The 288,358-nt window shown below is 46.5% G+C and overlaps 3 protein-coding genes and 1 non-coding gene across 11 annotated transcripts; 3 read left to right on the top strand and 1 right to left on the bottom strand.

Annotated features, from left to right (window-relative positions):
* Positions 1-42,830: 42,830 nt before the first annotated feature.
* On the top strand, positions 42,831-65,141 carry LOC148774940 (uncharacterized). Its single transcript, XM_088845556.1, has 10 exons — positions 42,831-42,941; positions 44,078-44,299; positions 46,215-46,361; positions 56,825-56,887; positions 58,375-58,598; positions 60,410-60,492; positions 60,666-60,812; positions 60,990-61,093; positions 64,004-64,216; positions 64,998-65,141. Exons 1-10 carry the CDS (start codon positions 42,831-42,833, stop codon positions 65,139-65,141), a joined length of 1,458 nt encoding a protein of 485 aa, XP_088701682.1.
* A 79,893-nt stretch (positions 65,142-145,034) lies between these two features.
* On the bottom strand, positions 145,035-224,811 carry LOC129538011 (liprin-alpha-1-like). Of its 5 annotated transcripts, none has more exons than XM_088827594.1 (11): positions 224,774-224,811; positions 209,787-209,821; positions 206,445-206,699; positions 205,216-205,310; positions 163,315-163,416; positions 162,680-162,844; positions 161,322-161,543; positions 159,262-159,408; positions 148,719-148,781; positions 147,008-147,231; positions 145,035-145,199 (listed from the first exon to the last, which is right to left on the bottom strand). In XM_088827594.1, exons 4-11 carry the CDS (start codon positions 205,216-205,218, stop codon positions 145,055-145,057), a joined length of 1,071 nt encoding a protein of 356 aa, XP_088683720.1. In that variant the 5' UTR covers positions 205,219-205,310; positions 206,445-206,699; positions 209,787-209,821; positions 224,774-224,811; the 3' UTR covers positions 145,035-145,054. The 5 variants fall into 5 exon arrangements, with proteins under 5 accessions (XP_088683720.1, XP_088683723.1, XP_088683722.1 ...); XM_088827597.1 differs by having other exon boundaries at positions 163,315-163,413; XM_088827596.1 differs by having other exon boundaries at positions 206,484-206,699.
* LOC148774939 (U6 spliceosomal RNA) lies at positions 210,595-210,701 on the top strand. Its single transcript, XR_016035269.1, has one exon. It is a non-coding gene; the product is annotated as a U6 spliceosomal RNA (small nuclear RNA).
* An 18,025-nt stretch (positions 224,812-242,836) lies between the features above and the next one.
* On the top strand, positions 242,837-285,656 carry LOC148774938 (liprin-alpha-1-like). 4 transcript variants are annotated; one of them, XM_088827591.1, is made up of 12 exons: positions 242,837-242,953; positions 244,253-244,338; positions 265,339-265,440; positions 265,910-266,074; positions 267,185-267,406; positions 269,313-269,459; positions 273,453-273,584; positions 275,072-275,295; positions 277,073-277,283; positions 281,292-281,431; positions 282,278-282,447; positions 283,761-285,656. In XM_088827591.1, the coding sequence occupies exons 2-11, from the start codon at positions 244,261-244,263 to the stop codon at positions 282,402-282,404; spliced, it is 1,548 nt and encodes a 515-aa protein (XP_088683717.1). In that variant the 5' UTR covers positions 242,837-242,953; positions 244,253-244,260; the 3' UTR covers positions 282,405-282,447; positions 283,761-285,656. The 4 variants fall into 4 exon arrangements, with proteins under 4 accessions (XP_088683717.1, XP_088683716.1, XP_088683718.1 ...); XM_088827590.1 differs by having other exon boundaries at positions 242,839-242,953; positions 283,757-285,656; XM_088827592.1 differs by lacking the exon at positions 281,292-281,431 and having other exon boundaries at positions 242,840-242,953.
* The last annotated feature ends 2,702 nt before the right edge of the window (positions 285,657-288,358 follow it).

Genomic DNA, 288,358 nt, shown 5'->3' with positions numbered 1-288,358 from the left:
AAAATTCTGCTCCTTGTTTTGATGTAATTTATTCTGGAAATTCTATTTTCATTTTTAATCAGTAAGAAAGGACAGATGCTCGGGTAACATGATGCAATATAGTTACCAAAGCTCTACAGTTGCCAATTGTTTCCGCTCACAGAAAATAAATAAACAGTGAGAACAAGGGAGGCTGGGGTCTGGATTGAGGACTAAGTAGACAACAGGATGAAGCAGAAAATCAAAACCAATGATGAAAGCAGACACACCATCAGAGAACTCCAACTACAAGGAAAAAATACACAGAACTGTTCTTTTACAAATACTCAGAAAGAAATCACGCATGAAACCACAGAGAAATCGTCAAAGAATTTTAAATATCAACTACTTAGCTGATGATGCAAATTATAAAATTAATGTGTCAAAAGACCACAAAATGAACTAGTTACCACTTCATATGCCGCTAAAGTGATTCACAGTGAATTTAATTATATGCTGACTGACAATGCAGCTAACATGAAATGGGTGGTAACAGAGAAAAGTGATAACACAAGTGCAGTCACAAAGCAGAGTGTTGTGCACGTGATTTCATGGGGTAAACAGCAACGCACTCACAAAACCTAAGCTAAACACGCAAGAAAGCTGGAACATGTGCTTTAGAGCCACACACTCTGTCACCAAAAGCCCTAGGTTGTCATCCCGTTTTTAGACTCGGAAGAGCAAGGCAGCCCGACTTCTTCCCTGGGGCCGTGGGGCACCGGGCTTTTAACCTGGTTTCACACGCAGAGCTGGACTGAGTGCGTGACCAGGCCCATCAGCAAGCAGACCAGTTTAGATTCTTGGTTTTGTTCCCACCGCATGCCCTGCACCCTGCAGCCAGGCATCCCCAGTGGAAAATGTGCTGCATGGTTTTCACACGCCATGAGAGCTGCCTATGGTTACATTCATGAAGCTGTCTGCTCCCTGAGAACAGAAACTTCCCTGCAGCTGCTGTGCCCAGCACAGGCCAGGCCCAATGTTACAGAGGCAGGCTCTGGCTGAGTTCATGATGACATGCTAAGCCGGTGGTCCAAATATCAAGACTAATTTGTCACTGTGCCATTATGGAATGATTAAAGACTGCTGCTGCTGCTGCTGCTAAGTCGCTTCAGTCGTGTGGGGCTCTGTGTGACCCCACGGACAGAAGCCCACCAGGCTCCCCCATCCCTGGGATTCTGAAGGCAAGAACACTGGAGTGGGTTGCCATTTCCTTCTCCGATTAAAGACTAGGCAATTTTATAAATCTTAGACCTCTGAGCATAGCAAATGTACTTGATTTTCTTCTGGGTAGAAAGAGAAAAATCAAAGAAAGAAAACCAGTGTGCTGCGGGAGGGACGCGGCAGGGAGGAGGCAGACACATACCCCAGTCATGATGCTCAGCTGGTCTACCTCCCGCGCTGGGCTGTGCTGCCTCCTTCGGGGTGCGGAGCACCCACTGCTGGGCAGGGAGGAGCCGGCAAGCAAGGAGGCGGGATACCAGTGGAGGGAGCTCACTAATCTAAAAGGAAGAGGTTGTCTAAGCTCCCTCTGCCCTCCCTGCTCTAAATCTCCTTGGCCCACTGCTCCGTGTTCTCCTTCTCTTCTTGGACCAACATAAAATAGAATAAAACTCATCACCTGCCTTTGTCAGCAGAGGACGGTGTCTGGACAACACATTTGGGCTGGCATTCTGTGTCACGATTAGCAAATTCCAGGAACATTTGCTCAATTAACATCTCTCAGGTTCGACTTTCCCTCTTTTGAATATTCTCAAACTTAGAATAACTTAATATTGAGTCTTACAAAGTGGCCCCTGATCATTCACATTTGATTTCACTTATTTACTCCAACATTCTGATGGGGCCTGGGTGGCAACTCTCTCCCTATGAGGAGATAACTGAAGTTGACAAACTTGAACCTTCCCTGCTCTCAGGGCAGAGATGTACGTCCCAATCCACTGGGAATCGGGAACTCTGTATAATCAAAAGAGCAATTCACGAACAAGCTGGAGTTTCTAAACACAAGTCTCCAGACCAGATGAAATGCTGAGTTGATCTTTTTTTTTTTAAGGTTGTATATGTACAAATGCATCACTTGATGAAGTTCTCAACCAGCTTTGTTTGAGTTTCTGGATTCATGTCAACGTGCTGCATTAAACTAGAATTCACGGTTACTGCTATTCTCCCCTAATGTGTAGTGGATGATTTAATATAGTAGTTTAAATACTCAATTATGCAAATAAAATTATTTTCATATTAAAATACGAGATTCTTATAGGTCGTAATCTCTCCACTTTCACTTCTACATACGCATCCTGAAAGTTTTTCACTGTTGCTAACAAGTTGATGGACAGAATTTACCATTTACATCAAGTCAACTTGTTGCCTAAGGAAAAATAACTTTACCTGACAACTTGCTATAAAAATAAGAATATTAATATATAACCATTACATATTTCCTGCAGGGATGAGGAAAGACAATCTTTCTGAGCTCGTCTGTGCTCAAACACGGTGAGGGTGTGATTGCCTGTGTGGGGTTTGGGAGTCCGTGGTCCCCCTGGAACCTGCCCTCAGATCCCAGCGCGGGGCATGTACCTGCTCTGCTTTCTCCTTGGGACCCCACCTCCCCTCCGGCCTGCTCCCGCTCTGACCTCCATCTCCCTCATGAAGTCCGTGGATCATAGTCTCCCATCTGCCCGGAACACTGTCCGCACCGCTCTCAGCGCTTCTGAGGCGCCTCAGGCAACCCGCAAAAAAAGTCCTCAGAGCACAGTTTGGAGCTGAGCCGCCATGGGGTTTCCCAAACAAAAGCAGAGATGAGCATGTCACCAGACTCTGAAGCTCAGCACAGATGCTCAGGCCCTGATCACTAAGACCTGGGCCTGCGGGTGTCAGGCGCTCACTCAGGAGGGGCCTGCTAAGAGGCGGGCGGCCCTGCCTTGACTGTGAACCACCTGCATAGCAGGACCGCCCAGGCTTTGCTCAGTCTTGTCTCTGCGAAGAGGGTGGCGCCTACATGTGCAGGAGTCCTTAACCCAGGAGACAGAGCCCTCCTCCGAGGACAGGACACCCCATATGTCTGCAGAGCAGCCAGGGCCAACCACCAGCTCAGCCTGCTCGGGTTCACACGCTGCGCTGCTTGACGGTTTTGTGAGGAAAACTGCTGTACAGGAGATGGAAGTCTGAAATCTCCCCGAGCCACACCTGTCTTCCCTCCCGTCTCCCCTTCCTCCTGACAGAACCACTGCTTTCTCTGCTCCACTTCTACCCAAGGGCCTGGGGCCAGAGCACACTTGGAAATTGGGTGGGGTGTATGACAGTCCCGCTAGGGACTGCAAACCCTTGCAGGTCTTCTGAGGGCCACAGAGGCCTCCGGATTGGTCACCCCCCACCAATCATCACCTCCCAGGCCCCTCGCGGAGTGCAGCCTCCATCTCTCTCCCCCTCCTCCGAGACAAGGTGACCAATTCCTCTGGGAAGTCCTGCCAAATACGCTGAGCCTACCCTGCCCATGAGCCAGGTTTTCAGGACACACTCCCTCCCTCCTGAGCCAGCATAGTGCCCCCACTCAGCCCACACTGCCCTCAAGCCCCACTCCGAGGCCCCGCCTGCGCTGCTAAGTCACTGCCAGGACCCCTGAGAGCTGCCTCCTGGAGACATGTCTCCCTCGCACCAGCCGCTGCGGCCCACCATCTTCAGAGCACAGCGGCCCCTCCTTCCCCATGGCAGCTTCCTCTTCTCGTCTCTCGCTCTCACTGACACACAGGGGACTGGTGACCAGGCCCCAGACTTCTCAATCTGAACCCCCCAACCTTGCCAGGCCTTCGGGTCCCAGCACCAGGGCCCTCCTCGTTACCCAAACCCCCAAGAGCAGGAGGCCGTGTCCACCTCCCCTTCCTCCACTGTCTACGCAGTCCTCCTCACACTCACCTCATCCACCCTGGGAACAGGGGTTCTCCACCTCTGACAGCACCAGCCCCTCACCCTGGAGGAGCTCGGCCAGCAAGTCCGGCCATGCCCTCTATCCGTTCTGCAGGCCACATGCTCACCTTGAACTCCACCTGCTGTGATTTTGGACACAGGGCAAGTTTCTGTCTCTGCCTTTGTCTCAAATGATATCCCCTTACTCTAGAAGAAGGCTGGGTGGGGACCCTGGACCACGAGGATCCCCTAAGCACACAAATGCAGAAATATGCGTATGGGCTCCAAACGGTCTCCTAAATCAGGATTCAAGCAGCAGTTGATTTCCTACAGATGAATGAATGTCACCAGTTAAGCACTTTAATAACCTTTGCTAAAGTTCATCTCTCACTTGTAACCATTTTCCGTGAAGAAGACAAAGAAACATTTAAATACTTAATAAGAATTACTGCGCCTACAACAATGAGTAAGGAAAAATCAGGATGCTCAGTAATCTGCTCATCTCATTCACAAGCCTGGTGATTCCTCCCACCACAGTCAACGGCAAGTCATGTCTCAGTCTCCATTCACATGAAAAAGACTACAGGTCATTAACCTCTGTGACTCTTAAGAAACATCAGTGTCACAGTCTGTCAGGCCCCTCAAATGAATACACCCAAATAGCAACTGGTCGGCCCCCACTTCCAAACCTCAGCCTGTGCTTTTGAATTTTGTCAATACCGTGACCACCACTCTCCCAGGTACTAAGTTCGACCCTAAGGAACGATGCTTGTCTCCTCCTTCTCGCTGGCCATGAAGCTACAGGCTCTTTGAGGTGCAACCATCAGCGACACCCAGTCATATATCCACACACCAGACAGGCCCTTGTCACACTCGACAGCCCTGAGGGGAGCTGCACGGGGGAGCGGGCTACCCTTGGTGGAGGGGAGCCCCTTGTAGCCTCGTCTGGTCCAGTTCAGCTCTCAGGGTTTCCAGGTTTAGAAGCAGCTGGTCCTATGAAACAGCAAATGACACAGCCTGCACCGCTTGCTTTCTGGGTGTAAAATCACTTGCACCAAAATGTACATAATAGGTTACATGAGTAGTTATCAACTCTGAACATTTTAATTCTGAGAAATATTCTCTAAGTCCCATAGCAAATATAAACACTCGGAACAACATAAACCTTATAAACCATAATAAATAAGAAGTTCCATCTCAGGTGTAGAAAAGCTTCCGGAGGAAACATGGCAAGTCATTAACAACAATGACGTCTGTAGAGGGAAGCTGGACTTGGGGCGGGGGTTCAGGTGGGGGGCCAGGACTCACTCTATTGCCCTCGCTCCTCCCATTGCCTTAAACTGTCTCCATGGAGCTCACCTGCATTCTGGGGCATTCCTCACATTCACTCCTCTACACCCCACTTCACTTCCTCGCGGGGTAAAACAAGTCAAATGGGTCAAGTTTCCGAGTCACTCGACTCAACCTGGCAGCTCTGTGCTGTTGGCCAGGGCAGTCACTCACCTCGTGCAGCCCCTGAGCACACAAGACAGGCCGGTGCAAAGCTCGATGTGGAAATCACACAGAAGGTTTCAAGTCTCGCGGTGAAAAAAGGACGTCAAGTAGCCCGTTCGTTTTTAGGAAATTTTAGATTGTGTATGTGGCTCGTATTATCTTTCTGACGGACAGCACTGTCCATGTGAAAGGCTCACACTTTGTCTCAGCTTTCGGGTGAACCCAGAAAGGACTACTCAGAATTCTGAACCACACACAACAGCCACACACTCTAAATTCACCTATAGTGCAAACACATTCAATGTTCAAAACCAGAAATGGTATACACGATACAGCAGTTAACTAGCCATAAAGAAAATGTAACTCGACTTCCGCTAAGCATCTGCAGTGACTGTAACGACGAACCCAGCTCAATTCAGCTCTTAACAAATTTCTAAAGTATTTAGAGATTTAAGTACCTTGTCATTTTGCATTTCTTCGAATTGCTTTTACGCATTTTCAACTTCCCATAGCAGAGAATTCTGAAAAAGGTACAAACAGCACTTTAGTGTCAGCTCTTACAGACGCTGCATGGACCGCGGAATGGTTACACTTCTGTCTGAAAGCCTAAAGCACCTCGGGAGGAGGGGCGGACCTCGCGCCCAGAGTGAAGTGCTGGTTGACAACTTTTAATACTAACTTGTACACAGACAATCTCTTCCTTCCCCAACTGATCTTCTAGATACAAGGAGGCCAGGTCCCTGGGGTAAGTTAAACTGCTTTATACTTGCTTTCAGCTTTTGCAGTTCAGTGGTCACTCAGGAAGCTGGCACGGGTTTCATATGCCGAATTCAAACCTGAGACAAAACTATCCCCACAGGTCAGGGTGAACTGAGGGGACTGCCCTAGTGGTCTCTAGTGAGGTGTGTGTGACATCTTGGATTTGTGGGGGAAAAATGTGCCACAGAACTTGTAGTGATCACTGGTCTCTCTCAGACAAGCGATGCCCAAGTACCAACCTCAGGGAAGATTCTGGGCCTCGTTTTTAGGGCACTGGTGCAGCAGGGACAGGTTTTCAGTGAACCTGAACCAGAGTGTTGCCCATTGAGCTGGTCTGATGGAAGTTTTCAGACATTTTCCAAAGCAAATGAAAAAAGGGAAGGCTGCAGTGGGAATATGAGAATGCTTGCTTTTAGCTGATTCAATCTTTCTATCACATTATTTAAAAGATCCTGAACTAAACTTATTGATTTGACTGTGTTGGGCCTTAGCTGCATCACGCGGGATTCCTTTGTCGTGGTTGCTACGTGGCATGTGGGATCTTAGCTCCCCAACCAGGGATCGAACCTGCGTCCCTGACCTTGCAAGGCAGACTCTCAGACACTGGACTGCCTGCAAAGCCCCAGAAATAAACTTCTAAGAAAGAAACGAAGGGGTGAGGGTGGACCGAGAACAAAGTTCGAGCACGGCGGCTGCTAACACTGGGGCCATCGGGGGATCTGGCTCACTGATGCTTTCTGTAAGTGTTGTGGGCACACGTCTACGTCTGTTCCTTTACACACTGCCTGTGGATGCTGTCACGCTTATTGACTAGCATGAAATGCTGCTACTCAATTATTCATAACGAGTAAAGACATTCACTCTGGGGCCCTCTATGGGAACAGTTTTCCAACTCCTGTCCTGGAGCTTTTCCCCACACACAGACCAGGCCGGGATAGGCCGCGCCAGATGTGCCTCTTTGTAAAGGGGCCCTGGGGCTGGCTCAGATGAAGCTGAAGCCTCTCATCTGATTCGGACACAAGCTTATCCATGGTATCTGATAAGAGTTTATTGTGTTATTCCTTCACTTCTCCTTGCCTTGCCTAAAACAGGAAAAACAAAAACTCATAAACTTCAAGAGCAAAGTACGGCCCTTCTTTTAAAAGCACTGGGGAGCCGCGACATGAGCAGCCTGTGCCCTGGTTCCCGAGACGGTCCCCTCCCACGGCCACCTCTGGTGGGCTTTTGAGCATCACCAGAGCAGACGGGCAGGTGCAGAGGGAGTCAGGGACTTCATTTGTCAAAGGTCACTCCCGGGTGGCCAAAGTATTAAAGCTTCAGCCTCAGCATCAGTCCTTCCAATGAATATTCAGGAGTGATTTCCTTTAGGATTGATTGGTTTGATCTCCATGCAGTCCAGGGGACTCTCAAAGAGTCTTTTCCAACACCTCAGTTCAAAAGCATCAATTCTTTAGTGCTCAGCCTTCTTTACGGTCCAACTCTCACATCCGTACGTGACTAATGGAAAATCCATTTCTTTAAGTAGGTGGACCTTTGACGGCAAAATAGTGATCTTAGTTTTTTTTTTGATATTCAGTTTCAAGCCATCTTTTTCACTCTCTTTCACCTTCATCAAGAGACTCTTCATCAAGCTCCTCGTCGCTTTTTGCCATAAGGGTAGTGTCATCTGCATATCTGAGGTTATTGATATTTCTCCTGATAATCCTGATTCTAGCTTTTGCTTCATCCAGTCCAGCATTTCTCATGACGCACTCTGGATATAAGTTAAATAAGGAGGATGATAATATACAGCCTTGACTTACTCCTTTCCCGATTTTGAACCAGTCTGTTTTTCCATGTCCAGTTCTAACTGTTGCTTCTTGACCTGCATACAGACTTCTCAGGAGGCAGGTCAGATGGTCTGGTATTCCCATCTCTCGATGAATTTTCCACAGTTTTTTGTGATACACACAGTCAAAGGCTGTGGTGTACTCAGTTAAGCAGAAATAGATGTTTTTCTGAAACTCTCTTGCTTTCTCCATGATCCAGCGGATGTTGGCTATTTGATCTCTGGTGCCTCTGCCTTTTCTAAAACCTGCTTGAACATCTGGGAGTTCACAGTTTACATACAGCTGAAGCCTGGCTTGGAGAATTTTGAGCATGACTTTACTAGCATGTGAGATGAGTGAAATTGTGCGGTAGTTGGAGCATTCTTTGGCATTGCCTCTCTTTGGGATTGGAATGAAGACTGACCTCTGCCAGTCCTGTGGCCACTGCTGAGTTTTCCAAATCTGCTGGCATATTGAGTGCAGCACTTTCACAGCATCATCTTTCAAGACTTGAAATAGCTCAACTGGAATTCCATCACCTCCACTAGCTTTGTTCGTAGTGATGCTTTCTAAGGCCCACTTGACTTCACATTCCAAGATGTCTGGCTCTAGGTCAGTGATTACGTTATCGTGACTATCTTGGTCGTGAAGATATTTTTTGTACAGTTCTTCTGTGTATTCCTGCCACCTCTTCTTAATATCTTCTGCTTCTGTTAGGTCCATACCATTTCTGTCCTTTATCGAGCCCATCTTTGCATGAAATGTTCCCTTGGAATCTCTAATTTTCTTGAAGAGGTCTCTTGTTTTTCCTATTCTGTTGTTTTCCTCTATTTCTTTGCATTGATCGCTGAGGAAGTCTTTCTTATCTCTCCTTGCTATTCTTTGGAACTCTGCATTCAGATGCTTATATCTTTCCTTTTCTCCTTTGCTTTTCGCCTCTCTTCTTTTCACAGCTATTTGTAAGGCCTCCTCAGACAGCCATTTCGCTCTTTTGCATTTCTTTTCCATGGGGATGGTCTTGGTCCCTGTCTCCTGTACAATGTCACAAACCTCTGTCCAGAGTTCATCAGGCACTCTATCAATCAGATCTAGTCCCTTAAATCTATTTCTCACTTCCACTGTATAATCATAAGGGATTCCAATACCCAGCTGTGGATGTGACCAGTGATAGAAGCAAGGTCCGGTGCTGTAAAGAGCAATATTGCATAGGAATCTGGAATGTTAGGTCCATGAATCAAGGCAAATGTAAGTGGTCAAACAGGAGATGGCAAGAGTGAACATAGACATTCTAGGAATCAGTGAATTAAAATGGACTGGAATGGGTGAATTTAACTCGGATGACCATTATATCTACTACTGTGGGCAGGAATCCCTTAGAAGAAATGGAGTAGCCATCATGGTCAACTAAAGAGTCCGAAATGCAGTACTTGGATGCAATCTTAAAAATGACAGGATGATTTCTGTTCGTTTCCAAGGCAAACCATTCAATATTACAGTAATCCAGGCCTATGCCCCAACCAGTAATGCTGAAGAAGCCAAAGTTAATCGGTTCTATGAAGACCTACAAGACCTTTTAGAACTAACACCCAAAAAAGATGTCCTTTTCATTATAGGAGACTGGAATGCAAAAGTAGGAAGTCAAGAAACACCTGGAGTAACTGGCAAATTTGACCTTGGAGCACGGAATGAAGCAGGGCAAAGGCTAATAGAGTTTTGTCAAGAGAACCCACTGGTCATAGCAAACACCCTCTTCCAACAACACAAGAGAAGACTCTACACATGGACATCACCAGATGGTCAACACCGAAATCAGATTGAGTATATTCTTTGCAACCAAAGATGGAGAAGCTGTATACAGTTAGCGAAAAGAAGACCAGGAGCTGACTGTGGCTCAGATCATGAACTCCTTATTGCCAAATTCAGACTTAAATTGAAGAAAGTAGGGAAAACCACTAGACCATTCAGATATGACCTCAATCAAATCCCTTACCTTTCCAAGAATGTCACAATGGGGTCATACTGGGTGCAGCCTTTCAACTGGATTCTTTCACTTAGCCATATGCATCTAAGACTTATCCCTGTCTTTCAAGGGCTGATGTATCATTCCTTTCCACTGTTGAGTGTTATTCCTTTGCATGTATATACGAGGGAAATAAATTTCGCTCTCCCCTTCCAGGTGCCTGGTTGAGCCCTCCTGCTTCATCATTGAACACACATTATCAGGGGAAAAACAGTAGTTTAACGAACATGTATACCTTTTGCATAGAGAGGAGATGCCAAGGAAAATTGAGTCACTCCCTGAAATGACCCAAGACCTCATCTTAAATAGCTCTTCAGTCCCAAACAGAAGAAAGACCTTGAGGGGAAGGCAGAGGACATTTATGCAAGTTATCATGCAAAGCACAGTAAATAAACAGATGATTGTTTGCAGATTTAAGTCCTGACTTCTTCACAGATAAGTGTTCCTTCTTTGAGATGTAATTATCTTTCTCCTAGGTTCAAAGAGGGACACCTGTACAGATGAAGATTTCCCGAATAAATGTAAATATACCTCACAGAAGGGCAACCTCAGTCTTCCCTGGTGAACTAGCTGCTAAGAATCTGCCTGCTAATGCGGTGGACACAGGTTCTACCCCTGATCCAGGAGGATCCCACACGCCTCAGCGCAGCTGAGCTCACGCACCATAACTGCTGAGCCAGTGCTCCAGAGCCGGGGAGCCCCAACCACTAAATGCATGCGCCACAACTCCTGAAGCCTCACACCCAGAGTCCGTGCTCCACAACAAGAGTAGAACCAGCTCTCCACAGCGAGAGAAAGCCCTCTCAAAGCAAGGAAGACACAGCATGGCCATAAGGAAATGAATAAATCTTAGAAAAGCATAGGGAGAAACCTCTACTCAGTTTTTATTATTTTAAATTAAACTAAAATAACTCATGTCAAACGGACATAATTTGGCGTGATGTGTTCTGGTCCCCTTGATATCCGTGTACACCAATTTGCTCCCACATTCATCTACTGAAAGGTATCCTGATCTCGTCAAGTTTGTAGCCACTGTGAATAGAACTGCTGTGCAAAATTGCATCCTCGTTTGCATTTGGACATAGCACTTCAGGGCAACTGCCTAAATACTGAAAGCATGACTGCTGGATCCCAAGGCGAGACCTGTTGAGGTTCGGGGAAAACTGCCAAACTGTCCCTCACGGGGGCTCTCAGGCTTCCCACCGGCAATGAGGAGTGGTTCCTGTTGTTCCTCACCCCCCAGCGGTTAGTATTATCTTATATTTGCAGTTCAGCAGTCCTGAGAGGTGTGGTGTGACACATCACGACTTTAATTTGTAACTCCCTGATTGGACATGACCGTGAGCCTATGTGCTATTTATTTTTAACAACTAGGGAATTTCTGACATGTGTTGCAAAGTGAGCGAAGTTTGAAGTCATATGCCAAGTGAATCAAGCTAAACAGAAATGGAAAATAATCTATGATTCCACCGTGAGGCGCGCAGATTAGTGCACTACAAACACAAAGCAGAATAAGGCTGCCAGGGCATAAGGGGCGTTGGACCTGCTGGACTCGGACAAGGGCCAGTGGCCGTGCATGACGATGGTGGTGGTCAGGCAGTCAGTCAGTTCAGTCGCGTCTGACTCTCTGTGACCCCATGAATAGCAGCACGCCAGGCCTCCCTGTCCATCACCAACTCCTGGAGTTCACTCAAACTCATGTCCATTGAGTCGGTGATGCCATCCAACCATCTCATCCTCTGTCGTCCCCTTCTCCTCCTGCCTTCAACCTTTCCCAACATCAGGGTCTTTTCAGATGAGTCAGCTCTTCGCATCAGGTGGCCAAAAGATTGGAGTTTCAGCTTCAACATCAGTCCTTCCAGTGAACACCCAGGACTGATTTCCTTTAGGATGGACTAGTTGGATCTCCCTGCAGTCCAAGGGACTCTCAAGAGTCTTCTCCAACGCCACAGTTCAAAAGCATCAGTTTTTCTGCCCTCAGCATGAGACACAGGACATAGCCAACAGCAACACCTTCTCATACACATTTCCAGTCAGCGCCGGTCAACTTTCTACACCCTTGGCTTCTCTCCTTTGGGTCTGAGAACTCAAGGCCTCATGAAATTGAGGTGTTCTCCTTCTCAGAAAATGGAAACTTGCACACAGCCCCATGCCTCATTCTGCCAGCTAAGGCTATCAGCTCCTCTTACTGAAGAGCCATGTGTCACATGTGTCCTATAGAAGTCCTCAAATTAACAACAGTGCCAATGAGAAGACCTAGGTTGGGAGAGGGCTGAGCTTAATGAAATTATCACCAGATGCGCCAGACTGACAGCTGCTAAGGTGTATGGCATCAACTTCCCACTGGCCTGACATCTTGGAGGTCATGTCCTCAAACTGGTGACAAGACACCTATCAGCGACACTCTGGCAACATGATCAGCAGGTAGTGAGACCTGGAGGGAAAAGTGGAAGTGGACAGAAGGTGGATCCTGCAGCAAGAGCAGATTCTCCGAGTTGCTGTGCTTGGCACACGCTATGCTTAGTTGGTCAGTCATGTCTGACTCTTTGCGACCTGATGAACTGTAGCCCTCCAGGCTCCTTATCCATGGGGATTCTCCAGGCAAGAATATCGGAGTGGGGGATCTTCCCAACCCAGGGATCGAACCCACCTCTCCCACACTGCAGGCAGATTCTTTTACTGACCGAGCCTCCCCAGAAGAGAGATTGTAAATGGAACTGAGTAAAGGTCAGGTTATTTGACCAGAGACCAAGCCCTCGGCCTCTGAAAACTCTTGAATTTTTATTTGCTTTGCTCTCACTACTGTTTCTTGGCTTTCCAAGAACTTCAGAAGGTTAAGGGCTAGGGAGAGGAAAGGAGTGAATGATCAAGGAGAATTGGAGTTCTACAGCTAAACTACGATCCTGTCAGTTATAAAAAGACACCCAACTCAGGAGACATTCAGAGTTCGAACGTCGCCGAAGAAATCTTCATTTGCTTCTTCCAAGTTGCATACTGCACCCTTCTTAACTTTCAGTCTCTGAAATCTAAATTAATGGGGACATCTGCTTCTAGAAAATGCAGTCAGTGTTGTCTTGCCACCAGCAGTGTGCAATCACAAAATCAAAGGAAGAGAAAGAAGAGTAAAAAAAGGACAACACAGTACAAGTTCCAGAAACCAGACCCTTCCCCAAATCACCCCCTCTCCACACCCATCTTGCTTCCTCCCACGTGTCTCAATCTGCTGTCATAATTCAGCTGCAAATACATGTGTGTGCTCAATTGCTTCAGTCATGTCCGCCTCAGTGCGTCCCCAGGGACTGTAGCCCACCAGGCTCCTCTGTCCATGGGATTCGCCAGGCAAGAATACTGGGTGGGCTGTCTTGCCCTCCTCCAGGCGATCTTCCCGACCTAGGGCTCAAACTTTTATCCCTAGTCTTCTGTGTGTCCTCAATTGGCAGATGGGTTCTATATCACCTGAGTCACCTGGGAAGCACCCTGCTACAAATACACTTAACAGGAAATGCACTCCAGGCCTGTTTGGTCTGTCATCAATCAAAAACCACCAAGATTTGGTCAGAACTGAAAAATTCAAACAATAAAAAGGGTGTAAAAACAAACTATACTCAAGGATTCTGTATGCCCCTGACCAGTTCAGCCACAGACGACTCAAAAGAGGAGAGTCTAACTCTTTCTGGGGAAAGGGGTGCCCCACTCTCAGCCTGATGGTCGTTAGGTCCCCCAACATGGCTTTTGCTCTAGGCCAAAGCTGTCCAGTGAAGTGGACAAATTCAAGCTCCATATAAAACCTTAAATTTTCTAGTACCCACATTTAAAAACAAAAAGCAGCAGATGAAATTAATTTTCAAATTATATTTTAATCTGGTAAACAAAAAATATTATAATTTCAACATGTGATCAATATGTCACAAGTCATGACTGGTGTGCAGATAAATCTGACCTTATTTTGATGACTAAATACATTCCTTTCTAAGACAAAGTGCTACTCCTAGGATGGGAAGCTAAAATGGGAACCCCTTTACCTTGGGAGTAAGCCTGTCAGGTAAAATACAAGACATCTACTTAAATTTGGTTTTCAGTGAATAATTTTTTAGTATAAGTACATTCCAAGTATTGCAGGAGATGGGCTTCTACTAAAAAAAAAAAAGTTTCCATCGTTTCCCTAAAATTCAAATTTAACTGTGATTCCTCTATTTCTGTTTGGTAAATCCAGCCACCTAAAAGGCATGATTAGAACGGATTCCTTCTTTAGCTAAAAGAGAGTACATCAGTGGTGAGTGAACACAGCTCTCTCCCATCAGGGCCAGAGTTACAATCACAGGAGGATGATGTGTCATCAGGTGGCCAGTAGAGTTCGGAAGTGTAAAAGTTTGTCTTCATTGGCCCAGAACAGACCACAAGGTACTGCTGCTGCTACTGCTGCTGCTAAGTCACTTCAGTCGTGTCCAACTCTGTGTGACCACATAGACGGCAGCCAACCAGGTTCCCCTGTCCCTGGGATTCTCCAGGCAAGAACACTGGAGTGGGTTGTCATCTCCTTCTCCAACAAGGTACTGGCAACCCCACAAAAGAGGAGGAGATAAAGGCAGGAGAGATGAAGGCAGAGGGAGAAAACGTGGCCAGCTCAGGAAGCAGCAGCAGGTGATGGTGCCCAGGAGGCCACAGGCCAGCCTGCTGGGGTGCCTCACAGTTTCAGGTGTGAAGCACTCTTCCCAGGGTCCAGTGGTGATCACACGTGCAGAAAGGGGCACAGCTAAGCAGTAGGGGGTCACTGAAGCCCAGTGGCTACTCTGCTCCACCCTTGTTTCTTTTTCAAGAAGTTACAAAATATCCATACATCCTGTTCATTGGAAGGACTGATGCTAAAGTTGAAACTGCAATACTTTGGCCACCTCATGCGACGAGTTGACTCACTGGAAAAGACTCTGATGCTGGGAAAGGTTGGGGGCGGGAGGAAAAGGGGACGACGGAGAATGAGATGGCTGGATGGCATCACCGACTTTGTGGACGTGAGTTTGAGTGAACTCCGGGAGTTGGTGATGGACAGGGAGGCCTGGCGTGCTGTGATCATGGGGTCGCGGAGAGTCGGAGATGACTGAGCGACTGAACTGAACTGAACTGAACTGTACTCCCGTGAACCTTGTGCAAGACCTTGATCTTAATGTGGCATCTGCACCTTTCCAACCTGCTGTGGGATTTTCTTTACCAATAAAATTGGCCTTTATTTTTACTTTATGTACTAAGAACTCTCACAATGGGTGACGAGAGAGAAGTATCGTGTCCAGCTTATTAGATATTCCTTACTGTCTTCCATGTGAGAGGGTGAAACATGCCCCCCCATTCCTAAAATTCCAAAAGAGTAGTACCTGGTTAAAGCTAAAGGGCACGGTGCTCCCAGAACCTTGGGGAAGATGTGTTTCAGATTGATTTAGTGTTGAGCATGTGTAAGGCTTGGAGGAATGATACAGAGAGTCTCATAGAGTAGATCAGGGTGGACCTTGAGAATCTCCATTTTTAACCACTTCCCAGGTGATGCTAACACTGCTGGTCCAGTGATGACCCTTTGAGAACCACTGACTTACACAAGGAGAGAGCTTCCACAGAAGCTGAAATGGCACTTTTGGAGACACTTCCTTTCTTCTATTCTGAGAGCTTCCTCACAAGGAAAACCCAGATGCCAACCTGAAAATTAGCAGAGTAGCTCTTCCACAACTAAGGATGTAAAGAAAAAACCGCATGGGGATGCATTGGAAGGGCAGAGATTCAGTCTAGTCAGGACCCATACTCCTGATGGGTGACCCAGAATTAGGAGGGGACATTTCCAACTTGGTATCTTCCCTGGGGGGACATGCTGAGCACCTGAGCCCTGGTAACCTGAATGAGGAAGACGAGCCCCCATAATATCCTGATTTGAAACCAGCAGAGCTATGTCTGGGAGAGAGCTGGAGGCTGTGGTGAGCCAAGACCCCATGCTTAATAGGTTAGTGCCAATTAAGTGCTGAACGTTGGCCCAGGTCAAATGGGAAGGAGAATGATTTTAGAACACGTGCCAAAGGGGCAAGGATTTCTTGAAACTTTCTCCAGGGGTGAACTCACTGATTGACGACATTTAAAAAAAATCCTCCCTGTACCCAGCTGACCCAGTGCTAGCAGGAGACGTTTTTGACATTCCCCACTTACCTTGCCAGCACTGCTTGCCCAGATAGTATCTGTGTTCCCTGTGGAACAGACATATCCAACCCAGCCACGCCTACAACGCTCCTCCAAAATGGCTTCACCCCCAAGGGCCTGGATTCCCCCACAATAGCCTCCTTTCCTACCACTCACAGTGGGTGGACTCAGCCGAGACTTGCATCCCCTCAAGGTGATTTCCACTCCAGGTCACCTCCAGCCAGGAGTACATCTGCGACTGTTGAGGTAGGGCTCAAATTCAGCTGCACTGGGGGCCAGCCAGACCCACCAGCATGCCCAAAGCAACATGGGTACATCTAACAGGACACCACACTCAGCCTACAGAGGAGACACCCTGGATTTCCTGTCTCTGGTGACCTGGGGGGAACTCTTCCTTTGGGCCGCACAGGAGACACTTTACATAAATCCACTTATTCAACATGGAGATATAATTTACCTACCTAATATTAATGCATAGAAACAAAAAGGCAAAATAAAGAGACAAAGAATCTATGCTAAGTGAATAGCTAAGACATAAACTCAGAAAAAGAACTAAACAAGATGGAGATAAATAACCTATGTCAGATGACTTCAAAGTAAGGATCATACTTGGGTCTTCCCTGCTGGTTCATTTGTTAAGATTTTCCTGACAATGTAGGCGACAAGGGTTCAACCTTTGGTCTGGGAACTAAAATCCCAGGCTGCGGGACAAGTAAAGCTGCATGTCACAGCTACTGAACTCATGCACCCTAAAGCCTGTGCTCCACAACAGGAGAAGACAGAACAATGGGAAGCCCACGCAACAAAACTAGAGTGTAGCCCCCACTCTATGCAACTAGAGAAAGTCAATGACACAGCAAGACCCAGTGGGCCCATTAAATCAATGAATAAAAGATGTTTACTTCTATCAGGGGAAGCATGAAAGAACGGAGTGAGAACCTCCACAGAGAGGCAATAAGTATAAAAAAGAACTGATTATAATAGAAGAATACAATAACGGACATGAAAAATACAGCAGATGAGTGAGCAGATTAGATGATTCAGAGGACAGATCAGTAAGCTGAAACACAAAGTGGTGGAAATCACCCAGTTTGAGCATCAAAAAGAAAAAAATAAGTCAGAAAACTGAGGATAGTATAAGGCATTTGGTGGACAATATCAAGCATATTAACATTCACATTATAGGGATTCAAGGAGAACAGAGAGAGAAAGATGAAATCTCACTTAAAGAAACAATGGCCAAAAATTTCCCTCTATTGTTGAAGGAAATACACCCAGGTCCAAGAAGCACAGAGAGTCCAACACAGGGTAAATGAAAGGAGAAATATGCCAAGGCATATATTAATCAAACTAAGAGAAATTTAACAAAAAGAGAAAATATTAAAAGCAGAAAGGGCAAAGCAACAAATAACAAGGGAATCCCCATAAGGTTAACAGCTGATCTTTCAGAAGAAATGTTGCAGGCCAGAAGGGTGTGGCATGATACAGGTAAAGTTATGAAAGGGAAAATCTTACCAGCAAGATTACTCCAACCAGCTATGATCTCACTCAGATCCAAAGAACTCAGTACCTTTACAAATAAGAAAAAGTTAAGAAATTCAGCACCACCAAAGTGGCTTTACAACAAATATTAAAGGACATTCTCTAGACAGGAAATAGAAGGGAGTGAATAGACATAAAAAAAAAACAGAATAATAAAGTAAATAATAATAGTATCGTGCATATCAATGATTACCCTAAATTTTTATAAATGGATTAAATGGTCCAACTGAAACACAGACTGGCTGAACGGAAACAAAAACAAGCCCCATATAAATGTTGTCGATAATACATCCACCTCAGACCTAGGGACACACACAGACTAAAACTGAGGGCCTGGATAAAGGTATTCCATACAAATGGAAATCAAAAGAAAGCTGGAGTAGCAATTCTCATAGCACATAAAATAGACTTTTAAATAAAGACTATTACAAGAGACAAGGAAGGACACTACATAATGATAAAGAGATCAATCCAGGAAGAAGATATTGCAATAATAATACATACGCATCCAACACAGGAGCACCTAAATACATAAGACAAATACCAACAACCATAAAATGAGAAGTCGACAGTAAGAAAATAATACTAGGGGATTTTAACACCCCACTTATACCAATGGACAGATCATGCACAAAGAAAATTAATAAAGAAACATACGCCTTACATCACACATTAGACTAGATGGACCTTATTGGTATCTTTAGCATATTCCATCACCAAACAGCAGAATGCATTTTTTTTTTCTCAAGTGCACATGAAACACTCTCTGGAATGGATCACATCTTGGGTCACAAATCAAGCCTTGGCAAATGTAAGAAACTGAAATCCTAGCAAGCATCATTTCTGATCACACTGATACTGATTAGGGATCGTTTATAAGAAAGATTTGTAAAAAACACAGACACATGTAGAACTCAAACAGGTCACTGAAGAAATAAAAAAGGAAATTTAAAAATACCTAAAAACAAAGGGCAATGAATAAATGACATCCCAAATCCTATGTGATGCAATAAAAGCAATGCTAAGAGGAAAGTTTAGAGCAATACAAGAAGCCTACCTAAAGAGATGAAAAGAACATCAAATAAACAAGCTAATCTAACACCTAAAGAAGCTAGAAAAAGAAGAAAAAGGGCCACAAAATCTGCAAAGTTAGCAGAACGAAAGAAATCATAAAGATCAGAGCAGAAATAAATGGAAATGAAGGAAACACTAGCAAAGATCCATAAAACAATAAGATATGTCGTGGAGAAGATAAACAAAATTGACAAATCATTAGCCAGACTCATCAAGAAAAATAGGGAGAAGACTCAAATCAACTCGAAATGAAAAAGGAGACTTTACAACAGACAACACAGAAAGAAAAAGGATCATAAGAGACAATTAGAGAAAACTGCATGACAATAAAATGGACAACCTGGAACAAATGGACAGGTTCTTAGAAAAGTACAGTCTTCTAGGACTGAACCAGGAGAAATAGAAAATGTGAATAAATCAGGCACTAACACCAGTCACAAGCTCTAACGATGAACACATCAATCACAAGCACTACTAACTGTGATCAAAAGTCTCCAACAAACAAATGCCCAGGACTTCACAGGTGAATGCTCTCAAATGGTAGTGATGTGATGATACCTACTGTGGTCAAACTTCTCCAGAAAAGCGTGGAGGGAGGAGCATCCCAACCCACTCTGTGAGGCCATCATCATCATGAACCACAATGAGGCAGGAACGCCACCCAGGAAAGAAAACTACAGGCTAACATCACTGACGAGCACCAGAGCAACAATCCTGGGGAAACGCAAGCAAGAGCAAAGCAAAACAAGACACATGGAAAGGGTTACACACCACGTTCATGTGGGGTTTATCCCAGGGATGCAAGGAGTCTTCACTATGTGCACATCAGTCAATGTGATACACTATATTAACAAATTGAAAGATAAAAACCATATGATAATCTCCATCAATGCCAGGAAAGGTTTTGACAAAATTAAACACCAGTTTATGATTTAAAAAACGCCCCATAAACGGGCATGGAAGAAACCTACCCCAACATAATAAAGGTCATAAGGGAAATCTCTCAGCACATTATCCTCAATGGTGTCAAATTTTAAGCATTTCCACTAAGATCAGGATCAAGACCATGGTGCCCGCGCTCCTTTCTATTATTCAATATAGATTTGTACGTCATACACACAGCAATCAGAGAAGAAAACGAAAAAGAATGCATATTGGATAAGAAGAAGTCCATCTCTCATTGATTGCAGGTGGCCTGTTTCTATTCACAGAAGACCCTAAACATACAACCAGGAAATTACTAAAGCTCTTCAGTGAATTTAGTAAAGCACAGGATACAAAATTAATACACAGAAATCCTTTGCATACTTATAGCACAACAAGAAAAATCAGAAAGAGAAACTAAGGAAAAAGTGCCATTCCCCACTGCAACAAGAAGAATAGCATAGCTAGGAATGCTGCTGCTGCTAAGTCACGTAAGTCATGTCCGACTCTGTGAGACCCCATAGATGGGAGACCACTAGGCTCCTCCGTCACTGGGATTCTCTAGGCAAGAACACTGGAGTGGGTTGCCATTTCCTTCTCCAATGCATGAAAGTGAAATGTGAAAGTAAAGTTACTCAGTCGGGTCCAACTCTTCGGGACCCCATGGACTGTAGCCTACCATGCTCCTCCATACATGGGATTTTCCAGGCAAGCGTACTGGAGTGGGTTGTCATTTTCTTCTCCAATAGCTAGGAATAAACCTACCTAAACAGACAAAACACGTGTATGCAGAAAGACAGGCTGCATGATGAAAGATAGCAAAAATGAAACAAACGGATAGAAAGATATGCCATGTTCTTGAATTGAAAGAAATCAATGTTGTGAAAATGACTACACTACCCAAAGCAATCTGCAGATTCAATTCATCCTTATCAAACAACCAGTGACATTTTTTAAAGAGCTAGGACTAATAATTTTACAATTTATATTGGGGGGGGAGGGGGAGAAAGACCCAGAAAAGCCAAAGCAATCTTGGAAAGAAATGTGGAACTGGAGGAATCAATCTTTCTGACTTCAGACTATACTACCAAGACACTATGGTACAGGCACAAAAACAGAAACATAGAGCAATGGAACAAGACACGAAGCTGAGAGAGAAACCCGCACTCCTTTTCTTTGACAAGGGAGGCAAGGATGTACAATGGAGAAAGGACAGAAAAGAGATCCTCTTCAGTAAGTGGTGCTGGGAAACTGGACAACTACATGCAAAAGAAGGAAATTAGAAAACTTCTTCACACTGTACACAAAAACTAATTCACAGTGGATTGAAGACCAACAGGAAAGCCAGAAACTATAAAATTCTTAGAGGAAAACATAGGCAGAACACTCTTTGAGATTTATCATAGCAAGATCCTCTTTGATCCACCTCCGAGAATGACTGAAATAAAAAGAAACATAAAAAAAATGGCACCTAGGGAAACTTCAAAGTATTTAAGCAGCAAAGAAAACTATAAATAAGATGAAAAGACAACCCTCAGAATAGGAGAAAATAATTGTAAACAAAGCAATTGACAAAGGATTATCTACAGAGTACACAAGTAGATCATCGAGCCTAATATCAGAAAAAAAGCAACCAAATGCAAAGTGAGCAGAAGACATGAATACATTTCTCCAAAGAAGACGTTAAGAAGGTGAAAACATGCTCCACATCACTCATTATTAAGGAAATGCTAATCAAAACTACATGAGCTATCACCTCACACCAGTCAGAATGGCCATCATCAACAATTCTACAAATAATAAATGCTGGACAGGACATGGAAGAAAGGGAACCCTCTTGCACTGTTCGTAGACATGTAAATGGATACAACCACTATGGAGAAGGAAAGTAAGGTTTCTTAAAAAAGTAGGAATAAAACTACTGCATGATGCAACAATCCCCTACTGGCCATATACCCTGAGAAAACCACACCTCTAAAAAGACTTATGTACCCCAATGTCCATTGCAGCACTATTTAAAATAGCCAGGGCATGGAAGCAACCTAATGTCTATCAAGAGAAAAATGGATAAAGAAGTTGTGGAACATATACACAATGGAATATTACTCAGCCATGAAAAGGAACAAATACGAGTTGGTTTAACTGAGGTGGATGAACCTAGAAACTGTGATACAGAGTGAAGTAAGTCAGAAAGAGAAAAATACAGTATATTAATGCATACACATGGAATCTTGTAAAATGGTACTGGTGAATATTTGAAGGGTAGAAATAGATACACAGATGTAGGGGAAGGATTTGTGAACTCAGCTGGAGAAGGAGAGGGTGGGCCAAATTGAGAGAGTAGCATTGAAACATTGCCACTCAGTTCAGTTCAGTTCAGTCGCTCAGTCGTGTCCGACTCTCCGCGACCCCATGAATCACAGCACGCCAGGCCTCCCTGTCCATCACCAACTCCCGGAGTACACTCCATACGTAAAATAGCTAGCTAGTGGGAAGGTGCTATATAACATAGGGAACCCAGCATAGTGCTCTGTGACGACCTAGAGGGTGGGATGGCAGGAAGTGGGAGGCAGGCTCGCCAAAGAGTGGATAATATACTTACGGCCTATCGTATGTATGAGGAAAACCAACCAAGCATCGTAAAGCAGTAATCCTTCAATCAAAAATAAATAAATACAGTCTGAAAACTATCATTCAACATATCTGTACTGTCATCTAAAGTTATATGGGATCATCTTCTATTCCTAGCAATTTTTCCACTATAAGAGGTTATAAATGTCATTAAAGGTATTGAAAATATGATTTTAATAGCTACACTGTATTGCTCAATATCTCATACATAAATAATAAAATTTCAGTCTCAACATAGAAACATAATTCCAAAAAAGCTTTCCATTTTAAACTAAAGCTTGCATTTTAATTCAGTTTAATGAGAATTCCTCTGAAGATCTAAAATTCTTATGAAAAATAAATTATGTGCAGTCTTTCTTGCTTTCAACTGTCAGCCCTTATTGTCATTTACTTCTAAGGACTCTTGACATTTTTGCCTTAGACTGTAATTTTTGACTGATATAAAATCTTAAATTTAGATATTAAGGAAGTCAAGAAACACTCTTCTAAGTGTGAGTCACTCAGTCATGTCCAGTTATTTGTGACCCATTGACTGTAGCCCGACAGGTCCTCTGTCCACAGAATTTTCCAGGCAAGAATATTGGCGGGGGTAGCTATTCCTTTTCCGAGGGGATTTTCCTGACCCAGGGGTCAAACCCAGGTCTCCCGCATTGTAGGCAGATTCTTTACCATATGAACAACCAGAGAATCCTGACCCTGGTGTACACGGATGTAAAAATCCTCAAAAGAATATTAGCAAACCAAATTGAAGATACACTAAAAGAATCATACACTATGATCAAATGGAATTTATTCTGTGCCTGCAAGCATGATTTTTTACCTGCACATCAATCACTGTGATACACAATATAAACAAAATTAAGAATGAAACCGTGTGATCTTCTCAATAATTGCAGACAATGCTTTCGACAAAGTTTAACATCAATTTTGGTACAGTCTCTCAATACAGTGGTTATACATGGAACATCCTAAAGGGTATATAAGACAAGCCCACAGCTAACATCCAACTCAATGGTAAAGAGATGAAAGATTTTCCTAAAAGATCAGGAATAGTACAAGGATACCCACTCTCACCAATCTTGTTCAACAAGTAGTGGAGGTGTCCTACCCAGAATAACCAGGCAAGAAAAGGAAATAAAAGCCATCCCCATTGGAACAGATGAAGTTACACTGCCACTATTCGATTATGACAGGATTTAAATGAAACCCTAAAAACTCCACCAAGTAACAAGTATTAAAACTAAGAAATTCAGCAGCATAGCAGGATATGAACCGTCAGAGAGAAAACAGAACAGCCCCACATACAAATGCATCAAAAACAACAACAAAAAAAACCCTGAAATAAACTTACCCGAGGAGCAGAAACACCTGTACAGTCACGAGCTCCAAGACATAGAGTCTGGGTTCAAATCCCACCTTACCCACTGACCTGCAGAGTGACCCAGAGCAAATCACACAATGATCTGAGGCTCAACATATTCAACTGTAAAAAGAACACAAACCCAGTATCTCCTCCCAGGGCTGTGAAACTCCAAGGAAATGCTTACTTAGGCCCGGGGGTTGGAGTGTCTCTGGGAGCCTCTCCTTGTATGAAACTTCTGTAGAACTGGGCTCTTCTGATCCTGTGGGTGAGGGTCAAGTGTAGAGCCTGCGAGCCAAATGGGAATGGACAAGGACGAGGACAAAAAAATACTAGTTCTGTGTCAGGAAGGGAAGCCACCTCCTTTCCAGATCTCAGAGTGGGGCCTGCACTGGAGGCCCAGGGGATGCACAATCAGATGTGATAACTCCGAACCCCCACAGCAGGAATGGAGCCATCCTGGCAAGAAGCTGCTCTCTGGGCCAGGCTCCAGTGTGATGTGGTGCTGCTCCCTGAGTGCTCCATGTCTCCAGCAGGCAAAGAGCTCTCTGGAGCTGGAGGTCTATTAAACCACAGGTGCCTGAGAGTCAGAATGACACAAGGACTAACAACATCGAAAACCAGCTATATTTAAAAAAAAAAAAAAAGACAGAAGTACAGACGAGGCAGGGGATGAGAAGCAGAAGGACAGACTACCTCTCAAGCCTTGAACAGAAATATCTCCACACCAGCTGAGCAGAGCCCACAGGAGGAAACTATAAAGGAAAAGCAGGCTGTGGGTGTATCTCTCCACTGTTGGATCCAGGGACCCAAACCCCAATCCACCAGAATCACTTTGCGTATCCAGACACCAAGAGGAAGAAAAGCAGAGCTTGCCTCAGGAAGTCACAGCCAGACTCAATATCGGGGTCGCTGAGCACGGCCACATGGTCACTGGGGACACAGCCCCTCCTCCGTGCTCACATCCTCTGTCCTCACAGAAACACAGCTCACTGCAGAGAACCCTCTGAGGGCACCCGTGCACACTAGAAACTGGCAATGGTGAGATGCGGAGAGAAGTCACAGAAGGGGAGACATGCCTCTGGGGTGCTGCACAAACTACCAAAGATCTGAAGTTCTTGATACGCGGCATTTTTTAAAAAGCTTCTTAATGTGGAAACGCAGAAAGGACATTTCCAGGAGAAAGGACAAACGAATTGTCCCATTGGGACAATTTGGTATCCATGTGGGAAGGTAAGCTGGATCCCTACCTCAAAACACACCACCAAACCAAATAGACACAAACCAAACACCAACAATTGAAGGAAAAACTTCTACAAAATTTCGAACCATCTTTGATGAGGGAATATCTTTTCTTTAAATTGAAGTCTTGTTGATTTACAATGATTTGTTTGTGTAAGGTGTACAGCAAAGTGATTCAGCGATTCAGCCTCTCATGTGCCTCCCTTTGGGAAGCCCCTGGGCCATGCCCTCTACTCAGAACAGCTAAGAATCCTGATAGGCAAAGCAGCATGTGGCGGTGCTCGTGGGGGTTTTAAGACCGAATAAATTATTCTAACACGATACAAGAAATGAGATGGCTGGATGGCATCACCGACTCGATGGATATGAGTTTGAGTGAACTCCGGGAGTTGGTGATGGACAGGGAGGCCCCTGGCGTGCTGTGATTCATGGGGTCGCAAAGAGTCAGAGATGACTGAGCGACTGAACTGAACTGAACTGATACAAGAAACAAGCCCAGAGGTTAAGAGAGGATCTCCAAGCCTTCCTTCGAACAGGAGGTCTTGCTCCCTTGAATGTGGGTGCGTGAAACAACACTTGGGAAGGGAAGAGGTGTCTCATGAATATCTTTCCTGCAGAGAACGCAGCAGTGTGTAGAGAAGATGCACAGTCACATCCCAGGACACTGAGCACACGGACACAGTGACTGGAATCTCAGCCCTGCGCCGGGTGCACCGCACTCTCTCCACCCCAGACACAGGCTGAGCGGCTGGCACGCGTCCGGGAGAGTGTGGTTACATGACCTGGACCTGGCCAATCGGTGTGTTCCATCCTCCCTGGCCACCGTGATTGGCTCAGGGCTGGGGCGGTGACCAATCAGGGCCCAGGGCCGGGCCTCACGCTGGAATCAAGGGAAGAGGCGCTCTGGTTGGCCGGAAGGGGTGGGGCCAGGAGAGGTCAGGCTACAGCAGTGGGAGGGGCGTGAAGGAAGCCTGCGGCGGTTGGCAGCTTTCCCGCGCCCGTCAGGGCAGAGCCGCCGGCAGGAGAAGGAGGCCGCTGCTGGGCCCCGGGTTGAGAGCGCCGTTTCCTGCTGTGGTCCCCGAGCTCCACCTGAGACCGGAGGGAAGCCGTCTGCCCGTGAGTCCTCTCCCGCTTGTCTGTCAGCTTGTTTGAACCACGCTGGGTTTTCTGTCAGTGGAGACCGTGGAAATGCACCTGTGTGGGTTTTGGCTGGCTTCAGGGAAGAAATGCCAGATGACGCTGGGAGACTCCAGTTTAATCTGGATTCAGGTCCTATCTCTTGAAAGTGACGTGAAAGTCCCTCAGTCGTGTCCGACTCTTGGCGACCCCATGGGCTGTACAGTCCATGGTCCTCCAGGCCAGAATACTGGAGCGGGTAGCCTTTCCCTTCTCCAGGGCATCTTCCCAGGCCAGGGATTGAACCCAGGTTAGCTGAGCCACAAGAGAAGTGCAAGAATACTGGAGTGGGTAGCCGGTCCCTTCTGTAGCGGATCAGCATTCCCGACCCAGGAATCAAACTGGGGTCTCCTGCATGGCAGGAGGATTCTTTACCAGCTGAACTATCAGGGAAGCCCAGTATCTCTTAAGGCCAGCTATTAATTGTAGGATTATCCTAATTAGTCTTCATGGGATTAAGGTAGCAACCTGCTAAGGTAGCAATCGATGTCCTTTTTCTAGAGGACAAAACTGGGGCTCAAAGAAGGGGGTGACACAGCTACAGCAAGGAAGTGTGTACCTAAACAAAAGCCCCAGATCCTGCTGTTGGAACTCAGGGAAGCCATATGGTGTGGCTTGTCCATGTGACAGGGGCTAAGGCACCCGGCCCACACTGGATACTGTGGGGACCTGACTTGATGACTGCCTTCTGGCAGTTCTGAGACTCACAAAAGCAATGTGCACTGAAGAGAGGAGGGACACGTCCCTCCATCCACCCCACCACACCCTCCGGGTACTCCCACACCCTGCCCCCTTTTTCTTGCTTTGTGAGGGAATAAGAGTCATGCTCATGTGACCACATTGGCTGTCCACTGTTCACGAGCTACCAGCTGGAGCTGCTACAGGAGAGGCCAAGAGCCTTTGCCCCTGAGTACCTCTCTTTCCTTTGCACCGTGGGGGCCCTCCTCCTCACCTGCACACCGGAGGCCTTTTCTGAGACATTCAGGGACCCTCCTTTAGTTTGCAACAGGTTGCATCCATCGCTGTCCTTTGAAACTCAGCTCATGAGCTCCGTTGTCTGCATCGCGGCCCACCTTGCTGCCAGGGGAGGGATAGAGTGACAATGAATCCAAAGATCAGACCTGACAGGCGGGAATCTGTGTATAAAGGACCTGATTAATCGCACTGTAGAGGCTGTAGTAGGCTCCAGGGATCTGTAACCAGGGCTTGGGCCAAAGTGACTCCACAGCTGTTTTAATGCCTGGGGAGGGTTCTGGCTATAGTGGGGATGGGGTGAGTCTCCTGAGGTTCTGAAGGCCCACTGTGTGCAGGTTCATGGCGCACAGAGAAGAGAAGGCGGAGTCCTTCCCTGCAGGTGGTCACAGCTCATGGGTGAGCCAGACAGGCAGGCAGGACAAGGTAGCACCTGAGCTGCCTTCATGAGTGAATGGTGTGGGGCAAAGGAAGAGAACCAGGTCTGTTCCCTTATGTGGTGCCCAAGGCGGGTTGTCACCAGACTAAACACTTCCTATGGTGACAACCATCACTGCTGCCTGCAAAGGGTTTATATTGGTGTGCGTCTTCATCTGAGTGGTCAGGCCGTCTCTAAACTACACTGGCCATGGGCATTGCCTGTCTTTGGAACTTGACATGTTTCGTCTCTTCCTTACTGAACATTCATTTCCAAGAGGGTTTTGGGGCCACAGGGATGTTGGATTTTTTTCTAGCTTTGTCTCGTGAGAAATGCTTTTCTGGTTGTTGGTGTGGTTTGTTTTTCCAGCTCTCTTTCTTGGCTTATCTTGTGAATTTGTTTTTGCCAGAGGAAGAGCTCAGAATTTGCCTTCTGGCTGAGATGTGACACTTACAACAGCAACGTCTACCCGGATATTATGACCACACTTGCCAAAAGGGCTTTGTTTTGCAGAAGACATCTTGAAAGTACCTACACTGTCCTTTCAGATGCCCAAAGGCTATTTGAAGTAAAATAAAATTAAAAAAACAAGAATTCTCAAGTTTAGTCTTATAGTATGTGGGGAGTCAGAAAAATCCCCTGCAGGAGGGAAACATTACCCACTCCAGTATTCTGGCCTAGAGAATTCCATGGAGTGTATAGTCCATGGGGTCGCAAGGAATCAGACAAAATCTGATGACTGAACAACAACAGCAGTGAAGCTTCACCATTTGTCAAACAGAGACAACAACAGTATTTACACGACTGTGTGCATGTTCAGTTGCTCATTCGTGTCCAACTCTTTGCAGCCCTGTGAACTCTAGCCCCTAAGATCCTCTGTCCGTGGAATTTTTCAGGCAGGAATACTGAAATGGGTTGCCATTTCCTCCTCCAGGGGATCTTCCCAACCCAGGGAGCGAACCCAGGTCTCCTGCATCTGCTACATTGGCTGGCGGGTTCTTTTCTGCTGAACCACCTGGGAAAGAAGGCATTACATCACTGGGTTATCCAGAGTGATACCGCACACAATACTGGGTGCCCTGGGCCGGGAACCCAGTGGAGGGGGCAGTGGCGGGTCTGGACAAAACGTGCCCATAACTTCGTGTATAGGACGGATGGAGGCTGAGCCTGGCCTATTGGCTGTGACCACAGGTGACCCACTTGCCCCCTACCCTCTGCCAGGCACCGTGGGCCCAGAGGGACTCGGCTTAAAAATTGCTTGCCCAGCCACCCACAAGAGGGACCCTGGTTGTCAAATGAGGATCTGACACCTTGATCCAAAAGACGGCCCCCGAAGTCAGTTTCACACATGAGGGTCCAGGAGGGGTGTCATGTCAGAGACCCCTGGGACAGCAGACAGGATAGAAATGGTGGGGGAAGGTCCCGGAGGCAGGTGGCCCAGGCCTTCCTTCTGCAGGAGCACCTCATCCACCCACCCCCCACTCTTCTGTCCCTCCGATGGCGTTGGGGTCAGCGGCCAGGTTTTCTGGGAAATGGACAAGAGCAGCTTGTGGGCCAACATGTTTCCTTGTAACTGAAACCCATCAACATTTTTCAAGTCCAACCTCAAAGCCAGGGCATTATTTATGTCCACTCCGAGTAGGCCATGCAGGAAAATCCCGGCTGTGTACTGGGGATGACGGAGGCCTGCACTGGCCTGATGTTGAACTTGACTCCGTCTTTGGCAGAATTGTTAAGGCCTCAGACACATGAACCTTACAAGGTCAATTTGCTTTCAAGCTGCCGTTCAGGGCTCGCCACCGCACCCCAGGGCTGGCGGGCTGTAGTTTCTCCTCGTTCCTCCCCGGAGCTGGTGTGGGCCACGGCGGCATCTGTTTCCTGTCTTTGTGGATGTTGTTTTTTGAAAAGAGAGCGAGGAGCTGCCTGCTGGAGGATGGTAGCCGCCTCCACACCAGACTCCAGGACCCACGGTCAGGCGGTGAGGGTACCTGAGCTCCCAGGGAGGCTCAGACCCTGCCTAGCCCCTCTGAGGCCACGTGTGCGGGTCCAGACCCAGACTGACCACTTCCTGGGGGCTCAGCAGCCTCAGGCACATGGCTTCCACACTGGGAACCTCAGTTTTTCCATCTGTAGAATGGAGGTGATGGCACGTCCTCCCTGCCAGGGGACATGGGACAGGGGAGAGGGACGTGTTTCTTGCAGTTTCCAGCTGAGGCCTTGTGGGCATGAGCTGGTGTCCAAGACGGTTCCCCGACTTGGCTAAGTGTGGTGATGAGCATGGAGTTGGGGGCGGGGGCCCGTCCTCATAGCCTGGACAGTGGGGTGGGGGTTCTAGACTTTGAGGCACCTCAAGTCTAATTTTGACAACTCCGCATGTAAGGACAGTGCAGCAGCAGGTGTTCTCGGGGACTTTCAGCCTGGACACAAACCCCCATCCCGACCCGGCTTGTGGTGTAGGGTCAGATCCCTTTACCGAGAGAAGGAACAGAGGCTCTGAGAGGTGGGGCAAGGAGACCAAGGCCACTGGGCCCGGCAGGGGCAGAACCAGCACTTGAAATTGGATGCTGCACCCTCGTGTCAGTCTCTTTGCCCTGAACCATGAGAACTGGACTATAGAGCAGGCTGAGCACCAAAGAATTGATACTTTTGAACTGTGGTGTTGGAGAAGACTCTTGAAAGTCCCTTGGACTGCAAGGACATCAAACCAGTCCATCCTAAAGGAAATCAACCATGAAAATTATTCATTGGAAGGAATGATGCCGAAGCTTAAGCTCCAGTACTTTGACCAACTGATGTGAAGAGCTGACTCATTGGAAAAGACCCTGATGCTGGGAAAGATTGAGGGCAGGAGGAGAAGGGGCCATCAGAGGAAGAGATGGTTGGATGGCATCACTGACTCCATGGGCATGAGTTTGAGTAAGCTCTGGGAGATGGTGAAGGACAGGGAAGCCTGGTGTGCTGCAGTCCATGGGGTCTCAAAGAATCGGACGTGGCTTAGTGACTAAACAACAACAAAACGTGGTCTTCAGCCCCCATCTCACTCGTACCCCCAGGCTTAGTGCCTATGCCATGAGCCTGTCCTACAATGAGGTGTCAGGGGCCATTGTCTAGTCCCGAAGCTATTCATATCTCTATTCATAATTCCACCATTACACATGCATTTCTTTGCCCGTAAAGCTTTTATGTCTCTTGAGTCTTAAGTGCTGAGGCTTTTATACACCCCACCTGGTTTCCTCTGGGCCTCTCTTGGTTTTGTGGAAGTGTACTTGTTATAAACAGGAGAAGGAAATGGCAAAGTTATAAAGTGAATTCTAGACATGTTTAAAGAGTCTTGTCTTTAAAGTTCCCCAAGGTCGGCTCTGCCCAGGTCCCAAGTATTTGGGCTGAAATCTGTGCCCCTCGGGTTGCGGTTCTGACGTCCTCCCATGTCTCTTGGCCGGTAGTTCTGTTTCATGGGGAATTCTGCCGGCAGGGTGTTAACCCTTTGGTACATGAATCAGGCCACTGTGGGAGTATTTACACTGCGGAAATTGGCAAATGATGCAGCTACAGTTCAGGGTTGGTTTTTCTTCCTGGAGAGCAGGGGGTTGGGCAAGGGGATGCATACGTTATCAGCATGCCCCTGCTCTGTGCCCACGTGTCTCCCTTTCCGGAAGAGGTCAAGTGTCTTCAAACGTGTCTGTTGTATTTTTGCTTCTCGTTATGACACTTTTTAATTTCTGCATGTTCTGTTTGGTTCTTTCGCAAGTTGGCTGTGTCATTTTCTTTAATGGTTTCCTGTCTTTGCAGGACCTTTCTATCTTGAGGTTTATTTCTCTAAGCGAGGTGAGCTTAGCTGATTTCTTAGATTTATTATCCATCTAATCGTCTCAGAAGTGAAGTCGCTCCCAAAGCTGAGGGGGTCACTTCTGCTGGTTCTCCTCCGGCTGGCTTTCATCCTGATGGGCCTGGCGCTCTTCCCCACTGGCCACCACCCTTCCATAACCCACGGAGCAGTTCCCAAGCCTGGGAAGAAAGTGCCCTTATCCAGAAAGACTTGGCACTTGCATTCTCCACTCATCTGAGGCGTCATGGATAGGATCCCCTTGAACCAAGGTCACAGGCTGATGTGCCTGCACCCACTGGGGTCTTCACCTGCTTCTTCCCCTGCTCGGCACCAGCACCACTTTCCTTGTAATTCCCGTGGTTGGAGGAGGGAGGCCCTTTCTGGGTCACCTGAAAGTGTCGTCTTCTGGGAGTCTGGCTCCATGGGGAGGGAGGGGTCTTCTGTTAGATCCCTCATCTTGGGCAGTTGCTCCTCTGGGTCTTCTCAGGTATTCAGCAACTTTAAGGCGTGACACTTTTTTTTTTTTTTTTAAATAATTGTTTACCATGAGAGGGTGGATCTGAGTAACCTACCCACCCATCATCAAAGCAGGCCTGTGAATGAATACATGTCTTTTATTCCTTCAACAAGCCAGGCTTTGGGAGCCAGACCCTATGCCAAGAGCTGAGGGGTAAATCCGCCCCAGCCAGTCCTGCAGCTCCAGTTAACTCAGAGACCACGTTCTGGGTCCGGGCTCACTGGAGACAGTCGAGGGTACCATGTCCAGGTTGTGTAGAAGGCATGCTTAGGCCAGCACCCATGTGACCGTGCCTGAGTGACCACAGCCGCTCCTCCAGGGTGGTGCAGATGTGGTCAGCAGGAACCATGGTGCAGAAATGCCTCCCTGCAGATACTTGCCCAGGGACTGAGCCCTTTCGTGTCCCCTCCAGGAGCTGTCCAGGTGGCAGGCGGGCGTGAGCAAGCCAGGGTCGGCCCCCTGTGGCAGTCAAGCCTGCCTCCTCATCCAAGAGTATTAAAGTGAACCCGAGGATGCTGCCAGAAGTCAAGGAAGGACTGCGGGAACATCCTCTGCCAGCACACAGTAGGAGCTCAGCAGGACTGTCCCCCACCCCCCACCCCCCCCGGATCACTCAGCAAATATCATAAAGCCACGCTCCCATGAGATGACACGTTCAAGTGACCCAGAAATGGCCCCTGTCTTCCCAATTCGGGAACTAGAAGGAGGCTGGTCCTGGCGCCAATCAGGGGATGGGGCCCAGCCCGTGCCAGATGCTCTTCCTCCCAGGAGGCACGTCTGTCACCTAAGCAGGCAGACCCAGCCTGGAACAGGCCTGCCAACTCACATGCATGCGGGACCCTGGTGCCAACAGGAAGAGCAGGCAGGCCCCAGGCCTGCCAAGAATGCAGCCAGTCATTAGGGACTGACCAGGCATCACGTGCCTTGAACACATTCGAGGAGAACACGATCCCTCCCACAGAGCAGCCCTGGCATCAGAGGCTCTCCGAGAGGTGGTGTTATCCTTGGAGCTGAGGAAGCCGAGGGCACAGAGAAGGGGAGGTTGACCAGGCCCCTGTGGTGGTCAGAAGTCCGGCCCAGGCTTCCCACCGGGGCTCCAGGGCTTCCTGGCCTGGCGGTGCTCAGGAGGCGTCCTGTGTGTCCCTGCCGTGTACACACGCTCCCCACAGCTCCTGCTGGACCATGAGCCGAGGAGGGGTACAGGATGCCATGGAGGCGCCCCCACCACCCTCGGGTCTGAGCACTTGGCACCCCCTAATTCCCTGATGGCAGTGACGGGGCCCTCTGGGGTGGGCAGCAGCCGTGGGCTCAGGGTGGGCTGGGGAGGTGTGCTGCCTGGGAGCCCTCTGGGGGCAGCTAGGGACCCCATTTCGGCCTCGCTGAGGCCAACCTTCCAACAAGCTCGGAGGCTGCCCCTCAGCGGAGACGGGTGACTGTGATGCACAACATGCAGGCTCAGGCAGCCGTGCGGACGCAGAGGGGCCCTTGGCATCCTCGACCGCCAAGAGTCCCCCACAGGGATGGTGTTGCTTGTTCTGTGATTCCCTTTTTCCTTCGAAAAGGAAAGTGTCAGGAGTGACTGTGGTGGGGTTCCTGTGAGTTGAGCCGGAGCGGAGGTTTAACCCCGTCCAGTCTGAGCTGGGCGAGCCTCCTCCTCCACTACCCCACCTTGGATGGCTCAGTCCTGGTCACTCTTCTGGGCCTTCTTGGCTCTTGAGCAGCTTTAAGGTGTGGCATTCGTTTTCTTACTTCTTGTCTTTGTCCAGCCTTTGGTGGCAGTCCATTGCAAGGGCCCTGACCCTGCCGCCTCCCCGAGCCCCTTGGCCCTCCCCACGCCCACGCCAAGCCTCGAGGCCCCTGTGGTTCTGTGTCCTCCAGACTCCCCACCCACAGGGCCAGTCCAGACAGAAGCCACCGTCTGGGGTGTCCGACTGGGGGAGGGGACCTGCATCTCTCGGTTTCTTCCCGCCAGGATCAGGCTGTTATCAGGCTGGGTGCCAGCGTTTAAAACATCCCATGTGTGTAAGAACGAGGATATCCCATTTGTCCAGTGAGTCCCACGACCCTTTCCTGATCTGGCCAGATGTTTTTCTTGAAGGGACCCTGTCGCTCATGTAAACAGCAGAGCGTGTTTTCCCAGGGATGCCAGCCCAGGCACTGCTTCTTGACCACCGTCGAGAGAAATCTCCACGGACTCGGAGGGATATATTTTGGGTCTTTGCGTGCGGCTGAGCAGAGCACACAGAAATAAACCTGGGCTGCAACAGGAAAGATGGAGTTGGCCATACGGGGCCATCCACGGTCACTCCCAGTGCCCCATGTGGTCAACCCCTCGCCCGGGAGCCCCCAGGCTAGAGGCATTGCTGCCTCTTGGGTCTGGGTGCCCCAGGGCTCCTGGGGTAGGAGAAGCAGCTTCCAGCTTCTTTGCAAAGAGAGTCTGTGCAGGGGTGGTCTTAGGGGCCTCAAGGTCGTGGAGAGGCGGCATAGCCCCAGTCATGGGGTTGGGCGGGGCTGCTGAGAGCACCAAGAACTCCCCACAACTGTGAAGATAGTCACGTGTGGCAAAGATTTGCAGAGGAGCAAAAGGTGGGCTCAGAGAGGCTGAGTCACTCGCCAGAGACAACACAGCAGCAGACCAGGACTCCGACCCAGGTCGCTGAAACCACGGCTCCCTCCTGTGCCCATCTGACCGGCCCCTTGAGGGCAGCAGGAAGATCTGGGCTCCCCTGGCCTGAGCCCCCGTGCCTGCCTCCTCTCATCCGTGCGGGGATGTGTCCATTCCAAACCATGCGCTGTGTCCCCCACCCCTGGGCCATCATGTCAGGCTCCAGGCCCCCTGCAGGTGAGCCCCACGCCCACCAGCACACCTCTGAGCCTTGCCCATCTGGTCCCTGTGCCCGAGTGTCCTGATCCTAAGTGTGTTCTTGAGGCAGCCCAGGACTGGAGCCCTGCTTCTTTGAAGCTCCCTGCACCAAGCCCAGTGAGGCTCTGCCTTGTGGCTTCATGACAAGTGTAGTGGGCTAAGTGGTGGCCCCAAAAGCCATCCATCCTTCTGCAGCCTGCCAAGGTGACCTTATTCTGATGAAAAGTCTTGGCAGATGGAAGTAAGTTCCTGACCGCTGCACCAGATCACCCGGGATGCATGTGGACCCTGAATCCAATGACGGGTGTCCTTGGAAGAGAAGAGGGCATGATCTGAGGCACAGAGTCACCCAGGGGAGAAGGTTTATGCAGATGGACACAGAGGTTGGGGTGATGTGGCCACAAGCCCAGGGAGGCCTGGGGTCTCCCAAGGGCTGGACAAGGCCAGAGGGACCCTCCCCTGGAGCCTCTGGAGGGAGCTCAGTCCTGCCCACACCTTGATCACAGGTTTCTGACTCCAGAACTGAGGGAGAATGAATTTGTGTTAAAGTTGTCCAGTCTGTGGTCAGTGGCTGCAGCTGTCCCTGGACACTGAGAGTGAACTTGCCAGCTCCAAGGTGAGAACAGTGGCAGGACCCACCCCCCACCCGCTGACACACAGTTTTGTCATGAGGTTAAATGAGTCAATACGCACTGCTGCCTGAATCAGGGACTGACACTTGGATCTCAGCCCCCTTCACCTCCCCTTCATCATCCCTGGCATTGTTGGGGCCCTCATCCACTCGTTCAGTGGACATGCGGTGCTCCTGCCCAGCCCCGATGTGGACAGCGAGGCCAGCGAGCTGGGAAGCTCCGCGCAGGACTCACCCTGCCTGCTGAAGCCGCACGGACATGGTCTGTGCAGTGACATGGAGGCCCGGGAGAGGCTGGATCCTCCGGTCGTGGGAGGCACGGGGGCCTCAGCATCAGAGGTGGAGGGGTGAGCTGGGTTCATCCAGGGGGATGCAGCCCTTCACTCAAAGTGGGGGAAGAACCCCACGTGGCACCCGGTGTCCGGGGGCCTCCCCTTGCCCTGGTGGGTGATGGGCACAGCCATGGATGACCACCGGAAGTCTGCATCTCACTAGGGGCCGAGGCTGGTGCTGAGTGAATCCTCAGTGAGGTTTTCTTCTTAAAAACCATCCTAAGTGACTTCGGCTCCATTGTTTTTTGCTAAAAACCTACAATGATCCCAAGAACTTTGTACACTCCAAGGGTGGTGACAGGACGTGGAGCCCAGCACAGACCCAAGTCAGCCCTACCCTGCGTCCCATGGGCCGGCCACACCATCCCCCTTCTGTGATCTGGCTTTCTTCTGCCAGGACTCCCAGAATGGTGGAAATGCACGTGTGGCCTCAAGCTGAGGGGCCCAGCATGGGATCCAAGCCCCTGGGGGTTCCCTTGGGAAGTCTGGTGGACCATAGTCGCCACTGCTGTCGGGCAGCTCTGTCTCGGGGAATGTCGTTTCTTTGCTTTCTGTTGTGATGGGGCACCCCAGTTATCTCGGGGCAATTGGGAGGTCTGCTGGGGTTACATGCTCCTGCCGTAGATAGGGAAACATTATCGCTGCATTGATGCTGTTCACTCGATACTGGGAATCTGTTCAACAGAAATGGCAAGGGGAACAGAGAAAAACAGAAACAGAAAAATGGAGAGTTGCTGGGTTGCTTCAGGACTTACCTGTGATTAAGAGTGTGTGCAGCCTGCCCGTGAACCCGGGTTCCCACGCCTTCCAGCTACCAGGTGTCAGGCGCTGATTTTAGACCCCCGGCTTCACTAAGGAGTCATTGACAGATACAGTTTGTGTGTATTTCAAGTCTACATTGTGATTGTGATGACTTGATGCCCATAGATGTCGTGGAATGATTGCCCAACACTCGCATCGCCTCACATGGTTAACTCTGTGTGTGTGTGTTTTATGCTGTTCTTATAATCCATGAACACAATATAGATAGCTCTCCATTTTTTTTAGATCTTCTTTAATTTATCTTAGAAGTCTATAGTTTGCTGTAAGTCTTGCACTTGTTTAATTGGATATCTTGATATTTCAGTGCCATTATAAATTCCTAATAGAGATAGAATTGACTTTTCTATATTCACTTGCTAAATCCATTAATTTCAAATCATTCTAATTGTATTTTCTTATGTATACACAATTATGTCTGCAAATAAGTGCTTTTTTCCCCCTTCGCAACTGTGATAACCCTTTTCTTTTTCTTACCTTGTTGTACGGACTAGGATCTCCAGTACTGAGTACAATGGTGAACAGAAGTACTGAGAATAAGTATCCTTGTCTCTTTCCCATTATCAGAGGAAAACCTTTCAACCTTTCAGTATTTCACCATCCCATATGATATTAGCTTTTTTATGGATATTTTTATCAAAATATGTAAATTCTTCTCTGTTAGTTTACTAAGAGTTTTTTCTTAGTCATGCACTAAAATTATTACATTAAGTTTTCTTAAGTTTATTTTCTGTAGATTTTGAAACAGGTGATTTTTCTTTTATGTGGCGACTTAACTTTTAAAAAATTTTGTGATTCTAAAACAACACCAACCTAATCTTGATGTATTCTCCTTCTGTTGGATTTTATTTGTTAGTGTTTTATTTAGGATTATTTCATCTATATCCAGAGTCTGTAATGTTACTTTCTTGTACTTCTTCCTTGTTGGTTTTAGTATCAAGGTTATGCTAGTCTTATAAAACAGGGTTGGAGAGTGTTCCTTGTTTATCCCCAGAGTTCCTGTGAGATTACTGTTTCCTTCCCTCGATTTTTGGAAGAATTTATTGGCAAAACCAGTTGGTTTCATTGTGGGGAGGCTTTTAATTTCAGATGTAATGTTTTTCATGCAAATAAAAATTTCTGATTTTGTATGTCTTCTTGGGTCTAGTTGTGTAAAGCCTTTCCCCGCTGCTAGGAATTTATTGAGGCCAGCAGACTCTCCAATTAGTAAGTGAACTGTGGTTCATCATATCTTTTTATCTGCAAGATGTGTTGTCTCCCCTTAGAAAAATCCTTGATACTGGTGATTTGTGCTTTGTCTGTTTTTCTTAATCAGTCTCTCTAGGGGTTTATCAGTTTTGGCAGTCCTTTCAAAGAGCCCACTTTTAGCTTTGTTTTGAAAAAATTCCATATTGCTTTCGGTTTCCTTATTTTCTTCTCCTTTTTTCCCCATCTGCCTTGTGTTTTGTTTGCTTTGCTTTTTTTCTGGTTTCTGCAGCCCATGGGGTCGCTAAGGGTCGGACACGACTGAGCGACTTCATTTTGACTTTTGACTTCATGCATTGGAGAAGGAAATGGCAACCCACTCCAGTATTCTTTCCTGGAGAATACCAGGGACGGGGGAGCCTGGTGGGCTGCTGTCTATGGGGTCGCACAGAATCGGACACGACTGGAGTGACTTAGCAGCAGCAGCAGCAGGGATAGAGGCTTAATTGATTTTTAGCCTTCCTTCTTTCCCAGTATATGTGTGTAAGGCTTTAAGTTACCCTCTAAACACAGTTTGCTGCGTCCCACAAGTTTGAGTAAGCCAGATTTTTATGGAAAATTATTTTCTAATTTTCATTGTGTTTTTTAAAAATGATTATTCATGAAATTCTTCAAGCAGTATGTCATTTAACTTAATGTTTGGGGTTGTTTTTCTAGTGACCCTTGTTTGATTTCTAGCTTAGTTCCATGAAGAGCCCCGTCTTAGTCTTTTGGGGCTACTGTTATAAATACCATAGACTAGCTGAAAAACAACAGAAAGTTGTTTCTTATAGTACTGGAGGCTGGCAAGTCCCAAGAGCACCAGCGGGTGCCACGTCTGCTGAGGCCTGTCTCCTGGTTCCTAGACTGCCTGCTGCTTCTCCCTGTCCTAACAGCATGGGCGCCCGTTCCCTCCTGCCCTGAGCCCTCCCAGAGTGCCTGCCTCCTGGGCTCATCACCGCGTGCGGGGTGCAGTTTGAGGCACATAGACCGTCAGCCCACTGCAGCCCCTAAGTGTACCCCGCATTAGTTCAGTCCTTTGAAAGAGTTTGAGCTTTCCTAATGGCCCAATATATATTCATTTTGTGATATGTTCCTTGGGCCCTTGAAAATAATATGTATCAGTGAGAAAGCAATATTCCGTGTGTATCAGTTAGATCAGGTTTGTGACTCATGTAATTCGGATTCCGGTAGCCACGTTTTGTAAAGCAGAAGTAGGTGAAATTACTTGCAATGTATTTTATTTTAACACACCCAAAAATATTATCATTTCAGTGTGTAATCAACATGATAAAACCTAATGAAATATTTCACGTTCTTTTGTTCACGCTAAGTCTTTAAAATCCAGTGTGTGTTTCATGCTTGCAGCACATCTCATCGTAGAGCCAGTCGCAATTCAGGTACTTCATGGCTGCGGGTGACTACGTCCCAGGGAGCCCAGTTCCCTGAGAGATGTGTCTTTAACGTCTCCCACTGTGAGTATGAACTTGGCTGTTACTCCTTTTCTATTTCTGTCAGTTTTATGTATTGATATTTTGAGGTTATGTTATTCGGTACATTCAAATGTGGAATCCTCATGTTCTTGCTGGACTGAACTTGTATCAGTATGAGAAGCTCCTTTTTAAGGCTAGTGATGCTTCTTACTTTAGACACTATTTGACAGTGATATTGCCACATCAGTTTTCTGTCCTTGTTTGCCTGGGTATCTTTTACCTTCACCTGTCTAAAAGATCTTCCATCTTAACAGGAACCTCTGTGACTAGTGTATAGTTTTCATTGTCATCAATTGATCGTTTTTATCTTTTAATGAGAGTATTTGCTCTATTTATAATGTTGATATTTCAGTGCATAGATACCGTGTTACTGTTTGTTTTCTGTCTGTCTCACCTATTCTGTGTTCTTTTCTCTTGCTTCTTGTAGAAGTGTGAAGTCTTTTTCTAGTTCTGTACTCCTCTGTCAGGTTGTTGGGTGTCCATTCACAGATAGAGCGTGTGTTTTACATTCAAGTCTAACTTAGTACTTTTATTGCCTCCCTGACACGACTGTCTCCTCCTTGTCACTGTTATACTTTAAATTGTTAGATATATTTTTGGCGTTAACATCATGGTTTTGTAGAGTTAATGTTTACCCTCCCAGTTACCTCATTGTTGGTCTTTACTTGTTTTTTATATTTCTGTCAGAGACTACTTTTCTTTTTCCCAAAGCGCTGCCTGAATATTTTTTTAGTTCATGTCTGTGCGTGATGAGTTGTCTCATTTCCATTTGCCCTAAAAGTCTTTATTTTGTTTTCACTTTGGAAGAGTGTTTCTGTGGGGTATAGAATTCCAGGTGGGTGGGTGGTTGTTTTTCAGCATTTTACAGATGCCCGTCCATTATCTTCTGACTTCCTTGTTCTTGAAAAGTCAGCTCTCAGTGTTTCTGTGCCATTCAAAGCCACACCTTTTTTCCTCTGAGCTTGAACATTTTCTTCTTGCCTTAGGCACCAGCAGAGCTGCTGAAACCAATGTGTGGTTTTCATTTTTGAGTCAATGGTCTGATTCTTGAGCCAACTCTTGCCACTGTCCCTGTCAGTCAGTTCAGTCACTCAGTGTCTGACCCATTGAGACCCCATGGACTGCAGCATGCCAGGCTTCTTTGTCCATCACCAACTCCTGGAGCCTGCTCAAGCTCCTGTCCATCGAGTCGGTAATACCATCCAACCGTCTCATCCTCTGTCGTCCCCTTCTCCTCCTGCCTTCAGTCTTCCCCAGCATCAGGTTCTTTTCCAATGAGTCAGTTCTTCGCATCAGGAGGCCAAAGTATTGGAGCTTCAGCACCAGTCTTTCCAATGAATATTCAGGACTGATTTGCTTTCGGATTGACAGGTTGGATTTCCTTGCAGTCCACGGGGCTCTCAAGAGTCTTCTCCAACACCATAGTTCAGAAGCATTGATTCTTTGGCATTCAGCCTTCTTCATGGGCCAACTCTCACATCCATACATGACTGCTGGCTTTGACCAAATGAATTAGTACTAAATGAGCTCCTACATAGCTTTGGCTAAATGAACCTTTGTCGGCAAAGTAATATCTCTGCTTTTTAATATGCTGTCTAGGTTTTTCATAGCTTTCCTTCCAAGGAGCAAGCATCTTTTAATTTCACCATCTGCAGTAATTTTGGAGCCCAAGAAAATAAAATCTGTCACTGTTTCCATTGTTTCCCCATTTATTTGCCATGAAGTGATGGGGCCGTATGCCATGATCTTCATTTTTTGCATGTTGAGTTTCATGCCAGCTTTTTCACTCTCTTCTTTCACTTTCATTAAAAGACTCTTAAGTTTCAACCCCTGTAGGCATTTCTTATTCCCCTTTCTGTCTTTTCTCCACCATGAGGGTCCCCATTTATAGTTTTTAACGACGTAGTTTAACAATGGGCTCCTTTGATATATTCTATACTTTTTTCCCCACATATATATATATATATATATTTTTTAACCGATCCATCCTTCAGTTCACTGATCCTCTCTTCAGCTACGTCCAATTTGATGTTAAGCCCAGAGACTGAGATCTTAAATTCAGTTCACTGTTATTGTAAAGTTCTAGAATCGCTTTTGATTCTCAGAAATTTTTCCTTTTTTCAAGTGTATTTTTGAACTGGTGACATTTGCATTTGATCCCTGTAGCACACACACACCTCTGATATGCTGATATACATTGATACCTCTGGGTCTGTTTCGGTTCTTTTTCTCTTGCTCGTATTTGTTGTTACACCCTTTTTTGCTTTTTTGGTTGCATGTTGGGCATTCTGTATGGAAAACCCTAGAGGTTCTGGTGATGCTGTCTTCTCCAGAGTTTCCTCTGACGCAGACCTCTAGTGGACACAGAGCTCTCTGTTCACTCAGGGTTTGAGTGACTTGAGGCTAGGGGGTCCTTGTAAGCTCAGTCTCAGCAGCCTTCCCCCACCGTCCCCCCCTGACCCCAGGGAGGAGCGCTCCAGCGTCTCTGTCTGATTTAACATTTTAACCAGTTTATTGAATGACTGTGTGACTTCACTAGAGTCAAGCTAACAGATGGCCTTGGGGTGCCATCAGCCTTTTTCCCAGAGGAACACTCCAAAGCCTGGTGGCCTTGTAGACCTTGCCTTTCTTCCTCACTCTCCCCAGTGGTTCTAGGTCACTTGTCTGTGTGTCGTTTAAGAATCTCTTCATCCACTTTGTTGTTAGGTTTATGTTTAGGAACGTTTCTCAGATGTCCCTGGGTCTTGAGAAGGCAGGCTTGGATTCTGGGTTCTCCCTTGCCGCGTGCCAGCCAGGTCGTGGTGGAGGCTGATGGCCGGTCTGAGTTGTGGTGGTCTGTGTGGTCTTGGGGTCAGCGGACCCCCTCTTCTCTGGGGGAGCAGGGAGATCCTTTGTGTGGAGCCTGGAGAGACTTGACAGGGTCAGTCTTCATTGTCTCGCTCTCTTTTTAACTTGTGTTTGCATTTAGTGACTCATTTAATTGTTTTCTAGAAGTTTCTGACTTCTACCAAGGAGGTAAATGTATATAGGAAGCAGCTCCTGGAAAGAAAGAAGAACTCGCTGAGCTCAGAGCCGAAAGGAACAACACCAGGGTCAGTAGAGGGATTCTGACGTGTTGACATTTGCCCCACGGCAGTTACCTCTGGGCTCTGTGCTGCTGACTTTAAACTCTGTCTGATTTTCAAGTCATTTTTCACATCGTCCCACTGAGCAGACTGGGGTGGATCAGTTCGTGGTTCTCATACCTTGCTTCAAATTTATGATGAGAGCTAATGTAATTTTATTACATTTGAGGGGGAGTTCTCTTCACTTACATTTTTGTCCATGCTACACTTTGTGTGGGATCTTAGTTCCCCGACCAGGGATTAAAACCCATGACCCCTGCAGAAGTGTGGAGTCTTAACAACTGGGCCACCTGGGAAGTCCACTCTAACTTGAGACTGAACTGGCGGGATTCTGACATGCCTTAGCTTGGTTTCGGTTTTAGAGTGAGGCTGAGAGGAGTTACCGGCCCTGAATGCAAGTATGAGGTTGAAGGTGCTCCTTTGGCCCCACCCTGCAGCTGCTGCTGGAGCACCTGGAGTACCTGGTTTCCCGGAATGTGCCATCCCTCCAGATGACGGCGGGCAAGCAGCCGGAGCAGCCCCCAGCCAGCATGACCAGCGAGTTGGAGGTGCTCAGGGCGCTGAAATTTCTTTTTGACCACCACAAGGCCCTGGATGAGAAGGTACCAGCCACCCAACCTCCTGAATTTGTACACTTGCTGCCTTGTTAGGTGGATGATGCATGTATTTATGTAACTAGTTGACTTTTGAGCTTCTTGAATTCTTGTAAATACATTTTTTCTGTAAGAAGTCAGAGTTTTATATGGTTAAAAAGCATTGCCCTCGTATATGCTCAGTCATGTCTGTATCTTTGTGACCCTGTGGACTATAGCCCACCATGCTCCTCTCTTCATGGGGCTTCCCAGGCAAGAATACTGGAGTGGGTGGCCATCTTCTACTCCAGGGGATCTTCCCAACCCAGGGATCGAACCTGCCCTCTTGCGTTGGCAGGCGGGTTCTTTACCACTGAGCCACCTGGGAAGCCCCCAGTTAAAAAGTATTAGTTGGCATAAATGTCTCAAGGTTTATTATATTCTGTATATCAATTTGCAGTTAAAAACTGGGCAATATAATTAATTTAGGATAACATTTTGTTCTCTCAAACTTAGAATTTAAAGCTGTTAACAAGCAGATTTTCTTGATGTTAAGATCAATGAAAGCCATTAAAGATAATCTGTTACAGTAGCCATGTATTAGAGTGAGTATAGAATGAGGAGTGCACTAACGTGTATACACACATCAACACACAGTGACTCGACGCCTTGTATTTGAGTTCAGAGAGTGGTTAGGTATAGCACTCGAAAGGTGTCATTTGTTAGAAGAAGAATTAAGTGCTACACATAAAGAGGTAAGTTTGATCAGTCATCGTGTAATTTCAGTTAAAGGTTTGTCATTTGTATCCTTTCGTTTTAAAAATGTATGAAGGCTGTAGTGGTGGGAATCACATGCTATTTATCTTTCTGATTGAGGACCCGCCCACCTGGGGTATTTTAATGACTAGCAAACTAGACTTGTGGCTCACAGCTGCAGGATCTCTTAAGCACCCCTTTGTCCAGGAGAAGACAAAGTCTGACTCTAATCACCCGGTTCTAATCGGGATGGACAAAATCACCAATGCACCATGTAGGTCTGAGCGGCCGTGAGGGTCCTGTGAACTCCCAGAGGTGCAGAAGGCAGTTTTGACCTCGCCGATTTCCTGGAAGTGCTGTGTCCCCTCCCTCCCAAAACAAGGTTGTCTAAGGCTTCCTTTCCCCCTCAGAGATCGTCTGATGGCTCTCTAAGCCACGAGCAAAACCTGGCTAAGATGAGTGAGCTCCAGGAAGTCATAGACAAGCAGTTGCGGGAGCAGAGCCAGATGAAAGAGCGCCTGGCAGCCCTCTCTGCCCACGTGAGAGAGCTGGAGGAGGACCTGGACACGGCCAGGAAGAAACTCCTCAAGTCTGAGGAAGTGAACATGAAACTGGAGCGGGATGTCCGTGAAGTGAGTGACGGCGGCCGTGTCTGTTGCCCTGAGGTGGTTGTGGGTCCCTTGTTCTCCCGGTGATCTCAGCCTCGGGATGGCTGCACGAGTAAGAGCAGAGCTCTGGTGAGACCACGACAGGCTGTCTCCCCGCCTCTGTGTCGAGGTCTCTGGGGTAGAAGAGGCCTGATCCAGGCGGTCCGTTGGCAGTGGACCAACATGAGGGTAGCCCTTGCGCTGTGCTGCACCCTGGGTGTGGACTCCTCATTTCTACAAGTTCTAGGGGGCCCAGTGTGTTCCTTTTAAAACATTCATTTATCCATTCATTCATTTCTTGGCATGCAGTTGCTTTACACTGCTGGATCAATTTCTGCTGTGCAGCAAACTGAATCAGTCATGTATATGTGTATATATATCTACGTATATCCCTGTTGTTTAGATTTCTTACCCATTTCCTTCACCACAGAGCACTGAGGAGGCTTCCCTGTGCTGTACACTAGGTCCTTACTGGCTGTTGACTTGATACGTAGTATCAGCAGTGTATACATGCCAGCCCCAGTCTTCCAGTTCACCCGCCCCCCCCCACCTGCCTGTCGAATGAATTCTTGACGATGCTGAGATTCCTTCTGATTCGCTCAGCCGAGTCTGGTGACGTCTGTGGAGGCCGTTCTCTCGGAGAGATGGGAGCATGCTGTGTGGGCTCTGCCGAGGCAGCTTGCCTGGCCGTCTTCTCTGGTTTGCTGAGCTTCCGCTCCTTGACAGGGATGTGTGACAGTGATCCCGGCGGTCAGACCAGTCGAGTGGCACTTGCTCACCCTCAGGTCCTCAGGCCCGAGCTGTGTAACCGCGTAGACTCCTGATGTTTCTGGCAGTCGTGTCTGCGGGTGTCATGATTTATGAGAAACTACCTAACGGTCATTGTGAAAACAGAAGAGTGCTGGGGGTTCAGGCCTCCTCCTGTGAGCCTCATCTCTCCTCTGTATGCAGACAGACAGCCCCCACCCTGCCCCACCCCTCCCCCGTGACACCGTCTCAGACAGAGCCCCTCCAGCATGTGTTCCAGCAGGTGTACTTGTTTAGTAGCTTGGTGTGAGGAATTCTGTGTGAGAACTCAAAACAGAAATATTTGCACATGTTTGTATAACCTTCTCACACTACTCTTTGGCAACAGGAGGAGATTAGGTGACAGAGTTTAATACGTTGAGAATTCTGGAAAAAGTGTTTTTAAGACCTTTCACTTTTAATATTAGGACTTGGCCTACATTGGTTACTTAGTGACCGCGGAGGGACCCAAAATGGATTTTGACCTGGCAGACAGGAGTCGCACCAGCAGCAAGTTCTGGTCCTGGTTTGAGCATTTCATACATGTGGTTTAACTCTGCTTGAGAAGGCTGCCTCCAGTTGTGTTACACTTTGACTTCTGTTTCCACTCATTAATAGTCTTACTTTAATTTTGAGGAAATTGCATGAGATTTTTCCAACTTTTACCCGAGGAAACGAGCCTCAGAGCCCCCTCTTGGGTCTGTTGAAGGTCCCTCCCTGTTCTGGGTCAAGTCCGCCTGTATGGTGTAGCAGACAGAGGTCCTGACTTCATGCCAGATACCTTCCCTCCTGGAATTCTTGCAATAACAGGGTAGATTAGTATACTTTTTGTTTGCTGTTTGGATTTATTATATAGCAAAGAAGCTTGGTAAACCGATTAGTCGGGCAGAACATTCCGACAGATGGCTGCCCATCGTGGCAAATGTGACCTTTGAGGTAGGCGTGTTTTTGCTCACGTTCAAGAAAACTGCCACGTCTAGGAGTTTAATTTTGAGTACACTGACTTTATGTTTGATTTGAAACTTAGGATTTAGTCCAGCTTTGTTACTCTTAAGTGTATCGGAGTGTTCCATGAAAACAACTTACCTTTTCTCCTCTGCAATGCCCGGTGTAGGCCATGGCCCAGAAGGAGGACATGGAAAAGAGAATCATTACCCTAGAGAAACGCTCCCTCGCCACACAGCGTGAAGCTGCCTATGTGCATGACTTCAATGATAAACTTGAAAATGAAATCGCAAATGAGGATTCTATGCATCGACAGGTAATGGCCTTTACTGTACTGTGTCTGACTTTTATAGTATTGAATTACTGAGGAGGGAAGGTAAAGACCTTTGCATGTGACCTCCCACGCTGGAAATCAAGTCCCCGTGTAAAGTTCTTATGACCCTAAAACATGTACATCATGTAAATTATGTACATCACGGTATATCATGGTAAATCATGATGTACATCATGGTAAATCATGGTAAATCAGCGTACTGGAAAGAAATACATTTTTTAAAATTTGGGGGTGACTGCAACTTGCAGGTTTGAATTATTTGGGACTTGGTTTAACCATTTTGTGGAATTCCTCTCCTGACTCCCTTGTTTTATTTGAACGTGAATCTGTTGGCTTGTTAGCGTTTTTACTGAAAGAGCACAGAGCAGCAGGGAACTTCAGGGCAGTGGGCTAGCCTGTTGAGAACTGGGTCATTGTGACAAAAGGCAGGGTTAGAGCTCCGGTCTGATTAGGATTTGTCCTTCCTATGTTTTGATGAGCCTTACTCGCTCCTGTTCCCGTGTGGTCTCAGATAATCGGGACTTAACCAGGAAAACCAAATCTGGCTTCTCTCAAACAAAGTGAGTCGGGCCGGTGTGTGCCAACATGTATCATTGGCCCCACCACAAAAATAAAACACTAGAAAGTCATTGAAATGTATGAGGTGGAATGCATTACGATATACAAAATAGTGGCTGCAAAAGGCAGATCAGAAAATACTACGTACCATATGCTATTGTTTACTGAGGGTTTTAAAGCCTCACGTGGCAGCACTGTCCCCACCATGCCTGTGTTCCTGGGCCTGGACTGCAGAGCCTCAGACGTGGGCTCCCAGGGGGCAGTGGTTCTGACTCCCATGGTGAGACCCACGGTGAGGCGCCCTCCCCGCTTAGGCAGAGAGCTCAATGTCTCCCAATCAGGGGTGCACTTCCTTACTTTCAGAACAGCTGCTCAGAGGCTGTTGAGCTTGGGATGCTGTTTATGACTAAGCCAGTTCAAAGTAAACTTTTGTTTTGCTTTAAAAATATTTGAATGCCGATGCCGTACTGTGGAAGCTGTGAGAGGTTTTGTTTCCTTGGGCTCAAAAATCACTGCAGACTGTGACTACAGCCATGAGATTTAAAAATGCTTACTCCTTCGAAAGCTATGACAAACCTAGACAGCATATTGAGAAGTAGAGACATCACTTTGCCGACAAAGGTCCGTATAGTCAAAGCTATCGTTTTTCCAGTAGTTACGTATGGGTGTGAAAATTGGACCATAAAGAAGGCTGAGCATTGAAGAACTGATGCTTTCGAACTGTGTTGCTGGAGAAGACTTTAACAGAAAATAAAACAGTGTCAGACTTTGTTTTTTTGGGCTCCAAAATCACTGCAGATGCTGATTGCAGCCATGAAATTAAAAGACGCTTACTCCTTGGAAGGAAAGTTATGATCAACCTTGATAATATATTAAAAAGCAGAGACATTACTTTGCCAACAAAGGTCCGTCTAGTCAAGGCTATGGTTTTTCCCATGGTCATGTATGGATGTGAGGGTTGGACTGTGAAGAAAGCTGATCGTCGAAAAATTGATGCTTTTGAACTGTGGTGCTGGAGAAGACTCTTGAGAGACCCTTGTACCGCAAGGAGATCCAGCCAGTCCATTCTGGGGGAGATCGATCCTGGGTGTTCATTGGAAGGACTGATGCTAAAGCTGAAGCTGCAATACTTTGGCCACCTCATGCGACGAGTTGACTCACTGGAAAAGACTCTGATGCTGGGAAAGGTTGGGGGCGGGAGGAGAAGGGGACGACCGAGATGAGATGGCTGGATGGCATCACCGACTCTATGGACATGAGTTTGAGTGAACTCCGGGAGTTGGTGATGGACAGGGAGGCCTGGCGTGCTGTGATTCATGGGGTCGCGGAGAGTCAGACACGACTGAGCGACTGAACTGAACTGAACCTGTTTTTTAATTTTTTAAGGTGGAAAATTTCAAACATGCACAAAAGTGGTATAATCATATACCACTTCTATAATATAGTATAATAAATGCCCATGACCCAGCAATTAGCCTCAGCAGTTTCTAACACAGGGCCAGTCTCAAATAGATCATTCTTTTGTCTTCTCTCCATTTTTTTTTTAATATAGTAGGTCCTAAAACAGCTTTTTAAACCACGAGCTTGATGCTCATTTTATAAAACACAGACTTGCCAACTTTGTTATTACATTTAAAAATTGCTTGAGGTAATTATTTCCAGTTTTTTAATATGAATTTTCATATTGGAAAAGACCCTGATGCTGGGAAAGATTGAAGGCAGGAAGAGAGTGGGTGACAGAGGATGAGATGGTTGGACGGCATCACCAACTCAATGGACATGAGTTTGAGCAAGTTCTGGGAGTTGGTGATGGACAGGGAAGCCTGGCGTGCTGTGATTCATGGGGTCGCACAGTCAGACACGACTGAGCAAGTGAACTGAACTGAATATGAATTATCATTGGGAGAAAAACTATGGCCAAGCTAGACAGCATATTAAAAAGCAGAGACATTACTTTGCCACCAAAGGAACACCTAGTTACAGCTATGGTTTTTCCAGTAGTCATGTATGGATGTGAGAGTTGGACCGTAAAGAAGCTGAGCACCAAAGAATCGATGCTTCTGAACTGAGGTGTTGGAGAAGAATCTTGAGAGTCCCCTGGACTGCATGGAGATCAATCAATCCTAAAGGAAATCAGTCCTGAATATGCATTGGAAGGACTGATGCTGAGGCTGAAGGTTCAGTACTTTGGCCACCTGATGCAAAGAACTGACAGATTGGAAAAGACCCTGATGCTAGGAAAGATCGAAGGCAGGAGGAGAAGGTGCGACAGAGGACGAGACGGTTGGATGGCATCACTGACCCGATGGACGTGAGTTTGAGCAACTTCTGGGAGATAGTGAAGGACAGGGAAGCCTGGCATGCTGCAGTCCATGGGGTCACAAAGAGTCAGACACGCCTGAACAACAGCAATCATTACAAAGAATTTAAGTGATGTTGCATGTACAGAAAAATATGTGAACGTCTATCTCCACTGGCTTTTTTCCCAAAATGAATTTTCTCACCTTTTGCTTTATAACTTGAATTCATTTTACCCCCTTAAACCAGACTCAAGCTTCTGTTTATGTACTGGGAATTTTCTCTACCAACGTGTGTGTAAGCTGATCCCCTTTAAAGTCTGCTTGTTTCTGAGTGTAAATTTGCTTGCTCCCGAGCTCCTCCAACAGGTAATGGCTGGTGACACTAAGGTCCCCCAGGTGCTCAGCCAAAGCGAAGCATTGGGAGTGACCTTTGACAAGTGAAGACCCTGCCTCTCTCTGCCCCTGCCCGTCTGCTCTGGGGATGCTCAAGAGCCCACCAGAGGTGGCCGTGGGAGGGGACCGCCTCGAGAACCAGCGCACAGGCTGCTCACGTCACGGCTCCCCGGTGCTTTTATTTATTTATTTTTTTTTTTTTTGGTAATTAATTTATTTTGTATTGGAGGCAAATTATTTTACAATATTATATTGGTTGGTTTTGCCATACATTGACATGAATTCGCCCCGGGTTTACATAAGTTCCCCCTCCTGAACCCCCCTCCCACCTCCCTCCTCCCTTTATCCTCCCTCTGGGTCATCCCCGCATGCCAGCCCCGAGCATCCTATAACATGCATTGACCCTGAACTAGTCATTCGTTTCACATATAACAACATACGTGTTTCAATACCATTCTCCCAAATCATCCCACCCTCACCCTCTCCCATAGAGTCCCAAAGACTGTTCTATACATCTGTATCTCTTTTGCTGTCTCGTATACAGGTTATCATTTGCATCTTTCTAAATTCCATATATATGCGTTAATATACTGTATTGGTATTTTTCTTTCTGGCTTACTTCACTCTGTATAATAGGCTCCAGTTTCATCCACCTCATTAGAACTGATTCAAATGTTTTCTTTTTAATGGCTGAATAATACTCCATTATGTATATGTACCAAAGCTTTCTTATCCATTCGTCTGCAGATGGACATCTAGGTTGCTTCCATGTCCTGGCTATTATAAACAGTGCTGCAGTGAACATTGGAGTACATGTGTCTCTTTCAATTCTGGTTTCCTCAGTGTGTATGCCCAGGAGTGCGATTGCTGGATCATATGGCAGTTCTATTTCCAGTTTTTTGAGGAATCTCCACACTGTTCTCCACAGTGGCTGTACTAGTTTGCATTCCCACCAACAGTGTAAGAGGGTTCCTTTCTCTCCACATCCTCTCCAGATTTATTGCATGTAGACTTTTGGATAGCAGCCATTCTGATTGGTGTGAAATGGTATCTCATTGTGGTTTTGATTTGCATTTCTCTGATTATGAGGGATGTTGAGCATTTTTTCATGTGTTTGTTAGCCATCTTTATGTCTTCTTTGGAGAAATGTCTGTTTAGTTCTTTGGCCCATTTTTTGATTGGGTCATTTATTTTTCTGGAATTGAGCTGCAGGAGCTGCTTGTATATTTTGAAGATTAATCCTTTATCAGTTGCTTCATTTGCTATTATTTTCTCCCATTCTGAAGGCTGTCTTTTCACCTTACTTATAGTTTCCTTTGCTGTGCAGAAGCTTTTGATTATAATTAGGTCCCATTTGTTTATTTTTGCTTTTATTTCCAATATTCTGGGAGGTGGGTCATGGAGGATCCTGCTGTGATTTATTTCAGAGAGTGTTTTGCCTACGTTCTCCTCTAGGAGTTTTATAGTTTCTGGTCTTACATTTAGCGCTCTAATCCATTTTTAGTTTATTTTTGTGTATGGTGTTAGGAAGTGTTCTAGTTTCATTCTTTTACAAGTGGCCGACCAGTTTTCCCAGCACCACTTGTTAAAGAGACTGTCTTTTCTCCATTTTATATTCTTGCCTCCTTTGTCAAAGATGAGGTGTCCATAGGTGCGTGGATTTATCTCTGGGCTTTCTATTTTGTTCCGTTGATCTATATTTCTGTCTTTATGCCAGTACCATACTGTCTTGATGACTGTGGCTTTGTAGTAGAGCGTGAAGTCCGGCAGGTTAATTCCCCCAGTTCCATTTTTCTTCCTCAAGTTTGCTTTGGGTATTCGAGATTTTTTGTATTTCCATACAAATTGTGAGATTATTTGTTCTAGTTCTGTGAAAAATATCGTTGGTAGCTTGATAGGGATTGGATTGAATATATAAATTACTTTGGGTAGTATACTCATTTTTACAATATTTATTCTTCCAATCCATGAACGTGGTATATTTCTCCATCTATTAGTGTCGTCTTTGATTGCTTTCAATAGCATTTTATAGTTTTCTATGTACAAGTCTTTTGTTTCCTTAGGTAGATATATTCCTAAGTATTTAATTCTTTTCTTTGCAACAGTGAATGGAATAGTTTCCTTAATTTCTCTTTCTATTTTCTCATTATTAGTGTATAGGAATGCAAGGGATTTCTGTGTGTTGATTTTATATCCTGCAACGTTACTGTAATCATTGATTAGCTCTAGTAGTTTTCTGGTAGAGCCTCTAGGGTTTTCTGTGTAGAGGATCATGTCATCAGCGAACTAGTGAAAGTTTTACTTCTTCTTTTCGAATTTGTATTCCTTTTATGTCTTTTTCTGCTCTGATTGCTGTGGCCAAAACTTCCAGGACTATGTTGAATAGTAGTGGTGAGAGTGGGCACCCTTGTCTTGTTCCTGACTTTAGGGGAAATGCTTTCAGTTTTTCACCATTGAGGATAATGTTTGCTGTGGGTTTGTCATATATAGCTTTTATTATGTTGAGGTATGTCCCTTCTATTCCCACTTTCTGGAGGGTTTTTATCATAAATGGATGTTGAATTTTGTCGAAGACTTTCTCTGCATCTATTGAGATAATCATATGATTTTTATTTTTCAGTTTGTTAATGTGGTGTATTACGCTGATTGATTTGCGGATATTGAAGAAAACTTGCATTCCTGGGATAAAGCCCACTTGGTCATGATGTATGATCTTCTTAATGTCTGATTGCTAGAATTTTGTTAAGGATTTTTGCATCTATGTTCATCAGTGATATTGGCCTGTAGTTTTCTTTTTTTGTGGGGTCTTTACCAGGTTTTGGGATTAGGGTGATGTTGGCCTCATAGAATGAGTTTGGAAGTTTCCTTTCCTCTGCTATTTTCTGGAAGAGTTTGAGTAGAATAGGTGTTAGCTCTTCTTTAAATTTTTGGTAGAATTCGGCAGTGAAGCCGTCTGGACCTGGGCTTTTGTTTGCTGGAAGATTCCTGATTACAGCCTCTAGTTCCGTGCTTGTGATGGGTCTGTTCAGATTTTCTATTTCTTCCTGGTTCAGTTTTGGAAAGTTGTACTTTTCTAGGAATTTGTCCATTTCTTCCAGGTTATTCATTTTATTGCCATATAATTGCTGATAGTATTCTCTAATAATCCTTTGTATTTCTGTGTTGTCAGTTGTGATCTCTCCATTTTCATTTCTAATTTTATTGATTTGGTTCTTCTCCCTTTGTTTCTTGATAAGTCTGGCTAGTGGTTTGTCAATTTTATTTACCTTCTCAAGGAACCAGCTTTTGGCTTTGTTGATTTTTGCTATGGTCTCTTTTGTTTCTTTTGCATTTATCTCTGCCCTAATTTTTACAATTTCTTTCCTTCTACTGACCCTGGGGTTCTTCATTTCTTCCTTTTCTAGTTCTTTAGATGTAGAGTTAGGTTAATCAGTTGACTTTTTTCTTGTTTCTTGAGGTGTGCCTGTATTGCTATGAACTTCCCCCTTAGCACTGCTTTTACAGTGTCCCAGAGGTTTTGGGTTGTTGTGTTTTCATTTTCATTCATTTCTATGCATATTTTGATTTCTCTTTTGATTTCTTCTATGATTTGTTCATTATTCAGCAGCGTGTTGTTCAGCCTCCATATTTTGGTATTTTTAATAGTTTTTCTCCCGTAATTGAGATCTAATCTTACTGCATTGTGGTCAGAAAAGATGCTTGGAATGATTTCAACTTTTTTGAATTTACCAAGGCTAGATTTATGGCCCAGGATGTGATCTATCCTGGAAAAGGTTCCGTGTGCACTTGAGAAAAAGGTGAAATTCATTGTTTTGGGGTGAAATGTCCTATAGATATCTATTAGGTCTAACTGGTCTATTGTATCATTTAAAGTTTGTGTTTCCTTGTTAATTTTCTGTTTAGTTGATCTATCCATAGATGTAAGTGGGGTATTAAAATCTCCCACTATTATTGCATTATTGTTAATTTCCCCTTTCATACTCGTTAGTAATTGCCTTAAATATTGTGGTGCTCCTATGTTGGGTGCATAAATATTTATAATTGTTATATCTTCATCTTGGATTGATCCTTTGATCATTATGTAGTTTCCTTCTTTGTCTCTTTTCACAGCCTTTGTTTTAAAGTCTATTTTATCTGATATGAGTATTGCTGCTCCTGCTTTCTATTGGTCTCTATTAGAATGGAATATCTTTTTCAGCCCTTCACTTTCAGTCTGTATGTGTCCCTCGTTTTGAGGTGGGTCTCTTGCAGACAACATATATGGGGGTCTTGTTTTTGTATCCATTCAGCCAGCCTTTGTCTTTTGGTTGGGACATTTAACCCATTTACATTTAAGGTAATTATTGATAAGTACGATCCTGTAACCATTTTCTTTATTGCTTTGGGTTCGAGTTTATACACCCTTTCTGTTTTTCCTGTCTAGAAAAAATCCTTTAGCATTTGTTGGAGAGCTGGTTTGGTAATGCTGAATTCTCTCAGCTTTTGCTTGTCTGTAAAGCTTTTGATTTCTCCTTCATATTTGAATGAGATCCTTGCTGGGTACAGTAGTCTGGGCTGTAGGTTATTTTCTTTCATCACTTTAAGTATGTCTTGCCATTCCCTCCTGGCCTAAAGAGTTTCTGTTGAAAGATCAGCTGTTATCCTTATGGGAATCCCCTTGTGTGTTATTTGCTGTTTTTTCCCTTGCTGCTTTTAATATTTGTTCTTTGTGTTTGATCTTTGTTAATTGGATTAATATGTGTCTTGGAGTATTTCGCCTTGGGTTTATCCTGTTGGGGACTCTCTGGGTTTCTTCGACTTGGGTGATTATTTCTTTCCCTATTTTAGGGAAGTTTTCAACTATTATCTCCTCAAGTATTCTTTCATGGTCTTTCTTTTTGTCTTCTTCTTCTGGGATTCCTATGATTCGAATGTTGGAGCGTTTAACATTGTCCCAGAGGTCTCTAATATTGTTCTCATTTCTTTTAATTTGTTTTTCTTTTTTCCTCTCTGTTTCATTTATTTCTACAATTCTATCTTCTAGCTCGCTTATCCTGTCTTCTGCCTCTGTTATTCTACTGTTTGTTCCCTCCAGAGTGTTTCTGATCTCATCTATTGCATTATTCATTGTATATTGATTCTTTTTTATTTCCTCTAAGTCCTTATTAAACCTTTCTTCCATCTTCTCAATCCTTTTCTCCAGGTTATTTATCTGTAACTCCATTTTGCTTTCAAGATTTTGAATCATTTTCACCACCAAAATTCGAAATTCTTTGTCGGGTAGATTCCCTATATCTTCCTCTTTTGTTTGTGTTGGTGGGCATTTATCTTGTTCCTTTACTTGCTGGGTATTTCTCTGCCTCTTCATCTTGCTTATAATGCTTTGCTTGGGATGGCCTTTCCCTCTTCTGGCCGTTTGTGGAATTCTCTTTATTATGTAGTTTCCTCACTGTGTGTGGGGTTGGACAGGTGACTTGTCAAGGTTCCCTGGTTATGGAAGCTTGTGTCGGTGTTCTGGTGGGTGGAGCTGGATTTGTTCTCTCTGGAGTGCAATGAAGTGTCCAGTAATGAGTTATGAGATGTCAGTGGGTTTGGAGTGACTTTGGGCAGCCTGTATATTGAAGCTCAGGGCTAGTTTCCTGTGTTATTGGAGAATTTGCGTGGTATGTCTTGCTCTGGAACTTGTTGACCCTTGGGTGGTGCTTGGTTTTAGTGTAGGTATGGAGACGTTTGATGAGCTCCTATCGATTAATGTTCCCTGGAGTCAGGAGTTCTCTGGTGTTCTCAGGATTCGGGCTTAAGCCTCTTGCCTCTGGTTTTTGGTCTTATTCTTGGAGTAGCCTCTAGACGTCTCTATCTGTCATTTCCAAGGTGGTTCCCTCTGTTTTAGCTTCTGTTTGCTTGTCTCTTCAGTGTCTAATTTCCGCCCTGATACTAGGGGGTGGGTGGACACTTTTTAACGCTCAGTTGTTCAGTCCTGTTCTGGGAAGGGAGGAACACTGCAGACGAATATCTCTGGGATCTGTGGGGAGTGCTCGCAGCGTCTCGGCCACACTGGGCTTGCCCCGGCTCACAGCACGTACGCTGTCCCAGTCTACACTGCACAGGCTCTAGGTTGCTCTGCCGGGAACTGTCCGAGGCCAGCGCCGGGTTGTATGCACTTCCCAGGTCTGAGCGGCTCAAGTTCAGGTTCTCAGGTACTCCAAAAAGGCGCAGACTTGGTTGGGCCTGCGTTTTGTGCCTTCCCTGGTCCGAGCAGCTCAGGGGACCAGGTGTTTGGCGAGCGCGGTCTCTGCGACTTATCGCCTCCCCAGTCCCCGCCACTCAGTTTTCTGGGTGTAAAACCGGCGCACCTTCTCAGGGGGATATCGACCGGCCCGAGCCCAAGAAGTCTTGACTAGCAAGAAGCCTGTCTGCAGTTTGTATCAGATGCCTTTCTGGGGCTGCGGTTGCCCGCTCCGGCTCTGGCTGCGCTCCATGCCTGTCTCGGCGGGGGATGGGGGATGGGCCGACCGCAGCCAGCTCACTCTGCTCAGTCCTTTATTCTGTGAGTGGGGCTGGCCGAGTCTTAGGTTAGAGCTTTCTGCCTTTTCGTGGGGAAGCTGTCCCACAGTCTGCTTTGCTCTCCCCAGTTCTCTCAAAATGTTCTCGCGGCATTCAAGCCCAGTCCTCTCTCTAAGTTCAGCCAGCTCCTCCATGCCCAGCCCCCGCTTGCTAATGGCGTATGCAGGCGTCTGCGCTGCTTCTCTGCTGGGAGTTACCGTTTGGCGGGTAATCTGTGGGTTTTAAAAAAAATCTTAAAAAAAAAAAGAGGGTTATGTGGCCCTCTGAGCTTCCAAGGCTCGCCACAGATTCGCCATTGAGAGTGTTTCCCGGTGTTTGGAAACTTCTCTCTTTTTAAAGCCTCCCTTCCCGGAACGGAGCTCCATCCTTACTTCTTTTGTCTCGCTTTTTATCTTTTATGTTTTTTCCTACCTCCTTTCGAAGACAATGGGCTGCTTTTCTGGGTGCCTGACGTCCTCTGCCAGCATTTAGAAGTTGTTTTGTGGACTTTAATCTGCGTTCAAATGTTCTTTTGATGAATTTGTGGGGGAGAGAGTGGTCTCGCCGTCCTATTCCTCCGCCATCTTGTTCCTTCTCCCCTCCCCGGTGCTTTTAAAAGAAAGACTGTACTTTGCTCTTGAAGTTCATGAGTTTTTGTTTTTCCTGTTGTAGGCAAGGCAGGGAGACGACGTGAAGGAAGAACACAATAAGAGAATGGATGATCTGGAGGATAAGGTGAGCCAGCCCCATGGCCCCTTTACAAAGAGGCACATCTGGCGTGGCCTGTCCCGGCTTGGTCTGTGTGTGGGGAAAAGCTCCAGGACAGGAGTTGGAAAACTGTTCCCAAGAGGGCCTCAGAGTGAATGTCTTTACTGGTTACGAATAATTGAGTAGCAGCATTTCATGCTAGTCAATAAGCTTGACAGCATCCACAGGGAGTGTGTAAAGGAACAGACGTAGACGTGTGCCCACAACCCTTACAGAAACCATCAGTGAGCCAGATCCCCCGATGGCCCCAGTGTTAGCAGCCGCCGTGCTCGAACTTTATTCTCGGTCCACCCTCACCCCTTCGTTTCTTTCTTAGAAGTTTATTTCTGGGGCTTTGCTGGCAGTCCAGGGGTTGAGAGCCCCCGCGGAGCTGCCCTGCGGGGCAGGGCACACTGCCTGCTTGCAGAGAGCTGGAGACCAGGCAGGGAGGAGTACAGTAGAGGCCGCTCCCAGGGAACTTTCAGAGACTCGCAGCAGGCGCTTCAGGGAGCCCTGGAGGAGGAATCTGCTGGTTCCCGTTGTGCGATTTGAAGGCGCGGGGGTGAATGGGGGTGAACCAATAGGCAGTTGGTTCGCTGGAGCGGAGCAGGAATGATGGCAGGTGGTCCTGGAGCCAGCGAAGGGGGTGGCCCTGCCCTGGGGAAGGGTCGTGACGAAGACAGGGGGCGAGGGAACTGGCCCCGGGGGACAGGGTGCCGGCAAGCCAGCATCTCGAGGCTGCCCCTCAGTTGCTTTGAGGTCATGTCTGGGAAAAGAAGGCAGGACCTGGGTGACAGTGGGGCAGGGGGGACATTTGCGGAGAGAAGGGTGTGAGGTGTGAGAGCGGGAGGGCGGCACGGGGCCCCGCAGGCACGCTCCCGTGCGTCTCTGATGACAGAGCCGCCCTTGCAATGCGAGGGGCTGCCGCCCAGAACAGCCGAGGGCCTGTGCCCCGAGAGGAGAGCTGCGGCGGGGCTGGCCCTCCTGTCCGCTGGCTGCCCCTGCTCTCTCCTGTCTGTGGGAGTTCAGACCAGCCTGGAAAACGGAGGGCTGGGAACCTGCGAGGATGGCCCTCCTCGGTGAACCAGTACAAGTGATGACAGCTGAGGTGGACCCAGCGGCTCTGGAGCTGAAGGATTGCTTTTCCTTATTTTCCTTCAGCCTGGCTGATGGGGGCATGGATGTATTTTTTTTAATGTTTGCTTTCTGTCCCTGACTCCATCAGCCCTCGCTTGTGAATAACCTCATAGGATTGCCTTCTGTCCACGCTAAGAGCTGAGTGTCACCAGGCCATATGGGAACTGAATTCTCCTCCTGCCCGTTTCTTCAGTACTGCTCGCTTAAGAGATGCTAGTGTCTCCTAAGCATGGCCCATTTATCCTCAGTCAGGGCTTCCGTGTAAAATTGTGTTCAGTTCCTGATAGACTTGAGCTTCCCTGAATGTCGCTGACGAGACGTGGTCCTCTCGTGCCCAGGTGCAGACCCTGAAGGAACAGGGCTGGGATCGCGTGCAGCAAGCCAGCATGCTGGCCAACGTGGCCCAGGCGTTCGAGAGTGACGAGGGCGTGTCTGATGGCAAGGGCGACGGGGTCACCCTCTTCAGCTCGGCCACTCAGCTGTCGCCCAGCGGGCAGAACGATGCTGAGACTCCGACTGTGATGCTTCAGGGGCAGCTGGACACCATCATCGAAGAGATCCGGTGGGTGCGCCTGATGCCAGCTCCCCGGAAACTCGGTTTCCCTGGGGAACTGTCTTCTCCTTAGAGAAGTCTGAGTGTTCCATAGTAAGAAAACTGACTTCATGTCTGCCTCAAGAATTTTCAGTTCCAAGATTGCCCTTGATTCTAGAGCTCAGTCAGCCAAGGCGTTCTGTCCACAGTGTGGTGTCAGCACTCTGTGGGGGGCATTGTGGGGTGTCCCCCCCTCAGCTCTGAGCCCCAAGGTGGGTGAGGTGCTGAGGCGGTGTCCCCTGCAGCCCGTGCACCCTCCAGCACTGAGGGCGTGCCCTCCTGTGTCGCTCAGAGCCTCCCACGTTCTGGTGAAAAGCCGCCTGGATCAGAAAAGCTGGGGTTTTGTGGTTAGCAAATTCCCACTCAGATCTGCATTTTCCCTTTTAACTTAATACCGTGTGAAGATTGGCATGTTGGAAGACAGTGGTCCAAGGACATGTGTTTGAGTTTTACTCATCTCATCAGTAGATTTAAGAAGTTTTCTTTAGACATCGTCTTGGCAGTTATAGCAATTTACAAAAGGGGACAGAATCCAAAGGCCCGCCTAGTGGTGAGCAGGGGGCCTTGGGCCTGGGTACAGCCGGGTGGCTGGGGGCCCCGAGGCCTGCCTGGTGCCACACCCGCACAGCGGTTCCCCTGTCCCTAGTCCACGTTCAGAGTGGCTGCAGGCCGGCGACCCTGCACAGGACCTGGCAGAGCTGCTGCTCAGATTGTTCTCGTCACGTCAGCTGAGGCCGAGGTGCCCGTCCCTGTCAGCCGAGCGTGGGGGGACTGGGGGAAAGGCAGGGGATGGATGGCACAACCAGCAAATGCAGGTTGTGCCACCTCACTTTTGACGCCATAGACGGACTGCATTGTAGGCCGTGTTTGAGCACAGACGAGCTCAGAAAGATTGTCTTTCCCCATCCCCGCAGGAAATATGGAATGGTTATATATTAATATTCTTATTTTTACAGCAAGTTGTCAGGTAAAAGTGATTTTTCCTTATACAACAAGTTGACTTGATGTAATGGTAAATTCTGTCCATCAACTTATCAACACTGAAAAACTTTCAAGATGTATAAGTAGAAGTGAAACTGGAGAGTTTAGTTCCTGTAAGAATCTTATATTTTAATTTGAAAACCATTTTATTTGCATAATCGAGTATTTAAACTGCTGTATAACATCCTCCATGACACACTAGGGGAGAAGAGCAGTAACCATGAATTCTAGGTTAATACGGCACATTGACATGAATCCAAAAACTCACAAAAAGCTGGGGGAGAACTTCATCAAGTGATGCGTTTGTACATACACAACCTCAAAAAAAAAAAAAAAAAAAAGATCAACTCAGCACTTCATCTGGTCTGGGGACTTGTATTTAGAAACTCCAGCTTGTTCGTGAATCTCTGTTTTGACTGTACAGAGTTCCCGATTCCCAGTGGAAAAGACTTGAGGCACTGACGTGCATCTCTGCCCTGAGAGCAGGGAAAAGGTAGAGGTTGTCAACTTCAGGTATCTCCTCACAGGGAGAGAGTCGCCATCCAGGCCCCGTCAGAATGTTAGAGTAAATAAGTGCAATCAAACGTGAATGATCAGGGGCCACTTTGTAAGACTCAGTGCTAGTTACTCTAAGTTTGAGAATATTCAAAAGAGGGAAAGTTGAACCTTTTTGCTGAGATGTTAATTGAGCAACTGTTCCTGGAATTTGCTAATCGTGACACAGAATGCCAGCCCAAATGTGTTGTCGAGACACACTCCCCTGCTGACAAAGGCACGTGACGGGTTTTATTCTATTTTAGGTTGATCGAAGAGAAGAACACGGAGCAGTCGGCCGAGGAGACTGAGAGCAGTGTGGGCAGCGGGAGCTTAGGCAACCTCCGTCATTTTATTTATTTTTTATTTATTTATTTATTTTTTCAGCTTGTCAAATTTATATTTTATTAAAGGGATGTCTATGTGTCCTGTCAATGGCTTTATGTCTTCTTTCAGTGTATTTATTTATTTATTATTATTATTCTTTTTGGAGGCTAATTACTTTACAATACTATATTGGTTGGTTTTGCCATACATACTCCCTCAACCTGTATCCCGCCTCCTCGCTTCCCAGCTCCTGCTCGCCCAGCAGTGGGCGCTCCAAGCCCCAAAGGAGGTGGCACAGCCCGCCGCAGGAAGTAGACAAGCTGGGCATCACGACTGGGATATGTGTCTGCCTCCTCCCTGCCGCGTCCCTCCCCCAGCACACTGGTTTTCTTTTGTTTGTTTGTTTTTTCTCTTTTTACCCAGAAGAAAATCAGGTACATTTGCTACGCTCAGAGGTCTAAGATTTTTTAAAACTGCCTAGTCTTTAATCATTCCATAATGGCACCATGACAAATTCAGTTCAGTTCAGTTCTGGACCACTGGCTTACCACGTCATCGTGAACTCAGCCAGAGCCTGCCTCTGTAACATTGGGCCTGGCCTGTGCTGGGCACAGCAGCTGCAGGTAAGTTTCTCTTCTCAGGGAGCAGACAGCTTCATGAAAGTAACCATAGGCAGCTCTCATGGCGTGTGAAAACCGTGCCGCACATTTTCCACTGGGGATGCCTGGTTGCAGGGTGCAGGGCATGCGGTGGGGACAAAACCCAAGAATCTCAACTGGTCTGCTTGCTGATGGGCCTAGCCGTGCGCTCAGGCCAGCTCTACGTGTGAAACCAGGTTAAAAGCCGGGGGCCCCAGGGAAGAAGTTGGGCTTCCTCACTCTTCCGAGTCTAAAAACAGGATGACTACCTAGGGCTTTTGGTGACAGAGTGTGTGGCTCTAAAGCACATGTACCAGCTTGCTTCCATGTTTAGCTTAGGTTTTGTGAGTGCATTGCTCTTTACCCCATGAAATCACGTGTACAACACTCTGCTTTGTAATTGCACTTGCATTATCACTGTTTCCGTTACCACCCATTTCATGTTAGCTATGTTGTTAGTCAGCATATAATTAAATTCACTGTGAATCATTTTAGTGGCATGTGAAGTGGTAACTAGTCCATGTTGTGGTCTTCTGACACGCTGTTTTTATAATTTGCATCATTGACTAAGTAGTTGAAATTTAAAATTCTTTGACGATTTCTCTGTGGTTTCATGCTTGATTTCTTTCCGAGTATTTGTAAAAGAACAGTTCTGTATATGTTTTCCTTGCTGTTGGACTTCTCTGACGGTGTGTCTGCTTTCGTCATTGGTTTTGATTTCCTGTCTCATCCTGCTGTCTGCTTAGTCGTTGTCAGTCAGGCAACGGTCAATCAGTCGTTGTCAATCAGCTGTCGTTTGCCATCCGTCTCCCCTCCCCCGTCCTCCCACTTGCTCTGGTCATACCAGTGCTGTGGTCCACAGTGTGTGTCCCCTTAGTCGGGTTTGTGCTTTGTCTTCATGTCTCATTAAATGGTGTGTTTCCCCCATAGCAGTAAGTTTGAATTAGCGTATCACTAAGCAGTTAGAGGAGAAGGCAATGGCACCCCCACTCCAGTACTCTCGCCTGGAAAATCCCATGGACGGAGGAGCCTGGTAGGCTTCAGTCCATGGGGTCGCGAAGAGTCAGACACGACTGAGCGACTTCACTTTCCGTTTTCACTTCCATGCATTGGAGAAGGAAATGGCAACCCACTCCAGTGTTCTTGCCTGGAGAATCCCAGGGACGGGGGAGCCTGGTGGGCTGCCATCTATGGGGTCGCACAGAGGGGACACGACTGAAGCGACTTAGCAGCAGCAGCATGCAGTTATAAGCATAATGTAGCTGGATCCTAAACTAAATAACGTGTGTAATTCATAAATGAGATGATCCTTACATAAAGAAATGACCCTCTTAAGTGTAGATTTAATGGACTTTTGACACAATATCCTTTCTGTGTAGGTGCTTGTATTTAAGACTCTCAATGTCATCAGCTTTTGCACAGTTAATGTCTCTCTTAGACTTTAAAAAAGTATCTTCTATGGTTAATGACTGCACCTGCTATTATGCTAGTTTTCATTCTTACATATTTTCACAGGGAACCTGCTTTAATGAATTTATTTTGAGAAGTTTTAAATCAAATTCTTTGTAAGGATTTTACATAAATATCCAATAAGTGGTCAGATTTCTTCAATGTTGAAATAGGTATTATGGTACCTTCCTCATCAGTTAAATTACTAATTTAATGTTTAACATTTTTTTTTTTGAGAGAAACTAATTTATAGAGAAATTTGGCTGAGAATAGACAACTGTTAAGGCCCTTTATTGTACAGAATGCTGTGCTTTATTAAATCACGATATTGTAATGGAATTGTATCATCTGAGTAATAATTGATAGTGTTTCTCTAGTAAATCTTCAATAGCTCATTTAATTTCTGTGGTCAAAAATATGTTCTGTTTCCAGTTACATGTTCTCTAAATCTTCATCCCACTTATATGTTTGCAGTCTTTTTTGCTTTACTGTCTTTGCCTATACTGATTCTTGAATTTTTAGCTTCAGAGTCACAATAAATCTGGTTTCTTTTCATTTCTTTGCATGCATCTATCAACCTAGTGATTTAAGGAAGCATCGTTGAAAGGTAAACTACTTAGTACTTTAGCATGCCTTTCTTTCTCTGTGAAGTATTAAACAGTCCTTATCGTTTAACATGAATGAACACTATGTGGTTATGTACTGGTGAATAATTGACATTTTAATGGAAGTAACGAAGCTCACCTACCACTTAAAATATGCTGATGGTTCTGTTGGAAATAGGTCATTTGTTGGGACAATTGTAACAGTTTGCTTTCTCCCAATTGTTTGCCTTCTAATCATCTCATGCTTATTTATAATAGACATAGTATCATTGGTTATTTTTAAAGTTTTCTTTACTTATTTTTTTTGCCATGCTGCACAGCTTATGGGATCTTAGTTCCGCAACCAGGGATCAGACCAGTGTCCCGGCAGTGAAAGTGCCAAGTCCTAACCTCTGACCACCATGGAATTTACACTCAGTGTTTTCTTAAAAGTCACGACTGTTAGATTTTCTTAAAAGACATAGATGTTAGATTTGCGGGAAGCCAATTTACTGACGGTGGGTAGCAGTGTGCAGGAGACTCTGTGCACCGGGCACCGTGTCAAGTGCTTTCCAAGTCTGTCATCTCATCCCACAGACACCCAGGTGAGGTCTAGGCTGCTGTTATCCCCATTCAGCAGACATGGACACTGAGGCTGAGAGAGCCCAGGCTCACACACACAGCAGAGCGGTGCGGACTGGTCTGATCAGAGCCTGGACGTGTACCCGTGGTGCCGTCCAGCTCTCTTTCCTCCTGAGGCTCTCGTGTCCATCACGGCATCCCCGATGGAGGGAGCATCAGGAGGGAGCTCGGTGCCGCTCCCCTCGGGTCACTTGGATGAGCCCCTCTTGTTGGGATCCAGTGCGCCGAGGCTTGGCCTTCCTTGTCCCTCTCCCGCTCCCAGCCCGCTGACCAAGGACTCCTGGGGCCATCCCGCAGGACTCGGGCAGCCACACTCTGGTTCAGGCAGCTCAGTGCCCGGGAGCCCTCCTGCTGGGCACAGCAGGGCAGCGCCGTCACCCTGGGGTTGGTGGCCGGGGTGTGCCGCTCTGTCAAACCTCAACATGGATCAGCCGTAGACACCCATATGTCCCCTCCCTTTTGAACCTAACTCAAATCTCCCTCCCCATTCCACTGCTCTAGGTTGATACAAGATCATCTGTTAGTGAGACCTAGGGGCGCTTTATGGCAACCACAGTGAGCGAATTACACTCGAACAGTGTGTAAGCACTTCAAGGTGTAGCCCCCAGTCCGTGTGTTCCCGAGAAATCCAAGGCAGACCCATGGTGTTCGCATGGAGGGGTTAGGTACCTTTTCTGTGTTTCTCTGATCGTGATGGGTTCCAGTAACCTGCATCATCACCACAAATGATCTTGGGTGGTGGTACAAGCGGTGTGCTTTCCTCCTTCAAACAGAAAGGTCTGGACGGCTTTGCTGAGAGGTTTCTTACTCTTGAAACTGGTGCTTCTGAGCAGCGTCTGGCGATGAGCACAGTCCTTTCGTCAGGGCAGTTCATGCCATGCAGGGTTCACAGTGCTGGCATCGCTCTGCCCTCCTGCCCAGCAGGGCCATCTGGTTGTTGGATTCCAGGGAGGGCAGAGCCCGGCTGCAGGGAGGCTCTGGTCGGGGGTCTCTGCACTCAGTCGGGTGCTCTCGCTGCCCCACAGTCCTGCCTCTCTTGAACAAGACAGTCCTTTAAGATGGCATTAAGCTATAACAAGGGTTTATTTTGTACTTGGGGGAAAGCATAGCTAATAGATTTTCAAATAAGTTTCTGGTTATAATGTAAAGCCTGGGAGATTGCCTTTTACGACAGTCTTTTGTTACCCAATTTTACACTTACCTCAATCCCTCAGCCGCCAGCTATCCGGGAAGAGGTAGGAGGCATCGAAGGCAAAACCTCGACCCCTGCCTCGCCGCGGTCCCTTCGGCTGGACCGGCTGCACACGGGGTCGCTGCACACAGCCAGCCACGAGGCCATAAGGGACGCCTGCAAGTAAGGGGCCTGCGCGCCTCGGCATCAGTTTCAGGAGCCCTGCGCCTCTTGTCTTGAAAGAGTTGCAAGGATGATTTTACATGAATCCCACTGGGTTCGGTGCCTGGGTTTAGTGGTGGACTTCAGGTGCTGGGGGAGGAGAGCTCAGTGACCTCAGTGATTTTAGGAAACATCTGTCTCGATGGATTGACTCCTGTGGGAGCTTTCCTCCTGCTCTTGCTAGAGGTCTGCCCGGCCCGGGGTGCGTTCCTGCTGGTGGCGGCCCCTTGCCTCTCGGGTTCACTCTTGAGGGTCCCTCCCTTTTCCTCAAGCGTCTCCTCTCAGGAGACTCTGTCCACTCCCGTGACTGACACTGTCCTCATTCAGACCACCACCTGCTGATCTCCTGTCCTGAGCCAGGCAGCACTCGATGGAGGGCACGTGTGGTCACCTGACCAGCAGCCCTGCACGGTGACCGTCGCTCTCCTGCCACTGCCAGGGGCAGTCACCGTGCGGGAGGCAGGGCTACTGCCCAGAGCCGGGGAGCTCGCCTTCTCTGGGAGTGTCGTCACCTGCCGAGCAGCGACCCTGAGGGAAGGTTGGAGCGCCCTCTGCATCAGCTGGCCTGGGGTCAAGTCCTCCTTGGGGGAGAGCTAGAGGCAGGGAATCGCAGCTTCCCGGGGTGGTTGTCTGTGGCCAGGAGCCTGCTTTGCTCGTGTGGAGTGTGCTTGGTGAAGGAGACTCCACGGTCTGCTGCGAGGTTGAGGTGCGGGTGTTGCTGGGTGCCCCGTTCTATCAGTAGGTCCTGTGGACGGGTGTGTGTTTGCACAAGGGTGCCAGATAACGGTCGTTTTCTCTCCCCGAAGCTCGACAGGCTCCCAGCAGCAGCAGCCAGGACTCGCCGCACAAAGCAGCAAAAGACAAAAGCATCAGGTACTCCATCAGCCGCATATTTCAAAAGAAGTAAAAGGGCCGGCCTGGACACCCTGGCAAGGAGGCATTAGGACCAGGTGGGTGCTTCACCGTTCAGAGTTAGGGGGCCTGCAGGCATGTCCCTTCTGTGTCTCCCCCGTCATCCCAACGAGGCACCTGTCACTGACGCTGGGGGTCCTCCTGGGAGCAGGAACGGAGGAGGCGTCTGTCTTCGCGGTGGGTCTGAGATGATCTGATGAGTTAATGAGTGGTTGGGTGGATGGATGGATGAATTCGTCAGTGGATGGGTAGATGGATTAATGAGTGGATGAACAGATGGCTGGCTGGATGGGTGGATGAAGGGAGCATGGAATGAATAAAGCAGATGTTTATACTCCAGTGCTAGAAACATAGTCTCAGAAATTGCTTGAGTAGGAGCTGGGCAATGGTTGTTTCCTCCAGAACAGTGACAGGTGTTTGGAAATGGCTAAGTGCTCATCAGTGAGGGGTGAGGTACAATCTGTGGACAGCCCACAAGGAACAGCCCCCTCCTTCCTGCCACCGTCCCCACCCCCAGGAGCCCGTCAGGGGCTCTGCCCACGGCCCCCGCCCCACCCCACAGCCGCGCAGGTCCTCCTGGGGGCTCCTCAGCACACAGTGTCATCACCAGGCCCCCACCTCGCTCGGCGCCATCTCCTGGAGGACAGGGTGTGTTCCTGCCTCTCCAGCCAGATATTTGCTGAGTGTCTTGTTTGTGCTGGATGTGGGATGTACAGGGGTAAGTAATGCAGATGTGGTCTGGAGCACAATTTAGGGACAAGAGGGGAAAAGGAGCAGGTTATTTCATCTCTCCCTGTTATTCAGAAATACAGCACTGCGAGGGATGCTGCATTGACTGTGTACCAAATGCTGCACATGCCCCTCACCAAGCAGGGGCTGCCACCTCCCGATTTACAGAGGAGACATGGCCCCGCGGTTAGGGAGTGGTGAGGCAGGTTCACACCCACGCAGCGGGACCGGGCACTTTGCCGAACCCCAGCCACCTCTCCGGTGGATGCAGCAGGAATGAGATGGTTCTATGGCATCACTGATTCAATGGACGAGAGTTTTAGCAAACTCCAGGAAATAGTGAAAAGGACAGGAAAGCCTGGAGTGCTGCCGTCCACGGAGCGGCAAAGAGTCGGGCACAACTGAGCGACTGAACTAAAACCTGAGTGTGTGCTGAACTGCTTCACTCGTGTCCGACCCTCTGCAAGCCCAGGAACTGTAGCCCAGTAGCTCCTCTGTCCAGGGATTCTCCAGGCAAGAATACTGGAGTGGGTTGTCATGCCCTCCTCCAGGGCATCTTCTTGACCCAGGGATCGAACCCACGTCTCTCGTTATCTCTTGCATTGGCAGGTAGGATCTTTACCACGAGTGCCACCTGGAAAGCCCCAGTGAGTGCTGACAACTAGGAAATGCAGAAAATAAGGGCTGCTCCTAAGTTAAACCAAAAGAGCAGCAAGCACAGGTTGTAAAGTGGGAAACGCAGGATGAGCGACAGCAGTGCTGATGGAAACAAGCTAGGATGCACTCACCCACATAAAGAAAATACCCGTGCCATTCGGACGAGGAGCCCGTCAGCCCTCGAGGGACAGTAGAACCGGAACGGAAACCGAGGCCATGGTCAACAGTGCCCACCTACACGGCCCGAGTGGAGTAGTGTCACTCACCGGGCTTCCTGCGTCCCCAGAGCTGCTGGCGGTAACATCTCTAAGTGCTAGACTGGGCAGCGTCCCCGACTGAGCTAAGACATCACTGCTCTCCTTCCAGTGCTGCTGCGGGGCCCTCTGTGGGCGGCCATGCTCATCCCCTGCCCTGCCACCCTCTGGGGCCCGGCTGTCCCCCGGGATCTTTTCAGCCCTTGATCTTGGGTGTTCCCAGCCCTCTGCCACGCAGGACTGGGACGCAACTCAGGACTTGGGCTTGAGACATCAAGGAGACCGTGAATCTGGACGGACTCTGCCCTGGGGCCTGTGAGAGAGCAGGAAAGCAAAGCCCCCAAGGGGAGGAAGCAGAGCTGGGGAACGTACCCTCAGCCACCACTGCCTTCTGCGCAAGTGCCTCTTCTTTGCCTCTCCTTGACCTGAAAGGAACCCCAGCTACTGCTGCTCTGCAGGTGATTCCTAAAAATGCACCTCCTGCAAGAGCTGTTGTCCTGCTGCACTGGGGCTGCCTGAGTGTGCTAAGGAGTGTCAGAAAACTGGGGATGCCACACCTCATACTGGAGGTGGAGGGCCTGATACTGGGAAGGGTCTAATGCCTGGGGAGGTTCTGAGGGTGAGGGGGGCCAGATGCTGGACCAGGGTCTCATGCTGGGGGAGGGCATGATGCTGGACTAGGGCCTGATGCTGGGGAACGGCCTGATGCTGGACTAGGGTCTGATGCTGGGAGAGGACCTGATACTGGATTAGGGTCTGACCCTGGGGGAGGGTCTGATGCTTGGGAACGGTCTGATCCCGGGGGAGGGCTTAATGGTGGGGGGGAGAGCCTGATAGTGGACTAGGGCCTGAAGCGGGGGGAACCTCTGATGCTGGCCTAGGGTCTGATGCTGAAGTAGGGCCTGATGCTGGGTCGTGTCTGAAGCGGGACTAGGCCCTGATGTTGAGGGAGGGTCTGATGCTGGAGTGGGCCTGATGCTAGGGGCAAACGTCTGATGCTGGGGGGACCCTCTGATGCTGGATTAGGGTCTGATGCGTGGGGAGGGCCTGATGCTGGGGGAAGGCCTGATGCTGGACTAGGGCCTGATGCTGGGGGGAGATCTGATGCTGGACTAGGGCCTGACACTGGGGGTGGGCCTGATGCTAGGGGGCAGGTCTGATGATGGGGTGCAGCCTGCTCCCAGATGTTCACAGAGTTGAGTATAAACCTCTGTGAGAAATCTTTTTCTCATACGTTCCTAGCCGCCCTTCTATGTTCTCTTTTCCTGAAGCATAGTTGCTGTGCACTATCGGTTTGATTTCTGCCGTACATCAGCATGAATTAGCCATAGGTGTACGTGTGTCCCCTCCCTCTTGAATCACCCCCCACCTCCCCTTGCTGCATTCTTGTTTCTATGGATACATGAATAGTAAAGATTGTTGACTGAGATAACATAAAAAGCTCCCACACACAAGCGTGCACACACACACTCCCTAGTGCATCATTCGGGTCCACGTCAGGGTTGCCCTCGGCCAACCCCCTGGGACCCACAGTGCGCCTTGACACCTGCACTTTGTTCCCACCCTTGGCCCGCTGCCCACGCCTCAGCAGCAGTGGGGCCCTGTCCCCGCAGATGCTGAAGTGATGGAACCCCTTGGCTCCGGAGCCAAGGGCACGAACACCCCGTCGGTTGTCCTTTGCGGACACCTATGTCTTCGCTTTCTGGCCTTTCCACTGTATCCATTGGCTTCTCCTAACAGAATGTCCGTGTGATGACACGGGCTCCCATTACCAGCTCTGGTCTGTTCTCAGGGAGAGGACAGCTTACCCTCGGCACTCTTGATTGGCAGTGGGAAATTTTGCTTCAATACTTTGTTGAAAGAAAACAATAAATAATACTGCAATAAAAAAAGTTCAGAAGTAGACTGTGCGTACTTTGTCACATATTCAGGAAGTTCACAAAAGAGTAATAGGAAAACAACGGTAAGAATGAATTGTACAAGCAAATTAAAGGTGGAACCTACATGTAAAGAGACATGCTGTCACTGTCTACCGAGAACCAGCTGCATAATAAATATCGCACCATGATCTGAACGCATCTCTTGCTGGCTTTTTTAATGTGCCACTGAAAAAGTAAAAGTTACATTTGTACTTATACAATCCAGAATGGCTATGTCATTGCAATCTAAAAATGTACGCCTAGGTCCATTCTTTAAACATGTTTAGAAACAGATGTAAAAAGGTGATTTACATACAAATAAGGCCTTTGTCAGAGCTGCACTACGCTGTCTGTCTGGGAAGTGGCACCTTCGCTGTCCAGCTGGATGGCTCCGCAGCGGGCACAGGGCATCGCAATTGGTCCCCGATGAGTCTCACCGGAGAGGAGGGATCCGAGTCCAGAGACTAGGTTACCGGAGAGATTTTCATAGCCGGCTTCTAGTCATCCTTTCAGCCCAAATTTCATCAGAAGCTCACATTTAACACCCAGTACTTTTAAATCACTTCACTCTGCAGACAAAAAGCATTTCTTGCCAGAAAAAGTACGGTTTAGGTCAGTCGTTAAAATCCAACAACCATTGGTTGGAATTAAGTTTGCTGATTTCAGAGTGATTGTTCGAGAGCTCGGTTACAGTCTGGAAGGGTAATGCACACTGTGTCGTGATTTTACAATCGCAGGAAAAGTCCTTCTCTCATGGTTTAACATGTAAAAGTTAAACAAGAATAATTACAATAAATGCATCATTTACAAAAGCCCTATATTTGTTCATAGGATTGACACAGACAAGCACTACAGTACATTCATTTGAAAGACTAAAATCAGGTATCATAACACGAATTGCTCTGAAAGGATATTTATAGCCTGAATATACAATAAAAAGTAAGTAATTATATAAATGAAGTCATAAGTTTACATAAACATAAGAAACATGGAATTCTAAAATATTTTCTCTATGGTATCCATGAGCTTTTCACTAATTTAAAACCCTGTCATAAAATATCTTCGGGTCCATATAACAAGTATCAACAGATTAAAGATTGCATCGAGTTGAAAATGTAGTCTCTGTCGTATCCTGGACGCTGTCTAATCACCTGTAGAAGTAGTGTGGGTAAACTGGAAACACACAGACGAGTCAGTCCTGGGATGGCGGCTGGTGCCCGAGCCCCTGCCCCTCCAGACACACCCCCCCCCGAACCCCATTCAGGGCTTCAGGGGCTTTGAGAATTCAGAGAAACACGGAGGACCAAGCAGATGAAGGAGAGAACTCTGTGGCGGACTTTATTCTGACGTATAGCTAAAAGCTGCTGGTAACAATCCCCAAAACCCAATCCAGCTTTCTAGCTGAGAGGGGAACAGGACAGAGCAGACAGCCTCCTGCCCTCAGAGCGGCTGGAGCAGGGCTGGGCCCCCGGGCCGGCCCCACCAGAGGACCGCCCAGAGCAGCACCTGCAAGGGAGGGTGGCCCCTCAGCGGCGGCTGAGCCCCAGATGCTGGTGCACCTCCGTGAGAAATGCTGGCCTCCGCACAGAGAGGCCCAGGGCAGGGCAGCCTCGAGAAACCTGGCGCCCTGGGCCCTGCTCCCTCCAAGACTGTGCACGCAGGGCATGGCCGGCAGCACTGCCTCTGTGGGAGGGACACCCGTGCGCACGGACGCGTGGGAGCCTTGGGCCGTGCTCTGACCAGTCCGGCGCCACCCGGGCGCCAAGGTCACATTCTCTGCTGCTGAGGGCTCTCCCAGGCCGACCTCCAGAGACCCGCTGACCCTCCACTCCCAGGGTGTGACCTCCATGCCCCCGCGGGACCAGGCTTGCCAGTACTCACCCCGAAGCTCAGCAGGAGCAAGTCCTGACTGCAGCGGAATCCAGACTCTGCATTCCTGCCACGCTGCCTGATCCCACGAGCGCGGGAGGAAGCGTGCAAACACAGTGCGGCTAACCGTGCAATGTCACACGATGCACGAGGACACAGACACACTCACACCCGCAGCAGAGCCCACTCCTACTGAGGGTCTGGGGAACCTCCTAGAGGGAGGATGAGCCGGGGAGAGCGAGCCTGGCGGCTGCCATCTGTGAATCCTACCCACCCGGGGGCGGGCAGTCACACTAGAGCAGGAACGGCACAGTCGATGACAAAAACACCGACATGGGGACAGCTACTCCACGTGAGCAGCTGCCACTGTTTCTCCCTGGTCTCTCATCCCCTCCTTTCCTTAATTAACAACTGCCTGAATCTGCCCAATGGAACTCAGGGAAGGTCATGGAGGCTGAATGAAGGCCGTTAATCAAAGAAACGGGGGACACAGAATGCCTTGTGCTCAGGAGCCCCAGGGGGCCCTGCATGGTATCGCCTGTTGGCCCAGCTGCGGTTTGCTCATCCTGTCTTCCTATTCTGGGCCACCCTTCCCTTTTCCATCTCCTGCTACATTTCACTGTCAGGGCACCGACCATGACACCCGTTCTCCGGGTTCAACCACAGCAGGGTCGAAGGGCTGCAGCCTTTCAGCTTCCCCTCTGCTGGCACCTTCACCACACAGGACAGGGGCTGTGTGCACCCTGCTTGTTTACTGCAGCTGGAGACCACAGGCGGTGTGTTTGCTCGTGTGCTCACCCCTTTCGCTTCGGGCCAGGTTTGGGGGGTACTGGAGGAGCCCACCACAAGGCGCCCTGGAGGTGGGGCATCAAGGCCCGGACAGAAGGATCGGTTCTTCCAAAATTGCTGGGGATGGGGGATGGGGCAATTTCAGGGCCTCCTCCTCCTGACACTTGGGAGTCTGTTCTTTGTTTTACTTTGCGTGTTTGTCAGAGGCTTCCGCTTTCTCTGTGAGCACTTTCTGAGCCCCCTTCCGCTGTCCCTAGACCCTAGGAGAAAGCCTGGCGAAGGCGGGGACAAACTTGGGGCTGAAATCAAACAGATCATTTACTCTCTGTATATCTTTGGTCGAATTATTAACTCGTCCACACTTCGGTTTCCGTTCCAGGAACAGGCCAGAAACTCCTAGCTCCTGGGACACCCCAGAGGATGAAAGAAGGTGACCAGTTGACCGCCCATCCCCAGTCCTGGCACCAGCACACAAAGAAAGCAATGCCTTCTCTCTGTCCTCCCAAATGTCAGGCCCCAGAGTTTCCTCCCTTATGATACCCGGCCCCCCACCCTACCCCCGCCCAGGAGAGGTATTCAGCTCAACTCAGTGTCAGGAGACATGGGGGCAGGTGAGGGAAATTGACGGTGATTTTCCACTAGCTGTTCAGCACTGCGCTGGATATTTTAGGCATTGCTAGATCTTTCAGGCATTATTTCGTTATTAGGCAGAAAGCACACAAAAATCGGTAATGACTCAGGCCTGCCTTGAACTTTCCTGCCTTCTTCTGTGTGGCAGATTTCAGAGACTCAGGCCCTGGATTTCTCGTCCTCTGAGCCTGGCCACTGGGTGAGACCTGGTCCCCACTTTCCCTTTGCTGGCTGGCCCTGCAGGCCAGCACACAGACCCCTTCTTCAAAGTTTCACAGACAGACTGACAAAGGAAGTAACACAAGTTTCAGAATCTCACAGGGCTCTGTGACTGCAGTCTGGATTCTGCCCCCTTTTAAGAGCTGGTTCTGAGACACCCCTTGACCTCTTGCCTGTTGCAGCCATGCCTGGGGCTGGGGGTCTGCAGTCTCCTGTTTCTTTTCCAACCTGCCCCCAACTCACCCCTGGCCGCAGAGTGTTCAGGCCACAGAGAGAGGGACCTTAGGACCTCCTGAGGCATTTGTGAGGAAACCCCCATGGGGAATTTTCTCAAAATGGGATTTGGAAATTCTGCACCTTAGTCACTCTGGACAGAGGCAGCTCTGGGCAGTGACAAGAGAGGGGGGACAGGGATTTAGATCTGGGCTCTGGCCCCAGTTCAGCTCCAGTCCTCTTTGTGAGATGGCGGCAGACCTCTGCCCTTTGAGGCCCTCCATTTCCTCATCTAGGAAGTGGAGGTTTGACAGTATTGTTCCTGAGGCTGTTCTCGGTTGAAAGATACAAAACTAGAGGATTTGTGGTATTCCGGAGGAGAGTTGGGGGTACGTGTGCTATTGCCCCTAAAATCGATTCACATCACTTCTCCTGCAGCTAAGGCTGAGGGGTTATCTTATCATCTCTCCTTCCTTCCCGTCCAAGGGAAGGGACTCACCAAGACCCGGGATTCACCTTACTCCCTAGCTCATGAAGTCCTTGTGTGGGCAGTACTGGTCGGTCCTTTCACCTCACTCCCTCCGTCACTCCTTCCCTTTCTCCACCCCCTGCCGCCCCCCCCCCCACCTTTCCATTCATTTCTACGTCTGTGACATATAAAATTCTTCGGGGCTTCCCTGGTGGCTCAGTGGTTAAGAATCCATCTGCCAATGCAGGAAACACGGGTTCGATCCCTGGTCCAGGAAGATCCCACATGCTGTGTGACTACTAAGCCTTTGCGCCACAACTACTGAGCCTGTGCCCTACAGCCCAGGAGCCACAACTACTGAGCCCACGTGCCACAACTATTGAAGCCCGCACGCCCTAGGGCCTGTGTTCCACAACAAGGGAAGCCACCGCAATGAGAAGCCTGTGCACTGCACCTTGAGGGCAGCTCCCGCCTGTGCAACTAGAGAAAAAAAGCCCTCACGGCAATGAAAATCCAGCACAGCCAAATAGAAATAAAATAATAAAAAATAGAATTCTTTGTTTATTAATGTAGAAAACAACTTAAGCAGGAGGGTATTGTACTGGGGGCGATGCTGAGTAGTTCACAGAGTGGACAGAGCATTGGAGAACCTGACTTGGAAAAAGGGCAAGTGAGAAACCAGGGCATCTGGACGGCAGTGCTACTGGACGGTCTCATCAGGGTACCACTGTTGAAACAAATATACCCCAACCATGTTTCCTATCCACGTCTCAATCTATTAAAGATTCATAGTCCTAGGGGAGGGAGGGTAAACAGCCAAGCTGGTGTCATTTGCTTGCTTCTTCTGTGGGAGAGGATAGAACTCTGGGATTTGCAGTACCACTGAGACTGTAGAGCCTGGAGGAGAAATAAGTCCACAAAAGGATATCAAGATGATATTTGGAAGGGAGAATGGATACTGTGTAAGGAAGTTAAAAAACAAACACAGAAACATATTAAACCAATATGCCGACCAACCATCCACCCATTAATCTCTCCATCTGTCCGTTTATCTATCTATACTTTCAGCCAACCCAGAAACACGCTTTAAAAAAAAAAAAAAAGCCAAAACCTTTTATTTTGTATTGGGGTATGGTGCTGGAGAAGACTCTTGAGAGTCCCTTGGACTGCAAGGAGATCCAGCTATTCCATCTGAAAGGAGATCAGTTCTGGGTGTTCATTGGAAGGACTGATGCTCAAGCTGAAACTCCAATACTTTGGCCACCTCTTGCGACGAGTTGACTCACTGGAAAAGACTCTGATGCGGGGAGTGATTGGGGGCAGGAGGAGACGGGGACGACAGAGAGTGAGATGGCTGGATGGCATCACCCACTCGATGGACATGAGTTTGAGTGAACTCTGGGAGTTGGTGGACAGGGAGGCCTGGCATGCTGTGATTCGTGGGGTCACAAAGAGTCGGACACGACTGAGCGACTGAACGGAACTGAACTGATAGCTGATTAACAATGTTGTAACAGTTTCTGGTGAACGGTGAAGGGACTAGGCATACATATACATGTATCCCTTCTCCCTCAAACTCCCCTCCCATCCAGGCTGCTGCAAAACAGTGAGCAGAGTTCCCTGTGCTAGAGCAGTAGGTCCTTGTTGGTTACCTATTTTAAATATAGCAGAAGAAACACACTAAAAAAGCCGTGTTTTTTTTTTTTTTTTTGTCTGTGTGGCATGCAGGATCCTAGTTCCCCGACCAGGGATGGAACCTGTGCCCTCTTCATTGGAAGAGTGGAGTCTTAAACACCGGATCACCAGGGAAGTCCCTGAAGAAACACATTTTTATTCAGCACCGCTAGCTCAGACGGTAAAGCGTCTGCCTGCAATGCTGGAGTCCCATGTTCGATCCCTGGGTTGGGAAGATCCCCTGGAAAAGGAAATGGCAACCCGCTCCGGTACTCTTGCCTGGAAATTTCCACGGACTGAGGAGCCTGGTAGGCTACAGTCCATGGGGTCGCAAAGAGTAAGACACGACTGAGAGACTTCACTTTCCCTTTCGTGTTCCAGAGGCCATACCAGGCACTTGATAGAGTGCAAACGTATCCCTCAGAAATATCCCAAGAGTCTTCTTGGATTTACATACAGAGGATGTATTACTGGAACTGAAACAAAGATGAGGACCCAGAGAAAGGAATTCATGTCTGTCCACGCACTGGAGGGCCTCTAACAACATTTCTAGGGACAGAGTGACTCGCTTTGCATGCGGGCAGACAAGGGATGGTTTTTGTGGACGTGTATTGCAGGAGATTGCTCACCACAAGTGCACAACAGGATGTGGCCAGGATTTAACCTCTGAATCCTAGGCTCTGCCTCTAGTCTCTTTACCTCTCTAGCAGTAAGGAAGTCCTAGTTCCTTTTTAACAGCTCTCAAACGGGGACTGTGAATATAAGAATCCCTGCCCGGCAGTGTTCTTGCCTGGAGAATCCCAGGGACGGGGGAGCCTAGTGGGCTTCCGTCTATGGGGTCACACAGAGTCGGACACGACTGAAGTGACTTAGCAGCAGCCCGGTATAACTCAGAGAAGTTCTGTGAAGTGGGGTGAGTTAGTGGGTGTGAGGTACTTTCCAAGTACAAAGACAGAGAACTATTTTTGCCGTGCTTATTTCTGTCTCCAGAATGGCTAATGAGAACACTCCTGGCTCACGTGTCCCTCTCACTTCTTTCCAGTCCTCACTGCCCTCCACCTAGCGGTCACCACGGAGAGGGTCTGGTGAGATTTTTGGTTCTTTAGGCTGGCGGATGAATGTCCAGGATAATCACTGCTACTCACCTTGGATCTGTGAATGGTCAGGGCTCTGTGGGCCCCATGCTGGTTGGAAACAGTCCCTGGGTGAGTGTGTGTGTGTGTGTGTGTGTGTGTGTGTGTGTGTGTGTGTGTGAGCAGATCCCGGTTTCTTGTAGAAGTGAATACAGTGACTCAGAAAGCCCTGAAATACGTGGGTGGCTCAGCTTTCAGTTCACAGTAGAAAGGAGCTGGTTCTCCAAGTTTTTGCTAAGTCAGCACAAGAGATCAGAGCTGAGATCAGAGGGTGAAACAGATATTGTCTGGAAATTGCCCCATGCTTACAGGACCCAGGCCATGACCCTGGGTGAAGCTTGTCAATTCCCAGTGCCTGTTTTGTCATCTGTAAAATGGGTGGCTTGCCTGTTGGTGGTGTTGCTTAATCTTTGTCACTTGTCCTAGGATGAATGTCTGTCCAGGCACAGGCCCCCAGCTCATCTCTTGCAGCTAACAGTCATTCCTCATATGGAAAGCACTCTCTGCGCTGCCTTTCATTGCTGGTGGTCTACACACACTGCCACCTCTCTGGAGGGTTGCTTGGCAAAATTCATTCAAATTTTCAAAGCGCATACTGTATTTAATAAGCACTAGCAATTCTACTTCTAGGAATTGATCTTACATTCATATGCACACGTGCACAAACTAATATTTACAAAATAGTCATGGTCTGTAACAATGAACGCTGCAGACAGCCTCATCAGGAAGGGGCTGACTGGGGCTGACTGGGGCTTCCCCCATGACTCAGTGGTAAAGAATCTGCCTATTGACATGCAGGAGCTGCAGCCGATGTTTGTGCGATTCCTGGGTCAACAAGAACCCCTGGAAGAGGGCATGGCAATCCACTCCGGTATTCTTGCCTGGAGAATTCCATGGACAGAAGAGCCTGGTGGGCTACAGTCCACAGGGTTGCAAAGAGTTGAAAACAACTGAAGGGCCTGAGCATGCAAGGGGCTGATTAATCTGGTGCTTCCATATAATTGAATTTTAGGCCGCTACTAAAAAGAATGATGTAGTTCTTTATGTGCAGTTATGAAATGATCTCCAAGATACAAGAGGCAAGAAACAGAGTAGCTTTTGAAGTGTGCTTCATGTGTGTGACAAAAGAAAACTCATCCATGCTTGTATATGTACAGATTCTCTTCTGGAGGCTCGTGGGAAACTAGTAATAATTACCTTCCCTTCCTATCAGAAAGGGCAATGCAAAGGAGGCCTGGGGGCATGGGTAAGAGGGGCAGTGCTTTTTTTCTTTTAAGCTTTCAGACACTTAAACCATGAGTTTAGGGACTTCCCTGGCAGTCCAGTGGTAAAGACTCCAAGCTCTTAATGCAAGGGGTACGGGGTTCAATCCATGGTAGGGGAAAAGAGCCCAAAAGAAAAAGGTGAGTTTATTTAGGACAAAAGTATACTTTGAAACATTGACATGAGTCCTTCTTTTTTAATTTGTTATTATTATTATTATTGTTTTACTTTTTGGCCACACTGCACAGCATGTGGGCTCTTAACTCCCTGACCAGGGGTTGAACCCAGGCTCCTGGCATTGGAAACACGGAGTATTAACCACTGGAGCACCAGGGAAGCCCCAACGTGTATCATTTTAAACAGTATAACCATTCAAATTTATTATAGTATTTATTTTCAGTTTCTGGTAAAAAAAAAAAAAAAATTTCCTTTTTTACATGACTCCTTCACCAAACTTGCTTGATTTTTTTTTCTAAAATTTTAATTTTATATTGGGGTACCATTTTGCTGACAAACGTCTGTATAGTCAAAGCGATGGTTTCCCCAGTAGTTATTTATGGATTTGAGAGTTGTAACATAAAGAAGGCTGAATGTCTAAGAATTGATGCTTTTGAACTGTGGTGTTGGAGAAGACTCTTGAGAGTCCCTTGGATTGCAAGGAAATCAAACTAGTCAATCCTAACGAAAAGCAGCCCTGAATATTCACTGGAAGGACTGACGCTGAAGCTGAAGCTCCAATCCTTTGGCCACCTGATGCGAAGAACTGACTCATTGGAAAAGACCCTGATGCTGGGAAAGATTGAAGGCAGGAGGAGAAGGGGACGACAGAGGATGAGATGGTTGGATGGCATCAATGGACATGAGTTTGAGCAAGCTCCAGGAGAGCGTGAAGGACAGGGAAGCCTACTGTGCTGCAGTCGCAAAGAGAAGGACATGACTTAGCGACTGAACGACAACAGCTGATTAACGATGTTGTGTTTCATGTGTTCAAGAAAGTGATTCAGTTAAACATATACATGTATCTGTTCTTTTTCAAAATCTTTTCCCATTTAGGTTATTACAGAATATAGAGCGGAGTTCCCTGTCCTTGTTGATTATCTATTTTAAACGTAATAGTGTGTATATGTCAATCCTAAACTCCCAACTTATTCCTCCCCACCAGAGGGATGCTATTTTTGTATCTTCAGAATTTAGTATCATGTGGATTTTCTGTCAGTTTATAAACAGTCATCTGGCAGGAAGTGCCCAAGAGTCCCTTGGCATTTCAGGCTCGGTCTTAGAGTCTCTTTGATCTCTAAGTCCAATGAGGGACCCAGGTCTCACGGGGGTGGGAAAACTCACCCAGAGGCTCATCCTTGCTGCAGTCTTTCACCCAATCCCTCGTCCCACCAGTTGCGTTGGCTTTTGGAATCGTGCTTTGGCCCCAAAAACACAGCCTTCTGTGCCTTCCCCTAGAAGAAGAATGATGTCTGAACCCTGGGAAAGGAGGGACGGATTACTATCCCCTCCAATAGAGGGTGTTGTGTAGTGGAAACTGCACCGGCTTTGCAGCTGCACAAGCTTAGTTTGCAATTCCAGCTTCTGCTGCCAAAGCTGTGAAAGTTCAAGAAACTGCCGTGATCTTGCTAGATGGTCTGCTCATCTGTAAAACGGGCTGACTGCTACTGAGTCCTGGGACTGGAAAGACGAGAGGAGGTCATTGTGTACAGTGCCTGGCACACAGCAGCTGCTCCGCGAATACCTGCAGCTGCACCCATGGTCACTGAAGTCAGGGTGGCCTCTTCTCACGAGGGAGGGAAGAAACAGTGGTGGTTGGAATTGAGGGCCCCCTGAGCTTGGCCCCTTGCTGGGTAGAGGTGAAAGGGCATGGTGCCTGCCTGCCAGGAATGCTCAGTGATTAAGTAGTCTGAGAGAACCTCAAGTCTGCAGCCGCCTCTCTGTAGCTCTGACGTCTGGAGATGGTGTGGTCGGCCCCAAGGTGACTGTTTGCAGGACGGGACTTGCCCTGGTGTTCATGGTGGTGACTCTGGTCAAGGAAGAGCCTGACTCAGGAAGAAGCAGGAGTGCTGGAAGCTGCTCTGGGAGGCTGGCATGATCCCGGCATCAGGGGTTCTTATTTCCTGGCTCCACACGTGACTCTGCAGCACACTGGCCTTTCCTGCCACTTGGAAATTGTTTTTAAAATGGGGTTGTCCTTCCAGCTACAGAAACATCCACGCCTTCAAGGCGGGGGCAGTGGTGGAGGGCACAGAGTTTCGAGTAAGGCCCGCCTGGGTTGGAGTCCTTGCCTGGATGTTGATTCACTCATTGGCTGCGTTCTTTAACTTTTCAGAGCCTCAGTTTCCTTGTCTGTGAAATGGGGATAATAATGCTGCCTACTTTTCACTGTGAGGATTCACAGAAATGTGTGAGGCAGTACAAAAATGTTGTCTCAGGAGAGCTGGTTAAAGCTGAGCTGATTGGTCTAAAATGAGGGCAAAAATCTTCTTAGGGAGGGAATTACTGTTGGGTTTGGGGAAAAGGTGCATAATGGGCATGTCTGATTAAAAAGGGGAGACTCCCTGCCTTACCCCACCCTTCCTCTGTTGTCTAGAGAGGGCTAATTTTTCTGCAAAAGAAAGAAACAGGTTTGAGAGTTTTTCATGGTCAGTGTGAGAGCTGGTGTGGAGTCGTGAGGGAGGAGAAGGGAGATGCCCAAGAGTCCCAGGTCTCGGGAAGAAAGTCAGGCCAGGAAGAGATTAATATTTTTCTGTCAGGAAATGGCCAGTGGATTTTAAAAATAAATTTATCTAGCTAGCTAGTTATTTATTTATGTTTGGCTGTGTTGGGTCTTTCTTGCTGTACCCGGGCTTTCTCTAGCTGAGGTGAGCAGGGGCCACTCTTCATTGAGGTGCGGGGCTTCAGTAGTTGGAGCTTAGTTGCCCCATGGTGTTTAGTTGCCCGTGGCACGTGACGTCTTCTGGAACCAGGGATCAAACACGTGTTCCCTACATTGGCAGGCAGATTCTTAACCGGTGGACTACCAGAGAAGTCTCTGGCCAGTGGATTTTTAAAGCAGGGGTTTTTACGGCTAATATCTCATTTTATTATTTATTTATTTTTAAATTTATTTATTTGGCTGGGCTGAGTCTTAGTTACAGCACGCAGGCTCTGCAATCTTTATTGCAGCATATGCGATCTGTAGTTGCTGCAACGAAACTCTTAGTTGCAGCATATGAACTCTTAGTTGTGGCATGTGGAATCTAGTTCCCTGACCAGGGATTGAACCAGGATCAGACACCCTGTATTGGGAGCACAGAGTCCTAGCCACTGGACTGCCAGGGAAGACCCTAATACCTAATTTTAAGTTCTCACCCAAATTATTCTGTGCTACATTCAGAACCTATCTTATGCCCAAATTTCCAGTAAACATCTGTTAACACCCAATAACTCACAGAGGGGTTACTTTGGGGAGATGAGGGCCCTGCGTGTGAAGGAAGGAAGAATTCAGTGGAAGCTAGGAACTGGAGAGGAGAGGTGGCAGGACCCAGCCCCAGCCTTCGGTTCTCACGAGGGCATGTGGATGGGCTGAGCTTCCTGACAGCTTGCAGACGCTGAGATGCCAGAGAGAACCAGTTTTGGGGATATTTTGGTGAGGCTCCAGATGACCCCAGAGCAGGACCTGCCAGGTGGGTGGCTTAAAAAGGAGGGAGGACACGCTGAGACTCAGGTCGAGGAGAACAGGGTGGGGCAGAGGCTGCAAGTGAGGGACCAGGGGCTCTGGCCACCACGCCCAGTGAGCAGACCGCGAGTCCCCGGAGCTCAGAGCAAGGTGAGGTGACACCTCCTCAGGCAGAAACCGGAACCCGCAGGGTGAGAGTCACACCCCTCACCCCCAGCCAGGGCCTCCAGGCCACTTCAGTGCCCCTTGCATCCCCAGGCCCTCTTGGAGAGGGTTTCCCATCGTCCATCCTTGAGGATGGGATCCAGTGTGGGATCAGTTCCCGAGAACAAAGAGAACATCCGTCTTTGGGGGTGTAGCTAAGTGGTGACATGTCCGTTTTTGACACTGCCGCATGATGCACGGTAAAGGATCACCCCGCTGTCGCAGATCAGCGACACTCTCCAGCCACAAAACCACCCTCTTGGGTTGCAGACACACAGGCTGCTCTCCGGCCTCAGTGCTGCAGATACTCAGAGCATCTGTCTCTGCAAAGCCCTGCTGGTGCGGCTGAGAGCACAAGGGACCCTCCTTTTTCTGTCATGTAGCTGTCCTGTGACTTGTAGCTTCAGTCTCTTTTAAAAAAAGAAAGAAAGAAAGAAAGAAAACAACAAAACTTTTTATTTATGTGACTGGGCCAAGTCTTATTTGGGGCACATGGAATCTTCGATCTTTGCTGTGGCGTGTGGGGTCTAGTTCTCTGACTTGGGATTAAATCTGGGCCCCCTGCATTGGCAGTGTGGAGTCTCAGCCATTGGACTACCAGGGAAGTCGCCTTCAGTCCTCTTTATGAGGCTTAATTTCCCTCCCAGGGACCAGGTAGAAAAGGCTCAGAGAGTAGGATGTGGAATGGTTTTGTTAAAAAATTAGAAAGAAAAGAAATGGAAAGTATGGAGGTTGAGTCACAAGGCAGTGGGGCTAGACCCAGGCCACCAGGACATCAGGTGGGTAGATTTTCTCTTTACTGTTCTGTTGAACTTGTCCTTTCTCCCTTTCTGTTAAATAGGGAATAATTTAAACAATTCTTCCTCTATGGCTTTGGCAAGATTCTCTGAGATAACATAAAGGATTGAATAGGATTTAGCACAGATGGACATGAGTTTGTGTGAACTCTGGGAGTTGGTGATGGACAGGGAGGCCTGGCATGCTGTGATTCATGGGGTTGCAGAGTCGGACACGACTGAGCGACTGAACTGAACTGAAGCACTCAGTACAGACCAGCCGATATGGTCTTGCTTATTCTCGCCTCCCCTTTGTACTTTTGGTCTCTCTCTCTCTTTTCGTTCTCTCTTGCCTCCATTTTTCCACCAGTGATAAGGTGAGTGGAAGCATCATTCAGAATCCCAATAGTAGAACAGACATGTGGACACAGGGGGACGGGAAGGATGAGACGAATTGAGAGATTCGGATCGGCATATGCACACTCCCATGTGTACGATAGATAGCGAGTGGGAAGCTGCTGTATTGCACAGGGAGCTCACCTCAGTGCTGATGAGCTGGAGGGGTGAGATGGGGGTGCTGGGAGGCAGGTTTACGAGGAAAGGGATATGTGTGTCCAGCTGATGCACTTTGCTGTATAGCAGAAAATGACTCAACATTGTAAAGCATCTATACTTCAATAAAAGACTTAAAAATGAGAAGAGAAAAAAAAGGCATAAAGCACACCTAGAATAAACATCAAATGCTTATCATAAAAAAAGAAAAAAAGAATCTCTATTGTGAGGAAAGGGGAACTTTCCTGTTAGGAGTGAGGATCTGGCTCCTGGTAATTAGGGATCGTCAAGATCCCAGGTTTTGGGCCCAGGCCAAAGCAGTGTGAACTTGCTACTTCCCTCAGCTCCTTGAAAGCCAGTTCCACCACTTACTAGCTGTTTGACCCTGGGCAAAGGGGTGAACTTAATCAAGCCTGTTTCCTTATTGGTAACATGGGGCTGATCCTGTGCAGGACACGCTGGGGCTGGGATAGTTGATCGGCATGTTCCATGTCATGGGCCCAGCTGAATGTGTAAGGCAGGTGCTCCAAATAAGTAGCTGCTTAAGCTAAGATGATGAAACTCTACTGCTCAGGCCAACAACCTGGGAGTCGTCGTCCTTGACTTTTCATTCTCACACACTTCTTTGAGCCTGGCGTGCTGCAGTCCATGAGGTTTGGAAGAGTTGGATGTGACTTGGCTACTGAGCAACAACAGCTTCCCTGGGAGATGATTCCAGGAATTTCCAGGAGGCACACAAAGAAATGGAGCATAAAAAGTAAGAATGCCCCTGCAGGTTTCTTTACTGAGCGGATTGCTATTGTAAATGGGCTTCCCTGGTAGCTCAGCGGTAAAGAATCTGCCTGCCAAGGCAAGAGACTGTAGGTTCGATCCCTGAGTTGGGAAGATCCCCTGGAGAAGGAAATGGCAACCCACTCCAGTGTTCTGTCCTGAAGAATCCCATGGACAGAGGAGCCTGGCGGGCTACCATCCACGGGGTCACACAGAGTTGGACATGACTGAGCAACTAAACAACAGCAAACCATCATAATGGGGCACTTTGGGCTCAAAGTCCTCTTTGAGGACTCTGGCACATGGTGTGGAGGGAGAAGCTGAATGATTTGCCCACCAGCGTGGGTCTATCACTGATCAAGGGCTCTTCAGGATGACTTCCCCAGCATTCCCATCTTGCTGGGGGTGGGCCCTGGGGCAGGGAGGCAGCGGCTTGCTGTAGAGGGCCAGCCAGTGGTCGTGGGGCCTGGATTAAAAGGATGAGCTGGACCAGAAAGATTTCTCTGCTGTGGCCTTGGAGATGGAGAAAAAGTGGGGGCACAGGACCTTCCTCAGCTAGTAGGCGTGGACATTGAGCTGGGCGTGTAGATGCTATGACTATGGCCCATAGAGACAGGCATTGATCGGTCCCTCTGGGAGCCTTGGCATCAGACAGACACAGATTTGAATTTTGGCTTGGTCACTGACTAGCTGGGTGTGTTGGAGCAAGTTGCTTGAATTCTGAATTCTCCCTGGTTTACTCGTATGCCCTATGGCTAAAATCCCTGCCCTGCAGGGTAGATATTAGGATTAAGAGACATAAAGGATGCTGGGCGTCAGAAGAATTGATGATTTTGAACTGTGGTGTTGGAGAAGACTCTTGAGAGTCTCTTGGGCTGCAAGGAAATCAAAGCAGTCAATCGTAAAGGAAATCAGTCCTGAATATTCATTGGAGGAACTGATGCTGAAACTGGAACTCCAATACTTTGGCTACCTGATGCAAAGAAATGACTCATTGGAAAAGACCTTGATGCTGGGAAAGATTGAAGGTGGGAGGAGAAGGCGACGACAGAGGATGATGAGATGGTTAGATGACCTCACCAACTCGATGGACATGAGTTTGAGTAAACTTCGGGAGCTGCTGATGGACAGGGAGGCCTGGTGTGTTGCAGTCCATGAGGTCGCAAAGAGTCGGACATGACTGAGCAACTGAACTGAACTGTAAGGTACCTGACACAGAACAAAATGGTCACTGAGTGTGATTTTCCTTTTCATTTCCCACTGCCCCACCCCTTGCTTCTTGGAGCTGGGCTGTGACAGGGTTGTGGGTCACAAGTGGGTTTGAGAATGGAGGCTTCTTAGGAAGAACTGAGGAGGACTCCAGCTAGAAAAGGGGAAGTGGAGGCATGCTCATGACTCAGAATTTCTATTTCAGGCTCCCAGGCAGGATTGGGAGGACAGTTCCCCAGCCATTGTGAGATATAAGCAGACAAGAACGAGCGAGGCCAGGGCTGGCTAGGCAGTGGGGGGTTTTCTGAGCTTGGGCCCTTCCCTTCCCCCTCCTCTCCCCTGGGGGGTGAGGGTGGGATGGTGGTCCTGGCAGGGACTCTGCTTTGTAGTAAGGCAAGAAAGGAGGTGGGGGAAGCACCCTGTCAGTTATGCAGCCAGGAGCCTCAGGCTGCTCTGTGAGCCCAGGAGGGAGACAGCTAGCTATCCAACTGTGGTCCACCCTCAGGATGAAGGGGCAAGGGCATCTGTGGGCAGACGAAAGTCTCAGGGAAGCCAGGGTGGGAGCACCTCCAGTGGACTCCTCCCTTGTAGGTCTCCATGCTGGAGACACAGGGTAACAAGAATGAGGGGAAATGATGCAAGTAAAACGCAAACACAGAAAACATTCAGATCATTAAAATGGATCCAAGTAATGCAGAAGCACCTAGAGCTATGGCTGGAATCTAAGTTATAGACTCAGGTTTATAGGAAAGAGAACTTTACCACTATAACCTGGTCTGAAATGTATTTTTATCCTGCCCTGTTGCTGGCCTGGTGAGAAGCTTTGATGTCACCTTTCTGGGGGGTGTTCCAGGCATTGGGGCCCCCATTTGGTGACCTGTCACCACCAGTTACTGCTGAGCCTTCCTCCCTGGGGTTAGTGTGGACTGGGGGGTGTGGTGGTGTTCCGATAGTCTGGGGTTCGCTTGAGGACACAGAGACCTTCCCCAGGACTTGGGCCTTCTGTCTGAATGTTCTTCACAGCCCTTCTTCTTTGGGGTCTCCCCTGTGTCGGCCTAAAGAAAAAGACACAGTGTGTGAGCTGTGGCTTCAGGTTTCCTTCAGGGACTGGCTGAGGACTGCAGCCCGGGAGCCAGCCTCTCAGTCGCTCTGCAGAGTTGCTCTAAGGAAGTGTGTGGGGGGAGCCAGGGTGTGTGCGACTATCGGCTGAGGGTTACGAGCAGTCAAGCAAACACCTTGGTGAAAGGGCACCGCTAGTCACGGAGCACAGCTGTCTCAGGTGAAAGGTGTCAGTGACGTTCAGTGCATGGGAAGAGGTGAGAATCCGGGTCATTCAAGTTCTTCCTGAGATAAGCAACTGAGGGGTCTGCTTCTCTGAGGCCCAGAGTGTCTCATCTTGTTGTGGTCTTCTCTTTTTTCCTTTATAAATTATGAAAGTATGATAACACATTTACAGGAGGCTTGGAAAACACAGAGCAAGGTTACATATAATTCATTATAATACATATAATACATTACAGTTTCTGTATTTATTTTTAAGTTTAAATTATGAAACTTTGATAACGTATTTACAGCAGTCTTGGAAAATACAGAACAAGGTTACGTATAGTTCCACTATATATTACAATTATTTTTTAAGTAGATAAATTAAGATTTCTTTTTAAGTTGGAGTTTCAATGTCAAACTCTCAAAAATTAATAGGATGAAAAGATAGAAAGGTAGAAGGATATGGTAGACCTGAGAAGCACTATGAACCAATTCACATAGTTAAGATTTATACAATTTTCACACAATATCAGAATACAAATTCTAGTCAAGTCCCCGTAGTCTATAAGCCAGGAGACACTGGCACATATACAGGGACATAAAACAAGGTGCAAAAATTTCATGGTCTGCAGGTACAGAAACCATGGAGTCTGTCCTCTTATCACTGAAGAATTATGTTAGAAATCAATATCAAAAGATATTTGAAAATAACCCACATGTTTTCAAGTACAGTGTGATGTTTACCAAGAGAGATCTTTGACTTAGCCTTTGAAAGCCTCAATAAAGATGAAAGACTGAAGAAACACAGAGGCTGATTGCAGAGAAGAAAGTGCTTAAATGAGAAATTAATGTCAAAATGGAAAATTAATATCAACGATACTTAAAAAACCCCATGTATTTTGAAATTAAATGTCCACTTTTAAATGACGGGTGTGTCTAAGAAGACATGACAGGGAAAATTAGAAAATGTCTGTACATCCTGTTGTGGGCTTCATTTCCCCTCAGAGCGTGCTGTCGGGCAGCTTCTGCAGCAGGTTATGACCTAACCTTCGTAAAGCCGGGTGCTGAGCAATGCTCTTGTTTATCTGTCTTGACACCTGCTTCCCGGCAGTGGTGCTGGGATGCGAGGTTGTACCTGCCTCCCTCCAGCCCAAACCAAGACTCCCTCTCTTTCTTTTCTTGGCCATGCCGAAATGCAGGATCCTAGTTCCTTGATCAGGTCAAACCCGGGGCCCTAGCAATGAAGGTCCAGAATCCTAACCACCGGGTCAGCAGGGAATTCCAACCCCACCTTTTTTTTTTTTTTTTTCCTTCTAAATGAGTGTTTCATTATCTTTCTTTCTTTTTTTTTAATTGAGGTGCAGTTGATTTACAATATTGTGTTAATTTCTGCTGAACAGCAAAGTGACTCTGTTATACACATGCATACATTTAAAAAATACCCTTTTCCTTTAAGGTTTATTCCAGGAGATTGGATACAGTTCCCTGTGCTATCCAGTAGGACCTTGTTGTTTATCCATTCTATTCTTTTTGGCTGTGCCACAGGGCATGTGGGATCTTAGTTCCCTGACTGGGGACAGAACACTCGCTCCCTGCAGTGGAAATCTTAACCACTGGACCACCAGGGAAGTCCCTGTTTATCTATTCTAAAGGTAATAGTTTGCACCTACTAACCCTGGACTCTCAGCAGAACTCTCTTTTTTTTTTGTCCTGGAAGAAATCCTCCCTCTTTAATAATTCTGGTGAAGACATGAAGGAAATGCACTTTGAATCTTCTTTTATTCTTTGTGCAGAGGGCGTCGGCTTTTAGAACACAAGCCAGAGACCTCCAGTTTTGCTCTCTGCCCTGCATCAACTCTCCCCTGCAAGGGCTGCAGGAGCCCTCAGGGAAGGGAAGAGGGGACAGAAATAGGAAAATATCCCTAAATATCCTGACAGGGAGTAAAATGTGGCAGTCTGTTTTCCAACAGTGCTCCCTTCCCCCTGTTCACTCCTAGAGCAATGTGTCCTGCATTTGCATGTGTGTGGATTTGGTAGCCTGGGTTAGTCCTTAAGAGGGTCATGCCCCTCTACAGCCAGGAGCATTTCCCCATCTCCTCCCCATTCCCTGTTTCCCATTTAAAAATGCCATGTAGATTACAGTTTAGAATGTGCTACACCTAGAGTAGAGCCAGACAGTTTGGTGACGTCAGCTCCCTCTGCAATACCAGCTGCCCTTCGCCTGGTAGATACGCAGTTCCCAAGAGCATAGTACAGAACTGCTATCTCTGCTTTACCGTTCCCCCAGCTCCCTATTAAAAAAATTATTGAAGGGCTTCCCTGGTGGCTCAGTGGTGGGGAATCTGCCTGCCAATACAGGAGACACAGCTTCGGTCCCTGGTTCGGGAAGTTCCCACATGCTGCAGAGCCGCTAAGCCTCTGCACCCTAACTCCTGAGCCTGTGCTCCAGGGCCTGGGAACCACAACCACTGAAGTCCATGCGTTCTGTAGCCTGTGCTGCAAAACAAGAGAGGCCACTGAAATGAGAAGCCCGTGCTCTGCAACGAGAGAGTGGCCCCTGCTCATCACAGCTAGAGAAAAGTCCAAGCAGTGACAAAGAACCGGCACAGCCAAAAAACGAAATAAAAAACTTAAAAGGAATTATTGAGGTGTGGCTTGCATAGAGCTAAGTGTGTGCCTCTTACGGCTTGATGAATTTTGGCACATGGATATGTGTGTGTAGTCATCACCCAGACCCAGATAAAGAACATTGTCAGCTCCTCAGAAGTTTCTCTCTTGTTCACTCTCTTTTTTCGCCTTGCCAAAAGGCTTGTGGAATCTTAATTCCTTGAACAGGGATTGAACGCTGGCCACTGGGAGTGGAAGTGCAGAGTCCTAACCACTGGACCACCAGGGACTTCCCTCCCTCACATTTCTTTCTTTCTTTCTTTTTTTTTTTTCTGCAGTGAATCCCCTAAAAGTAACCACTATTTGATATCTATGACTGTTTTTTTTTTTTTTTAAGACTTCTTGGAAGTGGATCATTTTTAAAAAGTCTTTGTTGAATTTGTTACAACATTGTCTCTGTTTTGGTTTTCTAGCCTCAAGACATGTGGGATCTTAGGTCCCCCTACCAGGGATCAGACCTGCACCCCCTGCCTTGGAAGGTGAAGTCTTAACCACTGAATCATCAGGGAAGTTCTTCTACGATGGTTTTGACTGTTCTTGACTTCACATAAATGGGAAAAAGTATTTACCCTCATGAGTCTGACTGTTTTGCTCCAAACCATGTCTGTGAAATCCATTCATACTGAATCTATCAGTGGTTTGCTGGGTGGTGTGTCCCATTGCATGGATGCACCACAATGACTAAGGCTGCACACAAGCTTCTCTGAATTCAAGTTTCTCCCCAACCTCTGGTCTGAAGGGAGAATTGTATGACAAACTGCTCTCCACTTGTTCACCCAGTTCAGTTCAGTCGCTCAGTCTTGTCCGACTCTTTGTGACCCCGTGAACTGCAGCACACCAGGCCTCCCTGTCCATCACCAACTCCCGGAGTTCACTCACTCATGTCCATCGAGTCGGTGATGCCATCCAGCCATCTCATCCTCTGTCATCCCCTTCTCCTCCTGCCCCCAATCCCTCCCACCATCAGGGTCTTTTCCAATGAGTCAACTCTTTGCATGAGGTGGCCAAAGTATTGGAGTTTCAGTTTCAGCATCAGTCCTTCCAATGCACACCCAGGATTGGTCTTTGGGATGGACTGGTTGGATCTCCTTGCAGTCCAAGGGACTCTCAAGAGTCTTCTCCAACACCACAGTTCAAAAGCATCAATTCTTCGGCGATCAGCTTTCTTCACAGCCCAACTCTCACATCCATACATGACCACTGGAAAAACCATAGCCTTGACTAGACAGACCTTGGTTGGCAAAGTAATGTCTCTGCTTTTTAATATGCTGTCTAGGTTTGTCATAACTTTCCTTCCAAGGAGTAAGCATCTTTTAGTTTCATGGCTGCAATCAGCATCTGCAGTGATTTTGGAGCCCAAAATAATAAAGTCTGACACTGTTTCCACCGTTTTCTCATCTACTTCCCACGAAGTGATGGGACCAGATGCCATGATCTTAGTTTTCTGAATGTTGAGCTTCAAGTCAACTTTTTCACTCTCCTCTTTCACTTTCATCAAGAGGCTTTTTAGTGCCTCTTCACTTTCTGCCATAAAGGTGGTGTCATCTGCATATCTGAGGTTATTGATATTTCTCCCAGCAATCTTGATTCCAGCTTGTGCTTCCTCCAGCCCAGCGTTTCTCATGATGTACTCTGCATAGAAGTTAAATAAGCAGGGTGACAATATACAGCCTTGACGTACTCCTTTTCCTATTTGGAACCAGTCTGTTGTTCCATGTCCAGTTCTAACTGTTGCTTCCTGACCTGCATACAGGTTTCTCAAGAGGCAGGTCAGGTGGTCTGGTATTCCCATCTCTTTCAGAATTTTCCACAGTTTATTGTGATCCACACAGTCAAAGGCTTTGACATAGTCAATAAAACAGAAATAGATGTTCACCCTGAGGTCCCGCCTTCTACTCTTCTGCAACTCTTGGAGTAGAAGGGGCAGCGTTTCCAGGTTCTCCAGCTGTCTCTTACTTTATGCCTTCCTCCTTCCAAGGAGGCACTGGCCCTGCCTTCTTTCTTGAGCTGGGAGAGCAACTGGTTTGCCAAGGAGGACATTCAGTACGACAGGACCTGCTGCTGGACCTGTGTGGGACTCCCGATTGGGGAGGGCAGTTGGAGAGGGAGAAAACGGGCCAAAGGAATAGAGGGAAATCTCGGGTGTGGAGTCTGGATTTCTGCAAGGCTGTGGCATTCAGGTTGCACCAAGTTTAATCAGGTATCCCAGGGGCAGAGAACCTCCAACTGGAGTCTTGGTTTCATACAAGGATGCCCAAGATCAGAGGTCATCTTGGTTCCTAGCCTAGTGCAAAGCAGGGCAAGCTGGATTGACTCAGATAGGACTTGGAAAAGGCTGGCTGGACTGAGCTGGGGAAGCTGGCTGCGGCTGCTTGGGAGGACAGACCTTCACCTGGGAGGTCCCTGTCCCCAGGAAGCCTTAGCTAAAGGGTAGGATGGCCTTCTGGGGGCATCAGATGGCTTCTGAGCAGATGACTATTTCTGGACCCCACTGAGGAGTAGGGCACATCACACCGATACCCCACAGGCAACACGGTAGAGGGAGAAGTTTGTCTGCAGAGGTCAGGATGAGAGCTGGACTGTGGCAGATACGGTCCAGAAGGCCCCTTGAAGACTTTCTGTTTCCAGGAACCCTCATTTAAGTGTCCACTTCAACCCTGACCTCTCCAGGAAATTCCCCATAATCCATAATACTCTCACTTCCTCTTTTCCAAAACTTTCCATCTCTCAGGATGGTGGGAATGGACAGCACCAGCCTGTGTGATAGTTTCCTAAAGGTACTAGCATGTAAAAGCAGTGTTCCTGGCTCCTAAATTGAGGTGCCAATTAGGAGGATGACAGGCACATGACCCTGGTGAAGGACAAGGCTCCTCATCATGACTGCAAGTTCTTTGCCATCATCTCCTCTTCTCCCAGGCAATCCCACTGCATCTCAGATTATACCGTTACCGTGGCTCACTACTGGCTCACTACTTGCCCAAGCAATGTCTCAGCATTGCCAATTCCCAGACAACCTTTTCCCTTTCTAAGTTAACCCTCCAGTATTAGTTTTGGAGAAAGTGGCTTTTCCCACCCCTGTTTATGTGTCACCTCCAAGTGCAGCCACATCTCCGTCCTGTCGGTAATATGAGGGACCACATTCACTCTGCAGTTTGTCTGGTCTGATATTTGGAGGTACTAATTTTTGGCTTAAGTGGCAGAAATCTAGCTTAAATGAACTTGCTCATAAAGGAAACATAATGGTTCATGGAACTGGAAAGTGCAAGCAGCTCCCGGCTTCAGATCCAGCTTGATCCAGAGACTCAAACAATGTCATCAGGAGTTTCTTGCCCTCCACTTTTCACTTCTGCTTTTTCTGAAGATACAGAATAGTCGGGGTACTCAGAAATTATCCAGAAATGCCTGGACACAGCTCTCTCTCTTTGAGAGAGCCAAGACTCAACTTCAGTCATTAGCTGTGGACGTGTTGTGACAGAGTAAAGCAAGGGACATGGCACACAAACTCAAATTCCCATCAAGTCCAGGCAGTAATCTAAAAGAGTGAAATAGGCCAGCTGGAGAATGCACGCCTCATGAAAAGAGGGGCAATCACTATGTGGGATGTTGACCCATGGCTACCAGATCTGTTCATTTTTTTTGAGTAGACATAGTGTTAACCTTTATTTCTGCATTATACTCTCTTGGATCAAACAAAATAATATTTTCAAAGTACATAAATCAGCAGGAAAAAGTGTATAACCAGTTTTCTCTGTAATAATATATTTTTGAATATAAAGGTCAAAAATCATCTTAATACTGATTTTATCCAAGAGATAGATCTATTTTCCGTATCAGCCTGACAATTAGGAACAAAAGAGGAAAAAATAAAAACAATAAAAGAAAATTTAAAATGGAAGCATTTAAAAATTATTTAAAACATTTTAATTAATTTATTTATTTTAATCGGAGGCTAATTACTTTACACTATTGTATTGATTTTCCCATACATTAACATGACTCTGCCCCGGGTGTACATATGTTCCCCATCTTGAACCCCCTTCCCACCTCCCTCCCCATCCCATCCCTCTGGTCCATCCCAGTACACCAGCCCCGAGCATCTTGTATCATGCATCGAACTTGGACTGGTGATTCGTTTCACATATGATAATATACATGTTTCAATGCCATTCTCCCAAACCATCCCACCCTCACCCTCTCCCACAGAGTCCCAAAGACTGTTCTATATGTCTATGTCTCTTTTGCAGTCTCGTACACAGGTTTCAGGTTTCCATCTTTCTAAATTCCATATATATGCATCAGTATACTGTATTGGTGTTTTTCTTTCTGGCTTACTTCACTCTGTATAATTGGCTCCAATTTCATCCACCTCATTAAAACTGATTCAAATGCATTCTTCTTGATGGCTGAAAAATACTCCATTGTGTATATGTACCAAAGCTTTCTTATCCATTCATCTGCAGGTGGACATCTAGGTTGCTTCCATGTCCTGGCTATTATAAACAGTGCTGCAATGAACATTGGAGTACATGTGTCTCTTTCAATTCTGGTTTCCTCGGTGTGTATGCCCAGGAGTGCGATTGCTGGATCATATGGCAGTTCTATTTCCAGTTTTTTGAGGAATCTCCACACTGTTCTCCATAGTGGCTGTACTAGTTTGTATTCCCACCAACAGTGTAAGAGGGTTCCTTTCTCTCCACACCCTCTCCAGCATTTATTGCATGTAGACTTTTGGATAGCAGCCATTCTGACTGGTGTGAAATGGTATCTCATTGTGGTTTTGATTTGCATTTCTCTGATTATGAGGGATGTTGAGCATTTTTTCATGTGTTTGTTAGCCATCTTTATGTCTTCTTTGGAGAAATGTCTGTTTAGTTCTTTGGCCCACTTTTTGATTGGGTCACTTAGTTTTCTGGAATTGAGCTGCAGGAGCTGCTTGTATATTTTGGAGATTAATCCTTTATCAGTTGCTTCATTTGCTATTATTTTCTCCCATTCTGAAGGCTGTCTTTTCACCTTGCTTAGAGTTTCTTTTGCTGTGCAGAAGCTTTTGATTTTAATTAGGTCCCATTTGTTTATTTTTGCTTTTATTTCCAATATTCTGGGAGGTGGGTCTTGGAGGATCCTGCTGTGATTTATGTTAGAGAGTGTTTTGCCTACGTTCTCCTCTAGGAGTTTTATAGTATCTGGTCTTACATTTAGCTCTCTAATCCATTTTGAGTTTATTTTGGTGTATGGTGTTAGGAAGTGTTCTAATTTCATTCTTTTACAAGTGGCTGACCAGTTTTCCCAGCACCACTTGTTAAAGAGACTGTCTTTTGTCCATTTTATATTCTTGCCTCCTTTGTCAAAGATAAGGTGTCCATAGGTGCGTGGGTTTATCTCTGGGCTTTCTATTTTGTTCCATTGATCTATATTTCTGTCTTTATGCCAGTACCATACTGTCTTGATGACTGTGGCTTTGTAGTAGAGCCTGAAGTCTGGCAGGTTAATTCCTCCAGTTCCATTTTTCTTCTTCAAGATTGCTTTGGCTATTCGAGGTTTTTTGTATTTCCATACAAACTGTGAGATTATTTGTTCTAGTTCTGTGAAAAATATCGTTGGTAGCTTGATAGGGATTGCATTGAATGTATAAATTACTTTGGGTAGTATACTCATTTTCACAATATTTATTCTTCCAATCCGCGAACACGGTATATTTCTCCATCTATTAGTGTCCTCTTTGATTACTTTCACTAGTGTTTTATAGTTTTCTATGTACAAGTCTTTTGTTTCCTTAGGTAGATATATTCCTAAGTATTTAATTCTTTTCGTTGCAACAGTGAATGGAATAGTTTCCTTAATTTCTCTTTCTATTTTCTCATTATTAGTGTATAGGAATGCAAGGGATTTCTGTGTGTTGATTTTATATCCTGCAACTTCACTGTATTCATTGATTAGCTCTAGTAGTTTTCTGGTAGAGTCTTTAGGGTTTTCTGTGTAGAGGATCATGTCATCAGCGAACTAGTGAAAGTTTTACTTCTTCTTTTCCAATTTGTATTCCTTTTATGTCTTTTTCTGCTCTGATTGCTGTAGCCAAAACTTCCAGAACTATGTTGAATAGTAGTGGTGAGAGTGGGCACCCTTGTCTTGTTCCTGACTTTAGGGGAAATGCTTTCAGTTTTTCACCATTGAGGATAATGTTTGCTGTGGGTTTGTTGTATATAGCTTTTATTATGTTGAGATATGTCCCTTCTACTCCCACTTTCTGGAGAGTTTTTATCATAAATGGATGTTGTACTTTGTCAAAGGCTTTCTCTGCATCTATTGAGATAATCATATGATTTTTATTTTTTAGTTTGTTAATGTGGTGTATTACGTTGATTGATTTGCGGATATTGAAGAATCCTTGCATTCCTGGGATAAAGCCCACTTGGTCATGATGTATGATCTTCTTAATATGTTGTTGGATTCTGATTGCTAGAATTTTGTTAAGGATTTTTGCATCTATGTTCATCAGTGATATTGGCCTGTAGTTTTCTTTTTTTGTGGGATCTTTACCAGGTTTTGGGATTAGGGTGATAGTGGCCTCATAGAATGAGTTTGGAAGTTTTCCTTCCTCAGCAATTTTCTGAAAGAATTTGAGTAGAATAGGTGTTAGCTCTTCACTAAATTTTTGGTAGAATTCAGCTGTGAAGCCGTCTGGACCTGGGCATTTGTTTGCTGGAAGCTTTCCGATTACTTCCTCTATTTCCGTGCTTGTGATGGGTCTGTTCAGATTTTTTATTTCTTCCTGGTTCAGTTTTGGCAAGGTGTCCTTTTCTAGGAATTTGTCCATTTCTTCCAAGTTATTCATTTTATTGCCATATAATTGCTGATAGTATTCTCTAATAATCCTTTGTATTTCTGTGTTGTCAGTTGTGATTTCTCCCTTTTCATTTCTAATTTTATTGATTTGGTTCTTCTCTCTTTCTTTCTTGATGAGTCTGGCTAGTGGTTTGTCAATTTTATTTACCTTCTCAAAGAACCAGCTTTGGCTTTGTTGATTTTTGCTATGGTCTCCTTTGTTTCTTTTGCATTTATCTCTGCCCTAATTTTTATGATTTCTTTCCTTCTGCTAACCCTGGGGTTCTCCATTTCTTCCTTTTCTAGTTTCTTTAGACGTAGAGTTAGGTTATTTATTTGACTTTTTTCTTGTTTCTTGAGGTGTGCCTGTATTGCTATGAACTTCCCCCTTAGCACTGCTTTTACAGTGTCCCAGAGGTTTTGGGTTGTTGTGTTTTCATTTTCATTCATTTCTATGCATATTTTAATTTCTCTTTTGATTTCTTCTATGATTTGTTCATTATTCAGCAGTGTGTTGTTCAGCCTCCATATGTTGGCATTTTTAATAGTTTTTCTCCCGTAATTGAGATCTAATCTTACTGCATTGTGGTCAGAAAAGATGCTTGGAATGATTTCAATTTTTTTGAATTTACCAAGGCTAGATTTATGGCCCAGGATGTGATCTATCCTGGAAAAGGTTCCGTGTGCACTTGAGAAAAAGGTGAAATTCATTGTTTTGGGGTGAAATGTCCTATAGATATCTATTAGGTCTAACTGGTCTATTGTATCATTTAAAGTTTGTGTTTCCTTGTTAATTTTCTGTTTAGTTGATCTATCCATAGATGTAAGTGGGGTATTAAAGTCTCCCACTATTATTGTGTTATTGTTAATTTCCCCTTTCATAATTGTTAGTAATTGTTTTACATATTGCGGTGCTCCTATGTTGGGTGCATAAATATTTATAATTGTTATATCTTCTTCTTGGATTGATCCTTTGATCATTATGTAGTTTCCTTCTTTGTCTCTTTTCACAGCCTTTGTTTTAAAATCTATTTTATCTGATATGAGTATTGCTACTCCTGCTTTCTTTTGGTCTCTATTTGTGTGGAATATCTTTTTCCAGCCCTTCACTTTCAGTCTGTATGTGTCCCTCGATTTGAGGTGGGTCTCTTGTAGACAACATATATGGGGGTCTTGTTTTTGTATCCATTCAGCCAGCCTTTGTCTTTTGGTTGGGGCATTCAACCCATTTACGTTTAAGGTGATTATTGATAAGTATGATCCCATTGCCATTTTCATTATTGTTTGGGTTCAAGTTTATATACCCTTTCTGTGTTTCCAGTCTAGAGAAGATCCTTTAGTATTTGTTGGAGAGCTGGTTTGGTGATGCTGAATTCTCTCAGCTTTTGCTTGTCTGTAAAGCTTTTGATTTCTCCTTCATATTTGAATGAGATCCTTGCTGGGTATAGTAATCTGGGCTGTAGGGTATTTTCTTTCATCACTTTAAGTATGTCTTGCCATTCCCTCCTGGCCTGAAGAGTTTCTGTTGAAAGATCAGCTGTTATCCTTATGGGGATCCCCTTGTGTGTTATTTGTTGTTTTTCCCTTGCTGCTTTTAATATTTTTTCTTTGTGTTTGATCTTTGTTAATTTGATTAATATGTGCCTTGGGGTATTTCGCCTTGGGTTTATCCTGTTAGGGACTCTCTGTGTTTCTTGGACTTGGGTGATTATTTCCTTCCCCATTTTAGGGAAATTTTCAACTATTATCTCCTCGAGTATTCTCTCATGGTCTTTCTTTTTGTCTTCTTCTTCTGGGACTCCTATGGTTCGAATGTTGGGGCGTTTAATATTGTCCCATATGTCTCTAATATTGTCCTCATTTCTTTTAATTCGTTTTTCTTTTTCCGCCTCTGTTTCATTTATTTCTACAATTCTATCTTCTAGCTCGCTTATCCTGTCTTCTGCCTCCGTTATTCTACTGTTTGTGCCCTCGAGAGTGTTTCTGATCTCGTCTATTGTATTATTCATTGTATATTGACTCTTTTTTATTTCCTCTAATTCTTTATTGAACATTTCTTCCATCTTCTCCATCCTTTTCTCCAGTTTATTTATCTGTAACTCCATTTTGCTTTCCAGATTTTGAATCATTTTCACAATTAAAATTCGAAATTCTTTATCGGGTAGGTTCCCTATATCTTCCTCTTTTGTTTGTGTTGGTGGGCATTTATCCTGTTCCTTTACTTGTTGGGTATTTCTCTCCCTCTTCATCTTGCTTATATTGCTGTGTTCGGGTGGCCTTTCTGTCTTCTGACAGTCTATGGAGTTCTCTTTATTATGTAGTTACCTCGTTGTGTGTGGGGTTGGATGGGTGACTTGTCAAGGTTCCCTGGTTAGGGAAGCTTGAGTAGATGTTCTGGTGGGTGGAACTGGATTTCTTCTCTCTGGAGTGCAAGGAAGTGTCCAGTAATGAGTTTGAGATGTCCGTGGGTTTGGGGTGGCTTTGGGTAGCCTGTATATTGAAGTTCAGTGTTATTCTCCTGTGTTGCTGGATAGCTTGCGTAGTATGTCTTTCACTGAAACTTGTTGACCCTTGCGTGGTGCCTGGTTTCAGTGTATGTATGGAGGCCTTTGATGAGTACCTATCAATTAATGTTCTCTGGAACCGGAGATCTCTGGTGTTCTCAGGATTTGGCCTTAAGCCTCTGCCTCTGGTTTTCAGTCTTATTCTTGCAGGAGGCTCAAGGCTTCTCCCTCTTCTGTTTTCTGGTCTCCTCAGTGTCTAATTCCCGTCCTGACACCAGGATGCGGTGGTGGACACTTTTTTTTTTTTCCCCAGGCTCTCCTATTCAGTCCTGCTGTAGGGAGGGAGGAACAACTAACAAATATCCCTGGCGTCTGTGGGGAGTGCTCGCGGTGTCTCCGCTACACTGGGAATGCTCCCGCTCGAGGCGTGTGTGCTTTCCCTGTTTATGCTGCTTAGGCTTTAGTTTGCTCTGCTGCAAGCTGTCCGCGGCTGGTGCTGGGTTGCATGCACTTCCCAGGTCTGAGCGGCTCAGGTTCAGGTCCTCGGGTACTCGACAAAGGCACAGACTTGGCTGGGCCTGCGTTTTGTGCCTTCCCCGGTCCTAGCAGCTCAGGTGACCAGGCGTTTGGCGAGCGCAGTCGCTGCGACTTATCGCCTTCCCGGTCCCCACCGCTCGGTTTTCTGGGAGTACAACCGGCGCAGTTTCTCAGGCAGATATCGACCGGCCCGAACCCAAGAAGTCCTGGCCAGCAAGGAAGCCTGCCTGCAGCTTGGCAGGGGAAGCCTCTCTGGGGCCGCGGCTGCCCCCGCCCCGGCGCTGGCTGCCCTCCCCGCCCGCGTCGGCGGGGGCTGGGGGCTGGCGCGCCCAAGCCCGGTTCTCCCTCTAAGCGCAGCCGCCGGCTCTCCCTCCAAGCGCGGGCGCCGGCTCTCCCTCCAAGCGCGGGCGCCGGCTCTCCCTCCAAACGCGGGTGCCGGCTCTCCCTCTAAGCGCCGCCGCCGGTTCTCCCTCCAAGCACGCAGCCGTTCTCCCTCTAAGCGCAGCCACCGGGTCTCCCTCCAAGCGCGGGCGCCGGCTCTCCCTCTAAGCGCCGCGGCTGGCGCTGGTTCTCCCTCTAAGCGCTGCTGCCGGCGCCTCCCTGCCCAGCCCCCGCCTGCTAGTGAGGGGTGCGGGTGTCTGAGCTGCTTCTCCGCTGAGAGTTTCCTCTGAGCACTTAGTCTGTGAGTTTTAATTATTTATGTCTTTTGTCTCCCAGTTATGCGGCCCTCTGAGGTTCCACTCGCCAGTGTTTCCAGGTGTTTGGAACCTTCTCTCTCTCTCTCTCTTTTTTTTTTTAGCCTCCCTTCCCGGGAGGGAGCTCCGTCCCTCCCTCTTTTGTCTCTCTTTTTATCTATTTCCTACCTCCTTTTGACGACTATGGGCTGCTTTTCTGAGTGACTGATGTCCTCTGCCGGTATTCAGAAGTTTTTTTGTGGGATTTACTCAGCGCTCAAATGTTCTTTTGTTGATTTTGTTGGGGGGAAAGTGGCCGTCCTGTCCTATTCCTCCGCCATCTTCCCGTCGACCCCTCTTTAATTAATTTATTTATTTTAATTGGAGGCTAATTACTTTACACTATTGTATTGATTTTCCCATACATTAACATGACTCTGCCCCGGGTGTACATATGTTTCCTATCTTGAACCCCCTTCCCACCTCCCTCCCCATCCCATCCCTCTGGTTCATCCCAGTACACCAGCCCCGAGCATCTTGTATCATGCATCGAACTTGGACTGGCGATTCGTTTCACATATGATAATATACATGTTTCAATGCCATTCTCCCAAACCATCCCACCCTCACCCTCTCCCACAGAGTCCAAAAGACTGTTCCATACATCTGTGTCTCTTTTGCTATCTCGTATATAGGGTTATCGTTATCATCTTTCTAAATTCCATATATATGTGTTAATATACTGTATTGGTGTTTTTCTTTCTGGCTTACTTCACTCTGTATAATAGGCTCCAGTTTCATTCACCTCATTAGGACTGATTCAAATGTATTCTTTTTACTTGCTGAGTAATACTCCATTGTGTAAATGTACCACAGCTTTCTTATCCATTCGTCTGTAGATGGACATCTAGGTTGCTTCCATGTCCTGGCTATTATAAACAGTGCTGCGATGAACATTGGAGTACATGTGTCTCTTTCAATTCTGGTTTCCTTGGTGTGTATACCCAGGGGTGCGATTGCTGGGTCGTATGGCAGTTCTATTTCGAGTTTTTTATGGAATCGCCACACTGTTCTCCATAGTGGTTGTACTAGTTTGCATTCCCACCAACAGTGTAAGAGGGTTCCCTTCTCTCCACACCCTCTCCAGCATTTATTGCTTGTAGACGTTTGGATAGCAGCCATTCTGACTGGACTGAAATGGTACCTCATTGTGGTTTTGATTTGCATTTCTCTGATTATGAGTGATGTTGAGCATCTTTTCATGTGTTTGTTAGCCATCTGTATGTCTTCTTTGGAGAAACGTCTGTTTAGTTCTTTGGTCCATTTTTTGGAATTGAGCTGCAGGAGTTGCTTGTATATTTTTGAGATTAATCCTTTGTCAGTTGCTTCGTTTGCTATTATTTTCTCCCATTCTGAAGGCTGTCTTTTCACCTTGCTTATAGTTTCCTTTGCTGTGCAGAAGCTTTTAATTTTAATTAGGTCCCATTTGTTTATTTTTGCTTTTTTTCCAATATTCTGGGAGGTGGCTCATGGAGGATCCTGCTGTGATTTATGTCGGAGAGTGTTTTGCCTATGTTCTCCTCTAGGAGTTTTATAGTTTCTGGTGTTACATTTAGATCTTTAATCCATTTTGAGTTTATTTTTGTGTATGGTGTCAAGGAGTGTTCTAGTTTCATTCTTTTACAAGTGGTTGACCAGTTTTCCCAGCAGCACTTGTTAAAGAGATTGTCTTTTCTCCATTTTATATTCTTGCCTCCCTTGTCAAAGGTAAGGTGTCCCTAGGTGCATGGATTTATCTCTGGGCTTTCTATTTTGTTCCATTGATCTATATTTCTGTCTTTATGCCAGTACCATACTGTCTTGATGACTGTGGCTTTGTAGTAGACCCTGAAGTCCGGCAGGTTGATTCCCCCAGTTCCATTCTTCTTTCTCAAGATTGCTTTGGCTATTCTTGGTTTTTTGTATTTCCATACAAATTGTGAAATTATTTGTTCTATCTCTGTGAAAAACACTGTTGATATCTTGATAGGAATTGCATTGAACTTATAAATTACTTTGGGTAATATATTCATTTTCACAATATTTATTCTTCCATTCCATGAACACGGTATATTTCTCTAGTGTCCTCTCTGATTTCTTTCACCAGTGTTTTATAGTTTTCTATATATAGGTCTTTTGCTTCTTTAGGTAGATATATTCCTAAGTTTTTTATTCTTTTCTTTGCAATGGTGAATGGAATTGTTTCCTTAGTTTCTCTTTCTGCTGCTGCTAAGTTACTTCAGTCATTTCTGACTCTGTGTGACCCCATAGACGGAAATCCACCAGGCTCCCCCATCCCTGGGATTCTCCAGGCAAGAACACTGGAGTGGGTTGCCATTTCCTTCTCCAATGTGTGAAAATGAAAAGTGAAAGTGAAGTCGCTCAGTCGTGTCCGACCCTTAGCGACCCCACGGACTGCAGCCTACCAGGCTCCTCCATCCATGGGATTTTCTAGCCAAGAGTGCTGGAATGGCTTGTCATTGCCTTCTCCAGATTTCTCTTTCTATTTTCTCATTATTAATGTATAGGAATGCAAGGGATTTCTGTGTGTTGATTTTATATCCTGCAACTTTACTATAGTCATTGATTAGCTCTAGGAATTTTCTGGTAGAGTCTTTAGGGTTTTCTGCGTCATCTGCAAACAGTGAGAGTTTTACTTCTTCTTTTCCAGTTTTGATTCCTTTTATGCCTTTTTCTGCTCTGATTGCTGTGGCCAAAACTTCCAAAACTATGTTGAATTGTCGTGGTCTGAGTGGGCACCCTTGTCTTGTTCCTGACTTTAAGGGAAACTCATTCAATTTTTCACCATTGAGGATAATGTTGCTGTGGGTTTGTCATATATAGCTTTCATTATGTTGAGGAATGTTCCTTCTATTCCTGCCTTCTGGAGGGTTTTGATCATAAATGGATGTTGAATTTTGTCAAAGGCTTTCTCTGCATCTATTGAGATAATCCTATGGTTTTTACTTTTCAAATTGTTGATGTGGTGTATTACATTGACTGATTTGCGGATATTGAAGAATCCTTGCATCCCTGGGATAAAGCCCACTTGGTCATGATGTATGATCTTTTTGATGTGTTGTTGGATTCTGATCGCTAGAATTTTGTTAAGGATTTTTGCATCTATGTTCATCAGTGATATTGGCCTGTAGTTCTCTTTTTTCCTGGCATCTTTGTCAGGTTTTGATATTAGGTGGCCTCATAGAATGAGTTTGGAAGTTTACCTTCCTCTGCTATTTTCTGGAAGAGTTTGAGTAGAATAGGTGTTAGCTCTTTTCTAAATTTTTGGTCGAATTCAGCTGTGAAGCCGTCTGGACCTGGGGTTTTGTTTGCTGGAAGATTTCTCATTACAGTTTCAATTTCCGTGCTTGTGATGGGTCTGTTAAGATTTTCTATTTCTTCCTGGTTCAGTTTGGGAAAGTTGCACTTTTCTAAGAATTTGTCCATTTCTTCCAAGTTGTCCGTTTTATTTGCATATAATTGCTGATAGTAGTCTCTTATGATCCTTTGTATTTCTGTGTTGTCTGTTGTGATCTCTCCCTTTTCATTTCTAATTTCATTGATTTGGCTTTTCTCCCTTTGTTTCTTGATGAGTCTGGCTAGTGGTTTGTCAATTTTATTTACCTTCTCAAAGAACCAGCTTTGGCTTTGTTGATTTTTGCTATGGTCTCCTTTGTTTCTTTTGCATTTATCTCTGCCCTAATTTTTATGATTTCTTTCCTTCTACTAACCCTGGGGTTCTTCATTTCTTCCTTTTCTAGTTGCTTAAGGTGTAGAGTTAGGTTATTTAGTTGACTTTATTCTTGTTTCTTGAGATATGCTTGTATGTCTATGAACATTCCCATTAGCACTGCTTTTACAGTGTCCCACAGGTTTTGGGTTGTTGTGTTTTCATTTTCATTCATTTCTATGCATATTTTGATTTCTTCTATGATTTGTTCGTTATTCAGCAACGTGTTGTTCAGCCTCCATATGTTGGAATTTTTAATAGTTTTTCTCCTGTAACTGAGATCTAGTCTTACTGCATTGTGGTCAGAAAAGATGCTGGAATGATTTCAATTTTTTTGAATTTATCAAGGCTAGATTTATGGCCCAGGATGTGATCTATCCTGGAGAAGGTTCCGTGTGCACTTGAGAAGAAGGTGAAATTCATTGTTTTGGGTTAAATGTCCTATAGATAACTGTTAGGTCTAACTGGTCTATTGTGCCATTTAACGTTTGTGTTTCCTTGTTAATTTTCTGTTTAGTTGATCTATTCATAGGTGTGAGTGGGGTATTAAAGTCTCCCACTATTTTTGTGTTATTGTTAATTTCCCCTTTCATACTTGTTACTATCTGTCTTACATATTGCGGTGCTCCTATGTTGGGTGCATATATAATTATAATTGTTATATCTTCTTCTTGGATTGATCCTGTGATCATTATGTAGTGTCTTTCTTTGTCTCCTTTCACAGTCTTTGTCTTAAAGTCTATATCATCTGAAACGAGTATTGCTACTCCTGCTTTCTTTTGGTCTTTATTTGTGAAATCAATCTTGAGAAAGAAGAATGGAACTGGGGGAATCAACCTGCCGGACTTCAGGGTCTACTACAAAGCCACAGTCATCAAGACAGTATGGTACTGGCATAAAGACAGAAATATAGATCAATGGAACAAAATAGAAAGCCCAGAGATAAATCCATGCACCTAGGGATACCTTACCTTTGACAAGGGAGGCAAGAATATAAAATGGAGAAAAGACAATCTCTTTAACAAGTGCTGCTGGGAAAACTGGTCAACCACTTGTAAAAGAATGAAACTAGAACACTCCTTGACACCATACACAAAAATAAACTCAAAATGGATTAAAGATCTAAATGTAACACCAGAAACTATAAAACTCCTAGAGGAGAACATAGGCAAAACACTCTCCGACATAAATCACAGCAGGATCCTCCATGAGCCACCTCCCAGAATATTGGAAAAAAAGCAAAAATAAACAAATGGGACCTAATTAAAATTAAAAGCTTCTGCACAGCAAAGGAAACTATAAGCAAGGTGAAAAGACAGCCTTCAGAATGGGAGAAAATAATAGCAAACGAAGCAACTGACAAAGGATTAATCTCAAAAATATACAAGCAACTCCTGCAGCTCAATTCCAAAAAATGGACCAAAGAACTAAACAGACGTTTCTCCAAAGAAGACATACAGATGGCTAACAAACACATGAAAAGATGCTCAACATCACTCATAATCAGAGAAATGCAAATCAAAACCACAATGAGGTACCATTTCAGTCCAGTCAGAATGGCTGCTATCCAAACGTCTACAAGCAATAAATGCTGGAGAGGGTGTGGAGAGAAGGGAACCCTCTTACACTGTTGGTGGGAATGCAAACTAGTACAACCACTATGGAGAACAGTGTGGCGATTCCATAAAAAACTCGAAATAGAACTGCCATACGACCCAGCAATCGCACCCCTGGGTATACACACCAAGGAAACCAGAATTGAAAGAGACACATGTACTCCAATGTTCATCGCAGCACTGTTTATAATAGCCAGGACATGGAAGCAACCTAGATGTCCATCTACAGACGAATGGATAAGAAAGCTGTGGTACATTTACACAATGGAGTATTACTCAGCAAGTAAAAAGAATACATTTGAATCAGTCCTAATGAGGTGAATGAAACTGGAGCCTATTATACAGAGTGAAGTAAGCCAGAAAGAAAAACACCAATACAGTATATTAACACATATATATGGAATTTAGAAAGATGATAACGATAACCCTATATACGAGATAGCAAAAGAGACACAGATGTATGGAACAGTCTTTTGGACTCTGTGGGAGAGGGTGAGGGTGGGATGGTTTGGGAGAATGGCATTGAAACATGTATATTATCATATGTGAAACGAATCGCCAGTCCAAGTTCGATGCATGATACAAGATGCTCGGGGCTGGTGTACTGGGATGAACCAGAGGGATGGGATGGGGAGGGAGGTGGGAAGGGGGTTCAAGATAGGAAACATATGTACACCCGGGGCAGAGTCATGTTAATGTATGGGAAAATCAATACAATAGTGTAAAGTAATTAGCCTCCAATTAAAATAAATAAATTAATTAAAGAGGGGTCGACGGGAAGATGGCGGAGGAATAGGACAGGACGGCCACTTTCCCCCCAACAAAATCAACAAAAGAACATTTGAGCGCTGAGTAAATCCCACAAAAAAACTTCTGAATACCGGCAGAGGACATCAGTCACTCAGAAAAGCAGCCCATAGTCGTCAAAAGGAGGTAGGAAATAGATAAAAAGAGAGACAAAAGAGGGAGGGACGGAGCTCCCTCCCGGGAAGGGAGGCTAAAAAAAAAAAGAGAGAGAGAGAGAGAAGGTTCCAAACACCTGGAAACACTGGCGAGTGGAACCTCAGAGGGCCGCATAACTGGGAGACAAAAGACATAAATAATTAAAACTCACAGACTAAGTGCTCAGAGGAAACTCTCAGCGGAGAAGCAGCTCAGACACCCGCACCCCTCACTAGCAGGCGGGGGCTGGGCAGGGAGGCGCCGGCAGCAGCGCTTAGAGGGAGAACCAGCGCCAGCCGCGGCGCTTAGAGGGAGAGCCGGCGCCCGCGCTTGGAGGGAGACCCGGTGGCTGCGCTTAGAGGGAGAACGGCTGCGTGCTTGGAGGGAGAACCGGCGGCGGCGCTTAGAGGGAGAGCCGGCACCCGCGTTTGGAGGGAGAGCCGGCGCCCGCGCTTGGAGGGAGAGCCGGCGCCCGCGCTTGGAGGGAGAGCCGGCGGCTGCGCTTAGAGGGAGAACCGGGCTTGGGCGCGCCAGCCCCCAGCCCCCGCCGACGCGGGCGGGGAGGGCAGCCAGCGCCGGGGCGGGGGCAGCCGCGGCCCCAGAGAGGCTTCCCCTGCCAAGCTGCAGGCAGGCTTCCTTGCTGGCCAGGACTTCTTGGGTTCGGGCCGGTCGATATCTGCCTGAGAAACTGCGCCGGTTGTACTCCCAGAAAACCGAGCGGTGGGGACCGGGAAGGCGATAAGTCGCAGCGACTGCGCTCGCCAAACGCCTGGTCACCTGAGCTGCTAGGACCGGGGAAGGCACAAAACGCAGGCCCAGCCAAGTCTGTGCCTTTGTCGAGTACCCGAGGACCTGAACCTGAGCCGCTCAGACCTGGGAAGTGCATGCAACCCAGCACCAGCCGCGGACAGCTTGCAGCAGAGCAAACTAAAGCCTAAGCAGCATAAACAGGGAAAGCACACACGCCTCGAGCGGGAGCATTCCCAGTGTAGCGGAGACACCGCGAGCACTCCCCACAGACGCCAGGGATATTTGTTAGTTGTTCCTCCCTCCCTACAGCAGGACTGAATAGGAGAGCCTGGGGAAAAAAAAAAAAGTGTCCACCACCGCATCCTGGTGTCAGGACGGGAATTAGACACTGAGGAGACCAGAAAACAGAAGAGGGAGAAGCCTTGAGCCTCCTGCAAGAATAAGACTGAAAACCAGAGGCAGAGGCTTAAGGCCAAATCCTGAGAACACCAGAGATCTCCGGTTCCAGAGAACATTAATTGATAGGTACTCATCAAAGGCCTCCATACATACACTGAAACCAGGCACCACGCAAGGGTCAACAAGTTTCAGTGAAAGACATACTACGCAAGCTATCCAGCAACACAGGAGAATAACACTGAACTTCAATATACAGGCTACCCAAAGCCACCCCAAACCCACGGACATCTCAAACTCATTACTGGACACTTCCTTGCACTCCAGAGAGAAGAAATCCAGTTCCACCCACCAGAACATCTACTCAAGCTTCCCTAACCAGGGAACCTTGACAAGTCACCCATCCAACCCCACACACAACGAGGTAACTACATAATAAAGAGAACTCCATAGACTGTCAGAAGACAGAAAGGCCACCCGAACACAGCAATATAAGCAAGATGAAGAGGGAGAGAAATACCCAACAAGTAAAGGAACAGGATAAATGCCCACCAACACAAACAAAAGAGGAAGATATAGGGAACCTACCCGATAAAGAATTTCGAATTTTAATTGTGAAAATGATTCAAAATCTGGAAAGCAAAATGGAGTTACAGATAAATAAACTGGAGAAAAGGATGGAGAAGATGGAAGAAATGTTCAATAAAGAATTAGAGGAAATAAAAAAGAGTCAATATACAATGAATAATACAATAGACGAGATCAGAAACACTCTCGAGGGCACAAACAGTAGAATAACGGAGGCAGAAGACAGGATAAGCGAGCTAGAAGATAGAATTGTAGAAATAAATGAAACAGAGGCGGAAAAAGAAAAACGAATTAAAAGAAATGAGGACAATATTAGAGACATATGGGACAATATTAAACGCCCCAACATTCGAACCATAGGAGTCCCAGAAGAAGAAGACAAAAAGAAAGACCATGAGAGAATACTCGAGGAGATAATAGTTGAAAATTTCCCTAAAATGGGGAAGGAAATAATCACCCAAGTCCAAGAAACACAGAGAGTCCCTAACAGGATAAACCCAAGGCGAAATACCCCAAGGCACATATTAATCAAATTAACAAAGATCAAACACAAAGAAAAAATATTAAAAGCAGCAAGGGAAAAACAACAAATAACACACAAGGGGATCCCCATAAGGATAACAGCTGATCTTTCAACAGAAACTCTTCAGGCCAGGAGGGAATGGCAAGACATACTTAAAGTGATGAAAGAAAATACCCTACAGCCCAGATTACTATACCCAGCAAGGATCTCATTCAAATATGAAGGAGAAATCAAAAGCTTTACAGACAAGCAAAAGCTGAGAGAATTCAGCATCACCAAACCAGCTCTCCAACAAATACTAAAGGATCTTCTCTAGACTGGAAACACAGAAAGGGTATATAAACTTGAACCCAAACAATAATGAAAATGGCAATGGGATCATACTTATCAATAATCACCTTAAACGTAAATGGGTTGAATGCCCCAACCAAAAGACAAAGGCTGGCTGAATGGATACAAAAACAAGACCCCCATATATGTTGTCTACAAGAGACCCACCTCAAATCGAGGGACACATACAGACTGAAAGTGAAGGGCTGGAAAAAGATATTCCACACAAATAGAGACCAAAAGAAAGCAGGAGTAGCAATACTCATATCAGATAAAATAGATTTTAAAACAAAGGCTGTGAAAAGAGACAAAGAAGGAAACTACATAATGATCAAAGGATCAATCCAAGAAGAAGATATAACAATTATAAATATTTATGCACCCAACATAGGAGCACCGCAATATGTAAAACAATTACTAACAATTATGAAAGGGGAAATTAACAATAACACAATAATAGTGGGAGACTTTAATACCCCACTTACATCTATGGATAGATCAACTAAACAGAAAATTAACAAGGAAACACAAACTTTAAATGATACAATAGACCAGTTAGACCTAATAGATATCTATAGGACATTTCACCCCAAAACAATGAATTTCACCTTTTTCTCAAGTGCACACGGAACCTTTTCCAGGATAGATCACATCCTGGGCCATAAATCTAGCCTTGGTAAATTCAAAAAAATTGAAATCATTCCAAGCATCTTTTCTGACCACAATGCAGTAAGATTAGATCTCAATTACGGGAGAAAAACTATTAAAAATGCCAACATATGGAGGCTGAACAACACACTGCTGAATAATGAACAAATCATAGAAGAAATCAAAAGAGAAATTAAAATATGCATAGAAATGAATGAAAATGAAAACACAACAACCCAAAACCTCTGGGACACTGTAAAAGCAGTGCTAAGGGGGAAGTTCATAGCAATACAGGCACACCTCAAGAAACAAGAAAAAAGTCAAATAAATAACCTAACTCTACGTCTAAAGAAACTAGAAAAGGAAGAAATGGAGAACCCCAGGGTTAGCAGAAGGAAAGAAATCATAAAAATTAGGGCAGAGATAAATGCAAAAGAAACAAAGGAGACCATAGCAAAAATCAACAAAGCCAAAGCTGGTTCTTTGAGAAGGTAAATAAAATTGACAAACCACTAGCCAGACTCATCAAGAAAGAAAGAGAGAAGAACCAAATCAATAAAATTAGAAATGAAAAGGGAGAAATCACAACTGACAACACAGAAATACAAAGGATTATTAGAGAATACTATCAGCAATTATATGGCAATAAAATGAATAACTTGGAAGAAATGGACAAATTCCTAGAAAAGGACACCTTGCCAAAACTGAACCAGGAAGAAATAAAAAATCTGAACAGACCCATCACAAGCACGGAAATAGAGGAAGTAATCGGAAAGCTTCCAGCAAACAAATGCCCAGGTCCAGACGGCTTCACAGCTGAATTCTACCAAAAATTTAGTGAAGAGCTAACACCTATTCTACTCAAATTCTTTCAGAAAATTGCTGAGGAAGGAAAACTTCCAAACTCATTCTATGAGGCCACTATCACCCTAATCCCAAAACCTGGTAAAGATCCCACAAAAAAAGAAAACTACAGGCCAATATCACTGATGAACATAGATGCAAAAATCCTTAACAAAATTCTAGCAATCAGAATCCAACAACATATTAAGAAGATCATACATCATGACCAAGTGGGCTTTATCCCAGGAATGCAAGGATTCTTCAATATCCGCAAATCAATCAACGTAATACACCACATTAACAAACTAAAAAATAAAAATCATATGATTATCTCAATAGATGCAGAGAAAGCCTTTGACAAAGTACAACATCCATTTATGATAAAAACTCTCCAGAAAGTGGGAGTAGAAGGGACATATCTCAACATAATAAAAGCTATATACAACAAACCCACAGCAAACATTATCCTCAATGGTGAAAAACTGAAAGCATTTCCCCTAAAGTCAGGAACAAGACAAGGGTGCCCACTCTCACCACTACTATTCAACATAGTTCTGGAAGTTTTGGCTACAGCAATCAGAGCAGAAAAAGACATAAAAGGAATACAAATTGGAAAAGAAGAAGTAAAACTTTCACTAGTTCGCTGATGACATGATCCTCTACACAGAAAACCCTAAAGACTCTACCAGAAAACTACTAGAGCTAATCAATGAATACAGTGAAGTTGCAGGATATAAAATCAACACACAGAAATCCCTTGCATTCCTATACACTAATAATGAGAAAATAGAAAGAGAAATTAAGGAAACTATTCCATTCACTGTTGCAACGAAAAGAATTAAATACTTAGGAATATATCTACCTAAGGAAACAAAAGACTTGTACATAGAAAACTATAAAACACTAGTGAAAGTAATCAAAGAGGACACTAATAGATGGAGAAATATACCGTGTTCGCGGATTGGAAGAATAAATATTGTGAAAATGAGTATACTACCCAAAGTAATTTATACATTCAATGCAATCCCTATCAAGCTACCAACGATATTTTTCACAGAACTAGAACAAATAATCTCACAGTTTGTATGGAAATACAAAAAACCTCGAATAGCCAAAGCAATCTTGAAGAAGAAAAATGGAACTGGAGGAATTAACCTGCCAGACTTCAGGCTCTACTACAAAGCCACAGTCATCAAGACAGTATGGTACTGGCATAAAGACAGAAATATAGATCAATGGAACAAAATAGAAAGCCCAGAGATAAACCCACGCACCTATGGACACCTTATCTTTGACAAAGGAGGCAAGAATATAAAATGGACAAAAGACAGTCTCTTTAACAAGTGGTGCTGGGAAAACTGGTCAGCCACTTGTAAAAGAATGAAATTAGAACACTTCCTAACACCATACACCAAAATAAACTCAAAATGGATTAGAGAGCTAAATGTAAGACCAGATACTATAAAACTCCTAGAGGAGAACGTAGGCAAAACACTCTCTAACATAAATCACAGCAGGATCCTCCAAGACCCACCTCCCAGAATATTGGAAATAAAAGCAAAAATAAACAAATGGGACCTAATTAAAATCAAAAGCTTCTGCACAGCAAAAGAAACTCTAAGCAAGGTGAAAAGACAGCCTTCAGAATGGGAGAAAATAATAGCAAATGAAGCAACTGATAAAGGATTAATCTCCAAAATATACAAGCAGCTCCTGCAGCTCAATTCCAGAAAACTAAGTGACCCAATCAAAAAGTGGGCCAAAGAACTAAACAGACATTTCTCCAAAGAAGACATAAAGATGGCTAACAAACACATGAAAAAATGCTCAACATCCCTCATAATCAGAGAAATGCAAATCAAAACCACAATGAGATACCATTTCACACCAGTCAGAATGGCTGCTATCCAAAAGTCTACATGCAATAAATGCTGGAGAGGGTGTGGAGAGAAAGGAACCCTCTTACACTGTTGGTGGGAATACAAACTAGTACAGCCACTATGGAGAACAGTGTGGAGATTCCTCAAAAAACTGGAAATAGAACTGCCATATGATCCAGCAATCGCACTCCTGGGCATACACACCGAGGAAACCAGAATTGAAAGAGACACATGTACTCCAATGTTCATTGCAGCACTGTTTATAATAGCCAGGACATGGAAGCAACCTAGATGTCCACCTGCAGATGAATGGATAAGAAAGCTTTGGTACATATACACAATGGAGTATTTTTCAGCCATCAAGAAGAATGCATTTGAATCAGTTTTAATGAGGTGGATGAAATTGGAGCCAATTATACAGAGTGAAGTAAGCCAGAAAGAAAAACACCAATACAGTATACTGATGCATATATATGGAATTTAGAAAGATGGAAACCTGAAACCTGTGTACGAGACTGCAAAAGAGACATAGACATATAGAACAGTCTTTGGGACTCTGTGGGAGAGGGTGAGGGTGGGATGGTTTGGGAGAATGGCATTGAAATATGTATATTATCATATGTGAAACGAATCGCCAGTCCAAGTTCGATGCATGATACAAGATGCTCGGGGCTGGTGTACTGGGATGGACCAGAGGGATGGGATGGGGAGGGAGGTGGGAAGGGGGTTCAAGATGGGGAACATATGTACACCCGGGGCAGAGTCATGTTAATGTATGGGAAAATCAATACAATAGTGTAAAGTAATTAGCCTCCGATTAAAATAAATAAATTAATTAAAATGTTTTAAATAATTTTTAAATGCTTCCATTTTAAATTTTCTTTTATTGTTTTTATTTTTTCCTCTTTTGTTCCTAATTGTCAGGCTGATACGGAAAATAGATCTATCTCTTGGATAAAATCAGTATTAAGATGATTTTTGACCTTTATATTCAAAAATATATTATTACAGAGAAAACTGGTTATACACTTTTTCCTGCTGATTTATGTACTTTGAAAATATTATTTTGTTTGATCCAAGAGAGTATAATGCAGAAATAAAGGTTAACACTATGTCTACTCAAAAAAAATGAACAGATCTGGTAGCCATGGGTCAACATCCCACATAGTGATTGCCCCTCTTTTCATGAGGCGTGCATTCTCCAGCTGGCCTATTTCACTCTTTTAGATTACTGCCTGGACTTGATGGGAATTTGAGTTTGTGTGCCATGTCCCTTGCTTTACTCTGTCACAACACGTCCACAGCTAATGACTGAAGTTGAGTCTTGGCTCTCTCAAAGAGAGAGAGCTGTGTCCAGGCATTTCTGGATAATTTCTGAGTATCCCGACTATTCTGTATCTTCAGAAAAAGCAGAAGTGAAAAGTGGAGGGCAAGAAACTCCTGATGACATTGTTTGAGTCTCTGGATCAAGCTGGATCTGAAGCCGGGAGCTGCTTGCACTTTCCAGTTCCATGAACCATTATGTTTCCTTTATGAGCAAGTTCATTTAAGCTAGATTTCTGCCACTTAAGCCAAAAATTAGTACCTCCAAATATCAGACCAGACAAACTGCAGAGTGAATGTGGTCCCTCATATTACCGACAGGACGGAGATGTGGCTGCACTTGGAGGTGACACATAAACAGGGGTGGGAAAAGCCACTTTCTCCAAAACTAATACTGGAGGGTTAACTTAGAAAGGGAAAAGGTTGTCTGGGAATTGGCAACGCTGAGACATTGCTTGGGCAAGTAGTGAGCCAGTAGTGAGCCACGGTAACGGTATAATCTGAGATGCAGTGGGATTGCCTGGGAGAAGAGGAGATGATGGCAAAGAACTTGCAGTCATGATGAGGAGCCTTGTCCTTCACCAGGGTCATGTGCCTGTCATCCTCCTAATTGGCACCTCAATTTAGGAGCCAGGAACACTGCTTTTACATGCTAGTACCTTTAGGAAACTATCACACAGGCTGGTGCTGTCCATTCCCACCATCCTGAGAGATGGAAAGTTTTGGAAAAGAGGAAGTGAGAGTATTATGGATTATGGGGAATTTCCTGGAGAGGTCAGGGTTGAAGTGGACACTTAAATGAGGGTTCCTGGAAACAGAAAGTCTTCAAGGGGCCTTCTGGACCGTATCTGCCACAGTCCAGCTCTCATCCTGACCTCTGCAGACAAACTTCTCCCTCTACCGTGTTGCCTGTGGGGTATCGGTGTGATGTGCCCTACTCCTCAGTGGGGTCCAGAAATAGTCATCTGCTCAGAAGCCATCTGATGCCCCCAGAAGGCCATCCTACCCTTTAGCTAAGGCTTCCTGGGGACAGGGACCTCCCAGGTGAAGGTCTGTCCTCCCAAGCAGCCGCAGCCAGCTTCCCCAGCTCAGTCCAGCCAGCCTTTTCCAAGTCCTATCTGAGTCAATCCAGCTTGCCCTGCTTTGCACTAGGCTAGGAACCAAGATGACCTCTGATCTTGGGCATCCTTGTATGAAACCAAGACTCCAGTTGGAGGTTCTCTGCCCCTGGGATACCTGATTAAACTTGGTGCAACCTGAATGCCACAGCCTTGCAGAAATCCAGACTCCACACCCGAGATTTCCCTCTATTCCTTTGGCCCGTTTTCTCCCTCTCCAACTGCCCTCCCCAATCGGGAGTCCCACACAGGTCCAGCAGCAGGTCCTGTCGTACTGAATGTCCTCCTTGGCAAACCAGTTGCTCTCCCAGCTCAAGAAAGAAGGCAGGGCCAGTGCCTCCTTGGAAGGAGGAAGGCATAAAGTAAGAGACAGCTGGAGAACCTGGAAACGCTGCCCCTTCTACTCCAAGAGTTGCAGAAGAGTAGAAGGCGGGACCTCAGGGTGAACATCTATTTCTGTTTTATTGACTATGTCAAAGCCTTTGACTGTGTGGATCACAATAAACTGTGGAAAATTCTGAAAGAGATGGGAATACCAGACCACCTGACCTGCCTCTTGAGAAACCTGTATGCAGGTCAGGAAGCAACAGTTAGAACTGGACATGGAACAACAGACTGGTTCCAAATAGGAAAAGGAGTACGTCAAGGCTGTATATTGTCACCCTGCTTATTTAACTTCTATGCAGAGTACATCATGAGAAACGCTGGGCTGGAGGAAGCACAAGCTGGAATCAAGATTGCTGGGAGAAATATCAATAACCTCAGATATGCAGATGACACCACCTTTATGGCAGAAAGTGAAGAGGCACTAAAAAGCCTCTTGATGAAAGTGAAAGAGGAGAGTGAAAAAGTTGACTTGAAGCTCAACATTCAGAAAACTAAGATCATGGCATCTGGTCCCATCACTTCGTGGGAAATAGATGAGAAAACGGTGGAAACAGTGTCAGACTTTATTATTTTGGGCTCCAAAATCACTGCAGATGCTGATTGCAGCCATGAAACTAAAAGATGCTTACTCCTTGGAAGGAAAGTTATGACAAACCTAGACAGCATATTAAAAAGCAGAGACATTACTTTGCCAACCAAGGTCTGTCTAGTCAAGGCTATGGTTTTTCCAGTGGTCATGTATGGATGTGAGAGTTGGGCTGTGAAGAAAGCTGATCGCCGAAGAATTGATGCTTTTGAACTGTGGTGTTGGAGAAGACTCTTGAGAGTCCCTTGGACTGCAAGGAGATCCAACCAGTCCATCCCAAAGACCAATCCTGGGTGTGCATTGGAAGGACTGATGCTGAAACTGAAACTCCAATACTTTGGCCACCTCATGCAAAGAGTTGACTCATTGGAAAAGACCCTGATGGTGGGAGGGATTGGGGGCAGGAGGAGAAGGGGATGACAGAGGATGAGATGGCTGGATGGCATCACCGACTCGATGGACATGAGTGAGTGAACTCCGGGAGTTGGTGATGGACAGGGAGGCCTGGTGTGCTGCAGTTCACGGGGTCACAAAGAGTCGGACAAGACTGAGCGACTGAACTGAACTGGGTGAACAAGTGGAGAGCAGTTTGTCATACAATTCTCCCTTCAGACCAGAGGTTGGGGAGAAACTTGAATTCAGAGAAGCTTGTGTGCAGCCTTAGTCATTGTGGTGCATCCATGCAATGGGACACACCACCCAGCAAACCACTGATAGATTCAGTATGAATGGATTTCACAGACATGGTTTGGAGCAAAACAGTCAGACTCATGAGGGTAAATACTTTTTCCCATTTATGTGAAGTCAAGAACAGTCAAAACCATCGTAGAAGAACTTCCCTGATGATTCAGTGGTTAAGACTTCACCTTCCAAGGCAGGGGGTGCAGGTCTGATCCCTGGTAGGGGGACCTAAGATCCCACATGTCTTGAGGCTAGAAAACCAAAACAGAGACAATGTTGTAACAAATTCAACAAAGACTTTTTAAAAATGATCCACTTCCAAGAAGTCTTAAAAAAAAAAAAAACAGTCATAGATATCAAATAGTGGTTACTTTTAGGGGATTCACTGCAGAAAAAAAAAAAGAAAGAAAGAAAGAAATGTGAGGGAGGGAAGTCCCTGGTGGTCCAGTGGTTAGGACTCTGCACTTCCACTCCCAGTGGCCAGCGTTCAATCCCTGTTCAAGGAATTAAGATTCCACAAGCCTTTTGGCAAGGCGAAAAAAGAGAGTGAACAAGAGAGAAACTTCTGAGGAGCTGACAATGTTCTTTATCTGGGTCTGGGTGATGACTACACACACATATCCATGTGCCAAAATTCATCAAGCCGTAAGAGGCACACACTTAGCTCTATGCAAGCCACACCTCAATAATTCCTTTTAAGTTTTTTATTTCGTTTTTTGGCTGTGCCGGTTCTTTGTCACTGCTTGGACTTTTCTCTAGCTGTGATGAGCAGGGGCCACTCTCTCGTTGCAGAGCACGGGCTTCTCATTTCAGTGGCCTCTCTTGTTTTGCAGCACAGGCTACAGAACGCATGGACTTCAGTGGTTGTGGTTCCCAGGCCCTGGAGCACAGGCTCAGGAGTTAGGGTGCAGAGGCTTAGCGGCTCTGCAGCATGTGGGAACTTCCCGAACCAGGGACCGAAGCTGTGTCTCCTGTATTGGCAGGCAGATTCCCCACCACTGAGCCACCAGGGAAGCCCTTCAATAATTTTTTTAATAGGGAGCTGGGGGAACGGTAAAGCAGAGATAGCAGTTCTGTACTATGCTCTTGGGAACTGCGTATCTACCAGGCGAAGGGCAGCTGGTATTGCAGAGGGAGCTGACGTCACCAAACTGTCTGGCTCTACTCTAGGTGTAGCACATTCTAAACTGTAATCTACATGGCATTTTTAAATGGGAAACAGGGAATGGGGAGGAGATGGGGAAATGCTCCTGGCTGTAGAGGGGCATGACCCTCTTAAGGACTAACCCAGGCTACCAAATCCACACACATGCAAATGCAGGACACATTGCTCTAGGAGTGAACAGGGGGAAGGGAGCACTGTTGGAAAACAGACTGCCACATTTTACTCCCTGTCAGGATATTTAGGGATATTTTCCTATTTCTGTCCCCTCTTCCCTTCCCTGAGGGCTCCTGCAGCCCTTGCAGGGGAGAGTTGATGCAGGGCAGAGAGCAAAACTGGAGGTCTCTGGCTTGTGTTCTAAAAGCCGACGCCCTCTGCACAAAGAATAAAAGAAGATTCAAAGTGCATTTCCTTCATGTCTTCACCAGAATTATTAAAGAGGGAGGATTTCTTCCAGGACAAAAAAAAAAGAGAGTTCTGCTGAGAGTCCAGGGTTAGTAGGTGCAAACTATTACCTTTAGAATAGATAAACAGGGACTTCCCTGGTGGTCCAGTGGTTAAGATTTCCACTGCAGGGAGCGAGTGTTCTGTCCCCAGTCAGGGAACTAAGATCCCACATGCCCTGTGGCACAGCCAAAAAGAATAGAATGGATAAACAACAAGGTCCTACTGGATAGCACAGGGAACTGTATCCAATCTCCTGGAATAAACCTTAAAGGAAAAGGGTATTTTTTAAATGTATGCATGTGTATAACAGAGTCACTTTGCTGTTCAGCAGAAATTAACACAATATTGTAAATCAACTGCACCTCAATTAAAAAAAAAGAAAGAAAGATAATGAAACACTCATTTAGAAGGAAAAAAAAAAAAAAAAAAGGTGGGGTTGGAATTCCCTGCTGACCCGGTGGTTAGGATTCTGGACCTTCATTGCTAGGGCCCCGGGTTTGACCTGATCAAGGAACTAGGATCCTGCATTTCGGCATGGCCAAGAAAAGAAAGAGAGGGAGTCTTGGTTTGGGCTGGAGGGAGGCAGGTGCAACCTCGCATCCCAGCACCACTGCCGGGAAGCAGGTGTCAAGACAGATAAACAAGAGCATTGCTCAGCACCCGGCTTTACGAAGGTTAGGTCATAACCTGCTGCAGAAGCTGCCCGACAGCACGCTCTGAGGGGAAATGAAGCCCACAACAGGATGTACAGACATTTTCTAATTTTCCCTGTCATGTCTTCTTAGACACACCCGTCATTTAAAAGTGGACATTTAATTTCAAAATACATGGGGTTTTTTAAGTATCGTTGATATTAATTTTCCATTTTGACATTAATTTCTCATTTAAGCACTTTCTTCTCTGCAATCAGCCTCTGTGTTTCTTCAGTCTTTCATCTTTATTGAGGCTTTCAAAGGCTAAGTCAAAGATCTCTCTTGGTAAACATCACACTGTACTTGAAAACATGTGGGTTATTTTCAAATATCTTTTGATATTGATTTCTAACATAATTCTTCAGTGATAAGAGGACAGACTCCATGGTTTCTGTACCTGCAGACCATGAAATTTTTGCACCTTGTTTTATGTCCCTGTATATGTGCCAGTGTCTCCTGGCTTATAGACTACGGGGACTTGACTAGAATTTGTATTCTGATATTGTGTGAAAATTGTATAAATCTTAACTATGTGAATTGGTTCATAGTGCTTCTCAGGTCTACCATATCCTTCTACCTTTCTATCTTTTCATCCTATTAATTTTTGAGAGTTTGACATTGAAACTCCAACTTAAAAAGAAATCTTAATTTATCTACTTAAAAAATAATTGTAATATATAGTGGAACTATACGTAACCTTGTTCTGTATTTTCCAAGACTGCTGTAAATACGTTATCAAAGTTTCATAATTTAAACTTAAAAATAAATACAGAAACTGTAATGTATTATATGTATTATAATGAATTATATGTAACCTTGCTCTGTGTTTTCCAAGCCTCCTGTAAATGTGTTATCATACTTTCATAATTTATAAAGGAAAAAAGAGAAGACCACAACAAGATGAGACACTCTGGGCCTCAGAGAAGCAGACCCCTCAGTTGCTTATCTCAGGAAGAACTTGAATGACCCGGATTCTCACCTCTTCCCATGCACTGAACGTCACTGACACCTTTCACCTGAGACAGCTGTGCTCCGTGACTAGCGGTGCCCTTTCACCAAGGTGTTTGCTTGACTGCTCGTAACCCTCAGCCGATAGTCGCACACACCCTGGCTCCCCCCACACACTTCCTTAGAGCAACTCTGCAGAGCGACTGAGAGGCTGGCTCCCGGGCTGCAGTCCTCAGCCAGTCCCTGAAGGAAACCTGAAGCCACAGCTCACACACTGTGTCTTTTTCTTTAGGCCGACACAGGGGAGACCCCAAAGAAGAAGGGCTGTGAAGAACATTCAGACAGAAGGCCCAAGTCCTGGGGAAGGTCTCTGTGTCCTCAAGCGAACCCCAGACTATCGGAACACCACCACACCCCCCAGTCCACACTAACCCCAGGGAGGAAGGCTCAGCAGTAACTGGTGGTGACAGGTCACCAAATGGGGGCCCCAATGCCTGGAACACCCCCCAGAAAGGTGACATCAAAGCTTCTCACCAGGCCAGCAACAGGGCAGGATAAAAATACATTTCAGACCAGGTTATAGTGGTAAAGTTCTCTTTCCTATAAACCTGAGTCTATAACTTAGATTCCAGCCATAGCTCTAGGTGCTTCTGCATTACTTGGATCCATTTTAATGATCTGAATGTTTTCTGTGTTTGCGTTTTACTTGCATCATTTCCCCTCATTCTTGTTACCCTGTGTCTCCAGCATGGAGACCTACAAGGGAGGAGTCCACTGGAGGTGCTCCCACCCTGGCTTCCCTGAGACTTTCGTCTGCCCACAGATGCCCTTGCCCCTTCATCCTGAGGGTGGACCACAGTTGGATAGCTAGCTGTCTCCCTCCTGGGCTCACAGAGCAGCCTGAGGCTCCTGGCTGCATAACTGACAGGGTGCTTCCCCCACCTCCTTTCTTGCCTTACTACAAAGCAGAGTCCCTGCCAGGACCACCATCCCACCCTCACCCCCCAGGGGAGAGGAGGGGGAAGGGAAGGGCCCAAGCTCAGAAAACCCCCCACTGCCTAGCCAGCCCTGGCCTCGCTCGTTCTTGTCTGCTTATATCTCACAATGGCTGGGGAACTGTCCTCCCAATCCTGCCTGGGAGCCTGAAATAGAAATTCTGAGTCATGAGCATGCCTCCACTTCCCCTTTTCTAGCTGGAGTCCTCCTCAGTTCTTCCTAAGAAGCCTCCATTCTCAAACCCACTTGTGACCCACAACCCTGTCACAGCCCAGCTCCAAGAAGCAAGGGGTGGGGCAGTGGGAAATGAAAAGGAAAATCACACTCAGTGACCATTTTGTTCTGTGTCAGGTACCTTACAGTTCAGTTCAGTTGCTCAGTCATGTCCGACTCTTTGCGACCTCATGGACTGCAACACACCAGGCCTCCCTGTCCATCAGCAGCTCCCGAAGTTTACTCAAACTCATGTCCATCGAGTTGGTGAGGTCATCTAACCATCTCATCATCCTCTGTCGTCGCCTTCTCCTCCCACCTTCAATCTTTCCCAGCATCAAGGTCTTTTCCAATGAGTCATTTCTTTGCATCAGGTAGCCAAAGTATTGGAGTTCCAGTTTCAGCATCAGTTCCTCCAATGAATATTCAGGACTGATTTCCTTTACGATTGACTGCTTTGATTTCCTTGCAGCCCAAGAGACTCTCAAGAGTCTTCTCCAACACCACAGTTCAAAATCATCAATTCTTCTGACGCCCAGCATCCTTTATGTCTCTTAATCCTAATATCTACCCTGCAGGGCAGGGATTTTAGCCATAGGGCATACGAGTAAACCAGGGAGAATTCAGAATTCAAGCAACTTGCTCCAACACACCCAGCTAGTCAGTGACCAAGCCAAAATTCAAATCTGTGTCTGTCTGATGCCAAGGCTCCCAGAGGGACCGATCAATGCCTGTCTCTATGGGCCATAGTCATAGCATCTACACGCCCAGCTCAATGTCCACGCCTACTAGCTGAGGAAGGTCCTGTGCCCCCACTTTTTCTCCATCTCCAAGGCCACAGCAGAGAAATCTTTCTGGTCCAGCTCATCCTTTTAATCCAGGCCCCACGACCACTGGCTGGCCCTCTACAGCAAGCCGCTGCCTCCCTGCCCCAGGGCCCACCCCCAGCAAGATGGGAATGCTGGGGAAGTCATCCTGAAGAGCCCTTGATCAGTGATAGACCCACGCTGGTGGGCAAATCATTCAGCTTCTCCCTCCACACCATGTGCCAGAGTCCTCAAAGAGGACTTTGAGCCCAAAGTGCCCCATTATGATGGTTTGCTGTTGTTTAGTTGCTCAGTCATGTCCAACTCTGTGTGACCCCGTGGATGGTAGCCCGCCAGGCTCCTCTGTCCATGGGATTCTTCAGGACAGAACACTGGAGTGGGTTGCCATTTCCTTCTCCAGGGGATCTTCCCAACTCAGGGATCGAACCTACAGTCTCTTGCCTTGGCAGGCAGATTCTTTACCGCTGAGCTACCAGGGAAGCCCATTTACAATCCGCTCAGTAAAGAAACCTGCAGGGGCATTCTTACTTTTTATGCTCCATTTCTTTGTGTGCCTCCTGGAAATTCCTGGAATCATCTCCCAGGGAAGCTGTTGTTGCTCAGTAGCCAAGTCACATCCAACTCTTCCAAACCTCATGGACTGCAGCACGCCAGGCTCAAAGAAGTGTGTGAGAATGAAAAGTCAAGGACGACGACTCCCAGGTTGTTGGCCTGAGCAGTAGAGTTTCATCATCTTAGCTTAAGCAGCTACTTATTTGGAGCACCTGCCTTACACATTCAGCTGGGCCCATGACATGGAACATGCCGATCAACTATCCCAGCCCCAGCGTGTCCTGCACAGGATCAGCCCCATGTTACCAATAAGGAAACAGGCTTGATTAAGTTCACCCCTTTGCCCAGGGTCAAACAGCTAGTAAGTGGTGGAACTGGCTTTCAAGGAGCTGAGGGAAGTAGCAAGTTCACACTGCTTTGGCCTGGGCCCAAAACCTGGGATCTTGACGATCCCTAATTACCAGGAGCCAGATCCTCACTCCTAACAGGAAAGTTCCCCTTTCCTCACAATAGAGATTCTTTTTTTCTTTTTTTATGATAAGCATTTGATGTTTATTCTAGGTGTGCTTTATGCCTTTTTTTTCTCTTCTCATTTTTAAGTCTTTTATTGAAGTATAGATGCTTTACAATGTTGAGTCATTTTCTGCTATACAGCAAAGTGCATCAGCTGGACACACATATCCCTTTCCTCGTAAACCTGCCTCCCAGCACCCCCATCTCACCCCTCCAGCTCATCAGCACTGAGGTGAGCTCCCTGTGCAATACAGCAGCTTCCCACTCGCTATCTATCGTACACATGGGAGTGTGCATATGCCGATCCGAATCTCTCAATTCGTCTCATCCTTCCCGTCCCCCTGTGTCCACATGTCTGTTCTACTATTGGGATTCTGAATGATGCTTCCACTCACCTTATCACTGGTGGAAAAATGGAGGCAAGAGAGAACGAAAAGAGAGAGAGAGACCAAAAGTACAAAGGGGAGGCGAGAATAAGCAAGACCATATCGGCTGGTCTGTACTGAGTGCTTCAGTTCAGTTCAGTCGCTCAGTCGTGTCCGACTCTGCAACCCCATGAATCACAGCATGCCAGGCCTCCCTGTCCATCACCAACTCCCAGAGTTCACACAAACTCATGTCCATCTGTGCTAAATCCTATTCAATCCTTTATGTTATCTCAGAGAATCTTGCCAAAGCCATAGAGGAAGAATTGTTTAAATTATTCCCTATTTAACAGAAAGGGAGAAAGGACAAGTTCAACAGAACAGTAAAGAGAAAATCTACCCACCTGATGTCCTGGTGGCCTGGGTCTAGCCCCACTGCCTTGTGACTCAACCTCCATACTTTCCATTTCTTTTCTTTCTAATTTTTTAACAAAACCATTCCACATCCTACTCTCTGAGCCTTTTCTACCTGGTCCCTGGGAGGGAAATTAAGCCTCATAAAGAGGACTGAAGGCGACTTCCCTGGTAGTCCAATGGCTGAGACTCCACACTGCCAATGCAGGGGGCCCAGATTTAATCCCAAGTCAGAGAACTAGACCCCACACGCCACAGCAAAGATCGAAGATTCCATGTGCCCCAAATAAGACTTGGCCCAGTCACATAAATAAAAAGTTTTGTTGTTTTCTTTCTTTCTTTCTTTCTTTTTTTAAAAGAGACTGAAGCTACAAGTCACAGGACAGCTACATGACAGAAAAAGGAGGGTCCCTTGTGCTCTCAGCCGCACCAGCAGGGCTTTGCAGAGACAGATGCTCTGAGTATCTGCAGCACTGAGGCCGGAGAGCAGCCTGTGTGTCTGCAACCCAAGAGGGTGGTTTTGTGGCTGGAGAGTGTCGCTGATCTGCGACAGCGGGGTGATCCTTTACCGTGCATCATGCGGCAGTGTCAAAAACGGACATGTCACCACTTAGCTACACCCCCAAAGACGGATGTTCTCTTTGTTCTCGGGAACTGATCCCACACTGGATCCCATCCTCAAGGATGGACGATGGGAAACCCTCTCCAAGAGGGCCTGGGGATGCAAGGGGCACTGAAGTGGCCTGGAGGCCCTGGCTGGGGGTGAGGGGTGTGACTCTCACCCTGCGGGTTCCGGTTTCTGCCTGAGGAGGTGTCACCTCACCTTGCTCTGAGCTCCGGGGACTCGCGGTCTGCTCACTGGGCGTGGTGGCCAGAGCCCCTGGTCCCTCACTTGCAGCCTCTGCCCCACCCTGTTCTCCTCGACCTGAGTCTCAGCGTGTCCTCCCTCCTTTTTAAGCCACCCACCTGGCAGGTCCTGCTCTGGGGTCATCTGGAGCCTCACCAAAATATCCCCAAAACTGGTTCTCTCCGGCATCTCAGCGTCTGCAAGCTGTCAGGAAGCTCAGCCCATCCACATGCCCTCGTGAGAACCGAAGGCTGGGGCTGGGTCCTGCCACCTCTCCTCTCCAGTTCCTAGCTTCCACTGAATTCTTCCTTCCTTCACACGCAGGGCCCTCATCTCCCCAAAGTAACCCCTCTGTGAGTTATTGGGTGTTAACAGATGTTTACTGGAAATTTGGGCATAAGATAGGTTCTGAATGTAGCACAGAATAATTTGGGTGAGAACTTAAAATTAGGTATTAGGGTCTTCCCTGGCAGTCCAGTGGCTAGGACTCTGTGCTCCCAATACAGGGTGTCTGATCCTGGTTCAATCCCTGGTCAGGGAACTAGATTCCACATGCCACAACTAAGAGTTCATATGCTGCAACTAAGAGTTTCGTTGCAGCAACTACAGATCGCATATGCTGCAATAAAGATTGCAGAGCCTGCGTGCTGTAACTAAGACTCAGCCCAGCCAAATAAATAAATTTAAAAATAAATAAATAATAAAATGAGATATTAGCCGTAAAAACCCCTGCTTTAAAAATCCACTGGCCAGAGACTTCTCTGGTAGTCCACCGGTTAAGAATCTGCCTGCCAATGTAGGGAACACGTGTTTGATCCCTGGTTCCAGAAGACGTCACGTGCCACGGGCAACTAAACACCATGGGGCAACTAAGCTCCAACTACTGAAGCCCCGCACCTCAATGAAGAGTGGCCCCTGCTCACCTCAGCTAGAGAAAGCCCGGGTACAGCAAGAAAGACCCAACACAGCCAAACATAAATAAATAACTAGCTAGCTAGATAAATTTATTTTTAAAATCCACTGGCCATTTCCTGACAGAAAAATATTAATCTCTTCCTGGCCTGACTTTCTTCCCGAGACCTGGGACTCTTGGGCATCTCCCTTCTCCTCCCTCACGACTCCACACCAGCTCTCACACTGACCATGAAAAACTCTCAAACCTGTTTCTTTCTTTTGCAGAAAAATTAGCCCTCTCTAGACAACAGAGGAAGGGTGGGGTAAGGCAGGGAGTCTCCCCTTTTTAATCAGACATGCCCATTATGCACCTTTTCCCCAAACCCAACAGTAATTCCCTCCCTAAGAAGATTTTTGCCCTCATTTTAGACCAATCAGCTCAGCTTTAACCAGCTCTCCTGAGACAACATTTTTGTACTGCCTCACACATTTCTGTGAATCCTCACAGTGAAAAGTAGGCAGCATTATTATCCCCATTTCACAGACAAGGAAACTGAGGCTCTGAAAAGTTAAAGAACGCAGCCAATGAGTGAATCAACATCCAGGCAAGGACTCCAACCCAGGCGGGCCTTACTCGAAACTCTGTGCCCTCCACCACTGCCCCCGCCTTGAAGGCGTGGATGTTTCTGTAGCTGGAAGGACAACCCCATTTTAAAAACAATTTCCAAGTGGCAGGAAAGGCCAGTGTGCTGCAGAGTCACGTGTGGAGCCAGGAAATAAGAACCCCTGATGCCGGGATCATGCCAGCCTCCCAGAGCAGCTTCCAGCACTCCTGCTTCTTCCTGAGTCAGGCTCTTCCTTGACCAGAGTCACCACCATGAACACCAGGGCAAGTCCCGTCCTGCAAACAGTCACCTTGGGGCCGAACACACCATCTCCAGACGTCAGAGCTACAGAGAGGCGGCTGCAGACTTGAGGTTCTCTCAGACTACTTAATCACTGAGCATTCCTGGCAGGCAGGCACCATGCCCTTTCACCTCTACCCAGCAAGGGGCCAAGCTCAGGGGGCCCTCAATTCCAACCACCACTGTTTCTTCCCTCCCTCGTGAGAAGAGGCCACCCTGACTTCAGTGACCATGGGTGCAGCTGCAGGTATTCGCGGAGCAGCTGCTGTGTGCCAGGCACTGTACACAATGACCTCCTCTCGTCTTTCCAGTCCCAGGACTCAGTAGCAGTCAGCCCGTTTTACAGATGAGCAGACCATCTAGCAAGATCACGGCAGTTTCTTGAACTTTCACAGCTTTGGCAGCAGAAGCTGGAATTGCAAACTAAGCTTGTGCAGCTGCAAAGCCGGTGCAGTTTCCACTACACAACACCCTCTATTGGAGGGGATAGTAATCCGTCCCTCCTTTCCCAGGGTTCAGACATCATTCTTCTTCTAGGGGAAGGCACAGAAGGCTGTGTTTTTGGGGCCAAAGCACGATTCCAAAAGCCAACGCAACTGGTGGGACGAGGGATTGGGTGAAAGACTGCAGCAAGGATGAGCCTCTGGGTGAGTTTTCCCACCCCCGTGAGACCTGGGTCCCTCATTGGACTTAGAGATCAAAGAGACTCTAAGACCGAGCCTGAAATGCCAAGGGACTCTTGGGCACTTCCTGCCAGATGACTGTTTATAAACTGACAGAAAATCCACATGATACTAAATTCTGAAGATACAAAAATAGCATCCCTCTGGTGGGGAGGAATAAGTTGGGAGTTTAGGATTGACATATACACACTATTACGTTTAAAATAGATAATCAACAAGGACAGGGAACTCCGCTCTATATTCTGTAATAACCTAAATGGGAAAAGATTTTGAAAAAGAACAGATACATGTATATGTTTAACTGAATCACTTTCTTGAACACATGAAACACAACATCGTTAATCAGCTGTTGTCGTTCAGTCGCTAAGTCATGTCCTTCTCTTTGCGACTGCAGCACAGTAGGCTTCCCTGTCCTTCACGCTCTCCTGGAGCTTGCTCAAACTCATGTCCATTGATGCCATCCAACCATCTCATCCTCTGTCGTCCCCTTCTCCTCCTGCCTTCAATCTTTCCCAGCATCAGGGTCTTTTCCAATGAGTCAGTTCTTCGCATCAGGTGGCCAAAGGATTGGAGCTTCAGCTTCAGCGTCAGTCCTTCCAGTGAATATTCAGGGCTGCTTTTCGTTAGGATTGACTAGTTTGATTTCCTTGCAATCCAAGGGACTCTCAAGAGTCTTCTCCAACACCACAGTTCAAAAGCATCAATTCTTAGACATTCAGCCTTCTTTATGTTACAACTCTCAAATCCATAAATAACTACTGGGGAAACCATCGCTTTGACTATACAGACGTTTGTCAGCAAAATGGTACCCCAATATAAAATTAAAATTTTAGAAAAAAAAATCAAGCAAGTTTGGTGAAGGAGTCATGTAAAAAAGGAAATTTTTTTTTTTTTTTTACCAGAAACTGAAAATAAATACTATAATAAATTTGAATGGTTATACTGTTTAAAATGATACACGTTGGGGCTTCCCTGGTGCTCCAGTGGTTAATACTCCGTGTTTCCAATGCCAGGAGCCTGGGTTCAACCCCTGGTCAGGGAGTTAAGAGCCCACATGCTGTGCAGTGTGGCCAAAAAGTAAAACAATAATAATAATAATAACAAATTAAAAAAGAAGGACTCATGTCAATGTTTCAAAGTATACTTTTGTCCTAAATAAACTCACCTTTTTCTTTTGGGCTCTTTTCCCCTACCATGGATTGAACCCCGTACCCCTTGCATTAAGAGCTTGGAGTCTTTACCACTGGACTGCCAGGGAAGTCCCTAAACTCATGGTTTAAGTGTCTGAAAGCTTAAAAGAAAAAAAGCACTGCCCCTCTTACCCATGCCCCCAGGCCTCCTTTGCATTGCCCTTTCTGATAGGAAGGGAAGGTAATTATTACTAGTTTCCCACGAGCCTCCAGAAGAGAATCTGTACATATACAAGCATGGATGAGTTTTCTTTTGTCACACACATGAAGCACACTTCAAAAGCTACTCTGTTTCTTGCCTCTTGTATCTTGGAGATCATTTCATAACTGCACATAAAGAACTACATCATTCTTTTTAGTAGCGGCCTAAAATTCAATTATATGGAAGCACCAGATTAATCAGCCCCTTGCATGCTCAGGCCCTTCAGTTGTTTTCAACTCTTTGCAACCCTGTGGACTGTAGCCCACCAGGCTCTTCTGTCCATGGAATTCTCCAGGCAAGAATACCGGAGTGGATTGCCATGCCCTCTTCCAGGGGTTCTTGTTGACCCAGGAATCGCACAAACATCGGCTGCAGCTCCTGCATGTCAATAGGCAGATTCTTTACCACTGAGTCATGGGGGAAGCCCCAGTCAGCCCCAGTCAGCCCCTTCCTGATGAGGCTGTCTGCAGCGTTCATTGTTACAGACCATGACTATTTTGTAAATATTAGTTTGTGCACGTGTGCATATGAATGTAAGATCAATTCCTAGAAGTAGAATTGCTAGTGCTTATTAAATACAGTATGCGCTTTGAAAATTTGAATGAATTTTGCCAAGCAACCCTCCAGAGAGGTGGCAGTGTGTGTAGACCACCAGCAATGAAAGGCAGCGCAGAGAGTGCTTTCCATATGAGGAATGACTGTTAGCTGCAAGAGATGAGCTGGGGGCCTGTGCCTGGACAGACATTCATCCTAGGACAAGTGACAAAGATTAAGCAACACCACCAACAGGCAAGCCACCCATTTTACAGATGACAAAACAGGCACTGGGAATTGACAAGCTTCACCCAGGGTCATGGCCTGGGTCCTGTAAGCATGGGGCAATTTCCAGACAATATCTGTTTCACCCTCTGATCTCAGCTCTGATCTCTTGTGCTGACTTAGCAAAAACTTGGAGAACCAGCTCCTTTCTACTGTGAACTGAAAGCTGAGCCACCCACGTATTTCAGGGCTTTCTGAGTCACTGTATTCACTTCTACAAGAAACCGGGATCTGCTCACACACACACACACACACACACACACACACACACACACACACTCACCCAGGGACTGTTTCCAACCAGCATGGGGCCCACAGAGCCCTGACCATTCACAGATCCAAGGTGAGTAGCAGTGATTATCCTGGACATTCATCCGCCAGCCTAAAGAACCAAAAATCTCACCAGACCCTCTCCGTGGTGACCGCTAGGTGGAGGGCAGTGAGGACTGGAAAGAAGTGAGAGGGACACGTGAGCCAGGAGTGTTCTCATTAGCCATTCTGGAGACAGAAATAAGCACGGCAAAAATAGTTCTCTGTCTTTGTACTTGGAAAGTACCTCACACCCACTAACTCACCCCACTTCACAGAACTTCTCTGAGTTATACCGGGCTGCTGCTAAGTCACTTCAGTCGTGTCCGACTCTGTGTGACCCCATAGACGGAAGCCCACTAGGCTCCCCCGTCCCTGGGATTCTCCAGGCAAGAACACTGCCGGGCAGGGATTCTTATATTCACAGTCCCCGTTTGAGAGCTGTTAAAAAGGAACTAGGACTTCCTTACTGCTAGAGAGGTAAAGAGACTAGAGGCAGAGCCTAGGATTCAGAGGTTAAATCCTGGCCACATCCTGTTGTGCACTTGTGGTGAGCAATCTCCTGCAATACACGTCCACAAAAACCATCCCTTGTCTGCCCGCATGCAAAGTGAGTCACTCTGTCCCTAGAAATGTTGTTAGAGGCCCTCCAGTGCGTGGACAGACATGAATTCCTTTCTCTGGGTCCTCATCTTTGTTTCAGTTCCAGTAATACATCCTCTGTATGTAAATCCAAGAAGACTCTTGGGATATTTCTGAGGGATACGTTTGCACTCTATCAAGTGCCTGGTATGGCCTCTGGAACACGAAAGGGAAAGTGAAGTCTCTCAGTCGTGTCTTACTCTTTGCGACCCCATGGACTGTAGCCTACCAGGCTCCTCAGTCCGTGGAAATTTCCAGGCAAGAGTACCGGAGCGGGTTGCCATTTCCTTTTCCAGGGGATCTTCCCAACCCAGGGATCGAACATGGGACTCCAGCATTGCAGGCAGACGCTTTACCGTCTGAGCTAGCGGTGCTGAATAAAAATGTGTTTCTTCAGGGACTTCCCTGGTGATCCGGTGTTTAAGACTCCACTCTTCCAATGAAGAGGGCACAGGTTCCATCCCTGGTCGGGGAACTAGGATCCTGCATGCCACACAGACAAAAAAAAAAAAAAAAAACACGGCTTTTTTAGTGTGTTTCTTCTGCTATATTTAAAATAGGTAACCAACAAGGACCTACTGCTCTAGCACAGGGAACTCTGCTCACTGTTTTGCAGCAGCCTGGATGGGAGGGGAGTTTGAGGGAGAAGGGATACATGTATATGTATGCCTAGTCCCTTCACCGTTCACCAGAAACTGTTACAACATTGTTAATCAGCTATCAGTTCAGTTCCGTTCAGTCGCTCAGTCGTGTCCGACTCTTTGTGACCCCACGAATCACAGCATGCCAGGCCTCCCTGTCCACCAACTCCCAGAGTTCACTCAAACTCATGTCCATCGAGTGGGTGATGCCATCCAGCCATCTCACTCTCTGTCGTCCCCGTCTCCTCCTGCCCCCAATCACTCCCCGCATCAGAGTCTTTTCCAGTGAGTCAACTCGTCGCAAGAGGTGGCCAAAGTATTGGAGTTTCAGCTTGAGCATCAGTCCTTCCAATGAACACCCAGAACTGATCTCCTTTCAGATGGAATAGCTGGATCTCCTTGCAGTCCAAGGGACTCTCAAGAGTCTTCTCCAGCACCATACCCCAATACAAAATAAAAGGTTTTGGCTTTTTTTTTTTTTTTTAAAGCGTGTTTCTGGGTTGGCTGAAAGTATAGATAGATAAACGGACAGATGGAGAGATTAATGGGTGGATGGTTGGTCGGCATATTGGTTTAATATGTTTCTGTGTTTGTTTTTTAACTTCCTTACACAGTATCCATTCTCCCTTCCAAATATCATCTTGATATCCTTTTGTGGACTTATTTCTCCTCCAGGCTCTACAGTCTCAGTGGTACTGCAAATCCCAGAGTTCTATCCTCTCCCACAGAAGAAGCAAGCAAATGACACCAGCTTGGCTGTTTACCCTCCCTCCCCTAGGACTATGAATCTTTAATAGATTGAGACGTGGATAGGAAACATGGTTGGGGTATATTTGTTTCAACAGTGGTACCCTGATGAGACCGTCCAGTAGCACTGCCGTCCAGATGCCCTGGTTTCTCACTTGCCCTTTTTCCAAGTCAGGTTCTCCAATGCTCTGTCCACTCTGTGAACTACTCAGCATCGCCCCCAGTACAATACCCTCCTGCTTAAGTTGTTTTCTACATTAATAAACAAAGAATTCTATTTTTTATTATTTTATTTCTATTTGGCTGTGCTGGATTTTCATTGCCGTGAGGGCTTTTTTTCTCTAGTTGCACAGGCGGGAGCTGCCCTCAAGGTGCAGTGCACAGGCTTCTCATTGCGGTGGCTTCCCTTGTTGTGGAACACAGGCCCTAGGGCGTGCGGGCTTCAATAGTTGTGGCACGTGGGCTCAGTAGTTGTGGCTCCTGGGCTGTAGGGCACAGGCTCAGTAGTTGTGGCGCAAAGGCTTAGTAGTCACACAGCATGTGGGATCTTCCTGGACCAGGGATCGAACCCGTGTTTCCTGCATTGGCAGATGGATTCTTAACCACTGAGCCACCAGGGAAGCCCCGAAGAATTTTATATGTCACAGACGTAGAAATGAATGGAAAGGTGGGGGGGGGGGCGGCAGGGGGTGGAGAAAGGGAAGGAGTGACGGAGGGAGTGAGGTGAAAGGACCGACCAGTACTGCCCACACAAGGACTTCATGAGCTAGGGAGTAAGGTGAATCCCGGGTCTTGGTGAGTCCCTTCCCTTGGACGGGAAGGAAGGAGAGATGATAAGATAACCCCTCAGCCTTAGCTGCAGGAGAAGTGATGTGAATCGATTTTAGGGGCAATAGCACACGTACCCCCAACTCTCCTCCGGAATACCACAAATCCTCTAGTTTTGTATCTTTCAACCGAGAACAGCCTCAGGAACAATACTGTCAAACCTCCACTTCCTAGATGAGGAAATGGAGGGCCTCAAAGGGCAGAGGTCTGCCGCCATCTCACAAAGAGGACTGGAGCTGAACTGGGGCCAGAGCCCAGATCTAAATCCCTGTCCCCCCTCTCTTGTCACTGCCCAGAGCTGCCTCTGTCCAGAGTGACTAAGGTGCAGAATTTCCAAATCCCATTTTGAGAAAATTCCCCATGGGGGTTTCCTCACAAATGCCTCAGGAGGTCCTAAGGTCCCTCTCTCTGTGGCCTGAACACTCTGCGGCCAGGGGTGAGTTGGGGGCAGGTTGGAAAAGAAACAGGAGACTGCAGACCCCCAGCCCCAGGCATGGCTGCAACAGGCAAGAGGTCAAGGGGTGTCTCAGAACCAGCTCTTAAAAGGGGGCAGAATCCAGACTGCAGTCACAGAGCCCTGTGAGATTCTGAAACTTGTGTTACTTCCTTTGTCAGTCTGTCTGTGAAACTTTGAAGAAGGGGTCTGTGTGCTGGCCTGCAGGGCCAGCCAGCAAAGGGAAAGTGGGGACCAGGTCTCACCCAGTGGCCAGGCTCAGAGGACGAGAAATCCAGGGCCTGAGTCTCTGAAATCTGCCACACAGAAGGCAGGAAAGTTCAAGGCAGGCCTGAGTCATTACCGATTTTTGTGTGCTTTCTGCCTAATAACGAAATAATGCCTGAAAGATCTAGCAATGCCTAAAATATCCAGCGCAGTGCTGAACAGCTAGTGGAAAATCACCGTCAATTTCCCTCACCTGCCCCCATGTCTCCTGACACTGAGTTGAGCTGAATACCTCTCCTGGGCGGGGGTAGGGTGGGGGGCCGGGTATCATAAGGGAGGAAACTCTGGGGCCTGACATTTGGGAGGACAGAGAGAAGGCATTGCTTTCTTTGTGTGCTGGTGCCAGGACTGGGGATGGGCGGTCAACTGGTCACCTTCTTTCATCCTCTGGGGTGTCCCAGGAGCTAGGAGTTTCTGGCCTGTTCCTGGAACGGAAACCGAAGTGTGGACGAGTTAATAATTCGACCAAAGATATACAGAGAGTAAATGATCTGTTTGATTTCAGCCCCAAGTTTGTCCCCGCCTTCGCCAGGCTTTCTCCTAGGGTCTAGGGACAGCGGAAGGGGGCTCAGAAAGTGCTCACAGAGAAAGGGGAAGCCTCTGACAAACACGCAAAGTAAAACAAAGAACAGACTCCCAAGTGTCAGGAGGAGGAGGCCCTGAAATTGCCCCATCCCCCATCCCCAGCAATTTTGGAAGAACCGATCCTTCTGTCCGGGCCTTGATGCCCCACCTCCAGGGCGCCTTGTGGTGGGCTCCTCCAGTACCCCCCAAACATGGCCCGAAGCGAAAGGGATGAGCACACGAGCAAACACACCGCCTGTGGTCTCCAGCTGCAGTAAACAAGCAGGGTGCACACAGCCCCTGTCCTGTGTGGTGAAGGTGCCAGCAGAGGGGAAGCTGAAAGGCTGCAGCCCTTCGACCCTGCTGTGGTTGAACCCGGAGAACGGGTGTCATGGTCGGTGCCCTGACAGTGAAATGTAGCAGGAGATGGAAAAGGGAAGGGTGGCCCAGAATAGGAAGACAGGATGAGCAAACCGCAGCTGGGCCAACAGGCGATACCATGCAGGGCCCCCTGGGGCTCCTGAGCACAAGGCATTCTGTGTCCCCCGTTTCTTTGATTAACGGCCTTCATTCAGCCTCCATGACCTTCCCTGAGTTCCACTGGGCAGATTCAGGCAGTTGTTAATTAAGGAAAGGAGGGGATGAGAGACCAGGGAGAAACAGTGGCAGCTGCTCACGTGGAGTAGCTGTCCCCATGTCGGTGTTTTTGTCATCGACTGTGCCGTTCCTGCTCTAGTGTGACTGCCCGCCCCCGGGTGGGTAGGATTCACAGATGGCAGCCGCCAGGCTCGCTCTCCCCGGCTCATCCTCCCTCTAGGAGGTTCCCCAGACCCTCAGTAGGAGTGGGCTCTGCTGCGGGTGTGAGTGTGTCTGTGTCCTCGTGCCTCGTGTGACATTGCACGGTTAGCCGCACTGTGTTTGCACGCTTCCTCCCGCGCTCGTGGGATCAGGCAGCGTGGCAGGAATGCAGAGTCTGGATTCCGCTGCAGTCAGGACTTGCTCCTGCTGAGCTTCGGGGTGAGTACTGGCAAGCCTGGTCCCGCGGGGGCATGGAGGTCACACCCTGGGAGTGGAGGGTCAGCGGGTCTCTGGAGGTCGGCCTGGGAGAGCCCTCAGCAGCAGAGAATGTGACCTTGGCGCCCGGGTGGCGCCGGACTGGTCAGAGCACGGCCCAAGGCTCCCACGCGTCCGTGCGCACGGGTGTCCCTCCCACAGAGGCAGTGCTGCCGGCCATGCCCTGTGTGCACAGTCTTGGAGGGAGCAGGGCCCAGGGCGCCAGGGTTCTCGAGGCTGCCCTGCCCTGGGCCTCTCTGTGCGGAGGCCAGCATTTCTCACGGAGGTGCACCAGCATCTGGGGCTCGGCCGCCGCTGAGGGGCCACCCTCCCTTGCAGGTGCTGCTCTGGGCGGTCCTCTGGTGGGGCCGGCCCGGGGGCCCAGCCCTGCTCCAGCCGCTCTGAGGGCAGGAGGCTGTCTGCTCTGTCCTGTTCCCCTCTCAGCTAGAAAGCTGGATTGGGTTTTGGGGATTGTTACCAGCAGCTTTTAGCTATACGTCAGAATAAAGTCTGCCACAGAGTTCTCTCCTTCATCTGCTTGGTCCTCCGTGTTTCTCTGAATTCTCAAAGCCCCTGAAGCCCTGAATGGGGTTCGGGGGTGGGCGGTGTGTCTGGAGGGGCAGGGGCTCGGGCACCAGCCGCCATCCCAGGACTGACTCGTCTGTGTGTTTCCAGTTTACCCACACTACTTCTACAGGTGATTAGACAGCGTCCAGGATACGACATAGACTACATTTTCAACTCGATGCAATCTTTAATCTGTTGATACTTGTTATATGGACCCGAAGATATTTTATGACAGGGTTTTTAATTAGTGAAAAGCTCATGGATACCATAGAGAAAATATTTTAGAATTCCATGTTTCTTATGTTTATGTAAACTTATGACTTCATTTATATAATTACTTACTTTTTATTGTATATTCAGGCTATAAATATCCTTTCAGAGCAATTCGTGTTATGATACCTGATTTTAGTCTTTCAAATGAATGTACTGTAGTGCTTGTCTGTGTCAATCCTATGAACAAATATAGGGCTTTTGTAAATGATGCATTTATTGTAATTATTCTTGTTTAACTTTTACATGTTAAACCATGAGAGAAGGGCTTTTCCTGCGATTGTAAAATCACGACACAGTGTGCATTACCCTTCCAGACTGTAACCGAGCTCTCGAACAATCACTCTGAAATCAGCAAACTTAATTCCAACCAATGGTTGTTGGATTTTAACGACTGACCTAAACCGTACTTTTTCTGGCAAGAAATGCTTTTTGTCTGCAGCGTGAAGCGATTTAAAAGTACTGGGTGTTAAATGTGAGCTTCTGATGAAATTTGGGCTGAAAGGATGACTAGAAGCCGGCTATGAAAATCTCTCCGGTAACCTAGTCTCTGGACTCGGATCCCTCCTCTCCGGTGAGACTCATCGGGGACCAATTGCGATGCCCTGTGCCCGCTGCGGAGCCATCCAGCTGGACAGCGAAGGTGCCACTTCCCAGACAGACAGCGTAGTGCAGCTCTGACAAAGGCCTTATTTGTATGTAAATCACCTTTTTACATCTGTTTCTAAACATGTTTAAAGAATGGACCTAGGCGTACATTTTTAGATTGCAATGACATAGCCATTCTGGATTGTATAAGTACAAATGTAACTTTTACTTTTTCAGTGGCACATTAAAAAAGCCAGCAAGAGATGCGTTCAGATCATGGTGCGATATTTATTATGCAGCTGGATCTCGGTAGACAGAGACAGCATGTCTCTTTACATGTAGGTTCCACCTTTAATTTACTTGTACAATTCATTCTTACCGTTGTTTTCCTATTACTCTTTTGTGAACTTCCTGAATATGTGACAAAGTACGCACAGTCTACTTCTGAACTTTTTTTATTGCAGTATTATTTATTGTTTTCTTTCAACAAAGTATTGAAGCAAAATTTCCCACTGCCAATCAAGAGTGCCGAGGGTAAGCTGTCCTCTCCCTGAGAACAGACCAGAGCTGGTAATGGGAGCCCGTGTCATCACACGGACATTCTGTTAGGAGAAGCCAATGGATACAGTGGAAAGGCCAGAAAGCGAAGACATAGGTGTCCGCAAAGGACGACCGACGGGGTGTTCGTGCCCTTGGCTCCGGAGCCAAGGGGTTCCATCACTTCAGCATCTGCGGGGACAGGGCCCCACTGCTGCTGAGGCGTGGGCAGCGGGCCAAGGGTGGGAACAAAGTGCAGGTGTCAAGGCGCACTGTGGGTCCCAGGGGGTTGGCCGAGGGCAACCCTGACGTGGACCCGAATGATGCACTAGGGAGTGTGTGTGTGCACGCTTGTGTGTGGGAGCTTTTTATGTTATCTCAGTCAACAATCTTTACTATTCATGTATCCATAGAAACAAGAATGCAGCAAGGGGAGGTGGGGGGTGATTCAAGAGGGAGGGGACACACGTACACCTATGGCTAACTCATGCTGATGTACGGCAGAAATCAAACCGATAGTGCACAGCAACTATGCTTCAGAAAAAGAGAACATAGAAGGGCGGCTAGGAATGTATGAGAAAAAGATTTCTCACAGAGGGTTATACTCAACTCTGTGAACATCTGGGAGCAGGCTGCACCCCATCATCAGACCTGCCCCCTAGCATCAGGCCCACCCCCAGTGTCAGGCCCTAGTCCAGCATCAGATCTCCCCCCAGCATCAGGCCCTAGTCCAGCATCAGGCCTTCCCCCAGCATCAGGCCCTCCCCACGCATCAGACCCTAATCCAGCATCAGAGGGTCCCCCCAGCATCAGACGTTTGCCCCTAGCATCAGGCCCACTCCAGCATCAGACCCTCCCTCAACATCAGGGCCTAGTCCCGCTTCAGACACGACCCAGCATCAGGCCCTACTTCAGCATCAGACCCTAGGCCAGCATCAGAGGTTCCCCCCGCTTCAGGCCCTAGTCCACTATCAGGCTCTCCCCCCCACCATTAAGCCCTCCCCCGGGATCAGACCTTTCCCAAGCATCAGACCCTCCCCCAGGGTCAGACCCTAATCCAGTATCAGGTCCTCTCCCAGCGTCAGACCCTAGTCCAGCATCAGGCCGTTCCCCAGCATCAGGCCCTAGTCCAGCATCATGCCCTCCCCCAGCATGAGACCCTGGTCCAGCATCTGGCCCCCCTCACCCTCAGACCCTCCCCAGGCATTAGACCCTTCCCAGTATCAGGCCCTCCACCTCCAGTATGAGGTGTGGCATCCCCAGTTTTCTGACACTCCATAGCACACTCAGGCAGCCCCAGTGCAGCAGGACAACAGCTCTTGCAGGAGGTGCATTTTTAGGAATCACCTGCAGAGCAGCAGCAGCTGGGGTTCCTTTCAGGTCAAGGAGAGGCAAAGAAGAGGCACTTGCGCAGAGGGCAGTGGTGGCTGAGGGCACGTTCCCCAGCTCTGCTTCCTCCCCGTGGGGGCTTTGCTTTCCTGCTCTCTCACAGGCCCCAGGGCAGAGTCCGTCCAGATTCACGGTCTCCTTGATGTCTCAAGCCCAAGTCCTGAGTTGCGTCCCAGTCCTGCGTGGCAGAGGGCTGGGAACACCCAAGATCAAGGGATTAAAAGATCCCGGGGGACAGCCGGGCCCCAGAGGGTGGCAGGGCAGGGGATGAGCATGGCCGCCCACAGAGGGCCCCGCAGCAGCACTGGAAGGAGAGCAGTGATGTCTTAGCTCAGTCGGGGACGCTGCCCAGTCTAGCACTCAGAGATGTTACCGCCAGCAGCTCTGGGGACGCAGGAAGCCCGGTGAGTGACACTACTCCACTCGGGCCGTGTAGGTGGGCACTGCTGACCATGGCCTCGGTTTCCGTTCCGGTTCTACTGTCCCTCGAGGGCTGACGGGCTCCTCGTCCGAATGGCACGGGTATTTTCTTTATGTGGGTGAGTGCATCCTAGCTTGTTTCCATCAGCACTGCTGTCGCTCATCCTGCGTTTCCCACTTTACAACCTGTGCTTGCTGCTCTTTTGGTTTAACTTAGGAGCAGCCCTTATTTTCTGCATTTCCTAGTTGTCAGCACTCACTGGGGCTTTCCAGGTGGCACTCGTGGTAAAGATCCTACCTGCCAATGCAAGAGATAACGAGAGACGTGGGTTCGATCCCTGGGTCAAGAAGATGCCCTGGAGGAGGGCATGACAACCCACTCCAGTATTCTTGCCTGGAGAATCCCTGGACAGAGGAGCTACTGGGCTACAGTTCCTGGGCTTGCAGAGGGTCGGACACGACTGAAGCAGTTCAGCACACACTCAGGTTTTAGTTCAGTCGCTCAGTTGTGCCCGACTCTTTGCCGCTCCGTGGACGGCAGCACTCCAGGCTTTCCTGTCCTTTTCACTATTTCCTGGAGTTTGCTAAAACTCTCGTCCATTGAATCAGTGATGCCATAGAACCATCTCATTCCTGCTGCATCCACCGGAGAGGTGGCTGGGGTTCGGCAAAGTGCCCGGTCCCGCTGCGTGGGTGTGAACCTGCCTCACCACTCCCTAACCGCGGGGCCATGTCTCCTCTGTAAATCGGGAGGTGGCAGCCCCTGCTTGGTGAGGGGCATGTGCAGCATTTGGTACACAGTCAATGCAGCATCCCTCGCAGTGCTGTATTTCTGAATAACAGGGAGAGATGAAATAACCTGCTCCTTTTCCCCTCTTGTCCCTAAATTGTGCTCCAGACCACATCTGCATTACTTACCCCTGTACATCCCACACCCAGCACAAACAAGACACTCAGCAAATATCTGGCTGGAGAGGCAGGAACACACCCTGTCCTCCAGGAGATGGCGCCGAGCGAGGTGGGGGCCTGGTGATGACACTGTGTGCTGAGGAGCCCCCAGGAGGACCTGCGCGGCTGTGGGGTGGGGCGGGGGCCGTGGGCAGAGCCCCTGACGGGCTCCTGGGGGTGGGGACGGTGGCAGGAAGGAGGGGGCTGTTCCTTGTGGGCTGTCCACAGATTGTACCTCACCCCTCACTGATGAGCACTTAGCCGTTTCCAAACACCTGTCACTGTTCTGGAGGAAACAACCATTGCCCAGCTCCTACTCAAGCAATTTCTGAGACTATGTTTCTAGCAATGGAGTATAAACATCTGCTTTATTCATTCCATGCTCCCTTCATCCACCCATCCAGCCAGCCATCTGTTCATCCACTCATTAATCCATCCACCCATCCACTGACGAATTCATCCATCCATCTACCCAACCACTCATTAACTCATCAGATCATCTCAGACCCACCGAGAAGACAGACGCCTCCTCCGTTCCTGCTCCCAGGAGGACCCCCAGCGTCAGTGACAGGTGCCTCGTGGGGATGACGGGGGAGACACAGAAGGGACATGCCTGCAGGCCCCCTAACTCTGAACGGTGAAGCACCCACCTGGTCCTAATGCCTCCTTGCCGGGGTGTCCAGGCCGGCCCTTTTACTTCTTTTGAAATATGCGGCTGATGGAGTACCTGATGCTTTTGTCTTTTGCTGCTTTGTGTGGCGAGTCCTGGCTGCTGCTGCTGGGAGCCTGTCGAGCTTCGGGGAGAGAAAACGACCGTTATCTGGCACCCTTGTGCAAACACACACCCGTCCACAGGACCTACTGATAGAACGGGGCACCCAGCAACACCCGCACCTCAACCTCGCAGCAGACCGTGGAGTCTCCTTCACCAAGCACACTCCACACGAGCAAAGCAGGCTCCTGGCCACAGACAACCACCCCGGGAAGCTGCGATTCCCTGCCTCTAGCTCTCCCCCAAGGAGGACTTGACCCCAGGCCAGCTGGTGCAGAGGGCGCTCCAACCTTCCCTCAGGGTCGCTGCTCGGCAGGTGACGACACTCCCAGAGAAGGCGAGCTCCCCGGCTCTGGGCAGTAGCCCTGCCTCCCGCACGGTGACTGCCCCTGGCAGTGGCAGGAGAGCGACGGTCACCGTGCAGGGCTGCTGGTCAGGTGACCACACGTGCCCTCCATCGAGTGCTGCCTGGCTCAGGACAGGAGATCAGCAGGTGGTGGTCTGAATGAGGACAGTGTCAGTCACGGGAGTGGACAGAGTCTCCTGAGAGGAGACGCTTGAGGAAAAGGGAGGGACCCTCAAGAGTGAACCCGAGAGGCAAGGGGCCGCCACCAGCAGGAACGCACCCCGGGCCGGGCAGACCTCTAGCAAGAGCAGGAGGAAAGCTCCCACAGGAGTCAATCCATCGAGACAGATGTTTCCTAAAATCACTGAGGTCACTGAGCTCTCCTCCCCCAGCACCTGAAGTCCACCACTAAACCCAGGCACCGAACCCAGTGGGATTCATGTAAAATCATCCTTGCAACTCTTTCAAGACAAGAGGCGCAGGGCTCCTGAAACTGATGCCGAGGCGCGCAGGCCCCTTACTTGCAGGCGTCCCTGATGGCCTCGTGGCTGGCTGTGCGCAGCGACCCCGTGTGCAGCCGGTCCAGCCGAAGGGACCGCGGCGAGGCAGGGGTCGAGGTTTTGCCTTCGATGCCTCCTACCTCTTCCCGGATAGCTGGCGGCTGAGGGATTGAGGTAAGTGTAAAATTGGGTAACAAAAGACTGTCGTAAAAGGCAATCTCACAGGCTTTACATTATAACCAGAAACTTATTTGAAAATCTATTAGCTATGCTTTCCCCCAAGTACAAAATAAACCCTTGTTATAGCTTAATGCTATCTTAAAGGACTGTCTTGTTCAAGAGAGGCAGGGCTGTGGGGCAGCGAGAGCACCCGACTGAGTGCAGAGACCCCCGACCAGAGCCTCCCTGCAGCCGGGCTCTGCCCTCCCTGGAATCCAACAACCAGATGGCCCTGCTGGGCAGGAGGGCAGAGCGATGCCAGCACTGTGAACCCTGCATGGCATGAACTGCCCTGATGAAAGGACTGTGCTCATCGCCAGACGCTGCTCAGAAGCACCAGTTTCAAGAGTAAGAAACCTCTCAGCAAAGCCGTCCAGACCTTTCTGTTTGAAGGAGGAAAGCACACCGCTTGTGCCACCACCCAAGATCATTTGTGGTGATGATGCAGGTTACTGGAACCCATCACGACCAGAGAAACACAGAAAAGGTACCTAACCCCTCCCTGCGAACACCACGGGTCTGCCTTGGATTTCTCGGGAACACACAGACTGGGGGCTACACCTTGAAGTGCTTACACACTGTTCGAGTGTAATTCGCTCACTGTGGTTGCCATAAAGCGCCCCTAGGTCTCACTAACAGATGATCTTGTATCAACCTAGAGCAGTGGAATGGGGAGGGAGATTTGAGTTAGGTTCAAAAGGGAGGGGACATATGGGTGTCTACGGCTGATCCATGTTGAGGTTTGACAGAGCGGCACACCCCGGCCACCAACCCCAGGGTGACGGCGCTGCCCTGCTGTGCCCAGCAGGAGGGCTCCCGGGCACTGAGCTGCCTGAACCAGAGTGCGGCTGCCCGAGTCCTGCGGGAAGGCCCCAGGAGTCCTCGGTCAGCGGGCTGGGAGCGGGAGAGGGACAAGGAAGGCCAAGCCTCGGCGCACTGGATCCCAACAAGAGGGGCTCATCCAAGTGACCCGAGGGGAGCGGCACCGAGCTCCCTCCTGATGCTCCCTCCATCGGGGATGCCGTGATGGACACGAGAGCCTCAGGAGGAAAGAGAGCTGGACGGCACCACGGGTACACGTCCAGGCTCTGATCAGACCAGTCCGCACCGCTCTGCTATGTGTGTGAGCCTGGGCTCTCTCAGCCTCAGTGTCCATGTCTGCTGAATGGGGATAACAGCAGCCTAGACCTCACCTGGGTGTCTGTGGGATGAGATGACAGACTTGGAAAGCACTTGACACGGTGCCCGGTGCACAGAGTCTCCTGCACACTGCTACCCACCGTCAGTAAATTGGCTTCCCGCAAATCTAACATCTATGTCTTTTAAGAAAATCTAACAGTCGTGACTTTTAAGAAAACACTGAGTGTAAATTCCATGGTGGTCAGAGGTTAGGACTTGGCACTTTCACTGCCGGGACACTGGTCTGATCCCTGGTTGCGGAACTAAGATCCCATAAGCTGTGCAGCATGGCAAAAAAAATAAGTAAAGAAAACTTTAAAAATAACTGATGATACTATGTCTATTATAAATAAGCATGAGATGATTAGAAGGCAAACAAGTGGGAGAAAGCAAACTGTTACAATTGTCCCAACAAATGACCTATTTCCAACAGAACCATCAGCATATTTTAAGTGGTAGGTGAGCTTCGTTACTTCCATTAAAATGTCAATTATTCACCAGTACATAACCACATAGTGTTCATTCATGTTAAACGATAAGGACTGTTTAATACTTCACAGAGAAAGAAAGGCATGCTAAAGTACTAAGTAGTTTACCTTTCAACGATGCTTCCTTAAATCACTAGGTTGATAGATGCATGCAAAGAAATGAAAAGAAACCAGATTTATTGTGACTCTGAAGCTAAAAATTCAAGAATCAGTATAGGCAAAGACAGTAAAGCAAAAAAGACTGCAAACATATAAGTGGGATGAAGATTTAGAGAACATGTAACTGGAAACAGAACATATTTTTGACCACAGAAATTAAATGAGCTATTGAAGATTTACTAGAGAAACACTATCAATTATTACTCAGACGATACAATTCCATTACAATATCGTGATTTAATAAAGCACAGCATTCTGTACAATAAAGGGCCTTAACAGTTGTCTATTCTCAGCCAAATTTCTCTATAAATTAGTTTCTCTCAAAAAAAAAAATGTTAAACATTAAATTAGTAATTTAACTGATGAGGAAGGTACCATAATACCTATTTCAACATTGAAGAAATCTGACCACTTATTGGATATTTATGTAAAATCCTTACAAAGAATTTGATTTAAAACTTCTCAAAATAAATTCATTAAAGCAGGTTCCCTGTGAAAATATGTAAGAATGAAAACTAGCATAATAGCAGGTGCAGTCATTAACCATAGAAGATACTTTTTTAAAGTCTAAGAGAGACATTAACTGTGCAAAAGCTGATGACATTGAGAGTCTTAAATACAAGCACCTACACAGAAAGGATATTGTGTCAAAAGTCCATTAAATCTACACTTAAGAGGGTCATTTCTTTATGTAAGGATCATCTCATTTATGAATTACACACGTTATGTAGTTTAGGATCCATCTACATTATGCTTATAACTGCATGCTGCTGCTGCTGCTGCTGCTAAGTCGCTTCAGTCGTGTCCCCTCTGTGCGACCCCATAGATGGCAGCCCACCAGGCTCCCCCGTCCCTGGGATTCTCCAGGCAAGAACACTGGAGTGGGTTGCCATTTCCTTCTCCAATGCATGGAAGTGAAAACGGAAAGTGAAGTCGCTCAGGCGTGTCTGACTCTTCGCGACCCCATGGACTGAAGCCTACCAGGCTCCTCCGTCCATGGGATTTTCCAGGCGAGAGTACTGGAGTGGGGGTGCCATTGCCTTCTCCTGTAACTGCTTAGTGATACGCTAATTCAAACTTACTGCTATGGGGGAAACACACCATTTAATGAGACATGAAGACAAAGCACAAACCCGACTAAGGGGACACACACTGTGGACCACAGCACTGGTATGACCAGAGCAAGTGGGAGGACGGGGGAGGGGAGACGGATGGGCAAACGACAGCTGATTGACAACGACTGATTGACCGTTGCCTGACTGACAACGACTAAGCAGACAGCAGGATGAGACAGGAAATCAAAACCAATGACGAAAGCAGACACACCGTCAGAGAAGTCCAACAGCAAGGAAAACATATACAGAACTGTTCTTTTACAAATACTCGGAAAGAAATCAAGCATGAAACCACAGAGAAATCGTCAAAGAATTTTAAATTTCAACTACTTAGTCAATGATGCAAATTATAAAAACAGCGTGTCAGAAGACCACAACATGGACTAGTTACCACTTCACATGCCACTAAAATGATTCACAGTGAATTTAATTATATGCTGACTAACAACATAGCTAACATGAAATGGGTGGTAACGGAAACAGTGATAATGCAAGTGCAATTACAAAGCAGAGTGTTGTACACGTGATTTCATGGGGTAAAGAGCAATGCACTCACAAAACCTAAGCTAAACATGGAAGCAAGCTGGGACATGTGCTTTAGAGCCACACACTCTGTCACCAAAAGCCCTAGGTAGTCATCCTGTTTTTAGACTCGGAAGAGTGAGGAAGCCCGACTTCTTCCCTGGGGCCCCCGGCTTTTAACCTGGTTTCACACGTAGAGCTGGCCTGAGCGCACGGCCAGGCCCATCAGCAAGCAGACCAGTTGAGATTCTTGGGTTTTGTCCCCACCGCATGCCCTGCACCCTGCAACCAGGCATCCCCAGTGGAAAATGTGCGGCACGGTTTTCACACGCCATGAGAGCTGCCTATGGTTACTTTCATGAAGCTGTCTGCTCCCTGAGAAGAGAAACTTCCCTGCAGCTGCTGTGCCCAGCACAGGCCAGGCCCAATGTTACAGAGGCAGGCTCTGGCTGAGTTCACGATGACGTGGTAAGCCAGTGGTCCAGAACTGAACTGAACTGAATTTGTCACGGTGCCATTATGGAATGATTAAAGACTAGGCAGTTTTAAAAAATCTTAGACCTCTGAGCGTAGCAAATGTACCTGATTTTCTTCTGGGTAAAAAGAGAAAAAACAAACAAACAAAAGAAAACCAGTGTGCTGGGGGAGGGACGAGGCAGGGAGGAGGCAGACACATATCCCAGTCGTGATGCCCAGCTTGTCTACTTCCTGCGGCGGGCTGTGCCACCTCCTTTGGGGCTTGGAGCGCCCACTGCTGGGCGAGCAGGAGCTCGGAAGCGAGGAGGCGGGATACAGGTTGAGGGAGTATGTATGGCAAAACCAACCAATATAGTATTGTAAAGTAATTAGCCTCCAAAAAGAATAATAATAATAAATAAATAAATACACTGAAAGAAGACATAAAGCCATTGACAGGACACATAGACATCCCTTTAATAAAATATAAATTTGACAAGCTGAAAAAATAAATAAATAAATAAAAAATAAATAAAATGACGGAGGTTGCCTAAGCTCCCGCTGCCCACACGGCTCTCAGTCTCCTCGGCCGACTGCTCCGTGTTCTTCTCTTCGATCAACCTAAAATAGAATAAAACCCGTCACGTGCCTTTGTCAGCAGGGGAGTGTGTCTCGACAACACATTTGGGCTGGCATTCTGTGTCACGATTAGCAAATTCCAGGAACAGTTGCTCAATTAACATCTCAGCAAAAAGGTTCAACTTTCCCTCTTTTGAATATTCTCAAACTTAGAGTAACTAGCACTGAGTCTTACAAAGTGGCCCCTGATCATTCACGTTTGATTGCACTTATTTACTCTAACATTCTGACGGGGCCTGGATGGCGACTCTCTCCCTGTGAGGAGATACCTGAAGTTGACAACCTCTACCTTTTCCCTGCTCTCAGGGCAGAGATGCACGTCAGTGCCTCAAGTCTTTTCCACTGGGAATCGGGAACTCTGTACAGTCAAAACAGAGATTCACGAACAAGCTGGAGTTACTAAATACAAGTCCCCAGACCAGATGAAGTGCTGAGTTGATCTTTTTTTTTTTTTTTTTGAGGTTGTGTATGTACAAACGCATCACTTGATGAAGTTCTCCCCCAGCTTTTTGTGAGTTTCTGGATTCATGTCAATGTGCCGTATTAACCTAGAATTCATGGTTACTGCTCTTCTCCCCTAGTGTGTCATGGAGGATGTTATACAGCAGTTTAAATACTCGATTATGCAAATAAAATGGTTTTCAAATTAAAATATAAGATTCTTACAGGAACTAAACTCTCCAGTTTCACTTCTACTTATACATCTTGAAAGTTTTTCAGTGTTGATAAGTTGATGGACAGAATTTACCATTACATCAAGTCAACTTGTTGTATAAGGAAAAATCACTTTTACCTGACAACTTGCTGTAAAAATAAGAATATTAATATATAACCATTCCATATTTCCTGCGGGGATGGGGAAAGACAATCTTTCTGAGCTCGTCTGTGCTCAAACACGGCCTACAAAGCAGTCCGTCTATGGCGTCAAAAGTGAGGTGGCACAACCTGCATTTGCTGGTTGTGCCATCCATCCCCTGCCTTTCCCCCAGTCCCCCCACGCTCGGCTGACAGGGACGGGCACCTCGGCCTCAGCTGACGTGACGAGAACAATCTGAGCAGCAGCTCTGCCAGGTCCTGTGCAGGGTCGCCGGCCTGCAGCCACTCTGAACGTGGACTAGGGACAGGGGAACCGCTGTGCGGGTGTGGCACCAGGCAGGCCTCGGGGCCCCCAGCCACCCGGCTGTACCCAGGCCCAAGGCCCCCTGCTCACCACTAGGTGGGCCTTTGGATTCTGTCCCCTTTTGTAAATTGCTATAACTGCCAAGACGATGTCTAAAGAAAACTTCTTAAATCTACTGATGAGATGAGTAAAACTCAAACACATGTCCTTGGACCACTGTCTTCCAACATGCCAATCTTCACACGGTATTAAGTTAAAAGGGAAAATGCAGATCTGAGTGGGAATTTGCTAACCACAAAACCCCAGCTTTTCTGATCCAGGCGGCTTTTCACCAGAACGTGGGAGGCTCTGAGCGACACAGGAGGGCACGCCCTCAGTGCTGGAGGGTGCACGGGCTGCAGGGGACACCGCCTCGGCACCTCACCCACCTTGGGGCTCAGAGCTGAGGGGGGGACACCCCACAATGCCCCCCACAGAGTGATGACACCACACTGTGGACAGAACGTCCTGGCTGACTGAGCTCTAGAATCAAGGGCAATCTTGGAACTGAAAATTCTTGAGGCAGACATGAAGTCAGTTTTCTTACTATGGAACACTCAGACTTCTCTAAGGAGAAGACAGTTCCCCAGGGAAACCGAGTTTCCGGGGAGCTGGCATCAGGCGCACCCACCGGATCTCTTCGATGATGGTGTCCAGCTGCCCCTGAAGCATCACAGTCGGAGTCTCAGCATCGTTCTGCCCGCTGGGCGACAGCTGAGTGGCCGAGCTGAAGAGGGTGACCCCGTCGCCCTTGCCATCAGACACGCCCTCGTCACTCTCGAACGCCTGGGCCACGTTGGCCAGCACGCTGGCTTGCTGCGCGCGATCCCAGCCCTGTTCCTTCAGGGTCTGCACCTGGGCACGAGAGGACCACGTCTCGTCAGCGACATTCAGGGAAGCTCAAGTCTATCAGGAACTGAACACAATTTTACATGGAAGCCCTGACTGAGGATAAATGGGCCATGCTTAGGAGACACTGGCATCTCTTAAGCGAGCAGTACTGAAGAAACGGGCAGGAGGAGAATTCAGTTCCCATATGGCCTGGTGACACTCAGCTCTTAGCGTGGACAGAAGGCAATCCTATGAGGTTATTCACAAGCGAGGGCTGATGGAGTCAGGGACAGAAAGCAAACATTAAAAAAAATACATCCATGCCCCCATCAGCCAGGCTGAAGGAAAATAAGGAAAAGCAATCCTTCAGCTCCAGAGCCGCTGGGTCCACCTCAGCTGTCATCACTTGTACTGGTTCACCGAGGAGGGCCATCCTCGCAGGTTCCCAGCCCTCCGTTTTCCAGGCTGGTCTGAACTCCCACAGACAGGAGAGAGCAGGGGCAGCCAGCGGACAGGAGGGCCAGCCCCGCCGCAGCTCTCCTCTCGGGGCACAGGCCCTCGGCTGTTCTGGGCGGCGGCCCCTCGCACTGCAAGGGCGGCTCTGTCATCAGAGACGCACGGGAGCGTGCCTGCGGGGCCCCGTGCCGCCCTCCCGCTCTCACACCTCACACCCTTCTCTCCGCAAATGTCCCCCCTGCCCCACTGTCACCCAGGTCCTGCCTTCTTTTCCCAGACATGACCTCAAAGCAACTGAGGGGCAGCCTCGAGATGCTGGCTTGCCGGCACCCTGTCTCCTGGGGCCAGTGCCCTCGCCCCCTGTCTTCGTCACGACCCTTCCCCAGGGCAGGGCCACCCCCTTCGCTGGCTCCAGGACCACCTGCCATCATTCCTGCTCCGCTCTAGCGAACCAACTGCCTATTGGTTCACCCCCATTCACCCCCGCGCCTTCAAATCGCACAACGGGAACCAGCAGATTCCTCCTCCAGGGCTCCCTGCAGCGCCTGCTGCGAGTCTCTGAAAGTTCCCTGGGAGCGGCCTCTACTGTACTCCTCCCTGCCTGGTCTCCAGCTCTCTGCAAGCAGGCAGTGTGCCCTGCCCCGCAGGGCAGCTCCGCGGGGGCTCTCAACCCCTGGACTGCCAGCAAAGCCCCAGAAATAAACTTCTAAGAAAGAAACGAAGGGGTGAGGGTGGACCGAGAATAAAGTTCGAGCACGGCGGCTGCTAACACTGGGGCCATCGGGGGATCTGGCTCACTGATGCTTTCTGTAAGGGTTGTGGGCACACGTCTACGTCTGTTCCTTTACACACTGCCTGTGGATGCTGTCACGCTTATTGACTAGCATGAAATGCTGCTACTCAATTATTCGTAACCAGTAAAGACATTCACTCTGAGGCCCTCTTGGGAACAGTTTTCCAACTCCTGTCCTGGAGCTTTTCCCCACACACAGACCAAGCCGGGACAGGCCACGCCAGATGTGCCTCTTTGTAAAGGGGCCATGGGGCTGGCTCACCTTATCCTCCAGATCATCCATTCTCTTATTGTGTTCTTCCTTCACGTCGTCTCCCTGCCTTGCCTACAACAGGAAAAACAAAAACTCATGAACTTCAAGAGCAAAGTACGGTCCTTCTTTTAAAAGCACCGGGGAGGGGAGAAGGAACAAGATGGCGGAGGAATAGGACGGCGAGACCACTCTCTCCCCCACAAATTCATCAAAAGAACATTTGAACGCAGAGTAAAGTCCACAAAACAACTTCTAAATGCTGGCAGAGGACGTCAGGCACCCAGAAAAGCAGCCCATTGTCTTCGAAAGGAGGTAGGAAGAAACATAAAAGATAAAAAGCGAGACAAAAGAAGTAAGGATGGAGCTCCGTTCCGGGAAGGGAGGCTTTAAAAAGAGAGAAGTTTCCAAACACCGGGAAACACTCTCAATGGCGAATCTGTGGCGAGCCTTGGAAGCTCAGAGGGCCACATAACCCTCTTTTTTTTTTTAAGATTTTTTTTAAAACCCACAGATTACCCGCCAAACGGTAACTCCCAGCAGAGAAGCAGCGCAGACGCCTGCATACGCCATTAGCAAGCGGGGGCTGGGCATGGAGGAGCTGGCTGAACTTAGAGAGAGGACTGGGCTTGAATGCCGCGAGAACATTTTGAGAGAACTGGGGAGAGCAAAGCAGACTGTGGGACAGCTTCCCCACGAAAAGGCGGAAAGCTCTAACCTAAGACTCGGCCAGCCCCACTCACAGAATAAAGGACTGAGCAGAGTGAGCTGGCTGCGGTCGGCCCATCCCCCATCCCCCGCCGAGACAGGCATGGAGCGCAGCCAGAGCCGGAGCGGGCAACCGCAGCCCCAGAAAGGCATCTGATACAAACTGCAGACAGGCTTCTTGCTAGTCAAGACTTCTTGGGCTCGGGCCGGTCGATATCCCCCTGAGAAGGTGCGCCGGTTTTACACCCAGAAAACTGAGTGGCGGGGACTGGGGAGGCGATAAGTCGCAGAGACCGCGCTCGCCAAACACCTGGCCCCCTGAGCTGCTCGGACCAGGGAAGGCACAAAACGCAGGCCCAACCAAGTCTGCGCCTTTTTGGAGTACCTGAGAACCTGAACTTGAGCCGCTCAGACCTGGGAAGTGCATACAACCCGGCGCTGGCCTCGGACAGTTCCCGGCAGAGCAACCTAGAGCCTGTGCAGTGTAGACTGGGACAGCGTACGTGCTGTGAGCGGGGGCAAACCCAGTGTGGCCGAGACGCTGCGAGCACTCCCCACAGATGCCAGAGATATTCGTCTGCAGCGTTCCTCCCTTCCCAGAACAGGGCTGAACAACTGAGCCTTAAAAAGTGTCCACCCACCCCCTAGTATCAGGGCGGAAATTAGACACTGAAGAGACAAGCAAACAGAAGCTAAAACAGAGGGAACCACCTTGGAAATGACAGATAGAGACGTCTAGAGGCTACTCCAAGAATAAGACCAAAAACCAGAGGCAAGAGGCTTAAGCCCGAATCCTGAGAACACCAGAGAACTCCTGACTCCAGGGAACATTAATCGATAGGAGCTCATCAAACGTCTCCATACTTACACTAAAACCAAGCACCACCCAAGGGTCAACAAGTTCCAGAGCAAGACATACCACGCAAATTCTCCAGTAACACAGGAAACTAGCCCTGAGCTTCAATATACAGGCTGCCCAAAGTCACTCCAAACCCACTGACATCTCATAACTCATTACTGGACACTTCATTGCACTCCAGAGAGAACAAATCCAGCTCCACCCACCAGAACACCGACACAAGCTTCCATAACCAGGGAACCTTGACAAGTCACCTGTCCAACCCCACACACAGTGAGGAAACTACATAATAAAGAGAATTCCACAAACGGCCAGAAGAGGGAAAGGCCATCCCAAGCAAAGCATTATAAGCAAGATGAAGAGGCAGAGAAATACCCAGCAAGTAAAGGAACAAGATAAATGCCCACCAACACAAACAAAAGAGGAAGATATAGGGAATCTACCCGACAAAGAATTTCGAATTTTGGTGGTGAAAATGATTCAAAATCTTGAAAGCAAAATGGAGTTACAGATAAATAACCTGGAGAAAAGGATTGAGAAGATGGAAGAAAGGTTTAATAAGGACTTAGAGGAAATAAAAAAGAATCAATATACAATGAATAATGCAATAGATGAGATCAGAAACACTCTGGAGGGAACAAACAGTAGAATAACAGAGGCAGAAGACAGGATAAGCGAGCTAGAAGATAGAATTGTAGAAATAAATGAAACAGAGAGGAAAAAAGAAAAACAAATTAAAAGAAATGAGGACAATATTAGAGACCTCTGGGACAATGTTAAACGCTCCAACATTCGAATCATAGGAATCCCAGAAGAAGAAGACAAAAAGAAAGACCATGAAAGAATACTTGAGGAGATAATAGTTGAAAACTTCCCTAAAATAGGGAAAGAAATAATCACCCAAGTCGAAGAAACCCAGAGAGTCCCCAACAGGATAAACCCAAGGCGAAATACTCCAAGACACATATTAATCCAATTAACAAAGATCAAACACAAAGAACAAATATTAAAAGCAGCAAGGGAAAAAACAGCAAATAACACACAAGGGGATTCCCATAAGGATAACAGCTGATCTTTCAACAGAAACTCTTTAGGCCAGGAGGGAATGGCAAGACATACTTAAAGTGATGAAAGAAAATAACCTACAGCCCAGACTACTGTACCCAGCAAGGATCTCATTCAAATATGAAGGAGAAATCAAAAGCTTTACAGACAAGCAAAAGCTGAGAGAATTCAGCATTACCAAACCAGCTCTCCAACAAATGCTAAAGGATATTTTCTAGACAGGAAAAACAGAAAGGGTGTATAAACTCGAACCCAAAGCAATAAAGAAAATGGCTACAGGATCGTACTTATCAATAATTACCTTAAACGTAAATGGGTTAAATGTCCCAACCAAAAGACAAAGGCTGGCTGAATGGATACAAAAACAAGACCCCCATATATGTTGTCTGCAAGAGACCCACCTCAAAACGAGGGACACATACAGACTGAAAGTGAAGGGCTGAAAAAGATATTCCATTCTAATAGAGACCAATAGAAAGCAGGAGTAGCAATACTCATATCAGATAAAATAGACTTTAAAACAAAGACTGTGAAAAGAGACAAAGAAGGAAACTACATAATGATCAAAGGATCAATCCTAGATGAAGATATAACAATTATAAATATTTATGCACCCAACATAGGAGCACCACAATATTTAAGACAATTACTAACAAGTATGAAAGGGGAAATTAACAGTAATGCAATAATAGTGGGAGATTTTAATACCCCACTTACATCTATGGATAGATCAACTAAACAGAAAATTAACAAGGAAACACAAACTTTAAATGATACAATAGACCAGTTAGACCTAATAGATATCTATAGGACATTTCACCCCAAAACAATGAATTTCACCTTTTTCTCAAGAGCACATGGAACCTTTTCCAGGATAGATCACATCCTGGGCCATAAATCTAGCCTTGGTAACTTCAAAAAAGTTGAAATCATTCCAAGCATCTTTTCTGACCACAATGCAGTAAGATTAGATCTCAATTACGGGAGAAAAACTATTAAAAATGCCAACATATGGAGGCTGAACAACACGCTGCTGAATAATGAACAAATCATAGAAGAAATCAAAAGAGAAATCAAAATATGCATAGAAATGAATGAAAATGAAAACACAACAACCCAAAACCTCTGGGACACTGTAAAAGCAGTGCTAAGGGGGAAGTTCATAGCAATACAGGCACACCTCAAGAAACAAGAAAAAAGTCAACTGATTAACCTAACTCTACATCTAAAGAACTAGAAAAGGAAGAAATGAAGAACCCCAGGGTCAGTAGAAGGAAAGAAATTGTAAAAATTAGGGCAGAGATAAATGCAAAAGAAACAAAAGAGACCATAGCAAAAATCAACAAAGCCAAAAGCTGGTTCCTTGAGAAGGTAAATAAAATTGACAAACCACTAGCCAGACTTATCAAGAAACATAGGGAGAAGAACCAAATCAATAAAATTAGAAATGAAAATGGAGAGATCACAACTGACAACACAGAAATACAAAGGATTATTAGAGAATACTATCAGCAATTATATGGCAATAAAATGAATAACCTGGAATAAATGGACAAATTCCTAGAAAAGTACAACTTTCCAAAACTGAACCAGGAAGAAATAGAAAATCTGAACAGACCCATCACAAGCACGGAACTAGAGGCTGTAATCAGGAATCTTCCAGCAAACAAAAGCCCAGGTCCAGACGGCTTCACTGCCGAATTCTACCAAAAATTTAAAGAAGAGCTAACACCTATTCTACTCAAACTCTTCCAGAAAATAGCAGAGGAAAGGAAACTTCCAAACTCATTCTATGAGGCCAACATCACCCTAATCCCAAAACCTGGTAAAGACCCCACAAAAAAAGAAAACTACAGGCCAATATCACTGATGAACATAGATGCAAAAATCCTTAACAAAATTCTAGCAATCAGAATCCAACAACACATTAAGAAGATCATACATCATGACCAAGTGGGCTTTATCCCAGGAATGCAAGTTTTCTTCAATATCCGCAAATCAATCAGCGTAATACACCACATTAACAAACTGAAAAATAAAAATCATATGATTATCTCAATAGATGCAGAGAAAGTCTTCGACAAAATTCAACATCCATTTATGATAAAAACCCTCCAGAAAGTGGGAATAGAAGGGACATACCTCAACATAATAAAAGCTATATATGACAAACCCACAGCAAACATTATCCTCAATGGTGAAAAACTGAAAGCATTTCCCCTAAAGTCAGGAACAAGACAAGGGTGCCCACTCTCACCACTACTATTCAACATAGTCCTGGAAGTTTTGGCCACAGCAATCAGAGCAGAAAAAGACATAAAAGGAATACAAATTCGAAAAGAAGAAGTAAAACTATCACTGTTCACTGATGACATGATCCTCTACACAGAAAACCCTAGAGGCTCTACCAGAAAACTACTAGAGCTAATCAATGATTACAGTAACGTTGCAGGATATAAAATCAACACACAGAAATCCCTTGCATTCCTATACACTAATAATGAGAAAATAGAAAGAGAAATTAAGGAAACTATTCCATTCACTGTTGCAACGAAAAGAATTAAATACTTAGGAATATATCTACCTAAGGAAACAAAAGACTTGTACATAGAAAACTATAAAATGCTACTGAAAGCAATCAAAGACGACACTAATAGATGGAGAAATATACCATGTTCATGGATTGGAAGAATAAATATTGTAAAAATGAGTATACTACCCAAAGTAATTTATACATTCAATGCAATCCCTATCAAGCTACCAACGATATTTTTCACAGAACTAGAACAAATAATCTCACAATTTGTATGGAAATACAAAAAATCTCGAATACCTAAAGCAATCTTGAGGAAGAAAAATGGAACTGGGGGAATTAACCTGCCGGACTTCACGCTCTACTACAAAGCCACAGTCATCAAGACAGTATGGTACTGGCATAAAGACAGAAATATAGATCAACGGAACAAAATAGAAAGCCCAGAGATAAATCCACGCACCTATGGACACCTCATCTTTGACAAAGGAGGCAAGAATATAAAATGGAGAAAAGACAGTCTCTTTAACAAGTGGTGCTGGGAAAACTGGTCGGCCACTTGTAAAAGAATGAAACTAGAACACTTCCTAACACCATACACAAAAATAAACTAAAAATGGATTAGAGCGCTAAATGTAAGACCAGAAACTATAAAACTCCTAGAGGAGAACGTAGGCAAAACACTCTCCGACATAAATCACAGCAGGATCCTCCATGACCCACCTCCCAGAATATTGGAAATAAAAGCAAAAATAAACAAATGGGACCTAATTATAATCAAAAGCTTCTGCACAGCAAAGGAAACTATAAGTAAGGTGAAAAGACAGCCTTCAGAATGGGAGAAAATAATGGCAAATGAAGCAACTGATAAAGGATTAATCTCCAAAATATACAAGCAGCTCCTGCAGCTCAATTCCAGAAAAATAAATGACCCAATCAAAAAATGGGCCAAAGAACTAAACAGACATTTCTCCAAAGAAGACATAAAGATGGCTAACAAACACATGAAAAAATGCTCAACATCCCTCATAATCAGAGAGATGCAAATCAAAACCACAATGAGATACCATTTCACACCAATCAGAATGGCTGCTATCCAAAAGTCTACATGCAATAAATCTGGAGAGGATGTGGAGAGAAAGGAACCCTCTTACACTGTTGGTGGGAATGCAAACTAGTACAGCCACTGTGGAGAACAGTGTGGAGATTCCTCAAAAAACTGGAAATAGAACTGCCATATGATACAGCAATCGCACTCCTGGGCATACACACTGAGGAAACCAGAATTGAAAGAGACACATGTACTCCAATGTTCACTGCAGCACTGTTTATAATAGCCCGGACATGGAAGCAACCCAACCTAGATGTCCATCTGCAGACGAATAGATAAGAAAGCTTTGGTACATATACATAATGGAGTATTATTCAGCCATTAAAAAGAAAACATTTGAATCAGTTCTAATGAGGTGGATGAAACTGGAGCCTATTATACAGAGTGAAGTAAGCCAGAAAGAAAAATACCAATACAGTATATTAACGCATATATATGGAATTTAGAAAGATGCAAATGATAACCTGTATACGAGACAGCAAAAGAGATACAGATGTATAGAACAGTCTTTGGGACTCTATGGGAGAGGGTGAGGGTGGGATGATTTGGGAGAATGGCATTGAAACACGTATGTTGTTATATGTGAAACGAATCACTAGTTCAGGGTCAATGCATGTTATAGGATGCTCGGGGCTGGCATGCGGGGATGACCCAGAGGGAGGATAAAGGGAGGAGGGAGGTGGGAGGGGGGTTCAGGAGGGGGAACTTATGTAAACCCGGGGCGAATTCATGTCAATGTATAGCAAAACCAACCAATATAATATTGTAAAATAATTTGCCTCCAATACAAAATAAATTAATTACCAAAAAAAAAAAATAAATAAATAAAAGCACCGGGGAGCCGTGACGTGAGCAGCCTGTGCGCTGGTTCTCGAGGCGGTCCCCTCCCACGGCCACCTCTGGTGGGCTCTTGAGCATCCCCAGAGCAGACGGGCAGGGGCAGAGAGAGGCAGGGTCTTCACTTGTCAAAGGTCACTCCCAATGCTTCGCTTTGGCTGAGCACCTGGGGGACCTTAGTGTCACCAGCCATTACCTGTTGGAGGAGCTCGGGAGCAAGCAAATTTACACTCAGAAACAAGCAGACTTTAAAGGGGATCAGCTTACACACACGTTGGTAGAGAAAATTCCCAGTACATAAACAGAAGCTTGAGTCTGGTTTAAGGGGGTAAAATGAATTCAAGTTATAAAGCAAAAGGTGAGAAAATTCATTTTGGGAAAAAAGCCAGTGGAGATAGACGTTCACATATTTTTCTTTACGTGCAACATCACTTAAATTCTTTGTAATGATTGCTGTTGTTCAGGCGTGTCTGACTCTTTGTGACCCCATGGACTGCAGCATGCCAGGCTTCCCTGTCCTTCACTATCTCCCAGAAGTTGCTCAAACTCACGTCCATCGGGTCAGTGATGCCATCCAACCGTCTCGTCCTCTGTCGCACCTTCTCCTCCTGCCTTCGATCTTTCCTAGCATCAGGGTCTTTTCCAATCTGTCAGTTCTTTGCATCAGGTGGCCAAAGTACTGAACCTTCAGCCTCAGCATCAGTCCTTCCAATGCATATTCAGGACTGATTTCCTTTAGGATTGATTGATCTCCATGCAGTCCAGGGGACTCTCAAGATTCTTCTCCAACACCTCAGTTCAGAAGCATCGATTCTTTGGTGCTCAGCTTCTTTACGGTCCAACTCTCACATCCATACATGACTACTGGAAAAACCATAGCTGTAACTAGGTGTTCCTTTGGTGGCAAAGTAATGTCTCTGCTTTTTAATATGCTGTCTAGCTTGGCCATAGCTTTTCTCCCAATGATAATTCATATTCAGTTCAGTTCACTTGCTCAGTCGTGTCTGACTGTGCGACCCCATGAATCACAGCACGCCAGGCTTCCCTGTCCATCACCAACTCCCAGAACTTGCTCAAACTCATGTCCAATGAGTTGGTGATGCCGTCCAACCATCTCATCCTCTGTCACCCACTCTCTTCCTGCCTTCAATCTTTCCCAGCATCAGGGTCTTTTCCAATATGAAAATTCATATTAAAAAACTGGAAATAATTACCTCAAGCAATTTTTAAATGTAATAACAAAGTTGGCAAGTCTGTGTTTTATAAAATGAGCATCAAGCTCGTGGTTTAAAAAGCTGTTTTAGGACCTACTATATTAAAAAAAAAAAAAATGGAGAGAAGACAAAAGAATGATCTATTTGAGACTGGCCCTGTGTTAGAAATTGCTGAGGCTAATTGCTGGGTCATGGGCATTTATTATACTATATTATAGAAGTGGTATATGATTATACCACTTTTGTGCATGTTTGAAATTTTCCACCTTAAAAAATTAAAAAACAGGTTCAGTTCAGTTCAGTCGCTCAGTCGTGTCTGACTCTCCGCGACCCCATGAATCACAGCACGCCAGGCCTCCCTGTCCATCACCAACTCCCGGAGTTCACTCAAACTCATGTCCATAGAGTCGGTGATGCCATCCAGCCATCTCATCTCGGTCGTCCCCTTCTCCTCCCGCCCCCAACCTTTCCCAGCATCAGAGTCTTTTCCAGTGAGTCAACTCGTCGCATGAGGTGGCCAAAGTATTGCAGCTTCAGCTTTAGCATCAGTCCTTCCAATGAACACCCAGGATCGATCTCCCCCAGAATGGACTGGCTGGATCTCCTTGCGGTACAAGGGTCTCTCAAGAGTCTTCTCCAGCACCACAGTTCAAAAGCATCAATTTTTCGACGATCAGCTTTCTTCACAGTCCAACCCTCACATCCATACATGACCATGGGAAAAACCATAGCCTTGACTAGACGGACCTTTGTTGGCAAAGTAATGTCTCTGCTTTTTAATATATTATCAAGGTTGATCATAACTTTCCTTCCAAGGAGTAAGCGTCTTTTAATTTCATGGCTGCAATCAGCATCTGCAGTGATTTTGGAGCCCAAAAAAACAAAGTCTGACACTGTTTTATTTTCTGTTAAAGTCTTCTCCAGCAACACAGTTCGAAAGCATCAGTTCTTCAATGCTCAGCCTTCTTTATGGTCCAATTTTCACACCCATACGTAACTACTGGAAAAACGATAGCTTTGACTATACGGACCTTTGTCGGCAAAGTGATGTCTCTACTTCTCAATATGCTGTCTAGGTTTGTCATAGCTTTCGAAGGAGTAAGCATTTTTAAATCTCATGGCTGTAGTCACAGTCTGCAGTGATTTTTGAGCCCAAGGAAACAAAACCTCTCACAGCTTCCACAGTACGGCATCGGCATTCAAATATTTTTAAAGCAAAACAAAAGTTTACTTTGAACTGGCTTAGTCATAAACAGCATCCCAAGCTCAACAGCCTCTGAGCAGCTGTTCTGAAAGTAAGGAAGTGCACCCCTGATTGGGAGACATTGAGCTCTCTGCCTAAGCGGGGAGGGCGCCTCACCGTGGGTCTCACCATGGGAGTCAGAACCACTGCCCCCTGGGAGCCCACGTCTGAGGCTCTGCAGTCCAGGCCCAGGAACACAGGCATGGTGGGGACAGTGCTGACACGTGAGGCTTTAAAACCCTCAGTAAACAATAGCATATGGTACGTAGTATTTTCTGATCTGCCTTTTGCAGCCACTATTTTGTATATCATAATGCATTCCACCTCATACATTTCAATGACTTTCTAGTGTTTTATTTTTGTGGTGGGGCCAATGATACATGTTGGCACACACCGGCCCGACTCACTTTGTTTGAGAGAAGCCAGATTTGGTTTTCCTGGTTAAGTCCTGATTATCTGAGACCACACGGGAACAGGAGCGAGTAAGGCTCATCAAAACATAGGAAGGACAAATCCTAATCAGACCGGAGCTCTAACCCTGCCTTTTGTCACAATGACCCAGTTCTCAACAGGCTAGCCCACTGCCCTGAAGTTCCCTGCTGCTCTGTGCTCTTTCAGTAAAAACGCTAACAAGCCAACAGATTCACGTTCAAATAAAACAAGGGAGTCAGGAGAGGAATTCCACAAAATGGTTAAACCAAGTCCCAAATAATTCAAACCTGCAAGTTGCAGTCACCCCCAAATTTTAAAAAATGTATTTCTTTCCAGTACGCTGATTTACCATGATTTACCATGATGTACATCATGATTTACCATGACATACCGTGATGTACATAATTTACATGATGTACATGTTTTAGGGTCATAAGAACTTTACACGGGGACTTGATTTCCAGCGTGGGAGGTCACATGAAAAGGTCTTTACCTTCCCTCCTCAGTAATTCAATACTATAAAAGTCAGACACAGTACAGTAAAGGCCATTACCTGTCGATGCATAGAATCCTCATTTGCGATTTCATTTTCAAGTTTATCATTGAAGTCATGCACATAGGCAGCTTCACGCTGTGTGGCGAGGGAGCGTTTCTCTAGGGTAATGATTCTCTTTTCCATGTCCTCCTTCTGGGCCATGGCCTACACCGGGCATTGCAGAGGAGAAAAGGTAAGTTGTTATCATGGAACACTCCGATACACTTAAGAGTAACAAAGCTGGACTAAATCCTAAGTTTCAAATCAAACATAAAGTCAGTGTACTCAAAATTAAACTCCTAGACGTGGCAGTTTTCTTGAACGTGAGCAAAAGCACGCCTACCTCAAAGGTCACATTTGCCACGATGGGCAGCCATCTGTCGGAATGTTCTGCCCGACTAATCGGTTTACCAAGCTTCTTTGCTATATAATAAATCCAAACAGCAAACAAAAAGTATACTAATCTACCCTGTTATTGCAAGAATTCCAGGAGGGAAGGTATCTGGCATGAAGTCAGGACCTCTGTCTGCTACACCATACAGGCGGACTTGACCCAGAACAGGGAGGGACCTTCAACAGACCCAAGAGGGGACTCTGAGGCTCGTTTCCTCGGGTAAAAGTTGGAAAAATCTCATGCAATTTCCTCAAAATTAAAGTAAGACTATTAATGAGTGGAAACAGAAGTCAAAGTGTAACACAACTGGAGGCAGCCTTCTCAAGCAGAGTTAAACCACATGTATGAAATGCTCAAACCAGGACCAGAACTTGCTGCTGGTGCGACTCCTGTCTGCCAGCTCAAAATCCATTTTGGGTCCCTCCGCGGTCACTAAGTAACCAATGTAGGCCAAGTCCTAATATTAAAAGTGAAAGGTCTTAAAAACACTTTTTCCAGAATTCTCAACGTATTAAACTCTGTCACCTAATCTCCTCCTGTTGCCAAAGAGTAGTGTGAGAAGGTTATACAAACATGTGCAAATATTTCTGTTTTGAGTTCTCACACAGAATTCCTCACACCAAGCTACTAAACAAGTACACCTGCTGGAACACATGCTGGAGGGGCTCTGTCTGAGACGGTGTCACGGGGGAGGGGTGGGGCAGGGTGGGGGCTGTCTGTCTGCATACAGAGGAGAGATGAGGCTCACAGGAGGAGGCCTGAACCCCCAGCACTCTTCTGTTTTCACAATGACCGTTAGGTAGTTTCTCATAAATCATGACACCCGCAGACACGACTGCCAGAAACATCAGGAGTCTACGCGGTTACACAGCTCGAGCCTGAGGACCTGAGGGTGAGCAAGTGCCACTCGACTGGTCTGACCGCCGGGATCACCGTCACACATCCCTGTCAAGGAGCGGAAGCTCAGCAAACCAGAGAAGACGGCCAGGCAAGCTGCCTCGGCAGAGCCCACACAGCATGCTCCCATCTCTCCGAGAGAACGGCCTCCACAGACGTCACCAGACTCGGCTGAGCGAATCAGAAGGAATCTCAGCATCGTCAGGAATACATTCGACAGGCAGGTGGGGGGGCGGGTGAACTGGGAGACTGGGGCTGGCATGTATACACTGCTGATACTACGTATCAAGTCAACAGCCAGTAAGGACCTAGTGTACAGCACAGGGAAGGCTCCTCAGTGCTCTGTGGTGAAGGAAATGGGTAGGAAATCTAAACAACAGGGATATACGTAGATATATATACACATATACATGACTGATTCAGTTTGCTGCACAGCAGAAATTGATCCAGCAGTGTAAAGCAACTACATGCCAAGAAATGAATGAATGGATAAATGAATGTTTTAAAAGGAACACACTGGGCCCCCTAGAACTTGTAGAAATGAGGAGTCCACACCCAGGGTGCAGCACAGCGCAAGGGCTACCCTCATGTTGGTCCACTGCCAACGGACCGCCTGGATCAGGCCTCTTCTACCCCAGAGACCTCGACACAGAGGCGGGGAGACAGCCTGTCGTGGTCTCACCAGAGCTCTGCTCTTACTCGTGCAGCCATCCCGAGGCTGAGATCACCGGGAGAACAAGGGACCCACAACCACCTCAGGGCAACAGACACGGCCGCCGTCACTCACTTCGCGGACATCCCGCTCCAGTTTCATGTTCACTTCCTCAGACTTGAGGAGTTTCTTCCTGGCCGTGTCCAGGTCCTCCTCCAGCTCTCTCACGTGGGCAGAGAGGGCTGCCAGGCGCTCTTTCATCTGGCTCTGCTCCCGCAACTGCTTGTCTATGACTTCCTGGAGCTCACTCATCTTAGCCAGGTTTTGCTCGTGGCTTAGAGAGCCATCAGACGATCTCTGAGGGGGAAAGGAAGCCTTAGACAGCCTTGTTTTGGGAGGGAGGGGACACAGCACTTCCAGGAAATCGGCGAGGTCAAAACTGCCTTCTGCACCTCTGGGAGTTCACAGGACCCTCACGGCCGCTCAGACCTACATGGTGCATTGGTGATTTTGTCCATCCCGATTAGAACCGGGTGATTAGAGTCAGACTTTGTCTTCTCCTGGACAAAGGGGTGCTTAAGAGATCCTGCAGCTCTGAGCCACAAGTCTAGTTTGCTAGTCATTAAAATACCCCAGGTGGGCGGGTCCTCAATCAGAAAGATAAATAGCATGTGATTCCCACCACTACAGCCTTCATACATTTCTAAAACGAAAGGATACAAATGACAAACCTTTAACTGAAATTACACGATGACTGATCAAACTTACCTCTTTATGTGTAGCACCTAATTCTTCTTCTAACAAATGACACCTTTCGAGTGCTATACCTAACTGCTCTCTGAACTCAAATACAAGGCGTCGAGTCACTGTGTGTTGATGTGTGTATACACGTTAGTGCACTCCTCATTCTATACTCACTCTAATACATGGCTACTGTAACAGATTATCTTTAATGGCTCTCATTGATCTTAACATCAAGAAAATCTGCTTGTTAACAGCTTTAAATTCTAAGTTTGAGAGAACAAAATGTTATCCTAAATTAATTATATTGCCCAGTTTTTAACTGCAAATTGATATACAGAATATAATAAACCTTGAGACATTTATGCCAACTAATACTTTTTAACTGGGGGCTTCCCAGGTGGCTCAGTGGTAAAGAACCCGCCTGCCAACGCAAGAGGGCAGGTTCGATCCCTGGGTTGGGAAGATCCCCTGGAGTAGAAGATGGCCACCCACTCCAGTATTCTTGCCTGGGAAGCCCCATGAAGAGAGGAGCATGGTGGGCTATAGTCCACAGGGTCACAAAGATACAGACATGACTGAGCATATACGTAGGCAATGCTTTTTAACCATATAAAACTCTGACTTCTTACAGAAAAAATGTATTTACAAGAATTCAAGAAGCTCAAAAGTCAACTAGTTACATAAATACATGCATCATCCACCTAACAAGGCAGCAAGTGTACAAATTCAGGAGGTTGGGTGGCTGGTACCTTCTCATCCAGGGCCTTGTGGTGGTCAAAAAGAAATTTCAGCGCCCTGAGCACCTCCAACTCGCTGGTCATGCTGGCTGAGGGCTGCTCCTGCTGCTTGCCCGCCGTCATCTGGAGGGATGGCACATTCCGGGAAACCAGGTACTCCAGGTGCTCCAGCAGCAGCTGCAGGGTGGGGCCAAAGGAGCACCTTCAACCTCATACTTGCATTCAGGGCCGGTAACTCCTCTCAGCCTCACTCTAAAACCGAAACCATGCTAAGGCATGTCAGAATCCCGCCAGTTCAGTCTCAAGTTAGAGTGGACTTCCCAGGTGGCCCAGTTGTTAAGACTCCACACTTCTGCAGGGGTCATGGGTTTTAATCCCTGGTCGGGGAACTAAGATCCCACACAAAGTGTAGCATGGACAAAAATGTAAGTGAAGAGAACTCCCCCTCAAATGTAATAAAATTACATTAGCTCTCATCATAAATTTGAAGCAAGGTATGAGAACCACGAACTGATCCACCCCAGTCTGCTCAGTGGGACGATGTGAAAAATGACTTGAAAATCAGACAGAGTTTAAAGTCAGCAGCACAGAGCCCAGAGGTAACTGCCGTGGGGCAAATGTCAACACGTCAGAATCCCTCTACTGACCCTGGTGTTGTTCCTTTCGGCTCTGAGCTCAGCGAGTTCTTCTTCTCTTTCCAGGAGCTGCTTCCTATATACATTTACCTCCTTGGTAGAAGTCAGAAACTTCTAGAAAACAATTAAATGAGTCACTAAATGCAAACACAAGTTAAAAAGAGAGCGAGACAATGAAGACTGACCCTGTCAAGTCTCTCCAGGCTCCACACAAAGGATCTCCCTGCTCCCCCAGAGAAGAGGGGGTCCGCTGACCCCAAGACCACACAGACCACCACAACTCAGACCGGCCATCAGCCTCCACCACGACCTGGCTGGCACGCGGCAAGGGAGAACCCAGAATCCAAGCCTGCCTTCTCAAGACCCAGGGACATCTGAGAAACGTTCCTAAACATAAACCTAACAACAAAGTGGATGAAGAGATTCTTAAACGACACACAGACAAGTGACCTAGAACCACTGGGGAGAGTGAGGAAGAAAGGCAAAGTCTACAAGGCCACCAGGCTTCGGAGTGTTCCTCTGGGAAAAAGGCTGATGGCACCCCAAGGCCATCTGTTAGCTTGACTCTAGTGAAGTCACACAGTCATTCAATAAACTGGTTAAAATGTTAAATCAGACAGAGACGCTGGAGCGCTCCTCCCTGGGGTCAGGGGGGGACGGTGGGGGAAGGCTGCTGAGACTGAGCTTACAAGGACCCCCTAGCCTCAAGTCACTCAAACCCTGAGTGAACAGAGAGCTCTGTGTCCACTAGAGGTCTGCGTCAGAGGAAACTCTGGAGAAGACAGCATCACCAGAACCTCTAGGGTTTTCCATACAGAATGCCCAACATGCAACCAAAAAAGCAAAAAAGGGTGTAACAACAAATACGAGCAAGAGAAAAAGAACCGAAACAGACCCAGAGGTATCAATGTATATCAGCATATCAGAGGTGTGTGTGTGCTACAGGGATCAAATGCAAATGTCACCAGTTCAAAAATACACTTGAAAAAAGGAAAAATTTCTGAGAATCAAAAGCGATTCTAGAACTTTACAATAACAGTGAACTGAATTTAAGATCTCAGTCTCTGGGCTTAACATCAAATTGGACGTAGCTGAAGAGAGGATCAGTGAACTGAAGGATGGATCGGTTAAAAAAAAAAATATATATATATATATGTGGGGGAAAAAGTATAGAATATATCAAAGGAGCCCATTGTTAAACTACGTTGTTAAAAACTATAAATGGGGACCCTCATAGTGGAGAAAAGACAGAAAGGGGAATAAGAAATGCCTACAGGGGTTGAAACTTAAGAGTCTCTTAATGAAAGTGAAAGAAGAGAGTGAAAAAGCTGGCATAAAACTCAACATGCAAAAAATGAAGATCATGGCATACGGCCCCATCACTTCATGGCAAATAAATGGGGAAACAATGGAAACAGTGACAGATTTTATTTTCTTGGGCTCCAAAATTACTGCAGATGGTGAAATTAAAAGATGTTTGCTCCTTGGAAGGAAAGCTATGAAAAACCTAGACAGCATATTAAAAAGCAGAGATATTACTTTGCCGACAAAGGTTCATTTAGCCAAAGCTATGTAGGAGCTCATTTAGTACTAGTTCATTTGGTCAAAGCCAGCAGTCACGTATGGATGTGAGAGTTGGCCCATGAAGAAGGCTGAATGCCAAAGAATCAATGCTTCTGAACTATGGTGTTGGAGAAGACTCTTGAGAGCCCCGTGGACTGCAAGGAAATCCAACCTGTCAATTCTAAAGCAAATCAGTCCTGAATATTCATTGGAAAGACTGGTGCTGAAGCTCCAATACTTTGGCCTCCTGATGCGAAGAACTGACTCATTGGAAAAGAACCTGATGCTGGGGAAGACTGAAGGCAGGAGGAGAAGGGGACGACAGAGGATGAGACGGTTGGATGGTATTACCGACTCGATGGACAGGAGCTTGAGCAGGCTCCAGGAGTTGGTGATGGACAAAGAAGCCTGGCATGTTGCAGTCCATGGGGTCGCAATGGGTCAGACACTGAGTGACTGAACTGACTGACAGGGACAGTGGCAAGAGTTGGTTCAAGAATCAGACCATTGACTCAAAAATGAAAACCACACATTGGTTTCAGCAGCTCTGCTGGTGCCTAAGGCAAGAAGAAAATGTTCAAGCTCAGAGGAAAAAAGGTGTGGCTTTGAATGGCACAGAAACACTGAGAGCTGACTTTTCAAGAACAAGGAAGTCAGAAGAAAATGGACGGGCATCTGTAAAATGCTGAAAAACAACCACCCACCCACCTGGAATTCTATACCCCACAGAAACACTCTTCCAAAGTGAAAACAAAATAAAGACTTTTAGGGCAAATGGAAATGAGACAACTCATCATGCACAGACATGAACTAAAAAAATATTCAGGCAGTGCTTTGGGAAAAAGAAAAGTAGTCTCTGACAGAAATATAAAAAACAAGTAAAGACCAACAATGAGGTAACTGTGAGGGTAAACATTAACTCTACAAAACCATGATGTTAACGCCAAAAATATATCTAACAATTTAAAGTATAACAGTGACAAGGAGGAGACAGTCGTGTCAGGGAGGCAATAAAAGTACTAAGTTAGACTTGAATGTAAAACACACGCTCTATCTGTGAATGGACACCCAACAACCTGACAGAGGAGTACAGAACTAGAAAAAGACTTCACACTTCTACAAGAAGCAAGAGAAAAGAACACAGAATAGGTGAGACAGACAGAAAACAAACAGTAACACGGTATCTATGCACTGAAATATCAACATTATAAATAGAGCAAATACTCTCATTAAAAGATAAAAACGATCAATTGATGACAATGAAAACTATACACTAGTCACAGAGGTTCCTGTTAAGATGGAAGATCTTTTAGACAGGTGAAGGTAAAAGATACCCAGGCAAACAAGGACAGAAAACTGATGTGGCAATATCACTGTCAAATAGTGTCTAAAGTAAGAAGCATCACTAGCCTTAAAAAGGAGCTTCTCATACTGATACAAGTTCAGTCCAGCAAGAACATGAGGATTCCACATTTGAATGTACCGAATAACATAACCTCAAAATATCAATACATAAAACTGACAGAAATAGAAAAGGAGTAACAGCCAAGTTCATACTCACAGTGGGAGACGTTAAAGACACATCTCTCAGGGAACTGGGCTCCCTGGGACGTAGTCACCCGCAGCCATGAAGTACCTGAATTGCGACTGGCTCTACGATGAGATGTGCTGCAAGCATGAAACACACACTGGATTTTAAAGACTTAGCGTGAACAAAAGAACGTGAAATATTTCATTAGGTTTTATCATGTTGATTACACACTGAAATGATAATATTTTTGGGTGTGTTAAAATAAAATACATTGCAAGTAATTTCACCTACTTCTGCTTTACAAAACGTGGCTACCGGAATCCGAATTACATGAGTCACAAACCTGATCTAACTGATACACACGGAATATTGCTTTCTCACTGATACATATTATTTTCAAGGGCCCAAGGAACATATCACAAAATGAATATATATTGGGCCATTAGGAAAGCTCAAACTCTTTCAAAGGACTGAACTAATGCGGGGTACACTTAGGGGCTGCAGTGGGCTGACGGTCTATGTGCCTCAAACTTCACCCCGCACGCGGTGATGAGCCCAGGAGGCAGGCACTCTGGGAGGGCTCAGGGCAGGAGGGAACGGGCGCCCATGCTGTTAGGACAGGGAGAAGCAGCAGGCAGTCTAGGAACCAGGAGACAGGCCTCAGCAGACGTGGCACCCGCTGGTGCTCTTGGGACTTGCCAGCCTCCAGTACTATAAGAAACAACTTTCTGTTGTTTTTCAGCTAGTCTATGGTATTTATAACAGTAGCCCCAAAAGACTAAGACGGGGCTCTTCATGGAACTAAGCTAGAAATCAAACAAGGGTCACTAGAAAAACAACCCCAAACATTAAGTTAAATGACATACTGCTTGAAGAATTTCATGAATAATCATTTTTAAAAAACACAATGAAAATTAGAAAATAATTTTCCATAAAAATCTGGCTTACTCAAACTTGTGGGACGCAGCAAACTGTGTTTAGAGGGTAACTTAAAGCCTTACACACATATACTGGGAAAGAAGGAAGGCTAAAAATCAATTAAGCCTCTATCCCTGCTGCTGCTGCTGCTAAGTCACTCCAGTCGTGTCCGATTCTGTGCGACCCCATAGACAGCAGCCCACCAGGCTCCCCCGTCCCTGGTATTCTCCAGGAAAGAATACTGGAGTGGGTTGCCATTTCCTTCTCCAATGCATGAAGTGAAAAGTCAAAATGAAGTCGCTCAGTCGTGTCCGACCCTTAGCGACCCCATGGGCTGCAGAAACCAGAAAAAAAGCAAAGCAAACAAAACACAAGGCAGATGGGGAAAAAAGGAGAAGAAAATAAGGAAACCGAAAGCAATATGGAATTTTTTCAAAACAAAGCCAAAAGTGGGCTCTTTGAAAGGACTGCCAAAACTGATAAACCCCTAGAGAGACTGATTAAGAAAAACAGACAAAGCACAAATCACCAGTATCAAGGATTTTTCTAAGGGGAGACAACACATCTTGCAGATAAAAAGATATGATGAACCACAGTTCACTTACTAATTGGAGAGTCTGCTGGCCTCAATAAATTCCTAGCAGCGGGGAAAGGCTTTACACAACTAGACCCAAGAAGACATACAAAATCAGAAATTTTTATTTGCATGAAAAACATTACATCTGAAATTAAAAGCCTCCCCACAATGAAACCAACTGGTTTTGCCAATAAATTCTTCCAAAAATCGAGGGAAGGAAACAGTAATCTCACAGGAACTCTGGGGATAAACAAGGAACACTCTCCAACCCTGTTTTATAAGACTAGCATAACCTTGATACTAAAACCAACAAGGAAGAAGTACAAGAAAGTAACATTACAGACTCTGGATATAGATGAAATAATCCTAAATAAAACACTAACAAATAAAATCCAACAGAAGGAGAATACATCAAGATTAGGTTGGTGTTGTTTTAGAATCACAAAATTTTTTAAAAGTTAAGTCACCACATAAAAGAAAAATCACCTGTTTCAAAATCTACAGAAAATAAACTTAAGAAAACTTAATGTAATAATTTTAGTGCATGACTAAGAAAAAACTCTTAGTAAACTAACAGAGAAGAATTTACATATTTTGATAAAAATATCCATAAAAAAGCTAATATCATATGGGATGGTGAAATACTGAAAGGTTGAAAGGTTTTCCTCTGATAATGGGAAAGAGACAAGGATACTTATTCTCAGTATTTCTGTTCACCATTGTACTCGGTACTGGAGATCCTAGTCCGTACAATAAGGTAAGAAAAAGAAAAGGGTTATCACAGTTGCGAAGGGGGAAAAAGCACTTATTTGCAGACATAATTGTGTATACATAAGAAAATACAATTAGAATGATTTGAAATTAATGGATTTAGCAAGTGAATATAGAAAAGTCAATTCTATCTCTATTAGGAATTTATAATGGCACTGAAATATCAAGATATCTAATTAAACAAGTGCAAGACTTACAGCAAACTATAGACTTCTAAGATAAATTAAAGAAGATCTAAAAAAAATGGAGAGCTATCTATATTGTGTTCATGGATTATAAGAACAGCATAAAACACACACACACAGAGTTAACCGTGTGAGGCGATGCGAGTGTTGGGCAATCATTCCACGACATCTATGGACATCAAGTCATCACAATCACAATGTAGACTTGAAATACACACAAACTGTATCTGTCAATGACTCCTTAGTGAAGCTGGGGGTCTAAAATCAGCGCCTGACACCTGGTAGCTGGAAGGCGTGGGAACCCGGGTTCACGGGCAGGCTGCACACACTCTTAATCACAGGTAAGTCCTGAAGCAACCCAGCCAACTCTCCATTTTTCTGTTTCTGTTTTTCTCTGTTCCCCTTGCCATTTCTGTTGAACAGATTCCCAGTATCGAGTGAGCAGCGTCAATGCAGCGATAATGTTTCCCTATCTACGGCAGGAGCATGTAACCCCAGCAGACCTCCCAATTGCCCCGAGATAACTGGGGTGCCCCATCACAACAGAAAGCAAAGAAACGACATTCCCCGAGACAGAGCTGCCCGACAGCAGTGGCGACTATGGTCCACCAGACTTCCCAAGGGAACCCCCAGGGGCTTGGATCCCATGCTGGGCCCCTCAGCTTGAGGCCACACGTGCATTTCCACCATTCTGGGAGTCCTGGCAGAAGAAAGCCAGATCACAGAAGGGGGATGGTGTGGCCGGCCCATGGGACGCAGGGTAGGGCTGACTTGGGTCTGTGCTGGGCTCCACGTCCTGTCACCACCCTTGGAGTGTACAAAGTTCTTGGGATCATTGTAGGTTTTTAGCAAAAAACAATGGAGCCGAAGTCACTTAGGATGGTTTTTAAGAAGAAAACCTCACTGAGGATTCACTCAGCACCAGCCTCGGCCCCTAGTGAGATGCAGACTTCCGGTGGTCATCCATGGCTGTGCCCATCACCCACCAGGGCAAGGGGAGGCCCCTGGACACTGGGTGCCACGTGGGGTTCTTCCCCCACTTTGAGTGAAGGGCTGCATCCCCCTGGATGAACCCAGCTCACCCCTCCACCTCTGATGCTGAGGCCCCCGTGCCTCCCACGACCGGAGGATCCAGCCTCTCCCGGGCCTCCATGTCACTGCACAGACCATGTCCGTGCGGCTTCAGCAGGCAGGGTGAGTCCTGCGCGGAGCTTCCCAGCTCGCTGGCCTCGCTGTCCACATCGGGGCTGGGCAGGAGCACCGCATGTCCACTGAACGAGTGGATGAGGGCCCCAACAATGCCAGGGATGATGAAGGGGAGGTGAAGGGGGCTGAGATCCAAGTGTCAGTCCCTGATTCAGGCAGCAGTGCATATTGACTCATTTAACCTCATGACAAAACTGTGTGTCAGCGGGTGGGGGGTGGGTCCTGCCACTGTTCTCACCTTGGAGCTGGCAAGTTCACTCTCAGTGTCCAGGGACAGCTGCAGCCACTGACCACAGACTGGACAACTTTAACACAAATTCATTCTCCCTCAGTTCTGGAGTCAGAAACCTGTGATCAAGGTGTGGGCAGGACTGAGCTCCCTCCAGAGGCTCCAGGGGAGGGTCCCTCTGGCCTTGTCCAGCCCTTGGGAGACCCCAGGCTTCCCTGGGCTTGTGGCCACATCACCCCAACCTCTGTGTCCATCTGCATAAACCTTCTCCCCTGGGTGACTCTGTGCCTCAGATCATGCCCTCTTCTCTTCCAAGGACACCCGTCACTGGATTCAGGGTCCACATGCCTCCCGGGTCATCTGGTGCAGCGGTCAGGAACTTACTTCCATCTGCCAAGACTTTTCATCAGAATAAGGTCACCTTGGCAGGCTGCAGAAGGATGGATGGCTTTTGGGGCCACCACTTAGCCCACTACACTTGTCATGAAGCCACAAGGCAGAGCCTCACTGGGCTTGGTGCAGGGAGCTTCAAAGAAGCAGGGCTCCAGTCCTGGGCTGCCTCAAGAACACACTTAGGATCAGGACACTCGGGCACAGGGACCAGATGGGCAAGGCTCAGAGGTGTGCTGGTGGGCGTGGGGCTCACCTGCAGGGGGCCTGGAGCCTGACATGATGACCCAGGGGTGGGGGACACAGCGCATGGTTTGGGAATGGACACATCCCCGCACGGATGAGAGGAGGCAGGCACGGGGGCTCAGGCCAGGGGAGCCCAGATCTTCCTGCTGCCCTCAAGGGGCCGGTCGGATGGGCACAGGAGGGAGCCGTGGTTTCAGCGACCTGGGTCGGAGTCCTGGTCTGCTGCTGTGTTGTCTCTGGCGAGTGACTCAGCCTCTCTGAGCCCACCTTTTGCTCCTCTGCAAATCTTTGCCACACGTGACTATCTTCACAGTTGTGGGGAGTTCTTGGTGCTCTCAGCAGCCCCGCCCAACCCCATGACTGGGGCTATGCCGCCTCTCCACGACCTTGAGGCCCCTAAGACCACCCCTGCACAGACTCTCTTTGCAAAGAAGCTGGAAGCTGCTTCTCCTACCCCAGGAGCCCTGGGGCACCCAGACCCAAGAGGCAGCAATGCCTCTAGCCTGGGGGCTCCCGGGCGAGGGGTTGACCACATGGGGCACTGGGAGTGACCGTGGATGGCCCCGTATGGCCAACTCCATCTTTCCTGTTGCAGCCCAGGTTTATTTCTGTGTGCTCTGCTCAGCCGCACGCAAAGACCCAAAATATATCCCTCCGAGTCCGTGGAGATTTCTCTCGACGGTGGTCAAGAAGCAGTGCCTGGGCTGGCATCCCTGGGAAAACACGCTCTGCTGTTTACATGAGCGACAGGGTCCCTTCAAGAAAAACATCTGGCCAGATCAGGAAAGGGTCGTGGGACTCACTGGACAAATGGGATATCCTCGTTCTTACACACATGGGATGTTTTAAACGCTGGCACCCAGCCTGACAACAGCCTGATCCTGGCGGGAAGAAACCGAGAGATGCAGGTCCCCTCCCCCAGTCGGACACCCCAGACGGTGGCTTCTGTCTGGACTGGCCCTGTGGGTGGGGAGTCTGGAGGACACAGAACCACAGGGGCCTCGAGGCTTGGCGTGGGCGTGGGGAGGGCCAAGGGGCTCGGGGAGGCGGCAGGGTCAGGGCCCTTGCAATGGACTGCCACCAAAGGCTGGACAAAGACAAGAAGTAAGAAAACGAATGCCACACCTTAAAGCTGCTCAAGAGCCAAGAAGGCCCAGAAGAGTGACCAGGACTGAGCCATCCAAGGTGGGGTAGTGGAGGAGGAGGCTCGCCCAGCTCAGACTGGACGGGGTTAAACCTCCGCTCCGGCTCAACTCACAGGAACCCCACCACAGTCACTCCTGACACTTTCCTTTTCGAAGGAAAAAGGGAATCACAGAACAAGCAACACCATCCCTGTGGGGGACTCTTGGCGGTCGAGGATGCCAAGGGCCCCTCTGCGTCCGCACGGCTGCCTGAGCCTGCATGTTGTGCATCACAGTCACCCGTCTCCGCTGAGGGGCAGCCTCTGAGCTTGTTGGAAGGTTGGCCTCAGCGAGGCCGAAATGGGGTCCCTAGCTGCCCCCAGAGGGCTCCCAGGCAGCACACCTCCCCAGCCCACCCTGAGCCCACGGCTGCTGCCCACCCCAGAGGGCCCCGTCACTGCCATCAGGGAATTAGGGGGTGCCAAGTGCTCAGACCCGAGGGTGGTGGGGGCGCCTCCATGGCATCCTGTGTGTACCCCTCCTCGGCTCATGGTCCAGCAGGAGCTGCGGGGAGCGTGTGTACACGGCAGGGACACACAGGACGCCTCCTGAGCACCGCCAGGCCAGGAAGCCCTGGAGCCCCGGTGGGAAGCCTGGGCCGGACTTCTGACCACCACACGGGCCTGGTCAACCTCCCCTTCTCTGTGCCCTCGGCTTCCTCAGCTCCAAGGATAACACCACCTCTCGGAGAGCCTCTGATGCCAGGGCTGCTCTGTGGGAGGGATCGTGTTCTCCTCGAATGTGTTCAAGGCACGTGATGCCTGGTCAGTCCCTAATGACTGGCTGCATTCTTGGCAGGCCTGGGGCCTGCCTGCTCTTCCTGTTGGCACCAGGGTCCCGCATGCATGTGAGTTGGCAGGCCTGTTCCAGGCTGGGTCTGTCTGCTTAGGTGACAGACGTGCCTCCTGGGAGGAAGAGCATCTGGCACGGGCTGGGCCCCATCCCCTGATTGGCGCCAGGACCAGCCTCCTTCTAGTTCCCGAATTGGGAAGACAGGGGCCATTTCTGGGTCACTTGAACGTGTCATCTCATGGGAGCGTGGCTTTATGATATTTGCTGAGTGATCCGGGGTGGGGTGGGGGGTGGGGGACAGTCCTGCTGAGCTCCTACTGTGTGCTGGCAGAGGATGTTCCCGCAGTCCTTCCTTGACTTCTGGCAGCATCCTCGGGTTCACTTTAATACTCTTGGATGAGGAGGCAGGCTTGACTGCCACAGGGGGCCGACCCTGGCTTGCTCACGCCCGCCTGCCACCTGGACAGCTCCTGGAGGGGACAAGAAAGGGCTCAGTCCCTGGGCAAGTATCTGCAGGGAGGCATTTCTGCACCATGGTTCCTGCTGACCACATCTGCACCACCCTGGAGGAGGGGCTGTGGTCACTCAGGCACGGTCACATGGGTGCTGGCCTAAGCATGCCTTCTACACAACCTGGACATGGTACCCTCGACTGTCTCCAGTGAGCCCGGACCCAGAACGTGGTCTCTGAGTTAACTGGAGCTGCAGGACTGGCTGGGGCGGATTTACCCCTCAGCTCTTAGCATAGGGTCTGGCTCCCAAGGCCTGGCTTGTTGAAGGAATAAAAGACATGTATTCATTCACAGGCCTGCTTTGATGATAGGTGGGTAGGTTACTCAGATCCACCCTCTCATGGTAAACAATTATTTAAAAAAAAAAAAAAAGTGTCACGCCTTAAAGTTGCTGAATACCTGAGAAGACCCAGAGGAGCAACTGCCCAAGATGAGGGATCTAACAGAAGACCCCTCCCTCCCCATGGAGCCAGACTCCCAGAAGACGACACTTTCAGGTGACCCAGAAAGGGCCTCCCTCCTCCAACCACGGGAATTACAAGGAAGGTGGTGCTGGTGCCGACCAGGGGAAGAAGCAGGTGAAGACCCCAGTGGGTGCAGGCACATCAGCCTGTGACCTTGGTTCAAGGGGATCCTATCCATGACGCCTCAGATGAGTGGAGAATGCAAGTGCCAAGTCTTTCTGGATAAGGGCACTTTCTTCCCAGGCTTGGGAACTGCTCCGTGGGTTATGGAAGGGTGGTGGCCAGTGGGGAAGAGCGCCAGGCCCATCAGGATGAAAGCCAGCCGGAGGAGAACCAGCAGAAGTGACCCCCTCAGCTTTGGGAGCGACTTCACTTCTGAGACGATTAGATGGATAATAAATCTAAGAAATCAGCTAAGCTCACCTCGCTTAGAGAAATAAACCTCAAGATAGAAAGGTCCTGCAAAGACAGGAAACCATTAAAGAAAATGACACAGCCAACTTGCGAAAGAACCAAACAGAACATGCAGAAATTAAAAAGTGTCATAACGAGAAGCAAAAATACAACAGACACGTTTGAAGACACTTGACCTCTTCTGGAAAGGGAGACACGTGGGCACAGAGCAGGGGCATGCTGATAACGTATGCATCCCCTTGCCCAAACCCCTGCTCTCCAGGAAGAAAAACCAACCCTGAACTGTAGCTGCATCATTTGCCAATTTCCGCAGTGTAAATACTCCCACAGTGGCCTGATTCATGTACCAAAGGGTTAACACCCTGCCGGCAGAATTCCCCATGAAACAGAACTACCGGCCAAGAGACATGGGAGGACGTCAGAACCGCAACCCGAGGGGCACAGATTTCAGCCCAAATACCTGGGACCTGGGCAGAGCCGACCTTGGGGAACTTTAAAGACAAGACTCTTTAAACATGTCTAGAATTCACTTTATAACGTTGCCATTTCCTTCTCCTGTTTATAACAAGTACACTTCCACAAAACCAAGAGAGGCCCAGAGGAAACCAGGTGGGGTGTATAAAAGCCTCAGCACTTAAGACTCAAGAGACATAAAAGCTTTACGGGCAAAGAAATGCATGTGTAATGGTGGAATTATGAATAGAGATATGAATAGCTTCGGGACTAGACAATGGCCCCTGACACCTCATTGTAGGACAGGCTCATGGCATAGGCACTAAGCCTGGGGGTACGAGTGAGAAGGGAGCTGAAGACCACGTTTTGTTGTTGTTTAGTCACTAAGCCACGTCCGACTCTTTGAGACCCCATGGACTGCAGCACACCAGGCTTCCCTGTCCTTCACCATCTCCCAGAGCTTACTCAAACTCATGCCCATGGAGTCAGTGATGCCATCCAACCATCTCTTCCTCTGATGGCCCCTTCTCCTCCTGCCCTCAATCTTTCCCAGAATCAGGGTCTTTTCCAATGAGTCAGCTCTTCACATCAGTTGGTCAAAGTACTGGAGCTTAAGCTTCGGCATCATTCCTTCCAATGAATAATTTTCAGGGTTGATTTCCTTTAGGATGGACTGGTTTGATGTCCTTGCAGTCCAAGGGACTTTCAAGAGTCTTCTCCAACACCACAGTTCAAAAGTATCAATTCTTTGGCGCTCAGCCTGCTCTATAGTCCAGTTCTCATGGTTCAGGGCAAAGAGACTGACACGAGGGTGCAGCATCCAATTTCAAGTGCTGGTTCTGCCCCTGCCGGGCCCAGTGGCCTTGGTCTCCTTGCCCCACCTCTCAGAGCCTCTGTTCCTTCTCTCGGTAAAGGGACCTGACCCTACACCACAAGCCGGGTCGGGATGGGGGTTTGTGTCCAGGCTGAAAGTCCCCGAGAACACCTGCTGCTGCACTGTCCTTACATGCGGAGTTGTCAAAATTAGACTTGAGGTGCCTCAAAGTCTAGAACCCTCACCCCACTGTCCAGGCTATGAGGACGGGCCCCCGCCCCCAACTCCATGCTCATCACCACACTTAGCCAAGTCGGGGAACCGTCTTGGACACCAGCTCATGCCCACAAGGCCTCAGCTGGAAACTGCAAGAAACACGTCCCTCTCCCCTGTCCCATGTCCCCTGGCAGGGAGGACGTGCCATCACCTCCATTCTACAGATGGAAAAACTGAGGTTCCCAGTGTGGAAGCCATGTGCCTGAGGCTGCTGAGCCCCCAGGAAGTGGTCAGTCTGGGTCTGGACCCGCACACGTGGCCTCAGAGGGGCTAGGCAGGGTCTGAGCCTCCCTGGGAGCTCAGGTACCCTCACCGCCTGACCGTGGGTCCTGGAGTCTGGTGTGGAGGCGGCTACCATCCTCCAGCAGGCAGCTCCTCGCTCTCTTTTCAAAAAACAACATCCACAAAGACAGGAAACAGATGCCGCCGTGGCCCACACCAGCTCCGGGGAGGAACGAGGAGAAACTACAGCCCACCAGCCCTGGGGTGCGGTGGCGAGCCCTGAACGGCAGCTTGAAAGCAAATTGACCTTGTAAGGTTCATGTGTCTGAGGCCTTAACAATTCTGCCAAAGACGGAGTCAAGTTCAACATCAGGCCAGTGCAGGCCTCCGTCATCCCCAGTACACAGCCGGGATTTTCCTGTGTGGCCTTCTCGGAGTGGACATAAATAATGCCCTGGCTTTGAGGTTGGACTTGAAAAATGTTGATGGGTTTCAGTTACAAGGAAACATGTTGGCCCACAAGCTGCTCTTGTCCATTTCCCAGAAAACCTGGCCGCTGACCCCAACGCCATCGGAGGGACAGAAGAGTGGGGGGTGGGTGGATGAGGTGCTCCTGCAGAAGGAAGGCCTGGGCCACCTGCCTCCGGGACCTTCCCCCACCATTTCTATCCTGTCTGCTGTCCCAGGGGTCTCTGACATGACACCCCTCCTGGACCCTCATGTGTGAAACTGACTTCGGGGGCCGTCTTTTGGATCAAGGTGTCAGATCCTCATTTGACAACCAGGGTCCCTCTTGTGGGTGGCTGGGCAAGCAATTTTTAAGCCGAGTCCCTCTGGGCCCACGGTGCCTGGCAGAGGGTAGGGGGCAAGTGGGTCACCTGTGGTCACAGCCAATAGGCCAGGCTCAGCCTCCATCCGTCCTATACACAAAGTTATGGGCACGTTTTGTCCAGACCCGCCACTGCCCCCTCCACTGGGTTCCCGGCCCAGGGCACCCAGTATTGTGTGCGGTATCACTCTGGATAACCCAGTGATGTAATGCCTTCTTTCCCAGGTGGTTCAGCAGAAAAGAACCCGCCAGCCAATGTAGCAGATGCAGGAGACCTGGGTTCGCTCCCTGGGTTGGGAAGATCCCCTGGAGGAGGAAATGGCAACCCATTTCAGTATTCCTGCCTGAAAAATTCCACGGACAGAGGATCTTAGGGGCTAGAGTTCACAGGGCTGCAAAGAGCTGGACACGAATGAGCAACTGAACATGCACACAGTCGTGTAAATACTGTTGTTGTCTCTGTTTGACAAATGGTGAAGCTTCACTGCTGTTGTTGTTCAGTCATCAGATTTTGTCTGATTCCTTGCGACCCCATGGACTATACACTCCATGGAATTCTCTAGGCCAGAATACTGGAGTGGGTAATGTTTCCCTCCTGCAGGGGATTTTTCTGACTCCCCACATACTATAAGACTAAACTTGAGAATTCTTGTTTTTTTAATTTTATTTTACTTCAAATAGCCTTTGGGCATCTGAAAGGACAGTGTAGGTACTTTCAAGATGTCTTCTGCAAAACAAAGCCCTTTTGGCAAGTGTGGTCATAATATCCAGGTAGACGTTGCTGTTGTAAGTGTCACATCTCAGCCAGAAGGCAAATTCTGAGCTCTTCCTCTGGCAGAAACAAATTCACAAGATAAGCCAAGAAAGAGAGCTGGAAAAACAAACCACACCAACAACCAGAAAAGCATTTCTCACGAGACAAAGCTAGAAAAAAATCCAACATCCCTGTGGCCCCAAAACCCTCTTGGAAATGAATGTTCAGTAAGGAAGAGACGAAACATGTCAAGTTCCAAAGACAGGCAATGCCCATGGCCAGTGTAGTTTAGAGACGGCCTGACCACTCAGATGAAGACGCACACCAATATAAACCCTTTGCAGGCAGCAGTGATGGTTGTCACCATAGGAAGTGTTTAGTCTGGTGACAACCCGCCTTGGGCACCACATAAGGGAACAGACCTGGTTCTCTTCCTTTGCCCCACACCATTCACTCATGAAGGCAGCTCAGGTGCTACCTTGTCCTGCCTGCCTGTCTGGCTCACCCATGAGCTGTGACCACCTGCAGGGAAGGACTCCGCCTTCTCTTCTCTGTGCGCCATGAACCTGCACACAGTGGGCCTTCAGAACCTCAGGAGACTCACCCCATCCCCACTATAGCCAGAACGCTCCCCAGGCATTAAAACAGCTGTGGAGTCACTTTGGCCCAAGCCCTGGTTACAGATCCCTGGAGCCTACTACAGCCTCTACAGTGCGATTAATCAGGTCCTTTATACACAGATTCCCGCCTGTCAGGTCTGATCTTTGGATTCATTGTCACTCTATCCCTCCCCTGGCAGCAAGGTGGGCCGCGATGCAGACAACGGAGCTCATGAGCTGAGTTTCAAAGGACAGCGATGGATGCAACCTGTTGCAAACTAAAGGAGGGTCCCTGAATGTCTCAGAAAAGGCCTCCGGTGTGCAGGTGAGGAGGAGGGCCCCCACGGTGCAAAGGAAAGAGAGGTACTCAGGGGCAAAGGCTCTTGGCCTCTCCTGTAGCAGCTCCAGCTGGTAGCTCGTGAACAGTGGACAGCCAATGTGGTCACATGAGCATGACTCTTATTCCCTCACAAAGCAAGAAAAAGGGGGCAGGGTGTGGGAGTACCCGGAGGGTGTGGTGGGGTGGATGGAGGGACGTGTCCCTCCTCTCTTCAGTGCACATTGCTTTTGTGAGTCTCAGAACTGCCAGAAGGCAGTCATCAAGTCAGGTCCCCACAGTATCCAGTGTGGGCCGGGTGCCTTAGCCCCTGTCACATGGACAAGCCACACCATATGGCTTCCCTGAGTTCCAACAGCACGATCTGGGGCTTTTGTTTAGGTACACACTTCCTTGCTGTAGCTGTGTCACCCCCTTCTTTGAGCTCCAGTTTTGTCCTCTAGAAAAAGGACATCGATTGCTACCTTAGCAGGTTGCTACCTTAATCCCATGAAGACTAATTAGGATAATCCTACAATTAATAGCTGGCCTTAAGAGATACTGGGCTTCCCTGATAGTTCAGCTGGTAAAGAATCCTCCTGCCATGCAGGAGACCCCAGTTTGATTCCTGGGTCGGGAATGCTGATCCGCTACAGAAGGGACCGGCTACCCACTCCAGTATTCTTGCACTTCTCTTGTGGCTCAGCTAACCTGGGTTCAATCCCTGGCCTGGGAAGATGCCCTGGAGAAGGGAAAGGCTACCCGCTCCAGTATTCTGGCCTGGAGGACCATGGACTGTACAGCCCATGGGGTCGCCAAGAGTCGGACACGACTGAGGGACTTTCACGTCACTTTCAAGAGATAGGACCTGAATCCAGATTAAACTGGAGTCTCCCAGCGTCATCTGGCATTTCTTCCCTGAAGCCAGCCAAAACCCACACAGGTGCATTTCCACGGTCTCCACTGACAGAAAACCCAGCGTGGTTCAAACAAGCTGACAGACAAGCGGGAGAGGACTCACGGGCAGACGGCTTCCCTCCGGTCTCAGGTGGAGCTCGGGGACCACAGCAGGAAACGGCGCTCTCAACCCGGGGCCCAGCAGCGGCCTCCTTCTCCTGCCGGCGGCTCTGCCCTGACGGGCGCGGGAAAGCTGCCAACCGCCGCAGGCTTCCTTCACGCCCCTCCCACTGCTGTAGCCTGACCTCTCCTGGCCCCACCCCTTCCGGCCAACCAGAGCGCCTCTTCCCTTGATTCCAGCGTGAGGCCCGGCCCTGGGCCCTGATTGGTCACCGCCCCAGCCCTGAGCCAATCACGGTGGCCAGGGAGGATGGAACACACCGATTGGCCAGGTCCAGATCATGTATCCACACTCTCCCGGACGCGTGCCAGCCGCTCAGCCTGTGTCTGGGGTGGAGAGAGTGCGCTGCACCCGGCGCAGGGCTGAGATTCCAGTCACTGTGTCCGTGTGCTCAGTGTCCTGGGATGTGACTGTGCATCTTCTCTACACACTGCTGCGTTCTCTGCAGGAAAGATATTCATGAGACACCTCTTCCCTTCCCAAGTGTTGTTTCACGCACCCACATTCAAGGGAGCAAGACCTCCTGTTCGAAGGAAGGCTTGGAGATCCTCTCTTAACCTCTGGGCTTGTTTCTTGTATCAGTTCAGTTCAGTTCAGTCGCTCAGTCATCTCTGACTCTTTGCGACCCCATGAATCACAGCACGCCAGGGGCCTCCCTGTCCATCACCAACTCCCGGAGTTCACTCAAACTCATATCCATCGAGTCGGTGATGCCATCCAGCCATCTCATTTCTTGTATCGTGTTAGAATAATTTATTCGGTCTTAAAACCCCCACGAGCACCGCCACATGCTGCTTTGCCTATCAGGATTCTTAGCTGTTCTGAGTAGAGGGCATGGCCCAGGGGCTTCCCAAAGGGAAGCACATGAGAGGCTGAATCGCTGAATCACTTTGCTGTACACCTTACACAAACAAATCATTGTAAATCAACAAGACTTCAATTTAAAGAAAAGATATTCCCTCATCAAAGATGGTTCGAAATTTTGTAGAAGTTTTTCCTTCAATTGTTGGTGTTTGGTATGTGTCTATTTGGTTTGGTGGTGTGTTTTGAGGTAGGGATCCAGCTTACCTTCCCACATGGATACCAAATTGTCCCAATGGGACAATTCGTTTGTCCTTTCTCCTGGAAATGTCCTTTCTGCGTTTCCACATTAAGAAGCTTTTTAAAAAATGCCACGTATCAAGAACTTCAGATCTTTGGTAGTTTGTGCAGCACCCCAGAGGCATGTCTCCCCTTCTGTGACTTCTCTCCGCATCTCACCATTGCCAGTTTCTAGTGTGCACGGGTGCCCTCAGAGGGTTCTCTGCAGTGAGCTGTGTTTCTGTGAGGACAGAGGATGTGAGCACGGAGGAGGGGCTGTGTCCCCAGTGACCATGTGGCCGTGCTCAGCGACCCCGATATTGAGTCTGGCTGTGACTTCCTGAGGCAAGCTCTGCTTTTCTTCCTCTTGGTGTCTGGATACGCAAAGTGATTCTGGTGGATTGGGGTTTGGGTCCCTGGATCCAACAGTGGAGAGATACACCCACAGCCTGCTTTTCCTTTATAGTTTCCTCCTGTGGGCTCTGCTCAGCTGGTGTGGAGATATTTCTGTTCAAGGCTTGAGAGGTAGTCAGTCCTTCTGCTTCTCATCCCCTGCCTCGTCTGTACTTCTGTCTTTTTTTTTTTTTTTTAAATATAGCTAGTTTTCGATGTTGTTAGTCCTTGTGTCATTCTGACTCTCAGGCACCTGTGGTTTAATAGACCTCCAGCTCCAGAGAGCTCTTTGCCTGCTGGAGACATGGAGCACTCAGGGAGCAGCACCACATCACACTGGAGCCTGGCCCAGAGAGCAGCTTCTTGCCAGGATGGCTCCATTCCTGCTGTGGGGGTTCGGAGTTATCACATCTGATTGTGCATCCCCTGGGCCTCCAGTGCAGGCCCCACTCTGAGATCTGGAAAGGAGGTGGCTTCCCTTCCTGACACAGAACTAGTATTTTTTTGTCCTCGTCCTTGTCCATTCCCATTTGGCTCGCAGGCTCTACACTTGACCCTCACCCACAGGATCAGAAGAGCCCAGTTCTAGAGAAGTTTCATACAAGGAGAGGCTCCCAGAGACACTCCAACCCCCGGGCCTAAGTAAGCATTTCCTTGGAGTTTCACAGCCCTGGGAGGAGATACTGGGTTTGTGTTCTTTTTACAGTTGAATATGTTGAGCCTCAGATCATTGTGTGATTTGCTCTGGGTCACTCTGCAGGTCAGTGGGTAAGGTGGGATTTGAACCCAGACTCTATGTCTTGGAGCTCGTGACTGTACAGGTGTTTCTGCTCCTCGGGTAAGTTTATTTCAGGGTTTTTTTTGTTGTTGTTTTTGATGCATTTGTATGTGGGGCTGTTCTGTTTTCTCTCTGACGGTTCATATCCTGCTATGCTGCTGAATTTCTTAGTTTTAATACTTGTTACTTGGTGGAGTTTTTAGGGTTTCATTTAAATCCTGTCATAATCGAATAGTGGCAGTGTAACTTCATCTGTTCCAATGGGGATGGCTTTTATTTCCTTTTCTTGCCTGGTTATTCTGGGTAGGACACCTCCACTACTTGTTGAACAAGATTGGTGAGAGTGGGTATCCTTGTACTATTCCTGATCTTTTAGGAAAATCTTTCATCTCTTTACCATTGAGTTGGATGTTAGCTGTGGGCTTGTCTTATATACCCTTTAGGATGTTCCATGTATAACCACTGTATTGAGAGACTGTACCAAAATTGATGTTAAACTTTGTCGAAAGCATTGTCTGCAATTATTGAGAAGATCACACGGTTTCATTCTTAGTTTTGTTTATATTGTGTATCACAGTGATTGATGTGCAGGTAAAAAATCATGCTTGCAGGCACAGAATAAATTCCATTTGATCATAGTGTATGATTCTTTTAGTGTATCTTCAATTTGGTTTGCTAATATTCTTTTGAGGATTTTTACATCCGTGTACACCAGGGTCAGGATTCTCTGGTTGTTCATATGGTAAAGAATCTGCCTACAATGCGGGAGACCTGGGTTTGACCCCTGGGTCAGGAAAATCCCCTCGGAAAAGGAATAGCTACCCCCGCCAATATTCTTGCCTGGAAAATTCTGTGGACAGAGGACCTGTCGGGCTACAGTCAATGGGTCACAAATAACTGGACATGACTGAGTGACTCACACTTAGAAGAGTGTTTCTTGACTTCCTTAATATCTAAATTTAAGATTTTATATCAGTCAAAAATTACAGTCTAAGGCAAAAATGTCAAGAGTCCTTAGAAGTAAATGACAATAAGGGCTGACAGTTGAAAGCAAGAAAGACTGCACATAATTTATTTTTCATAAGAATTTTAGATCTTCAGAGGAATTCTCATTAAACTGAATTAAAATGCAAGCTTTAGTTTAAAATGGAAAGCTTTTTTGGAATTATGTTTCTATGTTGAGACTGAAATTTTATTATTTATGTATGAGATATTGAGCAATACAGTGTAGCTATTAAAATCATATTTTCAATACCTTTAATGACATTTATAACCTCTTATAGTGGAAAAATTGCTAGGAATAGAAGATGATCCCATATAACTTTAGATGACAGTACAGACATGTTGAATGATAGTTTTCAGACTGTATTTATTTATTTTTGATTGAAGGATTACTGGTTTACGATGCTTGGTTGGTTTTCCTCATACAACAACACGATAGGCCGTAAGTATATTATCCACTCTTTGGCGAGCCTGCCTCCCACTTCCTGCCATCCCACCCTCTAGGTCGTCACAGAGCACTATGCTGGGTTCCCTATGTTATATAGCACCTTCCCACTAGCTAGCTATTTTACGTATGGAGTGTACTCCGGGAGTTGGTGATGGACAGGGAGGCCTGGCGTGCTGTGATTCATGGGGTCGCGGAGAGTCGGACACGACTGAGCGACTGAACTGAACTGAACTGAGTGGCAATGTTTCAATGCTACTCTCTCAATTTGGCCCACCCTCTCCTTCTCCAGCTGAGTTCACAAATCCTTCCCCTACATCTGTGTATCTATTTCTACCCTTCAAATATTCACCAGTACCATTTTACAAGATTCCATGTGTATGCATTAATATACTGTATTTGTTTTTCTCTTTCTGACTTACTTCACTCTGTATCACAGTTTCTAGGTTCATCCACCTCAGTTAAACCAACTCATATTTGTTCCTTTTCATGGCTGAGTAATATTCCATTGTGTATATGTTCCACAATTTATTTATCCATTTTTCTCTTGATAGACATTAGGTTGCTTCCATGCCCTGGCTATTTTAAATAGTGCTGCAATGGACATTGGGGTACATAAGTCTTTTTAGAGGTGTGGTTTTCTCAGGGTATATGGCCAGTAGGGGATTGTTGAATCATGCAGTAGTTTTATTCCTACTTTTTTTTTTTTTTTTGAACAGAGGAAAATTTATGCGTCGAACCTGGACTGGTCACTTATGATAATATACATGCTACAATTCCATTCTCCCCAATCATTCCACCTTCACCCTCTCCCACAGAGTCCCAAAGACTGTTCTAAATGCCTATGTTTCTTTTGCAGTCTCTTATACAGGGTTCAGGTTACCATTTTTCTAAATTCCATATATATGCGTTAACATACGGTATTGATGTTCTTCTTTCTGGCTTACTTCACTCTGTATAATTGGCTCCAATTTCATCCACCTCTTTAAAACTGATTCAAATGCATTCTTTTTGATGGCTGAGAAATACTCCATTGTGTATATGTACCAAAGCTTTCTTATCCATTCATCTGCAGATGGACATCTAGGTTGCTTCCATGTTATTCCTACTTTTTTAAGAAACCTTACTTTCCTTCTCCATAGTGGTTGTATCCATTTACATGTCTACGAACAGTGCAAGAGGGTTCCCTTTCTTCCATGTCCTGTCCAGCATTTATTATTTGTAGAATTGTTGATGATGGCCATTCTGACTGGTGTGAGGTGATAGCTCATGTAGTTTTGATTAGCATTTCCTTAATAATGAGTGATGTGGATCATGTTTTCACCTTCTTAACGTCTTCTTTGGAGAAATGTATTCATGTCTTCTGCTCACTTTTCATTTGGTTGCTTTCTTTCTGATATTAGGCTCGATGATCTACTTGTGTACTCTGTAGATAATCCTTTGTCAATTGCTTTGTTTACAATTATTTTCTCCTATTCTGAGGGTTGTCTTTTCATCTTATTTATAGTTTTCTTTGCTGCTTAAATACTTTGAAGTTTCCCTAGGTGCCATTTTTTTTATGTTTCTTTTTATTTCAATCATTCTCGGAGGTGGATCAAAGAGGATCTTGCTATGATAAATCTCAAAGAGTGTTCTGCCTATGTTTTCCTCTAAGAATTTTATAGTTTCTGGCTTTCCTGTTGGTCTTCAATCCACTGTGAATTAGTTTTTGTGTACAGTGTGAAGAAGTTTTCTAATTTCCTTCTTTTGCATGTAGTTGTCCAGTTTCCCAGCACCACTTACTGAAGAGGCTCTCTTTTCTGTCCTTTCTCCATTGTACATCCTTGCCTCCCTTGTCAAAGAAAAGGAGTGCGGGTTTCTCTCTCAGCTTCGTGTCTTGTTCCATTGCTCTATGTTTCTGTTTTTGTGCCTGTACCATAGTGTCTTGGTAGTATAGTCTGAAGTCAGAAAGGTTTATTCCTCCAGTTCCACATTTCTTTCCAAGATTGCTTTGGCTTTTCTGGGTCTTTCTCCCCCTCCCCCCCCCAATATAAATTGTAAAATTATTAGTCCTAGCTCTTTAAAAAATGTCACTGGTTGTTTGATAAGGATGAATTGAATCTGCAGATTGCTTTGGGTAGTGTAGTCATTTTCACAACATTGATTTCTTTCAATTCAAGAACATGGCATATCTTTCTATCCGTTTGTTTCATTTTTGCTATCTTTCATCATGCAGCCTGTCTTTCTGCATACACGTGTTTTGTCTGTTTAGGTAGGTTTATTCCTAGCTATTGGAGAAGAAAATGACAACCCACTCCAGTACGCTTGCCTGGAAAATCCCATGTATGGAGGAGCATGGTAGGCTACAGTCCATGGGGTCCCGAAGAGTCGGACCCGACTGAGTAACTTTACTTTCACATTTCACTTTCATGCATTGGAGAAGGAAATGGCAACCCACTCCAGTGTTCTTGCCTGGAGAATCCCAGTGACGGAGGAGCCTAGTGGTCTCCCATCTATGGGGTCTCACAGAGTCGGACATGACTTACGTGACTTAGCAGCAGCAGCATTCCTAGCTATGCTATTCTTCTTGTTGCAGTGGGGAATGGCACTTTTTCCTTAGTTTCTCTTTCTGATTTTTCTTGTTGTGCTATAAGTATGCAAAGGATTTCTGTGTATTAATTTTGTATCCTGTGCTTTACTAAATTCACTGAAGAGCTTTAGTAATTTCCTGGTTGTATGTTTAGGGTCTTCTGTGAATAGAAACAGGCCACCTGCAATCAATGAGAGATGGACTTCTTCTTATCCAATATGCATTCTTTTTCGTTTTCTTCTCTGATTGCTGTGTGTATGACGTACAAATCTATATTGAATAATAGAAAGGAGCGCGGGCACCATGGTCTTGATCCTGATCTTAGTGGAAATGCTTAAAATTTGACACCATTGAGGATAATGTGCTGAGAGATTTCCCTTATGACCTTTATTATGTTGGGGTAGGTTTCTTCCATGCCCGTTTATGGGGCGTTTTTTAAATCATAAACTGGTGTTTAATTTTGTCAAAACCTTTCCTGGCATTGATGGAGATTATCATATGGTTTTTATCTTTCAATTTGTTAATATAGTGTATCACATTGACTGATGTGCACATAGTGAAGACTCCTTGCATCCCTGGGATAAACCCCACATGAACGTGGTGTGTAACCCTTTCCATGTGTCTTGTTTTGCTTTGCTCTTGCTCGCGTTTCCCCAGGATTGTTGCTCTGGTGCTCGTCAGTGATGTTAGCCTGTAGTTTTCTTTCCTGGGTGGCGTTCCTGCCTCATTGTGGTTCATGGTGATGATGGCCTCACAGAGTGGGTTGGGATGCTCCTCCCTCCACGCTTTTCTGGAGGAGTTTGACCACAGTAGGTATCATCACATCACTACCATTTGAGAGCATTCACCTGTGAAGTCCTGGGCATTTGTTTGTTGGAGACTTTTGATCACAGTTAGTAGTGCTTGTGATTGATGTGTTCATCGTTAGAGCTTGTGACTGGTGTTAGTGCCTGATTTATTCACATTTTCTATTTCTCCTGGTTCAGTCCTAGAAGACTGTACTTTTCTAAGAACCTGTCCATTTGTTCCAGGTTGTCCATTTTATTGTCATGCAGTTTTCTCTAATTGTCTCTTATGATCCTTTTTCTTTCTGTGTTGTCTGTTGTAAAGTCTCCTTTTTCATTTCGAGTTGATTTGAGTCTTCTCCCTATTTTTCTTGATGAGTCTGGCTAATGATTTGTCAATTTTGTTTATCTTCTCCAAGACATATCTTATTGTTTTATGGATCTTTGCTAGTGTTTCCTTCATTTCCATTTATTTCTGCTCTGATCTTTATGATTTCTTTCGTTCTGCTAACTTTGCAGATTTTGTGGCCCTTTTTCTTCTTTTTCTAGCTTCTTTAGGTGTTAGATTAGCTTGTTTATTTGATGTTCTTTTCATCTCTTTAGGTAGGCTTCTTGTATTGCTCTAAACTTTCCTCTTGCTGCTGCTAAGTCACTTCAGTCGTATCCGACTCTGTGTGACCCCATAGACGGAAGCCCACCAGGCTCCCCCGTCCCTGGGATTCTCCAGGCAAGAACACTGGAGTGGGTTGCCATTTCCTTCTCCAATGTGTGAAAGTGAAAAGTGAAAGTGAAGTCGCTCAGTCGTGTCCGACCCTTAGCGACCCCATGGACTGCAGCCTACCAGGCTCCTCCATCTATGGGATTTTCCAGGCAAGAGTACTGGAGTGGCTTGCCATTGCCTTCTCCGCTCTTAGCATTGCTTTTATTGCATCACATAGGATTTGGGATGTCATTTATTCATTGCCCTTTGTTTTTAGGTATTTTTAAATTTCCTTTTTTATTTCTTCAGTGACCTGTTTGAGTTCTACATGTGTCTGTGTTTTTTACAAATCTTTCTTATAAACGATCCCTAATCAGTATCAGTGTGATCAGAAATGATGCTTGCTAGGATTTCAGTTTCTTACATTTGCCAAGGCTTGATTTGTGACCCAAGATGTGATCCATTCCAGAGAGTGTTTCATGTGCACTTGAGAAAAAAAAATGCATTCTGCTGTTTGGTGATGGAATATGCTAAAGATACCAATAAGGTCCATCTAGTCTAATGTGTGATGTAAGGCGTATGTTTCTTTATTAATTTTCTTTGTGCATGATCTGTCCATTGGTATAAGTGGGGTGTTAAAATCCCCTAGTATTATTTTCTTACTGTCGATTTCTCATTTTATGGTTGTTGGTATTTGTCTTACGTATTTAGGTGCTCCTGTGTTGGATGCGTGTGTATTATTATTGCAATATCTTCTTCCTGGATTGATCTCTTTATCATTATGTAGTGTCCTTCCTTGTCTCTTGTAATAGTCTTTATTTAAAAGTCTATTTTATGTGCTATGAGAATTGCTACTCCAGCTTTCTTTTGATTTCCATTTGTATGGAATACCTTTTTCCAGGCCCTCAGTTTTAGTCTGTGTGTGTCCCTAGGTCTGAGGTGGATGTATTATCGACAACATTTATATGGGGCTTGTTTTTGTTTCCGTTCAGCCAGTCTGTGTTTCAGTTGGACCATTTAATCCATTTATAAAAATTTAGGGTAATCATTGATATGCACGATACTATTATTATTTACTTTATTATTCTGGTTTTTTTTTTTTTATGTCTATTCACTCCCTTCTATTTCCTGTCTAGAGAATGTCCTTTAATATTTGTTGTAAAGCCACTTTGGTGGTGCTGAATTTCTTAACTTTTTCTTATTTGTAAAGGTACTGAGTTCTTTGGATGAGTGAGACCATAGCTGGTTGGAGTAATCTTGCTGGTAAGATTTTCCCTTTCATAACTTTACCTGTATCATGACACACCCTTCTGGCCTGCAACATTTCTTCTGAAAGATCAGCTGTTAACCTTATGGGGATTCCCTTGTTATTTGTTGCTTTGCCCTTTCTGCTTTTAATATTTTCTCTTTTTGTTAAATTTCTCTTAGTTTGATTAATATATGCCTTTTTGTTAAATTTCTCTTAGTTTGATTAATATATGCCTTGGCATATTTCTCCTTTCATTTACCCTGTGTTGGACTCTCTGTGCTTCTTGGACCTGGGTGTGTTTCCTTCAACAATAGAGGGAAATTTTTGGCCATTGTTTCTTTAAGTGAGATTTCATCTTTCTCTCTCTGTTCTCCTTGAATCCCTATAATGTGAATGTTAATATGCTTGATATTGTCCACCAAATGCCTTATACTATCCTCAGTTTTCTGACTTATTTTTTTCTTTTTGATGCTCAAACTGGGTGATTTCCACCACTTTGTGTTTCAGCTTACTGATCTGTCCTCTGAATCATCTAATCTGCTCACTCATCTGCTGTATTTTTCATGTCCGTTATTGTATTCTTCTATTATAATCAGTTCTTTTTTATACTTATTGCCTCTCTGTGGAGGTTCTCACTCCGTTCTTTCATGCTTCCCCTGATAGAAGTAAACATCTTTTATTCATTGATTTAATGGGCCCACTGGGTCTTGCTGTGTCATTGGCTTTCTCTAGTTGCATAGAGTGGGGGCTACACTCTAGTTTTGTTGCGTGGGCTTCCCATTGTTCTGTCTTCTCCTGTTGTGGAGCACAGGCTTTAGGGTGCATGAGTTCATTAGCTGTGACATGCAGCTTTACTTGTCCCGCAGCCTGGGATTTTAGTTCCCAGACCAAAGGTTGAACCCTTGTCGCCTACATTGTCAGGAAAATCTTAACAAATGAACCAGCAGGGAAGACCCAAGTATGATCCTTACTTTGCAGTCATCTGACATAGGTTATTTATCTCCATCTTGTTTAGTTCTTTTTCTGAGTTTATGTCTTAGCTATTCACTTAGCATAGATTCTTTGTCTCTTTATTTTGCCTTTTTGTTTCTATGCATTAATATTAGGTAGATAAATTATATCTCCATGTTGAATAAGTGGATTTATGTAGAGTGTCTCCTGTGCTGCCCAAAGGAAGAGTTCCCCCAGGTCACCAGAGACAGGAAATCCAGGGTGTCTCCTCTGTAGGCTGAGTGTGGTGTCCTGTTAGATGTACCCATGTTGCTTTGGGCATGCTGGTGGGTCTGGCTGGCCCCCAGTGCAGCTGAATTTGAGCCCTACCTCAACAGTCGCAGATGTACTTCTGGCTGGAGGTGACCTGGAGTGGAAATCACCTTGAGGGGATGCAGTCACGGCTGAGTCCACCCACTGTGAGTGGTAGGAAAGGAGGCTATTGTGGGGGAATCCAGGCCCTTGGGGGTGAAGCCATTTTGGAGGAGCGTTGTAGGCGTGGCTGAGTTGGATATGTCTGTTCCACAGGGAACACAGAGACTAGCTGGGCAAGCAGTGCTGGCAAGGTAAGTGGGGAATGTCAAAAACGTCTCGTGCTAGCACTGGGCCAGCTGGGTACAGGAAGGATTTTTTTTAAATGTCATCAATCAGTGACTTCATCCCTGGAGAAAGTTTCAAGAAATCCTTGCCCCTTTGGCACGTGTCCTAAAATCATTCTCCTTCCCTTTTGACCTGGGCCAACGTTCAGCACTTAATTGGCACTAACCTATTAAGCATGGGGTCTTGGCTCACCACAGCCTCCAGCTCTCTCCCAGACATAGCTCTGCTGGTTTCAAATCAGGATATTATGGGGGCTCGTCTTCCTCATTCAGGTTACCAGGGCTCAGGTGCTCAGCATGTCCCCCCAGGGAAGATACCAAGTTGGAAATGTCCCCTCCTAATTCTGGGTCACCCATCAGGAGTATGGGTCCTGACTAGACTGAATCTCTGCCCTTCCAATGCATCCCCATGCGGTTTTTTCTTTACATCCTTAGTTGTGGAAGAGCTACTCTGCTAATTTTCAGGTTGGCATCTGGGTTTTCCTTGTGAGGAAGCTCTCAGAATAGAAGAAAGGAAGTGTCTCCAAAAGTGCCATTTCAGCTTCTGTGGAAGCTCTCTCCTTGTGTAAGTCAGTGGTTCTCAAAGGGTCATCACTGGACCAGCAGTGTTAGCATCACCTGGGAAGTGGTTAAAAATGGAGATTCTCAAGGTCCACCCTGATCTACTCTATGAGACTCTCTGTATCATTCCTCCAAGCCTTACACATGCTCAACACTAAATCAATCTGAAACACATCTTCCCCAAGGTTCTGGGAGCACTGTGCCCCTTAGCTTTAACCAGGTACTACTCTTTTGGAATTTTAGGAATAGGGGGGGCATGTTTCACCCTCTCACATGGAAGACAGTAAGGAATATCTAATAAGCTGGACACGATACTTCTCTCTCGTCACCCATTGTGAGAGTTCTTAGTACATAAAGTAAAAATAAAGGCCAATTTTATTGGTAAAGAAAATCCCACAGCAGGTTGGAAAGGTGCAGATGCCACATTAAGATCAAGGTCTTGCACAAGGTTCACGGGAGTACAGTTCAGTTCAGTTCAGTTCAGTCGCTCAGTCGTCTCCGACTCTCCGCGACCCCATGATCACAGCACGCCAGGCCTCCCTGTCCATCACCAACTCCTGGAGTTCACTCAAACTCATGTCCACAAAGTCGGTGATGCCATCCAGCCATCTCATTCTCGGTCGTCCCCTTTTCCTCCCGCCCCCAACCTTTCCCAGCATCAGAGTCTTTTCCAGTGAGTCAACTCGTCGCATGAGGTGGCCAAAGTATTGCAGTTTCAACTTTAGCATCAGTCCTTCCAATGAACAGGATGTATGGATATTTTGTAACTTCATGAAAAAGAAACAAAGGTGGAGCAGAGTAGCCACTGGGCTTCAGTGACCCCCTACTGCTTAGCTGTGCCCCTTTCTGCAGGTGTGATCACCACTGGACCCTGGGAAGAGTGCTTCACACCTGAAACTGTGAGGCACCCCAGCAGGCTGGCCTGTGGGCTCCTGGGCACCATCACCTGCTGCTGCTTCCTGAGCTGGCCACGTTTTCTCCCTCTTCCTTCATCTCTCCTGCCTTTATCTCCTCCTCTTTTGTGGGGTTGCCAGTACCTTGTTGGAGAAGGAGATGACAACCCACTCCAGTGTTCTTGCCTGGAGAATCCCAGGGACAGGGGAGCCTGGTTGGCTGCCGTCTATGTGGTCACACAGAGTTGGACACGACTGAAGTGACTTAGCAGCAGCAGTAGCAGCAGCAGTACCTTGTGGTCTGTGCTGGGCCAATGAAGACAAACTTTTACACTTCCGAACTCTACTGGCCACCTGATGACACATCATCCTCCTGTGATCGTAACTCTGGCCCTGATGGGAGAGAGCTGTGTTCACTCACCACTGATGTACTCTCTTTTAGCTAAAGAAGGAATCCGTTCTAATCATGCCTTTTAGGTGGCTGGATTTACCAAACAGAAATAGAGGAATCACAGTTAAATTTGAATTTTAGGGAAACGATGGAAACTTTTTTTTTTTTAGTAGAAGCCCATCTCCTGCAATACTTGCAATGTACTTATACTAAAAAATTATTCACTGAAAACCAAATTTAAGTAGATGTCTTGTATTTTACCTGACAGGCTTACTCCCAAGGTAAAGGGGAGTAAATTTCTTAGTTTTAATATTTGTTACTTGGTGCAGTTTTTAGGGTTTCATATAAATCCTGTCATAATCGAATAGTGGCAGTGTAACTTCATCTGTTCCAATGGGGATGGCTTTTATTTCCTTTTCTTGCCTAGTTATTCTGGGTAGGACAATTCCACTACTATGTTGAACAATATTGGTGAGAGTGGGTATCCTTGTACTATTCCTGATCTTTTAGGAAAATCTTTCATCTCTTTACCATTGAGTTGGATGTTAGCTGTGGGCTTGTCTTTTATACCCTTTAGGATGGTCCACGTATAACCACTGTATTGAGAGATTGTACCAAAATTGATGTTAAACTCTGTCGAAAGCATTGTCTGCAATTATTGAGAAGATCACATGATTTCATTCTTAATTTTGCTCAAATTGTGTATCACAGTGATTGATGTGCAGATAAAAAAATCATGCTTGCAGGCACAGAATAAATTCCATTTGATCACAGTGTATGATTCTTTTAATGTGTCTTATATTTGGTTTGCTAATATTCTTTTGAGGATTTTCACATCAGTGTACACCAGGGTCAGGGTTCTCTGGTTGTTCATATGGTAGAGAATATGCCTACAATGCGGGAGACCTGGGTTTGACCCCTGGGTCAGGAAAATCCCCTCGAGAAAGGAGTGGCTACCCCCGCCAATATTCTTGCCTGGATAATTCTGTGGACAGAGGACCTGTTGGGCTACAGTCAATGGATCACAAATAACTGGACATGACTGAGTGACTCACACTTAGAAGAGTGCTTCTTGACTTTCTTAATATCTAAATTTAAGATTTTATCTCAGTCAAAAATTACAGTCTAAGGCAAAAGTGTCAAGAGTCCTTAGAAGTAAATGACAATAAGGCCTAACAGTTGAAAGCAAGAAAGACTGCACATAATTTATTTTTCATAAGAATGTTAGATCTACAGAGGAATTCTCATTAAACTGAATTAAAATGCAAGCTTTAGTTTAAAATGGAAACCTGTTTTGGAATTATGTGTCTATGTTGAGACTGAAATTTTATTATTTATGTATGAGATATTAAGCAATACAGTGTAGCTATTAAAATCATATTTTCAAAACCTTTCATGACATTTATAAGCTCTTATAGTGGAAAAATAGATAGGGATAGAAGATGATCCCATATAGCTTTAGATGACAGTACAGATATGTTGAATGATAGTTTTCAGATTGTATTTATTTATTTTTGATTGAAGGATAACTGCTTTACAATGGTTGGTTGGTTTTCCTCATACAACAACACAAATAGGCCATAAGTATATTATCCACTCTCTGGTGAGCCTGCCTCCCACTTCCCAATATCCCACCCTCTAGGTCGTCACAGAGCACTATGCTGGGTTCCCTATCTTACATAGCACCTTCCCACTAGCTAGCTATTTTACGTATGGTAGTGGCAATGTTTCAATGCTACTGTCTCAATTCAGCCCACCCTCTCCTTCTCCAGCTGAGTTCACAAGTCCTTCGCCTACATCTGTGTATCTATTTCTGCCCTTCAAATATTCACCTGTACCATTTTACAAGATTCCATGTGTGTGCATTAATATACTGTATTTTTCTCTTTCTGACTTACTTCACTCTGTATCACAGTTTCTAGGTTCATCCACCTCAGTTAAACCGACTCGTATTTGTTCCTTTTCATGGCTGAGTAATATTCCATTGTGTATATGTTCCACAACTTCTTTATCCATTGTTCTCTTGATAGACATTAGGTTGCTTCCATGCCCTGGCTATTTTAAATAGTGCTGCAATGGACATTGGGGTACATAAGTCTTTTTAGAGGTGTGGTTTTCTCAGGGTATATGGCCAGTAGGGGATTGTTGCATCATGCGGTAGTTTTATTCCTACTTCTTTAAGAAACCCACCTTCCTTCTCCATAGTGTTTGTATCCATTTACATGTCTACCAACAGTGCAAGAGGGTTCCCTTTCTTCCATGTCCTGTCCAGCATTTATTATTTGTAGAATTGTTGATGATGGCCATTCTGACGGTGTGATTTTGATTAGTGTTTCCTTAATAATGAGCGATGTGGAGCATCTTTTCACCTTCTTAACGCCCTCTTTGGAGAAATGTGTTCATGTCTTCTGCTCACTTTCACTTGGTTGCTTTTTTTCTGATATTAGGCTCGATGATCTACTTGTGTACTCGAGATAATCCTTTGTCAATTGCTTTGTTTACAATTATTTTCTCCTATTCTGAGGGTTGTCTTTTCATCTTGTTTATAGTTTTCTTTGCTGCTTAAATACTTTGGAGTTTCCCTAGATGCCATTTTTTTAATGTTTCTTTTTATTTCAGTCATTCTTGGAGGTGAATCAAAGAGGATCTTGCTGTGATAGATCTCAAAGAGTGTTCTGCCTTTGTTTTCCTCTGAGAATTTTATAGTTTCTGGCCTTCCTGTTGGTCTTCAATCCACTGTGAATTAATTTTTGTGTATAGTGTGAAGAAGTGTTCTAATTTCCTTCCTTTGCATGTAGTTGTCCAGTTTCCCAGCACCACTTACTGAAGAGGCTCTCTTTTCTGTCCTTTCTCCTTTGTACATTCTTGCCTCCGTTGTCAAAGAAAAGGTGCCTATAGGAGTGCGGGTTTACCTCTCAGCTTCGTGTCTTGTTCCATTGCTCTATGTTTCTGTTTTTGTGCCTGGACCATAGTGTCTTGGTAGTATAGTCTGAAGTCAGAAAGGTTGATTCCTCCAGTTCCACATTTCTTGCCAAGATTGCTTTGGCCTTTCTGGGTCTTTCTCCCCCCCCCCCCATAAAAATTGTAAAATTGTTAGTCCTAGTTCTTTAAAAAATGTCACTGGTTGTTTGATAAGAATGAATTGAATCTGCAGATTACTTTGGGTAGTGTAGTCATTTTCACAACATTGATTTCTTTCAATTCAAGAACATGGCATATCTATCTGTTTCATTTTTGCTATCTTTCATCATGCAGCCTGTCTTTCTGCATACACGTGTTGGGTCTGTTTAAGTAGGTTTATTCCTAGCTATTGGAGAAGAAAATGGCAACCCACTCCAGTACACTTGCCTGGAAAATCCCATGGATGGGGGAGCCTGGTAGGCTACAGTCCATGGGGTCCCGAAGAGTTGGACACGATTGAGCAACTTCACTTTCACGTTTTACTTTCATGCATTGGAGAAGGAAATGGCAACCCACTCCAGTGTTCTTGCCTGGAGAATCTCAGGGACAGAGGAGCCTGGTGGGCTGCCATCTATGGGGTCTCACAGAGTCAGACATGACTGATGTGACTTAGCAGCAGCAGCATTCTAGCTATGCTATTCTTCTTGTTGCAGTGGGGAATGGCACTTTTTCCTTAGTTTCTCTTTCTGATTTTTCTTATTGTGCTATAAGTATGCAAAGGACTTCTGTGTATTAATTTTGTATCCTGTGCCTTACTAAATTCACTGATTAGCTCTAGTAATTTTCTGGTTCTATCTTTAGGGTCTTCTGTGAATAGAAACAGGCCACCTGCAATCAATGAGAGATGGACTTCTTCTTATCCAACTTGCATTCTTTTTCATTTTCTTCTCTGATTGCTGTGTGTATGACATACAAATCTATATTGAATAATAGGAAGGAGCGTGGGCACCATGGTCTTGATCCTGATCTTAGGGAAATGCTTAAATTTTGACACCATTGAGGACAATGTGCTGAGAGGTTTCCCTTATGACCTTTATTATGTTGAGGTAGGTTTCTTCCACGCCCATTTATGGGGCGTTTTTTAAATCATAAACTGGTGTTTAATTTTGTCAAACCCTTTCTCTGCATGATAGAGATTACCATATGGTTTTTATCTTTCAGTTTGTTAATATAGTGCATCACATTGATTGATGTGTACATAGTGAAGAATCCTTGCACCCCTGGGATAAACCGCACTTGAACGTGGTGTGTGGTCCTTTCCCTGTGTTCTTGTTTTGCTTTGCTCATGCTTGCGTTTCCTCAGGATTGTTGCATTGGTGCTCGTCAGTGGCGTTAGCCTGTCGTTTTCTTTTCTGGGTTGTGTTCCTGACTCATTGTGGTTCAGGGTGATGGTGGCCGCACAGGATGAGTTGGGATGCTCCTCCCTCTGCGCTTTTCTGGAGGAGTTTGACCAGCACAGGTATCATCACATCTCTACCATTTGAGAGCATTCACCTGTGAAGTCCTGGGCATTTGTTTGTTGGAGACTTTTGAACACAGTTAGCAGTGCTTGTGATTCATGTGTTCATAGTTAGAGCTTGTGACTGGTGTTAGTGCTTGATTTATTCACATTTTCTGTTTCTTCCTGGTTCAGTCCTAGAAGATTGTACTTTTCTAAGAATCTGTCCATTTGTTCCAGGTTGTCCATTTCATTGTCATGCAGTTGTTTCTAATTGTCTCTTATGATCCTTTATCTTTCTGTGTTGTCTGTTGTAACATCGCCTTTTTCATTTTGAGTTCATTTGAGTGGGCTGCCGTCTATGGGGTCACAGAGAGTCGGACACGACTGGAGTGACTTAGCAGCAGCAGCATCATATAAGGCTCAGAGACCCCGAGCTTTCCCGGATGTGGGATCTTTAGTGCCTAAATGCGAGAGACGCCGGCCCCGGCGGCGCAGACGCGACGCGAGAGACGCCGGCCCCGGCGCAAAGAACCATGCAAAGAGGTGTGGCCGTGAGGAGCTACCCCACACCTGAGGCCAGGGCCGGCGGCCGAGAGGAGCTACCCCACGTCCAACAGGCGGTGGCTGCGCAGGCGCAGGAGGGACGAGAGGAGCTGCTCCGCGTTCAAGGTCAGGAGGGGCAGCCTTGGGGAGATACCCCTCGTGCAAGGTAAGGTACAACAGCTGCACTTTGCTGGAGCGGCTGTGAAGAGATTTTCCATGACCAAGGTAAGAGAAACCCAAATAAGACGGTAGGGATTGTGAGGGGGCATCAGAGGGCAGACACACTGAAATCATAATCACAGGAATCTAGCCGATCTGATCACATGGACCACAGCCGAATGTGGTCCACTGGAGAAGGGAATGGCAAACCACTTCAGTATACTTGCCTTGAGAACCCCATGAACAGTAACAAAGGGCAAAATGATAGGATGCTGAATGAGGAATTCCCCAGGTCGGTAGGTGCCCAGTATGCTACTGGAGCTCAGTGGAGAAATAACTATAGAAGGAATAAAGGGATGGAGCAAAAGCAAAACCAATACCCAGTTGTGGATGTGACCAGTGATAGAAGCAAGGTCCGGTGCTGTAAAGAACAATATTACATAGGAACCTGGAATGTTAGGTCCATGAATCAAGGCAAATTGGAAGTGGTCAAACAGGAGATGGCAAGAGTGAACATAGACATTCTAGGAATCAGTGAATTAAAATGGACTGGAATGGGTGAATTTAACTCGGATGACCATTATATCTACTACTGTGGGCAGGAATGCCTTAGAAGAAATGGAGTAGCCATCATGGTCAACAAAAGAGTCCGAAATGCAGTACTTGGATGCAATCTTATAAACGACAGAATGATTTCTGTTCGTTTCCAAGGCAAACCATTCAATATTACAGTAATCCAGGCCTATGCCCCAACCAGTAATGCTGAAGAAGCCGAAATTAATCGGTTCTATGAAGACCTACAAGACCTTTTAGAACTAACACCCAAAAAAGATGTCCTTTTCATTCTAGGGGACTGGAATGCTAAAGTAGGAAGTTAAGAAACACCTGGAGTAACAGGCAAATTTGGCTTTGGAGCACGGAATGAAGCAGGGCAAAGGCTAATAGAGTTTTGTCAAGAGAATGCACTGGTCATAGCAAACACCCTCTTCCAACAACACAAGAGAAGACTCTACACACGGACATCACCAGATGGTCAACACCGAAATCAGATTGATTATATTCTTTGCAACCAAAGATGGAGAAGCTGTATACAGTTAGCGAAAACAAGACCAGGAGCTGACTGTGGCTCAGATCATGAACTCCTTATTGCCAAATTCAGACTGAAATTGAAGAAAGTAGGGAAAACCACTAGACCATTCAGATATGACCTCAATCAAATTCCTTATGATTATACAGTGGAAGTAAGAAATATATTTAAGGGACTAGATCTGATTGATAGAGTGCCTGATGAACTGTGGATGGAGGTTCGTGACATTGTACAGGAGACAGGGACCAAGACCATCCCCATGGAATAGAAATGCAAAAGAGCGAAATGGCTGTCTGAGGAGGCCTTACAAATAGCTGTGAAAAGAAGAGAGGCGAAAAGCAAAGGAGAAAAGGAAAGATATAAACATTAGAATGCAGAGTTCCAAAGAATAGCAAGGAGAGATAAGAAAGACTTCCTCAGTGATCAATGCAAAGAAATAGAGGAAAACAACAGAATAGGAAAAACAAGAGACCTCTTCAAGAAAATTAGAGATTCCAAGGGAACATTTCATGCAAAGATGGGCTCAATAAAGGACAGAAAAGGTATGGACCTAACAGAAGCAGAAGATATTAAGAAGAGGTGACAAGAATACACAGAAGAACTGTACAAAAAAGATCTTCACGACCAAGATAGTCACGATAACATGATCACTGACCTAGAGCCAGACATCTTGGAATGTGAAGTCAAGTGGGCCTCAGAAAGCATCACTACTAACAAAGCTAGTGGTGGTGATGGAATTCCAGTTGAGCTATTTCAAGTCTTGAAAGATGATGCTGTGAAAGTGCTGCACTCAATATGCCAGCAGATTTGGAAAACTCAGCAGTGGCCACAGGACTGGAAGAGGTCAGTCTTCATTCCAATCCCAAAGAAAGGCAATGCCAAAGAATGCTCAAACTACCGCACAATTGCACTTATCTCACACGCTAGTAAAGTCATGCTCAAAATTCTCCAAGCCAGGCTTCAGCAGTATGTAAACCGTGAACTCCCAGATGTTCAAGCAGGTTTTAGAAAAGGCAGAGGCACCAGAGATCAAATTGCCAACATCCGCTGGATCATGGAGAAAGCAAGAGAGTTTCAGAAAAGCATCTATTTCTGCTTCATTGACTATGCCAAAGCCTTTGACTGTGTCGATCACAATAAACTGTGGAACATTCTGAAAGAGATGGGAATCCCAGACCACCTGACCTGCCTCTTGAGAAACCTGTATGCAGGTCAGGAAGCAACAGTTAGAACTAGCCATGGAACAGCAGACTGGTTCCAAATAGGAAAGGGAGTACGTCAAGGTTGTATATTGTCACCTTGCTTATTTAACTTATATGCAGAGTACATCATGAGGAACGCTGGGCTGGAAGAAGCACAAGCTGGAATCAAGATTGCTGGGAGAAATATCAATAACCTCAGATATGCAGATGACACTACCCTTATGGCAGAAAGTGACGAGGAACTCAAAAGCCTCTTGATAAAAGTGAAAGAAGAGAGTGAAAAAGTTGACTTGAAGCTCAACATTCAGAAAACAAAGATCATGGCATCTGGTCCCATCACTTCATGGGAAATAGATGGGGAAACAGTGGAAACAGTGTCAGACTTTATTTTGGGGGGCTCCAAAATCACTTCAGATGCTGATTGCAGCCATGAAATTAAAAGACGCTTGCTTCTTGGAAGGAAAGTTATGACCAACCTTGATAGTATATTAAAAAGCAGAGACATTACTTTGCCAACCAAGGTCCGTCTAGTCAAGGCAATGGTTTTTCCCGTGGTCATGTATGGATGTGAAAGTTGGACTGTGAAGAAGGCTGATCGCCGAAGAATCGATGCTTTTGAACTGTGGTGTTGGAGAAGACTCTTGAGAGTCCCTTATACTGCAAGGAGATCCAACCAGTCCATTCTAGAGGAGATCAATCCTGGATATTCATTGGAGGGACTGATGCTAAAGCTGAAGCTGCAATACTTTGGCCACCTCATGCGACGAGTTGACTCACTGGAAAAGACTCTGATGCTGGGAAAAGTTGGGGGCGGGAGGAGAAGGGGACGACGCAGAATGAGATGGCTGGATGGGATCACCGACTCTGTGGACATGAGTTTGAGTGAACTCCGGGAGTTGGTGATGGACAGGGAGGCCTGGCGTGCTGTGATTCATGGGGTCGCGGAGAGTCGGACATGACTGAGCGACTGAACTGAACTGAACTGAGTCCAGGACAGCCCCGAGTAAACCAGGATCCTGGTCACCCTAGTTCTGTGTATCGTCTTCCTCAATCCTGAATGCTCCGCCTTGTCTGTCCCACCCCGTGTTTACTATCCAATATTTCTGATCCTCCGTTTCTGCTTGCACATCACTTCTGCAGCCCCCAGGGAGTGGTTTATTCATCCTATCTAGGTGCTCTGGGGTTTCCCAGGAGGTACTGAACAGAAAGTGAAAGTGTTAGTGGCTCAGTGGTGTCCTGACTCTTTTGAGACCCCATGGACTGTAGCCTGCCAGGCTCCTCTGTCCATGGAAATCCCAGGCAAGAATACTGGTACCCATGCCCTCCTCCAGGAGATCTTCCTGTCCTGGGATAGAACCCAGGTCTCCGGCATTGCAGGTGAAATCTTTACCATCTGAGCCACCAGGGCTGCTAGTGGAAAAGAACCCGCTGCCAATTCAGGAGATCCAAGAGATGATCCCTGGGTCTGGAGAAGGAAATGGCAACCCACTCCAGTATTCTTGCCTGCAGAATCCCATGTATAGAGGAGCCAGGCGGGCTACAGTCCATGGGGTCTCAAAGAGCCAAACATGACCGAGTGACTGAGCACAAATGCTCAAGCTCTCCTGGCAGTGACCAGTGTGTTCTAACAGCTGCTCTGTCTTTCTTCAAGTTATAGACTCATTAAAGACCGAGGCAGTTTTTTTTTTTTTTTCCTTTTACCTATAATCTCAGAGCCTAGCAGAGATTCTGGCACACAGTAGGTATGCAATGAAGTTTTCTTGATTTAATGACTATCAGTATCAACGTATCAAGTGCCATCTATTTCATATCACTACGTGGGATGTTATGGACTGAATGTTTGGGTCCCCTCCAAAACTCGTATGTTGACGTCTGAACCCCCAGAGGGGCTGTATTTGGACATGGGGCCCTTAAGGAAATTCATGAGTGTGTGCTAAGTCGCTCAGTCATCTCCAATTCTCTGCGACCCCCAAGGACTGTAGCCTGCCAGGCTCCTCTGTCCATCGGATTTTCCAGGCAAGAATACTGGAGTGGGTTGCCATTTCCTCCTTCAGGAGATCTTCCTGACTCAGGGATCAAGCCTGTGTCCCAGTGCTGGGGGCCTGGGTTTGATCCCTGGTCAGCAAACTAGATCCTACATGCCACAGCTAAGCCCTGGTGTGGTCAAATAAATTTTTTTTTTAAACTCAAGTAACACTAAATTCAACACTATAATTTACAAACAGCATGTGCAGATTGAGCCTATTCCTGTTACAGTCACTCTGTGTAGCTCTCTCTCCATTCTTCTATCTGTATTTGTTATAATGAAGCTCACCAACTGTGGATATTTGTACTATTGCTGTGATCATAAAATCAGGATGATTTGAACTTAGGAAAAAAAAGAAGAGACACCAAGAGATCGCTTTTTCTCTCCCTCCCTCCATCCCCCTCGCCTTTTTCCCCTGCAAAGTCGCCCAGGAAACACCATATGAGCACACACCGAAAAGGCAACCCAAAGGGAGCTCTCAGCAGACATCCACCCTGTCAACACTGAGTCTCAAGCTTCTAGTCTCCAGAGTGGCGAGAAAACAAATTTCTGTTGTCAAAGCCACCAGCCCACGGTAGTTTGTTACGGCAGCCCCAGCACGATAACACTGGGGACGTACCCAGTTCATAAAACCAGGCTGTGACCAGTGATGGGTGTGGTCACACAGGCACCCTCCTGAGGCAGAGAGCTGCTTTCTATTCCAAAACAGTTCCAGTAATACTTCCCATCCCATTTTAAGAACATAAGTGTTCAACATGACAAGATTGACAAACCTATTTTTCTATCATTCTGCTTTACTTCTGCAGAGAAGTATATTAGAATAGTAACTTCTGGGACTGGGAATGGTTACATGAATATGTGGTTCAGTTTCGAATGTGTGACTAATATTTTTTGCAGCTAAGTAGCATTTTCTGTTTTCCAATGACACTTTAAAGCCCATTTATGTTACCTGAGAATGCATAATTAGTTCCTCTTGTGGAAATGCCTTTGTTTTCTCCACTGAGCTGGTGATTCTTCATCGTCCCACTCAAATCCTACCACTCCCCTCCCACCCCTGGCCACGCTTGTCAGCCCGTTCCCTGCCTCAAAGCCTGACTCTACAAGCTTCAGCCCCCAGGCCTCGCTGTTCTCAGCTCCTCTGTCTTGGCTCTTGGCCAAAGGGAAGCACTATCAGAGTGTGAAGGGAGGAGTGCGAAGGACAGGGAGAGAGGGGGGTGGGCCTTCTCCCTCCCTCTCTGCCACAGCCTGGCCTCCACCATGGGTGCCTTCCTCTGTCATACAGCACCCACGCTGCGCGGCCCCTCTCCTGTGACCACAGCTCGGGATGGCTTCGAGGAATAGCACACCCTTTCTCTTTTGTTTCTCCAGGCCCAAGGATGACAGAGGCTTCTGCTGCTAATAGTTCCCAGTGTCTTCTCCATCTCGTCTTGATTCTCTTTACCTTGCCCACAGTGTGAGTTAAGGGTTGAGTTGTAACCCCTGCCCCCCATTCCTATGTTGAAGTTCTAACTCCCAAGACCTCAGAGTGTGACTGTCTTAGGAGAGTGTCTTCAAAAAGGTAATTAAAGTTAAACAAAGTCATACAGGTGAACCCTAATCCAATCTGACTTATGTCCGTATAATAAGAGCCCCAGGTGGCACTAGTGGTAAAGAACCCGCCTGTCAATGCAGGAGACATAAGAGAGGTGGGTTCGATCCCTGGGTCTGGAAGATCACCTTGGAGGAGGGCATGGCAACCCACTCCAGTATTCTTGCCTGGAGAATCCCGTGGACAGAGGAGTCTTGCAGGCTACAGTCCATGGGGTGGCAAAGAGTCGGACATGACTGAGCAACTTAGCATATGCACAGTAAGGGAAGATTAGGACATCGACATGCAGAGAAGGAAGACAGTCTGTGGGGAAGGCAGCCATCTGCAACCAAGGAGAGAGGCCTCAGAAGAAACCAACCCTGCCCACATCTTAATCTCGGACTTCCCAGCCTCGAGAAAATAAATGTCTGTTGTTTTTAAGCCACTCATCAATGGTGGTGGTGGTTTAGTCACTCAGTCGTGTCCAACTCTTTGTGACCCTGTGGGCTGTAGCCCACCAGGCTCCTCTGTCCGTGTGATTTCCCGGGCAAGAATACTGGAGTGGGTTGCCATTTCCTTCTCCAGGGCATCTTCCCAACCCAGGGATCAAACCCAAGTCTCCTGCATTGCATGCTGTTTCTTTACCTCTGAGACTTCAGGGGAGCCCACTTATCAATGGTACTTTTGTTACAGCAGCCTAAACGAACTAAGACTTTGTTACAACAACCCCAGCAAACTATGACACCACGGTCAATCATCCCATCACTAAACCACTTGTGGAGCCTTGGGAATGTGCTGGTTATATCCTTCTCGGACCTGGTCTCACACAGCCAACCTCAACAAGGACACTATCATATGTCCCTTTATCCACTCCACGGTATCTATCATCACGTTCCTAAGTTTCTAAATGTGCCAACGTTTGTGCTGTGAATACCTGTTCCTGAAATACTACAGGACTTGCTTTCACAATAAGGTTCCTAAGCCGTTTCTAAGCAAGGAGCCAAGTGACATCCAAGTCTCTGTGTAGAGCATCTTGTCGTTTTGGAAAAATCTTTTCACATTTTTAACATCAGCTGCTGCTGGAAGGCCTGGGGTGATGACTGCAGTCCAGAGAGTCTCTGGAGATGCTGTGTGAGAGTTTTTCTTGCTGATTCAGTGGCTGGGGGGCCCAGTGGCTGGTAAGGAAGCCAAGCAAGGTGAGCTGGAACGTGTAGGGAGTCCCTGGGTTCTGCATTTTAGGAGATCTAGGGAGGTGAAAGCAATGGCAACCCACTTCAGTACTCTTGCCCGGAAAATCCCATGGACAGAGGAGCCTGGTAGGTTACAGTCCATGGGATCGCAAAGAGTCCAACACGACTGAGTGACTTCACTTTCACTTTTCACTTTCATGCATTGGAGAAGGAAATGGCAACCCACTCGTGTTCTTGCCTGGAGAATCCCAGGGAAGGGGGAGCCTGGTGGGCTTCCATCTATGGGGTCGCACAGAGTCAGACACGACTGAAGCGACTTAGCAGCAGCAGCAGCAGCAGGGAGGTGAAAAGATACCACTGGAGTGAGAGTGGTTAGAACAGCAGAAAAAGCTATCTAATTCAACTTATTTAAGGAATATAAAGGGCTTCCCTAGTGACTCAGTGGTAAAGGATCCACCTGCCAAGCAGGAGATGTGGGTTTAATTCTTGGGTTGGGAAGATCCTGGGAGAAAGGAATGGCAACCCACTCCAGTATTGTTGCCTGGAGAATTCCATGGACAGAGGAGCCTGGTGGGCTACAGTCCACAGGGTTGCAAAAGAGTCGGACACAACCTAGTTACTAAACAACAACAAAGTAGTATAAAGCAATTTTATAAAATCATAGGGCTGGATGGGATTTATTGAGACATCACAGTTTTACCACCTTTCCCCTCACACAATCCCTCAAGTATTGAGTTACTCCTAATAAATACATTTCTTTGTCTCCAAAGCACTTTCACAACCATATTGCATTTGAGCCTCAAGGAAATCCTGTGAGGTAGATAGGAGGAGCATTAACGTCTTCATTTCACAAATCCATGAAACTGAAGGGCAGGTATTTGAAATGCCAGGTTTCAAGGAGCTAAAAGGTTTTAGAGCTGGGCCTGGAGACTCGTGCTCCTGAGACCAGGTGGGTATTGATAGAGTTCCCATCGCTTACCATCCCTGCTCATCCGGGCATGCACACAAAAGACTGACGTCACAGGTGGACATTCCACCCAAACCCACAGCGAGGAAGGGCTTCTCAGCATCTGTCTGTGAGCAGAAAAGGCAGAGAAAGGGAGAGAGCGAGAGAGACATAACATGAGCTGAGTTTACAGGGAACCGGAGGGGGCACATGCACCCTTATCTCGGCCCCAACTGGGCAGAGCAACACAGAGCAAGCAGAGGTACAGAGGCTGAGCCTCTCCGATCACGGTCCCCCTCCCGACTCCATATTCAGCTGGCAGGTCCCAGGAGTCAGGTCACCCGTTACCTCCCTCTAATACTCTGATGAATACGTTTGCAACACACAGGGTTTCCATTAATCTGGGGAAGATCCTACTTTAGGCTTTCACTGAATCAGAAATTGCTTCAGCCATGACTGCTGTCTCCAGTGAACTGGGTCCCTCTTTCTCCACAGAGATGCCCCACACAGGCTGGTCTCGCCTGCTCCCTCCACCCGCCTGTCTCTCTCTTGTTTAAATTGGAGGATAATTGCCTTACAGTGTTGTGGTGCTCTCTGCCATACATCAGTGTTAATCAGTCATAATGATGCATATGTAGCTATATATATATATATCTCCCTTCCCTCTGGAGCCTCCCTCCCCTGCATCCCATCCCTCCAGGTCATCACAGAGCTCCAGGTTGGGCTCCCTGTGCTATATAGCCGCCTCCCACAAGTTATGAGCATACATGGGGCTTCTTTGGTGGTTCAAATGGTAAAGCATCTGCCTGCAATGCAGGAGACTCAGGTTTGATCCCTGGATTGGGAAGATCTCCTGGAGAAGGGAATGGCAACCCACTCCAGTATTTTTGCCTGGGAAATCCCATGGACAGAGGAGCCTGGCAGGCTGCAGTCCATGGGGTCTCAAAGAGTCAGACACATGTGAGTGACTGAGAGGGAGTGAGTGTGTATACATCAATGCTGCTTTCTCAGTGTGTCCCAGCCTCTCGTTCCCCCGCCATGTGCACAAGTCCATCCCCTACATCTGCATCTCCATTTCTTCTCTGTAAATAGGTTCATCAGTACTGTTTCCCTAGATTCTGTATATATGTGAGGTGTGTGCATGCTAAGTCACTTTGGTCGTGACTGTGGTCATACAGACCCCACAGACTGTAGCCTGCCGTAATGCATATCATACATGCATTAATACACAATATTTCTTTTTCTCTTTCTGACATACTCACCTGGTCTCTTTACTTCTTCCTCTATCCGTGGAGGCTCACCTTCTCCAAGAAGCTTGAGTGTTTCAGCCCTGAGGGATTCTTGTCTCAGCTGCATTCCTGAAGCCATTATCATCCAGACCCCAAATTTAGCACTGAACACATGCTCTTCAGTACTAGTTCTCTGATGAGACATCAGCCCCTGGAGAATCAAGCTGGAATCCACCCTCTTGCATCTATGCTCCTGTGGTAGATCCATGCATGTTAGCTGTGACTTTTCTGGGAAAGAGTAGGCAAAACTAGGGTTAAACACAGCCAGTCGTTGGAATCCAAGAGGAAAGGGCGAAGGAGTGGGAATTAATTGTCTTCCCGTGTTGGAAATTTTCGGTGGTGTTTCAAGATCCGCGTACAGTCAGCATTTTCATGTTGCTCTAAGATTAGCACAAGGTAAGAGAACAACAGAAGCCTTCCTCTGTGCTATTTTAGGAACACGGAAAATAAAATAATACCTTCCAAATGCAGGAACAGCCTAGCTTGCTGTGACTCAAGAATGGGCTCGTAACACCTCGGCTGTAACAGTTTCAAATGGAATCATATTACAATGCAAAGTATATTTATCACTGTGTTGAGGAACCCTTTCTCCTAAGTCCCCCCAGGGGAGAGCCACAGCCCCAGGCAGGCTCCTCTCAAGCTCTCCATTCCACCCTGGCAGGTCCCGGGGCTCCCCTGCCCCGCCACCTCTCTTCTCGGTAATTTTCACTACCTACCCAAACTGTCAAGTTTCCCACCCCTTCCTGAGGGGCTCTGGAAGCTGGTCTTTTTATGCCCACCTGTGGGACTGCACCTCACAGGCCTACAAAGCTTGAATTTGCCCAGCTTCAAGACTGCAGAAAGCCTGCATTGGGCAAGAGAGGGATTCCCCAGCGGCTCAGCGGTAAAGAATCCACTAGCAATGCATGAGACACAGGAGATGGGGGTTTGATCCCTGGGCCAGGAAGATCCCCTGGAGAAGGGAATGGCAAACCCACTCCAGTGTTCTTGACCAGAGAATCCCATGAACAGAGGAGCCTGCCAGACTACAGCCCATAAGGTTGCAAAGAGTCAGACATGACCGAAGTGACTTAGCATGTACACATGCATCAAGCAACAGAGATATCAGTAGTTTGACAGACGGGGAGCTTACGTATCTGAAGCAAAGTCCTAGAGCGACACCCCCACCCTGTGCAGCAGACATCTTCAGGACGTGGCAGCAGTCTTTGCTCCTGGTGGAGGGGGCGATTGCCAGTTACAGGGGAATTGATGTCATATGGGCTTATCGATTACCAGGGAAACCAACAGAAGGGCACACCCTTCACTGCCCCTTTGATAAGAACAATCACTGGCCAAGGCCCAAAGCAAGTATGTAGGAAGGCCAGAGTCAGTGTAAGTGAAGCAGGCACTGGTCAGGCAGGGGATAGACAGAGAGCAAGAGAACAGCCATCTTGAGTGGGCTGGTCAGCCACCACCCTTCCTGGTTGTCCCTGAAAAAAAGCTTATAGACCCTCTTCATTTTAAGACTTTAATGCCCATCATGACAAGAGGAAAGACAAAATATGGGGAATTACATGTGTGTGTGTGTTTCCAGTGGCTAAGTTGTGTCTGACTCTTTGCAACCCTGTGGATTGTAGCCCGCCAAGCTCCTCTGTCCATGGAACTTTCCAGACAAGAATACTGGAGTGGGTTGTCATTTTCTCCTCCAGGGGAGCTTCCCGACCCAGGGATCAAACCTGTATCTACTGCCTGCATCTCCTGCATTGGTAGGTGGTTTTTTGTTTTTGTTTTTTTTACCACTTGAGCCACCTGGGAAGCCTGAGGAAATATACAAAGGGTACAAATCTGACGTCTTGAGTTTGGTCCAGAACATCTGATGATCTGGTTGAGATAACTAGAAATTTCTTTTACGTCAACATTGGGTGTTGTAAGCAGATAGGGCAGTGGGTCCCTGGAGAAAGAGAATCAGGCATGACCTCTTTGACATAAGAGAACCCATTTTGGTCCAAGACATTTTGTGATCTAAGCCTGGCCACAATGCTTGCCCTTAAACAGGTCTCAGTAATTAATAATCTTAAGGGAAGAAAGGATTGCAGGAACAAAGGGAAAGCGGTCAAGAAACAATGGGTCTAGGACTCCACTGGTGGTCCAGTGGCTAAGACTCGAGCTCCCAATACCCTAAAGGGGCTGGGGTTCCATCCCTGGTCAGGGAACTAGATCCCACATGCCATAACTAAGAGTTTGCATGCCCCAACTAAAGATCCTGCATGCTGTATGATGTGGCCATTAAAAAAAAAAAAAAAATTGATCCACATTAAAAAATATATACCTTAAAATTTTTTTTAAATAGAGAGATAGAGATGAGCAAGAAATAATCAACACAACAACAGGCCTGTTTTTGTTCTTCGTTTGTCTTTAGCTCTGGGGTAAAACTGTCAGTTGTGGGGGAAAAGCTAAAAAGAAAATTCTAGCCAGGGTTTTGAAATTTAAGTCCAAGATTATATGATGGCACCAGTCAGCCTCCCAAGTAGGTGACATAAAGTCGGGATGTGCAGCCAAATGTGCACAGACATAGAATTCCTATGGTTGTTTCTTAGTAGGGACTATGAATTATATTTCAAAGAATCCATGTCTGAAAAAAATTGGCTTCTGATGCAGTTTGTTGTAAAAAGGCAAACTATTTAATACAAAGGTTTACACACGTGCACATACGTATAGACTACATATGCACACATATATATTTTTAAAAGATATTTTTGATGTGGACCATTTTTAAAGTTGTTTATTGAATTTGTTACAATATTGCTTCTGTTTTTTGTTTTGGTTTTTGAGCAGTGAGGAATGTGGGATCTTGATCCCCCCATCAGGGATTGAACCTGCAGCCCCTGCATTGGAAGGCCCAGTCTTAACCATGGCACCACCAGGGAAGTCCCTTTTGTTTAACTCTTAAGCAAAAACAGGAAGCCATTTGGCCCCAGTCTAAATATTCAGGGAAAGAAGCAAGTAGAATTACTCCGGTTGGAAATGCCACGTTAATTTATTATGCATAGCATGATCAAACAAGAGGCCACAAAGAGAAATGCAAAGATGCTAAGTCGTGGTCCTTCCTGAGAATTAATTTTGCCCCCAGGATTCTTAGCAATTGGGTCTTTACATCTTGGAGGTATCAGGGCAGGAGAGGGCGCACAGCACCAAATCCATGGCACAGAGTGCAACACACAGCATCCTACCTGGGAGCGTGGAATCAGAAACCCAGCACTGAGAAGGGGTCATGCACAGACACAAGATTTATGGAGGCCATGCAGGGAAAGGAAATATATGGGTTACATGTCATACCGCTCTGGATGCAACCATTTTTCACACAGCAGAATCTGTGAGAGAAAAGACAAAGGAGAAAGACAAAGAAAAGTGGGGAGGGGCTTTCCCTGGTGGTCCAGTGGTTAAGAGTCTGCCTTCCAATGCAGGGGACGAGTGTTTGATCCCTGGTGGGGGAACTAAGATCCCACAAGCCACAGGGCAATTAAGTTTGCAAGTTACAACTACTGAGCCTGGGAGCCACATCTAGAGAGAAGCCCGCGCCCTACAGTGAAAGACCCCACACGCTGCAATCAGGACCCGCCACAGCCAAAAAATAATCCATTAAAAATATTTAAAAAGAAAAGTGGGGAAAGGAAAGGTAAAGTTGAAAAAGAGAAGGTTGGAGCCTCCTCCTGGCCACCTGGCTGACCCCTCGGCAGCAACTCGGCAGCCACTCAGCATCAGCACTCTCTCAGCATCCCTGCTGTCTCCATGGTGATTTAATGTGATTCTGATGGATGTGACTAGTTCATGAACGCTTCCTGGAGCTGGGCATTGTTGTTGCTAGCTCTATTTTCCAGATGAGAAAACAATGCTTCCGAGATTGTTAACAGCTTGTCCCAAATCACTGAGTTGCTAAAGTTGTGGAATCAGGCATTGAACCTAGGCTGTTTCAGGCCCAAGCATGTGCTCTTGGTGAGCAAAGTAAAAAATAAGATGGTGTTTAATGGAGGAGAACGTGAACATGTATTGAGTCCTTAATATATACCTGGCATGTAATCCTCACAACAGTCCTGCAAGGGAGGTATCATTATTCCCATTTTATAGATGAAGAAACTGAGGCTCGTTGCTCACTGTGGCAGCTCATACACTTAAACAGGAATGATACAAAGGAGATTAGCATGGCCCCTGCTCAAGGATGACATGCAAACTGGGGAAGCATTTCATGTTTTTATGGCAGAAACCATCACAACATTGTAAAGCGATTTTCGATGCATGATACAGGATGCTCGGGGCCGGTGCACTGGGATGAACCAGAGGGATGGGGTGGGGAGGGAGGTGGGAGTGGGATTCAAGATGGGGAACACATGTACACCCAGGGCAGATTCATGTCAATGTATGGCACAACCAATACAATAATGTAAGTAATTAGCCTCCAATTAAAATAAATAAATTTTTAAAAAAATTAAGAAGTATGAATAAAATGGGGACCATTTTTTAAAAATTGAGGCTCAGAGAGGTTAAGTAACTTATCTAAAGTCGCACTGCTTAGTGAAAGAGTCCCGGTCTGGGGCCCTGCACCTCCTCTCAGTGTCTGTTTTCTGTCTGAAATAAATCCTGCTTGCTTACTACCATGAAAAAACAACAACAAAAAAACCCCAGGTCTCTCAGACTGCAAAGCCCATATTCCATTGTTTAAAAAAATATATTGTTGTTTTGCTGATAAATTTTATTTATTTATTTGGCTGCTTCAGATCTTCACTGTGGCATGTGGAATCTAGTTCCCTGAGCAGGGATCAAACCCAGGCCCCCTACAATGGGACGTTCTTGGTTTCTAGACTACTGAGATCTTGCTTCCATGTGTAAATTGAGTACAGTTTCCTAAAGAGATGGAAGGCAGGCTTTACATCCCAGTATGTGATTCATGGGGTCACAAAGAGTTGAACACTACTGAGCGACTGAACTGAACTGAATAGGGAACAAATTTGACTGGGAATGGTTGGTTTACCATCTAACACTGACATGTCATTTTCCCCTGCCTGGGCTCGGCTTCCCTCCATCCAGCTGGCTTTTCTTTCCTGGGATTATTTCTTTCCTTTCCACCCTCTGCCCTCCTTCCCTCTCCTTGCAGGAGCAGAAACAAGAAGCTCTTCCTCTAATCTCCAGCCTGGCAGGTTTTCCCTCCCCTGGAGTCCAGGTGCCTGTAGCATTTGCTCCTTAGTGGCTTTCCCCCAAGGAGACAGCTCCCTCCTTCTCCCCAAAAAGGAATTGTGGGGCCAACTGTTAAGATTTTTAAAAAATATTTTTTTCATGTCTTTACTCAAGATGGGAAAAATCTCTGAAGTTTAACGTGGCACCTGGCTGTCCTGTGATGTTTATATTTTTTCAAGGCTTTGTTCTGTCTGGAATTTTATTATAATAACTACTGATGGGCCTTCCTTAATGGTCTAGTGGTTAAGATTCTGAGCTTCCAATGCACGGGTTCACATGTTCAATCCCTGGTCATGGAATTAAGATCCCACGTGCCACATGATGTGGCCAAAAAGCAAAACAAACAATCACCACAACAAAAAACTAATGGGAATGAACATACCTTGATGTTTATATAATTTTAATAAATCACCTTCAAAATGATAAAAAATTAGTAATCAAATAGAGTTCACTCAGTCGTGTCCAACTCTTTGGGACCCCACAGACTGTAGCACGCGAGGCTCCCCTGTCCATAGGATTTTCCCAAGCAAGAATATTGGAGTGGGTTGTCATTTCCTCTCCCAGGGGAATCTTCCCAACCCAGGGATCAAACCCATGTCTCCGGTATTGGCAGGTGGATTCTTTACCACTGAGCCACATGGGAAGGCTAGCTTCTATCAATGATTCACACCAAAAGGTGGTTCAATGAAGCAGCGATGATGAGGCAGTGCTAGAATTAAAAGGGGAATCAGGTACCCTTGAAACTCAAACCTAATAATAGTAGAAAACATCACCCACTCACAGCAGTATACACAGATCTGAAACTGTTTCCTTGAGAACGTTTCTGTTTGGGGGGATAATTCTATTATTTGAAGACTCTAAGTAATGACAGGCTAACAGTGATGATGCCTCAGTGACCTGATAGCCATGCCCTGGAGAGATAGCCGAGAGAGGGGTCCCCAACCTCCAGGATCTCATACCTGATGATCTGAGGTGGAGCTGATGTAATAATAATAGGAATTAAGTGCACAATAAATGTAATGCACTTGAATCATCCTGAAACCACCCCCCTTCTCCAATTCATGGAAAAAATTCTCTTCCATGAAACTGGTCCCTGGTGCCAAAAAGTTTGGGGATATTCAAAGGAATGTTCTTTGTCTTTCACACCTGCGCTGTTTTTCTTCTAACCGCCCCATCCCACAAAGCTTTACCTGTTCCGAGTGTCACACGTCCCTTCCTGTGAGGGGCAGGGTGCCCGCCAGTGCTCAGGCCTCAGGGCCCCCCTGGGCGCTGCTGGTCTGTCCTTCTCATCCTGGCTGTGTGAGGAGTTCCCCTAAGGTTTTCCTGCTACACTGTTTTTCTAGTTCCTCTTGAATCTTCCTAGACAAACCTGCCTAAATGATGCAAGAACTATCTAATGAATATGTTACTTTCTCCAGTTTAATCACACCTGGGTTGTGTCTGCCACACTCTCTCCACAGCTGCACTTGTCGTTTCTGTTTCGTTTTCAGCTTTTTATTTTACACTGGAGTACAGCCGATTAGCAACATTGTGATGGCTTCAGGTGGGCAGCAAAGGGACTCAGACATATGTACACATGTACCCATTCTCCCCCAAACCCCTCTCCCATCCAGGCTGCCACATAACATTAAGCAGAGTTCCCTGTGCTGTACAGGGGGTCCTTTATTATCCATTTTATTGTCAGGTTTTTACTCCTTACTTTCCTTATGTCCCCTAAATGAGTTTCCTCAAAACCCAGTTCCTCTCATCTCAGGCCCCATAGCTAGTGTTCCATTTTCACAGTCAGCTTGCCTCACGTAGGAGGCTGCTCCTCTCCTCTTAGGGAGGGTGGTGGGCGGTGGGGCACACTGGTGCAGTGAGGGAGGGTGCCTTCGCCACCTGCAGCCTGCGGCCCAAACAGCCGCAAGGCTCCCCAGTGGCGCAGCGGCACAGACGCTGCCTGCCAATACAGAAGACGCAGGAGACTTGGGTTGGATCCCTGGGTCTGACAGATCTCCTGGAGTAGGAATTGGCCCACTGCAGTATTCTTGTCTGGAAAACTGCATGGAAAGGAGGAGCCTGGCAGGCTACAGTCCATGGGGTTGCAAAGAGTCAGACAAGACTGAGCACATCCCAGCTCACTTGTGGAGGGTTTAATTATGCCTTAATGCTCGTTATCATAATTAAGCAGAAATAGTGATTCTAATTAGCACATTTGCAGAAACCACACCAGTATGCTTCCCTGGTGGCTCAGATGGTAAAGAACCTACCTGCAATGCAGGAGACCCAGGTTTGATACCTGGGTTGGAAGATCCCCTGGAGAAGGAAATGGCAACCCACTCCAGTGTTCTTGCCTGGAGAATTCCAAGGACAGAGAAGCCTGGCGGGCTACAGTCCACAGGGTCGCAAAGAGTCAGACATGATTGAGCAAATAACAAACACAAGTAGATCCATATAATCGCACACTTCACCTACTCATAGCTTAATGGTGTTCCATCCTTGTTTCCTTTGCCCTGCTTTTCCTTTCAGCTTGAATGAGCACAACTTTTGAAGTCTTTAATTTATGACTATTTTAACTTATGCAAGTCCTGCTAGAGGGTGACAGATGGTCAATGTCAAAAACCCAGAGGGAGGGTTTCTGTTTAGCCTTTGATTTTTGTTTTGCTTTTTAAGCCAGAGAAATGTCCAATTGTGCTCATAGTTTGTCGGAGAATGTGATGGCACCCCACTCCAGTACTGTTGCCTGGAAAATCCCATGGACGGAGGTGCCTGATAGGCTGCAGTCCATGGGGTCGCTGAGAGTCAGACATGACTAAGAGACTTCACTTTCACTTCTCACTTTCATGCATTGGAAAAGGAAATGGCATCCCACTCCAGTGTTCTTGCCTGGAGAATCCCAGGGACGGAGGAGCCTGGTGGGCTGCCGTCTATGGGGTCTCACAGAGTCGGACACGACTGTTGCTTACCAGGCTCCCGTGTCCATGGGATTCTCCTGGCAAGAATACTGGGGTGGGCTGCTGTGCCCTCCTCCATGGGATCTCCTGACCCAGGGATCAAACCTGAGTCTCCTGCATTGACAGGGGTATTCTTTATCACTGAGCCACCAGGAAGCCCTCACATGAACCTACAGTTGGGCAAAATCATCTACCACAAAGCCTATTTTATAATAAATTGTTGACTACTACACCTGGAGAAGGGAATGGCAACCCACTCCAGTATTCTTGCCTGGAGAGTTCCATGGACAGAGGAGCCTGGTGGGCTACAGCCCATGAGGTTGCACAGAGTTGGACACGACTGACGCGACTTAGCACGTGCACAAGCACACTGAACTTGAAAACCAGAATGGCTGTCTGGGTACTGATGGTTTTAGTGATTCGGCCTGTACTCTTGTGACCAAGTGGCTAACTGGGAGCTGTGGCTCACTGGCTGCCCAGCACCATAAATGAGTATCCTACTTCACATGGCTAGCCACCCCTCCCAAAAAATCCAGATACAAAATTTAAAATATGGTTTCCACTGAACATCTATCACTTTTGCATCACTATAAAGCCAAAAAGTTGCTTAGCCAAAGCATCTTAAGCCACGGACTGCCCAAACAAACTTAAGGGAAGACACCTGGGCAGTCAGCCTCCCCCACAGTTTCTGCAGCAGCTCATTAGTGATTAAGACTCTAGGACCAGAAACAAACCTTTGCGTTCACAATTAGAGATAAAGCAATACAAGAAAATATCTCTGAGAAGGGGGAGTATAGAGGGTTAAAGTCCTCTGTGTGTGTTCTCAGTCACTCACTCTTGTCTGACTCTTTGCTGAGCCCGCTAGGCTCCTCTGTCCATGGAATTTTCCAGGCAAGAATACTGGGATGAGGGGCCATTTCCTATTCCAAGGGATCTTCCCGACCCAGGGATCAAACCTGTGTCTTTTGGTCTCCTGCACGGGCAGGTGGATTCTTTACCACTAGCACCACCTGGCAAGCCCCAGTTAAAGTTTTGCTAATATGTAAATAATTGATATGATTGGAAAGGAAAAGTGGATAGGAGGACCTGGAAAAAAAAAAGAGTGTCAGAGACAGGAAGCGCATGCCGAAGTAATCTGGGGCATGCCGAACAAACGCTCAGGTTACACACAATCTTCCCCAGTGATGACCCCAAACCAGTCCCAAGATTAGTGACTGATCAAAGATGAGAACATGAGAGCTGGCCAAAATCAAAAGAAAGGTTAGCAACTGAAGGAGCTGTTATCAGAGTCTAAATCTCTGTTTTTCTTCTTTAGTCCATTAGAGAAGAGAAAACAGGGAAGTTTGGGGCTACTTGTATTTTATACGCTACTGCATTTCACCGATAGATATTTGCTAGTTATTATCAAGTAATCAGAATTTTATAATACTTTAGTTTTAATCATTAAATACATTGACCACCTAAAAAGGCATATGAAGTAAAAATGTATTTTTGACAAGCCTTATGATAAGTCAACTTCTTTATAATCATAGGATCTTTTTTTTTTTTAATTAGTTGGAGTACTTCTTGATTAAAACCATTCACTGTGGGATTTCCTTGGAAGTCCAGTGACTAAGAATCCGCCAGTGCAGGGGACATGAGTTCCATCCCTGGTCTGGGATGATTCCACATGCTGCAAGGCAAGTAAGCCTGAGAGCTACAACTACTGAGCCCACACGCCACAGCGACTGAAGCCCAAGCAGCCTAGAGCCTGTGCTCTGCAACAAGAGAAGCCACCGCAGTAGGGAGACCGCGTACTGCAAGTAGAGAGGGGTGGTCCCATGCTCACAACAACTAGAGAAAGCCCGCACACAGCAACGAAGACCCAGCTCAGCCATAAACAAATAAATAAAAAGAATCTGGCTTCTAATGCAAGGGAACAGGGTTGATACCTGCTCGGCGAACTAAGATCCCACATGCCACAACTAGAGGAAGCCTGTGTGCTGCAACAAAGGCCCAGTGCAGCCAAAACAAAGAATTTTAAATAAAAGAAACCTATTCGCTGTTACCAGATCTATTCAGTGCTCATGAATCACACTGTGGACACTATCATTCAAGGGGGAGGGGAGACTCTAAAATGGAAAAAAAAAAAAAAAATCAGAAACCTTAACTTACAAATAAGTGAATAAAATGTATCCATGGATGAATGTTCCCAGATTTCCTCTTGGCCTGTTTCTGCACAGTCCATATTTCCAACTAACATAAAATGAGACTTCTTTCCTTTGGGGATGGACTATTATAATGATAGAGAAGCCAGACCAGAGTGGCGAGGGCCAGGAGAAGGACCAGCCCACGATGCTGCGGTGATCTATAAAACAAGGAGCCAGTGGGGGCATATGGAGACAGGGAGCTGCAGGGTTTTGGCTTGTAGGTAGTTCGTGGCAGTTCAGGCTGTAACTGCCTTTCCAGCAGTTATACAGTGTGAGAGAACTGGGGAATGAAGAAAGGGGATCTGGTAAGTAGTGTTATGAGTTCTGAATTGGATCCCCTGTGATTTTTCTTTGAGAGACAACATGAAAATTGGTATTCATCTGTAAAATTACTTTGGGTAGTGCAACATGCTACTCTGTAGAAACTGAGCTACATGGGGACCCAGGATGATTAGGGTTATGAAAAAATTCGTATGGGATATAATCATCACTACAGTAAATCAGAAATAACCCCAAATGCCTCACAATAGTGAATCAGCTCAGCAACATGATGAGAGAAAATATGGCATTGAGGATGCATGGGGGCTTTGGGAGTGAGGCCATTCAGTGTCTCACTAAGAATCTCTTAATTTCTTCATTTACACATTGAGAATAATTATGTCTAAATTTAGAGTTACTGGGAAGATTAAATAAATGAAAATAATGTATAAAATTCCTAAAAGAGTGTATGACTCATTGTACTCATGGTAGCTAATATTATAAACAGTGGTCCCCAACCTTTTTGACACCGGGGACCAGTTTCATAGAAGAGAATTTTTCCACAGACTGGGGGAGCAGGCAGGGAGGGATGGCTTCGGGGTGATTCAAGCGCATTACGTTTTGTTGTAGTTCAGTTGCTCAGTCATGTCCAACTCTTTGCAACTCCATGGGCTGCAGCATGCCAGACTTCCCTGTCCTTCGTCATCTCCTGGAGCTGGCTCAAACTCATGTTCATTGAGTCAGTGATGTTTTCCTACCATCTGGTCCTCTGTTGTCCCCTTCTCCTCCTGCCTTTAATCTTTCCCAGCATCAGTCTTTTCTAATGAGTCAGCTCTTCGCATCTGGTGGCCAAAGTATGGAGTTTCAGCTTCAGCATCAGTCCTTCCAATGAATATTCAGGACTGACTTCCTTTAGGATGGACTGGTTTGATCTCCTTGCAGTTCAAGGGACTCTCAAGAGTCTTCTCCAACACCTCAGTTTAAAAGCATCAGTTCCTCATCGCTCAGCCTTCTCTATAGTCCAACTCTCACATCCATACTTGAAACTGGAAAAACTACAGCATTACATTTATTGTGCACTTTATTTCTAATGTGAGGCCACTGCTGATCTGATGGGAGGTACCAATGGGTCTGTGGCCCAGAGGTTGGGGACCCCTGTTATAAAATATCTTAGTGATGTTAAAAATAATAAGCAAGAGGGATAAATCATTAGATATACAATAATTAAATTACAAAGCATAAAGTTACCATGTTTGTACATTAACAAGTACAGGAAGCATATTTTGAAGAATTGAGGTCAGCTCAATTATTTTCATGATGCCCAGAAGAAGAGAACAGGCTCGGATTGAAGAACAGTGATTTAGAATCAATATAAAAGAATATTAGGAGTATAAAGCGCTGAAGAAATCTATAAAAGAAAACATTCAAACCTTTTCCTCTAGAGATTAAAAAGATAATTACATTGGTTTCTCATTTATTTCCCTGATTATAACGGTCAAAGATAATTTATATTTGGCTTTCATAGCAGTGGCAAGCCACTCCAGTACTCTTGCCTAGAAAATCCCATGGATGGAGGAGCCTGGTAGGCTGCAGTCCGTGGGGTCGCTAAGGGTCGGACACGACTGAGCAACTTCACTTTCACTTTTCACTTTCACACATTGGAGAAGGAAATGGCAACCCACTCCAGGGTTCTTGCCTGGAGTATCCCAGGGACCAGGGAGCTGGTTGAACAAGACTGAAGTGACTTAGCAGCAGCAGCAGGTGTTCTTTGCCTCGGGGGTTTCTCCTTTCTAATTGTGGTTATTTAGTCTAATAGAAAATGAATTTGCATTCCTTGAACTTCTACCAGGTGAAGGTGGGTAGATGACTGAGAAGAATGCTTAAAAGCTGGGGAAATCCCCTTGGAATTTAAAAGGTGCTGGGAATAATCCAAAAAGTAGATAATCCATGGAAGAATTAACTGTACATGAATTTGGTAATCGCCCAGTATCTTTCTCTTTTTAAAAAAAATTCTAAATTGAAGCACTGTTATTTTACAGTGTTTTAGGTATATAGCATAGTGATTCAAACACACACACACACACACACACACATATTCTGTTTTAGGTTCTTTTCCACTGTAGGTTATTGTAAGATATTGGATATAGCTCCTTGTGTCATATAGTAGGTTCCTGGTTTTTTTTTCAAATCTATTTTATATATAGTAGTATATATATCTGTCCTACATCTCTTGCTTCAGCTCTTCAAGAAAAACAGAGCCATACCATCATAGCCAGGGATCTAACGTGTGAGACAGGGGAGCAGTTAGGGCCATTTTCTTATCCTGGTGCCATGTATGATACCGCATTTTACAGTTAGTTCCTTTTTAATATTAATATTATATATAATTAATGTACGACATTGTGCTATGTTATTTTATGCTATACTATCTTATCTGGCCATCACTGGTTACTCAGTGGAAAAGAATACACCTGCCAAGCAGGAGACAGGGGATCAATCCCTGGGTCAGGAAGATCCCTTGAAGAAGGAAATGGTAACTGGCTCCAGTATTCTTGCTTGGGAAATCACATGGACAGAGGAGCCTGGTGGGTTTACAGTCCACAGGGTCACGAAAGACTCAGACACGACTTAGTGACTGAACAGCAACAGTACTATCATATCATATCATAATTATATTTTATAGTTACTTTTAATGCCTTTAGGGATTTCTTGACAATAGGATTGTGAAGATCCCATTTTCAGAGTAGTCATTACAAGGATTCTTGCTGCACTTTCAAGGTGTGAAGACAATTGCTAGGGCATCAGTGCCACTCATCTCACACCAAGTGGCAAGGCAAGGAAAGTTCTCAGGCAGTGAGGTCAAGGTGAAGGAAGAGGCTTGTTATTTTTTTGCTTTTTGGTTATATTATCTTGGGCTTCCCTGGTGGCTCAGCTGGTAAAGAACGTGTCTGCAGTGCAGGAGACCTGGATTTGATCTCTGGGTTGGAAAGCTCCCCCGGAGAAGGAAATGGCAACCCACTCCAATATTCTTGCTTGGAAAATCCCATGGACAGAGGAACTTGGCGGGGTACAGTTCATGGGGTCGCAAAAGAGTCAGACACGACTGAGCGTGCACACTTGGTAAATATAAAATACTTTTTGGATTGTCTGTCATTGAATATGCTTCATATTACATCTTGCCCCTTACTATCCAGATTGTTTTTAAAAATGACTTTACTTCTAATATGAGATTGAGCTTTAAAGCCAATACTTGACTCCTACAATGAAAATCCCAAGTAATGCTAAGCTTAAAAATCAGTATCCTTGGGCTTCCCTGGTGGCTCAGTGGTAAAGAATCTACCTGCCAATGCTGGTGACACGGGTTTGATTCCTGATCTGGGAGATTCTACATTCAGCGGAGCAACGAAGCCCATGTGCCACAACTACTGCACCTGTGTTGACCCCACACACCACAGGTGAAACGAGAAGGCTCCAGAGTCCATGCTCTGCAACAAGAGAAGCCGTGGCAATGAGGAGCTTGCACAGCACGACTAGATAAAAGCCTGCGCAGCAAGGAAGACCCAGCACGGCCATAAATAAAGGAAAATTTAAAACAACCTGCATCCTTACTTCTCTCCTTCCTTTTTTTATTGAAAATGTATTCCTTATGCTATCAGTCTGTTATGTTGTTCATAAAACACACAGACAAATAAAGCCTAAAACATAAAGTGGAGAGAGAAAACTGAATAAAAATAAACTGGAAATATCCCCTTCAAAGTTAATTCACGTGGCTTTCATGGAGGTATAAAGATTACCATATGATCTAGTGAATTTATGGAATAAGTTTGTTGTTGAGCAAAAGAGGAAAAGCAGTGAGTACCATTTATTCATTTAGAAAATATTTATTAAATGCCTGATAGTATCAAGCAATGTACAACAAGGAGCATGGTAAAACCATGCCTGACCCTGTAGTTTGGCTGATTGGAGTACAGAGATAATTAGTGATCTTTGCAAATATCAGTGACCTTTGAAATATATGCTTCTATTAGTTATGGTAAAAGAAAAGAATTAACAAGATCTTTTTAAAAGTTTGAAGACCTTGAATTTCATCCAGGGTGATATTAAATATGTTTAACAATTGGCAATGCTACCAGCCAATCAAAATAGACAGAGGCTGGTCACCCAAACCAATGAATTCTGCCTGAACATTAGCCCCGGTTATACTAATTTAGGGATTTCCATTCATAGTAAGTAGAATGAAAATGCAAATATAGTCATTTATTTACATATGTCTTTCTATCTTATTTGTTTGCTTTTTTTTATAAGTCTCTTTTTTAAGTTGTTGGTAACAAAGTTAGTTTAAAAACACAAATACAAGAAAAACTTAGCTAGATTTTAAATTTTGGTATTTTTCATTTTGCCATTTTTAGTGAATTTATTTTATAAAATTTTGTTATTATTTTGAATAGCTATTACCTTCACGTGATTAAAAACATTTGAAGTGAAGTCACTCAGTCGTGTCCGACTCTTTGTGATCCCATGGACTGTAATCTACCAGGCTTCTCTGTCCATGGGATTTTCCAGACAAGAGTACTGGAGTGTATTGGCATTTCCTTCTCCAGGGAATCTTCCTGACCCAGGGATTGAACCCAGGTCTCCTGCTTTGCAGGCAGATGCTTTACCCTCTGAGCCAAAAACATTTACATGATTAAAAATTCAAAAGACATAAATGGCTCTCCAGGTAAGAGTCTCTTCCACCCTTTAGACAGTTGTCCTGTCTGAAGAAAATCAATATTGCCCCCTTTCTTGTAAAAGTAAAGTGAAATCGATCACTCGTGTCCAACTCTTTGCGACCCCACGGACTGTAATCTGCCAGGCTCCTCTGTCCATGGGGTTTTCCAGGCAAGAATACTGGAATGGGTTGCCATTTCTTTCTCCAGGGGATATGTAAAGTCTTCCAGAAATACTGTGTACATGACTTTTTTTCTTCTTCTTTAGGTTAGTAAATATCCTGAGACTGGAGCTTGTAGACCAGCACAGAAAAGAAGTGGTGACTAAATCAGACAAACAAGAACAGGAAGATACAGCGCTTTATCTTAGTCTTAGTGGGATGGATTGAATGTCTGCTGCTGCTGCTGCTGCTAAGTCGCTTCAGCCGTGTCCGACTCTGTACGACCCCATAGACGGCAGCCCACCAGGCTCCCCCGTCCCTGGGATTCTCCAGGCAAGAACATTGGAGTGGGTTGCCATTTCCTTCTCCAATGCATGAGAGTGAAAAGTGAAAGTGAAGTCGCTCAGTCGTGTCCGACTCTTGGCGACCCCATGGACTGCAGCCTACCAGGCTCCTCCGTCCATGGGATTTTCCAGGCAAGAATACTGGAGTGGGTTGCCACTTCCTACTCCAGGGGATCTTCCTGACCCAGAGGGCGAACCAGAGTTTCCTGATTGGCAGGCAGATTCTTTACCACTGAGCCACCAGGGAAGCCCTCATGAATGGGTTTAGTGTCCTTTGTTAAAGAGACTACAGAGTGACCTGTTATCCCTTTCGTCGTGTGAAGACACGTGGAGAGTCTCTGAGCAGATAGAGGTTCCCAGAAGACACCGAGTCTGCTCTCACCTTGACCTTGGACTTTCCAGCCTCTAGAAGTACGACAAATAAAATTTCTGCTGTTTATAAGCCCCCGCTGCCACCAGTGTTTTGTTATAGCACCTGGAATGGACTAAGACATACGGGAAAATGAATCTCAGTAACTCACAGGGTAGGATATTCTGTCTACTGCTATATTCTGGGGCAAAGATGCTCCCTTCAAAGGAAACAAGGCTTTGACTGTAAAGATGGACTATTTCAAGTTCATTATATACCTCTAGAGTTAAAGAAATCCAATAATAATTTTTAAAAAGGATCTTGATTTTATTTTAATTAAGGTACAGTTCATACACCACAGCACCCCTGGTGGCTCAGAGGTTAAAGCATCTGCCTTCAATGCAGGAGACCCGGGTTTGATCCCTGGGTCGGGAAGATCCCCTGGAGAAGAAAACGGTAACCCACTCCAGTATTCTTGCCTGGAGAATCCCATGCACGGAGAAGCCTGGTAGGCTACAGTCCACAGGGTCGCAAAGAGTCGGACGCAACTGAGCGACGGAACGGAACGGAACGGAAGGCTGTAAAGCCATCACTACTGTCTAATTTCAGAATGCTTTCATTACCCCCCAAATAAATTCCATACCCATTACAGTCAGTGACTCCTCCTCCCCTGCTCTCTGGCCCCTAGAAACCACTCATCTCTTTTCTGTCTGTATGGGTTTGTCTATTTTGAATATTTCATATAAATGGAATCATATACTAGGTGGCTTCGGTGTCTGGTTTCTTTCACTCAGCACCCTATGTTCAAAGTTTATCTATGTTGGAGCATATATCAGTACTTCATTCTTTTTTCTTGCCCTTGCTTTTTAAAATTTAACCATTTTTAAGTGTACAGTTCAGTGACATGAAGCACACTCATATTGTTGTGCAACATCCCCACCATCCGTCTGCAGAACTGTTTTTAAAACTCAAGCTGAAACTCTATCCATTAAATAACGTCCCTATTTCTCCGTAACCTCTATTTTACTTTCTTTCTCTGTGAATTTGCCTATTCTAAGAACTTCATAAAAGTGGAATCAAACAATATTGATCCTTTTGTGTCTGGTTTATTTCACGTAGCACAAGGTCTTCACAGTTCAGTCATGTGAGTAGATTGAAACAGAGCTGCCTTTCAGTTTAAGGCTGAACACTACTCCATTGTTTGCATAGACCCCGTTTTGTTTATCCACTTCTCACCAAATGGACGTGTGGGTGTTTACATTTTTGACGATTATGAACAATGCCACTGTGAACATTAGTGTACACATTTTTGTATGACCATGTCTCCAGTTCTCTTGGGTGGAAGAGACTCTCAATGAGACTGTAGAGGTATCTGATGAGTAATACGCATTAGCCAGAGAAGGACAGAGTAAGTCCCCTCATACAAACATTTGAGTTTCTAACTTTCAAAGATGCGAATGTGTTTTCTCAGGTCCAGTCACATTAGTTCATGTGTCTGGCGTGCACGGTCACGTGTGTCCATCCTCTACAAGTGGCTGTGCTTCTGTGTACTCTACAGGACAGTAGGGCAGTTTTTAAATTTCAAGCCCAGGATATCTAGAAGCAAGCTTACAAATGGCGGGATGTAGCCAGTTGTGTTAGTTGGGTACCGAGGCTAACTTTGTTGGATTTACGATCAAAGTGGACCTATGAATTCACTTTTGGAACAGAACTCATTCATACATAGTGGAGCTGCTGTACTTTGATCATGGACAATAGTCATTGAGACTGTGTTTCCTTTGAGGAAGTGTGAAAGTAACTTAGATATGGATATATAGATCTATAGATTTATATACATTCCTTTGTTAATGTTCATTTTCATTACGGTTTATTCCAGGATACTAGATATAGCTCCCTGTGCTACACAGTAGGACCTTGTTGCTGAGCCGCTCGATATGGAACAGCTTGCATCTACCAACCCCAAACTCCCAGTCCGTCCTGCTCCCTCCTCTCCTCCCGCTTGGCAACCACAAGTCTGATCTCTACGTCTGTGAATCTGTTTCTGTTTCAAGGATAGGTTCATTGGTGCCACAGTTTAGATTCCACATATAAGTGATATTCATATGGTGTTTGTCTTTCCGACTTAGCATCAAGTATACTTTAAATAGTTACCCATTTTCCAAGCAGAGCTCTTCTTTCTTCAAATACCTACAATTAAAAAAAAAAAAAAAAGATGGAATGATTTCATATTTCGTGGTTCAAAATACCCATTAAAAAGACATCATTAGGACTTCCCTGATGGTCCAGTGGTTAAGAATCTGCCTGCCAATGCAGGGGACGTGGGTTCAATCCTTGGTTCCAAAAGATTCCACATGCCTCGGTGCAACTAAGCACATGTACTACAAGTACTGAAGCCTGCATGCCCTAGAGCCCCTGAGCCCCAACATGAGAAGCCATCATAATGAGAAGCTTGCTCACTGCAGCCAGAGAGTGGCCCCTGCTTGCCGAGACTAAAGAAAGCCCGCGCACAGCAATGAAAACCCAGCACAGTCAAAAATAAATAAATTTTTAAAAGACATCATTAAAGGATCAATCACTAAATATTGACAGTCTTTTCCATTTTATCAACTGAGTATAAAGAGACAGATTTTATACCTGATAGGGTAACTTTATTTATAACTTGGGCAAACTTTCTTTTTTCTCAGTTTCTACATGTGAGACAATTCATCTTAAAGAATAAGTAACTTTTTAAAGGCAAGAAATAAGAAAAGAATGGAACTATAAAGTGAAATCATTTTTGGAATTTGAAAGGCAATGACAAAACTGACAAAGGAAAAATAAGAAAACAGACAAACTCCCTCCAAATATTTCAGCATTTCTAGTATTAGAACTTGTGCAATTTATGAGTGAGCAGCTCTGTTTTTCTATTTCATGAGTTCACATGTCAGTGGCTGTGCATTCCATATATGTGTGCATGTGTGTGCCTCTGGGCTTATAGCTCAGTGTTTATCTGTATAGGTTTGTTGTTATATACCATTGAGGACCGGAATTATGTCTTATTCACCTTGATGTCTCCACTGCAGAGTGCTGTGCGTGGCATATTACAGGTGCTCAAGCTTGCTGGAAGGAATGAATGAATATGCTTGTGACAAATGTCCTTTGGATGTGTTGCTACCGTGTGAGTGTATTTACATATCAGTGGAGAGGTGTTTTCCTGAGCTCCAGTCATTTGTGTATCTATCTGAATGGGTGAGGAAGGGACTTCTAGAGTGAGAAGCTTTGGCAGAGGAGGGCGGCCTGGAGCCAGGAAGCAGGAGGAAGCAGGCAACAGGCGTGGCTGCCTCTCTCACGTCCACACTGCGCTCTCTGCCGGCTTCAAAACTGGGCTCCGTGTTTCCCCTTCCTCTTGGCACTTTCTAAACTCTCTCGCACTGTCAGAACATGCCTGTTTAGAAACTAGCTCAGGCCTATTTCTTCCCTTTTGAGGAGGAGGAGGAGCTGGTTTCATGCTTCCAACAGGTGTGTTTTCCATCCTTATTTTAGAATCTCAAATTCTGCTTTCAAAGGGCAGGCAAAATGGAGACTGAAATAATTGATTCAACAACAACCTCAAGGCCTGTAAAATGCCATCTTTGCTACTAACCAGGGGATATCATATATCACAGGTAGACACTTTTATACTTTAGAGAAGAAAAAGAATACCATTTTCTCCTCCCTCCTAACTAACTGCCCCCTGGGCTACTGGGACCCTCAAATAACAGTGACAGATACTCTCAAAATTTCTAGATGACAACAGAAGAGGGGTTTCCCCTGGTGGTCCAGTGGTTAAGACTCTCTGTTTCCGCTGCAGAAAGCAAGGGTTCAATCCCTGGTTGGGCAATTAAGGTCCCACAGGCCAATGGAGTGGTCAAAACAAGCAAGCAAAGATAAAGAAAAGAGAAGAGAGCCTATTAAAAAAAAAAAAAATACCTATGGAATTTTTCAGAAGACTGAAAAATCAGGATTCAGGGCTTTCATGATGGTTCAGGGGTTAAGAATCTGCCTGCAAATGCAGGGCATACAGGTTCCATTCCTGGTCGGGGAAGATTCTACATGCCTTGGGGCGACTAAGCCAGTGATCCACAACTATTGATCCCGCACGTCCTAGAGTCCACGGACTGCAACTAGAAAGTAGCCCCCACTCGCTGCAACCAGAGATAGCCCTCGTGCACCAACGAAGACACAGTGCAGCCAAGAAAAAATAAAGAATAACAAAAAAACAAGAGAAAAATCAGGATTCACACATTTCCTGAACCCTTCTCTTGTGTCTAACAAAATCCTATCAAGCATCTAATTCCCCTCCCAAGTGTCGGGTACCAGCATTTTTCTGGCACCCACTGCTCTCACTCTTCCCAACTCCTCCTCCACTTGCAGCCCAAGCTCCACCTGGCCTTTCTAGGATTCGCTATTGCCCACCAGGTGATTTGGTTCATTTTCTCTTCCCAGGTAGATTACAGCTGCTGCTGCTAAATCACTTCAGTCGTGTCCGACTCTGTGCGACCCCATAGACGGCAGCCCACCAGGCTCCCCCGTCCCTGGGATTCTCCAGGCAAGCACACTGGAGTGGGTTGCCATTTCCTTCTCCAATGTGTGAAAGTGAAAAGGGAAAGTGAAGTCCTCAGTCATATCTGACTCTTTGCGACCCCATGGACTGCAGCCTATCAGGCTCCTCCATCCATGGGATTTTCCAGGCAAGAGGACTGAAGTGGGGTGCCATTGCCTTCTCCAAGATTACAGCTATTTTCCCTTATATAATCCACAGGTTCCAGGGGAAGCTGTCAACAAAACACCTGCTGACTGAACAACAACAAGAGATTCAGATGTCATAGAATTTTAGATTCCTAAAAGGAATCTTAGGATCTTTTTGTTCAATTTTTCTGTTTTAGAGAGGATAAGCAGAGGCCCAAAGGGTTACCTTTATAGATTTTAAAGAAAAATCATTGGCTCCAGACTGTATGTTCAGCTGAATAAATATACTTGGTTCCTCACTAGAAAGCCATGCGGTGCAAGCGTGCTTAGTCATGTCCAAGTCTTGGAGACCCCATGGACTGTAGCCCGCCAGGCTCCTCTGTCCATGGGATTTCCCAGGCAAGAATACTGGACTATAGAGGAATCTTCCTGACCCAGGGATCACACCCACATCTCTTGCATGTCCTGCATTGACAGGCAGATTCTTTATCACTAACACCTAGGAAACCCTGCTAGAACCATGGTCTTTCTATTCTGACCCCCAACCTTGATCTTCCCTATTCTGACCTCAAGCCCTATATTCTCAATGAATTGCTGCCCATGGTTTGACCTGACAGTGGGGAAAAAAAAAACCAACTAGGTCCCAGGATGACAACCTCCTTTCCAAAGGAGGTTGGGAGGACCATCGTGGTGTCCAATGACAACAGAAGGCATCAGAAAGAAAGGGGCAGTGACTTGAAGGTGTATGGAGAGTCAGCAAGAAAGTGGAGGAGGAACTTCCCTGGTGGTCTAGTGGCTAAGACTCCAAACTCCCTATGTAGGGGGCCCGAGTTCCATCTCTGGTCAGGGAACTAGATTCCACATGCTGCAACTAAAAAGATTCCACACGCCGCATCTAGAGATCCTGCATGCCGTAATGAAGACCAAGTGCAGTCAAATAAATAAATAAAATTAATATTTAGATAAATTAATAAATAAAGTCAGTCATTGATAATAAAGAGGGTGGGAGGTAGGGTCTTTAGAGGGTCAATGACCAAGTCTAAGCAGAGTCCAAGCAAATCCAGTTCTTCACCAAAAGACGATTAGAGTCAGGTAGGAACTGATAGGCATGAGGGGCAGAAAGAGAAACATTAGACAAACTCAGATCTGGTTCTGACTCTACCCTTGACAAGAAGTAAAATTTGGAACAAATTATTTAACTGTCAGGTTCTCAGGAAGACTCAGAATCTTATAGTCTGGTTGGGAGCTAGTCTTCATTCCAAGGATTTGCAATCAGATTTTTTATCTTAAAAAGCTGGAAGAGGGTTGGAAGGATAAATTGGGAGTTTGGGATTAACATATACAAACTGCTATATATAAAATAAATAACCAACAAGGACCTACTTATAGTGCATACACTACTCAATACTGTGTAATCACCCATAAGGGAAAGAACATGAAAAAGAATAGATATATATATATATGCATAACAGTCACTTTGCTGTACACTCGAAACTGGTTGCTCAGAGGGTAAAGGGTCTGCCTGCAATGCAGGAGAGCTGGGTTCTATCCCTGGGTCTGGAATATCCCCCGGAGAAGGAAATGGCAACACACTCCAGTACTGTTGCCTGGAAAATCCCATGGACAGAGAAGCCTGGTAGACTACAGTCCATGGGATCGCAAAGAGTTGGACACGACTTCACGACTTCACTTTGAAACTAACACAACATTGTCAATCAGCCATACTTCAATTAAAATAAAAAAAGAGCCTGGAAAACATTAGAGAGAACCGTCTTTCCTTGCAGAATGCTGCAGTTTGTTTACATCACAGTTTACTCAGAGTCTGCTGTTAAGTCAAAATTCCATCCTTGTTATTTTAGTCTGTTGACACTGTGGTTGCATATTTCACCATGTGACATCATTACCATGGAGGCGTAAGACATTTTGGGGCTCCTAAATTATGACCAATGGATGGTGGTTAGGTGCTTTTTCTCAGAATATCCTTTTAACTACAGGTGTACTGTACTACTGGAGAAGGAAATGGCAACCCACTCCAGTGTTCTTGCCTGGAGAATCCCAGGGACGGGGGAGCCTGGTGGGCTGCCGTCTGTGGGGTCGCACAGAGTTGGACACGACTGAAGCAACTTAGCAGCAGCAGCAGCAGCAGTACTGTACTTCATGTGTGAACCATACTTAAATAAAAAAGAAACGTTGATCACTTTCAATTAAAACACTAGATGGAAAAAAAATCCTACACTAGACAGCAAAGAAATACATACTTATAAAACATTCCTCCTCTCAGAATTTTCACAAGGCCTGAATTATCTTGTAATCTGATGATGCTATAATTTTGGCATCTACATTTGAATTCAATCTCTCTGCTTAAAGCCTCTTGTGAAGTTAAACTCCTATGAGATTTATTTTAGACTGAAACAGTTTCATATTTTTCATTGTACTACAGAATAGAAAAAAGGCAAAATTAAAACACCACCAGGGACTTCCGTAGTGGTACAGTGTTGAAGACTCTGCGCTTGCAATGCAGGGTGCATGGCTTCTACCCCTGGCCAGCAAACTAAAATCCCATCTGCTGTGCAGTGTGGGCCAAAATAAAAAAAGAGGACCAAAAAATCACGCTGATCATTGGCAAGTGTCCTGTTGCAGAAAAGCCCTTGAAGTCATCGTATGCACACGGTCTTCCCAGCTGTAAACCTGGGCATCTATTTTTAACCCCTTTACACAGTCTGAATGTTAGACCTGGAAGGGACCGTTGAGGTCATCTGATCCAAGTCACTCAATTTCCAAAGGCAGGTAGTGAAGATCAGAGGCATAAGAGACTCGCTGAAGTCAAGCAGGAGATTATTTAGTGCAGCTGATCTGGAACCTGTGTTTTTTCAATTCTCAGCATTACTGTTCTTTGCTCGCTTTTACTTATATTTGTTTTTTAAATTGTTAAATATCATTGCACTGTATACGGTAAAAAAAAAAAAAAAAAACTCTCTCTTCTAACAGACTTCCCTCCCACTCTTCCATGTCGTCGAACTTTTTAGGGGAAACCACTATTGATAGTTGGGCTTCTCTGGTGGCTCAACCGGTAAAGAACCCACGTGCCAATACAGGAGACATAAAGAGACGTGGGTTTAATCCCTGGGATGGGAAGATTCCCTGGAGGAGGGCGTGGCAACCCACTCGAATATTCTTGCCTGGAAAATTCCATGGACAGAGGAGCCTGGAGGGCTACAGTCTGCGGAGTTGCAAAGAGTCGGACAAGACTGAGCACATGTGCACACACTATTAACAGTTTGCTGTATACATATGCAAATTCCATGTCTGTGTCTAAGTACTGACACATTCATTCACATACATATGGGTATATACACGGGCCAAGACTTTTTGTATTTGTATTATATTTGATTTTTATTGAATTATAATTGACATATAATGTTAGTTTCAGGTGTACAACATAGTGATTTGACAGTTTTTTTATTTTAATTTTTTTTTATTGAAGGATTTTGCTTTACAGAATTTTGTTGTTTTCTGTCAAACTTTAACATGAATCAGCCATAGGTATGCATATATCCTCTCCCTTTTGAACCTCTCTCCCCTCTCCCTCCCCACCCCACCCCTCTAGGTTGATACAGTGCCCCTGTTTGAGTTTCCTGAGCCATACAGCAAATTCCCATTGCCTATCTATTTTACATAAGGCAGGCTAAGATTTTTGAAACTACTTTTACTCCAGACTAGAACCTAACTAAACCAAAATAAAAATGGGGGGAGGGGGTGGATAACATGGGAGTTCTGAACAACAAAATAAATATCATTTCTAATAGAAATTGTTATTTCTCTTATCATTGCTCATCTAGAAATTATCATGAAATTTTTAAACATTTTTATTTATTTGACTGCACTGGGTCTTAGTTGTGCCATGTGGTTTCTTTAGCTGCAGCATGCAAACTGTTGCAGCATGTGGGATCTAGTTTCCTGAACACAGGTGGAACCCAGGCCCCCTGCATTGGGAGCACAGACTCTGAGCTACTGGGCCACCAGGGAATTCCCTAGAAATTCTCATAAAATTTGACAAAAGCTTTCAGGCTTCCCAGGTGGCGCCAGTGTTAAAGAACTCACCTGCTGGGACTTCCCTGGTGGTCCAGGGTCTAAGACTCCATGCTCCCAATGCAGGGGGCCTGGGTTTGAGTTCTGGTCAGGGAACTAGATCCCACATGCTGCAACTAAGGGTTCACATGCTTCAACAAAAATTGCAGCCAAATAAATTTAAAAAAGAAAACTTTAGCAGGTGATATAAAGGACACTGGGTTTGATCCGTGGGTCATGAAGATGCCTTGGAGGAGGTGATGGCAACCTACTCCAGTATTCTTGCCTGGAGAATCCCACAGAGAGAGGAGCCTGGCGGGCTATAGTCCATGGGGTCTCCAAGAGTCAGACACGACTCAGTGACTGACACACATGAAGGGTCCTCAGTGCTATGCATGGGGGGTAGGGTGGAATTTATGCTTGGGAGCAGTCTGTTACTGGTTTTGCTTCATAGGATTAGCTTGGTATTTTAGAAAGATCGTTCTGGGACCAGAATAGAGGATGGATTAGAGGCAGCGAAACCAGTTGAGGCGTTACTGAAATGTGCCAGGGCACCCCCGAGTGTGTGAACTGAGAACGTGGAGCTGGATGCGCACAAGTCACAGGGGAAGAGTGGTCTGGATGCAGAGACACGGGAGGAGACGCACAGAGCCTGAGAGCCCGGAGGAGACGCACAGAGCCTGAGAGCCCGCTGGATATGGAGGGGAAGGGGAGCTGGCAGACACCCCGCCTTCTCATCTCCTGAATCTTTTAAAAATATTTATTAATTTATTTGGCTGCGCTGGTCTTAGTTGCAGCGCACAAGGTCTTTAGTTGCAGTATGTGGGACTGAATTCCCTGGCCAGTGATGGAACCTGGGCCCCAGCCCTGGAAGCAGAGAGTCTTAGCCACTGGACCACCAGGGAAGTCCCTAAGATCTTTCTTTCTAAGCAGGAACTCTGTATCTCTTGCCAACTCTGGCCATGTAACTGGGGCTCAATTAAAGTTTTCTTTCTTTTTGTTCTAAATTTATTTCAATTTTTTTCAATTAAAATTTTTGAAGAAATCCTTCTTTTTTTTTTTTTGTATCTACTACACAATCCTAAGCAATTCCTGTTCATGTTTTGATCACCAAATCTTTAATGCTTTTTCCCTTTAAAGCCTGATTTCAACCAATAAAATAGTTCTTATTGTTTACCCCGTCATTCAAAAGCTGAAGGTTTAGGGGTGTCCAGGTGCTTATCTTTGTCTGCATTTTGGGACCATCTGTGTTTTTCCTGCTGCTGCTACTGCTGCTGCTAAGTCACTTCAGTCGTGTCTGACTCTGTGCGACCCCACAGACGGAAGCCCACCAGGCTCCCCCGTCCCTGGGATTCTCCAGGCAAGAACACTGGAGTGGGTTGCCATTTCCTTCTCCAATGTGTGAAAGTGAAAAGTGAAAGTGAATTCGCTCAGTCATGTCTGACTTGTAGCGGCCCCATGGACTGCAGCCTACCAGGCTCCTCCATCCATGGGATTTTCTAGGCAAGAGTACTGGAGTGGCTTGCCATTGCCTTCTCAGTGTTTTTAGGAGGTGCAAATGCCATCATCAAATAACTGGATATTCTTCTGTAAGAAAAACTACACCTGCGGAAGAAATGAATCATACAATCTTCAGAATACTAAAAATACTAATACCATAAAATCTTTTTGAGTACACTGGGACAGGGACTAGGGAGAGAGTAACATTTACTGAGAGCATTTTATATGTCAGGCACTTAATAGGTTTGCTCAATTAAAACCCATAAGAATATGATAAGGTGGTGGATTTTAGCTTATTTTACAGATGAAGAAGATGAGGCTCACTGAAGTTACATGCTTTGCCCAGAGTTATACAGACAGTAGGTGGTGAAACAGGGAACCAGACCCAGGTCTGTTTAACTCAGTTTGATTTTCACTGGACCAAGGGGAAAAAATCAGAATCACTCGTAGCTAGGAACATACCATACGGGTCAGAAAGAAGTATTTATAGAATCACCGTGCAATCTGAACTACTCCATCTTTGTCCCTTGTGACCTCCTTCTTCCTCTGTTAACTTTCTGACATCTAGCTAACAAGGGCTCTAGCTTGCTACCATATTTAAGATGTAGAATAGTACAATGGACAAGGCCAAGAATTTACATATAGACAGATTTGGATTTATTGGGGAAAATACACTGGTTTTAGATGCCCAGTACTGTCTATGTCCGCTTTCATTTTTGTGGTCTCCCGGCATGTGGGATCTCAGTTCCCCAACCGGAGATGGAACTCACATCCCTTGTATTGGAAACGCTGAGTCTTAACCATGACAGCTGTTGTTCAGTCACTAAGTTGTGTCTAACTCTTCGAAACTCCATGGACTGAAGTACACCAGGCTTCCCTGTCCTTCACTATCTCCCAGAGTTTGCTCAGACTCATGTCCATTGAGTTGGTGATGTCATCCAACCATCTCAACCTCTGTTGCCTCCCTTCTTCTCCTGCCTTCACTCTTTCCCAGCATCAGAGTCTTTTTTAAGGAGTTGGCTCTTCGCATCAGGTGGCCAAAGTTTTAGAGCTTCAGCTACAGCATCAGTCCTTCCAGTGAATATTCAGGACTGATTTCCTTTAGGATTGACTTGGACAGGTGCACACATATTTAAAATGGATAACCAACAGGGACCCACGATATAGCACAGGGAACTGTGCTCAATGGCAGCCTGGCTGGGAGGGGAGTCTGGGGGAGAAGGGATACATGTGTATGTATGGGTGAGACCCTTCATTGTTCATGTGAAACTACTACAACACTCTTAATTGGTTATACTCCAATGCAAAATAAAAAGTAAAAAAAAAAATAAATAGCTTCACCACAGATTTTCTTAGAACTCTCTGTTATTTACAGAGTTCTTCAAAGCCTGTCCTGGAAGGGGGCACAACAAAATATTTCAAGGTAAAAAATATTTCAAGCAGATTGATGGCATTTTCAGTATATATCCTCAGTGTTTCTGTTTGTGCCTTCTTCCTCTCTGAAGGTCTGTTTCATATCCAAAGCAGCAGTGCTGAGTTGGGGACTGCACAGGATTTGCCTGCCTGACCCAGGGCTCCAAAAATTATAGCAGCAAATATAAGACGGTTAAAAAAATATTTATTTTTATTTATTTATCTGGCTGAGCCAGGTCTTCTTTAGGGCATGTGGGATCTAGTTCCCTGACCATGGGTAGAACCCAGGTCCCCTGGACCACCAGGGAATTCACCTAGACAATTTTTTGATCCACATGCCACAACTAAGACCTGGCACAGCCAAATAAATAAATAAAAATAAATATTTTTTAAATTAAAAAACCATAAGTTTTTGACTTACAGAGGATTCCCCCAAATGCTAGATCTGAAATTTTGTGACTCTCACTTGACATGTAATATTCCCACTCAGGTTTAAATTAGAGCTGAAGATAAAGCCAATATTTTAAAACCTCAGGGTTTTAAACCATAGATAATATCTTCCTGCAGTTGCCTGCTGATACCACTCCACTGGAATAAGGAGAAATTAAGGAGGTTGAGATGAGCCCTCACATTCTTAGCTCCTAACAGCTAAGTTGCAAAGGTGTAAGAAATGATTTCATTACAGTATTATTAATTGTCTGCTATAAAAATACACATGAGCAGGCAAATATAGAAAGCACGGTCACTGAGTCTACATCTGCTCAGTTAAAAATCACATATTTCCTTTTTTATTGCTATTTATTCATGTTTGATGTTTCTTCTATTTAAACTGATTGAAGTTGTGTGTGTGTGTGTGTGTGTGTGAGTGAGAGTGTTTAATTTTTATTTATCTGTTTAGGCCAAGCCACTCGGCTTGCAGAATCTTAGTCCCCAACCAGGGATTGACCCTGGTCCTCTGCAATGAAAGTACAGAGTCCTAACCACTGGACCGCCAGAGAATTCCTTAAACCAATTGTTTTTAATGTTTTATTTTATTTTTTTCAGGGCCATAAAACTCTTTGAGGATATGATGAAAACTATGAATCTTCTCCCTAGAAAAATGCATATTAACATTCAGTTCAGTTCAGTTCAGTTCAGTCGCTCAGTAGTGTCCGACTCTCCGCGACCCCATGAATCACAGCACGCCAGGCCTCCCTGTCCATCACCAACTTCTGGAGTACACTCAAGCTCATGTCCACAGAGTCGGTGATGCACCTTGCTTATACCAGGTTAAAACTTCTGTTGTAAGCTGAGAAACTCTCTTTTCCCAGTTTGAGTAGAAAACAATCTGACTGATTCTAAGCATGACTTCTGATTAGGACAAAGTAGCTTTTCCAGGGCCTCCCTAAGGTTTTGCATTTTTTTTTTTTTTCTTTCTGGTTCTTCAGAGCTAGAAATTATTTGAATTAGGCTTTTTTCAAATCAATTTGAATAAAGTTTGGTTTCAGGAGGTGGGCCTGGCTGAGAAACAGAACCCTCTTGGTAACAGTCTCACTGAAGCAGGCAAGTGGAGGCATCCTGCCCTGGTTTCTGTCATCATCCTTTTACAGTTTTCTCCTCCATCCATTCTAGAAGAGGGGCAGTGTGCATATCTGCATGCCCACACTGGTTCACAGCATAGACCACTCAGACTCTTTCATACAACATACAAAAAAATACAAGACAAAGAAAATTGCCTTCCCTCTTTCTACATACAAAGCTTGCTGTTGTTTATTCATGACCTCTTTCCCCCTTAATGGCTGTCCTAGCATGTTCCCCTTTAATTTTTCCTTGGAAAAGGGGAAGAAAAAGGGCTTATGGCCCTTACCCTAATGTGTGCTTCTAGTGTCATGTTTAAAGGCAAGGATAGGTCCTCTGGTAAAGTTCCAGTGGTTACACACCTCCAATCCCATCTTCAAAGCCATTCTCCACACTGTCCCCATTGCACAACTTCACTAAAGACCGATGAGGTCTGTATTAGAGGTATACAGACAGTCTGGACTATAATGGAGGTTACAGTCTACTACAAGAGGGCATTGTTTAACAAATAAAAATGTATATGTTTAAGGTGATGCTTTAATATATGTATACATTGTGGAAGGCTTACCACAATCAAACTATGTAACATATCCATCACCTGCCATAGTCACTGTGTGTGTGCATGTGTGTGGTGTGCATGTGTGAGCTTCTGTGTGTGTGATTACCCTTGAGATCTACTCTTGTAGCAAATTTCAAGTATATATTATTATTCACTATAGTCGCCATGATCCCTGAGCAGGAAGACCCCCTGAAGAAGTAAATGGCAACCCACTCCAGTATTCTTGCCTGGAGAATGCCATGGACAGAGGAACCTGGTGGGCTACAGTCCATGGGGTTGTAGGAGTGGGACACAAGTTAGCGACTAAACTACTACCACCATCGCCACATAGTCACTATGCAGTACATAATTTTATACCTGAAGGTTTGTACCCTTTGGTCAATATCTCCACATTTCCCTACTCCCCAACTTTGGCTAACCACTACTGTATTCCGGGAAGTAGTTTTTAAAAGGTCTGTTAGTCATTTTTCAGCTCAAAAACCTTCAGAGACTCGATAATGGCTACAGAATCCTTAGCATGCTAATCTAGGTACACCATGAATTTACCTTTTTTGGTTCATCCTCCTGTCTCTCCCTTCATGCACTATCTGTACAGACACACTGAACTTCAGATCAGAGAATGTGGTGCAAAACCAGTGCTTCTTTGCTAATGTGGTTTTCTGAATGTGCTCACTTGAATCCTAAACTCAGTAGTACACAGTAGGTGCTCAATAAAAACTTGCCTAAACCAGCTGAATGAGTGAGCACAATAGTGGAGGGGAGGTGGTTTAAGGATTGAAGCTGGTGGCAAAGAAGGTAAAACTCAACATTAGGAACTGAGCATTGGGGTTAGACTCAGGATAATCGTTTTCTTATTTGGCGTTTGCAGAGCAGAACACGGTTGAGTTTCTCCACTAACACACAGCTCACCCATTGTACACTGCAGTATCATCAGAGAAGGAAATAGAGATTACCAGGAAATGATCAGGAAATAGGGTACGGTTCGATTTAAATATGAATTCATCTTATACTCAACTAGGTGGAAGCAAAGAGAAACTATAAGACAATGCAAAGAGCTAGTGCTTTGATAAGCACAGAAATAATTATTTTTTTGTTGGCTGTTAATTTCATACATATGATACATCTGGTAATCTAACTGCTGCTGCTGCTGCTAAGTCGCTTCAGTCGTGTCCGACTCTGTGCAACCCCATAGACGGCAGCCCACCAGGCTCCCCCGTCGCTGGGATTCTCCAGGCAAGGACACTGGCGTGGGTTGCCATTTCCTTCTCCAGTGTATGAAAGTGAAAAGTGAAAGTGAAGTCGCTCGGTCGTGTCCGACTCTTAGCGACCCCACGGACTGCAGTCCACCAGGCTCCTCCATCCTTGGGATTTTCCAGGCAAGAGTACTGGAGTGTGTTGCCATTGCCTTCTCCGATTTAACTGCTAACACAGAGCAAAATGTAATTCCCGGGGTCACTGCCGAGGCTCGTGAGAAGCCCAGGAGGACCTGAGAAAAGCGCTCTCAAAAGAGTCTCCGTCTTTTTCATGCGGTGATCACTGCTCTCACCTCTTTAAGTCTTTGTCTTCAAGTTTTTCTCCTCAAGCCTCTAGCGCTGGTGTTGCCATCGCTCCTGTTTGTGTGACTCCGTCTAGCCCCCACCCCTTCCAGTAGTCCAATCACTACCTATAGATCTTTTCGCTGGCATCCAGGGTCTCAGGCAACAACGTGTGGCCTCTTGATTGGCCAGGAGATCCTACAGGGCTGGCTCCAAAATTGGGCCCAAGGACAATATGGAAAAGTGTGAGGGCCCAGAGGGTGGGAAAGGCTGCCATCTCTCAATATAATGCTAGGACGAAGATGCAGCCTATCCTGAAACAAACAGCATTAAGTTAAATGCCCTCATTCAAGCCATAAGTATGTTCCAAACCAGGCCAACCTACTGAGCATGCCCAGTTACATCGTTCTGGTCACTCCAGGGTTCTGAAACGTAAACTCCGTTTCTCCGGGTTTTTAGAGTGGCCAACAGGTAAAAGAAGGTTGCAGGAAAAACAGTTCTGGAGAGGTTCAATGAAAGAATAGCACCTGCACACAGGAAGTGGAAGAACGTGGGAAAATTGCCCAACACACAAACTCAGCAATGCTTCAACATGAATTGTAATGTATTGGATTAAGGAATTCAGGCCGACTAACAGATACACCGGGAGAAGGCAATGGCACCCCACTCCAGTACTCTTGCCTGGAAAATCCCATGGATGGAGGAGCCTGGTAGGCTGCAGTCCATGGGGTCGCGAAGAGTCGGACACGACTGAGCGACTTCACTTTCACTTTCATGCCTTGGAGAAGGAAATGGCAACCCACTCCAGTGTTCTTGCCTGGAGAATCCCAGGGATGGGGGATCCTGGTGGGCTTCCGTCTACGGGGTCGCACAGAGTCGGACACGATTGAAGTGACTTAGCAGCAGCAGCAACAGATACACCAGGGAACCAGTAGATGGCCTGCCTGAGTAAGGATAACTCCAAATTGGGGAAATGTTACGATCTGGTCTAATTTAGTTAATTAAATTTATGAAGCATCTACCATGTAATGAGAGGCAGAGTGAGAGTGCAAGAATAAAAAAAGAAATCTAATGAGGAGGATTTGAAAATGCAATGTAGAAATACCTACTGTGATAGAACTATAAACTAATGCTGGAGAAAAACAACGTTTCAGAAGGGACATCTGGGAAGTGTACAACAGTTCTTATGGGCAGCAGCTAACCAAATTAAAAAAAAAAAAGACTTTCCTCATTATCTCATGTTTCCTAAAATAAATAAATTTACCTTTTCCAAGGTAAATAAATGTAAACTCTATGTTTATATTGTTTCATTGTTTTGAAATAGGCAGCATTTGTCTATCTCCCAGTTACAAAGAAAATGAAAAGTAAAGCTCATAGAGGTCGCTGCTTTCTTTAGAATTAACAAAGGATCAGTGAGTGTCCAAACTGAAATGAGATCTTATGTTGTCTGAATTCCAGCCCAGTGGTTTTAAGTATGGTTGTATGTTTTATGATCAGGTTGTACCTATGATGAATAAACAAAGACTTTTGCAAGGGTGGAGGCCTGGGGGAGGTAAGTAGATGCAATGCTAAGTTACCATGTATTACCAGTTAACATGGATGGTGTCAAAACGGGTTCACTCAGAAAAAGACCAGTTTTAACAACTCCCTAGGACTGTGAAGAAAGCTGATCGCCAAAGAATTGATGCTTTTGAATTGTGGTGCTGGAGAAGACTCTTGAGAGTCCCTTGGACTGCAAGGAGCTCCATCCAACCAGTCCATTCTAGAGGAGATCAATCCTGGGTGTTCATTGGAAGGACTGATGCTAAAGCTGAAACTCCAATACTTTGGCCACCTCATGCGACGAGTTGACTCACTGGAAAAGAGTCTGATGCTTGGAGGGATTGGGGGTGGGAGGAGACGGGGACGACAGAGAATGAGATGGCTGGATGGCATCACCGACTCGATGGACATGGGTTTGAGTGAACTCCGGGAGTTGGTGATGAACAGGGAGGCCTGGCGTGCTGTGATTCATGGGGTCGCTAAGAGTCGGACACGACTGAGCGACTGAACTGAACTGAACTGAACTGAGGAGAGTGTTGTGTCTCGGTGAAGCTCCTGCTCATTAAAGACTTTCTATTGGTGGTTATAACATTGAATGAAAGAAAGATGGGATTAAAGAGAGCCTGACACTTTATCCCTGCTAGATCTGAATATTTTTATCTGTGAAAATAAGGTGCCTTTCACTGATCCTCTCAACTAGCATCTCTGGACCTCTCCTTGTTCAGCCCTTCATCAGTGTGACGGCTGATCCCCCGATGAACAACACCCTTCACATTGTGTCCACCGTCCTGAGCACATTGGCTCAATGTCCTTGAAAATTTAACATTACTTTCATTTAAAATTTTTAAAAATTCCTTTTGAAAACATTTATTTATTTGGCTGCACTGGATCTTAGTTGCAGCACGCAAGATCTTTGATCTTATAATTGCAGCATGTGCGATCTAGTTCCCAGTAGTTCTTCAGTCGCTAAGTCGTGTTTGACTCTGCAACCCCGTGAACTGCAGCACGCCAGGCTTTCCTGTCTTTCACTAGTTCCCAGACCAGGGATTAAAACTAGGTCCTCTGCGTTGGGAGGGTGGAGTCTTCATTACTGGACCACCAGGGAAGTTCCTCAACGTTATTTTTAAAGGAAACATTTCAACCATAAAGACAAGTTTACAGACTTGCCTAAGAAACAGCCTTTTCTCCCTGCAGAGATTTTTTAAAATGTTAACATTTTCCTTCGTGTGTGTGATTAACAGTTGAAGCCTCTTTTACATGCTGCCCAGATCCATTTTCCACCCTGCCTGCCTAGAGGCATCAGTGTCATGAAATTAGGGTGCTGCGCACTTGTCCACTTTTTATGCTTAGTATATGTACATGTATGGCCTCATAAACAGTGTGACTGTTTTAAAGAGCTATCATAATTTACATACTTTGTAGTTCGCTTCTTTCACTCAGTGGTCTGTTTTTGAGATGTGATCGTGTTGATACATTCAGTGATCATTTCTACATCATTCCCACCTCCCACTAGGAGCCAAGAGCTGTTCTATGCCTGACAGTTTTCACAAGACCATGTGTAAATTGTATAAAAATGTGAGAGGAGCACATCTCTAGAGGCTCTGAAGGTACAAGGGATCTAGAAGTACCTGAAGCAGGTCCACACTGATTTTCATAAACGCTCTTAGCGGCTTCACTCACCCTCAGTAGAGGCAGTGTTGGCTCCACCAGACACAATGACTTGATAAGAATTAGCCTAAGGAGCGTTACTTTAAAAAAAAAAAAATAGTATTACTGCATTAGTATTTATTAATGCAATGGAAAATGTCATTTGAGATCTCTTATGATGCAATTCCCATAGCTCATCTTCTGACGTTAACCTATATTTATGACTGGAGAAATATCAATAACCTCAGATATGCAGATGACACCACCCTTATGGCAGAAAGTGAAGAGGAACTAAAAAGCCTCTTGAAGAAAGTGAAAGAGGAGAGTGAAAAGGTTGGCTTGAAGCTCAACAGCTAGAAAACAAAGATCATGGCATCTGGTCCCATCACTTCATGGGAAATAGATGGGTAAACAGTGGAAACAGTGTCAGACTTTATTTTTTTGGACTCCAAAATCACTGCGGATGCTGATTGCAGCCATGAAATTAAAAGACGCTTACTCCTTGGAAGGAAAGCTATGACCAACCTAGATAGTATATTAAAAAGCAGAGACATTACTTTGCCAACCAAGGTCCGTCTAGTCAAGGCTATGGCTTTTCCCGTGGTCATGTATGGATGTGAGCATTGGACTGTGAAGAAAGCTGATCGCCGAATAATTGATGCTTTTGAACTGTGGTGCTGGAGAAGACTCTTGAGAGTCCCTTGGACTGCAAGGAGATCCAACCAGTCCATTCTAAAGGAGATCAATCCTGGGTGTTCATTGGAAGGACTGATGCTAAAGCTGAAACTCCAATACTTTGGCCACCTCATGTGAAAAGACTGAAGAAGTCTTTTCCACTCACTGGAAAAGACTCTGATGCTGGGAAGGATTGGGGGCGGGAGAAGGGGACGACAGAGAATGAGATGTCTGGATGGACATGAGTTTGAGTGAACTCCAGGAGTTGGTGATGGACAGGGAGGCCTGGCGTGCTGTGATTCATGGGGTTGCAAGGCGTCGGACACGACTGAGCTACTGAACTGAACTGAAGCTCAGTATTTATTATCATTTAGGGAGCACCTTTAAAAAAGGATTGTTTCACTAGTGGCTCAAACAGTAAAGAATCTGACTGCAGTGCAGGAGACCTGGGTTCCATCCCTGGGTCGGTCGGGACGATTCCCTGGAGAAGGGAATGGCGATCCACTCCAGTATTCTTGCCTGGAGAAGGCCATGGACAGAGGAGCCTGGTGGGTCCATTGGATCGTAAAGAGTCGGACACGACAGAGGGACTAACACTTCCACTTTTCTTTGTATAAAATGCTGCTGCTGCTGCTGCTAAGTCGCTTCAGTCGTGTCCAACTCTATGCAACCCCAGAGACGGCAGCCCGCCAGGCTCCCCCATCCCTGGCATTCTCCAGGCAAGAACACTGGAGTGGGTTGCCATTTCCTTCCCCAATGCCTGAAAGTGGAAAGGGAAAGTAAAGTCGCTCAGTCCTGTCTGACTCTTCGCAACCCCATGTACTGCAGCCTACAGGGCTCCTCCGGCCATGGGATTTTCCAGGCGAGAGTACTGGAGTGGGTTGCCACTGCCTTCTCTGATTTAACTGCTACCCAGAAGCTGGGCTCAAAATGCGAGCGCGCAGCGGAGCGAGCGCAGCGCGCCTGCGCCGTACGTGCGCGCGCATGCTCCCCGCCCCCGCCCGCCCCCGCGCCCTGGCAGTTGCAAAAGCTCGCCGGCGCTCGTGGCTGATACCGCTTACCTGAGGGACCCGCGGCCGCCCCCGGCCGGCGTCGCAGCCTCCCGGGAGCCCGGCCCCGAGGTGTGAGGTGAGCCCCGGGTCGTGCAGGCCCCTTCCCGTCCGGCGAGCGGGAAAAGGAGTCGGGAGTGGGGACTGAGGAGGTGCCGCCGCGGCTGCCCGCTCCTCGGTCTGACCCGGTGCCGAGGAGGCACCAGCGGCCGCGGCCCCTCCTCCTCAGGGAGCGTTATTCGTGTCGCCGCCGAAACAACAGCCGTGGGCGCCGCGCTGTGGAGGGGTGTCTCGGGGCTTTCTCGGGGTGGGCGGCGGGGCGCGGAGGAGCCCGAGTTTGGGCCTGGGCGCCGGGGCGGGCCGATGCCCGCGGACGGGGTTGACCCTCTGGGTCCCGAGCCCGCGCCGAGCAGCCTGTTGGAGGGTGGTCCGCGCTCCCTCCGCGCCGCGCTCCCTGCGCCAGCCCTGGGGCTCGGTCGGCGCCGCGGGGGCGTGTGGCGCTCCCGGGCCGCTGGGGGCTGTGGGGGGAGGACGCGGCCAGTGGCGGGAGGGCAGTGCGCCGAGGGCTGAGCGCGGGGGGCGTCGGGGCTTCCCGGGGCCGGGCGGCGTCGCAGCATCTGGACTGCCTCCTGTTTCTAGTCCTGAATGTTGTCCCCTCTCCTCCCTCCCGTCAGTTTTGCAAAGTCTGCATATTCCTCCTCGAGCCTTCCCCCTCTGCCCCCTTGGACGCTCCGTGTGTTTGCCCTGGGGTAGGGCGGTGAGATTCATCCGTAGCCTCTGAGACTTAGCAGCAGCAGCAGCAAACATGTCAAGGCATTGTAGCATCTTCCTAGAGGCCTTTGTCAGAGTTAGGTGCCTTCCTCAATAAAAGAAAAAGGGGTGTTTTTTCTTTCGTTCTTAAAAGAACAAAAGCATATGCCACTAACTTAGGCAGAGGAGCCAACTTGAAGTTGCAGCATATCTAGGAAGGAGGACAAAAGGTCTGGGTTTTGGCCCAGAATAAATGAAATTTTGAATTTTGGTTCCCTTCTGAATGTAGGCAGACAGAACAGCAGAGCAGCTCAGCAGCTATAGAAATAAATGACTGCTCTATAAGGTTGGTCAAGCAAGATATTATTTTATAGAAGTAGTTTGGAGAGACCTGTAATGTTTATTTACGGGAATTGGGTTACTTGGCAAAGCCAATATCGCAGGAGCAAGGAAACAGAGACTTGACAAGGGGGATGTTACCTCCCTCTTGAGCCTTCTTTTAGCCTTTAGTGATGTGCTGACAGTCAAAGGGATAGAGGAATCCATAGTTCTGTTATTAAGAACCATTTACTCCTCAAGATAATGCTTTCCATCCGTACTTTTTTTTCCCCCCCATCCGTACTTTTAGGCAAATCAATGCCATCTTTTTCCTCCAGAAGAAGAAGGAAAATAACAAAAAAGTGTTTGTTTGAAGTGCCAAACCACAACATAGAGGTAATAAGATAGAAGTGGCCTGGCTTCCAAAGATAGAGCTGAAAATAAAAGATAATCGAGATGCAATTCTTCTTACAGTGTTGCTTTTTCTTTAGGGGGTTCTTCCTCTACCCCCCTCCCCCCAAATGCTTTGAAACTGTCAGGAAAGTAAGGTAATTAGTAAAGCCTACTGTCCTACCTTCTCTTTCCTCCTCCTCCGTTATTTATTTTTTTCTCATCCACTGATATTCCCTGCCTCTCCGTCTCTCCCGAATCTACCAGTGCCCTATTAATAGAAGAAGAAAGGACTGTAGGTTCTTTCATCCCGTTTTCATCTTAGGTACTGTATTCCTCTGAACTTTGTTTTGTGCTTTGAACATTGAGGTGGATTTTTGTAGAGAGATCCCCAGCCATGATTGAGATATTTGAAGTAGGGAGCCTTGCGGGGAAGATAAACAGTAAAGTGCACGTTCTTTCTTTGTATAGCACAGTGCTGTGAGAGCGTCATCATTGGGCAGAGAGAGGGGCTTTTAAATTCCCTGTAAGTCCTCTGTTGCCCACTTCACAGGCAGAGAATCTCTCTCTCCAACTTAAGTTTCGTATGTGTTGGTAAAACTATGAGATTTCATACTGAAAACTTACTCTGAGCTTGTTAGTTTGTTGATGTTAGACTGCTGTTGACTTTATTTTCTTCAGGAGACTTGTGATAGGAAACAGTTCTTACTGCATCTTTACCTTCTTTCACAGGGAAGAGCAGTGTTGGCCTCAAGTGTTTTTTAACCCCTAAATCTCTAGAGTTAGAGACGTTTAAAGCTGCAGTTGGCCACAAAAAGAGCAGTAGTGCAAATGAAAAGCAAGACTTTGAAATATGTATGAGAGGAATTGTTCAGTATAGATTTGTGAGAAGGGTCACAGCGTCTTGAGGAAACAAGTGAAGGTTTTTAATAGTGGCATTTCCGGAAGGTTAGGAATGAATGTTTGAAGAGTAACAACTCCTCCTTGACTAGAAAACAGTTTTAACTGACTGTTGCATCGTAAATGGTGAATCTATCTTTGAGTTACAGTCTTTGAGTTATGCTGAGAACTAGCAACAGTTTTGGTGGATCCAAGGAATGCACTGTGAATGAAGTTTAAGAAAAAACAACTAGGCTAGTAGGCCTAAAAAAATCTTGGTCCCCAAAGTTTATCTCATTAAACTAATTTTATAGTCAAAACATGCAACCATGCTAAAGGGGGGGAAAAATCAGGAGCTTGATATTAGAGCATTTTCTGAACACATTTTAATGAAAAAGGGAAACCAGGCTGGAATTTCAACCTGATTTTTTTTTAAAAGTCCAGATTCTGGCCATCTTTCAACTTTCCAGTTTTGCTTTTAGTTTTAAAAGAGCTTCTGCTTTCTCCAGTCTTAAAAGTAATGTATAATTTGTAAGATGGACTGGATTTTGATGCCTACTGTTCATTTTAATCTTGAACTTGAATGTTTTCCCTGTATTTTTTTAAGCCCCATCACTCAGCACACTGGAAGATTAGATTATCTTTTGTAATCAGTAGATGACTAGATGGACTTTAAAAATTAGAGAAAGTAGCAAAGTGATACCTTGAGATTAGTAAGAATCTAGGCCCTCAGAATTAAATATGGAGCTATATAAACTTTAGCAACCAGAAAACAGTATCCTGAGAGTGAATTTATTTAAAAAAAAAAAAAAAAAGATATGGAAAACAAAAGGCCAAAACCCACATGAGTTTTAGGAAAAGGAATCTAGCACTTTGAGCAGTGATATGCTCTCAGTGTGTACTTTGCTGTTTATGTTCCTTGAGAGAAGAAGCTTCAGAGGTAGTGATTGCTAATCCTTATAATGCAGTCTTGGAAAACTCTGAAAGAAGACAAAAGAATATCCTCCTGTTCCCATTGTAGCCAGTGTGTTTGAGGCAACCTTTAATTTCTGAATTGGAAACGCAAAATGTTACGTACATTTGTGGTGTGTCAAGATAAGTAAATCTAAGCTGAGAAAGATGAAAGGAATCACTTTCTGTACAGGAAGTGTGAATTGGAATAGAATTGCTAACATCTTTTGTTGCAGGGCCCTGCTGACAAGCCCCCAGGGCCCACTTTTGTCATTGTCTCTTCTGGGATTCAGCCTGCTTTCTTTCCTCTTCACAGTTGCCATCTCCTGCTTTTCCCACCTGAGTTCTTTGGGTCTGGCTTTGTAGCCAGCCTCTGAAGACAGTTCCAAGACTGCATCCCCTTTATTGCTGTTCTTCAGGACAAATACTCACCTTATTTTAGGGGCTTTTACTTTTTATCTTCAAAAGAGAACTGGTAAATTGGGGAATATCAGATTCCTGATGTTACACATTGATAAAAATTAAAGTGTAGGGTTCAGTGTATCTAGTCCTTTTTGTTTTCTGATGAAATAATCATCAGGTCACTTAATCTGAAATTAGTTTTCCCAGATATCTTGTATTGCTCTGTAAAGAAGTGAATGTCTCTTTTCTCAGGGTTAGGGCATGGAAAACTGTTTACAGACCCCTCATTTTCTACTGGTCCTTGGCGCCTGAGACTGTTCCCTCCAGTTAATCCAGCAATTCCCTTATTCAGCTGAGATTCTGCAGATTTCTGTAGTCAAAGATATAATATCAAAAAGAATACAAAAAATCTTTTAACCTTTATGTAATCAGTTGCTGTATTTTGTCAGCATTTCTTGGTTTGCTCAATCTTCTGTGTCCTGCTGTCTGAAACTTACAGCTTCTTCAAGGCTGATTCTCTTAGGAAAAAGGATTGTTGCTATCCATACTCACGTGATCCTGATTAGAAGCATTTATTTCATTATATTATTGAAAAACAATTTAGAATATATATCAACTTTTTTTTTTTAACTGTGCATAATATTTGGTTCAGCTGAGAGGTGATCTGATTTTTTTTCAGTAGTGAAAATCAATTTTTGACCCATTCTGAGTTTATCATCTTTTTTTTTTTTTGCTTTTCTTGCTGCCTGTGGTAGGGCATTTTTGTGTCCCTTGGCTTGTTACTTAATCAACAGTCAATAAACATTGATTCAAGTAGTAGTATTGTCAGCACACATTTACAGATTTAGCAGACTTAATTTTCCCGTACAGAAATAACATGTGACAGATTTAAAAATAACATTTTAGCATTTATAATACTTTACTCCTTTTTTGTTTTGTTTCTGTTTTTTGACCACACTGTGCAGCTTGTGGCACCTTAATTCTCTGACCAGGGATCAAACTCGAGCCCCCTGAAGTAGAAGTGTGGAGTCCTGGGAAGTCCCTATAATATTGTATTTTTAAACAATTCAGGTAGTTTTATTCTGTTTCACGTATGTATATTTTTGACAAAAGTGGGAGACTCTATGCTGTTTTGTAAACCATTTAAAATTTAATTTTTCACTTACTGTATTGTTACTGTCTTTTCAAGTCAGCATATACAGATCCTGCTCATCATTTTTAGTGAGTGTGTTATGTGTTGGTTGTGCTGTAGTTTAACCAATTCCTTATTGGTAGACTTTCAGATTGTCTCTGGGTTTTTATTTTATAAACAGTGTTGTACTAACATTTCAGTTATACGTCATGTGTACTTGTGTTTACTTGCTTAGAATAAATTGTAGAATAGGTCTGCTGAATCAAAGTATGTACATTTTAAGAGCTTTTGATGTCCATAGGTATTTTTTTGAAATGCCAACTAGTTTACTTTTTCTCCAGTAGTACTTGAAAATGGAGAATTTCCTGGCGGTCTAGTGGTTAGACACTTCACTGCCTTGGTCTGGGTTCAGTCCTTGTTTGGGGAACTAAGACTCTGCAAGCCGTGAAGGAGTGAAGGACAGCCAAAAAAAGAAAAAAAAAAAAAGAAAAATGTATCTCCAAGTGTGGGAATGTTGAAGATATTCTTTTTTCTGCACCCTCTCCTATGCTGTGTTCTGTTATTCTTTTTGCTCATCTGATTGGCAAAAATGTTATATATCATGTTTGTATGTTTTTATTAGTAAAGTTGAATATCTTTTCATGTGTTTGTTGGCCATTTGTATTTCTTTTGTAAATGTATGTCCTTTTTCCATTTTTCTGTTAAAGTAGTATTCTTTATCTGCTTTTTTAAAAAAAATTCATTTTATATTACTTTTGCTCAGCACATAATTCGGAGGAGACAATGACAAGCCACTCCAGTACTCTTGCCTAGAAAATCCCATGGATGGAGGAGCCTGGTACACTGCAGTCCGTGGGGTCCCTAAGGGTCAGACACGACTGAAGTGACTTAGCAGCAGCAGCAGGTGTTCTTTGCCTCGGGGGTTTCTCCTTTCTAATTGTGGTTATTTAGTCTAATAGAAAATGAATTTGCATTCCTTGAACTTCTACCAGGTGAAGGTGGGTAGATGACTGAGAAGAATGCTTAAAAGCTGGGGAAATCCCCTTGGAATTTAAAAGGTGCTGGGAATAATCCAAAAAGTAGATAATCCATGGAAGAATTAACTGTACATGAATTTGGTAATCGCCCAGTATCTTTCTCTTTTTTTAAAAAAATTCTAAATTGAAGCACTGTTATTTTACAGTGTTTTAGGTATATAGCACAGTGATTCAAACACACACACACACACACACACACACACACACATATTCTGTTTTAGGTTCTTTTCCACTGTAGGTTATTGTAAGATATTGGATATAGCTCCTTGTGTCATATAGTAGGTTCCTGTTTTTTTTTCAAATCTATTTTATATATAGTAGTATATATATCTGTCCTACATCTCTTGCTTCAGCTCTTCAAGAAAAACAGAGCCATACCATCATAGCCAGGGATCTAACGTGTGAGACAGGGGAGCAGTTAGGGCCATTTTCTTATGCTGGTGCCATGTATGATACCGCATTTTACAGTTAGTTCCTTTTTAATATTAATATTATATATAATTAATGTACGACATTGTGCTATGTTATTTTATGCTATACTATCTTATCTGGCCATCACTGGTTACTCAGTGGAAAAGAATACACCTGCCAAGCAGGAGACAGGGGATCAATCCCTGGGTCAGGAAGATCCCTTGAAGAAGGAAATGGTAACTGGCTCCAGTATTCTTGCTTGGGAAATCACATGGACAGAGGAGCCTGGTGGGTTTACAGTCCACAGGGTCACGAAAGACTCAGACACGACTTAGTGACTGAACAGCAACAGTACTATCATATCATATCATAATTATATTTTATAGTTACTTTTAATGCCTTTAGGGATTTCTTGACAATAGGATTGTGAAGATCCCATTTTCAGAGTAGTCATTACAAGGATTCTTGCTGCACTTTCAAGGTGTGAAGACAATTGCTAGGGCATCAGTGCCACTCATCTCACACCAAGTGGCAAGGCAAGGAAAGTTCTCAGGCAGTGAGGTCAAGGTGAAGGAAGAGGCTTGTTATTTTTTTGCTTTTTGGTTATATTATCTTGGGCTTCCCTGGTGGCTCAGCTGGTAAAGAACGTGTCTGCAGTGCAGGAGACCTGGATTTGATCTCTGGGTTGGAAAGCTCCCCCGGAGAAGGAAATGGCAACCCACTCCAATATTCTTGCTTGGAAAATCCCATGGACAGAGGAACTTGGCGGGGTACAGTTCATGGGGTCGCAAAAGAGTCAGACACGACTGAGCGTGCACACTTGGTAAATATAAAATACTTTTTGGATTGTCTGTCATTGAATATGCTTCATATTACATCTTGCCCCTTACTATCCAGATTGTTTTTAAAAATGACTTTACTTCTAATATGAGATTGAGCTTTAAAGCCAATACTTGACTCCTACAATGAAAATCCCAAGTAATGCTAAGCTTAAAAATCAGTATCCTTGGGCTTCCCTGGTGGCTCAGTGGTAAAGAATCTACCTGCCAATGCTGGTGACACGGGTTTGATTCCTGATCTGGAAGATTCTACATTCAGCGGAGCAACGAAGCCCATGTGCCACAACTACTGCACCTGTGTTGACCCCACACACCACAGGTGAAACGAGAAGGCTCCAGAGTCCATGCTCTGCAACAAGAGAAGCCGTGGCAATGAGGAGCTTGCACAGCACGACTAGATAAAAGCCTGCGCAGCAAGGAAGACCCAGCACGGCCATAAATAAAGGAAAATTTAAAACAACCTGCATCCTTACTTCTCTCCTTCCTTTTTTTATTGAAAATGTATTCCTTATGCTATCAGTCTGTTATGTTGTTCATAAAACACACAGACAAATAAAGCCTAAAACATAAAGTGGAGAGAGAAAACTGAATAAAAATAAACTGGAAATATCCCCTTCAAAGTTAATTCACGTGGCTTTCATGGAGGTATAAAGATTACCATATGATCTAGTGAATTTATGGAATAAGTTTGTTGTTGAGCAAAAGAGGAAAAGCAGTGAGTACCATTTATTCATTTAGAAAATATTTATTAAATGCCTGATAGTATCAAGCAATGTACAACAAGGAGCATGGTAAAACCATGCCTGACCCTGTAGTTTGGCTGATTGGAGTACAGAGATAATTAGTGATCTTTGCAAATATCAGTGACCTTTGAAATATATGCTTCTATTAGTTATGGTAAAAGAAAAGAATTAACAAGATCTTTTTAAAAGTTTGAAGACCTTGAATTTCATCCAGGGTGATATTAAATATGTTTAACAATTGGCAATGCTACCAGCCAATCAAAATAGACAGAGGCTGGTCACCCAAACCAATGAATTCTGCCTGAACATTAGCCCCGGTTATACTAATTTAGGGATTTCCATTCATAGTAAGTAGAATGAAAATGCAAATATAGTCATTTATTTACATATGTCTTTCTATCTTATTTGTTTGCTTTTTTTTATAAGTCTCTTTTTTAAGTTGTTGGTAACAAAGTTAGTTTAAAAACACAAATACAAGAAAAACTTAGCTAGATTTTAAATTTTGGTATTTTTCATTTTGCCATTTTTAGTGAATTTATTTTATAAAATTTTATTATTATTTTGAATAGCTATTACCTTCACGTGATTAAAAACATTTGAAGTGAAGTCACTCAGTCGTGTCCGACTCTTTGTGATCCCATGGACTGTTATCTACCAGGCTTCTCTGTCCATGGGATTTTCCAGACAAGAGTACTGGAGTGTATTGGCATTTCCTTCTCCAGGGAATCTTCCTGACCCAGGGATTGAACCCAGGTCTCCTGCTTTGCAGGCAGATGCTTTACCCTCTGAGCCAAAAACATTTACATGATTAAAAATTCAAAAGACATAAATGGCTCTCCAGGTAAGAGTCTCTTCCACCCTTTAGACAGTTGTCCTGTCTGAAGAAAATCAATATTGCCCCCTTTCTTGTAAAAGTAAAGTGAAATCGATCACTCGTGTCCAACTCTTTGCGACCCCACGGACTGTAATCTGCCAGGCTCCTCTGTCCATGGGGTTTTCCAGGCAAGAATACTGGAATGGGTTGCCATTTCTTTCTCCAGGGGATATGTAAAGTCTTCCAGAAATACTGTGTACATGACTTTTTTTCTTCTTCTTTAGGTTAGTAAATATCCTGAGACTGGAGCTTGTAGACCAGCACAGAAAAGAAGTGGTGACTAAATCAGACAAACAAGAACAGGAAGATACAGCGCTTTATCTTAGTCTTAGTGGGATGGATTGAATGTCTGCTGCTGCTGCTGCTGCTAAGTCGCTTCAGCCGTGTCCGACTCTGTACGACCCCATAGACGGCAGCCCACCAGGCTCCCCCGTCCCTGGGATTCTCCAGGCAAGAACATTGGAGTGGGTTGCCATTTCCTTCTCCAATGCATGAGAGTGAAAAGTGAAAGTGAAGTCGCTCAGTCGTGTCCGACTCTTGGCGACCCCATGGACTGCAGCCTACCAGGCTCCTCCGTCCATGGGATTTTCCAGGCAAGAATACTGGAGTGGGTTGCCACTTCCTACTCCAGGGGATCTTCCTGACCCAGAGGGCGAACCAGAGTTTCCTGATTGGCAGGCAGATTCTTTACCACTGAGCCACCAGGGAAGCCCTCATGAATGGGTTTAGTGTCCTTTGTTAAAGAGACTACAGAGTGACCTGTTATCCCTTTCGTCGTGTGAAGACACGTGGAGAGTCTCTGAGCAGATAGAGGTTCCCAGAAGACACCGAGTCTGCTCTCACCTTGACCTTGGACTTTCCAGCCTCTAGAAGTACGACAAATAAAATTTCTGCTGTTTATAAGCCCCCGCTGCCACCAGTGTTTTGTTATAGCACCTGGAATGGACTAAGACATACGGGAAAATGAATCTCAGTAACTCACAGGGTAGGATATTCTGTCTACTGCTATATTCTGGGGCAAAGATGCTCCCTTCAAAGGAAACAAGGCTTTGACTGTAAAGATGGACTATTTCAAGTTCATTATATACCTCTAGAGTTAAAGAAATCCAATAATAATTTTTAAAAAGGATCCTGATTTTTTTTTTAATTAAGGTACAATTCATAAACCACAGCACCCAGCATTTTAGTATATTCCAAGGCTGTAAAGCCATCACTACTGTCTAATTTCAGAATGCTTTCATTACCCCCCAAATAAATTCCATACCCATTACAGTCAGTGACTCCTCCCCTGCTCTCTGGCCCCTAGAAACCACTCATCTCTTTTCTGTCTGTATGGGTTTGTCTATTTTGAATATTTCATATAAATGGAATCATATACTAGGTGGCTTCGATGTCTGGTTTCTTTCACTCAGCACCCTTTGTTCAAAGTTTATCTATGTTGGAGCATATATCAGTACTTCATTCTTTTTTCTTGCCCTTGCTTTTTAAAATTTAACCATTTTTAAGTGTACAGTTCAGTGACATGAAGCACACTCACATTGTTGTGCAACATCCCCACCATCCGTCTGCAGAACTGTTTTTAAAACTCAAGCTGAAACTCTATCCATTAAATAACGTCCCTATTTCTCCGTAACCTCTATTTTACTTTCTTTCTCTGTGAACTTGCCTGTTTCTCTGCCTCTTCATCTTGCTTATATTGCTGTGCTTGGGGTGGCCTTTCCGTCTTCTGGCAGTTTGTGGAGTTCTCTTTATTATGTAGTTTCTTCGCTGTGTGTGGGGTTGGATGGGCGGCTTGTCAAGGTTCCCTGGTTAGGGAAGCTTGTGTTGGTGTTCTGGTGGGTGGAGCTGGATTTCTTCTCTCTGGAATGAAATGAAGTGCCCAGTAATGATTTTGAGATGTCAGTGGGTATGGAGTGGCTTTGGGCAGCCTGCATATTGAAGTTCAGGGCTATTCTCCTGTGTTGCTGGTGAATTTGCGTGGTATGTCTTTCTCTGAAACTTGTTGACCCTTGGGTGGTGCCTAGTTTCAGTATATGTATGGAGGCATTTGATGAGCTCCTATCAATTAATGTTTCCTGGAATAGGAGGTCTCTGGTGTTTTCAGGATTTGGACTTAAGCCTCTGCCTCTGGTTTTCAGTCTTATTCTTGCAGTAAGCTCAAGACTTCTCCATCTGTCACTTCCAAGGCAGTTCCTTCTGTTTAAGCTCTTGTTTGCCGGTTTCTTCAGTGTCTAATTCCCGTCCTGACACAAGGGGGCGGTGGTGGACACTTTTATAGGGTCACCTGTTCAGTCCTGCTGTTGGGAGGGAGGAACGCTGCTAACAAATATCACTGGCGTCTGTGGGGAGTGCTCGCAGTGTCTCGGCCACACTGCGATTGCCCCCTCTCACGGCGTGTGTGCTTTCCCTGTTTATGCTGCTCAGGCTCTCGGTTGCTCTGCCGGGAACTGTCCGCGGCCGTCGCTGGGTTGCATGCACTTCCCAGGTCTGAGCAGCTCAGGTTCAGGTACTCGGGTACTCCACAAAAGCGCAGACTTGGTTGGGCCTGCGTTTTGTGCCTTCCCCGGTCTGAGCAGCTCAGGTGACCAGGCATTTGGCGAACGCGGTTGCTGCGACTTATCACCTCCCTTGTCCCTGCCGCTCAGTTTTCTGGGTGTACAACCGGCGCACCTTCTCAGGTGGATATTGACTGGCCCGAACCCAAGAAGTCTTGGTTAGCAATGAAGCCTGCCTGCAGGTTGGTAGGGGAAGCCTCTCTGGGGCCGCGGTTGCCCCCTTCTGGCTCTGGCTGCGCTCCCCTGCCTGTCTCGGTGGGGGATGTGGGGTGGGCCGACTGCAGCCAGCTAGCTCTGCTCAGTCCTTTGTTCTGTGAGCGGGTCTGGTGGTGTCTTAGGTTGGGGTTTTTCGCCTTTTCGCGGGGTCGCTATCCCACGGTCTGCTTGGCTGTCTTAAGTTAGCGCCCTCAGATTGCCCTCGGGGCACAGGCCCGGTCCTCGCTCTAAGCGATGCCGCCCGCGCCTCCCTGCCCAGCCCCTGCTTGCTGGTGGCGGGTGCGGGCGGTTGTGCTGCTTCTCCGCTGAGTTTCCTCTGGGCACTTAGTCTGTGGGTTTTAATTATTTATTTCTTTTTTTCTGCTGGTTATGTTGCCCTCTGAAGTTCCAAGGCTCGCCACAGACTCGCCAGTGAGTGTTTCCTGGTGTTTGGAAACTTCTCTCCTTTTTCAAGCCTCCCTTCCCGGGACAGAGCTCCGTCTCTCCCTCTTTAGTCTCTCTTTTTATCTTTTATACTATTTCCTATCTCCTTTCGAAGACAATGGGCTGCTTTTCTGGGTGCCTGATGTCCTCTGCCGGCATTCAGAGGTTGTTTTGTGGGATTTACTCAGCGGTCAAATGTTCTTTTGCTGAATTTGTGGGGGAGAAAGTGGTCACCCCGTCCTGTTTCTCCACCATCTTCCTGTCTCTCTACTGATATTAGTTTTTTAATAGATATTTTTATCAAAATATGTAAATTCTTCTCTGTTGGCTTACTAAGAGTTTTTTCGTAGTCATGCACTGAAATTATTACATTAAGTTTTCTTAAGTTTATTTTCTGTAGATTTTGAAACAGGTGACTTTTCTTTTATGTGGTGATTTAACTTTTAAAAAATTTTCTGATTCTAGAACAACCCCAACCTGATCTCGATGTATTCTCCTTCTGTTGGATTTTATTTGTTAGTGTTTTATTTAGGATTATTTCATCTATATTCAGAGTCTGTAGTGTTACTTTCTTGTACTTCTTCCTTGTTGGTTTTAGTATCAAGGTTATGCTAGTCTTATAAAACAAGGTTGGAGAGTGTTCCTTGTTTATCCCCAGAGTTCCTGTGAGATTACTGTTTCCTTCCCTCGATTTTTGGAAGAACTGATTGGCAAAACCAGTTGGTTTCATTGTGGGGAGGCTTTTAATTTCAGATGTAATGTTTTTCATGCAAATAAGATTTTCTGATTTTGGATGTCTTCTTGGGTCTAGTTATGTAAAGCCTTTCCCCCCTGCTAGGAATTTATTGAGGCCAGCAGACTCTCCAATTAGTAAGTGAACTGTGGTTCATCATATCTTTCTTATCTGCAAGATGTGTTGTCTCCTTTGAAAAACCCTTGATACTGGTGATTTGTGCTTTGTCTGTTTTTCTTAATCAGTCTCTCTAGGGGTTTATCAGTTTTGGCAGTCCTTTCAAATAGCCCACTTTTGGCTTTGTTTAGAAAAAATTCTGTATTTGCTTTCAGTTTCCTTATTTTCTGCTCCTTTTTTCCCCATCTGCCTTGTGTTTCGTTTGCTTTGCTTTTTTTCTGGTTTCTGCAGCCCATGGGGTCGCTAAGGGTCGGACACGACTGAGCAACTTGTCTTTTGACTTTTGACTTCATGCATTGGAGAAGGAAATGGCAACCCACTCCAGTATTCTTGCCTGGAGAATCCCAGGGATGGGGGAGCCTGGTGGGCTGCCGTCTATGGGGTCGCACAGAGTCGGACATGACTGAAGTGACTTAGCAGCAGCAGCAGCAGCAGGGATAGAGGCTTAATTGATTTTTAGCCTTCCTTCTTTCCCAGTATATGTGCGTAAGGCTTTAAGTTACCCTCTAAACACAGTTTGCTGCGTCCCACAGTTTGAGTAGGCCAGATTTTTTATGGAAAAGTATTTTCTAATTTTCATTGTGTTTTTTAAAATGATATTCATGAAATTCTTCAGGCAGTATGTCATTTAACTTAATGTTTGGGGATGTTTTTCTAGTGACCCTTTTTTGATTTCTAGCTTAGTTCCATGAAGAGCCCCGTCTTAGTCTTTTGGGGCTACTGTTATAAATACCATAGACTAGCTGAAAAACAACAGAAAGTTGTTTCTTATAGTACTGGAGGCTGGCAAGTCCCAAGAGCACCAGCGGGTGCCACGTCTGGTGAGGCCTGTCTCCGGGTTCCTAGACTGCCTGCTGCTTCTCCCTGTCCTCAGAGCATGGGCGCCCGTTCCCTCCTGCCCTGAGCCCTCCCAGAGTGCCTGCCTCCTGGGCTCATCACCGCGTGCGGGGTGCAGTTTGAGGCACATAGACCGTCAGCCCACTGCAGCCCCTAAGTGTACCCCACATTAGTTCAGTCCTTTGAAAGAGTTTGAGCTTTCCTAATGGCCCAATGTATTCATTTTGTGATATGTTCCTTGGGCCCTTGAAAATAATATGTATCAGTGAGAAAGCAATATTCCGTGTGTATCAGTTAGATCAGGTTTGTGACTCATGTAATTCGGGTTCCGGTAGCCACGTTTTGTAAAGCAGAAGTAGGTGAAATTACTTGCAATGTATTTTATTTTAACACACCCAAAATATTATCATTTCAGTGTGTAATCAACATGATAAAACCTAAAGAAATATTTCACGTTCTTTTGTTCACGCTAAGTCTTTAAAATCCAGTGTGTGTTTCATGCTTGCAGCACATCTCATCGTAGAGCCAGTCGCAATTCAGGTACTTCATGGCTGCAGGTGAGTACGTCCCAGGGAGCCCAGTTCCCTGAGAGATGTGTCTTTAACGTCTCCCACTGTGATTATGAACTTGGCTGTTACTCCTTTTCTATTTCTGTCAGTTTTATGTATTGATATTTTGAGGTTATGTTATTCGGTACATTCAAATGTGGAATCCTCATGTTCTTGCTGGACTGAACTTGTTTCAGTATGAGAAGCTCCTTTTTAAGGCTAGTGATGCTTCTTACTTTAGACACTATTTGACCGTGATATTGCCACATCAGTTTTCTGTCCTTGTTTGCCTGGGTATCTTTTACCTTCACCTGTCTAAAAGATCTTCCATCTTAACAGGAATCTCTGTGACTAGTGTACGGTTTTCATTGTCATCAGTTCGACACTTTTTATCTTTTTATGAGAGTATTTGCTCTGTTTATAATGCTGATATTTCAGTGCGTAGATACCGTGTTACTGTTTGTTTTCTGTCTGTCTCACCTATTCTGTGTTCTTTTCTCTGGCTTCTTGTAGAAGTGTGAAGTCTTTTTCTAGTTCTGTACTCCTCTGTCAGGTTGTTGGGTGTCCATTCACAGATAGAGCGTGTGTTTTACATTCAAGTCTAACTTAGTACTTTTACTGCCTCCCTGACACGACTGTTTCCTCCATGTCACTGTTATACTTTAAATTGTTAGATATATTTTTGGCGTTAACATCATTGTTTTGTAGAGTTAATATTTACCCTCACAGTTACCTCATTGTTGGTCTTGTTTTTTATATTTCTGTCAGAGACTCTTCTTTTTCCCAAAGCACTGCCTTAATATTTTTTTAGTTCATGTCTGTGGGTGATGAGTTGTCTCATTTCCACTTGCCCTAAAAGTCTTTATTTTGCTTTCACTTTGGAAGAGTGTTTCTGTGGGGTATAGAATTCCAGGTGTGTGGGTGGTTGTTTTCCAGCATTTTACGGATGCCAGTCCATTATCTTCTGACTTCCTTGTTCTTGAAAAGTCAGCTCTCAGTGTTGCTGTGCCATTCAAAGCCACACCTTTTTTCCTCTGAGCGCTTGAACATTTTCTTCTTGCCTTAGGCACCCGCGGAGCTGCCAAAACCAATGTGTGGTTTTCATTTCTGAGTCAATGGTCTGATTCTTGAGCCAACTCTTGCCACTGTCCCTGTCATTCAGTTCAGTCGCTCAGTGTCGGACACGTGGCGACACCATGGACTGCAGCATGCCAGGCTTCTTTGTCCATCACCGACTCCCGGAGCCTGCTCAAGCTCATGTCCATTGAGTCGGTGATACCATCCAACCGTCTCATCCTCTGTCATCGCCTTCTCCTCCTGCCTTCAGTCTTCCCCAGCATCAGGTTCTTTTCCAATGAGTCAGTTCTTCGCATCAGGAGGCCAAAGTATTGGAGCTTCAGCACCAGTCTTTCCAATGAATATTCAGGACTGATTTGCTTTCGGATTGACAGGTTGGATCTCCTTGCAGTCCACGGGGCTCTCAAGAGTCTTCTCCAACACCATAGTTCAGAAGCATTGGTTCTTTGGCATTCAGCCTTCTTCATGGGTCAACTCTCACATCCATACATGACTGCTGGCTTTGACCAAATGAACTAGTACTAAATGAACTCCTACATAGCTTTGGCTAAATGAACCTTTGTCGGCAAAGTAATGTCTCTGCTTTTTAATATGCTGTCTAGGTTTTTCATAGCTTTCCTTCCAAGGAGCAAGCATCTTTTAATTTCACCATCTGCAGTAATTTTGGAGCCCAAGAAAATAAAATCTGTCACTGTTTCCATTGTTTCCCCATTTATTTGCCATGAAGTGATGGGGCCGTATGCCATGATCTTCATTTTTTGAATGTTGAGTTTTATGCCAGCTTTTTCACTCTCCTCTTTCACTTTCATTAAGAGACTCTTAAGTTTCAACCCCTGTAGGCATTTCTTATTCCCCTCTCTGTCTTTTCTCCACCATGAGGGTCTCCATTTATAGTAGTTTTTTTTTTTTTTTAAGTTCTCTGAAATATTTCAATATTTCTGCAGGTTTAGTAACATCGTAAAATACATTTCAACTAAAGTTCACAAATCTAAAAACCTGTTAGGCATTTTTAGGCGTTTTAAGTTGGAAATGAAGACCAATGTTACATCGTAATATGCCAATTACAAATAGTACTTCAAATAGAAAATACTACAGTTTGTCCCAAACTTTAAAAACTATTCATGAACTCAACACTGAACTATTGATGGCTATGAGAATTGTTTCCTAGCCTTTTTGAAAATTTCAACCCATTTACGTTTAAGGTAATTATTGATAAGTACGATCCCGTAGCCATTTTCTTTATTGCTTTGGGTTCAAGTTTATACACTCTTTCTGTGTTTCCTGTCTAGAGAAGATCCTTTAGCATTTGTTGGAGAGCTGGTTTGGTGATGCTGAATTCCCTCAGCTTTTGCTTGTCTGTAAAGCTTTTGATTTCTCCTTCATATTTGAATGAGATCCTTGCTGGGTATAGTAATCTGGGCTGTAGGGTATTTTCTTTCATCACCTTAAGTATGTCTTGCCACTCCCTTCTGGCCTGAAGAGTTTCTGTTGAAAGATCAGCTGTTATCCTTATGGGAATCCCCTTATGTGTTATTTGCTGCTTTTCCCTTGCTGCTTTTAATATTTGTTCTTTGTGTTTGATCTTTGTTAATTTGATTAATATGTGTCTTGGAGTATTTCGCCTTGGGTTTATCCTGTTGGTGACTCTCTGGGTTTCTTGGACTTGGGTGATTATTTCTTTCCCCATTTTAGGGAAGTTTTCAACTATTATCTCCTCAAGTATTCTCTCATGGTCTTTCTTTTTGTCTTCTTCTTCTGGGACTCCTATGATTCGAATGTTGGAGCGTTTAACATTGTCCCAGAGGTCTCTAATATTGTCCTCATTTCTTTTAATTCGTTTTTCTTTTTTCCTCTCTGTTTCATTTATTTCTACAATTCTATCTTCTAGTTCGCTTATCCTGTCTTCTGCCTCTGTTATTCTACTGTTTGTTCCCTCCAGAGTGTTTCTGATCTCATCTATTGCATTATTCATTGTATATTGACTCTTTTTTATTTCTTCTAAGTCCTTATTAAATCTTTCTTCCATCTTCTCAATCCTTTTCTCCAGCTTATTTATCTGTAACTCCATTTTGCTTTCAAGATTTTGAATCATTTTCAACATCAAAATTTGAAATTCTTTATCAGGTAAATTCCCTATATTTCCTTCTTTTGTTTGTGTTGGTGGGCAATTATCTTGTTCCTTTACTTGCTGGGTATTTCTCTGCCTCTTCATCTTGCTTATATTGCTTTGCTTGGGGTGGCCTTTCCCTCTTCTTGCAGTTCGTGGAGTTCTCTTTATTATGTAGTTTTTTAGCTGTGTGTGGGGTTGGACGGGTGACTTGTCCGGGTTCCCTGGTTAGGGAAGCATGTGTCGGTGTTCTGGTGGGTGGAGCTGGATTTCTTCTCTCTCCTTTAGAAGACAATGGGCTGCTTTTCTGGGAGCCTGATGTCCTCTGCCAGTATTCAGAAGTTGTTTTGTGGACTTTACTCCGCGTTCAAAAGTTCTTTTGATGAATTTGTAGGGGAGAAAGTGTTCTCGCCGTCTTATCCCTCCGCCATCTTGTTCCTTCCTCCCCAGAACAGTGGATTCTTATATTCCACTTGGTCGTGGAGTATCTCTTCCCAGCTGCTCCAGCAAGGCGCAGCCGCTGTACGTTACCTTGGACGAGGGGTATCTCCTCAAGGCCGCCCCTCCTGCTTTGAATGTGGATCAGCTCCTCTCGGCCCGCCGGTGCCCAAGCAGCCACCGCCTCCTGGACGTGGTACAGCTCCTCTCGGCCACTGTCCTAACCCTGGGCGCGGGGTAGCTCATCTCAGCCACGATTCTGCACGTGGTCGGTTGCCCTGGAGCCGGGCGTCTCCCGTGCCTGCGCCGCCAGAGCCGGGCGTCTCCCGCGTCTGCACCTGCGCCGCCGGAGGCATTTCTTATTCCCCTCTCTGTCTTTTCTCCACCATGAGGGTCTCCATTTATAGTAGTTTTTAACAACGTAGTTTAACAACGGGCTCCTCAGATATATGCTATACTTTTTTCCCCACATATATATGTTTTTTAACTAATCCATCCTTCAGTTCACTGATCCTCTCTTCAGCTACGTCTAATTTGACGTTAAGCCCAGAGACTGAGTTCTTAAATTCAGTTCACTGTTATTTTAAAGCTCTAGAATCGCTTTTGATTCTCAGAAGTTGTTCCTTTTTTCAAGTGTATTTTTGAACTGGTGACGTTTGCATCTGATCCCGCTAGCACACCTCTGATATGCTGATATACACTGATACCTCTGGATCTGTTTCGGTTCTTTTTCCCTTGCTCGTATTTGTTGTTACACCCTTTTTTGCTTTTTTGGTTGCATGTTGGACATTCTGTATGGAAAACCCTAGAGGTTCTGGTGATGCTGTTTTCTCCAGAGTTTCCTCTGACACATACCTCTAGTGGACACAGAGCTCTCTTGTTCACTCAGGGTTTGAGTGACTTGAGGCTGGGGGGTCCTTGTAAGCTCAGTCTCAGCAAGCTTCCCCCACCGTCCCCCCGACCCCAGGGAGGAGCCCTCCAGCGTCTCCATCTGGAAGCCGGGGGTGCCTCCCAGGGCCTGCCCTTCTTGGCAGGTCCTGAAGCCCACCTTCTGTCTCCTGAGCACCACGAGGCGACTGATACTCAGCACTTAGCCGGTTTGGGCTGAGTGTTGGGTGCGTTTTCTGTGCCTCCCTTTTCTTGGGGAGCTTGGTCTCTGTCATCCGGCCTGACTTGTGAGGCCTCCGCTCAAATTTTTGTCTTCCCAGCCCAAGGAACTGTCCAGAGCTGTGTTAGCCAGTCCCCCTCTGCTTGACTTTTTCCCTGCCTTTTCTTCGCAGAGTCAGCTTTGTTCAGATGCCCCAAGGAAAGGAGCGGCCCTCTCAGTCTCCAGCTCCCTCACTGGGCTTCCTTTCTGTTCAAAATCTTGGATTGTGGCTGCCTAAGGTCCTCTGGCTCAGACTGTAAAGCATCTGTCTGCAATGCAGGACACCCGGGTTTGAGCCCTGGGTTGGGAAGATCCCCTGGAGAAGGAAATGGCAATCCATTCCAGTACTGTTGCCTGGAAAATCCCATGGACGGTGGAGCCTGGTAGGCTACAGTCTAAAGGGTCGCAAAGAGTCAGACACGACTGAGCGACTTCACTCTCACTTTCAAGGACCTCCTTTAAACTGTGTTTAGCTTTTCTAGCTCTCGGTGGGCTGCCCTACAAGCTGCTTTCGTCTGCAACTGGAAGTGGGGACGCCCTGGGTGTCTTCTCTTATCTGAAGCCACATGTAACAGTCACAGTAATTGTATTGATCATCTCTATTTGCTACCGGGGTAAACAAGAACCAGGGGTCCTTGCCTAGTACCCACGGTTGTGTTTCTGATCAGAATCCCCAGCTTGCCTGGGCTGTTTCAGTGCCACGTGACCTTGTGAAGAAGGTGGAACAAGCGGCCCATGCAGCCTGGGGACAGAGGAGCCGGTCAGGTCACTTCCCCTGTCCCTGCCGGCCCAGAGCGGACCTTGTGATGACGGGCTGCTGGGGGTGGAGAAGGCTGAGGGAGGGGTTACGTGACCTGTATTCTGTGACGTGGTCACATGTGGGTTTTCTTTTTCAGTTTGAAAAATTGACTGCGTTTAGTCTTGCCTCCAGTTTCATTTTAAGGTTGAAAATGAAGATTTTATTCTTAAAGTTGAGCACAGTGATTTTACAGTCTTTTTGAAAACAGTAGTTGAGGTATCAAAAAGACATCTCAGAGAACTCCAGTAGATAAAGCCAAAAAAAGAGAACGTGTTCAGGGTGACCTGCGGGAGGGACCCCAAACTGTCCTCTGTCTCTCCCAGAGTCTGTAATTTCTGAGATGGGTGGATATAGGACCCCAAGCACCCCGGGGCCTGAGGTCCTCAAGTGACAGCAGAGGTCCGGGCTGAGCCAGGAGCAGTGTGGCCTGTGCCCTGGCGAGTGGAGAGCCACCACTCTGGGTGGGAGTGGGGCCAGGAGAGGGGGTGGGAGACTCGGGGGCGGAGGGAGAGGCAGCACCTGGCGGGGTCTGGGAGGCGCTGGCTGCCGCGGCTCGAGTCAGGGACACCCCAGACCTCCACCGTGCAGCCCCCACGGGGCAGAATCGTCTGGTAGCCCAGGGTCGAAGTTAAGAGGGCGAGTTCGCAGCAGGTTGAATGAACCCCTGTACCCACTGTGGGTTCATTTTAAGTGCCTGAAGCGAGGTTGGTCAATCCCTTGCTGAGCTCGAGTGAGGGAGTCAGTCAGGGAGGACTGAGCTCAGGGTGAGAGTGAGGGGCAGCTGGCGCGGTGAGTCCTCCTCAGCTGGGTGGGTTCTGGGGATGCCCTTGAGTTCAGGGGTACCCTTTCTGTAGCCTCACTGAAGGCTTGTTTGGGGGGTGGAGGGGGCAGAAGGCCACTTAGAAGACATGCTCATTCCTAGTGGTGGTGGTTTCTGAAGCAGTTTAAACTGTTCGGTCCGACTGTGACCAGTACCTTGCAGGGTCATGTTTGGCGGTGGGCCTGAGCTGTTGGCACGGCCTTCCCTCTCCCGTACCCCACACTCACCTGCCATCTTTTTGGCAGCCCCTCCCCCGCTCTGCACCGTTGATGCCCGAGCCCAGCCCCCCTGTTACCATGGAACCCCTTGTGACTGAGTGGGTTCTGGTTCCGTGCTCCTGGGAGACGTGCTGGGGGCAGAGACTTCGTGCCATTTCTCCTTGAGACAGTGGTCCTGGTGGTCATAGTGTGAGAGCGGTGTGTGTGAGAGCAGTGTGTGTGTGAGAGCGGTGGTCATAGTGTGAGATCAGTGGTGATAGCTCAGGAGCTGAGGTATCCTACTGTGAAACAGCAGTTGCCCCGAGTGGGGGTCTGCCCCTATCCGCGAGGATGGGTCGCAGAAGGGCCCGCCTGTGGGCGTTATTCCAGTGCTGCCACCCCAAAGCAAAGGCCAAGACAAGGAGGAGCTTGGCCTCGGACCGAGTTCTGGAAGCAGAGTGCCCTGAGGTGAGAGCAGCCGGGGCCTGGGCCCGTCAGATTGGCCCTCACCCGGCGAAGCGTTGGGGTTGTGTTTCCTTTTGTTAGCTTGGTTGTGGGCCCTGCCGGGCAGGGCGTTTTGACCTTAGTGGGCAGGATCGACCCCAGCAAGTTGACCTTGTAAGAGGTTGTGCTGGTGCTGCGCGGAGGATGGGCGGGAGCCCCACAAGAAGGGAAACACTGGCTGGAGGAGTCTCTGGGGCACGTGGACTGAGCTAGAGAGCCAGTCCTTGAAGCAAAAAGGCTAAGCCCCTTAACGTCTCCCTTCTTACAAAGAAGGGAAACACTGGCTGGAGGAGTCTCTGGAGCGTGTGGATCGAGCTAGAGAGTCAGTCCTTGAAGCAGAAAGGCTAAGCCCCTTAACGTCCCCTGTCTTACAAAGCACAGACCAGTGTGTCCAGGATTTTAATGACGGGTACCTACTGCTTATGTGTATAACATACACCCTCATGGCTTCACATGTCTACTACATGCCTCTTACAAGTGTAGGGCACTACTCTGGGTGCTGCATACTCAGTATGGAATAGGGGATACGTAGCCCAGGATTTTTGTATCTGTGCCAAGAAAAACAGAAGAATGGATGACGCCGTGTGGTTCAATTTGAGCAACTTCACCACGTGGACGGCCCCGCGTGCACGCAAATTGTGGTAAAATACATATAACATGAGTTTAACATTTTAACCAGTTTATTGAATGACTGTGTGACTTCAGTGGGGTCAAGCTAACAGATGGCCTTGGGGTGCCATCAGCCTTTTTCCCGGAGGAACACTCCAAAGCCTGGTGGCCTTGTAGACCTTACCTTTCTTCTTCACTCTCCCCAGTGGTTCTAGGTCACTTGTCTGTGTGTCGTTTAAGAATCTCTTCATCCACTTTGTTGTTAGGTTTATGTTTAGGAATGTTTCTCAGACATCCCTGGGTGTTGAGAAGGCAGGCTTGGATTCTGGGTTCTCTCTTGCCGCGTGCCAGCCAGGTCGTGGTGGAGGCTGATGGCCGGTCTGAGTTGTGGTGGCGTGTGTGGTCTTGGGGTCGGCGGACCCCCTCTTCTGTGAGGGGGCAGGGAGATCCTTTGTGTGGAGCCTGGAGAGACTTGACAGGGTCAGTCTTCATTGTCTCGCTCTCTTTTTAACTTGTGTTTGCATTTAGTGACTCATTTAATTGTTTTCTAGAAGTCTCCAGCTTCTAACGAGGAGGTAAATGTATACAAGAAGCAGCTCCTGGAAAGGGAAGAAGAACTCGCCGAGCTCAGAGCCGAAAGAAACAACACCAGGGTCAGTAGGGGGATTCTCACGTGTTGACATTTGCCCCGCGGGGGTCAGCACTGGGCTCCGTGTTAGTGACTTTAAATTCTGTCTGATTTTAAAGTCATTTTTCACATCTTCCCACTGAGCAGACTGGGGTGGATCAGTTCGGGGTTCTCATACCTTGCTTCAAATTTATGATGAGAGCTAATGTAATTTTAGTACATTCGAGGGGGAGTTCTCTTCACTTACATTTTTGTCCACGCTACACTTTTTGTGGGATCTTAGTTCCCCGACCAGGGATTAAAACCCATGACCCTGCAGAAGTGTGGAGTCTTAACTACTGGGCCACCTGGGAAGTCCACCCTAGCTTTAGACAGAACTGGCAGGATTCCGATGTGCCTTAGCATGGTTTCGGCTTTAGCGTGAGGCTGAGAGGAGTTACCGACCCTGAATGCAAGTGTGAGGTTGAAGGTGCTCCTTTGGCCCCGCCCTGCAGCTGCTGCTGGAGCACCTGGAGTTCCTGATTTCCCAGAACATGCCGTCCCTCCAGATGACGGCGGGCAAGCAGCAGGAGCAGCCCCCAGCCAGCATGACCAGCGAGGTGGAGGTGCTCAGGGCGCTGAAATTTCTTTTTGACCACCACAAGGCCCTGGATGAGAAGGTACCAGCCACCCAAACCTCCTGGATTTGTACACTTGCTGCCTTGTTAGATGGATGATGCATGTATTTATGTAACTAGTTGACTTTTGAGCTTCTTGAATTCTTGTAAATACATTTTTTCTGTAAGAAGTCAGAGTTTTATATGGCTCAGGCATGTCCGTATCTTTGCGACCCTGTGGACTGTAGCCCACCACGGTCCTCTCTTCATGGAGCTTCCCAGGCAAGAATACTGGAGTGGGTGGCCGTCTTCTACTCTAGGGGATCTTCGCGACCCAGGGATTGAACCTGCCCTCTTGCATTGGCAGGCAGATTCTTTACCACTGAGCCACCTGGGAAGCCCCCAGTTAAAAAGTATTAGTTGGCATAAATGTCTCAAGATTTATTATATTCTGTATATCAATTTGCAGTTAAAAACTGGGTACTAGAATTAATTTAGGATAACATTTGTTCTCTCAAACTTAGAATTTAAAGCTGTTGACAAGCAGATTTTCTTGATGTTAAGATCAATGAGAGCCATTAAAGATACTCTGTTACAGTAGCCATGTATTAGGGTGAGCATAGAATGAGGAGTGCACTAACGTGTATACACACATCAACACACAGTGACTCGACCCCTTTTATTTGAGTTGAGAGAGCGATTACGTATAGCACACGAAAGGTGTCGTTTGTTAGAAGAAGAATTAGGTGCTACACATAAAGAGGTAAGTTTGATCAGTCATCGTGTAATTTCAGTTAAGGGTTTGTCATTTGTATCCTTTCATTTTAAAAAAGTATGAAGGCTGTAGTGGTGGGCATCACATGCTATTTATCGTTCTGATTGAGGACCCGCCCACCTGGGGTATTTTAATGACTAGCAAACTAGACTTGTGGCTCAGAGCTGCAGGATCTCTTAAGCACCCCTTTGTCCAGGAGAAGACAAAGTCTGACTCTAATCACCCGGTTCTAATCGGGATGGACAGCATCACCAATGCACCATGTAGGTCTGAGCAGCCGTGAGGGTCCTGTGAACTCCCAGAGTGCAGAAGGCAGTTTTGACCTCAGCGATTTCCCGGAAGTGCTGTGTTCCCTCCCTCCCAAAACAAGGCTCTCTAAGGCTTCCTTTCCCCCTTAGAGATCGTCCGACGGCTCTCTAAGCCACGAGCAAAACCTGGCTAAGATGAGCGAGCTCCAGGAAGTCATAGACAAGCAGTTGCGGGAGCAGAGCCAGATGGAAGAGCACCTGGCAGCTCTCTCTGCCCACATGAGAGAGCTGGAGGAGGACCTGGACACGGCCAGGAAGAAACTCCTCAAGTCCAAGGAAGTGAACAGGAAACTGGAGCGGGATGTCCGCGAAGTGAGTGACGGCGGCCGTGTCTGTTGCCCTGAGGTGGTTGTGGGTCCCTTGTTCTCCCGGTGATCTCAGCCTCGGGATGGCTGCACGAGTAAGAGCAGAGCTCTGGCGAGACACGACAGGCTGTCTCCCTGCCTCTGTGTCAAGGTCTCTGGGGTAGAAGAGGCCTGATCCAGGCGGTCCGTTGGCAGTGGACCAACATGAGGGTAGCCCTTGCGCTGTGCTGCACCCTGGGTGTGGACTCCTCATTCCTACAAGTTCTAGGGGGCCCAGTGTGTTCCTTTTAAAACATTCATTTATCCGTTCATTCATTTCGTAGCATGTAGTTGCTTTACACTGCTGGGTCAATTTCTGCTGTGCAGCAAACTGAATCGGTCATGTATATGTGTATATATATGTCTACATATATCCCTGTTGTTTAGATTTCCTACCCATTTCCTTCACCACAGAGCACTGAGGAGCCTTCCCTGTGCTGTACACTAGGTCCTTACTCGCTGTTGACTTGATGCGTAGTATCAGCAGTGTATATATGCCAGTCCCAGTCTCCCAGTTCATCCCCCACACCTGCCTGTCGAATGTATTTCTGACGATGCTGAGATTTCCTTCTGATTCGCTCAGGCGAGTCTGGTGGAGGAGGCCGTTCTCTCGGAGAGATGGGAGCATGCTGTGTGGGCTCTGCCGAGGCAGCTTGCCTGGCCGTCTTCTCTGGTTTGCTGAGGTTCCGCTCCTTGACAGGGATGTGTGACGGTGATCCCGGCGGTCAGACCAGTCGAGTGGCGTTTTCTCACCCTCAGGTCCTCAGGCCCAAGCTGTGCAACCGTGTAGAATCCTGATGTTTCTGGCGGTCGTGTCTGCGGGTGTCATGATTTATAAGAAACTACCTAACGGTCACTGTGAAAACAGAAGAGTGCTGGGGTTTCAGGCCTCCTCCTGTGAGCCTCACCTCTCCTCTGTACGCAGACAGTCAGCGCCCACCCTGCCCCACCCCTCCCCCGTGACACCGTCTCAGACAGAGCCCCTCCAGCATGTGTTCCAGCAGGTGTACTTGTTTAGTAGCTTGGTGTGAGGAATTCTGTGTGAGAACTCAAAACAGAAATATTTGCACATGTTTGTATAACCTTCTCACACTACTCTTTGGCAACAGGAGGAGATTAGGTGGCAGAGTTTAATACGCTAAGAATTCTGGAAAAAGCGTTTTTAAGACCTTTCACTTTTAATATTAGGACTTGGCCCACATTGGTTACTTAGTGACCGCAGAGGGACCCGAAATGGATTTTGAGCTGGCAGACAGGAGTCGCACCAGCAGCAAGTTCTGGTCCTGGTTTGAGCATTTCATACATGTGGTTTAACTCTGCTTGAGAAGGCTGCTTCCAGTTGTGTTACACTTTGACTTCTGTTTCCACTCGTTAATAGTCTTACTTTAATTTTGAGGAAATTGCATGAGATTTTTCCAACTTTTACCCGAGGAAACGAGCCTCCGAGCTCCCTCTTGGGTCTGTTGTAGGTCCCTCCCTGTTCTGGGTCACGTCCGCCTGTATGGTGTAGCAGACAGAGGTCCTGACTTCATGCCAGATACTTTCCCTCCTGGAATTCTTGCAATAACAGGGTAGTTTAGTATACTTTTTGTTTGCTGTTTGGATTTATTATATAGCAAAGAAGCTTGGTAAACCGAGTGGCCAGACAGAACATTCAGACAGATGGCTGCCCATCGTGGCAAATGTGACCTTTGAGGTAGGTGCGTTTTTGCTCACGTCCGAGAAAACTGCCACTTCTAGGAGTTTAATTTTGAGGACGCTAACTTTATGTTTGATTTGAAACTTAAGATTTAGTCCAGTTTTGTTACTCTTAAGCGTATCGGAGTGTTCCATGATAACGGCTTACCTTTTCTCCTCTGCAATGCCCGGTGTAGGCCATGGCCCAGACGGAGGACATGGAAAAGAGAATCACTACCCTAGCGAAACGCTCCCTCGCCGCACAGCGCGAAGCTGCCTATGTGCATGACTTCAATGATAAACCTGAAAATGAAATAGCAAATGAGGATTCTATGCATCGACAGGTAATGGCCTTTACTGTACTGTGTCTGACTTTTATAGCATTGCATTACTGAGGAGGGAAGGTAAAGAAAGACCTTTTCATGTGACTCCCATGTTGAAAATCAAGTCCCCGTGTAAAGTTCTTATGACCCTAAAACATTGCGTTCAAAAGTGTGGATGTACATCATGGTAAATCAGCTGTACTGGAAGGAAATACATTTTTTAAAAATTGGGGGTGACTGCAACTTCCAGGTTTGAATTATGTGGGACTTGGTTTAACCATTTTGTGGAATTCCTCTCCTGACTCCCTTGTTTTACTTGAGCGTGACTCTGTTGGCTTGTTAGCGTTTTTACTGAAAGAGAAGAGAGCAGCAGGGAACTTCAGGGCAGCGGGCTGCCTGTTGAGAACTGGGTCACTGTGACAAGAGGCAGGGTTAGAGCTCCGGTCTGGTTAGGGATTGTCCTTCCTATGGTTTGGTGAGCCTTACTCGCTCCTGTTCCCGTGTGGTCTCAGATAATCAGGACTTAACCAGGAAAACCAAATCTGGCTTCTCTCAAAAAAAGTGAGTCGGGCCGGTGTGTGCCAAAGTGTATCATTGGCCCCACCACAAAAATAAAGCACTAGGAAGTCATTGAAATGTATGAGGTGGAACGCATTCAGTTCAGTTCAGTTGCTCAGTCGTGTCCGACTCTTTGCGACCCCATGAATCACAGCACGCCAGGCCTCCCTGTCCATCACCAACTCCCGAAGTTCACTCAGACTCATGTCCATCGAGTCGGTGATGCCATCCAGCCATCTCATTCTCTGTCATCCCCGTCTCCTCCCACCCCCAATCCCTCCCAGCATCAGACTCTTTTCCAGTGAGTCAGCTCGTCGCATGAGGTGGCCAGAGTATTGGAGTTTCAGCTTTAGCATCAGTCCTTCCAATGAACACCCAGGACTGATCTCCTTGAGAATGGACTGGTTGGATCTCCTTGCAGTCCAAGGGACTCTCAAGAGTCTTCTCCAGCACCACAGTTCAAAAGCATCAATTCTTCGGTGCTCAGCTTTCTTCCCAGTCCAACTCTCACATCCATACATGACCACGGGAAAAACCATAGCCTTGACTAGACGGACCTTGGTTGGCAAAGTAATGTCTCTGCTTTTTAATGTGCTATCTAGGTTGGTCATAACTTTCCTTCCAAGGAGTAAGCGGCTTTTAATTTCCTGGCTTCAATCAGCATCTGCAGTGATTTTGGAGCCCCCCAAAATGAAGTCTGACACTGTTTCCACTGTTTACCCATCTATTTCCCATGAAGTGATGGGACCAGATGCCATGATCTTCGTTTTCTGAATGTTGAGCTTCAAGCCAACCTTTTCACTCTCCTCTTTCACTTTCATCAAGAGGCCTTTGAGTTCCTCTTCACTTTCTGCCATAAGGGTGGTGTCATCTGCCTATCTGAGGTTATTGATATTTCTCCCGGCAATCTTGATTCCAGCTTGTGCTTCTCCCAGCCCAGCGTTCCTCATGATGTACTCTGCATATAAGTTAAATAAGCAGGGTGACAATATACAGCCTTGACGTACTCCTTTTCCTATTTGGAACCAGTCTGTTGTTCCATATCCAGTTCTAACTGTTGCTTCCTGACCTGCATACAGGTTTCTCAGGAGGCAGGTCAGGTGGTCTGGTATTCCCATCTCTTTCAGAATTTTCCACAGTTTATTGTGATCCACACAGTCAAAGGCTTTGGCATTGGCCCCACCACAAAAATAAAGCACTAGAAAGTCATTGAAATGTATGAGGTGGAGCGCATTACGATATACAAAATAGTGGCTGCCAAAGGCAGATCAGAAAATACTACGTACCATATGCTATTGTTTTCTGAGGGTTTTAAAGCCTCACGTGTCAGTACTGTCCCCAGCATGCCTGTGTTCTTGGGCCTGGACTGCAGAGCCTCAGACGTGGGCTCCCAGGGGGCAGTGGTTCTGACTCCCATGGTGAGACCCACGGTGAGGCGCCCTCCCCGCTTAGGCAGAGAGCTCAATGTCTTCCGATCAGCGGTGCACTTCCTTACTTGCAGAACAGCTGCTCAGAGGCTGTTGAGCTCGGGATGCTGTTTATGACTAAGCCAGTTCAAAGTAAACTTTTGTTTTGCTTTAAAAATATTTGAATGCCGATGCCTTACTGTGGAAGCTGTGAGAGATTTTGTTTCCTTGGGCACAAAAATCACTGCAGACGGTGACTACAGCCATGAGATTTAAAAATGCTTGCTCCTTGGAAAGCTATGACAAACCTAGACAGCATATTGAGAAGTAGAGATATCACTTTGCGACAAAGGTCCATATAGTCAAAGCTGTCGTTTTTCCAGTAGTTACGTATGGGTGTGAGAATTGGACCATAAAGAAGGCTGAGCACTGAAGAATTGATGCTTTCGAACTGTGTTGCTGGAGACGACTTTGTTTTAACAGAAAATAACCTGTTTTTTAATTTTTTAAGGTGGAAAATTTCAAACATGCACAAAAGTGGTATAATCATATACCACTTCTATAATATAGTATAATAAATACCCATGACCCAGCAATTAGCCTCAGCAATTTCTAACACAGGGCCAGTCTCAAGTAGATCATTCTTTTATCTTCTCTCCATTTTTTTTTTTTTTTTTATATACAGTAGGTCCTAAAACAGCTTTTTAAACCATGAGGTTGATGCTCATTTTATAAAACACAGACTTGCCAACTTTGTTATTACATTTAAAAATTGCTTGAGGTAATTATTTCCAGTTTTTTAATATGAATTTTCATATTGGAAAAGACCCTGTTGCCGGGAAAGATTGAAGGCAGGAAGAGAGTGGGTGACAGAGGATGAGATGATTGGATGGCATCACCAACTCAATGGACATGAGTTTGAGCAAGTTCTGGGAGTTGGTGATGGTCAGGGAAGCCTGGCATGCTGCAGTCCATGGGGCTGCACAGTCAGACACGACTGAGCAAGTGAACTGAACTGAATATGAATTATCATTGGGAGAAAAGCTATGACCAACCTAGACAGCATATTAAAAAGCAGAGACATTACTTTGCAGCTATGGTTTTTCCAGTAGTCATGTATGGATGTGAGAGTTGGACCGTAAAGAAGGCTGAGCACCAAAGAATCAATGCTTTTGAACTGAGGTGTTGGAGAAGACTCTTGAGAGTCCCCCTGGACTGCATGGAGATCAAACCGATCAATCCTAAAGGAAATCAGTCCTGAATATGCATTGGAAGGACTGATGCTGAGGCTGAAGGTTCAATACTTTGGCCACCTGATGCGAAGAACTGACAGATTGGAAAAGACCCTGATGCTAGGTAAGATCGAAGGCAGGAAGAGAAGGTGCGACAGAGGACGAGACGGTTGGATGGCATCACTGACCTGATGGACGTGAGTTTGAGCAACTTCTGGGAGATAGTGAAGGACAGGGAAGCCTGGCATGCTGCAGTCCATGGGGTCACAAAGAGTCAGACACGACTGAACAACAGCAATCATTACAAAGAATTTAAGTGATGTTGCACGTAAAGAAAAATATGTGAATGTCTATCTCCACTGGCTTTTTTCCCCCAAATGAATTTTCTCACCTTTTACTTTATAAATTGAATTCATTTTACCCCCTAAACCAGACTCAAGCTTCTGTTTATATACTGGGAATTTCCTCTACCAACGTGTGTGTAAGCCGATCCCCTTTAAAGTCTGCTTGTTTCTGAGTGTCAATCTGCTTGCTCTCCGAGCTCCTCTGACAGGTAATGGCTGGTGACATTAAGGTCCCTCAGGTGCTCAGCCAAAGTGAAGCGTTGGGAGTGACTTTTGACAGGTGAAGTCTCTGCCTCCCTCTGCACCTGTCCGTCTGCTCTGGTGATGCTCAAGAGCCCACCAGAGGTGGCCGTGGGAGGGGACCGCCTTGGGAACCAGGGCACAGGCTGCTCACATCACGGCTCCCCGGTGCTTTTAAAAGAAGGACCGTACTTTGCTCTTGAAGTTTATGAGTTTATGTTTTTCCTGTTTTAGGCAAGGCAGGGAGAAGACGTGAAAGAAGAACACAATAAACCCTTATCAGATACCGTGGATAAGCCTGTGTCCGAATCAGATGAGAGGCTTCAGCTTCATCTGAAGGAGAGAATGGCTGCTCCGGAGGATAAGGTGAGCCAGCCCCATGGCCCCTTTACAAAGAGGCACATCTGGCGGGGCCTATCCCGGCCTGGTCTGTGTGTGGGGAAAAGCTCCAGGACAGGAGTTGGAAAACTGTTCCCAAGAGGGCCTCAGAGTGAATGTCTTTACTGGTTACGAATAATTGAGTAGCAGCATTTCATGCTAGTCAATAAGCGTGACAGCATCCACAGGCAGTGTGTAAAGGAACAGACGTAGACGTGTGCCCACAACCCTTACAGAAAGCATCAGTAAGCCAGATCCCCCGATGGCCCCAGTGTTAGCAGCCGCCGTGCTCGAACTTTGTTCTCGGTCCACCCTCACCCCTTCGTTTCTTTCTCAGAAGTTTATTTCTGGGGCTTTGCTGGCAGTCCAGGGGTTGAGAGCCCCCGCGGAGCTGCCCTGCGGGGCGGGGCACACTGCCTGCTTGCAGAGAGCTGGAGACCAGGCAGGGAGGGGGACAGTAGAGGCCGCTCCCAGGGAACTTTCAGAGACTCGCAGCAGGCGCTGCAGGGAGCCCTGGAGGAGGAATCTGCTGGTTCCCGTTGTGCGATTTGAAGGCGCGGGGGTGAATGGGGGTGAACCAATAGGCAGTTGGTTCGCTGGAGCGGAGCAGGAATGATGGCAGGTGGTCCTGGAGCCAGCGAAGGGGGTGGCCCTGCCCTGGGGAGGGGTCGTGACGAAGACAGGGGGCGAGGGCACTGGCCCCGGGGGACAGGGTGCCGGCAAGCCAGCATCTCGAGGCTGCCCCTCAGTTGCTTTGAGGTCATGTCTGGGAAAAGAAGGCAGGACCTGGGTGACAGTGGGGCAGGGGGGACATTTGCGGAGAGAAGGGTGTGAGGTGTGAGAGCGGGAGGGCGGCACGGGGCCCCGCAGGCACGCTCCCGTGCGTCTCTGATGACAGAGCCGCCCTTGCAGTGCGAGGGGCCGCCGCCCAGAACAGCCGAGGGCCTGTGCCCCGAGAGGAGAGCTGCGGCGGGGCTGGCCCTCCTGTCCGCTGGCTGCCCCTGCTCTCTCCTGTCTGTGGGAGTTCAGACCAGCCTGGAAAACGGAGGGCTGGGAACCTGCGAGGATGGCCCTCCTCGGTGAACCAGTACAAGTGATGACAGCTGAGGTGGACCCAGCGGCTCTGGAGCTGAAGGATTGCTTTTCCTTATTTTCCTTCAGCCTGGCTGATGGGGGCATGGATGTATTTTTTTTAATGTTTGCTTTCTGTCCCTGACTCCATCAGCCCTCGCTTGTGAATAACCTCATAGGATTGCCTTCTGTCCACGCTAAGAGCTGAGTGTCACCAGGCCATATGGGAACTGAATTCTCCTCCTGCCCGTTTCTTCAGTACTGCTCGCTTAAGAGATGCCAGTGTCTCCTAAGCATGGCCCATTTATCCTCAGTCAGGGCTTCCATGTAAAATTGTGTTCAGTTCCTGATAGACTTGAGCTTCCCTGAATGTCGCTGACGAGACGTGGTCCTCTCGTGCCCAGGTGCAGACCCTGAAGGAACAGGGCTGGGATCGCGCGCAGCAAGCCAGCGTGCTGGCCAACATGGCCCAGGCGTTCGAGAGTGACGAGGGCGTGTCTGACGGCGAGGGCGACGGGGTCACCCTCTTCAGCTCGGCCACTCAGCTGTCACCGAGAGGGCAGGACGATGCCGAGACTCCGACTGTGATGCTTCAGGGGCAGCTGGACGCCATCAACGAAGAGATCTGGTGGGTGCGCCTGATGCCAGCTCCCCGGAAACTCGGTTTCTCTGGGGAACTGTCTTCTCCTTAGAGAAGTCTGAGTGTTCCATAGTAAGAAAACTGACTTCAGGTCTGCCTCAAGAATTTTCAGTTCCAAGATTGCCCTTGATTCTAGAGCTCAGTCAGCCAGGGCGTTCTGTCCACAGTGTGGTGTCAGCACTCTGCGGGGGTGGGGGTGGGAAGCGTTGTGGGGTGTCCCCACCTCAGTTCTGAGCCCCAAGTTGGGTGAGCTGCCGAGGCGGTGTCCCCTGCGGCCCGTGCACCCTGCAGCACTGAGGGCGCGCCCTCATGTGTCACTCAGAGACTCCCACGTTCTGGTGAAAAGCCGCCTGGATCAGAAAAGCTGGGGTTTTGGGGTTGGCAAATTCCCACTCAGATCTGCATTTTCCTTTTTAACTTAATACAGTGTGAAGATTGGCTTGTGGGAAGACAGTGGTCCAAGGACATGTGTTTGAGTTTTTCTCATCTCATCAGTAGATTTAAGATGTTTTCTTTAGACACGGTCTTGGCAGTTATAAAAATTTACAAAAGGGGACAGAATCCAAAGGCCCGCCTCGTGGTGAGCAGGGGGCCTTGGGTCTGGGTACAGCCGGGTGGCTGGGGGCCCCGAGGCCTGCCTGGTGCCACACCCGCACAGCGATTCCCCTGTCCCAAGTCCACGTCCTGCACAGGACCCGGCAGAGCTGCTGCTCAGGTTGTTCTCGTCACGTCAGCTGAGGCCGAGGTGCCCGTCCCTGTCAGCCGAGCGTGGGGGGACTGGGGGAAAGGCAGGGGATGGACGGCACAACCAGCAAACGCAGGTGGTGCCGCCTGCACTTTTGACGCCATAGACAGACTGATTTGTAGGCCGTGTTTGAGCACAGACGAGCTCAGAAAGATTGTCTTTCCCCTTCCCCGCAGGAAATATGGAACAGTTATATATTCTTATTTTTATAGCAAGTTGTCAGGTAAAAGTGATTTTTCCTTGACTTGATGTAAATGGTAAATTCTGTCCATCAATTTATCAACAGTGAAAAACTTTCAAGATGTATCAGTAGAAGTGAAACTGGAGAGTTTAGTTCCTGTAAGAATCTTGCATTTTAATTTGAAAATCATTTTATTTGCATAATCGAGTATTTAAACTGCTGTATAACATCTTCCATGACACATTAGGGGAGAAGAGCAGTAACCGTGAATTCTAGGTTAATGCGGTCCATTGACATGAATCCAGAAACTCACACAAAGCTGGGGGAGAACCTCATCAAGTGATGCGTTTGTACATATACAACCTCAAAAAAAAAGAAAGATCAACTCAGCACTTCATCTGGTCTGCAGACTTGTGTTTAGAAACTCCAGCTTGTTCGTGAATCGCTGTTTTGATTGTACAGAGTTCCCGACTCCCAGTGGAAAAGACTTGAGGCACTGACGTGCATCTCTGCCCTGAGAGCAGGGAAAAGGTTGAGGTTGTCAACTTCAGGTATCTCCTCACAGGGAGAGAGTCGCCACCCAGGCCCCGTCAGAATGTTAGAGTAAATAAGTGCAATCAAACGTGAATGATCAGGGGCCACTTTGTGAGACTCAGTGCTAAGTTATTCTAAGTTTGAGAATATTCAAAAGAGGGAAAGTTGAACCTTTTTGCTGAGATGTTAATTGAGCAACTGTTCCTGGAATTTGCTAATCGTGACACAGAATGCCAGCCCAAATGTGTTGTCCAGACACACTCCTCTGCTGACAAAGGCGGGTGACGGGTTTTATTCTATTTTAGGTTGATTGAAGAGAAGAACACGGAGCAGCCGGCCGAGGAGACTGAGAGCAGGGTGGACAGGGGGAGCTTAAGCAACCTCCGTCGTTGTAAAACGATGAGCTCCCTCAGCCTGTATCCCGGCTCCAGCTCGCCCAGCAGTGGGCGCTCCAAGCCCCAAAGGAGGCGGCACAGCCCGCCGCAGGAAGTAGACAAGCTGGGCATCACGACTGGGGTATGTGTCTGCCTCCTCCCTGCTGCGTCCCTCCCCCAGCACACTGGTTTTCTTTTGTTTGTTTGTTTTTTCTCTTTTTACCCAGAAGAAAATCAGGTACATTTGCTATGCTCAGAGATCTAAGATTTTTAAAACTTCCTAGTCTTTAATCATTCCATAATGGCACCGTGACAAATTCAGTTCAGTTCAGTTCTGGACCACTGGCTTAGCACGTCATCGTGAACTCAGCCAGAGCCTGCCTCTGTAACATTGGGCCTGGCCTGTGCTGGGCACAGCAGCTGCAGGGAAGTTTCTGTTCTCAGGGAGCAGACAGCTTCGTGAAAGTTACCATAGGCAGCTCTCATGGCGTGTGAAAACCATGCCGCACATTTTCCACTGGGGATGGCTCTAAAGCACATGTCCCAGCTTGCTTCCATGTTTAGCTTAGGTTTTGTGAGTGCATTGCTCTTTACCCCATGAAATCACGTGTACAACACTCTGCTTTGTAACTGCACTTGCATTATCACTGTTTCCGTTACCACCCATTTCATGTTAGCTATGTTGTTAGTCAGCATATAATTAAATTCACTGTGAATCATTTTACTGGCATGTGAAGTGGTAACTAGTCCGTGTTGTGGTCTTCTGACACGCTGTTTTTATAATTTGCATCATTGACTAAGTAGTTGAAATTTAAAATTCTTTGACGATTTCTCTGTGGTTTCATGCTTGATTTCTTTCCGAGTATTTGTAAAAGAACAGTTCTGTGTATGTTTTCCTTGCTGTTGGACTTCTCTGACGGTGTGTCTGCTTTCGTCATTGGTCTTGATTTCCTGTCTCATCCTGCTGTCTGCTTAGTCGTTGTCAGTCAGGCAACGGTCAATCAGTCGTTGTCAATCAGCTGTCGTTTGCCCATCCGTCCCCCCTCCCCCGTCCTCCCACTTGCTCTGGTCATAGCGGTGCTGTGGTCCACAGCGTGTGTCCCCTTAGTCGGGTTTGTGCTTTGTCTTCATGTCTCATTAAATGGTGTGTTTCCCCCATAGCAGTAAGTTTGAATTAGCGTATCACTAACCAGTTACAGGAGAAGGCAATGGCACCCCCACTCCAGTACTCTCGCCTGGAAAATCCCATGGACGGAGGAGCCTGGTAGGCTTCAGTCCATGGGGTCGCGAAGAGTCGGACACGACTGAGAGACTTCACTTTCCGTTTTCATTTCCATGCACTGGAGAAGGAAATGGCAACCCACTCCAGTGTTCTTGCCTGGAGAATCCCAGGGACGGGGGAGCCTGGTGGGCTGCCATCTATGGGGTCGCACAGAGGGGACACGACTGAAGCGACTTAGCAGCAGCAGCAGCAGCATGCAGTTATAAGCATAATGTAGATGGATCCTAAACTACATAACGTGTGTAATTCATAAATGAGATGATCCTTACATAAAGAAATGACCCTCTTAAGTGTAGATTTAATGGACTTTTGACACAATATCCTTTCTGTGTAGGTGCTTGTATTTAAGACTCTCAATCTCATCAGCTTTTGCACAGTTAATGTCTCTCTTAGACTTTAAAAAAGTATCTTCTATGGCTAATAAAATGTAAAGACTGCACCTGCTATTATGCTAGCTTTCATTCTTACATATTTTCACAGGGAACCTGCTTTAATGAATTTATTTTGAGAAGTTTTAAATCAAATTCTTTGTAAGGATTTTACATTAATGTCCAGGAGGTGGTTAGATTTGTTCAATGTTGAAATAGGTATTATGGTAACTTTCTCATCAGTTAAATTACTGATTTAACGTTGAACATGTTTTTTGTTGAGAGAAACTAACTTATAGAGAAGTTTGGCTGAGAATAGACAACTGTTAAGGCCCTTTATTGTACAGAATGCTGTGCTTTATTAAATCATGATGTTGTAATGGAATTGTGTCTTCTGAGTAATAATTGATAGTGTTTCTCTAGTAAATCTTCAATAGCTTATTTAATTTCTGTGGTCAAAAAAAATGTTCTGTTTCCAGTTACATGTTCTCTAAATCTTCATCTCACTTATATGTTTGCAGTCTTTTTTGCTTTACTGTCTTTGCCTATACTGATTCTTGAATTTTTAGCTTCAGAGTCGCAATAAATCTGGTTTCTCTTCATTTCTTTGCATGCATCTATCAGCCTAGTGATTTAAGGAAGCATCGTTGAAAGGTAAACTCCTTAGAACTTTAGCATGCCTTTGTTTCTCTGTGAAGCGTTAAATAGTCCTTATCGTTTAACGTGAATGAACACTATGTGGTTATGTACTGGTGAATAATTGATGTTTTAATGGAAGTAATGAAACTCACCCACCACGTAAAACATGCTGATGGTTCTGTTGGAAATAGGTCATTCGTTGGGACAATTGTAACAGTCTGCCTTTCTCCCACTTGTTTGCCTTCTAATCATCTCATGTTTATTTATAATAGACATAGTATCATTGGTTACTTTTTAAATTTTCTTTACTTATTCTTTTGGCCATGCTGCACAGCTTATGGGATCTTAGTTCCGCAACCAGGGATCAGACCAGTGTCCCGGCAGTGAAAGTGCCAAGTCCTAACCTCTGGACCACCGTGGAATTTATGCTCAGTGTTTTCTTAAAAGACAAGACTGTTAGATTTTCTTAAAAGGCATAGATGTTAGATTTGCGGGAAGCCAATTTACTGACGGTGGGTAGCAGTGTGCAGGAGACTGTGCGCCGGGCACCGTGTCGAGTGCTTTGCGAGTCTGTCATCTCATCCCGCAGACACCCAGGTGAGGTCCAGGCTGCTGTTATCCCTATTCAGCAGACATGGACACTGAGGCTGAGAGAGGCTGGGCACCATGCCCAGGCTCACACACACAGCAGTGTGGTGCGGACTGGTCTGATCAGAGCCTGGACGCGTACCCGTGGTGCCGTCCAGCCCGCTTTCCTCCTGAGGCTCTCGTGTCCATCACGGCATCCCTGATGGAAGGAGCATCAGGAGGGAGCTCGGTGCCGCTCCCCTCGGGTCACTTGGATGAGCCCCTGTTGTTGGAGTCCAGTGCCCCGAGGGCTGGCCTTCCTTGTCCCTCTCCCGCTCCCAGCCCTCTGACCGAGCACTCCTGGGGCCTTCCTGCAGGACTCGGGCAGCCGCACTCTGGTTCAGGCAGCTCAGTGCCCGGGAGCCCTCCTGCTAGGCACAGCAGGGCAGCGCCGTCACCCTGGGGTTGGTGGCCTGGGTGTGCCGCTCTGTCAAACCTTAACATGGATCAGCCGTAGGCACCCATATGTCCTCTCCCTTTTGAACCTAACTCAAATCTCCCTCCCCATTCCACTGCTCTAGGTTGATACAAGATCATCTCTTAGTGAGACCTAGGGGTGCTTTATGGAACCCACAGTGAGCAAATTACACTCGAACTGTGTGTAAGCACTTCAGGGTGTAGCCCCCAGTCTGTGTGTTCCCGAGAAATACAAGCCAGACCCATGGTGTTCGCATGGAGGGGTTAGGTACCTTTTCTGTGTTTCTCTGGTCATGATGGGTTCCAGTAACTTGCATAATCACTACAAATGCTCTTGGGTGGTGGCACAAGCGGTGTCCTTTCCTCCTTCAAACAGAAAGGTCTGGACGGCTTTGCTGAGAGGTTTCTTACTCTCGAAACTGGTGCTTCTGAGCAGCGTCTGGCAATGAGCACAGTCCTTTCATCAGGGCAGTTCATGCCATGCAGGGTTCACGGTGCTGGCATCGCTCTGCCCTCCTGCCCGGCAGGGCTATCTGGTTGTTGGATTCCAGGGAGGGCAGAGCCCGGCTGCAGGGAGGCTCTGGTCGGGGGTCTCTGCACTCAGTCGGGTGCTCTCGCTGCCCCACAGCCCTGCCTCTCTTGAACAAGACAGTCCTTTAAGATGGCATTAAGCTATAACAAGGGTTTATTTTGTACTTGGGGGAAAGCATAGCTAATAGATTTTCAAATAAGTTTCTGGTTATAATGTAAAGCCTGTGAGATTGCCTTTTACGACAGTCTTTTGTTACCCAATTTTACACTTACCTCAATCCCTCAGCCGCCAGCTATCCGGGAAGAGGTAGGAGGCATCGAAGGCAAAACCTCGACCCCTGCCTCGCCGCGGTCCCTTCGGCTGGACCGGCTGCACATGGGGTCGCTGCGCACAGCCAGCCACGAGGCCATCAGGGACGCCTGCAAGTAAGGGGCCTGCGCGCCTCGGCATCAGTTTCAGGAGCCCTGCGCCTCTTGTCTTGAAAGAGTTGCAAGGATGATTTTACATGAATCCCACTGGGTTCGGTGCCTGGGTTTAGTGGTGGACTTCAGGTGCTGGGGGAGGAGAGCTCAGTGACCTCAGTGATTTTAGGAAACGTCCGTCTCGATGGATTGACTCCTGTGGGAGCTTTCCTCCTGCTCTTGCTAGAGGTCTGACCAGCCCGGGGCGCGTTCCTGCTGGTGGCGGCCCCTTGCCTCTCGGGTTCACTCTTGAGGGTCCCTCCCTTTTCCTCAAGGGTCTCCTCTCAGGAGACTCTGTCCACTCCCGTGACTGACACTGTCCTCATTCAGACGACCACCTGCTGAACTCCCATCCTGAGCCAGGCAGCGCTCGATGGAGGGCACGTGTGGTCACCTGACCAGCAGCCCTGCACGGTGACCGTCGCTCTCCTGCCACTGCCAGGGGCAGTCACCATGCGGGAGGCAGGGGGACTGCCCAGAGCGGGGGAGCTCGCCTTCCCTGGGAGTGTCGTCACCTGCCGAGCAGCGACCCTGAGGGAAGGTTGGAGCGCCCTCTGCACCAGCTGGCCTGGAGTCAAGCCCTCCTTGGGCGAGAGCTAGAGGCAGGGAATTGCAGCTTTCCCGGGGTGGTTGTCTGTGGCCGGGAGCCTGCATTGCTCGTGTGGAGTGTGCTTGGTGAAGGAGACTCCACGGTCTGCTGTGAGGTTGAGGCGCGGAGGTTGCTGGGTGCCCCGTTCTATCAGTAGGTCCTGTGGACGGGTGTATGATTGCACGAGGGTGCTGGATAACGGTCGTTTTCTCTCCCTGAAGCTCGACAGGCTCCCAGGACAGCCCCGGGAGCAACCCCAGCAGCAGCAGCAGCCAGGACTCGCCACACAAAGCAGCAAAAAACAAAAGCATCAGGTACTCCATCAGCCGCATATTTCAAAAGAAGTAAAAGGGCCGGCCTGGACACCCCGGCAAGGAGGCATTCGGACCAGGTGGGTGCTTCACCGTTCGGAGTTAGGGGGCCTGCAGGCATGTCCCTTCTCCGTCTCCCCCATCATCCCCACGAGGCACCTGTCACTCACGCTGGGGGTCCTCCTGGGAGCAGGAGCGGAGGAGGCGTCTGTCTTCTCGGTGGGTCTGAGATGATCTGATGAGTTAATGAGTGGTTGGGTGGATGGATGGATGAATTCATCAGTGGATGGGTGGATGGATTAGTGAGTGGATAGATGGATGATCAGATGGCTGGCTGGATGGGTGGATGAAGGGAGCATGGAATGAATAAAGCGGATGTTTCTACTCCAGTGCTAGAAACACATTCCCCGAAATTGCTTGAGTAGGAGCTGGGCAATGGTTGTTTCCTCCAGAACAGTGACAGGTGTTTGGAAACGGCTAAGTGCTCATCAGTGAGGGGTGAGGTACAATCTGTGGACAGCCCACAAGGAACAGCCCCCTCCTTCCTGCCACCGTCCCCACCCCCAGGAGCCCGTCAGGGGCTCTGCCCACGGCCCCCGCCCCACCCCACAGCCGCGCAGGTCCTCCTGGGGGCTCCTCAGCACACAGTGTCATCACCAGGCCCCCACCTCGCTCGGCGCCATCTCCTGGAGGACAGGGTGTGTTCCTGCCTCTCCAGCCAGATATTTGCTGAGTGTCTTGTTTGTGCTGGGTGTGGGATGTACAGGGGTAAGTAACGCAGATGTGGTCTGGAGCACAGTTTAGGGACAAGAGGGGAAAAGGAGCAGGTTATTACATCTCTCCCTGTTATTCAGAAATACAGCACTGCGAGGGATGCTGCATTGACTGTGTACCAGATGCTGCGCGTGTCCCTCACCAAGCAGGGGCTGCCACCTCCCGATTTACAGAGGAGACAAGGCCCCGCGGTTAGGGAGTGGTGAGGCAGGTTCACACCCACGCAGCGGGACCGGGCACTTTGCCGAACCCCAGCCACCTCTCCGGTGGATGCAGGAGGAATGAGATGGTTCTATGGCATCACTGATTCAATGGACGAGCGTTTAAGCAAACTCCAGGAAATAGTGAAAAGGACAGGAAAGCCTGGAGTGCTGCCGTCCATGGAGCGGCAAAGAGTCGGGCACAACTGAGCGACTGAACTAAAACCTGAGTGTGTGCTGAACTGCTTCAGTCGTGTCCGACACTCTGCAAGCCCAGGGACTGTAGCCCAGTAGCTCCTCTGTCCAGGGGATTCTCCAGGCAAGAATACTGGAGTGGGTTGTCATGCCCTCCTCCAGGGCATCTTCTTCACCCAGGGATCGAACCCACGTCTCTTGTTATCTCTTGCATTGGCAGGCAGGATCTTTACCACGAGTGCCACCTGGAAAGCCCCAGTGAACGCTGACAACTAGGAAATGCAGAAAATAAGGTCTGCTCCTAAGTTAAACCAGAAGAGCAGCAAGCACAGGTTTGAAAGAGGGAAACGCAGGATGAGCGACAGCAGTGCTGACGGAAACAAGCAGGGATGCGCTCACCCACATAAAGAGAATACCTGTGCCGTTCGGAAGAGGAACCCGTCAGCCCTCGGAGGGACAGTAGAACCAGAATGGAGACCGAGGCCGTGGTCAGCAGTGCCCACCCACACGGCCCAAGTGGAGTGGTGTCACTCACCAGGCTTCCTGCATCCCCAGAGCTGCCGGCGGTAACATCTCTTGAGCGCTAGGCCGGGCAGCGTCCCCGAGTGAGCTAAGACATCACTGCTCTCCTTCCAGTGCTGCTGGGGGGCCCTCTGTGGGCGGCCATGCTCATCCCCTACCCTGCCACCCTCTGGGGCCCGGCTGTCCCCTGCGATCTTTTCAGCGCTTGATCTTGGGTGTTCCCAGCCCTCTGCCATGCAGGACTGGGACGCAACTCAGGACTTGGGCTTGAGACATCAAGGAGACCGCGAATCTGGACGGACACCGCCCTGGGGCCCGTGAGAGAGCAGGAAAGCAAAGCCCCTAGTCCAGCATCAGGCCCTCCCCCACCCTCGGGGAGGATGCAGAGCTGGGGAACGTGCCCTCAGCCACCACTGCCTCCTGCACAAGTTCCTCCTCTTCGCCTGTCCTTGACCTGAAAGAAACCCCAGCTGCTGCTGCTCCGCAGGTGATTCGTAAAAATGCACCTCCTGCAAGAGCTATTGTCCTGCTGCACTGGGACTGCCTGAGTGTGCTAAGGAGTGTCAGAAAAGTGGGGATGCCACACCTCATACTGGAGGTGGAGGGCCTGATACTGGGAAGGGTCTGATGCCTGGGGGGGGGTCTGAGGGTGGGGGTGGGACTGATGCTGGACTAGGGTCTCATGCTGGGGGAGGGTCTGTGACGGGGGGTGCCTGACACTGTGGGATGGTCTGATTCTGGGGGAAGGTCTGATGCTGGACTAGGGCCTGATTTGGGGAACTTCTGATGCTGGGGGGAATGTCTTATGCAAGACTAGGGTCGGAAGCTGGGTAGGGCCTGTTGCTGGGCGAGTGCCTGCTACTGGAATAGGGCCTGATGCTGGGGGAGGGTTTATGTTGGACTAGGGCCTGATATTTTGGGTAACCTCTGATGCTGGACTATGGTCTGATGCTGGGAGAGTGCCTGACGCTGGGGCAGGGTCTTATGCCCCAGAAGGTCTGATTCTGGACTAGGTCCTGAAGCTGGGAGGGAAGGTCTGATGCTGGGGGGGGGGGGGGGAGTCTGATGCTGGGGGGGAGCTTCTGATGCTGGACTAGGGTCTGATGCTGAGGGAGGGCATGATGCTGGACTAGGATCTGATGCTCGGGGAGGGCATGATGTTGGACTAAGGGCTGATGCTGGACTAGGATCTGATGCTGGGGGAGGGTCTGATGCAGGGGGAATGTCAGATGCTGGACTAGGGCCTGATGCTGGGGGATGGCCTGATGCTGGACTAGGGTCTGATGCTGGGAGAAGACCTGTCCCCGGCAGATGCTGAAGTGATGGAGCCTCTTGGCTCCGGAGCCAAGGGCATGAACACCCCGTCGGTCGTCCTTTGGGGACACCTATGTCTTCGCCTTCTGGCCTTTCCATTGTATCCATCGACTCCTAACAGAACGCCCGTGTGATGACACGGGCTCCCATTACCAGCTCTGGTCTGTTCTCAGGGAGAGGACAGCTTACCCTCGGCACTCTTGATTGGCAGTGGGAAATTTTGCTTCAGTACTTTATTGAAAGAAAGCAATAAATAATACTGCAATAAAAAAAGTTCAAAAGTAGACTGTTCGTACTTTGTCACATATTCAGGAAGTTCACGAAAGATTAATAGGAAAACAGAACAGTAAGAATGAATTGTACGAGTAAATTAAAGGCAGAACCCACATGTAAAGAGACATGCTGTCTCTGTCTACCGAGATCCAGCTGCATAATAAATATCACACCGTGATCTGAACGCATCTCTTGCTGGCTTTTTTAATGTGCCGCTGAAAAAGTAAAAGTTACATTTGCTACTTATACAATCCAGAATGGCTATGTCATTGCAATCTAAAAATGTACGCCTAGGTCCATTCTTTGGGAGAAGGCAATGGCAAGCCACTCCAGTACTCTTGCCTGGAGAATCCCACGGATGGAAGAGCCTGGTAGGCTGCAGTCCGTGGGGTCGCTGGGGGTCGGACACGATTGAGCGACTTCACTTTCACTTTTCGCTTTCACACATTGGAGAAGGAAATGGCAACCCACTCCAGTGTTCTTGCCTGGAGAATCCCAGGGACGGGGGAGCCTGGTGGGCTTCCGTCTATGGGGTCACACAGAGTCGGACACGACTGAGGTGACTTAGCAGCAGCAGCAGCAGCAGGTCCATTCTTTAAACATGTTTAGAAACAGATGTAAAAAGATGCCGCCGCTAAGTCACTTCAGTCGTGTCCGACGCTGTGTGACCCCATAGACGGAAGCCCACCAGGCTCCCCCGTCCCTGGGATTCTCCAGGCAAGAACACGGGAGTGGGTTGCCATTTCCTTCTCCAATGTGTGAAAGTGAAAAGTGAAAGTGAAGTTGCTCAGTCGTGTCCGACCCTTAGCGACCCCACGGACTACAGCCTACCAGGCTCCTCCATCCATGGGATTTTCTAGGCAATAGTACTGGAGTGGCTTGCCAGTGCCTTCTCCGGTAAAAAGATGATTTACATACAAATAAGACCTTTGTCAGAGCTGCACTACACTGTCTGTCTGGGAAGTGGCACCTTCGCTGTCCAGCTGGATGGCTCCGCAGCAGGTGCAGGGCATCACGATTGGTCCCCGAAGAGTCTCACCGGAGAGGAGGGACCCGAGTCCAGAGACTAGGTTACCGGAGAGATTTTCATAGCCGTCTTCTAGTCATCCTTTCAGCCCAAATTTCATCAGAAGCTCACATTTAACACCCAGTACTTTTAAATCGCTTCACGCTGCAGACAAAAAGCATTTCTTGCCAGAAAAAGTACGGTTTAGGTCAGTCGTTAAAATCCAACAACCATTGGTTGGAATTAAGTTTGCTGATTTCAGAGTGATTGTTGGAGAGCTCGGTTACATTCTGGAAGGAGAATGCACACCGTGTCATGATGATTTTACAATCGCAGGAAAAGCCCTTCTCTCATGGTTTAACATGTAAAAATTAAACAAGAATAATTACAATAAATGCATCATTTACAAACTCCCTATATTTGTTCATAGGATTGATACAGACAAGCACTACAGTACATTCATTTGAAAGACTAAACTCAGGTATCAGAACACGAATTGATCTGAAAGGATATTTATAGCCTGAATATACAAGTAAGTAATTATATAAATGAAGTCATAAGTTTACATAAACATAAGAAACATGAAATTCTAAAATTATTTTCTCTATGGTATCCATGAGCTTTTCACTAATTAAAAACCCTGTCATAAAATATCTTCGGGTCCATATAACAAGTATCAACAGATTAAAGATTGCATCGAGTTGAAAATGTAGTCTCTGTCGTATCCTGGACGCTGTCTAATCACCTGTAGAAGTAGTGTGGGTAAACTGGAAACACACAGACGAGTCAGTCCTGGGACGGCGGCTGGTGCCCGAGCCCCTGCCCCTCCAGACACACCCCCCCAACCCCATTCAGGGCTTCAGGGGCTTTGAGAATTCAGAGAAACACGGAGGACCAAGCAGATGAAGGAGAGAACTCTGTGGCAGACTTTATTCTGACGTATAGCTAAAAGCTGCTGGTAACAATCCCCAAAACCCAATCCAGCTTTCTAGCTGAGAGAACAGGACAGAGCAGACAGCCTCCTGCCCTCAGAGCGGCTCCAGCAGAGCTGGGCCCCCGGGCCGGCCCCACCAGAGGACCGCCCAGAGCAGCACCTGCAAGGGAGGGTGGCCCCTCAGCGGCGGCCAAGCCCCAGCTGCCGGTGCACCTCCGTGAGAAACGCTGGCAGGGCAGCCTCGAGAACCCTGACGCCCTGGGCCCTGCTCCCTCCAAGACCGTGCACGCAGGGCATGGCCAGCAGCACTGCCGCTGTGGGAGGGACACCCGTGCGCACAGACGCGCGGGAGCCTCGGGCCGTGCTCTGTCCAGTCCGGCGCCAGCCAGGCGCCAAGGTCACGTTCTCTGCTGCTGAGGGCTCTCGCCGGCCGACCTCTGGAGACCCGCTGACCCTCCACTCTCAGGGCGTGGCCTCCGTGCCCCCGCGGGACCAGGCCGGCCAGTACTCACCCCGAAGCTCAGCAGGAGCAAGTCCTGACTGCAGCGGAATCCAGTCTCTGCGTTCCCGCCACGCTGCCCCATCCCAGGAGTGCGGGAGGAAGCGTGCAAACACAGAGTGCGGCTAGCCGTGCAACGTCACACGGGGCACGAGGACACACTCACACCCGCAGCAGCACCCACTCCTACTGAGGGTCTGGGGAACCTTCTAGAGGAAGGATGAGCCAGGGAGAGCGAGCCTGGCGGCTGCCATCTACAAACCCCTGCCACCCG

The sequence above is a fragment of the Moschus berezovskii genome, chromosome 18, assembly GCF_049115385.1.
Source record: "Moschus berezovskii isolate FMDL1 chromosome 18, NW_MosBer_1.0, whole genome shotgun sequence".
NCBI lineage: Eukaryota > Metazoa > Chordata > Mammalia > Artiodactyla > Moschidae > Moschus > Moschus berezovskii.
The sequence above is the reverse complement of the archived record's forward strand: the minus strand, read 5'-3'. Positions and strand labels throughout refer to the sequence as shown.

Coding starts and splice junctions, on each gene's coding strand:
- LOC148774940 (XM_088845556.1), top strand. CDS start 42,831: ATGACGGCGGGCAAGCAGCCGGAGCAGCCCCCAGCCAGCATGACCAGC. Junction 44,300..46,214: donor TGGAGCGGGATGTCCGTGAA/GTGAGTGACGGC, acceptor TGCCCGGTGTAG/GCCATGGCCCAGAAGGAGGA. Junction 60,493..60,665: donor GAGCTTAGGCAACCTCCGTC/ATTTTATTTATT, acceptor ACTATATTGGTT/GGTTTTGCCATACATACTCC.
- LOC129538011 (XM_088827594.1), bottom strand. Junction 147,232..148,718: donor TGGATGATCTGGAGGATAAG/GTGAGCCAGCCC, acceptor TCTCGTGCCCAG/GTGCAGACCCTGAAGGAACA. Junction 145,200..147,007: donor ACCATCATCGAAGAGATCCG/GTGGGTGCGCCT, acceptor ATTCTATTTTAG/GTTGATCGAAGAGAAGAACA.
- LOC148774938 (XM_088827591.1), top strand. CDS start 244,261: ATGCCATCTTTTTCCTCCAGAAGAAGAAGGAAAATAACAAAAAAGTGT. Junction 265,441..265,909: donor CCGAAAGAAACAACACCAGG/GTCAGTAGGGGG, acceptor CCCGCCCTGCAG/CTGCTGCTGGAGCACCTGGA. Junction 267,407..269,312: donor TGGAGCGGGATGTCCGCGAA/GTGAGTGACGGC, acceptor TGCCCGGTGTAG/GCCATGGCCCAGACGGAGGA.